At 47.2% G+C, this 283,148-nt stretch overlaps 6 protein-coding genes and 3 non-coding genes across 17 annotated transcripts; 8 read left to right on the top strand and 1 right to left on the bottom strand.

Annotated features, from left to right (window-relative positions):
• The first annotated feature begins 264 nt into the window (after positions 1-264).
• On the top strand, positions 265-5,154 carry FABP3 (fatty acid binding protein 3). 2 transcript variants are annotated; one of them, XM_062594117.1, is made up of 4 exons: positions 271-409; positions 1,617-1,789; positions 4,532-4,633; positions 4,825-5,154. In XM_062594117.1, exons 1-4 carry the CDS (start codon positions 337-339, stop codon positions 4,876-4,878), a joined length of 402 nt encoding a protein of 133 aa, XP_062450101.1. In that variant the 5' UTR covers positions 271-336; the 3' UTR covers positions 4,879-5,154. The 2 variants fall into 2 exon arrangements, with proteins under 2 accessions (XP_062450100.1, XP_062450101.1); XM_062594116.1 differs by lacking the exons at positions 4,532-4,633; positions 4,825-5,154 and adding an exon at positions 2,767-2,984 and having other exon boundaries at positions 265-409.
• Positions 5,155-7,052: 1,898 nt separating this feature from the next.
• On the bottom strand, positions 7,053-23,838 carry ZCCHC17 (zinc finger CCHC-type containing 17). Of its 2 annotated transcripts, none has more exons than XM_062593909.1 (8): positions 23,790-23,838; positions 23,432-23,635; positions 22,985-23,042; positions 21,268-21,368; positions 19,483-19,574; positions 18,560-18,660; positions 17,132-17,280; positions 7,053-8,118 (listed from the first exon to the last, which is right to left on the bottom strand). In XM_062593909.1, exons 2-8 carry the CDS (start codon positions 23,474-23,476, stop codon positions 7,939-7,941), a joined length of 726 nt encoding a protein of 241 aa, XP_062449893.1. In that variant the 5' UTR covers positions 23,477-23,635; positions 23,790-23,838; the 3' UTR covers positions 7,053-7,938. The 2 variants fall into 2 exon arrangements, with proteins under 2 accessions (XP_062449893.1, XP_062449894.1); XM_062593910.1 differs by having other exon boundaries at positions 23,432-23,631; positions 23,790-23,814.
• Positions 23,839-24,146: 308 nt separating this feature from the next.
• Positions 24,147-35,440, top strand: SNRNP40 (small nuclear ribonucleoprotein U5 subunit 40). Its single transcript, XM_062593908.1, has 10 exons — positions 24,147-24,356; positions 24,500-24,629; positions 25,232-25,325; positions 26,103-26,268; positions 26,869-26,991; positions 28,066-28,186; positions 28,971-29,053; positions 29,498-29,559; positions 32,910-33,013; positions 34,824-35,440. The coding sequence occupies exons 1-10, from the start codon at positions 24,147-24,149 to the stop codon at positions 34,871-34,873; spliced, it is 1,143 nt and encodes a 380-aa protein (XP_062449892.1). The 3' UTR covers positions 34,874-35,440.
• Positions 35,441-44,574: 9,134 nt separating this feature from the next.
• NKAIN1 (sodium/potassium transporting ATPase interacting 1) lies at positions 44,575-55,044 on the top strand. Its single transcript, XM_062594125.1, has 6 exons — positions 44,575-44,673; positions 51,010-51,147; positions 51,965-52,045; positions 52,913-53,110; positions 53,521-53,581; positions 54,959-55,044. The coding sequence occupies exons 1-6, from the start codon at positions 44,620-44,622 to the stop codon at positions 55,042-55,044; spliced, it is 618 nt and encodes a 205-aa protein (XP_062450109.1). The 5' UTR covers positions 44,575-44,619.
• A 17,775-nt stretch (positions 55,045-72,819) lies between these two features.
• Positions 72,820-147,690, top strand: PUM1 (pumilio RNA binding family member 1). 7 transcript variants are annotated; one of them, XM_062593856.1, is made up of 22 exons: positions 72,820-72,904; positions 77,304-77,677; positions 93,189-93,257; positions 102,518-102,626; positions 105,308-105,486; positions 107,421-107,587; positions 108,535-108,805; positions 114,710-114,803; positions 116,156-116,272; positions 121,648-121,799; positions 125,666-125,804; positions 127,281-127,424; positions 128,041-128,337; positions 130,451-130,687; positions 135,050-135,317; positions 135,874-136,003; positions 136,952-137,086; positions 138,598-138,735; positions 140,413-140,538; positions 141,520-141,641; positions 143,106-143,298; positions 145,903-147,690. In XM_062593856.1, exons 2-22 carry the CDS (start codon positions 77,315-77,317, stop codon positions 146,032-146,034), a joined length of 3,582 nt encoding a protein of 1,193 aa, XP_062449840.1. In that variant the 5' UTR covers positions 72,820-72,904; positions 77,304-77,314; the 3' UTR covers positions 146,035-147,690. The 7 variants fall into 7 exon arrangements, with proteins under 7 accessions (XP_062449840.1, XP_062449843.1, XP_062449844.1 ...); XM_062593859.1 differs by having other exon boundaries at positions 136,952-137,080; XM_062593860.1 differs by having other exon boundaries at positions 116,168-116,272.
• Positions 115,031-115,116, top strand: LOC134150459 (small nucleolar RNA SNORD103/SNORD85). Its single transcript, XR_009960658.1, has one exon. It is a non-coding gene; the product is annotated as a small nucleolar RNA SNORD103/SNORD85 (small nucleolar RNA).
• On the top strand, positions 119,672-119,757 carry LOC134150458 (small nucleolar RNA SNORD103/SNORD85). Its single transcript, XR_009960657.1, has one exon. It is a non-coding gene; the product is annotated as a small nucleolar RNA SNORD103/SNORD85 (small nucleolar RNA).
• On the top strand, positions 143,643-143,728 carry LOC134150457 (small nucleolar RNA SNORD103/SNORD85). Its single transcript, XR_009960656.1, has one exon. It is a non-coding gene; the product is annotated as a small nucleolar RNA SNORD103/SNORD85 (small nucleolar RNA).
• A 4,579-nt stretch (positions 147,691-152,269) lies between the features above and the next one.
• Positions 152,270-178,844, top strand: SDC3 (syndecan 3). Its single transcript, XM_062594197.1, has 5 exons — positions 152,270-152,526; positions 172,857-172,974; positions 173,276-173,853; positions 175,694-175,964; positions 176,951-178,844. Exons 1-5 carry the CDS (start codon positions 152,431-152,433, stop codon positions 177,115-177,117), a joined length of 1,230 nt encoding a protein of 409 aa, XP_062450181.1. The 5' UTR covers positions 152,270-152,430; the 3' UTR covers positions 177,118-178,844.
• Positions 178,845-283,148: the final 104,304 nt, after the last annotated feature.

Below are 283,148 nucleotides of genomic sequence, written 5' to 3' on the forward strand. Positions count from 1 at the left end.
CCCCCGGCACGCACCGCCGGGATCCCACGCGCACCCCCCCTCCCCGCGCACCCCCCGCTCCCTCCCCCCCACCCCGCAGCGGGGCCGCGACCCCCCGCCCCCGCGTCGCCCCGCACCCACGCGAGCTCTCCTGCGCCGCGCTTCAGTCGCCCCACGCGGGCGGCGCCGCCGCGCTGGCAGCGAGCCGCGGGCTGCGCCCCGCGCAACCTTGCGCGCAGCCTTGCGCGCCGCGACCATGTGACGGCGCCGGTATTTAAGGCGGCGGCGGCGGCCGGCGCAGCCCCGTGCGGCTCGGCGCTCGGCTCCCTCCCGCTCCCGCTCCCGCACTCGCTCGCCATGGTGGAAGCCTTCGTGGGCACCTGGAAGCTGGTGGATTCGGCCAATTTCGATGAATATATGAAGGCGCTGGGTGAGCGCGGCGCTGCGCGGGGCGCGGAGGTGGCCGCGGCTCCTGCGCCGTGCCCGGCCCCGCCGGGAGCGCGCGGCCGGCGCGGTTAAGCCGTGAGATCGCGTGTTTTATTATCATCATTATTATTATTTTATTGCTGTTGTTTTATTGTTTTATTTTATTATTTATTATTTTTATTGATTTTTTTAATTATTATTGCTGTTAATTTTTTCCCCCTCCTCTCTTTTATATTTCACCTCCTGAGCAGCTACGATCACACAAAGGGCTTTTAGCGCTGCGGCGCCTGCAAGCTGGGGGGGGGGGAAGGAGGGGGGGCACCTCTGTTTTGAATGGGCTTAAAGAAAATGCAAGGAGAGGAGAAAAAAAAATGCTGGGGGGGGAGGAGAGGAAGAAAAATGCAGGAAAAAAAATTAGAAAAGTAAAGGAAACGCGGCTTTGCATGGGCATCGCGGGCGCGGAGCTGGCGGTGGGCGAAGCGGCGGCGGCTCCGCATCGGGGCGCGGTGGCAGCCGCTGCGGCGCAGGTGGAGGATGGGGCGGCGGGGGGGAGGGTCTCTGCCACCTCCAGCCCTGCTGCCCGGCACTTGTCCGGAGCCGCATGAGGTCCGCGGTGCTGGGAAAGCGGGCGAGGGGCAGGAGACGGCTGCCTTGCCCTGGGTGGGCTGGGGAAGAGGGTCGGGCTGTCTGTCTGTCCAGGGCCTGGCTGCCCATCCCACCGCTCCCTGCGCAGGGACATGGGGCCCCAGGCGTTCCCAGAAACCAGTGGGTGGGAACAGCTTTTTTTTTTTTTTTTTTTTTTCCCCTCTTTTCCCCCATTTTGTGCTGAGGATGATAGGGTGGAGGGAGAGGACTGCAGAGCTGGAAGGAATGAGCGAGCGCCGTGCTGCTGCTCTCCTCCAGCCTTCATCCCTCCTCCTCGCCCCGCATCCTGCAGCCTCATGCCGGCGCCGGCTGTGGCTCCAGGGCAGGGGACGCCACCAGCCTCGGATCCTGCCCAGCCCCTGAAAGCTGGGTCGTGGCTGGAGGATGTGTTCCCAGGTGCAGGATCTGGCCCTGAGCGATCCCGGTGTTTCCAGGCCACCTTGTCCGCTGCCATCCGGGCACCGGGAGCCGCCGGGAGGGAGGGAGGGCTGAGGGGTGGCGGCGGGGACGGGCGCTCGCCGGCCCCTCGGGGCGCGTGGCCTCACCGCCCGCTTGCCGCCCTGCAGGCGTGGGCTTCGCCACGAGGCAGGTGGCGGGCCTCACCAAACCCACCACCATCATCGAGGTGGCCGGCGACAAGATCACCGTGAAGACCCAGAGCACCTTCAAGAACTCGGAGATCAGCTTCAAGCTGGACGAGGAGTTTGATGAGACCACTGCTGACGACAGGCATGTCAAGGTGAGCCAAGCCACAGGGCCAGGAGCAGTCGAGGTGCTTGGAGAAGGCCTTCAAGGTCCCTCAGAGAGCATCTGCTCTCCAGCAAACATCCTTTTATCAGGGCATGGCCACATCCCTGCAGCAGTTCAGGGCTTGAATCCTCAGGCTTTGGGTCTGTCTCCTTGAAGCTGTTAAAATCTGCTTGCCCTCGGGGCCTGGTGCTCTGCTTTAGCTTCTCAGCAAACCACCTCTTCCCCCTCGATTTGCAGCCAGACTTAACAGAAAAGCTGTCACAAGGTGTTGGACTTGCTGTAACAGCCCCCGGGGGATCTACCGGCCGGGGAAGTTGGGCAGCCCCTGGTCACGGAGCTGCTGGGAAGGTTGTGCAAGAGCAAAAACAGGCAATCGCCCGCTGCCCGGCGCGGGACAGAGGCTTGCTCAAGAGAAACGGAGGGGATGTGGCCGAGCGAAGGCAAATTTTGCCCCCCGTCATGGTTGTGCAAGGCGTCCCTGCGGGCAGAGGGTCACAAGGGCTGGGCTTGAGCCTCTTTGCCCTAAGACGGCATCTTGGGCAGCTTTGGCTTGAGCAGACCCGTCCCCTTTGTGCGGGGTGAGCGAGGAGGGATGGAGCGGCTCGGCCGCCCCGTTTGGCTGATTCCTGTTTAATTCAGGGCAGAGGTTGGCGAGTGGGGGGGAGGAATCTTCTTTGGGAGAAGAGTTTCTGCACGGTTGCTTGCCAGAGCCGCCTTCTTCCTCGCTTGTTTGCTGGGGGGGGGGGGGGGGCAAAGAGCCAAGTTGGGCTATTTCTCCCGTGCATGCTCATGGGAGGGGAAATGCTTCTGCAGCACGAAAGAGGTCAAGGAAGGAGTTAAACTTCCTTTTATTTGGCCTCTTTCCCCCTGCACCCCGGAGCGATCCTCTCCCCTCCCCTCCCCCCCCCCCCCCCCCCCCCGCCACCGCCGCCATGACTTTCTCCTAGTAAAGATGTTTTTTTGCAGAGAACTTTCCCCTCCTGGCCCTGGGTGGCCGCAGGGTCCCACGCTCCATTAAACATGCCACGCGCGCGGGTGCCGGCGGCCCCGGCCCGGTGCGGACGGGCTCGTCGGGTTGCAACACGAGCTCGCGGCTTGGGCAGAGCCGCAGCGGAGCAGCTCTGCCGGCGGTAAAAAAAAAAAAATAATAATAATAATAATAAAACCCCGTTGGCCATGCAGAAGGTGGTTGAGTGCAGGGAAAGGGTCCAAGGACCTGCCGGCGTGGAGGTGTCCCCACCTGGCACGGGTGGGCTGGGCAGCCCCCGAGCCGGGTGCCGTCACCCGGCGGGAGCCTTCGGCAGAGCCGGGGTCGGAGCCGCTGCGGTGGCCCGAGGGCGAGCGAGGTGACGGCGCCGAGCGGACGGGCGGCCACGCGTCCGTCCCGCCGCGGTGCGAGCGGGGGCCCCCGTCCCCGCCAGCCCTCTCGCCGGGGGAGGCCGGTCCCGCGCGCGGCCGCGGTCGGCGCCGCGCCGGGGGGCTGCCCGCCCCGTCTCGTGACGGCGGTTGAGCCCAGCCAGACCGCTGGGGCTGGTGGAAACTATGTTAAAACCACCTTGGCATGCGGCGTGCGGCAGGGACGGGCGAAGGGCGGCGGGCGGCTCCCCGGGGGCCGGGGCCGTGCCCTTCAAACGCCCCTCGGCAGGCGGCCAGAGAGGGTGAACAGGGGCAGCTGTTGGGGGGCAACCGAGCCTGGGGGGGGAGAAACAAGCCTTGGGAAGACTCAAACCACGGGAGGGTATGAGCCATGGGAGACCTGTGCTTTGAGGGCACCCAGGCCATGTGGGGCCCCAGCTGCGGGTGGCACCCGAGCCACGAGGGCACCTGAGCTGTTGGCATCCCTGCAGCATGAGGGCACCAAGCCAAGGGGGCACCCAGGCTGTGGGGAGCCCCAAGCCATGGGGAAACCCAAGTTATGGGGAGACCTGCACCATGGAGGCATCTGAGCCAGGGTAGGAAACGAGACTTAGGAAGACCCAAAGTGTGGGGCTGCCTGAGCCATGGCAGATATGGACACCTGAGCTGGGGGGGCACCAAGCAACGGGGAGACTTCAGCTGTGGGGAGACCTGCGCCATGGAGGCATCTGAGATGGGCAGGGAACATGACCCTTAGGAAGCCCCAAAGCCTCGGGCGCTGGGGAGGGTTTGGGGCAGGGAGAGACGCTGCAGGGGCTGGAGGCAGCTGGAGACCGAAATAATTTGGGGACAACTGGGGTGGGGGGAATAGCATCCTGGGGCCCGGCAGCGGGCAGGAGCGGCGCGGCGCGTCCTCGCCCGACCCCGGGGCTCGCGCCGTTCGGCCGAGCCGGCCGCCGCGCTAACCTTGGCGGGCCTGAGTCAACAGCGGGGCTGTGCAAACAGCGGGCCGGCAGCGGGCTCCTTGCGCCGCTCGGCCCGTCGGGCAGCCCGCGCGGATCCCTCTCCGCCTTCGGAAGAGCGCGGGGAGGGAGCGGGACGTCCCGGCCCCGGAGCAGGATGAGGGCAGGGTCACCGCCGCCGGGCCCGCGGCCGGGTTATCGGCACCCTCGGCCGCCGGCCGACCCTTTCCAAGGCGCCGCTGCTGCCGGAGCTCCCCGGGGAGAGCTGGAAGTGGAGAGAAACCAAGGCCGGAGCCTTTTTTCTTTTCTTTTCCCCCCTCTTTTTTTTTTTTTTTTTTTTTTTTTTTTTTTTTTTTTTTTTTTTTCCCCGCCTCCTATGGGGTGTCAGGGTGAGCTTTGATCTCTCCCCGCAGTCTGTGGTCAAGCTGGAAGGAGGCAAACTCGTCCACGTGCAGAAGTGGGAAGGAAAGGAGACGTCGCTAGTGCGGGAGCTGAGAGACGGGAAGTTAATTCTGGTGAGCGGATCCAAACTGTTGGTGGGTTTTTTTTTTTTTTTTTCTTTTTTTAGAGCTGCAGCCGGCAGCAGGATCACGGCGAACCCGTGATCGGCGCTGGCCGAACCCCCTAACCAGCCAGCTCGGCTTTTTTTTTTTTTTTTTTTTTTTTTTTCCATCCCCCCTCACCCTCCTGTCCTCCTGCCTCCTAGACCCTCACCCTGGGCAGCGTGGTCTCCACCCGGACCTACGAGAGGGCGGCGTAGGGGCCGGCACCAGCTCCCTGCCCGCCAGCCGGTGCCGAACTCACCACCGAGTTGCCTCTGGCCTCCCCTCGGCTGCGGTTCGTCTGCGACCCGCGTTGACGTCGGAGCCCTCCGAACCCGCTGCGGAGCCGTCTGCCGCCCTGATCCCCGTTGTCTCGTGGGGGGGCGGTTGGGGGTTTGGGCTGTTACTTTGTGTTTTTATTTTTTTCCTCCTTTTTTTTTAAAAAAATAACAGAAGATCCCGTATGGGAAAATAATAAACCCAACGTTGTTACAGCTCTGCGAGTGGCTTGCTTGGAAAAAGGCTCTTTGACACACGCGTGGTGTCGGAGGGAATCCGGGGAAAGGGAATCTTCAGCCTGGAGAGCGTTGCGGGATTTGGTTCATCACATCGCTCCCGCGTCCCTCCTGAACCGCACCGGCGGTGGTCTCTGTCTTCCCGGCTCGGTGGGACCCGTCCCGCAGCATTCCCGCTGCTGCGGAGCGGGGCTCCCAGGCACGGAGAGCTCTGGCAGCCCGGGGCCGTCTCTCCAGGAGGCCCCCCCCCCCCCCCCAAGCCACCTCATCTTTCTCCATGGCAGCGCTTTCTGCCAGGGGCCTTGCAAAGGTTCAGGCAAGGAGGCCACCTACACCAGCGCTTCCTGGGCCGTGGCACATGCCATGGCACGCGTCGTGGCCCGCTCAGAGCAGCCCCCAGGCAGCAAGGGGATTAAAACGCCGGCGAGGCCAGCAGGCCTGTCTCGGCTGGTTCTCGGAGCCGCTGAAGGTCAGGGAAAAGCACAAGGAGAGGCAAGGTTAACCGAGTCCCCTTTCCTTCGCCACACCTCCGTTGACAGAGAGAGCAGAAAGGCTGGCCCACCCGCCAACCGATCCGCTCCGCGGCCCGATTCCCCAGGGAGCCGACCCACGAGCCGGCACATGGAGCCGAGCACCCAGACTGCACCCGCGCTCCCGCCTGCCCGCAGCAAGGGGCAGGACCAGGCCTTTCAGCAGCAGGTAGAGCCTGTAACCACACGCCCGCCGATTCTGGAAGAGGGGCGCGGGTCACTACAGGTTTTCTAGCCCCTAAATTGTATCAGTGAACCAGCTGTTTGGCCACTGACTCTGTGGATTCAGGGTTTCGGCTAAGCCCACCTACCAACCTCAGCAGGATGCAGCCACAGCAGTGACAGATGGACACTCAGCTTGGCTTTTTCCGCCCCCTCCCCCCTCAGGGGGGGAATATTAGTTTACTACAGTGGCAGCTCTGCTATAAATCACTCGGGATACAAGCACGCACCACTCCAGCAAAAGCAATCTTTCCACCACGAATCCAGACCAGCCGCTATCTGCCAAAGCATCATCTGATGTTACGCCTGACAGCAAAGCAGCCAAGAAACCAAGGTCAAGAGCACATCGCATCCAGGTTTGGGAAAGGAGCCTGCCCAAAGGGAGACAGTGCCGTGGGGAAGCGGTGGCGTTCAATCTAGGGCTCAAATCTGCCCTGCTCAGCCCAGAAGAGGCCCAATCCTGCCGCGATAGGCTCATAGGGGGGTGAACGACACTGGAAATTGCCTGCTTTTACTGAAGTGCATGGACAGGGGCCAGCCTGCCTCTACAGGATAGTTGAAACCTCCTATTACCTTGACAGTGAGAAAAGCCACAGATGTGATCAGCATGCAAACCCTGTCGCTCTCACTTCCCTTTAGAGTCAGTGAAGACAAAAGCAATACAAGTGACTCAGCCAGCCTGTTTTTAAACAGCTCCTCAAAGAAGGGATGAATTGCTCCCTTCAGATTTCCTCTGTGGTCACCAGGGTCTACAGAGACCAGCCCAGATATGAACTGCAGCACAGGACTGCTTGACTCTCTCCAATTCCTTCCCCAGATACCTTTGAGTCTAATTAAAAGATTTATACTTCAGTCACTACTTTACCTTGTTACCAAAACACACCATAAGCCTTGCCTTCTGCTCTAACAGGCTTCTTTTAGGGGGTCACCTCACCAGCTCCACACCACAGAAAACCTCTACAAAGCAACCAGGGCTCCTACACAAGCATTTTCTCCTCCCTGTCATAAGTAGGCTTTCAAAAAACTCTAATGCAACTCTCATCCACTCTCAAGCAGGTATGCCTTTGTTTTACCACCCAAGACGAAGCGCAGGGTACACAGAAGAAAAAGAAATGCAGTACAAAGTTCAACAGAGATTTGATAAATTTATTTTCCATCATTTACAAAGCCAGCAAACACACTACACAATGTTTACTTAAAATATCTCCACTCACTGAGTTGCTACTGAGTCTCCCACTCCAAATGTTTACAGACAAAACGAATGAAACAGAGGGAGGGTTTCTATACCGAAGCCAAATGGCTCCACACAGTTACCATGAATGAAGCCCCTCTAGCATGGAGGCAGTTATAATACTGCCTTATGCTGGGAAAAGAAACAGGCAACAGCACAGATATCAGCTGTCCTTTCTTGGAGCTCTTCTGAGATGACAGTACTGGGCTGCGATTCAGTTACCGCATAGTTACACTGATCTAACAAATCATATGTGGAGCAAGCCCGAGCTGCAGAGCAGTGACTGGTGAGTACAGAGCTGTAAGGAAGACATAGCCTTGCTGCAGGGTCCAGCAACAACTCCCCCTCGAGCTCTCTGCAGGGATTGGTGGGGGAAAGCGTGGCCAGGCAGCAGAGCTCCACCTTTTACAGGCAACCAGGGGCAGGGGCTGATGTCATGCATGCTCCTTACAGCAGGCTAACGCTGTCCGAGGGAGTCGCGCGCAGCACCGGCGGCTCACCCAGCAAAACACAAGGCTATGGGACGGGAGAGGTACTGATGAACTGTTGTCATTAGCCTATTTTTCAGGCATGCCCACTGGTGGGAGAAAGTGGCAGCCTGTGTCTAAGGTGACAGTGGACAACTAGTATCAAGGTCAAAATCTCAAACAGGCTGAGTATTAGTTTTAGAAGGAAACACCTTGTCCTTGGAACAAGGAACGCATTGATTCAGTTCTGCTCTCCCAACAGTATTTTCCAGGGATTCACAATGTCAGTACCCCTTTGCCTCTGCTTGCTCACTCACTCCTTGTGCTTTTTCTTATGCTTCTTTTTTTTCTTCTTCTTCTGAGCCTTGCTGGCTTTCCCTGAATGTTTGGCCTTCTTACTGGCTGGCTGAGCCCCATCGCTGTCAGAGTCAGAGCTGTCAGAGTCAGACTCGGAAGACTGCTTACTCTTGTGTTTCTTTTTCTTCTTCTTCTCCTATTGAATGAAAAGAAATGTGCAGGGCTTGTTTATTGGAAAACTGCCACTTGTGCTCACCAGGGCATCGAGCCACTTTCTGTAACAGGTGCCTTCAAAGCTGCGACGGAGAGCTGAGCCTTCTCTCTGACACGGACATAGCTTCTGCCCCAGCTACTCAGACTTAACCAGCGATGTTAGACCACAACCACGAGGCACAATGTAACAACTATCAGTAGAGATGGTAAAGAGGGTAGAAAATGTAAACCCAAGCCTCAGAACTGTTACTCACATCATCATAGGAGAGTCCATGCAATCCCTCCAGAATCAGGGCTTTCTCAGTTATTTAACAATATTCTTTTTAATAATATTGGCAGGATGAGGCCTTTTGCCAACAAAATAGGTTTCTAAAATAGCAGTTGGTATTCAGTATCACCTCCCCCTGCTTCCCCAGAACATCAGCGCAGAGTCACAGGAAATTAATGCTAATTCATTGAAGCACTACTGACAATGCGCCGTTCTCCTTGCAGGAAAGCTCAAGCCCAGCCAAAAATCCCAGAAATGCCAGCCAAGGAAGCAGTTTAGGAGTCTAAAATGCCACCATTATGTACCTTAGGTCTACTGAAGAAGGCAAGCTGACTGCTCTGCTACGCCCCACTCACCTCCCAGCATGGAAACACAAGGGGTCCTTACCACACCACAGCCCCCAGCACAGCTAGGACGGGCTGCATCTGACACCACAAGGGCCTAAACCTATTTCTTTAAATTCAAAGCTTCTCTCCACCCGGATGGGGAAAGTGCCCTTTAGCAAGCAGTAGCTGCGCTCTCCTTGCGCAGCCTCCAAACAAATCATACGTATCCTCCCGCTCTTGCGGCTTCCCACCGTTTCTGCACCGCACACAGGCAGAAGCCGCAGGCATTAACGAGCTCTCTGTACTTTATTTCTGCAAAAGCCCCGAGGCAAAAGCTACAGAGTTCAAGAGGGACCTGACATTTACATGCAGAATAAGAATAGTTGGTGTTGGAATAAATATTGTAAAGACTTTTGAAAGGGATAAAAACCCTCAATTCTGAGGCCTCATACAAAGCAGACTGCCCTACAATCAGTACTGCAGCGCGCCTTCCCCCGAAATCGTGTCACGCAGACAATCCTAAAGTAGACAGGCTATCTTATGACACAGGGTAGCGATTTGTATATATTTAATTAGACAACAGTAATGAGGAGGAGGATCCAATTTGCCTGTGCTGGCAGCATGCTCACTTCCACTTGCAAAAGCAGTGGAATGATGGATCTCTGACTCCAGGATTTTAGATTAAACAGGAAAACAGGTGGATCAGAAGGCACCAGCTGGTTGGCTTGCTTTTGTGGAGAATAAGCAAACGAGTCGGATGCCAGTTCAACTCGCCTTTCTAGTTCCCCAAATATTCACAAAATTATTATATTAACCAACTCTTAGAACAAGACATAAAGGTTTTAGGGGGTATATTTTAGGAAGATACTTTGAAAAAGAAAGAACTTCCTGAAGAAAAATGAGATGGTGTTCTCCAACACCCACAAGATCCTGGAAAGTAAGTGAAAACAGCATTCGGATGAGTAGGTCTATAAACACTAAGTAATTGTAATATTTTGTAAAGCACATCAAGATTGTCAACAGCAGTAAGGGACCCACTGATTTCTTCTGTAGTTGTATCAACATTAAAAACAGACCATCCTGTGCAAGTGGGTATCGTGAATTTTCATCATAGTTCAAGGACACAAAGACAGCATAAGAAAGCAGCAAAACAGGGTTTCCTGAAGTGGAGATGGGCCAGTAAGACAAACCAAGCCAGCGCAATTGCCCGTGAGAGGCGTAGATACTACCAGCAAGGAATGTAACCCAGCAAGCAAATCTTGCTGCTTTGACTAAACCATATACTGGCATTTTTACTTAAAGTGAACTACGCATTCCTGAAGGATACATGTATTAACTGCTCTGGAACTGGTATGCTTGTAAAGCTGAGCACAGTCTTTCCAAAATCTGCTGCAAAACAGCATCCTATTTTCTTCCATAATTGAACTGTGCAGCCAGGTCCTAATAATACATGTACTAATGTTAACTGTCCTACATTAAGATTTTTCCCAGTTGTGGCCCAGCTCCTTCCCCCCCCCCCCCCCACTATCTTTTGCTGGATGCATTTCATTTAGACTTATGTCACCCTGCTACAGTAACAGATGCTGCATTCTTTGTGCACTGCCCAGGCCCAGCAATCCCCACAGTTCAGCAGGGGAGAGGGCACAGTTAGTATCATAACTGGGGACGAATGCAAACTTGTGAAAACGGGTTCCAAGGGGAGTGCAAACAGGGAGCTGTGACCACTGGCATAGCTGGGCGCTGCCTCCCACGCTCACCACCTCCAGGGAGGTGAGCTCTCCGTTCGGCAACTGTAATGAGTTTGCTGAGCCTCTGCCAGTGGGTGGGAGAAGTCCAGGGCATTCATTCAGTGTGTTGCTGGCCCAGGCAGAGGTGAGCCGGACACACAGCCACGTTCTCCCTTTCCTTCCTCCTGCTCCCAGCCAATTTAAACAAGTTAAAAGATGGCTTGGTCAGAGCACAGCTGTGGAGAGGCCTTAGGGAGCCCTACAGTCAGAGATGGATAGCAGTCTAATGACAGTCCCCAAAAATAACACTTTCAATGTTCGTCATATAAAACATCACTTACACTCTTCCATGTAATGGGAGAAGTCTGGAATCCCCAAGCCAACAGCTTGGCTTCTTAGCTTTGCCCAGAGAGTCCCAAGCAATCTCAGGGCCATCCTTGGGCTCACAGAGCTTTACTAGAACAGCCTTGCTGTAAATCACCCCTGATGTGATAGTCTGCTAGTGCCACACATTCATTTGGGGAAGAAACAAGAAGGAGCAGCAAGGCTCAGTTGTACAAATCACAGGGCTTCAGACAAAAACGAGTCCTCAGAGAGGCCTCCCTCCTTGATCAGCTGCTATATGCTCACAGCCAACCTAGGAGAACAACTAAGCCAAGGAGAGAAAACAATTGCACGGTTACGCAAGGGGAACAATAGCGACTGGCAGTAGATGTCTAAGAGATACCTGCACAAAAATGAGAACAGCCCATTTTGGAAAAATATTTCCACCTGTTCCAACACAGCCAGACACAGCACGGGGCTATGCATGGGAGCTGCAAGGTGCAAACCCAGCACTGACAATTTTGAGGGCCACACTGAGTCACTTCACCTCCCTCGGATGCCTGCAGGTGCTGCCCGAGGCTTGCTCCACACCCACTCTACCCAGGTTAAAAAAAAACAAAACAAAAAAAAAAAAAAAAAACAGCAACCCTGGCTGATAATTGGTCCAAAGAAAACTCTCTCTTTACACAAGGAAGCACAAGAAAGGCAGCATGTGCTTATTCACCCACTGGACTGCAAGCTAAGAAACTAGCACTTACCTGTAAGCAAGGAAAGCCAGAAGTACCTACTGTACACTGTATGAAAAATCAGTCAAAGAGGGAAAAATTCCCTGCAATAACGCACTTTACACTCTTGACTGTTTTGTTTGCTGTAGGCTTGAAGGTGCTTTTAGCTCAAGTAGCTCACCAAGGCAGGTGACAACGTTGAAACCCATGCTCTAATTTAGACAGGCATTAATAGGGAAGGCACAAGGTATTTTACTAAGTTGCTGGTAGCACTCCAATGCTTCGCTTAAACTTCCCCTAAACGGCAAATTCTCACAAAATTGCTCTGGAAAATGCAGTGCTTCAACGCTGAGAGCACAGAATAACCTCTGCATACACACAGGTAAGAACAGAGCATGATAGCACATGAATTCTGGTAACGTTCTGCAAGATGCTCAAGTTAAGCGAGAATTAGCAGAGGTGAATCTGAGCAATGCTACAGCAAGGATACAGACATCCACAAAGAGAAGCCTGGGTTCTCTTTAGGTTCTACGATAACTGATATCTTTCAAGATTTGCCAAAGTCTAGATTTTTCTGTGAGACAACATTAAAGTCATCACAAAATCCTTTACCCATAGGTTAAGGGCAGAAGCAAGTCACGATAGGCTTTAGAAGATGGTAAAGAGTTAAATCTTTTAGAGAAAAGGATGCAGCAGGAGAATTTTCTCAAGGTTTTCCAGTCTGTGCACATGCTGAGAAAGTCTGACAAGACCTTAAAACAGAATTTCATTCCAGAGCTTGGGAAAACTTCTCAGCATGTGAAGGCTGAACACAAGACAGGATGTCACATCCACCCCTTCGGAACGACAGTCTCCTTTTTAGGACAGTCCTATCTTAACAGCTGAACCATTCAGACCACTGCAAAACAAATGCTTCCAGATTGTTAATGCAAACACCACAGCAAAAGCACACAACTGGGCAACACTGGACATTAGAGAAGTCTAGACTGCAAACATTGCAGGGAGTAAAGAAGTTACAGAAGTGTTCAACATCTTCTGTACCACAAGCTAGCAGTGCTCTGAAACCATTGCAAGTAATAGCTTTCTATTGGACTACCAATTTCTTTAAACCCAGCATCCTGGTACTGGATGATAAGCACTGAACTGCCTTCCTGTGCCCTACTGGTTACTAACCACACCGAACTGATCCTTGAGCTTACCACGATTGTGCAAGAGGGGAGTGTTTCCCTGGTTTATGCATCAGAGACACCAGTGCCAAAGTTAAGGCCCAATCTTTGCCCTCAGCTACAGCAGCAAAGCCTTGCCGCACCCTCGTTGCAAACTAGTCTCCAGAATTGATCCCTAATGATGGATGAAGATCAGGCTAAGCTCAGCTTTGTTTTAAAGCCACACCCAGGCATTTGCCCTTTACTGCCAACACTGGGCTTGTATAAGTAATAAGATTTTGTCCAAACAAACTCCAAACGTAAAGATGCTCAGAGAAAGCCAAGAAATACAGAAGCTTTCATGTTACGGTTCTGTATCTGTCTTGTCCAATTCATGCAAAAATTATAACGCTAGAAAATGGAACCAACTTGTCTTGAAATCGCTCATATGAAAGACTTGTGTTGGCAAACAGAAGAGGAACAGACTGAGCCAGAGCCCAAAAGAGCTGGCTTTCATATTATTCTAGATATTCTGAAAAGGCTGGTGCTAGGAATGGACCATACTAGCACAAAAAGTTCTGTTTCCTGTTCTTTGTAAGAAGAGCTGCTTGGGGCTATGTTTTAAGAATGTTACGATAGTTCATTCTTTCTAAAGGTATTTGATTTTGAGATAAGAGGGGAGTGTCCAGAACTCTCCAAGAAGTTTAAATATTCTTTCACCAAACCCTCTGTACAATTATGGTCTTATTCTGAGAGTTTGTGTCTGCCCTTGCAAAAAGTTAGAATGGATTTCCAGGATTTCTGCATCTCCAAAAAAGGTGCCAGCATACCTGCTAGGTTTTTATATTCTTAAAATAAAGGGAACTTTTACCACAACAGTCTAATTTCAAACAAGATTTATCATGTAAAGGATATAATGATATCCCTTGTTTAAGAACTAGTTAGAATTAGTCTGATGAGAAGAATCTAGCATATGGCCATTTACGTAAATATAGGGTAATTTAGAAAAGCATGGAAAATGCCAATAAAAGAACAGCATATATTTGAGGAGAGTGAACATGGTTGAGCAGCTATGCTTTAAGCTAATGCTATTTAAGAACTAGTAAAACAAGTACTAGGCTAGGAACTAGGATAGACTAAGGCTTGATGAACTACAGGTCACTGAACAAACAACCATTTAAGAAGGTGTGGTTTTAAGTGAGGAGACAATATCTGCAGTAAGACTTCAAGGACATCTTTCACTTGACAAGAGAAACAGTGGCAACCTCTGCAGAAAAGCAGTTACAGGTCATATTTACCATGCAACTCCAATAACCTTCACAAAACTACACCAGGGATAAATTAATCAACGCATTTGAGCAGAAGATGGGACAGTTGTGTAAAATGAAAGGAGGTTACTCCTCGTGTTCAGAACAGTAGACCTTTTCTTTAAAGACAGACAAGGAGAAGAATCAGTAGGGTTTATTTTGTCTCAGCATGCCTCCCTCCTATACAAGCTCAGTATAGGCAAAGTGCAGTGTTCCCATAGCAGTTCCTTCACCCTGTGACCCAAAGAGAAGAAAAGTGAAAGGGATGCAGCAACATGCTTGAGCAGCTGTCAGCAATGCATCTGCAGATGCATTCTGGTACTTCCGCATAGCTCTGTGACAGCAGCACCCGAGCTTCTCCAAGTTATTTATTTTCTCAGGGTCGACAGGAGACAGGACAATGCTCTCATGTGAATATTAAGGTGATCTGTAACCAGGAAAAACTTGTGCCCAAGTTCACATCAGAAGACTAAGTCAGTACTGAGAGCTGAAGCATTCAGCTGTCTTTTCTCCAGTAAATGCTGCAGGGCTCAGGTAGAAGAAAAGTGAGAACACTGAGTTCTTCAGTTCTACCTTGGTCATGATTCAGGTGGTCTAAAAACCATCCGTGGGTCTGAAGTTAATAACAGAAGGACTACTTTTTCTGAGAGTCTTACAAGTTATGATTAAAAAAAAGCAAAGAGTACCAGGGAGAGCACCAAACAGACTGCAAAGTATCAGGTCAACAAAAAGAGAAAAAAAAATATACTGACAATGAGCAGCCAGGAAGGTTAGTACTACTGCTGTGTCATTAAATGGATGCTTGGTAGATAGGGAACAGCTATGTATTCATTTAAAAATTGCAAGCTCTACTTTTATGCTACAAACATTGGACAGGGTCTGGTCAGCGAAGCAATTGTTACTAAGCAGATGGAGCTATTTTGATTGTGTAAATCCCTTTGGGGTTCCAGGCATGCAGGAAAGCACATAGTGGCTCCCAGACAAGATCACAGCAGGAACCTGAGACAACAAGGAAGCTCTTCATTTTGAGGATCCCACATCCTGTCTCCAAAAAGCTCAGTTTTATTTTCCAGCACTGGAAAACATTTGAAAACCTTTGATCTCCTCTTTGAGAAGGGAGGAGATCAAAGCAACAAGCAACATTTAAAGGAAGGCTGTTAATCCACAGATGAAAAAGCTAGTAACAAATTCAGGGAAGTGACCCACATATCCTGTAGTCTCAGCAGGGTAAGACTCCACAGGGAATCCCTACCCTCAGTGGACAGGCATTGATAAGATAAAGGAGTATTTGTGCACCTCTTAAATTCTACTAGGAAGAATTATATTAAGTAACAGTTACTTCCACTGTAAAGCAAAGCAAACCTTTACCAGATAAGTCACCCTTACTCCTAGAGGGAAGAGAACCAAAAGCAAGAGAAGTCAAGCTGGCTGAGGTTATTACCAACAGCCTGGTCTCACACCACTCCACAGTAAGACAGAAGCCTGATGTTTTAGGAAAGGTGAGAGTCATAGTTAACCTGGGATCCAAGAGATAACTCTGTTGTCTGCTTCTGAGACCATAATAAAAAAAAAAAAAATACGCGTATTCAGTCTGCAGAGTGCTGCTCTTATGCTGCCACACAGTCCAAGACATTCCTTGAGTAAGAGCCTGTATCTCAGGGAAGCAGAGCACACCACTCAGGACTGAATCAGGTACCAGGATCTGCAATTGGAGAGATCAAGTCCTCACTACTGGATGAGCTATCCTGAGCTCTACCAAGCAAATGAGAACTGAGGATTGGGAATCAAATTAAAGTTAATATAATTTTGTACTGACACTAAGGCAAAAATGAGTATGCCACAGGGCAGAGGCAAATACAAGGGAAGTCTCTACACGCTTGACCTTTCTGCTCTGCTGCAGCCACCACCTACAATTCCCCAAATCGCACCTCTCTTTCCAGGTAAGAATGCACCAAAGCTCATAAATAAATACATAAATAAAACTTACTAATGAAAAACACAACTAGAAGAGACACTTCAGTTCCCAGTGTCACTCTGGATTGATTTAAATGCAGGCTGACAGTCAAAACAGACTGAGTACAGGAGAGTGGGTACTCTCCCTGTACCCACTGTTTGCGCTCTTGAACTAGTGCTAGCACTCACGCAGCCCCACGGCAACACAGTGAGAACTAAGTCCTCAGAAGTCAGTTCTCACCGTGTAAATGCTGCTGCTGCGCCTCTCCTGGAACAAGGAAACAAAATTATGGCAAGACCAGGCCTTACTACCTCTGCCAAAGTTTTACCCTCTCTTCAGCTTGCCCTGTTTGTAGACATTAGAAATCCCACCACCCTCCTTGACTGGCACCACTCTCCAAGGACTCAGACAAACCAAATGGCTGGTGGCTGGAACAGGCTTTGAAAGTGTCACGGCAAGTTGGACTCAGGCTGTGAAGGGGTTGATGGAACAGTCTGTCTAATTAAATCTAGAAGTGGAAGACTCCTATCTGCATAAACAGACTGACCATCACACACTTCTGCTTTCGATTCAAGTCCCACCTACTTTTTATACCCACTGTGCTGTTCCAGCATGCTCTTGAAATCAGAGTTCAAACAGTGGACATAAAAGGTCTCTTATCTCTTGAAACGTTCATGTGGACAAAGACTACTTTAGAGCCTGGAAATGCAATAAGCTCCTTGTGCAAACACAACCTATCATTTTACCCTGGCTTTTGCAGATAAGCCTAGTTGAAATCACACAGGCTGGGTCAGCATATCTGCTGCATCAAGGTAGCAGCGAGCATTTAGTTCAGATTAAAGAAAGATGAATGGACAACAGCAGTGAAAGAAGGAAGACGGAGTTACTGCCAAGAGCCACAGAAATTCAGAAAACTTAAGTAGGGCCTCACAAATGCCAAGAAAAAAAAATTTTTTTCTCATTGTAGGGCCTGACAGAACTGTGCATTACAGTACAAAACCACCCCAGAGATTTAAAAAAAAAAAAGAAAAAAAAAAACCTAAGCAGAAAGTAAGAACTACTAAATAGTCTGCAGAAGAGATTCCTACAGAACCCGCACTTTCTTTCTTAGCCCAGGAATGGCTACTTATCCCCACCTTACTGTAGTAAATCAGAGATGCAACTCTGCTGAACAACACATGTGGCCCACTTTTCTAGGCTAGCAGAAGTGCACCTTGTACCTTTTTTCTTTTTTTTGAAGAACTGTCAGCCAGACTGGTCTTTTTATCTTTTTCATATTCTGCTGTCGCTGCCTCCTCTTCCTCCTCTTCTGGAATCAGGCTATATTTAGTACCTCCAGGCTGCATGAAACACTCCTTAGCAAAATGACCTGCAAAACATCATTCAAAGTAGTAACTCAGACCTTTTTTTAAAGCTGCATTTCAGATAACAAAAAGGTTGTCATCAACACTTAATAGTCACACTATGAAAATCTACACTGCACTTTTTTCCTCTAGCATTCCAACCAGCTTTACATGTCCAAATTAAACAAGTCAGCAGAGCAAGTGCAATACAAGTCACTCTGGAAAGATTAATTAGGCAAAACTAAGACATTCTTGTCTGAACAATAAAGTTAGTAGAGACATGTCTGGGCAACGGCTTAAGCAGCCCAAAAAACGTGGATGGAAAAGGGAGTCAACTGGTGTAACAGACATCTGGTAAATGAGACCAAAGCCACAAATACATGGGAAATCAGCTCAATTTGGTTCTACTCTGGAGACATCAAAGCTGATCTATTAACAGTTGTAGTGGAAACTGCACTTAGACAGCATCTGCCTGGCTTTTATGAGTAGACATCATCATTAAGAAGTAGATTGCAAATACCTAGAATTTGGTTTAAAGCTTTAGGGTTTCTTTAAATTAGTATTTTAAAGGTAGTTATCTATCACTACAAAGACCCATATTAGTGTTTAGAACAGCTGCTTTTAAAACTGTCTTCATTAACCTCTCCAGATTAGTATCAACTCCAGCAAAACCACTACTCTGTGGCCAAATAACTTAAGACAGCAAGCAAGGTGCAGTAAAAATTCCACATACAAAAAAACTTGAGCAACTTGCAGCTAGTCAGCAAAAGTTACTTAAAAACAAAGGCATCAGTTAAGCCAACTTTCCATTTCTATACTAGGCAAAAAAGTCTTACCAATCTAAAATGCTTGTTTTCAGCTTTAAGAGAGCTGCTTGCAAGCTAACAGCGTTCGTAACAGCTAACCATTAATTTCTGTTGACCTTTCTTGTCATAGTCAAGTGATTTAGTTGAGGTCAATGTTTAGGTCTTAAAATGCAAAACTGGAATAAGAGCTCAGCTTAACATGCATCAGAACAGACACAGGAAGACAAGAACTGTGCTCAGTGGAACAGTTCCCTAGAGAAAGTTCAAGTAGATGTGATTTCAAGCAGCAAGTCTTAATAGAAGGAGCTCGTTTAAGTCCTTCCTTCAAAAGAGAAAAAGCGATAGAAAATGCACTTGTCCTTTAAAAGACATTTAGAAGTAAAATTCAATCCCTGTACAATGATGCACAATCACAAGGCAGGCATCACTACAATCCTATCTACAGGTCACAATCTAGCCAGAACAAAGGTTAGATCAAAACAGCCCTATATGAATATACCTTTGCAACCACATTTCTTGCACACAGTGTTCAAGACAGCTTCAAGAGTGATCTTCTGACTAGTGTAGTCTCTGAACGTACGCTTCTTCCTCTCATCCTGACTGGAAGGAGAAGAAAAGTCCAATTTTCATTGCACCTTCACCACCAAATCCATACACTTACATGCACACAGTCTGAATACAAGAGTTTGTGGGTTTTTGTGTTTTTCTTTTTTTTTTTTTTTTTTTTTTTTTTAAGCATCGCGGTAAAAGCACCCCTTAGTCAGCTAAACCAAAGAATGGAGCTGACCAACTACTCATTAGAATAATGTTAACGTTGTTAACACACATTATATGCCTTCTTCTCTTTCTGAGCTCCACTGAACACTCTCCAAAGCAGGCAAATATATAAAGGATGTAACTGTAGCTGCTTATTAACAGCTGTACTATGTAGGTAAATATATGTATATACACACACACACACACTACTTGCTCAGGATAAAAACAAACAAGTTTTACTTGACCTACAAGAGATACCACAAGAAAAGACACACAAGGAAATTCTGACAGACCTGAGCAGTTAAGGAGAATATCTGATTTCATGGTATGTGAAAATGAGATAAATCCACGGTTAGAATGAACAGTCCTTCCACCACAAAGCACACAGCCATCAAAAAATGCAAGAACTAAGATCCTGCTGCGCTGCAAAGGGCTAGAAATTCCTGCAGCTCTCCTTCCACCAGCTCCTGCCAGTGTTTAATCAGCATAGTCAAAAGAGTACCTTTAGACATGCTTTCATCTAACCAGTCCATCTCTGAGGCAGGGAGCACCCCTCATCCTCCAAAGGGTGAAGGTTCTGAACAATTATTACAGTAGAAAGGCCAGGAATGAAAGATAGTAACAACCTGTCTGATCTGTTATACTCTGCTCAGTAGATTTACCTACTCAAGGGAAACATTGTTTGGGTCCAGGTCTTTTCCTGTTCCTTGGTTAACAACCTTCATGGAGAGGGAAAGTTTCAGTTTGTCATCCTTCATCTGAAAGAGACATGTATGGAGCAAGAAGAGGAAACGACAGTGATGTTAACTAATACAATCAGCCAGGTCACCTACTGAGAAGGAATGCAACTGTCAGCACTGAAAGAAACTACTAAAGTAAGGATATTATGTGAAAATGATCCTGCTCTATTATATTTTATCTATATTTACATTTTAGAGTATTCTAGTTAATAAAACAGAGTATGTTAAGCAGCTACATCAGAAATAAGACAACAAGATCAAACTATGTGTCCATTCATATTAACATGCTGCATTTAATATGAGCAAACCAAAGTGCTGCGGAAGAACAAGTATGTTTAGGAACTCTGCTGTAATTCTCAAGTAACCCATAAGGGAGTTTCCCCCAGACCTTCAGCAGATTTGCACCCTGAAAAATAAGACTTTATATCCCCTTTCACACTTACATCCTCTTATGAGGTTAGAAGGCTTTATAAGCATCTGTATTAGGGGCTTAACTCTTTTCTGAATCCTAATAAGCCTTTGATCGCCACATTATCACTTTAGAAACAAGAGTAAAGGCCACAGTTGAGTCCTTAGAACTTTCCATATTCTCCCTAATGCTACTATCTGTTCTGTTTTGCCTACTTGTAAGCAAGTGCATAACAATGAACTCTTTTCCTGTCCACCTCCCCAACATGTTCCTGCCCTTTGCCTCTAAAGCAGAGAAGCCAGGAATCCAAAAACTATGTTTCAGATCAAGAAAATAGTAGCTTAATAAAGAAATTACTACAAAGCTTTTTTATTTTTTCCTAAAAAAGACCACTCCACAGATAGTCACAAAGGATCTGTAAAATCTTTCACATAGTTTTTATATACTATATCAATACACATCAAAAGATTTTCAACCCGTTTCTTTTACCTTCCACAAAATGAGGTCATTTTTAATGTCAATCTTATTATTATCATTCGAAAAAAATGAAATACGCAAAGCAATTACGACAAAATCCTCTCATCTCTAGAGGGCAGCAAGTTTCAAACTACATGCATTTGCAAAAAGAATTTTAAAAACTCACACACAAAAAACACCTTCCCACCTTTCCTCCCTAAAAAGTATAGTCCACTTTCATTGTTTCAATGGCTCACCAAAGCAAGCATCTCTGTTCCAAGGAATCTTTAAATATAGAAGATGTATCTGGCATCACATCTTTTCTTCACCAAAAAGCAATATAAAAGTGTAGAAAATAAAATCTACCCCCTTAAGGGGAAAAAAAAATCAGTATTTTCTCTTGGGCAAAATTCACTGCCAATGATCTTTCCTTGAAAGCAACAGCCTCAGCTCCTTCCAAGGACGGACCTGTCCCTCATAACTTTTAACAGAATGTGCTTGTATTGGTGCTCATCTTGGGATCCTCTCAAATTGCTCATCTGGCCACCAACTGCACAGTTATGGAGCTGTGAGCTGCAGACAGGTATACAGGAGAAGGAAAGAAAGCATTTTGTCACTTTTAAGCCTAAATATTTATGAATTGCATTGTGGCAAGTCACGGAAGGTCAGTTTCCGAAGTCTCATCTGAAGGCAAGCACAATTCATCCGTTTGTAAAACAGAACATATAATACCTCTGATAAAGTGACCAGAACACTCCACTTCTGCATAGCTAATTGTTTCTTTAGCATTGTGTAAATAAAGTATACTGCAAAACTAGTACACTAAAGAACAAGAATTAACGTTACCTCTTTTCCAATAAGTTTCACCCATACTTTGTCTCCAACATCTACTATCTCTGAGGGTTTATCCACACGGCAGGATGACATGTGAGTCTTATGAACAAGGCCTGGACATATTTTTGGAAGAGGAAAAAAGGGAAGGAAAAAAAAAAAGAAGTCTCTACTGAATGTCAGTTTTGTCCTTTAGAAGTTAGAGAGTACATACTAAGAGGTTTCCCTAAGCAAAACTAAGCATCTAGTTTCCCAAACATATTATCCAGATGAGAATCAGTTGGTTTAATCAATCAGATTTGTTTCCAAACAGACAAAAGCTCATCAACCTTTGCTCCAAATTCACTCCATGCTATTAAGTACAGGTGACATACAGCGGGATAGCAGGTGTCAGAAGAGACAGAGGAAGCTATGAGAAAAGCACAGTTCTCCCCAAGTGCGTATAGTTCTCTATTCCCCCTTCCCACTACCATCACTGCAAAAACAATCCAGGATTTCTGTATGAATCAAATGCAAGCAAAACCATGGGATCTGATCAAGCCACAAGCAACAAGGAGACAGAATTCTCACAGCCTCCAGACTGGATTCATCACTCCAAATTTTCATTTGTGCCCAGATACTCCCAGGGCTGGATGATTTAGCACTACGTGCAATGAGCTAGTGCCCATTACCGCCCATTGAGACACCAGCTCCAGAAATGGAAACTGGACTTTCTACATTTAAGATCTTAAGCTACAGCTTGTAAGAGAAGCAGGCCCTGACTCAAAATACCAGGTGCCCACATGGAAAAAAAAATCTTTCATTTTAGCAGGCATTAACACCTCTCTATTCCTGTCAGTCCTCCAAAATCAACACAGCCACTGGAGAACAAAGAGTACATTTCACGCATCAGCAGCACAATACTTTGCTGGCAATGTCAAGATCATTAAAAAACCCAGGCTGACCCAATCTTTTGTTGTGCTTGCAAGGTCATACAGCCAGATTTTCGGTTTTCTTTTTTTAAAACTTACAACTGACATATGCGGGTTACAGGATTATACAAGGAAGGATAAATACAGAAACACACCTTGATATCTAGGCTCATATTTCAGGGCATGTTTGCATCTCAAAGAGACACCCTTCCAGTAGTCACACTTCCATCCAAAAACTTGTATTAGAACTGGCACTAAAGTAAGCGTGCACTTCAAGATGAGAGTGGAGAAGTAGTTATTTGTATGCATATAAGCACTTGACAGAACATCCAGCTTAAATTGCCTCCTTTGTAAGTCTAGTTCATTTTGCTTTGCAGGTTTCCCACAACTATAAACAAAACTAAGTCAGCTTTTCTGGTTTATTTTTTATTTGAAGTCCACTTCACTCACCTTTATTTAGTTTGCAAACTAGTTAAAATAAGTTGGTCAAATTATGTATCTTTAAGAATTTCTATAGGTTGTTTGTACCTTAAAATGATTCTCTAAGATGTCTTGAGATTACCAAAAAATAAAAAAATCCACACTTGTAATCCTCTGAGTCTTTTCCATATTAATGTAAATGTAGCACCATGCTTTAAACCATTTGTGAGAACCTTTTTCTAATTTAACAACACTTTTTCCAAGTTAGTTGATAAATAAGATGGGGAAAGAGAAAAAGAAGATCTAGTATTTTAAGTCCTAGATCTGTCATTCTGGGGATGACTGCAGGGCCTAAACAAGTTAGCACTAAACTAGGTCTGAACAAACTAAGAGAAACAAACCTTGTTTCCTGCAGCCTGGGATTTTTATAAATGCCCCATATTCTGTTACAGTAGCAACCTGTGAAGAAAATTAATACAATACCTGAATGAGAGAGACTTGGTAAAAATCCTGTTTTCAAATCACCAGTTAAAATATGCACACGAGGAGAAAAAAAAAAAAAAAAAAAAAAAAAAAAAAAAAAAGCCAAATGGTTCTCATGTTTTCCTTCAGTTTTAAATTTCAGAGCTGGTGGGAGACAACACTCCTTGATAACTCTCGAGCAGGTGTGACTAACCACATACACACATATATTATCTGTATGTGCATATACATACACATGTATCTACATAAAGCTGACAGTTACCCAAACCACCACTGACCCAACCAGTCACTTCAACCAAAACAAACCAGCCGAGTTTCAATCGCTGCCCAGGACACGGGCCGTAACCCGCCGCCCCATCGCACACCTCTCCCTGGAAGATAGCGTAGAGCTCGGGCAGCGGCTCCATCATCCCAGGCCTCGCAGGACGCGCTCGAGAAAGGCCCTGGGAGCGACGCGCAGCGCTGCTCCGTCACCTCCCGGCCGGCTCCGGCTTCGGCTCCGGCTCAGCTCATCGCACGCTACTGCGCGGCGCAGCAACCGCGCTCGTGTCCTGAGTCCGGAGAGCTGCCTTAAAAAAAAAGATATATTTAATTAGCACCTGAAAACCGCCTCCCGCGACCACAGCAATTAATTAACAGCGTTCCCTGATCCAAGCTGAATTCGGCTACAATGCGACACTAACTCCTCGGGCAAGCGCCCAACCCCCCGCCGCCGTTACTCACCCACAGCGAGCGCCGCCGCCGCCATTTTGCTCCCTCCCGCTTCCCCCTTCTCCCCGAGGCAACGCGGCGCTCCACCAACCGCAGCGCGCGGTGATCGCAGGCGACGCCCGGCGATCCAATCATATTGATCGATATTGGAGCCCCCCTTTCCTCCCGCCTCTTCCGGCTCCGGCGACCAATCTGCGCACAGAGTGCCCCACGGGGTCGCCTCTGCTCTCCTTTCGCCATCCGCACGCCGGAAGTGAGGTCGCAGAGTGAGACGAGCCTGGAGCTCTCCGCCAATCAGCGCGGGAGGACTCGACGGGGCTGCCCAATGGGGGCGCGGGGGCGGGACGAGCGGGCTGGCGCGCGGCGGCGATGATCGAGCAGCACAAGCGGAAGGTCCCGGGCGGCGGCCCCGGGCCGGGCCCCGCTCCGGGCCCCGCTCCGGGCGCCGCCCCCGGCCCCGACCTCCCGCTCGTGCCCGCGGCGGCCAAGCGGCCCCGCCACGACGCTCCGGGGGCGCCGGGCAGCGGCGGCGGCGGTGGCGGTGGGGGACAGCCGCCGCCGGGGGCCCTGCTGCAGGCGGTACGGGCGGGCTGAGGAGGGAAATGGCGGAGCGGGGAGGGGAAATGGCGGGGCGGCGAGGCGCCGGCCGTGCTGCGCGGCTGCCGCGTGCGGGCGTCGCCGCGGTTCTCCCCTCACCCGCCTGTCTCGTTGGCTCCCCTCAGGGCCCGCCGCGATGCTCCTCCCTGCAGGCCCCCATCATGCTGCTGTCGGGGCACGAAGGCGAAGTGTACTGCTGCAAGTTCCACCCCAACGGCAACACCCTCGCCTCCGCCGGCTTCGACAGGCTCATCCGTGAGTAGCGGCAGCGCCGGCGCCACTCTCTGCTGCCCCAGCAAGCAGGAGCAGGGCCAGGGCTCGCGGGGCTGCAGGCAGCCTTCGTGCCTTCGGGCTGCCCTGGGTTTCATCTCGCGGCTCTGATGAGTTCTGGGCGGAAAGCGCGTAGGTTCTTCAGCAGGTAGCGAACAGGAAACGTCTTCAGGCTCTCCGGGCAGGTCACTGTCCAGCTAGCGTAGGTCCTTCCTTGGAAGGCGTCGGTAACGCGCCTTACTTGTCACAATCCTGTATTCTCATATCCCTCATGTAGGTTATCACAAGTCGGCGTTTGCACCGATCTTTGGAAATACATTTTTTAAGGTTTTTGGCTTGCTGACATGACTTGGTGTGACCGCCTGTTTTTCATGATAAATTCCCCTTGATCTGAAACTGTAAATCACCTCAAAACAGCCCTCTGATTTCTGGGGCTCACCTGGCTCACTTGCTGTATGACCTGGATTTGAGAAAATAGTGGCTACTGTAAATAGATTGTTTTGATGAATTCCTGGAGAATCAAGCTATCCAGAGCAAGTGAGTGTTTGCATCATTCGTTTACTTATCCTTCTGCTTTTTTCCTTTAGTGCTATGGAATGTCTATGGAGACTGTGATAATTATGCCACCCTGAAGGGACACAGTGGAGCAGTTATGGAGTTACACTATAACACAGATGGCAGGTAAATGTCACAAAACCGGTTTTCTGCCTCCCTGTTTTTGAACAAAGAATACAGATGGTTTGGGGAGAGTGGCAGCATCTTTCATGCACTTCAGTCCTGCTCTGTTATCATGTGGCTCACATGAGACGCTTAATTTTAAGGGGGAGATGTTTGCTGCTGGCCAGCTGGAGCCCTTCAGAGATCCTCCTGCTCATTGTCCCTGCTTGGTTAACCCCTGCCTCTTTAATGGTACTTAAGAAGAGCACTTGTACTTTGGCTTTCCCAGGAAAGGAGTGTGCCTGCTTGAGACCAAGCAAGAGATGTGGAGCTACTTGTAACTCACAAGTTCCCTTGATTTCAATCTTGAGGAACATGTGAAAGTCCGGGTTGGTCATGTGGGAGACACTGGTTGATTGGGGAGTGAAAGAAAACAAGTGAGAGAGTTCTTAATTTGGAAGGCTGTTCCACTGTCATGTCTTAATGGGATTGCTACAGAGAGTTCTTTCTCCTGTGTTCTCATCGCAGATACTGTTTGAGGGGGTTGAAAATGAATATGCACTGACTGAAAAATGGGTTTTGATGGGAATAGCTCCGCTGTAATTGTTCCACTGTCAGACAGCCTGTGCTAAAACACCAGAACTGTCTTTGCACCACCCATTGCATATTGGGCATGGTTCTTCTCAATGGCACATTCCTGCTTAAAATTTCAAGCTTTGATCCCAGTACTTGGGAGTAACAAAAGTAAAATGGGGGAAAAGTCTCTGAAATTGAGAACTTCATAGCTGTTCTTCTCCACAGCATGCTTTTCTCAGCATCCACAGATAAAACAGTGGCTGTGTGGGACAGTGAGACAGGAGAGAGAGTGAAGAGACTGAAGGGTCATACGTCATTCGTTAACTCCTGTTACCCAGCAAGGCGAGGACCTCAACTTGTTTGTACGGGCAGCGATGATGGGACAGTAAAGGTCTGTATATTAGATAAGGAGATAATCTAGAACGAAAATAAGATGAGATCTTTGAAAGAATCTTTGTTCTTCCCAGTTAAGTGTCTTAAAATTTCATTATCTGACAACTTCAATTCCAGAAATGCCATTTGATACTTCTTTTCCTTCTTTGGGTATGGGTTAAGTAGATTCAATTGGAATACCGTACCGGAGCAGCCTAAACAAACCACTGACTCGTAAAAGAAGGGCTGTCTTCTTTCTGCGTAACAGTGTGCTTGTTTGTGGCGAATTATAATCAATATAGATTTAATACAAAATAAATCAAGTTCTACTGAAGTTTGCTTTTTTCCTTGAAAAGCATAAACAAAACATAAAGACGACAAAAGTTACTGAAACCTTATACTCTTGCTCCTTCTTGCCCTATTCCTCATTTTCTTTAAATCAGAAAAGTCCTGTGTTCCTGGCCATAGCATATTTCTGCTATTATTTTTGTAGATAATTGAGATCTGAAAGAGCGAATTTCAGTAGAGCAGACTGAGATCCTGCGAAGAGTTTGCAACTTTCTCTAATTTTATTGCTAAATGTCTGTTTCTAACTGTTAAAATTGCCATGTCTTTTCAGCTGTGGGATATCAGGAAAAAAGCTGCGGTGCAAACATTTCAGAACACTTACCAGGTCTTGGCTGTGACTTTCAATGACACCAGTGATCAAATCATATCGGGAGGCATTGACAATGATATTAAGGTATGACAGTTGTTTCCTTGTGCCTCTGTTCTGACTTTATGCACCTTTTCTGTCCCATTGGATTTTGATTGTGTCAGTGCGTGAGATACAGCAATGGTCAAGGAAAAACGTGGAAGTCTGTTGGTCAACTTTGCAGTCACAGTAGCTGCATCGCCCCGCTGTGTCCAACCTCTCTGTTGGCACGGGCCTGGTAAACCATAAGGAAGTTGTTCCAAGGCTTTTTGCCATGTGACTGGCTGACGTTCCTGGGCGTGCGTGCCAGCAGTTCTGTCACACAACGGAGGTGCATGCACAACGGAGATGCCATCCTCTGAGAAGTGATGTGGTACGCTAGCTCTTCTGGCAGACTGTCTGTCCCAGAGGCAGGTAGGGCCATGTATGAAGTAGACTAAGAAAGGTCAGTGACGCATTCACACTCTTTGGCCTCTGCTGCAGTCTGCTCTTATAATTTATTTTATCTCTTGCTGCTGTGGAAAGCCCTTGTTTAAGAGCAAGCTCAGTGTTTTGTTTGGTTCCCAGATGAGATTCTCTGGATAGTTTTATAGCTCAGCGGGTCCTATTGTCTTTTTAGGCTCAGGCCCCAGGCTTACCTAGACGTGGGGAATGTGTACTTGTCAGAGAGCCCTCACTAGGTGTTGCACTGAAATAGCATCTTTTCTGATTGCCCCTTGAAAGTCAGTAACTGGGAAAGAACAGCATGAAATTTGGGGGATTTGACTACTGCTTGCCTGTGCCATTGCATTGGGCAGTGGAATTTGGGAGCTGGGGGAGCTTTAGCCTTTAGAGTAAAGCAACTCTTGCTCGCATGGGGCTGCTGGCCTTTAAATCCTTGCTGCAGCTGTGGTTTGACATGCTAGGTAAGAATTCTTTCATAGGGTAAATGCAGTTTTTCCTGTCACACTTCTAAAACTCTAACCTTATAGGTTAGCATTTCAAATGCCCCCACCTGGAAATAGAAAGCTGATTCTATCAAATGACTGGTCAGTGCCTGCATGAAATAATTTGGAATCAGCAGTTCCAACGTTCTTCATTGTCCTTCAGTTAAGCCATAATTTTGTGTCTGCTGTCTAAAAGGTGTGGGACCTTCGCCAGAACAAGCTCACGTATACCATGAGAGGACACGCGGACTCCGTGACAGGCCTCAGTCTGAGTTCGGAAGGCTCTTACCTGCTCTCTAATGCAATGGACAACACAGGTACATCCTGCATAACGTAAAAGTGCAGCTGCACAGACAGCTTTCCAGCACTGCTTTCTTAGGCTAGCCATTGGGTAGCTTTGTGTGGCATTTTGGAAGGAACAGCTCAAATTATTCCACATAGAAGAACAAGAAGGTCAGATAAGATGAGAGAGGCTGAAGGGAGTTTGGCTCCAGAGATAAAGCTGGAATTTTTGTCATTATAATGGTGGCAGTTGTGTCCTTTGCAGAGAGGGAGAGCTGTATCAGGATGGCTTGTCACGTCTCCCGAAGGACAACGAGGACACATGCCACAGGACAAGTTATTTGTGCAGACAATTGAATGTAATCTTGGTTTGGCGTTTGTCAGGGTGGTTCAGCTGTTTCCCCTCAGCAGGGAATGACAGCACTTTTTCCGAAGTGCTTGTCTTCTGTGTATGGGTGCTCAGTGAAACTGATCTAATTAGAAATGTGATCATGAAGTGTATTAGAATAAAGCAAACGCTCACATGAGGAGATGGTGGCTCATTTGTGTAATAGTTGTATTTTATTTTCCCCTTCCTGTTGGCGGGAACACTGTCCTGGTGTTACTATAAATTCTTGTATTTGACCTTTCACATCAAAGCTTTTTGCAAGAGGAATATGAGCTGCTGATTTCCGTTTGCTTCTGGGGAAACCTAGTCATGAAAAGAACAAAGAACGTGATCGAGTCTGATCATGGCAAAAGTAATGTTTCCAGAAACTGACCTTGCGCCCATGACTCGGTGATCTTCAGCTAATTACTGCTAGTTCTGCTCTGTTGCAGTTCGTATCTGGGATGTACGACCGTTTGCCCCTAAAGAGAGATGTGTAAAGATATTCCAGGGGAACGTGCATAATTTTGAAAAGGTGAGTGAAAAGGAAAAAAACAAAAGAATTATTGTGTTTCTTTTTTTTTTTTTAATGCTGCTGCCATCTATTAACTTGCCTGTAAATTGTTTTTGAAATTCAAGCATAAACCAGAAAGGCTTTAACAAGGACTCAAAAGAAAGATTAATGCACAAAGTGAGATTCCAATTAAAGCTGCAGTAACAAGATTTCTTTGCTCAGTTCAGCTATAATTAGCTGTAAATTAAGTATTTTCTACATTTACTATCTGCTTTGTGTAAAATAACAAGGCACTGGATGTTTCCAGTGATAAAATAAAATACGTAATTACCATCTCATCTTCCAAAGGGAGATCATTAAAGTGGTGCCCATGATACTTGAAGTCTCATGGTATTTTTATTTTGGGTAGAAGGGAAAACTCTGTCTTATTTTGAAAATAGAACTGTGCACATTCTTTTATTTTAGAATCTTCTGAGATGTTCTTGGTCCCCAGATGGGAGTAAAATAGCAGGGGGATCCGCAGACAGGTGAGTTATCACTGTGTTTCTCTGTTACCTTCCATCCCAAACCATTTTACAGGTGTTGTTTAGTCTATGAAACTAATGGAGTCGCATTATCTCGGAAATCAGTATGAAGAGAGTTGTGCATAGAGGTGTGAAGACCTGGACAACCCCCACAGTTTGCTGTGACCGTTGTCTGCACTGGTTATAACAGTGATGTGTTCATAATGACTTTGTGTCCAAGGGAGAGCACTACGGTTACCAAACCTCCCTGTTACTATCAAAGGCTGGCTAGAGATCTGTGTTACAGTAGCAGGAGAAGAAGATGATGGGAGCATACTTGGGGGTTGATTCAGTCTCTTAAAATGTTATCAACAGGCTCTTGTGAGTCTCTTCTGGAAGCAGCGAATCTGCTGAACTGGTGCATAGTGTTGTGATTGTACTGATAAGGACCATACATGTCAGTTAAATTGCTGTGTGGGGACTAGCAGGAAGAGCCAGTGGTGTTCCTAGGATGATTTATGATCCTTATTTTTATTAATGAGTGTGAAGAAATAAAATCTGGCTAAATTAGCATTTATGAGTCTTTAAAATGAGAGATTCTATAAACTAAGGCAACAAAGAGTAAAGCAGGTGGCAGGAGGAAGCCTGCAGAGGGTCCACACCAGGCACTGAAGGTCACTGTGAAGGATACCAACCCCACTGGGATGAATTCTGATGCAGTCTCGGTGACATCGAGACAGAAATTTCTGGAGGCCAGAGCCCAAGGCATGGAAAAGTAGTAATCAGCGAATTAATGAGTTTCTGGTAGGGAGAACGTTAACTCTAAGAGCCCAGCTAGAGTGGGCCCGCTGTCACGGTGAGTATACGTGACTCCTTTCCATCCTGCTGGGTAACAACGGCATTGCACATGTGTGACGGAATACCTGTTATTTGGTAATGTACCAATGCTGTGGCAGATCCCAGAGCAAGCAACCTGCTATAGTGAAGTGTGGCATGAAATATTAGGCCATTAGGTTAGTTCTGCAGGTGCTGGTGTAGCTCTGCAGTCTGACGGCGGCTTTGTTGTGAAATGCAGGGTGAAGCGCATACAGCAAGGTCCCAGGGTGGGTTAGATAAGGCCACATGGAAATATTTCTGCTGTTATCTCTGAGCCCTTACCAATTTAAAAATTTTTTTTGAGAAGAAATCTCTGATGCGAAAGCAAAGCTAGATTAAATGTGCCCCTTCTCTTGAGTAAAAAATAGTTCCCCAGTGAGAACTCACTCCTGCATTATGTGGAAATTATTTGTGTGTGTGTGTGTGTGTGTGTGTGTGTGTGTGTGTGTCTATGTGTCTATATCTATGTTGTAGGGACAATTATCTGAATAATTTTTTTGCTTTTGATCCCGTCAGAGGTGGTTACAGTTAAAAGAAATACTTAAAGTGCTTTCCTGCTTTGTAGTACCAAAGGAAAAAAACAACAGCAGAGTCCTTTGAGAAAGGATTTTATACAGTTCTTGCTTACTAAGGTGAAATAGCTTTGTTTGAAGAAGTGCTGCTTTAAATAACATTCACAACTTAGGTTGCATACTTTATATGTTTCAAGAAAATAATTTGAAGAATAATGCTAGCCTGAAAAGGAATGTGCCTAACAAAGCAGATTATCCACAAAATTTCCAAACTAGCCAGCAAACGTTAGCAGTGAGTCTTCAGTGCTGTTTTGGGGAAAAGAAGCTCAGTTCTAGTCCAACTAAATGAAAAGTGTAATTGCAGAAGAAAGTCTTGTTCTCTATCAGCTCTGCAAAACCCTTTCAAACAGAAAGGAACAGGTGAAACTGAGGAACTTTTTGGTAGAATTGCATAAGCCTGAAACACCTTGATATTCAGAGCGTAGCTTGTTTGCAGGACTGCTGAAAGGTGTGTTTATCTTGAGCACATTTGAGTTTGTGAAGACTAGACATGGTGCTGCATAGTGGCGTTTATAGAGTCCTGCTTTGGAGAACTATGATGTTGTAGGTGGCTTTTATGTGTGTTTTACTGTTGCCTTGTCCCTTACGCCCTCACCCTTTTGCAGTGTCCCCTTTGAACAGCCTTAGTGACACCTCTTGAGCTTCAGGGCAGTGGAGCAGCTCTTCATGCTGAACCTGGCCAATTACTGCACTGCCACTTTCTTTTTTCTGCCCACTGACAGATTAAGTTCTAGATGCCAGTCACCTACTTAACGAGCAAAGCAAGAAGGCAGCATGAGTGTAATCCTAAACTGGCAGCTTTCCCGAGCCACTGATCTTTTTTTTTTTTTTTTTTTTTGAGATGTGAATCTTGTAACAAATGACATTTTGTGTCGCGAAGCTGTTATGTCTGGAAGGGAAGTGGTGCGGGTGGGATACAGCATTGTCTTCCCTGATTTGTAACAAGTTGCTTAGAGCTCTTTTCATTCTGATTTATGAAAAAACACTCCTACGAGAGCTCCGTATAGCTAGGGTTAAAGCATCACTTTTTCTCGTGGGACTTAGGTGTTAACTGAGCAAGTGGTTGCCGTGCTGTACGGACAGCAGTCAACACCATTGCGGATGGTATTTATGTGGGGAGGTGGTCTGCATTCTAGGGCAGTGTGTGAGTTGCAGAAAGGTGTTTTTCCCCCCTCTCTGAGAGTGTTTATAAAAAAAAATCTGATTAAAAGCTGCACTGTGCATGATGCCAGCAATTTATTTCTGACCTACTACCTGAAGAATTCTGGTGTCTTTTGTGCTGTCCTTCAGCCAAGGTGAAGCACTCTGGAAGGACCCAGGAGCAGCGTGAACCGACAGTGAGGAGAGAGACCTGGAAGAGATTAGCCAAAGGCCTGGATGCAATTTGTTCAGCCCCTAATAAATGCTGAGACGTGAATCATGACTTTAATGGCATAACAGAAAAATCCATATGTAACGGTTTTTAGCTGTGAGGAATTACACTATAGCATACAGTCTCCTCACTGCTTACCTGCCAGCCTGAACTGAGAGCAGCTGTTGGACTTGCAGGCAGATATTTGTGAGGACAAGGACAGTCCTTTCCATTCCTGAGGCTGCTTTTGTCCCTTACTGACTTTATTGCTGCTACGTTGAGGGTCTCTGGCTTCGTGTTTGCAAATCTCTCTTCATGCAGTGATAGATGAAATGGGGCTGTCCTGCTATGACAGTGACAAGGCTTTAAATACGGAGTTGGGAGGTCAGTCCCTGCCTGCTCAGACCTTTGTTCTTTCGAATTCAGCAGTGCTGCATTTTACTCCTTGTTTGCCCATGCTAACAGCTGCAGTTACTACAGTCTGAGTGGTGGACTGTTGCAGAAAGAAGCTGTAGGTTTGGGAGGCAGCTGCTTTGCCTTTTGAAGTGACTGCTCTCGTAACAACTGTCTTACAGGTTTGTCTACGTGTGGGACACCACATCCCGGAGGATTTTGTACAAGCTGCCAGGCCACGCCGGCTCTGTGAATGAACTGGCTTTCCACCCAGAGGAACCCATTAGTAAGTCCTATCCAGCTCAAGTCGGCTGGGGAAGTAGTTTCAGGGCTGGTGTAACTGCTTGTTCCTACAGACAACAGCCCAAAATCTGCCTGTGGCCCAGAGCTCTGGGTATCAGAGGGAGATTTGTGGGGAAGGGAATCCATTACTCCACGGCTAACTGGATTTGGGCCCAGTGTGCCCCTGGGCTGAGGGAGGGAGCCCTACTTCTGCCCAGATGGAGACCTGGATGACACCATCCATACAGCAGCAGTGTGGTTGCTGTTCTTGTGGTGATCTGGACCGTTGGTGAGCTACAGGTGGCCATGAGCTTGGCTGCTGTTGTCAGGATTTGTGGAGAGACTTCCCAAGAGCCATGGAAAAAGGATTTGGGGTACTTTGGTTGGGCACAAGCAGTATGACCTTACATTCAGTGATCACTTAAGGATAATTATAATAGCCTGGGAGCATGTCTCCAACCCAGGGTATCTAATGTACCCTAGAAGCTCTAGGCAGTAAGCATGGCTGTTTCAATACAGTCTTTTTGTCCCCATTCTGGAGATGTCTTCCTTCAGGGTGAGATCTGTGGCACTGGGTATCAGTGGGTGAGAAGCCACTTGTGGTGGCTTTTTCAGGACTGTTTTAGGTGTAGAGCATTAGCGGAGACCAAGCTTCAGATTGGTTTCTTAACATGTAGCACAGGAAGGTCTGTAGGGTGCTGCTTGTTTCTATGGAAACACTTGCACCATCAGCCAGGTCACCACACTACTTTGGCCAAAAAATTGATACAAGTCAACCCTGAAGTGAAGCCAAAAGCTCAGCCGCGCTGTGGGTGACAGTCTCTGCAGCAGTCTGGGGGTGGGAATCCAGGGCAGTGAATTATGAGTTTGTTCCTTGGTTATTCATTGCTCTGTCTTCGGATCAGAGGCTGTACTGAAGGAGCAGAGCAATCTTTCTTTCATCTATGGTTTGAAATGGATTGTGTGTTATTGTATTCTGCTGAGCTCCTCTTTGTGAATCAATCACTCGTCTTTAAAATAAAAATTAAAAAGCCTATCCAGTCATTACATGCCAGTTATGCAATTGATTTCTATTAACATCGAAGAATGCTAATCTTGCAAATTGCTCCACCCACTCCAAGATACTCGTCTGCATGGAATGGTGCACAGAAAGCTAAAATGTGGTGAGATTACAGACATCAGTCTGTAAGCTTTATGCAAAAATGCCCCCAAACCTCTCATGGGTTTGAATGAAATAGTTGTCAGCGTGAAGAACAGCGCTTCTGTGTTGGGATTGTCGTTCCTTTGACACTTGTGTGTTGAATCCACTGAACAGCCTTTTCTGAATTAAGGTGGTTCATGTCTTGTTAGGTTTGACTGCCAGCTGCGTTTTGCCTCTATTATGATAAAGAGCAACAGCCCAGAGAGGCTTTCTTGGAGAGCTTGTGCCCTCTAGCGGCCTGCAGTCCTGATGGTAGTGCCTAATTTGCAATCTGAGCGCTGCTTGCAAAGCAAATAATGCTTTGGGATATCCGAGTGCGTTAACAGCGTGTTTTTATGCCTCTCTTTACCATTTTAATGCTTAGACATTACAGTAGGTACGCCTTTATGTCTGTCTTGGGACAGGGGATGGCAGCCAGAACGTGCAGCGTGTGATTAGGTGTCAAACTAGTAATTCCAGGAAGTATTTTGTGGGGAGCAAATCAAATTTGGCTTTATAGATAACTTACAATAAGTGGAATAGGTAGTTAAATCCAAATGATGTATCATTACTGGAGATCTCCAACTGTTCTGTTTAATTTTCTTATTTCTCCCTTCCCCTTTCTTTCCCACAGTACTCTCTGCATCCAGTGACAAAAGACTGTATATGGGGGAGATTCAGTGAAGCTGAAAAGAAGATGGCTTGATTTATGCCCTCGAAACCTTTGGTTTACAGAAGTAGGATTAACTTGCTTCTAACTGATGTCAGCCCTTTCTCACTCTTGTGGTAATGGGAAAACGTTGAAGCAGCTTGATTAAACAAGGAGCGTTTTTTGCGGGCTGTAATGCCTGCAAGGTCTTGCCGTACAGCTTGCTTTTTTTGTTGTTCTTTTGTCTGTCTGAGGAAGAAGGAAGAAAAAATTGGAATTGAAGAGGTTTTGGCTGTACGAGAGACTATTGAACCCTTTCCCAGAAAACTTGAAATTTGTAAAATTAGTTTAAATTCAATATGTTGTTTGTACATTCCCTGCCCAGTTTCTCTTGATTGTTTTTATACGGTCAGAAATGAAATAGACAGTTTTTTACAAGAACTATGTAGATGGGATTTATTGTTCTGTTTTACTTTTCTGTTGTACAATATTAAATCAAGGCCCTCACTCATACATAATCCAAGGCAAACCATACGCTTTAACTTCAGAAGAGCAGCTTTATTTTTTATTCATAGCAATAAAAATGACCACATTGGAAGTAATGATTTGGCTACTGCTGAATCCTATTTTCTTTTTTTGGAGTAAAATCCAGCCTTCTGTTATAAATAAATGTAAAGGGAGCAAGTTTTCTATGATAAGCACAGTATATATAAGGTTCAGCAGTGGACGAACCAAACTGGTTGCACATTCTCTTCCTCAAATCAGGCTGTCCTGGCAGGGGCAGTGGCAGGGTTGTAGGCAGTGGTATTAGATGGTAGCAGACCTTCAAGCAGGTTAGCTATGTATCAGTGTGGGGGCATCAATGCTTGCTATTGTAGGAAGTGATTTCTTTTCCAGCCATCTAAGTTTCTTCCCAGGTGGCTTGTCCCCACCCTTCCCGAGCCAGTTCTGTGTCCCGTGTAGTTCTGTACATACCCAAATCCATGCTTGGCCTTCTGTCCTGAACCTCCGTGGCCTGTGGCAGCACAGGTCTCACCAACCTCAGTACCCCAAGGGTGACTGTGCTGGGAGGGCACAAGGCTCTAGGACACCTGTGCCCTGCCTCAGCCCCTGTCTGAGAGGTTTCTGGGGGACGTGTCTGCCAGACCTTGCCCTACAATCGCTGGCTCCCTGCCAGTTTAACTTGGTTTGCTGCATCCCTGTACCCGAACCACCACCACCATGCTGTGCTTGTAATATATTCAAAGAGTTTAAGCCACAGGGGAGCTGTTTGCGCTGACCTGTATGGCCAAGGCTAAAACCAGCATCAAGCCCTTAACTTCTGGCTGGTCTTTGTGAGAACATGCAATGGAGGGAGGTACCCCTGTGCTGCAGGTAATTATGTCTATTATTAATTAACTTACTGTGAAGAGTACGTGCTGTATTTCTATTCTGAACGTGTCCAGCTTCTAGCCGTTAAATTCTTCATCCTTTTTCCCCTCTGTTTTTCTCTTTGCTGCCTTGGCTGAGGTTGTACCAGCTTTTTCTCAGCTCTTGCTGGCTTCCCGCCCTGCTCCAGAGGAGGTTGCCTGAGGGCTGCAATTCAGGTGGGATAATGAGGTGTGGACACATGATGCTACCACCCCAACAGTGCCAAGCTGTAGGGCTATCCCGAACGGTTCTTGGCAAGCATTTGACCAGGAGGAATCTGCTCCAGCCACGAGGTATTTAAGAGCTGGAAAATCAGTGCTATTCGTGCAGTGGAAAGGGAAGAAGCACAAAGCTGCTTTCTTTTTGAGAGTGTTTCTTCTCCCTACTTTTCTTGCGGTGGGAAGAGAAGAGCCAGCGCTCTTGAGAACGAAATAGACTGATCAGCTTTTAAGGAGGAAGGGAGATGTGGCTGTATGTTCCCCAGGAGGAGAAGTGAGCATCTCCACGCTTAGGGCAACACACAGACTGGGGTATGTGCCATTTGGCCCATCATTGGAACCATTGCTGTTTCAGCACTGTGTCCTTGGGTTAGCCGCTGGCTTCAGCTGGGGCTGCAGAGCTTTCGGGATGCAGAGTGTCACTTGCTGTTGTGTTTCTCTTGAGGTCTTTGAGGTTGGAGCAGAGCTGGTCTTGGCTCCCAGATCCTAGATCATTGCAGAGTTTAGGACGAGGAGAGGGTGCAATGGAGAGTGTGGCTGGGTTTAACTGAAAATTATTAAATCAAACAGTGCCTTGTTCGCTGACCTTTCTAATTAGCTGAGTTGAAGTGTTCAAGCATCTGGTTTGTAGGTCTGGACTCTGCAGAGCTCCAGGTTCAAACCCTGGAAGGATCAGCTTCACATCTCCTCTCGAGATACCGGACAGGGTCCCATTCTTGCTCCATTCCCCGTGACTCCCAGCAGGAACTGCTGGTACAGGCCAGCCCGTTCAAACTGACCTTGAAAACCAAGATGGGTTCAGGCCAGTGGGACCTGGACCCAGAGTGGTGTTGCAACCTGGGGCTCTGCACTAGTCTCTCTGACTGCTGCAAAGCTGCTGCTGCCCTTCCTTACCCTCAGCTATCCTCAACCATGGCGGTCCCTCCTGGTGGTGGAAACCACGTTGTGTCTGAAGTCAGTGGTGATAACAAGGGGTGGGCAGGATGGTGATGAAGACAAGGGAAGACACATCACCAGATCCTTCTTGGTGAGTGAATGCATCTAAACGCAAACGAGCCACCCTTCAGCAGGAGAGGCAGGCGGAGAGAGCTGGAGGCAGGGGGAAGATTTATTTTTAACTCTGCAGCGTATTAAATAACATGCCCTGAAAAGCATGTAAATTAGAGCTGTGAATCCAGTCGGGAGCGCTGTGATTTGGGCCAGACCTCCCCGGAGCCATGGCTGCTCCCCTTCGCCCGGGGAGCACTGCTGTGTCTGGGTCCTCTCAGCAGAGCTGCCCACAAGAAGGATGGTTTAGTGTTTAATAACCCCTATTATAAGCTTCAAGGGATCATTATTTTGTTTAAATATATGCCCCAGTGTCAAAGGGAAGAGAGACTTGGAGCTGAGCTGCGTCGTCTCCAGGCCTAGCTGGCAGTTAGAAGAAAATAACCCTGCTGTTTCCTGACTCGGGTTTGTTTAAAACGAAACAAAAAGCTGAAAAGAAGGGAAAACTGGATGGTGAAGAGGAGGAACAAGACGTGCACCAAAGGGGGCTTCGGACCCGGAGGCTGGCGAGCGGCGCGGCCCCAGGGAGCAGGAGAGCGGCCAGCGTCCGCCGCGACGCGCTCGAAGGCCGGGCTCGCCCCGTCGTTCGGGATGCCACCTCGTACCGGAGCACCCGGACACGACCGGCTGCCTAAACCCACCTCCCCAGGGGCCGCGCCACAGGCGCTGCGAGGATGAACCTCGCTCCGTTTGCCCGCCTTGGCGACCTAACGAGCCTTCGAGGCCAATCGAAGAGGGAGACACGGGTGCTGGCCGCCCCGAATTACTGCGGCCAATTACCGTGGGCAATTAGGGCCGGATTGCCGCCCGTCCGCTCGGCTCCGCGAGGCGGGAGACGAATCCCACCGCCCATCCCCTGGAGAGAGGCAAAGACTGATTTAAGAGAAGTATCTACCTGCTCTTAATGGGACCCGTGGTCGGTGAGTCGTAACCGTGTCTCCGCTCAACAATTTGTGGATTTAATCTAATTTGCCAAGGGGGTTGGAAGGGCGGGTGAGCGACCGCCGTTCCCTCCCTCCCTCCTGGCTAACGGCCCCCGGGGGTGCCGTCAGTGCCGAGCCGTCCTCGCGCTCCACAGGGCCAACACATGGTGGACTCTTGCCTCTTGGCAACCATCCCGCGCGAGAGCACGTCCGGGGCAGGACAGCAGCAACCTGTCCAACACCTGATCCGGGCACTGAGCAAATTGTTTCCCACCTCCCTTCCTCCACGGGAGGTAGTCGCTCGGGAGAGAAATCTGGCCCGGGATCTGGAGAAACGGCTTCATGCCCAGCCGGTCCCCAGCAGATGATCCTGTCCCAGCAGGATGCTCCTGGGCAGCTCGGACTCGGCATGGAGCCACCCCAGGGTTCAGGTCCCCCAGATCTGTGCTGGAGCTGTACCATGCCGGAAAAAGCGTGCATGAGGCGGGACAAATTGGGATTAATGCTGCTGTGACACAGAAGAAGCGTTTCCCTTGGCCTTGGTGGAGTCACTTAACCACACGTGGTGTTTCCTCCGCTGTGAAGGCTGCTTCTGCTACGGGGCAGCTGCAGCCCCACGATTCACCGCGCGGCAAAAGAGCAGTGAAACGACACCTAAATCCCTCGCATCGATGGGGCTGGTTTTGTCCTTGGTGTCACGCAGCCCTTAAATCCCAATCGCACCCCAAAGCCCACACGTGTCTCATCCCTCGGGTTGCCACCAGCCCACGGCAGCATCCACTGGAGGACAGGTCGCTTTGGGCCCATCATCGCCTGGGCAGGTACTGGGGGACTCCAAGGCCACCCCACGGAGCTGAGGATGGGGACGGAGGGTCGGCAACTCTTGGAACAGAGCAGCAACACGTGCACAGGAGGAAAAAAGCCGGCGAATGCGTTTTGCAGCCCGCTGCCGCCTCTTCCGTTCCCCTCCAGCTTCCTCACCCATTCCTGCCCCGTCCTTCCCCAAGTGCTTTTCACACCTTTTCCAACTACTGTTCAGCAGCTAATAATGAATTTTGATAGTTAACAATAAACGAGTGATAATTTCAAGAAGAATGGAAAACAATTATTTGCTCTGTTGGGGGATTAGACGACACTTAGGCTCTATTTAACGGCAAACTAATTAAATTACATGAGAAAGCGAATGGAATCTTTCTTTTTGTTAATTATGAATTTGCGAGCTACAAAGGCTAAACGATGATGGATTCTGTAATCTGCAGCGCTTTCAGCTATCCACCGCGATAAGATGACAACTGAGCACGAATGGAAGCGGGTGCATTTTAATTTCTGTATCGATTCAATAACAGCCGGCTGCGTAGCGATCCATTAATGGTGATCTGCACGAGTTGACATTGACTGGCAGGCGGGCGGCTAATTATATTAAAAACGGCCGAGCGTTGTTTAAGTGGATGCGCGTTATTCCTGGAGGAGGTGAGGGCAACGGCGCGCCGTGCCTGAACATCCGTTAGTTTTCAGAGAATCACAAAAAACATTGAGGTTGGAAGGCACCTCTGGAGATCTTCTAGTCCAACATCCTGCTCAAGCAGGGTCACCTAGAGCACATTGCCCAGGATTGTGTCCAGGCAGGTTTTGAACATCTCCAAGGATGGAAACTGCAGTCTCCCTGGGCTACCTCTTCCAGTGCTCAGTCACCTCACAGTAAAGAAGTTTTTCCTTCTATTCAGCATTTCCCTTTTGGCCCATCACCTCTTGTCCTATCACTAAGCACTGCTGAAAAGAGTCCAACCCCATCTTCTTGACACCCTCCCTTCACAGGCTTACAGATGTTGATAAGATCCCCCCTCCCTCTTCTCTTCTCCAGGCAGAGCAGTCCCAGCTCTCAGCCTTTCCTCATACAAGAGAGGCTCCAGTCCCTTCCTCATCTTGGTGGGCCTCCGCTGGACTCTCCAGTAGCTCCGTGTCACTCTTTGTGGAGCCCAGAACCACAGACAGGACTCCAGATGTGGCCTCAGCAGTGCTGAGGAGAGGGCAAGGATCACCTCCCTCAACCTGCTGGCAACGTTCTTCCTCATGCAGCCCAGGATAGCTGTGGCCTTCGTGACCACGAGGGCACCTTGCTGGCTCGCGGTCGACTGGTTGGGCAGCAGGACTCCCAAGTCCTTGTGCACAGAGCTGCTTTCCAGCAGGCCAGCCCCCAGCCTGTCCTGCTGCATGGCCTTATTCCTTCCCAGGTGCAGGACCTTCCCTTTCTTGAACACGATGAAGTTCCTCTCTGCCCATGTCTCCAGCCTGTCGAGGTTCTTCTGAGCGGCAGCACAGCCCTCTGGTGCATCAGCCAATCCACCCAGCTTTGTACCATCAGCAAGCTTGCTGAGGAGGCACTCTGTCCCTTCATCGACATCACTGATGGGTGAGTTAATTAATATTAGACTGGTCTTGATCCCTAGGGGACACCGCTAGCTACAGGCCTCCAGCGAGACTTTGCACCACTGGTCACATTTTGACCTGGCTCGTCCCTCCTTCCCAGCCAGGCTGGATGTTCTGCTTGAGGCGACGCAGAGCCAGTGTCCCTTGGATGCCCGACCCATGGGATTTGCGGCTGCTCCCAGGTGTCACGAGGCCAGAGCACCCGGGGGTCCAGGCTGGCATCCGGCACCCCCAGCCTGAGATTTGAGCTCGCCGAGTGTGCGCCGAAATCCCGGAGGGTGGGCTGCGTCCGTGACCCGCTCCTCCACCTTGATCTTGCAGGGCTGCTCAGCCGCTCCAGCTTCCGGCTTCCTGCTAATTAGCGGCTCGTTAACGTGGATCCTGGAGAGCTGCGTCCCCTGGGGAAGCAGAGCTGGGCAGACTGTAGCGTGAAATCGAGCTGCCCGTCAGATTTTGTCCGGACTGAGAAGCCTCCAACTGTCCATGGCGGGGTGGGGGGGGAGAAAGAAAAAAAAGATGCAAATATTGACAGCTGCAAAACCAGGGATTGGGTTCAAACGGGGCACGGGAACGTCTCACCGCGGCACAGATGCCCTCGGCTCAGCACAGCTCCCCGATGGGGGAGAGCGGGGCGATGCCCCAGCAGCTCCTGCTGTCGTTGCAAACCCCAGGCCGGGGCACGTGGGACAAGTCCTGCTTCTCGGGGAGCTCAGCCCGTGAAAGAGCTGCGGGCCCTGAATTGCCTGCTTTTCTCCTTGTTTTGGCTTTCTCAAGACAATAAAATAATTCCAAGCTGGGCTTTCCCCAAGGTAGGCGTTTTTTCCCCCGCAAAAACGGCCAACGTTTGCTCTGATTTATGGCCATCCGCATTGGGGGTGATGCTGTGGCTCTTCCCAGGTGGGATCTTTCTGATCCAGTTTGGAAATGCCAAACGACTTGCGTCCGGGCCCCAGGGCGAAGGGGCGTTCCTGCACAAAAATCCACCCCCGGATCGTTGCGCCCCACCAGCACCCCGGGGAGCCGAGGACACGGCTCGGGGAGCGCTGACATTGCGGGATGCTCCGGCCAACAGCACTGGCAGGTCGTGGAGGGACCTCCGGGACATCCCGCTGCTGGTCCCAGAGCCCTCGGTCGAGCAGGGATTAATTAATATGCCAGGAAACAGCCTGGGAAAGGGAGCTGGTGGGACGGTCGGGAGCGCCAGCAGCTCTGGTCCCACCGCGCTCATGGGTGGTTTGCAAAGCCGGCCCGTTCCCAGCTCCTAAAAATACGGAGTAACACATCCTCCACGTCCCTCCTCTGCAGCAGCGGATGGCCGTGGCCACGGACCTCCCCGTGCCCAAAAAGCTGCCTCTGGAGAGACCCCACCCAGAGCTGGCGATTCCTTCCCGGAGCCACTGGACTTTTCCTTCCTGTGCCGGAGGCATCTGAGCATCAGCAAAACAAGAGGCTCAACCCTGGGAGGGAAACTTCTCCTTTTCAATCACCAGAGGTCACCGACATCGCCGCCTGCCCGCAGGATCCGTCCCACGCCGGGCCCTGCCTCCAGCGCCGGGCCGAGCCGAGCCGAGCCAAGCCGTTCCCCGGAAAAGCGCACTCGCCGGCCGAGCATCCTGCGCCCGGCGCCACTGCGGTACCCACGGGAACAGCCACGGAGCGGAGCGGCAGGGCCCGCTTCCGGGCCGAGGGCTCCCCCGTAAAAGTTTCTCCTAGAGCTTCCAAATATATATATATATAATATATATATATTTTATATGCATATATATTTTTTTCTATTTTTTGGGGGGGCTTTTGGCCTTGCAAGCAGATGCTGCAAACAAAGCAGCCTCGTGCAGCGAGGGCGGCTGCGGCAGACGCCAGGCACGGGCGGCCGGCCCCCTCGTCCCTAATGAGTGGCCAGCTGAGCGCAGGCTGTCGTCTCCTCTCTGCGAGGCATTAGCATCTGAAAAACAAAATAAAATAAAAAGGAGGGGGGGTCTGGAAGGAGGCCGGAGGGTGGCAAGCAGAGCAGAGCAGAGCGGCGAAACGCTCGGCCCTTTCCCGCCCGCTCGCGAATAAAGTTATCTGCTCGCTTCCTAGGGAAGCAGCTCGACGTGGCATATCGACCTCTTTAATCTAAAATTGATCCCTCGCAAAAACTCCACCCGGTCAAGAGCCAGGCAGAGCCCCGGCGCCGTCGCAGCCCGTTTTAGCGCTGTCGTCGTCCCGCGCCAGTGCGCGCGCAGCTCTTTGCCGGACCCTCCCACCGGCAAGGAGGGCTCGGGCGGACGTGAGCGTTTTTGACCCGCTGGAGGGGTTTCAAACGTTCCCGAGTTCAGATGGGATCCAGAGACATTTCTAGCGTGGGAAATGAAGGAAAAGCTCCCGGGGTGGCAGGTGCTGCAGGCTGGGTCCAGCGCTGCGCGTGGACGCGGGTTCGGGCTGCGCCCTCGCAAAATCGGAGGGTCGGGTTAGACGACGGCCGGAGCAACCCAACAGCCTAGCGCGGGGCTGCTCCCGTGCCGACGCGCGTGCAGCAGGGCTGGTTTAGCAGGTGCTTCACTGAGGGGGAAAAAAAAGCAAAACAATACGAAAATGCAGGGCGGAAAAGCGGCAAACCGTTCCCAAGCCTTTCCGCCGCTGGGTGACCTCCGAGGAAGGGCTTTCCGAAGCACCGGCTGGGTGCAGAAGCGCCGTCCCGGTTACTCCTCGGCAGGTTTGCACCGTCCGCTTCCCCAGATCCGCGCCCTGAAAAGGAGCGCGGAGAGGAGCGGCGGGGAGCGGCCGGCACCTCTCTGCACCTCTCTCCTTGCTCGGAGCTGCCGGATTTGGGCCGCCCCAGCCGGACAACCGGCTGCCGCCTCGGCTCTTTGGCCGGCACTCGCCTCCCAGCCCTGGGGTGCTGCGTGTACCGGGCTGAATCAGAGCAGGGTGCAGCAGGCGAGGAGCGGCGGGATCGCCTGGGCTTTCCTCCCGCCACGGAGCCAGCGCATCCCTCTGGCCCGTCCGCCCTCCCAGGCACTCGGCTCCCTGCCCCGGCACCGCCAGCCCAGGGGGCTCCTGGGGGGCGAGGGGGATACGAGGTCCCGGTGCTTCGGGTCCAAGCACCGTCCGCAGGGCGCCAAGGCTGCAGGGCGGCGGCGGGGGGGGGGGGGGGGGGAGAAGGGGAGCGAGGAGGCGGCAGCTCCGCGGCCCTTTTGTACTCGGAGAATCGCGGGGATTTAACCCCATCCTGCCTGCGCCAACGAGGCCGGAAAAAAATAAAGAAGGAAAAAAAAAAAAAAACGGAGGGGGGACAACGAAGCGATCGGAGGAGGCAGCGGCGCAGCCCCGAGCCGCGCCGGCCGCGCCCCCGCGGGCGCCCGGAAGCCGCCGAGGGCCCGCGAGCGGCGGCGGCGGCGGCTGCGAGCGCTGCGCGGCGCCGACCCCACCCGCCGCCGCCGCCGCCGCCGCCGCCGCCGCCCCGCCCGCGCCCGGAGCGCGGCCGTGCGCGAGAGACAATAGAGCGGGCGGCGCGCGGGGCTGCGCGGCCCGCGGCAGGGGCGCGCGCGATGCCGCCGCGGGAGCGCAGCGTGCGCGGGTGCGGAGCCGGCAGCACGCGGGAGGCGGCGGCGGCGCGGCGAAAGTAGCCGCGGTAGCCGGGACATGTTGCCGGTGCTTTCTTGATGCTGCCGGAGCCGCGGTGCCGCCGGCCAAGGGGAGGCTGGTGAAAGGTGGAGGAAGGCGCCGCGCCGCCACGGTGAGGGAAGCGCGCGGCTCCGCGCTTCCTGGGAAGCCATGGGGAGATGCACCGGGAGATGCACGCTGGTGGGATTCTGCTGCCTGCAGCTGGTAAGGCGAAGGGCCGAGCGCTCGGCAGCAGCGCGCCGCGCCGGGCTTTGTGCGAAAGCCGCGCTCCGCACGCCGCCTCGCCCGTGACCTTGCTGGAGCAGCGGCCTGGGGATGCTTTAACGCGACCTCCTTCCCACCCCCCCACCCCCCCTCCAAATAATAATAATGATAATAATAATAAAATAATAGGAGCAGTGAGAAAAGAAACGCGACCCAGCTCCGCTGCCTCAGGCCGGGGCTCCCGCCGGAGTCGGTGCGGAAGGAGAGACGGGTCTGAAGCGGTGCCCCGCATTCTCCGCGCCGGGGGAGCTTTGCCCAGCGGGTGGGAGCTTTGTTTCCTGCAGCACTCGCTGCCCTCCAAGTTAGCCCCGAGTGGAAGGGGGGAGCTTCAGATCCTGAAAAAAAAAAAAAAAGAAAAAGAAAAAAAGAAGAAGAAGAAAATAATAATTAATAATAATAAAAGGTGGCTCGGGAGATGTTTCTTGGGGCGCGGGCGCCTCTGAGACGGGCCGCCCGAGCCGCGGCCACGGCGAAACTTGGGGGCGCAGCCAGCACTTTGCAAACTCCCCTGCCATCCAACGGGACCGGGCTGCCGGCGCTCCGGCGCTGCAAAAATTGGCGGCTTTGGTTTTGACGGGAGCGTTGATATTTGCGATAATTAAGCTTTTCGTCGCACGCTCGTCCGTCTTCCTCAGGCTGGCGACGGAGCACCCGGCGACGGGAGCGCGCGGGGTGTTTCGGGGCGTCGCTGGTGGAGCCGGGGCCGAGGAGGTTGTCGTTAATTATCGGCGGCGGCGCCCCGCCGTCGGGCGGCCTCTCGCCCCGGGTTTAACATCGTCCGTCTGCTCGTTCTTCCCGACGGCGCTGGCCGTAGGCTCGCGCTCCGGAAACGTCGCTCCGGAGTTTGCCCTGCAAAGGTTCGCTTTGCAATTCGCCTGCCTTGCTGGTTATTCGGAAACGACGGGGGGTTTCCTGGTGCAGCAGGAGTTTTCCTGGCTTTCGGTCACTTTTTTTTTTTTTTTTGGCTTTTTTTCTTTTTTTCCCCTCTCCGCCGCTCAGCTCCCGAGCAGCTTTGCCGGCGTCTGCTCGGGAGGGAAACGGTCCGGGTCTGGAGAGAGAGAGAGAGAGATTTCAGCCTATTTGTTTTAGAAGGAGAAAGGATGGGAGGGATGAGAGGGGAGCCGAGGGCGGCAGGTCTCCGCGCTCACCGCGAGGCTCCTTCCCAGCTCGGCACAGCGGGTCGCGTCCCGACGGACGGACGGACGGAGGGAGCCGCGGCGGGTCGGTTCGCTCGGGTGTCGCCGTCGCGCGGAGGAATCCCGATGGTCCCAGGCGGTCCGGCACGCGTGGCCAGAGCCTCTCACCTCCCCAAGGAGGAGGAGGAAGAGGAGGAGGAGGAGGAGGATGCCGTCCCGGAGGCGCGGGAGCACTCGGCTCGGCCTCGAGGTGCCGGGCCGGCGAGGATTACGGGGTCCCGTCAGCGTGTCCCGACGGCGAGCAGAGGACGGGGGGATCGGCGCGGGCAGGGCGAGAGGGAAGGGCGGATTAGTCCGGCGCGGGCCCCGGGGACGGCGGGGAGAAGGTGGATTTTGCTGGTTCACGATCGCTTGTTAAACCAGCCTTTCCCTGGGCAGCCTGTTGTTGTCAGCAGGATTTATGTTTTCTTTATGGGAAGATGAAAGCTGCTAAGCCGGGGAGATGAAAAATGAACCTGCTGCCGGTGCCAGCAGGCACCCAGAGGCGCGGAGTTGAAGAGCGCTTGTTCACTCTGAAGCCTAGTGATGTCAGCTGTAGAGCACCTCGCTGCCGGGAGCAGGTGCCGCTCTGCTAGGTACCTGAATCCCGTCGGAGGCGGTGAAACGGGATGTCGGGATGTGGCCCGGCCTGAACTTTATATGTGGCTTTTCAATTACACAATTAAATGCACAATTAGGTATAATTACCAGTGCGCCGAAGCCGCCGCCGTCAGTAATAGGCATGTAATCCGCTGCAGTCGCTGTTTATACTGCTCGGCTCCGCTCCCTAATGATTACAGAAAGCTTCCACATTTGCATGGTTGCCATGGAAATCGGGTTTCGGGCACCGACGTGCGCGCGGAGGGTCCGACGGGTACCGGCTGCTCCGGAGCCCGGCCCGCGGCTTCGGGCCGGTGCGGCGCCAGTGGGTGGCCAAAGCCCCCCCCCAGCCACCTTGCAGCCGTCCGGAGCAGCGTGCCGGGGTGGATGGACAGACAGATGGACATTGGCATCATCCAGTGTGTATATTATATATATATTTTATATATATATATATATGCATATATATATTTTATATATATATTTCTACAAAAGCCCCAGCGGGAGAAGCCAAGGCACGAGGCGACCGCCGCTGGGAAAGCAGGCGGCCGGGGCCCGAATCGCGTCCCCCCCCCTCCACCGCTTCCATCCCGTCCCATCCCGCAAAGATCGGCAGGAGGCTCCGAAAGCGAGATCCGAGGTTTGCGGCGGCAGAAAACCGGGCGGAAGTTGAAGCCGGCGCTCGGGTGTTTGTTGGCCGGGCCTCGGTGGCGAGATTTGGGCCGAGAAACCTTGTCGGCGGCTGACGGCGGAGGTGCCCAAGAGGAGTTTTCCCACCGGGACAAGGGATCGGAAGCGGGAGCTGGCAGCGCTGGCCCTGGCGGGAACAGGGGGGATTTGGGAGCCGGCGACGGAGCGGGCTGATCCCGGCAGCTGGACGTAGGAGTCCGGCCACGGAGGCGCCCGCTCCGCTCCTCGGATTTCCCATCTGGGAAGCGGGAAGAGCCGGAGGATCAGGGGGCTTGGGAAGGGAGAAGGAGCCGGTGCCCGAGAGCGACGCCCCGTCCCGCCCGTCGGGGCCCCCCCCCCGGCCCCGGCAGCCGCGGCCCCGCGGGGAGCCGGAGCGGGGCCGGGAGATGCTCCCGGGAGACTCGTGCTTTGCCCCCAGCCGTGGAGGAATGGAGACGGCGTTGCGCTGAGCTGGCACGGGCGCGACGGAGACGGAAAACGTCTCTTCCCGCAGCAACCCTCTGCTTTCGCGCCTGACCCCGACCGGCACCGGGGCTGTGCGGGGAGCGGGGGACACGGGGGGAACCAGTGTAAATCGGTGCAGCCCGGTCAGCTGGGACTAATGCACCGGGCGGCAAACAAGGAGGCTTTTCCAGGCCGGCGGCATTGCAATCGGAAGTGGTTGCAGCGGCACGGAGGCATCTCGCAGCTCCTGGAGTTTTGCTGGGCGCTTGCAACACTGCTGGGTGCTTGAAACACTGCTGCAGGTGCAACGCTGCAGGGCACTTGCAATGCTGCTGGGTGCATGCAACGCTGCTGCGGGTACAACACTGCTGAGCACTTGCAACACTGCTGCGGGGGCAATGCTGCTAGGTGCATGCAACACTGCTGGGTGCATTCAACACTACTGCGGGTGCAACCCTGCTGGGTGCTTGCAACGCTGTTGTGCGTGCAATGCTGCTGGGCGCTTGCAACGCTGCTGCGGGTGCAACACTGCTGAGCACTTGCAACACTGCTGCAGGTGCAATGCTGCTAGGTGCATGCAACGCTGCTGCAGATGCAACATTGCTGGGTGCTTGCAACGCTGCTGGGCACTTGCAACACTGCTGCAGGTGCAACGCTGCTAGGTGCTTGCAATGCTGCTGGGCGCTTGCAACGCTGCTGCGGGTGCAACGCCGCTGGGCGCTTGCAGTGCTGCTGGGTGCAACGCTGCTGGGTGCCTGCAACGCTGCCACGGGTGCAACGCTGCTGGGCGCTTGCAATGCTGCTGGGTGCGTGCAATGCTGTGGGGTGCGTGCAACGCTGCCGCGGGTGCAACACTGCTGCTGGGTGCGTGCAACGCTGCTGCGGGTGCAACGCCACTGGGCGCTTGCAACGCTGCTGGGTGCAACGCTGCGGGGTGCGTGCAACGCTGCTGCGGGTGCAACGCTGCTGCTGGGGCTGTGCAACGCTGCTGGGGGCGGCGCGCGACGGAGCCGCAGCCTCGTGCGCGGGCCGCGGGCCGCTCGCTCCTCGGCTCCGGGGAGCGGCGCCGGGGGCGCAGGCTGGCCGGCCGCAGGGTCCCTCCGCGTCGGCGGGCGGCCCAAGCGCCTCGTCGCACGCTTCGTGTTTCCCTTTTCCCTGTTTTTTTGGCCGGGGAACGGGAGCGGGCAAAGCCCGCGGCGGCGCGACAAGCACCGAGAGCTTGCAGCACAGGCGCTGCCTCTGCTCGAGGCGCCGAGCTCCCGCGGCACCCACGGGTGCGCGCGCCGACGGGCTCCCTCCGAAGCAAACCCGGAAAAAGAAATAATAATTCATAATAATAATAATAATAATAATAATCCCGACGCGGTCGCCTCCGTTGGGGCCGTGGGCGAGGGAGGTCGTTGGAAGAGGCGCCGCGGCGGTCGAGCCCCGCGGTCCCTGCGAGGGGGGAAAAAGAGGGAAAAAGATGGGAAAAAAGGCAAAAAAAAAAAAAAAAAGAGGAAAAAGTGCCTACACTAGGTGTTTTATGAAAAGAGGAGATTTATGGGGATTAAAAGCAATTACCTGGTCTGGAGGCAGGCCAGAAAGGCTGGGACTGATTTAAGGGAAAACCTCCCGCGGGATCGTTACCAAATTCCTAAATAATAATAATAATAATAATTACCGCTAGCACTGTCCCGGGCGGCCCCTTTTTTTCTCCTTAAAGCGCCCCGAAAAGCGTCGCGGGCGCTTCGGGCGAGGGGTTCCCGCGGCGGGCCGGGCCGGCCGAGCTCGGTCCCTCCGGGCGAAGCCAACGCGCCGCCGGCCGCTCTCCGGCTTCGTTTTTTTACGGCCCGTCTCGTTAGCGCGGTTGTTACCGGGCAGATTCCTCGCCCGCCGGCGAGGAGGGACCGCCGGTTGCCATAGAGATAAGGTTGGCTTTAATCAGGATTTCTTTCCTGGGAGAATTGATTCCCCAAAAGGTGTCACTAAATAAGTCAGTAAATTGGATTTTTTTTTTAATTTTAATTTTTTTCTTTTTTTTTTTTTCCCCTTTTCCTCCCATCGGATTGTATTAACGGGGAGGCGAGGGGGGGAAATTACCCCTCGCTCCACGCAGATGTCGCGCTAAGGAACTTAACCGGGAGCATCAGCTTGGAAATTGCCTCTTGGCTTAATCCTCGTCCAACCGGCTCCGAAGCCCCCGCGCAGCGGACGCCGGAGCCCGGCCGGGCGCTGCGCAACCCGCTTCGCTCCCCGAGGGCGGGATTCGAACCCGCGGCGCCCGGGTGCCACCTGCTCCTCCGTCCCCAGCGCTTTCCGGCTTTCCGGGTGGGTTTAGGGGTATTTTTGCCTTTTTTTTTCTTTGCTTTTTTTTTTTTTTTTTTTTTTTTTTTTGCTTTTTTTTGCCCAAAATGCCTCAGATTTCCCCCTCCGGGCTGCGGGAGCCGCTTTTGGGATCCGCGTGGGATTTGGATGGAGACCGGGAGAGCCTCATCCAGACCTTGACCCTCCGGGAAGCTCTGGCCCTGGGTTACTATTATTATTATTATTATTATTATTATTATTATTATTATTATTATTATTATTATTTCCCCCCATGGGATCGAAACGAGAGATGCAAAGAAAATGTCCCGGAGCCGGGACGCTCCGAACATCCGGCCTCCGCTCCGCGAGCTGAGCGTCCCGTCAGCCCCGCGGGAGGAGAGGAGCTTCCCGCTGCTGCTCGAGGACGGAGGCGAGCGAAATGGGAGCGTATTTTTATGTTTATTTTTTTTTCCCCCACCCCCAAAATTGCCCTTTCCCCGTTTTCCCGTCGCCGGGGGACGTTCGGATCCTGCCGTCGCGCTTGGCGGGGTTTTAACAAAGCCGCCGCTGCGGCGGAGGGCGGATTTTGCCTTCTGATATTCCCCCGAGGAAATGTAAAGGGAAAAAGAAAATGAAGGGAAAAAAAAAGGAACCGGAAAAATAAACTAAAATAAGAAGAATCGGAAAAATAAAATAAGAAAGAAAGAAACTAGAAGAATATAAATTAAAAAAAAAAAGAGAGAAACAAAACCCTTTCCGTTCACGAAAAGGGGACGTTTTCCACCCAAAGAGCCGCTGCTGCCCATACGGTGGGGGGAAAAAAAATATAAAATAAAAAGTTTAGCCTGCAGGAAAGCTTCCCGTGGGCGAAACGCCGGGGAAAGGCCAATTTGGCAAAACGCAAAAATCTCCGTCGCCGCCGCTGAGTTCTTGCGCCGATATATTTAGGCCGGGCTGGGTGGTTGCACTGGGATTTTTTTTTTTTTTTTTTTTTTTTGCATATATATATATACACACACACTAAATATCCGTTAAAAAATATATGTATTAAGGGGAGGGGCCGTGCTCTGTGGGCCGGCAGGTCGCGGCGCTGCAGCGGCAGGTCTTCGACTTCCTGGGCTACCAGTGGGCGCCCATCCTGGCCAACTTCGTGCACATCATGGCCGTCATCCTGGGCATCTTCGGCACCGTCCAGTACAGGTCCAGATACCTCATCGTGGTAGGTGGCCCCGCCCTCTCGTCCGTCCGTCCGTCTGTCGCCTGCGGGGTGCGCCCAGGTGGCCGTCCGTCTGTCTGTCCCTACCCACCCCCTCCCAACTGGGCACCTCTAGGCAGTCAAGTGGGTCCGTCTGTCCCTTCCGTCGGGTGCCCCTGGGTGGTCCAGCCGGTTGTCCCGTCCCCGCCACCCCCACCGTGGGGGCGCCCCTGGGCCGTCTGTCCGTCCATCCCCTGCGGGGCACCTCTGGGTGGTTCATCTGTCTGTCTATCTGTGCCCCGCGGGGTGTCCCTGGGTGGTCCAGCCGGTTGTCCCGTCCCCACCACCCCCACCGTGGAGCATCCCAGGGCCATCCGTCCATCTGTCTGCTGCGGGGCACCTCTGGGCAGGCCATCTGTCCATCTATCCATGCCCTGTGGGGTGCCCCTGGGTGGTCCGTCTGCCTGTCCGTCCGTCCATCCGTCCCCTGCAGGATACCCCTAAGTAGTCAGTCTGTCCGTCCATCCCTGCAGGGCCCCCCAGGCTGTCAGTCCATCCATCCCCCGTGCAGCACTGTCTGTCCATCCATCCGTCCATCCCCTGCGGGACTCCCCCAGACAGTCTGTGTGTCCATCTATCCGTGCCTCGTGGGGCTCCCCTCGACGGTCCGTGTGTCCATCCGTCGGTCCATCCACCCCCTCCCGCGAGGCATCCCGGGGCGTTCCGTCCATCCATCCGTCCGTCTGTCTGTCCGCGCGCCGCGGGGTGCCCCCGGGCGTTCCGTCCGTCCGTCCGTCTGTCCGCCGGGGCGGGGCGCCTGAGCGGGCTCGCTCTCGGGCAGTACGCGGGCTGGCTCGTGCTGTGGGTCGGCTGGAACGCCTTCATCATCTGCTTCTACCTGGAGGTGGGGCGCTTGTCCCAGGTAAGGCCGCCCCGCGCCCCCCTCTTCCTCCTCCTCCTCCTCCTCCTCCTCCGCCGCCCGCTCTCCCCCTTCCTCCTCCCTTTTTGCCGTCTCCTTTCTCCCGCTTTCGTCCTTCCTCCCACCTGCCCTTCTCCCTTTTCTCCTTCCTCCCTCCCTGCCGCCTTCTTCCTCTTCCTGCCTTCCTCCCTCCCTCCTCTCCTCCTCCTCTCCCTCTTGCTTCGTCCATCCCTCCTTTCCTCTTCCTCCCTCTGCTTTCCTCTTCCTCCCTTCTCCTCCTCTTCCTCCCTCCCCCTCCTCTTCTTCCTCCCCCTTTCCTCTTCCTCCCTCCGCTTTCCTCTTCTTCCCCTCCTCTTCCTCCCTCCCTCTTTCCTCTTCCTCCCTCCCCCTTCCTCTTCCTCCCTCTCCCCCTTCCTCTTCCTCCCTCTCCCCCTTTCTCTTCCTCCCTCCCTCTTTCCTCTTCCTCCCTCCCTCTTTCCTCTTCCTCCCTCTCCCTTCCTCTTCCTCCCTCTCCCCCTTCCTCTTCCTCCCTCCCCCCTTCCTCTTCCTCCATCTCCCCCTTCCTCTTCCTCCCTCCCCCCTTCCTCTTCCTCTCTTCTCCTTCCTCTTCCTCCTTCCCCTTTCCTCCTCCCTCCCACTTCCTTTTCCTCCTTCTTCTTCCTCCTGCCTCTCCCCTTCCTCCTCCTCCCTGGGGGCAGCACCAGGGCTGCCAGGACGCCCTAAGGCGACGCCACCCTCGGGGAAGCAGCTGCTGCTGCCACCCCATGGGACCGGGGGTGACCAGGGGGGGACCGGGAGGGACTGGGGTGGGGTGCGGGCGAGCGGGACCCCGCGCCGGCCCCAGGGCTCTCGGGCTCTCCGCCGTCGCAGGACCGCGACTTCGTCATGACCTTCAACACGTCCCTGCACCGCTCGTGGTGGATGGAGAACGGCCCCGGCTGCCTGGTGACGCCGGTGCTGGGCCCGCGGGCGGCCCCGCAGGGTCACCACGTCATCGCCGTCACCGGCTGCCTCCTCGACTACCAGTACATCGAGGTGGTGAGCAGCGCCGCGCAGATCTTCCTGGCGGTAAGGACGGCCGGGCCGAGCCAGGCCAAGCTGGGCCAAGCCGGGCCAAGCCTGGCCACAGGCTCCGGTGCGTCTCCCCCCCCTCCGAGATTTCCTATTATTATTACCTCTATTTCAAAAAAAATCTTTCCCCTCCAATCCTTTTCCAAGATTTCTTATTTTTTTAATTCTTTCCCCGTCCGCTGCTTTTCCAAGATTTATTATTATTATTAATTCTTTCCCCTACCCGGGGTGTCGCCCTTTGCCCAGCACCTTGCCCAGGCGTCGGGTTTTGCCGTCGCCGCGCGCGCCCGGGCTCGCGCGCCTTCGCCCCGCTCGCGCCCCGCGTCGCCGGCGGGCAGCGCTCCGCTCCCGGGTCGGCGCTGCTGCCCGCGCTCAGCGGCTCGCGCCCGGCCGCTTGTGTCTTGCAGCTCTTCGGCTTCGTCTACGCCTGCTACGTCAGCAAGGTGTTCCTGGAGGAGGAAGACAGCTGTAAGTGCTTCAGCCTCGGCGCGGCACCGGGATGCTGCACCCGCAGCGGGCGCCGCGATGCTGCTCCCGGGATGCTGCACCCGCAGCGGGTGCCAGGATGCTGCTCCCGGGATGCTACTCCCGCAGCAGGCACTGGGATGCTGCTCCCGGGATGCTGCTCCTGGGATGCTGCACCCACAGCGGTCACTGGGATGCTGCTCCCGGGATGCTGCACCCACAGCGGGCACTGGGATGCTGCTCCCGGGATGCTGCACCCACAGCGGGTGCCAGGATGCTGCACCCAGGAAGCTGCACCCACAGTAGGTGCCAGGATGCTGTTCCCAGGATGCTGCACCTGGGATGCTGCACCCATAGCGGGTGCCAGGATGCTGCTCCCGGGATGCTGCACCTGAGATGCTGCTCCCGGGATGCTGCACCCACGGTAGGCGCTGGGATGCTGCACCTGGGATGCTGCACCTGCAGCGGGCGCCGCGATGCTGTTCCCAGGATGCTGCACCTGTGGTGGGTGCCATGATACTGCACCCAGGATGCTGCACCCGGGATGCTGCACCCATAGCGGGTGCCAGGAAGCTGCTCCCGGGATGCTGCACCTGGGATGCTGCACCCGCTGTGGGTGCCGTGATGCTGCTCCCAGGATGCTGCTCCCGGGATGCTGCACCCGCGATGCTGCACCCGCAGCGGGCACTGCGATGCTGCTCCTGGGATGCTGCACCTGTGGCAGTCACCAGGATGCTGCTCCCGGGATGCTGCACCCACAGCAGGTGCTGCGATGCTGCACCTGCGGTGCTGCACCCACAGCTTATCTGCTGCCGCTGCCGTCTTTGCAGCACTTTTGCATTCCAGGCGGCACCCCCCGTGCGAACAAAACTCCTGCATCCAACACACTTTTAATACTAATGCCGCTGCAGCCGCGATCCAAACGCGCCCTTTTAATGCAACATTAGATCTGGAAACGGATGGACGCCGTCAAAACTGGGAACGGGCTGCGCGTTCAGGCGGGAAGACAAATCGGCTCGGAGAGCGGGTCGCCCCCGCCCCGAGTCCGCCCCGGTTCCCCCCCGATTTCCCAGGCGATCACACACTGTTCTGTGCAAATTGCCGCTTCTTAGTGATTCCCGTAGTTATTGCCGGGAGCTCGGTCGTGCTCCGGCTCCCGTAGCGCCTCGGAAGCGCTGGTCCAGCTGCACCGGGTGCCGGGCGCGGCGAGAGCCCGGAGGCTTTTGGAGCCGATTTCCGCTTCGGATTTCGGGACGGGGCGAAGGGTGGGGGGAGAAAAAAAAAAAAGAAAAAGAAAAAGAAAGAAGCGACAAAACCAGATAGCGATTGGGTTGAAAAAAAATGTCCGGGAGGCCTTCACCTCCCTCGCTCTCTCCGCAGTCGACTTCATCGGCGGCTTTGACTCCTACGGCTACCAGGCGCCGCAGAAGACATCGCACTTGCAGCTCCAGCCCTTGTACACGTGAGCGCGCGGCCGGCGGCGAGACAGCCCCCTTCCCCCTCTCCCGTTAAGCTTAGCGCTGAAACGCGCTAAAAGCCGCAAAATCCGAAGGGATTGGCCCCTGTTTGGGCTTTGCCAAGGCGGGGGGGGGATATAAAAAATGAGTTGTATGTGAAAGTAAAGTCAACGGCACGGCGCGCGGTTGCACGTGCAGCTGCTGTGCGGCTGCGAGCTCTGGTGAGGCTGTTCAAAGCATTTTAAGGGTGTTTTTTTTTTTAAAAAAAAAATAATTTAGTTTTTTATTTAAAGAGCAGCCCTCGGTGGGTGGGTGCTGCGGGGGGGGGGGGGTTGCGGGGGCAGGATCCTAATGCCGCGTCTCTGCTTTGCTCCTCCAGATCCGGGTAACTTTCCCCCCCACCTCCTTCCCTGCCCGCTTCCCCGCCTCCCCCTCCGGAGCCGAGCGTCCCGCAGAGACGGACACGGCGTCAGGATTGCCCGGAGCCATCTCGCCTGCTTTTCCCGGGCCGTCTGGCAAAAGCCGCGCGCCCTCCGCACCCTTCCCTTCCTCCAGCATCCCGCCGTACCGCCGGCGAGCCGAGCAAATCCGCCGGCTCGGCCGCCTGGCCCGCTCCCAAACGTCGCGGGCACCTCCTGGGCCCCGGACCGCCGAGATATCTCCGAGCATCTCCCCCGGACCGGGACCGACGCCAGGCGACCCCCCCACCCCGGAGCCCGGGGCTCCTTGGCTCCTGTTTGCCGGCTCCTTCCGTGTTTTTAATGAGCGGCGCGTCCTTCTCCGGGCGGAAGGACACCGGAGCCATGTCGCTTCCCGTGCTGAATCGACGCCTTTCCCAGTTCGGGATATTCAGAGAGCTTCGCCGAGCCCCAAAAATGGGACTTAGGACGGCCGGAGTTTTGCTTCTAAAAAGAAATTGCAAAATCACCGGTGGAATAAAACGCCGCCGAGGACCCTGCTCTGGCTCCTCCGAGCTCAAACGCTCCGGGACCGCCGGCGCGGGAAGCGCGAGGCTGCCGTCGCTCCGGGCGGCCCTCCGCCTGAGCGCTCGGCTTTGGCAATACTGACGCTGCTTTCTACGCCGCCCCTTCGCGGCCGTTTTAATTAATATAACGAATGTTTTTATTTGAAGTGCCTGAGCTAGCGGTTTGTCGAGCGCCGGCCCCCCCGCGTCCGGGCCGTCTCCTGGCTCGGCCGCTCCGAGCCCGCTTCCCGCGGGTCCCGAGCCGCTTCGGCCGCCGCGAGCCGTCAGCCTGCCTGAGCGCTCGCTTCCCTCCCGAAAAGCCGGAGACTCGGACGGACAGACGGACGGACGGACGAGCCGGGAGCGTTTGCAGCATCGCCGGTCCCGCGCCGTCGCCAGGGGCTTTGCGAAGCAAAAAGCAACTGGGGCCGAGGGGGTGGGAGAGGGGGTGCAACGGGGGCGGCGAAGACTCAGCTTCCCAGCTAAAATCCCCGGCTTTCCAGTGAAAATCCGCAGTTTTCCCAGTTAAAACGCCCGGTTTGCCAGCTCCCGGCGCCGGCGGCACCGGCCCGCGTGGCGACGGGCTGCCCTTTCCCGGAGCCGGCAGCGTCCGTTTGCGGTGGTGGATCTGCCTTTCCCGAACCCCCCCCCCTCGGGATTTGGGCCGCTCGTTTCGACCCCGTGAAAAACAGGAACGGACGCTATCTGACAGCAGCGGGAAAGGCTCGGAGCGGGGCGACACGCGGCCGCCTCCGCTCGAAACGCGCCGGGAATCGAGAGCCTTGGGATAACGGGGAAACCAGACGTTCCCGAAACGCTCCAGGCTGCTCTCCAGGGCTTCTTTTTCTTTCTCCTTTTTTTTTTCCCCACCTTCTCTCTCTGTTCTTTCTCTCTTTTTTCCCTTCCCTCCTGCAATCCCGTGCCTCCGAAGGCAGCCTCCGCACCGGCTGGGCACAGCGCTGGGTTGCATCCAGTTTGCACCAACGCTTGGGTCCCTTTTGCACCCAGCAGTGTTTTCTTTTTTTTATTATTATTTTCATTTATTTTTCCTTAATTTTTTTCTTCCTGCCAAACAGCCCTAAAGTGCCAAAGGGCAAAAGCGAGAGAGAGGAAAAGCTGCCCGAGCCCATGTCCCACCGCTGCTCGAGGGGGGTGCGGACGCTGCCAGCCCCCCCGAGCAGGAAAAATCATCTTATCCGGGTAAACGCAGGTCCAGAGAGGGGACGGAAAACCAGAGCGGCCGGGCGCGAGGGCGGCCGGGATTTACGGCTCGGGCGAGGACGGAGGGGCTGGCGGGAGCGAGTCGTGGCGGCAACTTCACAGGCAATAATTTTGAACCTTTTCCCCTCCACCTGCCTTTTCCCCAAGTCAAAAAAAAGGGGGGGAGAAGGAAAAATAAATAAAAATTAAAATTGAAAAAAAAAAAAAAGATTTTTAAAAAAGCCCTTTGCGGGCCCAGCCGCAGCCTTGCTCCGAGTCTCCGGCGCCGGGGCGAGCCGAGCCGAGCCGAGCCGAGGGTCAGCTTGAGCCCCCACCGTGGCCCTTTTGGCTGCGCTTCTGCTGGGTTTCTTCTAATCGGGATTATTTATTCATTTATTTTTCCTTCCTCCTCCTCCTCCTCCTCCTCCTCCTCCAGGCTCCAAAGGCGGCTGCCGGGCGGCATCCCGGCCGGCGCGCCGGCGTTTTCCCGCGCCGGCGCCGAGGCTCGTGGCCACATTCAGCCTGCGAGAAGCAAAGAGGCGAGCGGAAACCCTGCTCTGGGGCCCAGCCGGTGCTCAGCGACCTTTTTTCTTTCTTTTTTTTTTTCTTTTTTTTTTATTTTGGCTCAGTTTCCTTTCTTTTTTCCTTCTTCTTCTTCTTCTTTTTTTTTTTTTTTGTTTGTTTTCTATGAGACCGTGTTTGTAACATGACCCGAGGCTTTCTTTTCTATTCTGTAATTATAAAAGTCGAAGGAGTTTCATCCAGTGGCTCGGCTGGTTCATGTGCGTTTCCGGGCTTGCAGCAGTGGCATCGGTGAAAATTTAGTGGGTTTTTTTTGTTTTGTTTTGTTTTTTGGGGGGGGCTTTTTTCATTCCCCCACGAGATCCCGTCTCTGGGCTGCTAAATGCTGCCCCAACAGCTTGGCCCAGCCAGGACTTTCTCCATTTCTTTTTTGAACTTTTTCCTTCATATGATGGTGGTTCTGTCCGGACCGCTGGCCGGTTTGGTGAAAATGGGTATATTTTTTTTCCGGGAAAAGGTTGGATTGCAACCCAAGACCAGGCAAAGGCAGTTGCTGAGGCCCTAAAGCCCCGGTGCCCCCCGCTCCCGTCACCCTCCCGAAAAAGCAGGTTTCCCTGAAATGCCCCGCGGCCCTGCACAGGGGGTAATTTGGGTAATTACAGGTGTTTTGGTGAAGCCTGATTAAATAAGAGCCATTTGCTGCCCGCTCCGTACCCAAAAGGGAGTGGAGGGGATGGGGGGTGGGGGGGGGTTGGGGAGGGAGGAGGGATGCGGGGACGGATGCTCGTTGCCATGGCGACAGCGAGGCCAATCGAGGCAGAAGTGGGTCAGCATCCGCCGGCGCCCCAGGGCATCGCCTCCGCGCCCCGGAGCCGGCTGCACCGCCCCGGGGGGGAAACCGGGGAGAGAGGCAGAACCGAGGCCGCGCCGAGCGATTTCCGCGCTCTTTTCTTGCCCCCCACCTGCCTCCGAAAACCAGCTTTGCGGTCGCCTTTCCGGCCAGCCGTCGGCTCCTGGGAAGGCAGCACGATGCGGAAGGGCGGAGAGGAGCCGCATCCCACATCCCGCTCCGGCAACGGAGGGTAAAAACCCAGTAATTCCCCCTCCCGCCCCCAAAACCATCCCCGGGGCTGCGCCGGGGCGGAGGCGCTTGGCAGCAAGGGTTAATACCCGCTTCCAAGGGCGAGGACGGGCCCTTCCTGGGAGCGCCCGCGGATCAGCCCCGGCCCCGGCGGATCGGAAGCGACAGTTACGGGCAGAGCCCTAATACGGAGAAACACTTGAGTTATTGAAGTGTTTTTCAACTGGAGCCGTCAGGGCTGCCGGAGGGGAGGGGGCTGCAGCTTCCAGTTTACCGCGCTGTGTTTGCAGGCATCAAAACTCACCGTCCTTTAGCTCGCGTTTATATTTGACGGCCCACGGAGAACGCTACCTGCTGCGAAACGTGATTGAGGGGCTGGGAGACGTTGTCGCTCTCCACAGAATTACCCAGTCAGGAGAAATAAAAACATACCGCGGACGTGTATTTGCCGGATAATTATTGTGGTGGGAATTAATTGGAAACCGGCTGGGGAAGAGGCATCCGAGGCAGCTCTCGCCTTCCTGCCGGAGCCGGAGAAGGAGGAGACCGCCAAGGAGAGGCCAGGGTGGGTTTTTCGCCCTTTCTCCTCCGTTACGGATGTTTCAAGGGGTTTTGGGGTGGCCCCGGCCAGGGATCTTGCTGGCTTGGCCCCAGGGCTGCGTGGCCCGGCGGCGAGCGGGCGAGCGACGCTGCTCCGGTGGCACCGAGGCGCTGGGCGGGCTGGCAGCTTCGGCGGCTCTCGGCACCGCCGCACTCCCCCGGGGCAGGGATTTACCGGACTTCTCTCTTGGGTTTCCAGCGCTTTATTATTATTATTGTTATTATTGTCCCTAAAAGGAAAAAAAGAAAAAATAACAGAAAAAAAAAGAGGCAGTAAAAAAGAAAGCACGAAATGGCATCTGCAGGCAAAAAGTGTAAAACCGTACAGGGGGGTTAAAGGTATTATAACAAGTCAGATTTTTATGCCTTCTAACAAAGAGGTCTTTTGAAATGAAAGCCCCAGCAAAACAAAATAAAAATAAGAAGGCCTCTGTCAAAAGCTTCTCACAAGCGGCGCGCTAGGGAAAAGGCGTCGGGTAAGCGGCTTTGGGCCGTATGCTCGCAGTTTGCTGTCGGCAGGACCGCCGAGGAGGCGGAAAGGCCAGAAATTGGCTTTGCAGGTGATCAAACTGCATTAGCTCGGGGCTGCAACTCAGGAGGGAGGGAGGGAGGTCGGGGCATCCGCAGGGCGCTGCTGGCGGCCAACACGGAAACCAGATTTAAGTCACTATTGATGGGGAAAATGCACCAAGAGAGAAAACAGTGCAGAAATCCGTAGCGTGCGCTGATATTCGGGCTGTTTAAATTCCAAGTGGCTCTGCTTTCTGGAAGCTCAAAGGCTCCCGGAGAGCGGGACGTGTCGCCCCATCTCCGAGCCGGGAAGCGGTGGCCGGTGGCGCGGGAACGGAGCTGCTCTTGCAGCAGCGCCCCAGCAAATTCCCCATCCCGCAGCCTGGAAAAGTGGGAAAACACCTGACTGGGAAAAGCAAACATTACTGGATGTGCTTGTAGATTGGGGTTTTTTTTTTTTGTTTAATTTTTTCCCCACAGGTGACCTCAACCGGGGGACGAGGCCCGTTCGAATCCGGACAAACACGGTCGTTGTGCGGGGACGGCAAAGCAGCGACCGACCGACCCCGGCGGCATTTAGGAAACGCCTTCCCCGCACGCCCGGCTTTTGGGAAGGCTCCGCTTCGGCAGCCGAAGGGAGAAGGGCTTCCAGTATTGCCTGAAATTCTGGTTATTTAGCAAATAAATAAATAAATAAGTACCTGCCCCAACATTCCCATCTGCTCCCTTTTCTCCGTAGCCACAGAAATATCCTTCCTGCCCGTTCTCCCAGGTGTGTCTCAGCACTGGGGAAGGGTCTCCGGTCAAAATATTTTTTGCAAGTATGGGAAAACTTTGGACCACATTGACCGACCTGGGGGGATTTTAAAACGGAAGCGACGACTCCCAAAAAGACCATTGGAGCCGGGCATGCGGGTTGCACGGAAAAGGACGGAAACCCAAAATGCATCTGATTCTGTGGGGGGATTTCGCAGCCACGCGGCCGGCCCTGTGATCGCCGCTCCGCCGCACGTCTCAGCTCCCACGTCTTTGCCGGGCAGCCCGAATTACAGCACCTTCGCTGTGACCGTGGGCGAATCTAGCCCATTTTGGGGGCGCGTTACCCTCTCAGATAACTAACTCTGCTCACAAAATTTATTTTAAAGACCCCCCCCCAGCCATCCCTCCCCACCGTGTCTCGCATCTGGGGAGGTATCCGGTGCACAGGGCACCAGAAACCATTTCCGAGACTGACTTTTCGGAGCCGTATCCAGCTCCCGCCGTTCGCCTGGGCTTTGGGTTTCGCCTGGCAGCTGTCTCCTGCCTCGTCCTGCCGAGATGATACTGTGGTTTCCTCCAAGAGATCTGACTCAGCAGTCGGTTGCCGATTCCAAACCACGGGAAATGACAGGTTTTCTAGCACATCAGCTGGCAGGGTGGACGGGCCACGTTCTCCTTCGATCTCACGCATGCAACAAATGAAAGAAAATGCTTTAATTTGTACTAGCTTGCAGCTGCCCTTACAGCTCATGGAGGGGAACGGCTTCGGAAGCAGAAGTCCTAGGAGCTGCTCAGGACCTGCGAAACCAGAAGTCTCCGAGGTCTCTGCACGAGCAAAGCCCAGCTGCTGTCAACACCAGCTGCGGCTGTGCCGGCTGCAAATCGGACAAATCGTCTCCCGGCGTCCCGGCGGGCGCCCCGGAGGAGAGGACGCTGCTGCCCCGGAGATTCGCTCCTCGATGGGAGCGTGGCCACCCGCATCTCCGTCCTCACCGGCGGGGGCAAGGGCAGAGCCGGAGGGTGAACCAGCCCTTCCAAAGCCGGCTTTGCTCTCGCCGCTGCCTCCAAAGGCAGCCTAGAAATTGGATTTCCAGATTGGGTGTTTTTGCTAGTGAGGGTATATCTGGGCCCACAACTGTGAGATGAAGATCAGACCACGAACGCTGGTCAGGAGCTGGCGGCTTTCCGCCGGGAAGCGCCGGGCCAGCCCTGCGAGGCTTAGGCAGGGGCGCGCGGAGGATGCAGGAACACCGCGGACGCTGGCGAAAGCTCGCTTCTGGCATCGCAGCAAACCCCAGACCTCCCGCCGTGCAGAATGAGCCGAGTCTCGCCCCTCGCGACTCCAGCCGCTCTCGGAGGCTTTGCCGGCGCAGCTGCCGGTTGCAAAAATCACCCGTCGGCCCGCTCCCGCCCGGCGGAGCGGGGTGGCCGTGCTGTGCACGGCCGCCTTTCGGGAAGAGCGGTCTGCAGAGCTTGCTGGCACGTGGGGCCAAGTCCGCGGGCAGCTCGGCCGGAGCCGCAGCCAGCGGGCGGGGGAGCAGCTGCCCTGCGTTAGGCAGAGCCGCGGGAGCCGCTCGGCTCCCTTCTGCAACCAGGAAGACGAAATAAAAAGCAGCCTCCACCCCCATGCCCGGACACGTATCGGTGTCCAAATCCAAGGTGCGTGTGGGTGGAAGGGAAGATGCGGAGCTCAGGCTTTACAAAAGGTCTCCGTGCAAGAGGAGCAAAGGGAGGCGGCAGCAAGGAAGCGCCGGGCAGTCGCACGCGTCGGGAGCACGGCCGCAGGGAGCGCGGGGGGCCGGAGCGTGGTCCGGATCCGCGCGCAGAGGAGCTCCGACTGCCCGAGCGCTTGTGTGGTCAGGCTCCCTGCGAGTTAACAGGATTGTGTTAGACACCCCGGGCTTTATCCTCACCGCTTCTTGCTAACCAAACCCATCTGTAGCACCCCGAGTTTTAGCTAAATTGCTCAGGTTATAAAAGATTTTTTTTTAAAATCAAGCATTTCCAGCACCAGACCTTCCTTTCTGTCTTTCCTTCATGTCACACCTGCCTTCCAGCTCCTGCAAGAAGGGACACAGGGGTCCCACAGGCTCGTCCTCCCCCGTTGCACAGCCCCGAGCAATTGAGGGAGAGCCAACTGGGACACTAACTGGGCCATGGGTGCCATGGGAAAAGCTACTCTGTGACCCTGTAATTAAAGAGTGGATCACAAAGTATGTGCCTAAGGGGGCTGAATTAAGGTTGCACAGGCAAACTGAATTCTGGCATTTCCTAAATTGAGCGTGTGAGTTTGCGGCTGTGGTAATGTACCTTTTTTCTTTCTTTCTTTCTTTTTCTTTCTTTCTTTTTTTTTTTTTTTTTTTTAACCCCTTAACTGGGAAAATGCAGGAAATGCATCTTGAAAATGTAAAACGTAGTCCGCTGTGCTATGAGAGGGCAATCTTCTCTCCGTGGTGAAAGGATCAGGCGGTCTCTATACGAGGCCAGGCTCCAGCCCGGCTCAGCTCAAGAAGCGTTCCAAAGGGAGTAAGTCGGAGCATCCCTTCTCCACGTCTTCCAGCGCCCGAGGAGCAGCTGATGAAATGCAAATGGCAAATGCTGAGCTGATAGAAGGAAATCGCTCACCACAAAACGTAATCAGTCTATGGGACTTGTTGCAATAAGAAGTCATTCAGGCTGAGAATGTAGCAAGCTTCCAAAGGGCTTAGTCACGTAATTGCCTGTCGAGAATATCCAGAGTTGATATATTTAATGATAACAAACAATCTGGAAAGCTTAATCAGCCTCCTGCTTCAGAGCTCAAATGATTAGAATCAGGGATGAGACATTGTGTGGGGGAAGAGCTCCCCGTCCTCCAAGAAGGGGGTTCTCACAAGCGTTCATCAAGTAGGTGGTGCTGGTTCCTATCAGCGAAAGGAGAGAGGGGACCGTCAGGCTGATCCTGGCTGCCTAACGCTCATGAGATGCCACCCATGGGCAAGAAACGTCCCTAAGCAGCATTTCCCCACCTCAGTGACCGGGGAGCAGTCACAGAGGAATCGTGTGTCTGCTCCTGCTGCTGGTGGGTGTCCATGTGCTCCTCGGTGGCCATGAAGCGGGGAGGTGAGGTAAGAGCAAGGTGATCTGATCGGACCATCCATCCGTACAATCTGTAATTCTTCCCCCATGGATTCCCCAGCGAAGCCTTGGCTTTGTCTGGCCTAGGACACATCTGGAGAGACCAGTTACGTCAGCTGTGATGCCTTGAGCAGAGGCAAGTCTCCGCTGCGTGTCCAGCACAGAAATCTGCCTTTCCAAACAGCTACCAAGCAAGTCTCAGACAGGAAGGCGTGCTCAGCAGGGACATTGCAGCCTCCGACTTGAGAGAAAGGTGCCATCTCCTGATGCTTCCTGGCCACAGTTGCCTTGCTGAGCAAAGGTGAGTTGAGGTTGAGGCGGGTTTTGGGGATCCTACCCGCTGCTGGGACTGTGGTGAATAAAACTGCTCCAGTATCCCCACAAGGTGCAGTTCTACCTGCAAGCAAAGCTCTTGGAACAGTTGTTTATATACCAAACATTCATTTTTTTATCAGTCAGCATCTATCTGAGCTCCTGTTTTCTCCACAGCTCTGCTGTCTGGGCCCTGTATGGTTTGGTAGCTCGTTAAAAAGGCTAAGGAAAATGTAGGACATGGTGCATGGCTCCGTCCCTCAGGCACTGGCTCAAGAGTGACCAGAAGATGTTTTGGAGTGGATGCAGGGTTCTCTGTGCTCAGCCCAGCCCAAGACTCCCACCCAGTCCTTGCTGCAGGGACACTTCTCAGCAGTGAGGTCCAATAGGAAAATCCATGTGGCATAAAAAAACAAGGTTTTTCTTTATTTTCTGGTTCATAGTTATCAGTTGTTTCTGTTATTTTTTTTTTCATTTAGTTTTAGTTTTCTCAATTACTTTCTCATGCATAGACTTCAACAACATAGTTACAGGGGGATCAAATTCCACACCACAGTGTGGTGCCCCAAGGATCATTTTTCAAAAAACACTTGGCCCCACATACCCCAGAGGAAGCTGCTAGTGACCTCAAATACTCGTTCCTAGATATCTGATCCCCAGGAAAATTTCTTTCTGACCTTCTAAGAATGAGAGAAAGCCCTGCTGGCTCATATGTGTCTTTCTATCTCTCTCTTCCCTGGATTTAACATGTGGGACATCTCTGATTTTCCAGGCTGTAACCACTTTTGTTGCTTGCCTCTGGCTGTCTTTTCTTCTGCAGTACATTTGTGAGATGTAGTAAGCTGGACTGAGGACAACAGTTCAGGTGGAGACACTACAGGGATGTGGACAAAGGCATTGGCACTATTCAGGTGTTATTTTCTGACCTTGGCCCATGTGTCACAGCTTTGTGAACTTCCTTGCTGCACGCACAGAGAAAATAGTTGTGATTTGTCATCAGTGACCCTCAAGGCTTTTCCCCAAGTACCCCAGTTTTTGCATCTAGACCCACAACCAGGGACTCTGTATTCGGCTCTGTACACCCCTGAGCACAGCACAAGTCCTTCCTGCAGACTAGCAGGAGCTGCTTAAAAAATCTAACTTTTAGGTGTGCATTTTTTTTTTTTTTTGGCAAGAAAAAGTGTTTTTCAGCCTGAATGCAACTTCCACACTTCACTGCTGTCAGGTAGTTCTCACTGAAATGAAGGAAGCCAGAATTTCTTTCTTCTTTCAGTAAGTGCAAAATTTCACCAGCCACTTTTAGACATTCGGTTGCTGACTCCTGAAAATGTCTGCGCGCAGTTTCTCAGCAAGAGCATGGAAACCTGTAGGCGAAAAGTGTTGGTGAAAACGACATTTCATCCGATCACTGAAAGTTGTTGCAGAAACTAAATGACATTGCCCGTATCGGTTTGCTTACGACGACGGGTCCGGTCGTGAAAGCGTTCACGTATACGCCCTGCATCCGAGCGTGTGTGGGAATGAGCCCTTAGAGCGGAGTTTCCAGGAACGAGGAGGGCTGTTTCTCAAAGCTGAGAGGCGGTTATTGCTGTTTTAGAAGGAGGTGTGCTGCAAACGCGGCAAGATCCCTCTGTTGCTGGATGCCTGCAGCTACCTGCGGGGAAACAGGTCTTTCCTGCTGACCACAGTTTAGGTCTCTGGCCGTCTTTGCAAAGTAGCTGATTGAGCGATCAATGTGTCAGCGTGCAGCCTGCCTTCATGAATAAATATCAGAGCTGCCCAGCCGCAGGGCTGATTATTACTTTTTGTCTCAAGGCAACCGAGCTGGATGAAACGTCGTCCCTGTAATGTAGCTGAATGATGTAATTGGCTCCTAAAGCCTTCTGGTCAAGCCTGCACATTTTGAAAGCATCCCATATGAAGTTCTCAGCAGCTTTTGCCTTGATTTAGAAAAAAATAAGTAATTCAGAGGAATATTTTTCTGTAGACAATAAAACATTGCTGCTCCACAGGAGAATTTTGCAGCTGGGGGTAAAACACTATTTTTCTCTAATCTTTTAATTTTGGAAACCATAAAGCTACACTTTAGCCTTTGAAATAAAAGCACCTAGTGGACCTACCTCTGTTTCCCCGAGGCTAAGTAAGGCGAGATCTCTCTGGGGAAGGGAAAGTAGCTGGGCTGCTAGGTCAGGCTCCAGGGCTGTTCATCCATGATTTATGGGGTCACTGAGTCTATTTTCTTTTCCAGCTAAATTCTGTGTCCTCTGAGTGTGTTTGGTATATCAAGCTGTGGGAGGCTCTGCTCCTAGGAGCATGAATCACAGGATTGCTGGGTTTATTTTCTCTTAGACTATAATGCTGCTTCATAGATGAAATACCTGTTGTGCTGAGATTGTACCACATGGAACGGAGAGTTTGGACACACGTGGAGGACCTGGATCTGGGCATGTAACCTTGATGTGTTGACTGAGGCCCCTTCCATAGTCAATGGTGGGAGAAAGGTACTTCTGGCAAGTAATTCAGAAGTTAGGTTGGCATGAACCACCATCTGGAAACGTCTTTTTCTCTTCTTAGACTGCAGATGAAGCCCAGGATAACCGTGATGCCAGGACTGTGCCCCAAGCCAGGACCAGGGAAGCTATTCTGCATGGTCAAATGGAGAATAAATGGCAAAACACAGAACAGAAGGAAATTTCCACCTCCCAGGCCTGAGACTCTGGGCTGTGCTGGTAAGAAACTGGAATTTATTTCCTGGCTGTATTCACCCGTGTCTGACATGTGAATCAGTGCACCACTGATGGGCACCCGTGGGTGTCCCAGCACCGAGTGAGGTACGCTGAGTCTTGAAGACTTCTAAGGGTTTTTCCCAAGGAGGCAGAAGTTATTTCCTCCACTTGGCAGATGTAGAAACTGAGGCACTGAGCCGGGAAGTGACGCATGCAAGATCAGAAAGCAAATGAGAGGCAGGATCAAAAACAGAAGGCAGGGCCCTGCGCAGGGCTGCAAATGAGGACCAGCCCAGCTGAAGACAGCGATCTTGCAGCATTACAGAAAATATTCAGCAACTCAGGGCTGCACAGATCAGGTTTCCAAAGCCAGCCCTCGACCCAGGGCACACGCTATTATTGTCCTAAGCCAAAGCTGAGCCCACACCCTTCAGGCAGAGTGGTCCGGGCCCTTTTCTAAAGGACACTGTTGCTCCTCATGCTCTCAGCGTTAAAAAAGCATGTAGGACGAGCTGGCTGAGAAAATCAGGTCAAACATAAATGCCTGGCAACCTTATCCCGAACCACAAGCCTGCCAGCCCCTCCAGTCAGCTACTATTAAAGAGCCTGAGTGTTAAGTTCAGCAGTTCTCACTCTTTCTCTCCAGAAAAATGCTACTTCAGCCTTTGATCACGTCCCAGAATTGTTTCTCTGCTCAGAAGGCTGGAGGTTAGTGTAAACAAGCTGGCTGCAACCAAGGCCTTTAGATCTGAGAAGCTGTTCTGCTCCAGGAGACAGAACCGTCTTGGAGGAGGAAAAAAAAAAAAAAGAAAAAAGAAAGAAAGAAAGAAAGAAAAAAAGAGGAATAAATAACCATGCTGCAGGCAGGAGCTCTGTTCCCACTTGCAAACTAGCAGGGTGCCCACATGCCCTCCCTGGGGTCTGAGTAGAGCCTGCCCGAGGTCCTCACTTACCTCTGCCGTCTCCCCCAGACCCTGCCGCTCCGCACGCCCCGTGGTGAGGTGACGCTGCCGGCTCGGTGGCTACGTGCATGCTGCCTGCGTTCACTTTTCCTCTTATTCCATCTGTCCTTCTGGACTCTAAAGTCTCTGGAGCAGCGTGTTTTCCCCTGGGCTTGAACAGCATCTATCACATTCGGGTTGCTGGGGAAGACAAGGCATGTTTCCATAAGCCTTGTAACGCAATAATTCTTTTTATTTCCCTCTACTCGGTCTGAGACTTGTACTGTGGCCTCTGGTGAGTAAGTTTGAGCCATTCCTTCATGTACAGCAGCGAACAGAGGGAAGCGTTAAGGTAAATTAATAAAAATTTGTTGTTAGGGAAGATCATGTTTCTCCCCCTGCCTTTCCTTTTACCCCAGGCACCCCCAAATTGTGCTCCCTATACTCGCGCCCTATGCAAGCATCTGAGCAGCCGCAAGCCCGCTGCTCCCCTGGGAAGCCTTTGCTGCCGTGCTGTCGTTCCTGCACTCCAGCATACCACAAACAACAAAAATAACAGCCGCGCTCTCTTGCAGTGCAAGCGAGTACAGGGGCAGGACAAGGTGACGCTTTCCCAGATGATTTTGTCCCTGCTGCAGGAGCTCGAGGGCCTGGGCAAATTTCCACTGAAGTCAGTGGGAAACTTTCCATTGATTGCAACAAGCTTTGGATCAGGCCTGGAGCCCAGGCATGGTCCGAAGGGTGGGAGAAAGGATGGGAGTGGTGGGAAGGGAGAAGAACAGGCTGCTAGAAGAATTGAGATGCTGGCAGTTTGACTCAAATTGAGGTCCCCCCCCCCGTCCTCTAGCCAAGGGGTCATAGGCCTCCATGTGTCATTTTCCCATGCCTTTCTTCCTAAACCAAATAAACTTGTTACTGGCATAAGCGGGTTTTAACCACTAATACTTCATCCACAGAAAGATTCCTTCCTTCCCCCTCTCATTATACTGGTATAAATGTAATTATACTAGATATAATTAACACAAAGCATGTTTCTAGTGTCAGCAAGCCATTAGCTGTAGGCTGGGTGTGCACTGCAACCTTCTGTGATACAGCTGTTATCTGACTTGCACTGAATGGTCAATGTTTCTCGTGGATCTCTGTGCTACCAGCAGCACGGTAGTCTCAGGCCACAAACCACATCAGCAAGGTGTTGTCCTGAGGTTGCCCCAGTTTGCTAACACAGTGCCCCAGGGACGGCCAGAAGTGGGAAATGACCCCAAAGCTCTTCTTCCTCTGGTCTGTGCAGTGAGAATAGCTAAACTGTGTGTGACACAGGTCCCGACCTGTCACACTTAGTAGCCTAAAATATTAATGACACAAGAATCAATGCTGATGCATTATACCGTATGAGCCTGTGACGTGCTGGTTCAGGAGCTGTTACAGAGGTTTAGCCATCCTTTGTGGAGACACCAAAGAGTGCATGCTCAGATTTATTAGCTCCAGTGCCAAAATGACACCGCTTTACTATTGGTGTCTCCCACAGGGCTCCGCTATGCCATGAGACTGGACTCACACTGGTGTCAGTTTGGGGATACTACACCATGGCATGGCAGAAGTGAATTTAGACTTTTACCAGTAGAAAGCTTAAGTACTGGTAGAGGTTCTCTGCCCAGCTGTTTCTGATGGGCTGACTCATGTCACTGAGGAGGTCTTCGTGCAACAGGAGGGTGCAGCTTGGCAGAATTAGCTGCATCCTCATTAGGAACGCTTGCCAGAGTAACATGCTGATGTTCCTATTCTGGTGAAGGGCTCGGAGAGCCCTGGGGCAGCCAGGCCTTGCTAACAGGAGTTACCTGTTCCACAGGCTCCATTTTGGCAGCACTTCTCAGGATGCTGAGGAACTATAAGGGGTTCTTGTCAGCAGGTCGCATAGATCTATATTAAAAGCGTTACGTGTCTATATGGGGAAAGCACTCCTGCAGCAGACGTGGCTTAACTCAGCAGAGCTGTGCTGAGTTTGATACAGCCTTCCTCTTTCATTTTGTCCTGCACCAATTCAAATAAGCCACATTGGCACTGGCAGAGCAATGTTTTGGAGGATATATAAGGCTCGGCTTTAAATCCAGCATGTTCAGCAAAAGCTTTTGCTAACAATTGTTAATCCCAAAGGTTCCTCATCATGCCCAGCCTGGGGTACCCAGCAGCTTCTAGGCTGCAGCTGTAAGTTGGATTTTCAGTGGGTTTTGGAAGGCAGCCTAGGCCAGGGCTAGATTCCCCTGCGAGTGCTCACCCAGCGTGTAGCTGCTGTAAGCTTTGTAACAGCTGTGCACACCACAGAGGCAGAACGGCTTGGAAGTGGCAGCATGGCCCCAAAGTACCTAGATACCGGTCGCTCCCTGCAGTCATCTGATGAGGAAACAGATACAAGTTACCCAGCTAGACCTCAGCTCGATCCAGTCCTGCTAATGGTTAATCATTACGATAAACTGGGCTTGAACTAGTTTCTTGTACCTAAAACCACACCTGCTTGATTGGACCTGAAAAGCTCCGACTTTTGGGACCCGAATCTCTAGTTCAGATCTCCCTGCAGCTGGAGGGACACCGTTGCATTACAATCAAAGTCTTTTCAAAGCCTGTAATCTTTACGACGTGCTTTTTGTTTGCTTACTTTGTGCATGTGACAGCATGCCCTGTGCCGTTTCCCTGCGCGGGCAGTTTCCTCTTGTTGTTTGTGTGGTTCGCTGGCCTGGTGAGCAGGGAGAGAAAACATTGTTTTAAAGCATCAGGCGCCTTTGTAATATTGCTCCAAAGCCATGAGAGGAATACTGAAACTTGGGAGGGTGTGTAAAATTCACGATGGAAGGTTTCGAACGAGCTGTCCCTTTAACATGGACGTGTTATTGCAAAAACTACTGATCCCAGAGTACAGTGCTTTGTTTTAATATCCAGAGGGCAAACCAGGCTGAGGAGGGAGCGATGCAGACTGGGTTCTGTAGTTTAAGCTCTCCTGGTTCCCCAGACATGGGGGAGACCGGGAGCACAGAGGGAAAAAATCCAGGCGGTGTGCTTGGCTGCTAATGTGGGGCTTACAAATACACAGATTGAGACTGTATGGCTCTGTACCTTATAGAGGATGCACTTATGTCTATATACGCTTGTTTGTCTGTACTCCCAGTTTGGATCTTCATTTTCTTTGACTTCTTATGAGAAGGCCCTTCATAAACTAGATTATTTGTTGTTTTCTGCCGGCAGGCTGAAAAACTGAGCGCTCAGCAGTGATGGAGCTGGCAGCTTCCAGTCCGACATTTAGCGCAATGGAGCCATGATCCCGTGTGGGGGGGTCTGGAGGTGTTTGAAGGGCAAAAAACAGCCCTGTAGCGGTCCTGTGAATAAACAGAAGGTTTATGTCCACAGTTCAGAGTGTGGTTACACCAGTGCCAGGGAAAGGGAGCGGAGTACAGTTTGTGCTTTAGCCTATCTCACCTGTCCAAATTTGGGAAAAGACAGTGTTTAATTATTAAAGCACCTGACTAGGAGCTGCAGAGATCTGGATTCTCTGATCATCTTCACTGATGATCTCAAACCAAACTCAGCATATACATAATTTTCTCTTTGAGAAAAATGAAAAGCATTGGACGCAGTTAATATTATTACAATAGTAATCATTTCCATGACTGTAGTTATATTGTAATAGAAATAACGAATAGTTACACCTGGCAAGGAATTGCATTAAGAGCAATAACGACAGTGGTAACTCTAATAAAACGTTATTATTATCGTGGAGCACAGGAGCCTCAATCACGGCTGGGGCCTTATTTGCTTGGTATCAGAAAGTTAGTATTTGAACTAAGCTTAAAATCTAGGCATTCAGGGCAGGAAAATTAAGCAAACACGAAGGTCTCCACAGAACTGGGGCCTAGCTGGGAAAGGCCAGGCACTTTAGCAGGGAGTCCATCACCGCGCAGGCGACACGGCGACACCTCTCCATAACGCTGCTTAGTTTAGGTGGGCAGACGGGTTTGGAGATCGCTGAAAAGGGGGAAATCACAGTTTTTGTAACGCGAGGACATCACTGCGACGTGGCTCGCGAGGAAGCGATCAAACACCCCCGGGGCAAAGCTTGTGGCGCCGCGGACGCGAGTCCCCGTTTTGGGCTGCTCCTAGGAAGAAGCCAGCAAAACCTTGGCTGCCCGACGAGCCCCACAGCCCCGCGCCCACAGCTGGGGGACGACGGGGGCGGCGTGTGGGGCAACAGGGGACAACGGGGGCAGTGTGTGGGGCAACAGGGGACAACAGGGGCAGTGCGTGGGGCTTGGCAGGGGGCAACAGGGGACAAGGAGGGCAGCGTGTGGGACAGGGCGGCAATGGGGGAGAAGGAGGGAAGCATGGGGGGCATCAAGAGACGATGGGTGTGGCATGTGGGGCAGAGGGGGCAATGGGGGACAAGGAGGGCGGTGTGTGGGGCAGGAGGGGCAGCAGGGGATAAGGAGGGCAGCGTGTGGGGCTTGGGAGGGCAATGGGGCACAAGGAGGGAGATGTGCGGGTTGGGGGGGCAGCGGGGGACAAGGAGGGAGATGTGTGGGGCAGGGGGTGGACAAGAAGGGCGGTGTGGGGCGTTTTGGGGGGCAAGGAGGCATAAGGAGGATGGTGTGTGGGACGGGGGGGCAACGGGGCATAGAGGGGGTGGCACATGGGGCTTGAGGGGGCAACAGGGGACAAGGAAGGCGGCATGTGGGGCTCGCGGGGGCACAAGGGAGGCGGCGCGTGGGGCGGGGGGCACGAGGAGGGCGGATATGGCTCCTTGTGGCCGATTTGGGGAGAAAACGGGGGGGGGGAGCAGAGGGGCGCAAGGGCCTGGCTGGGGGAGGTGTGGGGGTCACCTCCGCCCAGGCCGCGCCGGGCCCTCGGCCCGCGTCTGCCCCGCCGCCCCCCGCGGCCGGGAGGAGCCGCGGGAGGCCGAGCCGCCGCCGCCGCCCCTCAGCCGCCGCGGAGCCGCCGCGGGCCGGGCCGGGCCGGCCTCGCCTTCCCGGCATGCAGCGCGCCGCGCCAGTCCCCAGTGGGCCGCCATGTTGTCGGAGTGAAAGGCCGGGGGAGAGGCAGGCGGCGAGCGGCCTGGGGGGGGGCCGAGATCCGTCTTCATCCTACCGCTCCGCCCGTGAGTATCGGCACCGGAGCGGGCCCGCGGCGCGCCGCGCACCTCCGCCGAGCCGCCCCTGGGGCCATATTGGCGGCGGGGGGCGGCGGAGCGGCGCCAGGCCGCCCCGAAGGCGAGCGGCGGCGCCGCGCCGGGCTCTGCCGCCTCGGCCGTGTGCGGGAGCCGCGGCCGGGCCCCTTTGTTAGCGGGGCGCCCCCCTGGCCCGCGGGCCGAGGCGCGGCGGGACGCGGGGCGGCGGGGTGTTGTGGGGCCGGCGGCCATCCCGCCCCCCCTTCGCCCCCCCCCCCCCCCCCACAGCCCGGCCGCCGCGGTGGGGGGCGGCGGCGCAGGGCCCGGCCCCTCCCCGGGGGGCCGCGGGGCAGGGCCGGGCCGGGCCGCGGCCCCTCTTTGTTGCCCGGGGCTGGGGGGGGGCCCGTGGCGCCGCGGGCGGGCGCGTTTCCCTCCGCCGAGCTCCGGGGGCTCTTGCTGTGGTGCTCGGGGGGGGCTCGGCGGCCGCGGTGGGGGGGGACACGGCACCTTTCCAGCGAAGCCGAACCGCGGACAATACTTTCTGATATGCCTTGCGATCCCGGGGTTTATTCCCCCCCCCCCCCCCCCGCCTTTTCCTGTTTTGTTTTCACGTAATACCTATATTTGGCTATTTTTATTTAAACACTACAGAGAGCAGCCCGTGTTTTGCCCCAAACTGAGAAATACTTTTTTTTTTCCCCTTTCTTGGGAGGGGGGTCAATATTTAATAACTTTGTTCTGCGCAGAGAGTTTTTTTTTATTATTTTTATTAGACAGATCATGAGTAAGGAATTTCCTTTATGAGGAGTGCGGGAGGTGGGGTAAGGGGTCGAATTCATCCTATGGTGCTTTAACACCGCTTTAGGCGCCTCGGTGGGTTATCAGCTTCCCCGCTTCCTGCTGCGTCTCCCTAGCTTTAAGGAAAACACGAGCTTTAACGCTAAAAGTTCTTGTAGGCCACACACCTCTGGAACAATGGGGAGGCAGCTTTAGTTTCCAGTCTTAACTTTCCCCTAAAAAACAACTCATGATCTAACTTTTTTTTTTTTTTTTTTTTTTTTTTTTTTTTTTTAACTCAGCATCTTGCACCAGCTTAATTTTTAATCGTCTTTAATTTTTTTAGAGGAACCTTCTTGAATCAGAGCAGTGAACTTGGAAACACAGAGCTGGGCTATATGCAGATTATAGCCGCCTTACTAAGCGACGCTGCTGCTCGTACTTAAAACGCGCTTGGTGGTAACTCCAAAGTTTTGGTGGTGGTGGAGAGTCCCATAATCTAAACCATTTAGCTTGTAAGGAGACCTCGGCCGGGCTTATTTACTCGTTGTGTTTTTGTAAAAGGGAAAGGAAAACCGTCGGTTTCAGATAGCTTGTAGCAGTATTCTCTGAGGCTGTCGAAGTAGTAGCCTTTGTTTGTAAATGTGCAGCTCTTCATGGGAAACTGTTTATGTCAGAAAGGTTTATTACATGTTTTTACTAAGAGTTTGGGAATAGAAAGGGTCCTAGTATCCATTAGATGTTTGCAGCAGCACGACTTGCAGCTGCTGGTTAGTTAATGAATGTGTGTTGTGTAGGTGACTTAACGTATTTCTGATACTCTGTGCACTTTGAATGACAGTATTCAGCTGTCTGCTACATTTAACATGGCATTTCTATAAATTCACGGCTTGGAACTAAACTTGAACTACCCATAATTCTCTTTTCCCCTTTGCTCCCTTTCAAAATGTCTGCTTTGCCAAGTTTTCTCATCTTGTTTAGGGCAGCCGTGTCTATGTTAGATGAAAGAGGAAGCTTCTCAGAGCGTGAGGCAGTTTGCAGAAGTTTGTAGTAGCTTTATTGGACCTTGACTGAGATTTTCTAAGGTCTCAAAAAATAATAAAAAAAAAAAAAAACACCACCGCCCCCACCAGTTTCCTTTCTTGCTTTGCTGAGGCCTGGGGGGAGTGAACAACTTCAGTTCTTTGTTTATTTATTTAAAGGTATGTGTGTTTTATCCACGTGCATACATGGAGTAGGCCTAAATGCATCCTTTCTAAAGGCTCAATTGTAAATGAGTGGGTTCCTCCCATGTTTCATGTTCTTGTTTTCAAAGCCTCCAGTTTTCCATATTTGAAAAAAATACTTTTACTACTATGCTATTTGTTATAGGTATTATAATACTTCCATTAGAGCACTAAAGCTCTAGGTACAGTTCAAAAAAGAAATGGGTTTGCACTGGTGGCTGTAGGGGCATGGCAGACCACTGTGTTTTGAGGGAAGAAAGTAATGTAGGTGTTACTGCTACAAAGACTTGCACGTGTAACTTTGTACATTGTGATCTTTTCTTTGAAGTCTCTAGGGCTATTCATTACATATAAAGTGAAATATTCAAAAGTTTTTTCAGAGTCAGAATCATAGTATCTTTATATACATATAAATATATATATATATTTAAAGACTGCTCTGAGATATTTTGTCACCTTTTTTTGATAGAAACCATTCAGGTTTAACTGTCTATAACTAATAATTGTGCTAATAGTTACATTCCCCCTTCCACCTCGGTAATATGTGGATTTCTTACTGGTAATTACTTTGTTTTCTGATTTTTGTTCTATTTATGGTATAGGGGAGTCTTTTTGTTCATTTCACTTTAGGGAAAGATATTATAAACAATGTTTATTACTGAGAAACTAAAGGAAAAATACCAGTAAATCAACGTATTGTGTTTTTTTTTTTTTAATAGTGATGGCTTAGTAACACCAGGCATTGTTACACAATTTTAACAAGTGTTTGAAAAGTGTAGGAGCGATTTCCAGACTCTCTGAAAGACAGTAGGGTTTGAATGAGCAGAGTTCTCTTAAATGGTGTGTGTATTTAAGCTGTGGAGTTCTCTGAGCATATAAAATGCCTTGTGGAGTTGCTTGTTTACATGGCCATGGAGGTGAGGAGGGAGGTGACAAAGGCATGTCGGAGGTGTAATAAAAAACATTTTGTTGCTCATCTTTCTCTCTGCTGTCACAAAATCGTTCTTAGAAGTTTTGTGTAGTTATTTGACTGTTGCTCAAAATCGCTGTGATGAACAGAGAGGAAACAGAGCCTCCTTTCAGGCCCTTCAGAGCTGCTTTCAGGAGCAGGGCCAAGGTTTACAGCAGTCAAGGTACAATAGTAAGAGCACTCTCATGCTGGTATGCAGAGGTGGTAGCAGTTGCTAAGGGCTGAACTCTGCTCCTAATTTCATCCTTGAAACTATCTGATTTTGTGGAGTTGCACTTAGGTAACTGAAGTCATAAGCTGGTAATTTTTTTTTTTTTTATCTGGCGATATCATGCCAACTCAGTTTCGATGTGCTCTCTGCATTGTTGTGAGCGTTACATAACAGGGGAAAACACTTTTCTGTTCACATGTGCAATGTTTTCATTGCTTTCAGGATCAGAAGATAAGTCATCCTGTACAAAATAAAAACAAACTTTTATGCGTCTGTGCTGCTGGGATGCTATCAAAATATCCTGGGGGATAGTAAATGAATAAACTGCTGTCAGCTTAATCTGCCTGTCGTCCTCTGTGCAGATAATTTTGGGTATGAGCAAATAATTTGGGATATTTGTCAGTATTGGACAACTAGTTTGGCTTTTCCCTTGTACCATCGATAGCTGAACTGACCCTGCTGGCTGCTCCAGCTCTGGAAGGTTCTGCTCATATCCCGGGCACTAGGGGTTAGCTGGTCTTTCTCCAAGGAATATCATATAAAACATGTAGGTATATCTCACCATCTTACAACCAAAGCCAACTCCTTAGTTTGCAGGACAGTGCACAGGATATTTGGGACCTAATTAACCATAGCAATAAAAATTCTGCGTTTCAAGTTTGCATTTGAAAAAAGTAGTTGTATTTTGTGTTACTGAATGAACATATCGTGGTACAGTGGGACTTGTAGACTGATTGAAGATCTGCACTGTAATTTGTAAGTTGTAGATGTGTGGCAGACACTGATGTTGTAATTCCAGTTGCGCTGCGTTCTGCAGTTTCTTTTCTAGCAGTTTTTTGTGGCAGCACTCTATTTAGAGTTTTGTCCAGCACAGAGCATTTCCATTGCATAAGTTGGTGGGCTGATTTCAGTGTAATGGGCACCTTACATGAATCTTGCATGTACTGATAGTACTCTGTAGCGCAAAATGTGGGGGTTTGGCTAGCGTGCATTTTTATATTTTAGTTAAGAGCTAGCAGAGCAGACAACTGTGCTGTAAGGAGTCAGATTTGGCATCTTGCTGTTTCCCTGTTAGTTTTAAGATGAGCGTCTTATTTTATATTTAAAATTGAAGCTGTATGGATTTAATGCTTTCTTCTCTCTCTCTCTCTCTCTCTCTCTCTTTCTCTCTCTCTCTCTCTCTTTCCTCTCCTCATCCACCTGTAGGTGTTGGTGGAATGAGCGTTGCGTGTGTTTTGAAGAGAAAAGCAGTGCTCTGGCAGGACTCATTCAGCCCCCACCTGAAACAGCACGCTCAAGATACAGCTAATCCCAACATGCCTGTTGTACTGACATCTGGAACAGGGTCCCAGGCTCAGCAACAGCCAGCTGCAAATCAAGCGCTTGCAGCAGGGACACACTCCAGTCCTGTTCCTGGATCCATAGGAGTTGCAGGCCGCTCCCAGGACGACGCTATGGTGGATTACTTCTTTCAGAGGCAGCATGGTGAGCAGCTTGGGGGAGGAGGAAGTGGTGGAGGCGGCTATAATAACAGCAAACATCGCTGGCCTACTGGGGATAACATTCATGCAGAACATCAGGTAAAAAAAAGTTAAATGTTTCCAAACTGAACACATGAACAAATCGAGCTTACTGTAGATGCTTTTAATGAAACTCTTTTAAAGCTTAAGCTGATTATTTGTGTCATTAGAATGGCAACAGTCACACTTCTCTTTTCTGTTTTTTTTTTCTTTTCAGGATTGCAGTGCCTTGCTAGTTCTAAACTGAAATGTTTTTGCTCATGAGTGTTGAAATCCCAGTCCACTCTGACAGTAGAACACTTCTGTTGGCAAAATTTATCATTGCCTTTATTGATCTCTGTATGTGTGAACCAGTTTAGCAGTGAGTGCTGCAGCTTTTTTTCAGATCTGTTGCTGTAGTTAAATGATTCTTATGTAATGTTATTACAAAACTGCTTTAAAAGCCAGTGCATGTAGGTTGAGCTTTCAACATTCCCGATATTGCAGGCAACTTCCAGAACTGTATTTTTCAATGTGTGTTACTCTGTTTTTTTGTTATTGTTTTGCTGTGTGTTTTTCATTACAATTGGGGGGACAGTATTATTAATGTCTTTAGCTGAATGGAGAAGACATTGTTAAGAACATCAAACAGTACTTCTGGAAGCAGAAGTAACTCTTCTCATTCACTTAATATTTCCAAAAGAGTAGTGGGCCAACATATGCCTTAGTAGCCGTGTTTACTAGCTAGATGTCTCTCCTGTAGTTTTGTTGTTGGATTTACTGCGAGTTAAATGAGTGAATGACTCACTCTAGCTTTTTGCGTGTGACCTGTAAGTAACTCTTCAAATATAGTAATGAGCTAAGGAAACTTGTCTCTTCTACCAAGAGAGGCATGGGAACAAGATTTAGTTGTAAGCATGTTTTAAAAATGAATGATTCCCACAAATCTTTTCAGAGCAGCAGACACAAAGCTTTTGTAACCCCTATTAACATGTCCTGCCTCTAGTTTTTAAAACAAAAATGAACAAGCTCTTGTTCCCCTGCTGTGCCTCTCTGGGGGGGTGTGTTGTCAACTGGGCCATTTAAAAGCAAACATTGCAGGGAATTTTGCAGCCTCATTGAAGTCAGTATGTACCTCAACAAGGAAGTAAGCCCAAGTGCCCTGTTAATTTCTGTTCCATAAAAAAAACAGTGTGAAGCACTGTAATATGATGTAAGCAGCCCAAAGAATACTGTGTTTTTTTTTTTCCTTTTGTGGAAACAGCATTTAGTTAAATTACGATTTTAAAGGAAATACTGCATTGAAGTAAGATACAGTTTTTTAACTACTAAGTTTTCAGTCATTAAATGTAAAACTTGTTTTAAGAGCTGTAAATGGAAGAGGTTTTAATATGCTTTAAGTCACATAAGAAATAGTAAACAAAAATTTCTTAGTGAATCGCTTCACTTTTTTAGATTTTTAAAAATTCTCATGCAGACTAGCATGGAAATGTTTAGACAAGGACAGCTGTTGTTTGGATATTTTGTGTAAAGATAACTTCATAAATTGAACTGCATGTCGTAAAATTCTTAATCCTCTTTTCCTCCAACTCATGCATTTCACTTCCTTTCTCTGAAAGATCCATAAAAGCAAAGACAACAAAATGTATTGATAGTGGAAAAGAAAATCCTACAGTCATTAAAAATTGAACTGATATTTGATTTTCTTTTAAAGGAAGAATTTTTCTTTTTACTTCATTCTATAATAACCTGTAAGCTTAGAAAGCATCACTTGAAACAAATAGTACTGCCTGTTTCAAAAGATTTGGTCTAATGTCAGATACTTTATTTTACCTCCAGTTAATTTTCTTTAGAAAGCTGTTCAGTGAAATAGTAGTGGTAATCTTACCACTTTTTTAAAAAACTGTTTAGCTTATCCTATTTTGAATGAACTGGAAATAATGTAGGTATACTTTTGAGGCAAAATGCTTCTAAGATGATTGTGTGGACAAAATATACGCACAAGATCAGGCTTATAATGTTGCATATGATGCTTTCTGGGTTTTCCTGTTACGTGACCTGAAGCTTAAGAAAAACCCACTATAATGTAGTTGAAGTCAGAACTTTCTCTGTTATGTTTCCTATTTTTTTTTGTCCTTGTATTTGTCATACACGTCTGGTGTTTTACATTCTGTATCCATCTTTAAACCAATCTTCATATTTAATTTCATCAGTTAGCACTATGGGATGGGACAGTAACTGTTTTCTCTTATCTTGCACTGTGTGGCATAGTGATTGCTAGGCAGCTACAATTACTTATTTGTTTCAGCCTTTCTTGAGTCCTTCTTTCTCGATGATGCTCTGGGTGTGCCTCAGAGTTGTACTTGTGGGAAACAGAACGGAGAATACATGTGAATCTCAGTAGTACCATTTCTTTTGACTTTTTGGCCACCTTTTTGGCCATTTGCTTGTTAAATTACGAATTCCTTGGAGAAGGAAAGAGTCTTATGCATACAAAAATTACTAAATTCAATTTGGGCTTAGCTGGAGTAGAAATGAATTTGTCCTGCAAGAACAGAAGAAAAGCAAGGAAGTGCTGGGACTTGCAGAAGGATGGGTTGTGATTATGGATGACTTAAGTGTCAATTTGTTGTACATGGTGATATGTTTGTACTACTGACCTTTTGATTTAAATTGTCAAAGGTAAGGCAGTGAGGGCCCGTCTTGTTGCTGAAAAAGAGGTTGGGAAAATAAGTAGCTAAAAGATAATGGAAAGTTAGAAAAATTAATTATAGGGTATTGTAGGCTAATGTGTGCCTAGAGCTTAGAAGGTCGTAATTAAAGGTAGAGGGATTCTTTTTCTTTTTTCTTTTTTCTTTTTTTTAATTGTTGAATCCTAGTTTCTTCAGCGTTATGTATGTGGACAGCCTTTTATATCTGTCTATGTTGTGATAATATTCCTGTGATTTTTCCAAATGGTAGCATTTCATCATGTGTTATTGGAGGTTTATGAATGTTATCTGTCAGAATTTATTTAGAGTATATCCTTGCTTTTCATGTTTTGATTGCGCTTGCTGTTTCTCCTTGTCATTTGTTCCTCCTCTGACCAGCAGCTCTAAGAACCGAGTTAAGTTTGTCTGGCTTTCAAGGAAGTAGATACTGTCCTCGCGTTGTAAGTGTGAAGTTTCATGCTGAGAGGAAAAATGCCTCTTCTTTTTATATTTTACTTAAAAAAAATTTTCCCTTTTTTTCCCTACCCTAAAAGAGAGGGGAAAAGTATTTATATAAATATATACATAAATAAATAATATATCATATAAATAAATATATAAACAATTAAAGTTACTGCAGCCTTTTTTCATATGTAGATATCAAGGATACGTACCCATCAAAATAGCCTATATTCAGAATTCCTCTATGGTCTCTTGCAGACAGAGCAGTAATGATGAAAACAGACTCTCCCTTCTGGGTTAGAATCTCTGAACTACTAAACAAACTTGAAAAATATCTGCAACTGCAAATCTTTTTATCATCAAACTTTAAATGGAGGACACTTCTATCAGCCAGGTTTTTGCTGCAAAATGTAGTTGTCTCTTGTTATCTACAAAAGGCAGCAGCTAGATTAGGTGGAGCATTAATGTTCACCAGTAATTTTATGGTTCAAAATGAAGAGGTTTGGACTGTTGTTCTTTTGTGATGCACTAGTTACTCTTCAGGCTGTTAGGACACACTGTTATGCTAGATGCGTTATGTTTTTTTTTCTTTTTAATGCATTTTGTTCTGTAGAAAATGGTTTTGAGATCGACAACTCACTTCCCGTGTGTTAGTAGAAGATACAAGTTAGTGTGAGATACAAGATGACTTCTGATGACTAATGGCCTAGGTTGGATTTGACTTAGTGATGAAAGACTGCATATCTTATTACAAATTCAGACAGCCACCTACTACTACTAAGGGGAATGAAAAGACAATTGAGATAGACAGCTGGAAGAACTTATCAATGCTTAACAGGTTTTTAGGAAAACTGTTTGGGTTGTCTAAGATGAGGGACTCTTGGGATTGTGCATGCACATGTGTTCTTGAACTTCGGTCAAGAGAGTTTCTCTGGTGGTGGTCCTCTCTGAATTACATTACATGGATATACTTCAGGCTCTATCTGAATTGCAGTTAGAGTAATATGGGAGTTGCTCAGTAGAGACAAATGATTTTAGGAATTTAGTTTCTTTGAGAGCATGTTTAATTAATAATTTGAGACAATGGAGCTCTGCAGGGATTGTCTTCTGGAATGTGGGGAATTTTTTGCATACAGTTGGTGAAGAATAGTGAAAGCAACAGGGCTGGAATTGAATTATATAGTCGGTTTTGGCCTTTGATGATGAGACCAAACAACATATTAAAGGAGAACTTTTATATAAGTGGGCATAGAAGATAACTCTCCTGGTAGCTGCCCTTCTAAAACACTGCTGCTCAAACCACACTACTTGATGCTATGGGAATGTCTGGATTTGATTCTTCTGTTGGCAGGCACAATTACCAAAGTTTGCCTTAAAGCCACGTCAGGGTTCTCCAAAATGATCCTGGAAGCTAAGCAAGCAGAACCCTTCATGTTTTTCAAAAATGAAATCCTGTTTAAGAGACATGCAATGCTTTAGGAAAGATTTATGTGCCTGTCTGTGGCAGGTTTGTGGTGTGCGAGGACTACCGTGGTCCAAATAATCTGGTTATCTGTGCTAGAGCTGAAGACACAGGGAGCGTCCTTGAAGGTCGTGTTTCATGCAGCATAGTGTATGCTTCTGTTCTTGAAGAACGTTTTCTGATGTACGTTTCATTAAATCTGTTAAATTTTCATGGGTGCTTCTGTGTATTGCAGCATACTAGCTGATGCTTTCCTTACGTTAGCAGTGCAATGACTGTACTAACTTGATATCCAGATAATCAGGAATGTAATAACATGCCAGAATGAAATGTCTAGCTTGGCTAATTTGTTTTGTAAGGTTTTCTCTGCAGCAAACGGGAGAAGGGATATCTTGGAGGAGGGGATTCAGAACACTTAATTAATGTTTCTGGTTTACATTGCCCTTTGAAAATTTCTCTTGGGATAGAGGGAGCATGGGTAGATTGGTTCGATTTGTTGAAAGTTGAGCAGTGGAAAATAATTGTATAGAGAAATCCTGAAATCTTCTGGAAGTCAGCGTAAGAATTTGCTGACTCTCAATCTGTAGGTTTTGCTGTCCCTGACAGTCGATAGCTGGATACCTAACTCTAGTTCAGATTGCACAAGTAATCTGGTGTGCTAGCTTTGAGATTTCATGTGTTGCTGTATTTTTGTAGTCTTCTTTCTTTTGTGATGTTTATTCAGGAAGAGAAAAATTTTCATGTGATTGAATTTGAACATTTCAGTGCTTAAGTAATATTTTAAGTATCCCAGTTAATATATTGTGCTCGTACTTGTTTTTTGAATAGAATTTCAGAGCATAGCTTCCTTACGTATTTATCTTGGAGAAGACCGTGCTATTTAAAATTATTGCTTTCGAATTGGCATGCTATTTTTGACCTCTTTGGACCTTGTCTCTCAATGAGTGCGGATGGGGCTAACAATCTAAGGAAAAGGAGGAGTGTTTTTTTTAATTAAAAAGAAGAAACAAAAAGCAGCAGCATTTCTCAAAATTGGGTGCACCTACTTGTTTTCTTCCTTCCCTTCTCTCCAGCTTTGATTTCCCCTTATTGACTGTTCTGTGGTTTGCTGAGTATCTCTGAGATGGTGTGACGTATCTGTATTTCTATAGAACAGGTTATGACGCTCTTTTTGTAAATGGCCTTCTACTGAAGAGAAACTTTACTCCTGTTTTTAGCAGGAGCTGCCTGGCTGCTTTACGGAGCCTGTGCTGAAGCCGTGCAGACCCAGATTGTATGCTGGGGTGACACAGTGATGAGCACTCAACTAGTATTAAGCATTGGAACAGGTTGCCCAGAGAGGTTGTGGAGTCTTGTTCTCTGGAGATGCTCAAAACCTGCCTGGACACGATCCTGTCTTAACATGCTCTAGGTGACCCTGCAGGGGAGTTGGACTAGATGATCTCCACAGGTCCCTTCCAACCTCAACCATTCTGTGTTCTGTGATTAAAACCCAAATTAGTTCTTCACCCTGCTGCAAACGGTCCCCATGGCAAGGAGCCGCTTGCATCTGTTTCTGACAGAAGTCCTGAAATGAGGCATTGCTGCATTGCTTGTTTATACAATATTCTTGTGAATTTAAACCTTAGAAGGTTAATGTAGGGCTGGAAGGGAAGGGATGCCTCAGACCTTCCAGAGGGTGAGCAAGCCCTGCTGCCAGTTCTTCGTTGTAGAGTAGCCCTGACTGGTTGCGCAAAAGCGATGGGCCAAACGCGCAACTGTTAGGCAGAAGATGATTTTCAAAAGAGATTACCAGCTCTGGTGGGGCAAAGTTAAGGTTACTTTTTCTGTAATCCACTATTCTGGAGATTGGTGCCCCAACAGTATGTGCTTGAGACACCACAGGGTAACCTAATTCCACATTAATGAAGCGCTTTCCTCAGTGAATAAAATCTGAGGAAAAACATAATTAGCTAACTAAGCCAAGCCATTCTGAAAGGCTGCCTTTCTTGCATTTATTTCTGTACCCTGAATCATTAATCATCTTGGCTAAATGCCATGTAAAGCATTAGCCAATCTGCAATTTCAATAGCTTTTTGCTTTGGATGCTAATGGTAGTAGCAATTCTAACGATGAATCCTTTACTACAAAAATAGTAGTTAAACCACCTAATCCTGTCTAACACTTGTGACTTCACATTCTTTCTTTACTGACTATTGTTATAGGAGAGGACTAAAAATAGTGGTGTAATCAGTTGATGGAACAACGTATTTTAACCCTGAATGTAGTTGTCAGTGGCAAGTCTGTTGTTGATAGTGTGTGGGGTGCTTTTCTCATTGTCAGCTGGTAAATACATTTTTTTTCCCCAGATACTATCTATCTATACACACACACACACACACATATATATATATACATATGCATGTGTGCATGCACACAGAGTGGATGTCTTCTAAATAATGTGCTATGTGAGCTGTTCAGACAAGACAAACACAGTCAATCTCCCACAGCCTAGTAAGAGGCATTTGTTTCCATCTGAAATTTGTAAACCTTTGGTGGTAGTTAATTTAAAAGGCTTTAACAACTTGTAAGTATATAAATCATATGCCACAAAGTATTTAAGCTGTTCAGCCATTTCAGGCTTGCTCTCCTCTGCCCCCCTTGTAAAGAATGTGTTGTTCAGGCAGCAGTCTGACTGAATACCTTGATGTTTTTTGTCTTTACTGTCTCAATACTGTTGTTTTGGTACTAATGCTGACCTTTTTCTGAGAAATGTTTTACTGGAAAATAAAGATTTTTTTCCCCTCCCCGTTACAAATTGAGCAAGACCTGAAATGCATAAGCCTAATGGATAGAAACATTATAGCAAGACACTTGCACTCTGAAGGGATCGCTGTGAAAAAGCATCTGAGGTTTTTGAGGGTTTTTTTTTTTAAAAAAAGGAAAAATCACATTCTTGAGCTGTTCTGAGTGAGCATCTGTAATGTAACGCATGCAAAAGGTAAGCACTTGGAATCTCACATCTCTGTTTTCTCACAGAAACAAATAAATAAATGCTACTAATTTTAGGAGCTGAGTAATTTGAATATTTTATCTATTCCAGCAAGTGTAACTGTAACACTGTTTTCTACATTACTCCGTAGGAGTAGAAAAGCAGAATAAATGGTAAGTCTCAATGGAAGATGATGCTATTTCTGAAGCTTCAGAGTGTGTGCTTAAATGACTATAAGATTAAACAGAACTTCACCTCCATTTATGTGGTGCTGCCATTTGACTCTAGTGAGGCCACAGTTTCACTGGAGGTTGCAGCCCTGATGTCCACCTTTTGTCTTGAACCTTTGTAAGCTGTGTATGTGGGTTAACACATCAAGACTGTGCAAGAGCTTATGCTTGTTGGAGGGTTCCCTCCAGGCTCCCCAAGAGCATAGCCAGCTCGGCAGAGCGAAGAATGAACATTTCCCTTGGATTTGTGGTCCCAGAGCCCTGCTTTTGTTTCTGGGTGGAAGCCCTCAGAAGTTCATTGCAGTAGGATCTGTGGGATACAGTAGAGTTTACTTGCTTGGCCAGCAGGACTGAAGGCTACAGTTGACCATGTAGTTCAGTGTAGATCAAAGAAATTTTGAAAGCAGCTGTTTGTGTTCCAGTGTAACTGATGCTGTCTTAACTGAACCCATCCTACCTCAGTTTTTTTAGGTGATGGTGTTCTAGGGACTTTACCTCCTAGTCAGAAATACAGGGCAAGAGGGGTATTGGGAAAGTAAATGCTGTAATCTAAGGGAAGGGAATATAAAGAATAGATCCTGGTGGGAGAAGGTGGTGGGTAAAGAGAAAGAGAGCCTTTGAAATAGGTCCAGAGGGGTTACATGGGAAGCAGCTTTTGGGAGAGGGGAATGGAGAACTGGAAGTGTTGAGGCCTATGGAAGCAGTTAACTAGTTAACTAGTTCAAGTTAACTTTGGTTACTGTGTTTAACATAATTGCCTTAATAACAATAGTTTAAACACTCTTCAATCATTCTTCATAAGTGCAGATACTTGATCTGTTCAACGTAGTCCTGCATCAAGAAAACCCCATACAAAGCCTCAAGCTTCATGGCATGCTCATAGAGACAATTCTGTTTAATGATCACTCGGATAGTCTGGATATTTTTCAGGGAGAAAGCTTTTCTCTAACAGAATTAAATTTCTGTTTTTTTTTGTCTATAGTTGTTTAATTCTGCCTCACCTTCCTCTTATTAGGAAACATTACTTGCATGAGAAGGAAGAAAAAACTCTGTAGAGTTTGCTGTGACTCTCCATTGTGATTACGGGTGAAATTTAGACTGTTGATTTTGGTGCTTGTCTATCTAGATGAATCATAAGTTCTAGGTAAATGAGGTTTCCTTAGTATATAAGGCCAGCATACAATCCCCTGAGTTACCTGAGGATCATGAAATGAGATACAGTATTGCACTTTGAATTTATAAGTAAAGGTCATATTAAGATTCCATAGCAGCCATATTTGCTTAATATAAGCTGCAGTGTTAACACTGACTGTTATTGACATTAATATTTACTTAAAATTACAATTTGGGTACTTTGGTAGCAGTTACCAGATTTTGGGGAAAAAAAAAAAAAACTTGAATTATTCTGGGATACAAAATCTGGTATTAGGAGTACAAAAAGTAAATATACTGTTGCTTTCATGTTAATGTGGTATGTCCTTCAACCCCTTGTTTAGTAATCATAAAGGCAGTTCAGGGCCCCATATCCTGTTCATTTAAGTGGCTGTAGAAATGCTTTTGACAAGAGCCATTTAGCCCCGTGGGCTTTGTTTTTTTGCTAGGTTAAAATTTAACTACAGTTTTTAAGCACCAGCAGTGCAGTGTGTCCATATTGGTTGCTTTTTTGGGGGTGTGTTTTATATTGCCTCTCTCTCTCTTTTGTGAGCACCCTGGTATTCAGGTTACATTTTTGCAGGTTTACTTGCTGTGCCTTTCCTGAGTTTCTGCATTGCTGCTTTTAACACTGTGGACTTCGAACATGTTTTGGGTTCACTTGTGTGATTGGTAACGAGAGGTTTCATCCTGCTCTCTTGAACCTTCTGTAAGTTGTACCCTCTGTGCTCCCGCTATGTCACTTGCGATTTTTCTCGCAGTGAAGTTTGGGGTAATTGCCTGAATCGGCTTTGCTGTTCCATAAGATACATCTTCCAAAATTTTTAAATCCTAGCTAAGACATCTATGACAGAGTGTGTTTCCGAGAGCACTCAGAGACAGGAAAGAGTGATTGGCCTGTGTGGTGCCATAATTGAGCAGAGAAGGTCCTGTACCAAATGGCAGAGTGCAGGTGATCTTCAGCTGGGAATGCTGCTTTCTTGTTTTTTTACCGTAAGTGTATGTTTGTACAGCTGAGTTGTACTTCGGAGATGCTCAAGGACTATCTGTATACCTTTGGGTCTGGAGAAACGTTTGCTTCTGAGTTGCTGTCATTAAATTCTATGGTGAGGTGTTCTGATTTTAAACAAAATTAATGTCGTCCCCCCCCCCCCAAAAAAAAAAAAAAAAACCATGTGTGGTTGACCTGTGTAAGATGTCTACCTGACACAAAGTAGCTGCATGCTGCATAGGGGGTGGAAACTTCACAGACAATACAATTAATGTAGAAGGTTTATGAGCAGTTATTTTGCTGCGTAGGAGGGTGAGTTTTGAAAGCAGCCGTTGACCTACAGATAAATTGGCTGGTACCATTGAAATCTGCAGTAGGTAATAGTCGAAAGCATTCTGTGTTTTGTCTCGTCCCCTCTAAAGTAGGATGTGGCTATGTGCTCTACTGAAACTTGGAAAGGCCTGGATTCCTCTGCAGCATGGATGAGGCCAAGGGCTTTTATTCAGGAGGCTGAAAAGAAGATTGGGACATCTGACCTGAGGTAACACTGTAGCAAGTAGTATAGCTGTCTCTTGCTTTATCGTGTGTTTTTAAAGGAAAGGTGAAAATTGGTTAACAGGCCTTCTGAGAGACTGAGCTGGTGATCCTGCCTAACGTGCTCTAGCTGACCCTGCTTGAGCAGGGAGGTTGGACTAGAGGATCTTCAGAGGTGCCTTCCAACCTCAACCATTCTGTGACTTGAGCCTGTGCAAAGCAAAGCAACCCGGTGGCAGCTCTGTTTCAGTTTCTCAGCTTTGCTTGTCCTCAGTGTGCTGGGCAGATGGGTTTTGGGGTATGTGCTTTCATCGTGAAGGCAGGAAGCTGTGAGTCAGCGAAGAGGCTGTAAGCTGGAGTGTGTTATAGTGGCATATATTTGTATATTCTTACATGTGGAAATTACTCTTAAATGTAATGCTCATTAAGTTTGGTGAAATTTGCATAATTCTTGAGTGCATATATGGAGTAATATGAAGGTGAGGAATATTCTTGTGCAATGAAATTGCATTGTGATTCTTTTTCAGTAGCAGTGTTACTGATGGACAGAGCTCAGGGCCTTTATTTGGGGGAGTAGACTTCAAAGCGGAGCTTACTGGTTTTCCTGTTATCAAAAGGGAAGAATACTTTGTAGAAGAAGGCAGGGGGAGCTGTTCTTTGCAATGAGTAGGGATATGTGCTTTGCTTTGCCTTTAGTTCTGCAAAGGTGGAGTATCTCAAGAGGTTGAAATGGAGGTGCAGCTGGGGAGTGTTGCTGGCTCCAAGCAGAAGTCATTTTTTTTGTCGAATCACTTACCGAGTGATTCTGACTACAGCTGCCCTGTCTTCATATGATTCCTGATGTTTCTCAAGATCACTTCTTCCTCTGAGGAACCAGGTTATCATGTATTATCTGGATGTCAGGGCATCACTTCCTTGTGTAGCCAATTTATGTTGGCATTGTCTTCTGGATTTCTTTCAAAATTCTGGTTCAGTGGTGAACCGGATTTCATGGTAATTAAATCTTACCCACGTTAGTGCTCATTTGTGGAGAAGGTCTTTTCTTTTTCCTTTGTGGAGCTCCTTGTTTGCAGTGTTGACCATTGTGGCTCTGCTTCACAAATCTGTGTTTGTTTCAGGGCAATGAGAGTTAACAGGAATAGATTCCAGTCAAGTGGAAGACTATTGATATATTTGTGTAACTTCAACATTGGAATATTACCTGCCTTTTGGAATACTAAGGTGTGTAAAAAGATACGGCTTTGGTTTTAAATTCTGCTGTTCCTTCTTTGAAAGGAAAATGAAGGAACCCTGTGATATTTGTGCACATCATCATGTAAGAAAATGAGGGGAAGGGATATTGTTATTTAGTATTACAAAAAGAGGGAACTGTGAAGAAGCCCTTTTGAGTACAATCTTTGAAAAGGGAATGATAAACTAGTCTGTATTGCAAACAAATAGATAAAATGGTGAGCGGAGATTAAGGAGCTATATGACCAAGAGGAGAGGCCTCAGAATTGGTGATATATAGAGTCTGAGCATACAGTGCCCAGAAGTCAGGCACAAAGATTTGATTTCGAAAATACTTTTGTCTGTTTTTGCCAGGATTGATGAAAGGGAGATGAGTAGGAGTAGGACTTAGATATCTCTAATGAATTATGTGTTTTGTTACCTGACCTGTGATAGCAGGTAGAGCAGATGCATTATTTTTGCTTTTGACAGTGACTAAGGCAAAGTAAATTAGGGAAGGAGATGTAGGCAGCCCATTTCCACTGGGTATCATTTAACAAGGGAGGCTAGGATGGTTATTTGCAATCTAAAAGTGTTTGAAGAAATGCTTCTTTCAGGCCCTTAAGAGGAGAGGAAAATAAATGCTCAATTAGGTATACAACTGAACCAGGTATAAAGCAGCTGGAGTGCACTTAGCGGCTACGTTTATGCCCTTTACCACTCTTATCTAAGTCTCTGCGCCAGCTCTGTAGTAGTAAACTATCAGGGTATTATTTGGTTGAAGACAAATGTGCTTCTTGACTTTGCAAACGGATAAATGTTCAACACTGAAGGGAGCCACATACACTTACTGGACAGTAGCACTTAATGGAACCTGAATTGCTAAGTCGTCATGGTTTCTGGTGGAGCTTGCGCTGAAGGCTTTGGCAGTATTGGAGATAATGATTCTGTTAATAGTTACACCAGTTCTCCTTTCTCCACCAGGAACTCAGGCTGGTATGGGAGCGTGGTATGGGAGGATGTCAGTTAGCTGTTTGCACTGCTGCAATTGGTTTAAGTAAATGATAGCTTGTTTTTCTGCTCCAAATAAACATTTGAACAAGGTATTTGGGCAAATATGCTTGCATCTAATGTCAACAAATTAAAGTATACGTTTTCTAGCATTAAAAAAATTAATTACGTTCGTAGAGTAAGAGTGACCTTGAAAAGGACCTAAGTATCAAAAAAGAGGGTGGGTGGGATTGAGGAGAGGAGTGGAAGTCTTATTTAGAAATTGTCTACATGTTCTGAACTGTATTTTCACCAAGGAAGTTTGTGCAACTGAAGATGCAAGAGGGGTTCAGGTTGGCAGCGTATAACTGCTAGGGCTAGGATCTGACAAAAAAAAAGTCTTTTTAATAGTCTCATGATTTATGCTATAAATATAATGATTGGTTCTTTGTCACAGCTTTGTTTCAAGGCTCCCACAGCACAACATCCCTCTTTGGGAGTAGATCTGTTTGGGTCAAGTTGCGGGGAAAAGAGGAACTAAGTAGCCTCTGCTTCTCCACTACAACGTTGTATGTGCTGGATCAGTGCCATCGTGGCTGTCTCTGCGGGTTGCTGGGACATTGCTTTGGTAGTAATGGGAATGAACATCACCTGCTGAACCTCTTTGTTTAGCATTTCTGTAATTCAGACCTTTCATTTAAATACTAATTTGCCAATGTTCAGCTTGTGTGGCTTGGAACGGCTGGATGTCACAGTGCTTTCCACAAGCTCAGCTTAAAATGTTTCACAGAAGCTCTTGGTCTGGTTAACCTGTATCTCAGCTGGGGGAACTGGGACCCGTGGGCTATGTTAGCTGGCAGATCAGTGATGAAGTTGACAGCAGAGCAAAGTCTTTGTCCTGTGCTGTAGCTGCTGCAAAGTGCTCTTCTGGTTTCAGTGCGCGTCGTCTTCACCTCTGTGATATGGGCCACAGCAGAGGGTGCCTTATTTAAACTCTGATGCCCTGTGACTGAGCATTTGACCATTGAGGATTTGTATATTCCATAAATACATCATATTATTAAGTTATACAGTATATATCATTAATGCAGAACAGTAGAAGTGTTTAGGTTGGAGGGGACTTCTGGAGGTCATCTATAATGCTTTCTTTATATTCTTGGATGCAGTATATTGAATCTTAAAATAGAAATAAAACATTCGTAACAAAGCCTTGGCTCGGTCCTGCTGGAAATAATGGCAGGAATATCACAAGCTAGGGTGAGGCCTAAGGTCAGTGAACATGGTGAGGCTGCTCATAGCACCGGTCATTCGCAAGAGGGTGCACAAGCATCCAAACCGTTAGCGTCGTCGTTGCCTTTTTGTGATATAAAGCATCTAGAACATCTGCTGTGGTGACATGACTAAACATTGTGTTATTAATCTTCAGCATCCTAAAAACAGCTCGTGTGAGGGAATGCAGTGAATAGGACATGCAGATTACTCATAAATGTCATATAAACTGTTACTGCTGATCTAGAAGAGGCGGGTTTCAGATCTGGTGGATTGCTCAGGGTTTACTAAACGTGGAGTGGGAGCTGTAGCATTGCTTACGTGCCATCTTAAGTGTTTGTGGCTGTTGTCATAAGCACTGCTTAAACGTAGGTGTATTATCTGGGAGGGCAATAATTTAGGTTGAATCCTAGTGTGTGGTGGTACTTCTGTGCTTTGTCTTCAAGTCTGTAGGTTTCTTCTCTGCGCCTGGACATGTACTCAGTGCTTAGGGTCTGTAGGAAATTGCCTTGGTAAGATTTGGGAATGAAAATCAGGAAACCTGTTATTTTACGTTTTCAACGTGATTTCTTTAGCTAAAAGTTTTAAATCCCCCCCCTTTTTTTTAATTTGAATTGAATCCACTTTCATCAGCTCATGATCTAAAGCAGAAGCAGAAAATTACATAACTGCTCAAGTAAACGTATAGCTACAGAAATGACCTCGGTAACATGTTAATGGGAAGGTTGATTGTTCCATGGCAAAGAAGTGCATTCGTGTAAGTGCTTAACCAGTAATACTCCTCTTAGGGAAAATAAGTATGGATCCATTTTTGCAGCTGTAACATTACAGATTTCTAACTTGAAGTGGTTCACCAATGTTTTGATGGAATTTTGTCTTTCCTTCCCCTTCCCCTCTTACTTCATTAGCTTTCTCCATACATGACTTCACTCTGACGTGCTGTGTCCTCTCATCATCCCCAAAATCCACATACTGCACCCCTCAGCAAAGCTGGGCCTGTACCCCCAGTAGCTGTACTGTTTTGTACCCCCATGATACATTTTGTACCTTTGTTTTGCCAGCTCGAGAATAGTAGCTAAAATTGGCAACTGAATTTAAGACATTATTTGCTCTCTTTCTCTTTGTCCCTTGCCCCTGGCTTCAAATGACTTTTTTTTTCCTTTTCATTTAATTTGCTTTTTGTTCCCACCATTGTCTCTCTTCCAGTTTCTCTTTCATGTTGATGCAAGTTAAATATAAATCTGTCTGTTTTATACAAGAGTTATTTGACTTGGCCTGAAAGGAAATGGTCCTGAGTTACTTGCTTATGTATTGACTCCTTCATCACCTGAAATTAATACAGCTCGATGTGAAATATAAATCTTTGCAATAAACTTAGCAAAGGAGGTTGCATTAGACTGTGTATCTTAAATAATTTCTTATTTTACCTTTTTTGTGCATGTATAAAAATTAACACTGCATAAGTTTTAGCTTCTGGGAGTTTTAAAGGTAAGTCACCAATTGCCTTGTTATATACTGGAATTTAGAACATATTTCTCTGTCTGTATCAGAAAAAATTATGATAAACTGTGACTCTCTTAAAAAGAAATGCAAGCAACTGATCATGTATTTTTCTTACTCATTTATAAATAGGTGCGTTCTATGGATGAACTAAATCATGATTTTCAAGCACTTGCTCTGGAAGGAAGGGCTATGGGAGAGGTAAGTGAATGACCTATAGGGGAAAAAATGTATTTTAGAGGGAGGAAGGAAGAGATTTTTAGCTTGGTAGGAGTGATTCTGAACTCGAGAATGTTCTCTGTTATGACTGTGAGGCACGTGCGTGTGTGTGTGTTTGTGTATATGTTTTAACAAAGTACAAAACCTGTCGGGCTGGAATCAGTCTTAGTGGGAGGAACAGCTAAGTCCTCCACCTGTTCTATCATCAAATAGTAAAACAGTGGTTGTAAAAGAACAGTTAGAAATATGTCCTGTGATAAGCGTTACAATACTTGTAGCCTGTTTATTTTGGGATACGGTGACCCAAGACCCCGTAATACTGTGGACTTAGTTGTGTGCCGTTTTCTTCTGCCCCATTTTGACTCCTGGCCACCACTGGCTGTTGTCATAAAGCACAGAACTATGTTTAATGTTTGAATTAGCTCAGCACCCTCATCTAGAGTTGGAAAGGTGCTAAGTGTGTGTGGACAGGTCAAAGGACTCAGCGGAAGAAGTTGTCCAGTAGTGAGTTCTCCAGTACTTACTGTTTTTCTATAATATTGTAGTTATTTTAATCACTCAGTACAGTAAGCAAGCAGCAGATTTGGGCCAAGATGGGTCATCTTCCAGTGTGATGGTTTTCAAACTATGATGGTTTAAAAAGAAGTTATCTAGGTAACTTGATTATTTAGGGCATCTTGGAAGAATAGCAACTCAGTTTATGTGACTGCATTAGGTATCTGAAAGTTGGATGTAAATACTTTTTTCTCTTTTTTTTTTCCTTGCCTCATTTCCTTTTTGTTTAGCCAGGCCATTCAGAAGCTTGTGGGAGAATAGAGATGAGAAAAACTTGTGTTGTAGAAAGATATTAAAGTGCAGCAGGTCAGCCACTAGTTTGATGTATGTTGGTTGTTTTGGAGAGGTTTCCTTTCTGTGTTCCTGTCTGTCAAGTCCAGACCAGTTCATATTCTGCATCTTTAGTCCATCTTATCTTTGTTGTCGAGCTTATGAATCTTTTTTTTTTTTTTTTTTAATCCCTAGAAGAACACTTCAGAAATGATCAGTTTGGAGAAAACATAAAACCAGCATTATTATGTGAGGTGATCCGTATGTGGGTCTCCTATCAGGTGAAAACCTCATGGAATTCATTGAGCCTTACAGCATCCCTCTCTCCTTCCATCTTGGGAAGCCCGTAATACCAAGATGCAGTTTAACTTGACGGTGCCTGATAGGAAAATCTCAGTTTTGCTAGGTTACAGTAACATACATTGAGACAATTGACTTAAAAGAGTAGATGAAAATGATTTATGAAGGAGAAAACATGACATTAAAAATCAATCTAAAGCTTCTAACAGCCAGCTGATGTGTCTCCATGTGGTATGAAACATGTCAGAGGAATGATGGTGGTGTGAATGTTCTTTTAGGGTGTGTGTGTGTGTGTATGTATACATATAAATATTTATTTTTTAGACATATCACTTGGATAAGATGTTTGTTTTCAGACATGACGTATACAGCCTCCCTAAGACTATTAAGAGTAAGTATAGCGCTTGTTTTGTACTTAATAAGGCATTAGATTGTGTTAATTTAAATGCCTGAAGGCATTCCTGAATACATCGATATTTACCCACTCTTCGCTTACATAGTGGAGTTTTTTTGGGAGGGAAGTACTGTTTTCTGCTTTTGAGGATGTGAGGTTTACTTTGCTGAAATTTCCAAATGATGACTCTCTTATTTACTTATATTAATCTTGCAACCGGGATGTAGGAATTTTGGAGATTTTTTCCTTTTGTCATTATGCTTGTCCACGTACTGGAGTAAGCATGTTTCTCTAGGACAGATGACACTCCATCCTTTCCTTTGTCTAAGCTAAGACAATATTTATTGTTTCTCTCGTTTTTTTTTTTTTTCTTTTCTTTTTCCCCTCAGTCCCCATGGAACTTCCTTTCATTATCCGCTGTGTTTCTGTACTAGATAGCTCTGCATTTCCTAAGATATTTCAATATCCTTGGTAGAACATGCATCTGGCCAGCCAAGTAAAAGAGCTATGTAAACTGAGATCAATGCAGGATATAAGTATTGGCTTTCAAGACAATATGCGTTTTTTAACTAAAGACTCTGGTGCTGTGCAGCATGCCTCATCTCTTTGTTGTTCAGACATTATTGTAGTAAGGCACTGATGTGTTTTAGGTTTTTTTTGTGTTGAATATGAAGGAGGATGCATTGAAAAAGTTGTTAAGAATACTGAAAAGAATTTTAAGTCTGACGTGAGTGAGGAGAAGAGGAAATGTGGTTTGAATTTCTTGCTTTTTTTTAAAAAAAACTCCTGAGCCTTACCTGTAGGAAGCGTTAATAATCTCAAACATCGAGCTGATGTGAAAAACCCTGGAGGAGAAAGAGGAGGAAAAGTGTGTTTTGCTTTTTACGTTTGGGAAAGCAAAGCATTTAGGGTATCTTTTTATCTTGCTTTCTTTTTGGAAGACTTTTTTTTCTCAGTGAGCAGCATTGCCATCCTAATTGTGGCAGCGTAAGGAGTTTGTGCAGCTGAAGAAATCAGAGCTTGCTTTTAAAGGGGGGTTGTCAAACAATTTAATGTCTTATCTGAATTTTGGCAGCAGGATAATAACTTTTGATTTGTGATGAACGGATAGCCTAATCTGAGGAAATTAAGAATAGTTTCAAAACCCACAGCTTTCATCTGCGTTGTAGTCCTTTCAGTCTTCAAAACTCCATCCTTCCCCCACTGTAGCCGACCTTGTGCCTTCCTAAATTTCTCTGTGAATCCAAGTGTAATAATTTTGTAAACATGAGACAGAAAAGGAAAGCAGCAGAGTAGCTTTTTGCCCTGTTTTAAAATGGAAAAGACTTGGGACATTCATAGTGGACATAGTCATTAGCGCTGAAGGTTGTCTTCCAAAAGGCACATGTTCTTCCCCCTTTTCAGCACTTTGTCCAGTTTATTTTAGTTAAGGAGGAAGATATGGGGATAAATAAAGGAAACATTGTGAAGCCTTACTAAAAACTGCTTAAGTGTAATGAAATCTTCAATACTTGTATGTGAAACTTCCCTTCTCACCAGATGTTGAACTGGAAAGTCATGAAGGAAGATGATGAGTAGCAGTTGGGAAAGGAACTAGAAGAACTGCGGAGAATGGGTGTAGATCAGAATATGCGTCCATGCTTCTTGTGGTCTGAGGCCTTTGATCACATAAGTGATACTTACCTGAGACTTAATGTGAGCTGTGTAAGTTATTTTTCATCTTAGTTCTTGAAGACAGTGGAGGTAGATATCTGCTTTTCTTCACTTAAATCCCTCTTATCTGGAGCTTTGCAATATGAAGTGTTCTTGCAGCATCTTTTTGGTCTACTGGACGGTGCATAGATACCATAAGGTGTTATTTGTCTTTGTCATCAGTGTCCTACAGGCATTTTGAACTACTGCAACGTTCTTGATGTGGTAGTAGGTCATGCTGAGAGATAAGCCTGTATCTAGAATAAAAGAGCAGCTGGGTGAGTCACTAGCTGCAGCTTAATCCAGGGAGGGTTGCGGGGGGAGCATGGGAGCAGAAAAACATTAGGCAACTGATGGGTTCTTAACTTAAAAACTGGGGGAGTTCGACTGAAAACTTTGAAGTATGAATATCTGGGATAACAGTGACTCCTCCTACTCTTGAAAAGACAAGCTAGTAATATTTTCTGTTTTCATCTGACAGGCATTTAATTATTGTGCTCTGCGCTGCCGTCTGCCAGGTTCTAGTGCATCTCCTCACTTGGGGTCGCGGTTCGTTGTAGCAGATCTCTTAAACAGCAGTGGCCAAAGTGAGATGTGTCCCTGCTTATGTGTCTCCCTGATGCAGTTGATTGGGTCCTAGATAAAATCCTGCTTCTCCAGCAGCCAGTGCGTATTTGTTTGTTGATTTTTTCCTTAAGCGGATTAGTTGTCAAAGGGTGCCTAGACATTCTTTTATTTGATTCAAAAACAAATCCAGACCCCGAAAGCATGACTTCGCTTTCCACTAAAGATGACTTTAGTGCTCTCTCACAAAGTAATGATTCACTGGCAGCTGGGGAGTATTGAAAGATCTGGATGATGGCCCTGTCTAGTTTCTTTTTTTTTTCTTTTTTTTCTTTTTTTCTTTTTTTTTTTTTTTTTTTAAGTATCTAATGCCAGCAGCCATGAACACTGGAGCGTTGAGGTCGTGTTTGTAAAGGACGATGGTCACCCGTGGCTGGGGACAAGCGACTGAGCAAGATCACAACGAGAAATGCTTAGGCCAGCGCTGGCTTCTAGGGAAAGGCAGCTTAAGGCTATAGGTTCAATGAAATGCACTTACATTATGCACCATATAATGGCTTGCCATCTTGCTAAGGTGGAGCTCTTTCACCTTCCCCGCTCTGTTCCCCATTGTGCCGTCTTGCCCTTTTCTCAGCGTTAGCTCTTGTGTTTATCAGACCCTGCCGGGCGCCAGCCTAACTCTGCGATCCAGCAGAAAGCTGCTGGCTTTTGGGATGGGATGGCAATACCCTTCCTTTTGGCTTTTACGTTGGCAGAGCTGCCTGGGGAGTCCCAGCTCGAATTGCCCGCTGTGTGCCGCGTCCTGCTATCTTGTTTGCCTTTTGGATGGCAGTGTTTTATAGAGGAGATAACATCTTACTGTTTGCAAACCTACGATGCTTGCTCGAATATAGCATAAGGAAGCAGAGCCTGCATTCACACATATGTTGCCACAGCTAAACCCGGTTCTCCCACGGCTATGTTGTGGCACAGATGGCTTCTTTTGTCTTAATATTTGCCTTGTCTAAAGGCGATTGGTTTACTTAATTTGTCTAATTCGTAATCCCATCTCGGTGGGATCTATGTGCGCTGGCTCTTGTTGATTGTAGAATTGCTGTTGTGGATGTGCAAGGTGCCCCTCACCCCGCTAAATTGAATATTGGCCTAACTCAGTTAAGTCCTCTGTAAGAGGGCTTAGAGGGATTATTTTCATACTAGATAGGGTCAATTTTTAATAAAGACAAGGAACAATTAAACTAGTTTTGTAACCTACCACATTTTTCTTTCTTAATTTCCAACCTGAAGAACTGGGGGAGTTTTTGCTTAAAATAAGTGTATAGGTGGGGGTTTTTTGTTTTCATTTTATTTTTCTATCCCCCCTTCCCCTCCATTGCAATGAAAACCCTTACTGGGGAAAAATTCTTTATCTTGGAGGCATCTTCATAACTCTAGTACAAGACGTTTACTGCTTCCTTTGCTAATCCTCTAACTTTGGAGCAGTACTGGTTGGACAGTACAAGGATCTCCATTGCCTAATATTGTCTTCCCCCCCCCGCTTCCTTGTAAATACAAACAGAATCAGTATGGAAGTTAAATGTCATTATTCTGATATCCCATGTTTTTATTTATTTATTTATTTTCCCCTAACAGTACAAAGCTTACAGTGTGAAATCTTAATTTTTATCTTCAGGGGAAAAAAAAATACAGCGGGAAAGTTGAAGTTGTTTGTTTGGTAGAAGTGTCTGCTTGTGGGAGAGGGAGAGAGAGTTCCCCCCCCCACCCAATCCTGTCTGTAAATTCACTGCAAATTTATAGGAAGGTGCCAGGTATAGTTCCTCAGGATCAAGTGGCTAAGTGAGGCGAGTGCTTGCATTTTGACCTTGGAGAAAAAAAAAAAAAAAGGTTGGCAGTTGATGAAACAATAAAAGAATAACTGATCTCAGGTCATCCTCCATGCACTCACTGCTTTTTGTGGAAGTCTACTTGTATTTTCAGGAAAACGTCAGTAGCTATTTGAAAAAGCAAACAAAATCCGTGTAAAAGCTTGCTCTGTTGGTTCCACTTTATAACACAGCTCCTTGCTATAGTTCATGAGCAGATCTTCATAAGAAGCGTTAGTTTTGCTTATTTTTCGAGTAAGTGTTTATGCCAGTTTGTAACATGGAGCTGCTAGAGGTTGCTCTTTCTAAAGAGGGACTTCAAAGAGGCACCATGCCCTGATCCTGGGCTATAGGAAGTGGGAATATTCGCCTTCACCTGGTGTTGCCACTGAAGGCCAGGAATTGGTAAGCCATAGCTGTGCTAAAAATGCAAAGTTCTGCCGGAGCTACTGGATTGGAAATCTGTTGTAAGCTTTAAAAGGTTAGAAATGAAGAAAAAAAACTCATTTTGCTGTCGTTGTTTATGTTGCCTGAGAAACTAGATATTTTAAAGCACTAAAGTCAAGAAAGAAGACTGAACTTAGTTACTTACAGCAGACTTTTTTAGGAAGAATAACTATAGCCTTCAGTTGTTTGGTCCAGATTTTAGGATTGCTTTAAAAATGTTGAGAGTGTATATTGCTTTGAACACCCTTGCCAGACAGTTGCTGGGCTCCCCACTCACATCTTTCTGTTCTGGTCCATGGATACAAATGTAGGTTTCCTCTTACATTTTACGCAATTTCTTGACCAAGTTTAAAATTGCATTTTACATTAAAGAAGAAATAATATTCTTGATAGCTGTAGAGCCCAGTATTGCTTTCGTGTGTACATGGGGAAAACTTACTAACATTTTGGAAACTCGAGAGGTTATGGAAGGAGTTCAGTTTTCTTGTAAACTAAGGAATGATTTCTCATTGCATAGAAAATATTCTGCAGTGTTTTCCCTGCCTCCTTTCTGCAAGCCCAGGGTCTTTCTCATCTTCTATTTCTGAGATGTGACTGTGTAACAGATTGCATCCTTTCACACTTCTAGGTATTGCCGTAGGAAATGAGAACTGGTTAGCTGCAGCTAAAGTTCAAGTCAACTGGTTCCTATCGCTTTCCTCTTAAAAAAATTTCCCTGACACCGAATGAGGAAGACAGTAGTTATGTCTGGTGGGATGGGGGCAGCAGGAGTGAAAAGACATTTATGAAATATGGTCATGGCAGAAGCTGAAAAAAAACTTTAAACACACCTGATGTGTGTTAGTCTTTTTTAATACATATGCATGGACTTGGCTCCTTCAGTCCCTCAATACCAACCTGCGGTGCCAACAGAGGAATAGGTTAATCTGTGCGAGTTTCACCGCTTTAGTCGTTTGACTATTAAGAAAACCATGGGTAATCTTTCACTGGGTTTCCAATGCAATAACTAATCCTAAAGTCACCTGCAAGTCTGTTTTTTTTCTTTTTTTCTTTTTTCTTTTTTTTTTTTTTAATAATGAAGTGTGAGTGATTTGCTGATGCCTTGCAGTGATCCTTCTGCTTGCTGCAAACGGGTAGAAAGAGAAAACTTTGTTTTCCAGTGTGGGCTGGGAGTTAAAACAGCAGTACCTCTTACTACTCTTGGGTCATATGAGAACGTTAATTCGGCCTCTGTAAATTGGAATTGCTTCTTTTTTACCCTCATATACAGGTGCATATGTAAATGCTTCACTTCCAGCAAAATGTTCCCGTGATGGGTCTCGCTCAAGGTGAGCAGTAAGCAGAAGCAGTGCTGGCTGAGGAACTGGGAGCAGGTCTCTGCTGCCTTAAAATTTTCACATTTGTGCATTAGATAGCTTGAGGTGCGACTGAGAGCAACGTGAGCAGCAGTGCTTCTGCGCTGAGTCTTGTTCATTATTTTATTTGTTTGCTCTCCGTCTTGTATCTGTGCAAGCTTTTTCCAAAGGGATCACATGAGGCTTTATTTTCTTCCCCCTTTTCCTTTCATCAGCTCCTCTGTTTAAGTCCTGAATTGATCTTATTCTCAATTAATTTGACTGCAGAAAGCAAGGTAGCTTTTAAACATTAGGCAACAGCATCATTGTCTGGTTGTTAGTTAAATAACCGAACATAATTGCTGTCTACTCTGTAGTAGTTCTGCAGAATTTAGCAGGAATTTTGCTTTTCCTGTGCTAGGTCAAGTTGGTGTCGTTTTCATTGTAGTATCTGATTTCTGTGTAACCAGTTGCCCCTGGTTATCCAAACCTGTGAACCTAGGATTTATCCTCAGAGATACAGACCTGCTTTACAGTGAGTTTCTGAATAAACAGATTTTCCTCAAGTGAAAAAACAAATAGCAAGTGCCACTTTTGGGGTTGTCTTTCCTCAGACCATAATACAGTGAAAGCTATGAGCTCTTTTAAAACGTTTGCTTTCTCTTCACCCAGCTGTTTTAAGTGTTTACCTTGTTACACTCTAGCCTTAAATTTACACATCTACTGATAGGTTATACAATTACCAATGTGTATAATATTTTGGAGGCATTGACTAATCTGATGATTCTTGTGCTATGGTAATTCCAAACAGACTTATGTGAGTGCTTGTTAATCTTCCAGTTCCTTTAGTTTTATTCCAAATTCATCCATCAAGGCTCATTTTTCTTTTGCTGCCTGCAACAAATGCCCTGAATTATGCTGCATCTCCTTCAGCCTGAAGACTTAATTTGGAGACTGTATGCTTCACATGTAAGGCACTTAAATGGGGCTCGAAATTCCCCTTGATGTGCGTATAGATGCCACGTGGCAGGTTATTTCCTGTGCACGAATGGTATTTTCAAAATGCATCTGCTAAATCGGTGCATCGTTCTTGCCATCTTCTGAACTTCGGTGCGGTGCAGTCTTCCTTGAATTCCTGCAAGCCAACGATGGCTTTCGATCTCCTTCGCAGTAAGTGCGTAACCTTTTTCTCCTCGTCTGGGCGGAACAATACATGCGTGGCAGGTGCAGTGGCCCAGAACTGCTCGCTCTTGTTAGTGTTTACAAATAACCTTCAGAGCCTCGAGAGCACTCAGCAGTCATTAAATAAGCGAGAAGTAAGAGCTCTTGGCACCTCTCGAGGTCTCCTGTCCCTGCTGGGATCCGAGCTTCAGGACTTGTACGCAAGGATTTCTCTTGGAATTGCTGGACCGTTTATGGGTGTCTTCCCAACCCAGGTGCAAGTCTGCATCATTGTGATACTTATGATTACATTACATTATGATACAGATACAGAACAGTGTTTCTGCTGAATACTTTTCTTGCAAGCAGCTCTTGTGTTTGGAGGCTGGAGAACGTGGAGTGTATGCACGTGCGTGCGTGTGCCCGTAAAGTGAGATTGTAAGAGGATTGCTGAGATTGAATTATTGTCGCAGTTGCTTTATGGCTGTCGTCCTAAGAGTATATAAGTATTTTGATTAAAAGCATGTATCAGTTTGTGTTTAATGATTGCTTCATGTACGGAAGGGAGATGCTTATGGTTTATGTTTGCATTTTATACTTATTTTAATCATGCTTTGTTTTTTTGTGTGTGTTTTGTCTTTTTTGTTCTTTTTTTTTTAATTGCAGCAGCTGTTGCCGGGTAAAAAGTTTTGGGAATCTGACGATTCCAGCAAAGATGGACCAAAAGGGATATTTCTGGGAGATCAGTGGAGAGACAGTGCTTGGGGAACATCAGGTAGCTCAATTATTTCTTTAATTTAGGTGGAATTGAATATAGAAATATGTAACTCATCTACTCAAAAATGCTGGCCAGTTTTTATGACATGGCTTTTAAAAGTTTTTAAAACCATCTGTTTCACATAGTAGAAAACTTTAAAAGCCCACTTTGCTCTGTCATAGTGTTAAGATATCTGTAATTATGGAAAGATTCTGGTGTGAACTTGTCATACCCTTAGGTTTATCTGCTTAAAATTTTTAGATTGCCGTTAAAATTTAAATTTAACTCGTTGTTAGAGAACAAGATTAGTGAAAAAAGCAATTTTTGTGAATGTTTAACCAAAGCCCAACAACATCCAGTTAAAAAAAAAAAAAAGACTTGAATGCCATGACGTTTCAGATTAGTGGTACTGAAGTTGTCTGCCAATAATTTAGTTCTTGGATCAGAAAACTTCCCTTATTTTCAACTTAAAGGGAGACTATTTGGATTTGTTTTAGTTAAATAGCAAAAAATCATGTGCATGTGCTGCGTGTGAAATGCTAACCCTTTACTCTTGATTTCCTCTGTTCTTTATATGCACTGAATATACTCCCTAGATACTGCTGAGTATCTTGTGCAGTTTCCAAACAACTACACAGAACTGTAGCTCCAGGGAAGATGTGATTTAGAGCAACTTTGCTGTTTTTCTGTAGAAAAAAATTGTTTCCTTGGGGATGAAAGTATTTGGGGCAGAAAGACTGGATTCTAGAGAAAATTATGTGACAAGAACACTTTTTTACTCTTGTTTAAGTTTCAAAATGGCTATTTTTGTTGCTTTTTTTTCTTTTTTTTGTCTTTTTTTGGAAAATGAGATATAGCTGCTCCAGATCTGATTAGCGGAATCTTGGCTGTGATCTGCAAACTCTGAAGACTTGGTACTGGGGACGTTTAGGGAGTTACTGCCTCTGGCTGTCCGACTTGCCTGCCCACAGTGGATCTCCGTAGCAGCACGTGCATCCAGTCCTCAACCACAACAGTTCATGCCTGATTGCATTAATATAAACTGAAGTTGAGGGTGGATTACAGGGCTGCGCTGGACTCCGAGCAGCAATAGTTGAATGAGACTTTCTCCTTTGCTGCCTCTATTGTCGGGCTAGTTATATCCACTAGACAAGCAGGGTAGACGTCTGGAGGAGGTAACCTCCTACACCTGCTGATCACAAATGTCCATGAGTCAAAGTCCTCAGTCTCATCTCTTCCTTTGTTTATTTTCAATTAATCCAATGCATCTTGCAGCCTTTATTCCTGGGCCATGCCCTGCACATCTGTCATGAGTCAGGGAAGTAATAGTTTCCCCTTATTGCTCATCTAAAAGGAAGAGGACAGTCATGGTCTGAGCAGTTGCTCAAGGTCACTTCCACAGAGAAGAGGAACTTGGAGGAGGTGGGGTGTAGAGGTGTCCTTGGCCAGAAGACTATTTTGTTCCATGAGCAGCAGAACTAATGAAGCTTGGTTTTCTGTAAGATACCTTTCATTCCATCCATTTTCCCACTTGTCCGTGTCCACCAAAGTATGCACTACAGTCCTCTCACATAGCTCTATTTCTTCATTGCTATAGTTGAAGCTGTAGCTTGGAAATATTTAAAGCCAGTGCTGCTAAAAGAAGCAGTCCTGTCTCATGCAAGTCACTCATTTCTTCCTCTGCTCATGGTACAAGTGGTTATGCAGCAGTGCAATGAAACCTACTGGGGGATTGATTTGGCTTAAAATAAGCTTTTTTTCTGGGAGAAATCTAATCAAGGAGAGTTTCCTCAATCCACTTCGCTTTGTGGCCACACAGATGTTTGTCCTGGCTTGAGGGAGAAGGCAGGAAAATGTTGACTAGGAGCAACAACAGAATGGAACTAATGCTCTTGATAGCTTATGCCTGCTTTAAAATATTTGGAAACTACAGGATCAATACCATTCCATGTCCCCTCCTCTATCCCCTGGCAAATACTGTATCTTCTGCCTATTATTTTTGCATTGCTGATGATTGCTAGTTTGAATGGGCAGAGACTGAGTGCTTCTTCCCTTTCCTAAGTGAGGATGGAAGGTCACCTTCTCCCCCATGGCCAGCAATTTTTGCAGAGCTTGTAAGGACTCGGAGGGACACAGTCTTGGTCAGTTTGGGTTGAATTTGCAAACAAATTCATGCTTTAGAGGGAATAAAGGTATAGAGCTGGTGCAAGGGGTGAAGAAGACAGAATGAAGTTCTCAGACTTCTTTTTCTTGAGGAAATAGCTGCAAAGAGAAACCATAATTGTGAAATATGAATGTGCTAATTTGTATGACCAAGGAAACAAGTATAAAATGATGTAACCTTACAGTGATGTTCTAAATGACAGTTGCAGTTGAAATTGAGACTACCTGTTTTCCACTATACTAAAAGCAAAGTTCTAGTTTTTCCTTTTAATAAAGCTCTTCTATTAACTGCAGCATTTATTTAGAGACTTAAATTGCTGAAATCTAATTTTTATATTTTTCGGTGTTTGAATGTAGTTATCACTAAGTTCTAGTATTTCACAAGTGGGAAGGTCAGCCGCCTTCTAATGGACATCATCAGTCCAAAAGCTGGAACTCATTAGTACAATTAAAACAATAAAGAGTATGTATTTAATGACTTGCCTCCTTTTAATAGTTGAATCTACTTAAAAGAATTAAACATGTTTTTGTTCCAGATCACTCTGTTTCCCAGCCTATTATGGTTCAGAGAAGACCTGGTCAGGGCTTTCATGTGAATAGTGAAGTCAACTCGGTGCTTTCACCACGGTCAGAGAGTGGAGGACTTGGAGTTAGCATGGTGGAGTATGTGTTGAGCTCATCTCCTGGAGATTCCTGCCTAAGGAAAGGAGGATTTGTAAGTGTGCCTAATTGTGAAATTTGAGTTCCCATTATGTTGTTTTCTCCATTTACTGCTTGTTTGTTGTTATTGTTGTTGTTTTGTTTGTTCTAATCCCTTCCTAAAGACAGATATTTCCTGTTCATCTCATTTGCTCTTGATTTAGTTCTCTTTGCTTAAGCGGGTAGGCTAGCGAGTATAACAATTGTTCTTGAGCAGAGAATGCAGTATGGGTGGTGGGTAGCGATGTGAAGGTAGCCAGCGTTCCCTGATGCTGAGGATGAGCGTACCTGCAGTAATGCTGTCTTAAACTTGTGGTTGGAAATGTATGCGAATATATGTATATGCTGTGGTTTTTGAATGTGCGTGTGGATGCTCTGTTCCTTGCCAAGAACAAAAAGCTGCATACAGTGATGGTAAAACATCGTGCAGTTAGAAATGCCACTCCAGTATGGGAATGCTTTCAAGGGCATGTTGTTTCCCGTGGAGAAAGGGCGTCATTAGTCACCGTGCTTCACGGAGGGGTGAAAGGAGCACAGTAACTGCCACCTCGGATCTAAGGATGTGGCAAGAAAGCGGCATAACCCAAGTCCTGTTCCGAGACTGGGAAGAAAGCCTGCATCCCAGCTGTACCTGATAGCTCAGTGGTGTCCAGTAAGTGGTGCAAAGCATAAAAGTGAAGAAGCTTTGTTACTGTTGACCTACTGCGCTCATCTCTTTGGGGAAACCCATTTGTGGTTTCCCTCATCCATCCTCTTGTTTTTGTCGCTCGTTAGTGGTTACCTAATAATTTTGTTGAACCCTTGAGCCCCAAAAAGATGATATTTGGAAGCTGAGCAGTCAGAGTAAAGAGAAAATTTGTCACACAGTGTTGGGCCAAAGATGTATCTGCTTTATAGTGTTAATGGTCAGGACGTCAGTTCTGAAACTCGGGGTCTCGTTTGCGAATGCTGCATTGTGTGGATGAGAATTGGACCCGAAACTTGTATTTATAGTTGGCATTTCCAATTCTGCTCTCTGTATAAATGAACAATTACTTTATTTAAGAAGAAATATCAGATGATGATTGCTTAAGAACAATCTTTTGTTCTAAATATAAAACAAATTATCCCAAATGAGAAGAACGGAAAAATGATTTAGTTGATGCGGGATTCAAATGCCCTGTCATGTGCGAAGTACTTTTTTTCCCAGTTACAGTGGAAGACAGCGACTGAATGTCTGTCTTCATGGTGGCACCAAAGCTATCCATGATACATGTTTACATTTTCCTTGCTGTTCCATATCATTCATTACATTGTTCTTTACTCCTTTTTGTCATTCAGAACTCTGCCCGTGGCATCATCAGCCTTTATTCTCTTCCCAAGTGAAATAAAACGCAAACATACAAGGATAGACACACTTCGGATGTGACACCACTGATACAATGAACCTATGGTTAAGTTAGTGATTGACTTGAGTGCTCGCACACGTGCTGTGCCTTGGGAGTTTGCTGTGCGAGTCGCAGTAACGTCCAACTGCGAGGAGGTTGCTGGCACACTGATTGAGTTGTGTAGCCCTTCTCTCCATAGTGTCGTATTTAGAAGCTGCTGAAATAATTTTGAAGTGCTTAAGTTCCGTTTAGAAAGAGGATTTGGATAGTGTGTGTTTGTTTTTAATTATTTCAAGGTTGGGGGCAGGAGTTTATTGCTGACAGAGTCAGACTTTGATTAGCTAATAATAAGAAACAGAAGAAATGATAAAATCTCTTTTGGAAGAAAATGAAAACTAAATTCTGTTCTTCAACTGTGGTTGACTATTTGGCTTTTTAATTTTATTATTTGTTATAACTAATGTTTGAAAGTGACTTATTTCATTACGATATGTTTCTTTGATTTGCTACCATCTCTGGGGAAAAAAAAATGTAAAATTGATCTGGAAACTAGACTTATTAAAATAATGTCTTTTTTGCCTAGGGGCCAAGGGATGCAGAGAATGATGAGAATGACAAAGGAGATAAGAAAAATAAGGGCACGTTTGATGGCGATAAATTAGGAGATCTGAAGGAGGAGGGGGATGTGATGGATAAAACAAATGGTTTGCCTGTGCAGAATGGGATCGACGCAGATGTCAAAGATTTCAGGTATGTGCATCGTTAGGTATTAATTAGTGTCACCCTTAAGATTTTCTCTGCTGTTACAAGCAGTGAAAGAGCTCATTGAAACAGTTTTGTAGCCGTACCACATTGTGCCCAGGGAAACACTGCAGGAAGGCAGAGGGAAACTCATAGCTCTCGCCTGTTTGCGCAGACCTGGTTTTGTATAATATATTTTTGTTTTATTTGCATGCCAATTTTGAATTGCCTTGTGTGGGATTCCTGTGGAAATACCTACTGAAGATGTTGATCTGGCTTACATAGTAGTCTAAACTATTGTTGGGTTTTGGGACTTCTTTTTTTTTTTTTTTTTCCACGCAGTTCTGAAGAAATTACAGCCTTTTGAAATTTTTGCTAGCCTACCTACTCGTGGTGCCTTGTTGTGTTGACATACAGGAAAACTGTAAAAGCAAAACAAATGTGCTGTGAGACACATACTGATGGTCCTCAAATTGAGATGAACCATTCCTCACTTCAGTGCTTATGTTAGGTAATTAGGAAACCATGACAGCTACTTTAGCAAAGTTTAAAGTGAGATGCAGTGCCAGAGGACTAAATTGTAAATAGTTGCTGTATAGGTTTATGAAAAATAACTTTGGCAGCTTTGAAATCCTGTCTGGTCATGGCTGACTCTTTCCTCACTTGAGAAAAGTGAAATTGAATTTGTTTTTATGTACGTTATAGTGAGTCTTTTGGGGAGGAGGATTTATTTGGTTAATTCTGTGTGCTTTTTGTATGCTTTTTAAATTATTATTTGCACATTGTGTTGAAGAATTCATGTAGAGAAGTAGGTCAGAGCCTCCATTTTTACTTTTCCTATATAACATCTCCAGAAGCAACTCTGGCCAGTGCAGGTGCCTGCTGCTGTTAATTGACACTATCTGATGTTGCATTAAATGAATGTGCTTACTGATAGGTCTTTCCTTTTTGTGCAGCCGTACACCTGGCAATTGCCAGAACTCTGCTAGTGAAGTGGATCTTCTGGGTCCAAACCAGAATGGATCAGAGGGCTTAGCCCAGCTGGCGAGTACTAATGGTGCCAAGCCTGTGGAGGATTTCTCCAACATGGAGTCCCAGAGTGTTCCTCTGGATCCCATGGAGCACGTTGGCATGGAGCCTCTTCAGTTTGATTATTCTGGCACTCAAGTACCTGTGGACTCAGCTGCAGCAACCGTGGGGCTCTTCGACTACAATTCCCAACAGCAGGTAGAGTATTTATGTTCGCTGCTGCTCGCCTCGCTGCGGTTCCTCTAAAGGAGTCAGTGTGGGGTTAGCAGGAGATCAGATTCTCATCTTGGTGGTGGATTGGGGCAGATACGGAACTACTCCATAATGTATATGCCATGTATCTTATCTCTCTGTAATAGAGTGCTGCAGGTATCCTGCTAGTGAGCTTGATGCAGGAGATCTGCTTAATGTGGCAATCGGAAGAGCAATTTTGAGGATGTATAATGACAGCAGTTATGCGCAGAAAAGTGCTGTTGATTTAATAATGGTTAACTTTCAAGTGAGTTTGCATTGGGAAGGAGCTTTTAATTGGTTTAAAAAAAAGTACAGCCAAGCAAAAAACGTTTAAGCCCTAGAAGTGACTTAAAGGCTGGAGTAGTTTTAGGTGTTGGTGTCGCAGTCCTGATTCGGGGTCCTTGCAGTGCTGAGTCAGAGTAAACTTGATGGAATATGAACAAAAAATGAGTCTCAACTGTCTTGCTCTTACTTACATAGTTTAAAGCCTATTGAGATCAGAGTCCAACCCTCTGCAATTTTATTGCTGCCCAACGGGATTGTTTGACCTTTTCTCCCACACAAACAGCCCAAACTACTTGTCCTGGACGAGTAAAGCAAGTCTTTGCTTTACTGTTTGGCCTCCCTTGAATGCTGGGCCAAGATCCAAGGACTGACTCTTAATCTACTCCTGTTCCTGCTAGTTTGGGTGACAATCATAAACTTTTATTGCTTTCCTTTTGTTAGTATTCTATCTGTCCGCGAAGAATAAAATCCTTTGTTTTAGTTGACTGCAAGAGTATATAATTATTCCTGGGTTTTCTGAAATGTCTGATCTCTTTAGCAAAATAGGCTAATTGGGAAAGACTATTGCTGTGTTTATACTGAAGGCCTTCTTTTGGATAGTTATAATTATGAGTCTTTAAAGCAATGTAAATACCTGTGTTATAGCTTAGTTGGTTGTTTTATTATGTAGCATGTTTGGGAGGTTAATGATGGAAAATGATTTTAATGATTAAGCTAAATAGCTGCTTTGCCGTTCAAAAAAGACTTGAAAATAGCTTATTTTTTTCCTTGTCTTACTCTGTGGCTGAATGCAAGAATTACTTCAGCTTTTTTAAACAATAAAATCTGTGTATGTTTAAAAAACAATGTGTTAGCGCTAACTAAGTTAATTGCTTTTTAAAGAACCATTAGATTTAGGAGAGTAACTGCAGAAATGTGGAGCCTAATTTGCATTTTGTCTATCAGTGTTTCCTATTTCAGTTAAGACTCACTTATGAGTTAAAGTAGCTTTTAATTTTTTTTCTGCCACTTACAAATTGGCAGAAGGTAAGACTTACAAATTGGGCACCTCTTGTACCTAACCTGTGGCAATAAAAATTTTGGAAGCTGCATTTTCAGAAGCAAATCGTAATACGGCTTTCTATTGCCTGGCTCTGTGCGGCTCTGCAGACATGCCTAATTTCTCTTTGTAGAAGGTGGAGGGTAGTATTCCTGTAGAGCTGATGTAATCTGAATGTAATCATGCTTCAAACTTTCTTCTGGGTTATCTGTGAAGCTGCAGTTCTGTATTGTTTCTTTGAACTGAGAATTGTGGGGGGAGAGCAGGAGTCCGGGCGCACTTAATGCAGCTCTGCATCCACTGAATGTGGCTGGGACTCTCGGCCCGCTTGAAGTAATGCTGAGAATAAGCAGAGCAGAATCTGTTGAATAGGGATTTATTTTATTTCACTTATTTTAAAATTTCAGCTTTGTTGCAATAGCTACTTACATACAGTCATAGAACGCCGATGGTAAACTCAAATGACAGGTTTTTGTAAACATAAATGCTGTATTTGAGATTAGGGACTCGCGCTCTCTACTGCCAAATGTAATTTTGCAGCGTGTGTTTGTATAAATGCAATGTACCTTGGCTCAAAGAACAGAACCTGTTTTCTTAATACATTATATCCAGCACCAACGTTTCTTGATGCTCACTGCCTGCTGGTTACAGGTTGTATGAAAAAAATATGACTTTTGGAAGTATAGTTTCCCCAATCAATTATTTTCAGAAGGAAATGCATCTTGAACAAAACCAAGTGGGGTTTTTTTTTTGTTTAGTTTTGTAAATATGTCTTTCTTGGACCACTGGAAAACGTCATATACTTTGAAGGGATTACAGGCAAGTACAGCTAAAAGCAATATTAAGAAAGGAAGGTCTTAGCCACCCGTAATCTGATTAGAGATGTCAGATGTTTATATTGCAGAAGAAACTGGATTACAGAAATCTAATCTTGCAGTGTTTCCATAACTGTATAATAGATGTTCTGGTTTCTTGCAATTCCATCTATGGCTCCGCTATAGGTTGGGAATGGTACTTCGTACATACCCGTGTGCGTGAGAGAGGGGGAAAAAGTCATTTTTGAGATGCAGAGCAGTACAACTGAATTTCTCCTGAACTGTGTCACTTAGTTGTATGTTTTTTTCCACCATTAATGAGTGTGATCCTGTATAAATGTGATTTAAGTTCAGCCTCACTTTGTAAATTCTGGTTAATGCTCCTTCTGAAGAGATTTCAATGTTTCACTTGCAAGAGAGCATGATATAACATTGGTATGAAGTGTAACCTTTATTTAATGCAAAATAGGCTTCCAAATAAGTTGACAAAAAGCTTTTAATGGGGTTTTTACTTTTTGCTCATCTGTGTTTCTTGGAATATAGGTCGCTGCTGTCGGCAGATGGAGACAGTGCATTGAGGCCTTAATAATGCTTCTTAAATATGTAGGGTTGATGATTCCCAGAGCCCGCCTGGCGTATGAGCTTATCTGGCTAAATAAAGCCTGAAGTTCTGCTCGGGGTTGGTTGGCTCCACCTCCTTTTGTACGCTTCAAAAAATCCACAGTTGCAAAAAGTTTTAGCCATTTGCACTGAACATCTTCTGGCTAAATTCATTGTGGAGCCTTGGTTTATAGGCTCAGGGCGATTGTCCTTTAGGGCAGCCAGAGAGGTCACTCACTGAGTCGGCAGCTAAAATACCAACGCCTATCTGCCCTTTCTTTGGAAGGGAAACTCCTGGTTAAAGGTTTGAGAGGAGGTCTCCTGCAGATGGAAGGAATCCAACCCTTCCTCAGTTTGAACGACTGCATGTTTTTCCCTTGCAGGCAGTTTTAGTGAAATTCAGGAATATTGACTGTGGAAGTAATCACAGCAAAGTTGGAGCTTAGTCTTTAGGTTTGTTTGCATTCACCGAGGGAGGACTGTAGGGTGCAAACGTGGATACTCTTGCTGAATCTTTTTCTTCAGCAGATGAAAGGACTCTGGGCAGACACTGTGCTCCTTCTTGCTCTTCTTTCTTCCCTTTTGCCTCTCCCAGATCGTAAAACGTGAGCCTTTAACATCAAACTAAGGGGCATTAGATTCCGTGATACAGATAGCATTGAGTTTCAAGATGATGATGCCTGTTTTTCTATCTAAACTGTCTTGGCCAAAGCAGATTTGGAGAAACTTTGGGAAGTCACTTTTGAAAAGCAGTCACGGAAATGTCACCCCTGGAGACTGCCGCTGTGTTTACGTGCTGATCGCACAGTTAGTTATCCATGCTCGCTGCACTTCATACCTTCTGGAACTGCATTTTAAAACTTATTTACAAGCCACATGGGTCACCTTGAGCCTGTTCTGTTACGACTTGTTACACCAGCTGTAATTTTAAGAAAGGAGCATCCTTTCAGCCTCCTGACTTGAGCCTTTAGGCAAACTCTTAGCAGCTGTTGACGGAAGCCATGTGCAGAGCTTCTGGGATGCGGTGGCTCGATTTCAACGAAAGAAAAACGTGCAGAGTTTGCATTTGGTACCTGTACATCTGGATGTCAAATATGACAGCACTTGGCTTTGCTCACGAGAAGGAGAGAAGCAGGCAGGCAGCAAAAACCACAACAGCGGCAGGTGAAATGTGCCTCTTTTGAGTAGTGTACTTTTTTGCTAGTACCTCTAATTAAAAAAAAAAAAATCACTAAGATGCAGTTGGGAAGCATGGAAATGGTCACGTATGTGAACTGAGCAGAAGAAAAGGTATTTGCAGGGAAGGTTAGTGCTTCTTCTGCCCTTTAGATAGATGAATCTAGCAGGTTCCTCCTCTACTTCCCTTAGCAGAACACAACTCAGCAGAGTGGATGAACCAACCCCGCGGTGCAAAAGAATATGAAAACTAAAGGTTTCACTGAAGTGTTTGCAGCTGAAAAAAGCTCAAATCACTGAAGTCAATAGAAAAATAGCAAGAATGAGGGTGGCTGTTCTAGAGGTATCCACACCCACCAGAGGAGCAGGGGGTCGTTTTTGTTCTGTTACTGCCTTCCATGCTTGTTGGAGATGCAGAGGGCCCCCCAGCATCTTAAAGAGTTAACTGTCTTTGGGGAGAACAGATAGTTACGACGGTATTTTTAGCACTTGCAAGATCAGCAGTCCATCTTCTAACTGTTTCTGGATCTCAGATCTGGTGCTGAACTCCTACATATTGTTTCTCCTCTCGAACGTGTAAAAAGAGAAGAAAATAGATGATGTAGGCTATCTCCTTTTTTTTTTTTTTCCCCCATCACGTTTGCTATCTAAACAGCACAGTTGCTCATCCTGCTCTTAGGAGAAGCAAGTCCAATTTTTTACCTATAAGAAAACACATTTTTCAAAATGGTTCTATGCTTCTTATTGATGATTTTAAGTTTCTGCCCAAAATATGGGCAGAATTAATATTGCTTCTTCCAATACCTGAAGCAACTTGGTTGTTGCTGAACCAGGACAGTGCTAGTGGGTGCGGAAATTGTAGAGCATTCAAGGTCATGCTTTTCAAGGGAATAAAGAGAAAAAACACTTATCGCAGCAGTTCATGCAGTGGTTCACACTTTGAAAATAATCACTTCTAAAAGTAAGCAGGGTTGCTTTGATTTTTGAAATAGCTCTTCAGCATGTATGTTAAATGTTTTAACTGGAGCTGAATGAAAATCAGCTGAAGTTATAATTTAGAGAGCGAGTTCCATTTGCTTACAAGCATCTAGCTGAACCCAGGAAGGCAGGAAATAGTAGGGATCGGGATGGATAGAAAAAAATGTTAAGTAAAAATACTCTGTCTTTAAAGACTAATGTAACTTTATTTTTTCTTGTTGAGAATGACTGTTCTCAGTAATATTCTACATGACTCCCAAAGATTATAGTGAGCTATTAGCTAGGTAAAGTTACTGTGCTTTAGATGACTTACCACAAAGTCCCAAGATCTGGTTTTTGTCTGTGGTCAGAGAAGAATTTACGCTCCTTTCCTGGATTTGCATAGATGATATTGGAGACGACAGGCAACCAGGTAAAGAAAGCGTTGTCCTGGGCTTCATAAACTCGTGAGTCTGGAGCACTTCTGAAGCTGTCTCAGAAGCATCATCTCTCCCATTCCTAGTTTTACAGTCTGCCTGCTGTCTCACTGGCCATTTCCGAGCATCTGTGAAAACAGCATTGGGTTGTCTAGGGATCTGCCTGCATTTTAATGTACCTAGTGTTGTTCAAGACCTGGAAGCGGTTGCGTGAGCTGCTAGTGATCTGCAGGCTGCAGTTAGAGGATGCATTTGAGGAAGAATTGGAAAAAGGGGGTTTGGGACATTGCGTAATAGCAGAACAGTGCTTTGGGATTTGGAAGGAAAACTCTGACTGTGGTTTGGCTGTACTTTAAGGATAGTTGTTCAGGTGGATTAACACGAGCAATTGGTTTCAAAGGGGGAGGGGGTTGTGTCCTTCTGAGATTTTCTCCCTTTAAAGAGGAATGTCTGTAGTTGCAAAAATACATCTAATGTAAGGAGTTGCTTTAACAGGAAGCAAGAGAAAGCTTTTCTGATGCATGAGTAAAGAACCATATTTGTTCTTTTGCCCCTTTAGTTGTTCCAAAGACCGAATGCACTTGCTGTTCAGCAGCTAACAGCCGCGCAGCAGCAGCAGTATGCATTGGCAGCTGCCCATCAGCCTCACATAGGTAAGTCTTGCACTTATTGAATTACATTTTATTAGACTTACTCTCTTTAGTCCTCAATCTCTTGGGAAATGGCAGGGAAAAGGATTGCTAGGCTTCAGAGAATCCTAACTATGTTTTTGCAGCCAGTTAGTAATTGAAACACAAGTGGAAGTATACTGTTTGAAGATTTACTTGAAAAAATCTGGAGATACCTTGTTGCACACTTTAAAAGCTGTAGAGCATTCATGTCTGGCAGAAATGACACTCTTGCCCTGACTGCGAATGCTGTTCAGTAATGAGAACGTTTTGAAGTACTTGCTTGCTCTGAGTCAGACATGAATTAGGGTAAGTACCAGAGTGAAGTGAGGGGAAAATGCATAGTTCAGTGTATGCCTGATTATATTTCCTGTGGCTCAGCTTTAAAATTCATTTTAAAATAGCAACAGTATAGAATTTTAGGCTTCCTTGGGTCTGACTTTAACTTAAAGATGTAATTTATGCTAACACATGGTTCACATTATTAAAACGGTATGGATTAACTGGGAAGAATGCCCTTAATCTCATGCATAGAAAAACAGGAGAACTGTAGAAAGCTACATGTGGATGATGAGAGTAGTAGAGAAATACTATATTATCTCAGGGTTAAAAGACTCTAGAAAAATCAGAATTAAACGATAGTTTTCTTCCTACCTAGAAATCCAATATAAACTTATTGGAACTTTTTCAGCTCTGTGCAGTGCACTTTCATGTTTATTGGAGTTCAGGCATAGACCTGAATTAAAATTCTTTTTAGAAGCTTTTTTAACTCACCTTTTCTCTCCTCATCTTTCCTTCCCCTCTCCTTCCCCCTTGGCCCCAGTAATTTCTCTGATTAAAATGCTTCTTTGCAGAGGAAGATAATACCTATACAGCGCTGATAAGTAGTTAAGTGACTGCAATGTTATCCAGACATACCTGAGCTGCTTTCAAACTAATTAATTGGAGTACAGGAACTCAGCAATTAGCTAAGATTAATACCTAGCTGGTGTTAATAGCCCCCTAAACAGTAAGGGTGTATCTGCACTGCAGAGATACCTGTGCAGGTATGGGTATTGAGTATAGTTTGTTTTGCCACTTTGGCCTTCCATATGGGGCACTTCATCTCTGGAATTGAATTTCATTTATTTAAATCCTCCATAGGTTGTTGTAATAACACCCTGGGAGATATAATAATTGCTTGCTACCTATAGAATACTACACGTAAAAACCTTGAAAATACTAAAGCAACGCAGGCATTTGTGTTCCAGTCTGCTTAGTCAGTAGGTTTTTCATCCAGATTATTGCAAATATTTTGGTAGGGCTGCAGTTCTAGTCAAGTTTGTTTTTACTGACAGGTATGTTTTCAGCAGGTTTAGCTCCTGCTGCCTTTGTACCCAATCCATATATCATCAGTGCCGCTCCTCCAGGAACAGATCCGTATGCTGCCGGACTTGCAGCAGCCGCAACCTTAGGTGAGACGCTTTCAGTTGTCTGTGCATTCGGTGCCATTTCTGTACCTAAACTGTTCTTCAGTCTGCACTGATCATGGCTATTAAATATTAGTACATTGTAAGTTTTGTGGAGAGAAAATAGTATATCAGTGTAGTGCTGAAGCAGAATTTGTCTTGAAAACCCTGAAAAGCCTTGAAAACCAGATTAAATATGATAATTATTGTACAGCACTTGTTAAGGGTCTTAATTCTGTTGAGTACAAGAACCAAAGCAAATGTGAGATGAAAAACCTCTAGAGACAAATGTTGCTACATGTTTGGGCTTTCTATTTATTTATTTATTTTTCTTGTAACTGACAGTAGTAAAAGATGTCTTTGAAAATACACTTGTTAGAATGGTGTAGGATGTGTTTGCTGCCAGGAAAATTATGTCTTGTTGCTGTTTGGCTTGATTTACTGCATTGTATCCTGCAAATGATACCTTTCCCATTTGCTAGATGTCTCTTAAGAATTTATGCTTTTTAGGCTCTTTGGGTAAAAGCATCCAATGTCTGCTGTGAGGCTGATAGTATGAATATGTAGTTTTCCAGATGGCAGAGCCAGGATGGTGGTTCTTGTCTTCACGTAAGATCCTTCTCCCAAACGTTCTTGTATCAGTTTCCAAATTCCTTCTGACTGTCATAGCCAAAATTGTTGCATCTTGAGATGACAGCTCGGTAAAACAGCTTATCAGACAGTGTGAAGAACACATTGCATGCTGAACTTTAGCTGCATATGTCATAAAGTTCTGGCCTAAGCAGTGAAAACAAAAGAAAAATGTACTTGTGGAAGTTTATATCCATGCTTCACTTTACTTGAGCCACCTGGAGGTGTCTTTTCAATCTTAAAAAGCATCTGTTGAGTTCAGAGTGGTGGTGGGTTTTTGCGGAGGCTCTACTATGCTGCCACGTTTGATGGCTTTGTGTGGCTTTTATATTTAATGCAAACCTGTGCAACCAAGGCATAGCTTGTACCAAATCTAAACCATAAAAACTTGGACAGAGTGCTAAATTCAGCAATTCAGCACAACCACTCAAACGGTGTTGTAGGTTTCGTACGTGACTCCGTCATGTTTAACAGCTGTTACATAACCGCTGCTTAGCTTTTAAGCTTTGAGGCCAATCTAAGGTCAAGCTCTGAAATGGGATTGCAGCAACTGTTACCAGGTTGTATGGCATATTTCTAATGGACCATATAAAAATATGTTAAGAATCAAGATAATTTTAAGATACGGGCTTTGGAATTTGTTGGCTGTCACGAATGTGTATGCTGATTGCCTAATAAAAATGAAAGGTAAGCATAGGTAACAACATGTTGTTGGCAAACAAATGAGGCAGTGATTAAATGGAGGAAAGCCAAGAGCTCGCCTACAAGAATGTTTCCAGTAGTCCACGAGTCAATAAACGATCATGTGATGATGACTGTGAAGCGGTGAATGATCACTTTGATGCTTCTGAAGCTAGCGCTCATTCTGTAAGTAGTATGCTGAAGTTTAGTGGAGCAGGAGGTCGGTGTCTTGATCTCAGAGAAGAGACCATGTGTAACTGCTGCCAGATTTCTGGGAAGCAATAAACATCTTCTGGTGGAGCGCTCTTTCCTTTTCCTTAGTGATGCTGAAGCTGCAGTTGCCTGAATCTCTGAGACCTTATAAATTTGAACTAGGTAATACGCACCCCAGAATACCTAAAGCATCTCAAAACTATGCATCAGAATCCGTATTTTAACAATTTTTAATCCTTATGACTCTTAAGAAGAAGCGATGTGTAATCCACTGCAGTGTAGTTAGTGTGACAGCTCCGAGCAATGTTTGCTACTTCATCAGTTGTGTTGGGTTTTGGACTATAAAAGCTAAAAATGGCACTGTAACAACCTTCACTTCTAGTTGGTGTTTGTTTTAGCAAAGGAATCTTTTCTGTCTAGACTCAGACAATTTGGAAAGTCTTTTCTAGGTAATAAGAATGAGTGATACACTGGAGAGGTGTGGAACTACTTTAGCTATTTAGAGTTATGCCTGAAGTCCATCAGCAGAGGGGCCTCCTTGATTTGTGTGGGAGTGTTAAATTCGGAGGACTTGCAGAAGAAGTTAATGGAATGGAAGAAATGAAGTTAGAGTTCTTGGTAGTTTATTGTTCACTGTCCCTCTTAGAAAGCATGGGAATATGCATTTTTTATGGCTAATATAATTCTGCCAATTAAGGCTGAGCTGCTTTTTCATGATTATAAGACCATCAGCGTCCTGATAATACCTTTGGAAAGAAAAGAGTGTCAGTGTTTTAAAGAATAGCAATGTGAATACAGAGGGAAGGAAAAATATGTGTATATCGTTACACTGTGGGGAAGACGCTGCTGCCTGTAAGGAGTGTTGTGTAGTTACTTTCTATCACTTTAGAAAGATGTCACTTAAAAAAAAAATCTTGCCTTTAGTAAGACAAGATGAGCAATGTGGATTCCCTGTGCGGTGATATGCGGTATGGTGGTATGGGGGGTAGAGGTGTTTCTGTCCTTTGTAGAAAAGTGGATGCTGGAATAATCTGGACAAAGGAGAAACACAGTGCTTCTAAATTAAAGGTAGATTCTGTTTGCTTATGTTTGTATTACGCTCCTCAAAGCTTGGGTTGCTGTGAAGCCTTATCCACTTGGTGCTGATCCGTGCCCCGTGTGGAGCCAGCTTGGAGCTGGAAGCGGGCACGGTTGCTTGCACATCCCGCCCCGACTGGGACGTCGGGGAGTGTGTGCAGCTGGCTCTTGCCCGACTGGCTTGGGCACGGTGTCACGCAACGTGCCTTCTCCTCTCCTGATCAATGTGTGCCCCAGTAACACGTGGGCAGCGTTTACGTGGGGCTGCTCCAGAGCCACAGAGTTCAGCTGTTTCCCAGCCCCGTCTGAAAAAGACTCCAGTTCATGGACGTCTGTGGCTGCAATACAGTTAATTCTGAAATGATCAGCTCGCAAGTGGAGAGCATTTAGTTAAAACCGCTGTTTGCAACCTTGCATTTTTTCTGACATGGCACTCCTGTGTTGGGTCACTATTTACCCTGGTGGTGACCGAGACCTAGTCCTTGGCAAGAAGCCTGGCACCTTTGGTGCCATTTCTGCAGGGAACAACAACGGTTTCTGGTTGAAGAGGGTTGAGTGTGGAGGCTGAGATTAAGAGGAAAGATTTTTGCTATGAACACACTTGCAGATGAGTTTGCTAATGGTCCTTGAAAGGACTATTTGTTGTGGCTGTCTGGCTGGTGCATGACAGAGTGGTGGGAATATTTGATTTCAAAGGCACGAGAATGGCTTTTATTTCTCAGGTGTGTGCGTGCATCTCTAAAAAGTGTAAAAGCAAGGGCAGCACCTCTTGAAATGAAGAACCATCCTGCCCCTTTGCGTAGGTCTGGCAGTGATGACCCACTTGCCCTCACTGAGAGCACCGTTCGATAATGAGAGCCTCACCGCGTACTCAGGTGGGCTGAGCCAGGCTTGCGGAAGGAAGGATGCAGAGCTCTTTTAAGTGCGGCTGCCTGCAAACTTCAAAGACTTTCATCTCTTCTTTTTTCTTTTTAAACACTTGAGGCTTTTGCAGATCTGATGAGCAATCTCTAGCTAGGAAGAAGCCATCTAGATATGCTTGTTTGATAATTAGAACCATGATTAAAATTAACTCGGAGAGATACCCAAATTTTGCCCAGATAAAAGATACTGTGACAGCTTCCCCAGTACCTTAAGGGCAAACACAGGCTGGTTATTTGCCTAAAATGGAGCAGTTAACTACTTTTCTCTTGAGTGCAAAAGCCTCCTAGCAGTTGGTGTCTGATCTCCATGGACTGAGTATAAACAGGTAATAATCTACTTGATTAGCTGCCTGTCCATAACTATTTAAGTTGAGAAGGGCAGTATCATTGTGGGACTGATTCATCTTCTGCAGGTTGAGTGGGTGTTTTTTCTTAAAAAAATATATAGTTACTACTGCTCATAAATTTCCAGGTAATAAGATATAAAACAAGTGGATGCTGCTTAAAAACATATCTGAGTGAGAAAGATGAGTTACTTTTTCTGATAGAGTGTACACAGTAAATCTGATAGGGATGGATTTCTTAGCCGATCTTTGGTGTGAGATACAAATTTGTCCATAAAATCCTAAATTGAGGGAAATTGCAATGATTAAAAAACAAACAAAACCACACAGAACGAGAATAACCATATCACGTATGAAATTAAATATGAATGTAAAATTTGAAATGAAATATGAAATAAATATTTTGAAATGCTGCTGGATTTCACCAACTCGCAGTATTGATTGTAGGGAGCAGTAGTTCATGCAGGAGAAATCTAGACTGTTGTGCAACGCATTGCTTTTGCATTGCTTTTGTGTTACGTAGGAGTTCCATCTGAGACAAATATATGTTATTTTAAAAAGTACTTAATGTTTTCCCCCTTTTTGCTGTACCTAAGCTACAGTCAACAGTGTCTTTTTGTGTCTCCCTTTTCACTGTCATCCTCCGTTTTTCTTGGAATAGCCATTTTTCTTGGAATAATTTTAAGTCTTGAGGTAATCATCTTCGTCAGTGTCTTAAGTTTGTTCTCCTTGTGGTGTCTTGCTGACTTGAACAATATAATTAATAGAAATACTTAACTGGTTAGTATTTCAAATGCTGTTTCTGTTAATAGCTGTTTTTACTCTGCGAAAGAATGTGTGGTTCAAATTTATTAAATTCTTGTTTGTTCTGCAGTCTCAAGTACAAATGTGGGACTCTACCTTAAACAGACTAGCAAGCTTGAAGTTACTGTTGGGAAGGAAGCTGTACAACCCTTGGGATAGGGGATGTATTTGCAAAGCTATAGTAGTACTTCCTTGGAAAGGTCAGGAGAAAAATAAGATACGGAACAGATATACTAAAAATATTACTGGTTTTGCATATATGTTATTTTGGGGGAAGAACTGCACCATTCAGTGTAGAGTACTCATTTCTTCTTCCATTTATGCTAGTCTTCCCTGGTGAGAATTATTTAAGGATATAGGCTGCTTTCAGCAGCCTAAAAGAAGCCCAAAAAACAAAAAAACTCCTCCTTCATTATAAAATAAGGACTCAACAATAGAAACATGAAATTTCAGCATAATTTCAGCGGCAGAATTTGACCTGTTCTGATAAGGTGCCAGCAAGGAAAACATGAAACTTCAGGTCTGATTTGTAAGCAGTTTTCACATGAGTAACACGAAGGGCACAATCCTGTTGTGATTTGCAAAGGATTTAAAGCAGGTTGCCTTAAATTAGGATTCGGTAAATATGACGTGCGAGTATTCTTGGTGACCATTTGCTGTGTAACGGTTGTCACTGCAGAAATTTACTGAATCCCCTTTGGCATTTTAGGCCCAGCGGTTGTCCCTCACCAGTACTATGGAGTTACTCCTTGGGGAGTTTATCCGGCCAGTCTTTTCCAACAGCAAGCTGCAGCAGCCGCCGCTGCGACTAACTCGGCAAATCAGCAGACCACTCAGCAAACCCAGCAGGGACAGCAGCAGGTAAGTGGCAAAATGCTTTGCAGGTAAAGCCATTTGCAGAGGAAATGGTTTTGAAGACTTACGGTTTTGAATGACCACTTCCGACACTTGGTTGCAAGCCTTTGCTTTGGCCTTTTGAGGAAAAGGGAGACAACTGTGCACTCCATCACTTCCGTGTCGTCATGTACTTGGAGCGTGTTGCTTGCGGCGGTGAGTTGTGGTGTAGTGTTGATCTGAATTTGGTAGCAAAGATGCAGCAGATAGGAGGCAGCTCATGCGCTCTTGCTGCTCCTGACTCGGATAACCCATTCCGGAAGCTGCTGCCAAAGCAGTTGAATGGGAAGATCTTTTCTGATAGGCACAAAAACGTATGCTGATAAATCAAAGGCAGTTTTAGGCCAAATTTACATGTTTCCTGCTGAAAATAAAGATAGAAATAATGCAGGAGTAGTATGTTAAAGAGAAGAAACTGCATGAAAAGCAGAACTGAAAACAGTTTGTGTTAACTTCTTGGAACCTGCAAGCTTGTTGATCTGTGTTGCAGTCGTGTTGTTTAAGTGTGCCTTTTCGTGTTGAGTCCAAGTCCTCTCCTGCATTAGCTTTTTGGAGAAAAATCTCTTAAGAACTATACATGAGAGACCAAAACATAGTAACAGACTCTGTTACTTAGGCCTAACTGAAAAGACATGCACAGAATTTGCCACATTTGGGATAGTTAAGACCAAAGAGGTACATACGTCGGTCAAAACAACAGTTAAAAAAAAAAAAAAAAAAAAAAAAAAAAAAAAAAGTACAATAAATGACGTGACGTGAAGTTTATAGACAGATGTGTGATCACACTTCATATCAAAGGAATGGCCTGAACAGTTTATAAAAATGGTGAGCTATGAAGTTGTCATACTGGCAAAAACTCCCTTTTGGTGGAATGACCATCTTAGAAACTGGTTTTGTATTCGTCACTATTTTGAAGGCTATGGAGAACATGAAAAAGCACGTCAAATCCTAAATGTTGGCAAATGGTGTGTTCTCATCTTTAAGATGCTGTTCAATATAGGTCACACTTAACACTAGTCTTCACACCCACCCCAACCCACCCACACCCAGGGGGAAAAAAAAGGGGGGGAGTCAAGACAACAGCAGAAAGGATTAGTTTGGCATCCATGTGAGAACTTTGGGACAAAAGATGAGTGCGAAAAGATGACAAATTTGCAGTTTTTATAAGGTCAACTGTGCAGCTGCTTTACTTTAATCTACACAAGAAAGAAGAGAGTTTGATACCTAAAAGAAAACTGATGAAGCTTTTCATAGGAGCCGCTGCTTCCCCTTGAAGTGATGAATACTCAGACATGGTATCTACTTATTACAAAACAGAGCAAAGAAAGGATCATTGGGAGGTGACTGAGTGGAAATTTTTCCTAGCATATTACTGTAAATCATGTGCTCGGTGGGGTTTGCACCCTCTTAATCCACTGGCAGCGACGAAATTTTGGATTACACAGCTTGTTCTTTTACTCTTTCGTGGGAAGCTGTGTATCTTTTGATGAATCACAGTGCAATTTCTTGTTCAGTGTGTCTATACTTGGAAAATTCTGAAAGCATTTAACCTAGTTAAATTACTGACTTTAGCTAAAATAAGCATTTTAAAAGTCTGGTATTTAGTCAGAGTTGCGCCTGTTCAGTGCAGATGACACAAATGTGAATTTAGTAACTTAGTGCAGGAGAAAGTGGAATTGAAAGAGAAGAATTAACACGGAACAATAGGTGTTTTCCTTTGCTATAATGAAAAGCTGTCTTAAACATTTTATAAGGTTGTATGGCAGTATGAATTGCTATATAAATCAGCACTAAAAAAAAAAAAATCCAAACTTTCAGACTACATTGATAGCAAGAGTGAATTATTGGGCTTGGAGGTATCTAGGCAGTCTTGTTTCAGGTCTCATTCCCGTTACAGCCATGGTGGGATCGAAGCCGCCTTTCTCCTGCCAGGGCTCAGGAAGGCCTGGAAGGCAGAAGCCAAGAACTGGACTCAGATTTCTGTTAGTGACTGTCTTTCACAGCCCTAGCTAGGTTGTTTAATAAAGGACTGGTGCCTGGAAAAAAAATAAATAAAATAAAAAGTTACCTTAATGATACTACTGAGCAGCAAGGAGGCTCCTTCACCTTGACGCAAAGCGTTTCTTTCCGGTCCTCGTGCTTTTGAGACCTTACAGCAGGTAGTAATTGGCACGTGAAGTTGTTACCTGCTGCCCAGAGAACCGGTAAAGCATACAAAACCCACCGACGTTCTGCACTGTTGTAAGGCCCTTTCGGATAACGAAAGCAATGCTGTTTGACACCAGTGATTCTGGAGCAGTGATCAGAAGGAGAACGCTTTGCTCCTTGGCAAAGTTAACGGTCAAACCTCGCCGCCTGGCCGGTCACTGGCGGGAGCGGATTGAACAGACCTTCTGCTCGTGCACACGTGCCCAGGTAAAAGAGAGTAAAAACGCGTGAGACACGTTTGCTTTGGGCTTTGGCCTTCCTGCTTGGGAGCCTCTCCCCTGTAGATAAGGTGTGTGCTAAAAGAGCTTTTGCAAAGGCCATTAAAATAAAAAATATCAATCATCTGTAGCCTTTTTAGTATTTTTCATTACTTTTATAGCCATAAAGCAGGCAGGAAAGGGGTGCCACGCATGTGGTGTTTTTAATGCAAAGCTTTCTTGTGTAAGATGATAAAGTATACATCTTTTTGGATTAAACTTTTCAAAGAAGTGCTGAGGCAAATGTTTTGGAAGTCTAGAGTGATGATGCTGGGCTGTTGATTTGTGATGCTTAAGACATCTTAAGAGGGGTGGTACAGTTACAAAAACGCCTCCGTTTCCCTTCCTGCGGCCCGTCGTCCATCACGTACGTTCGGTACAGCACGCTCACGCTGCGCGTGCTTGCCGAGCGGCTGCAGCTCGTGGCGCTGCCCGCACTGGGAATAACTTAAAGAGTTCATGTCCCAGCTTTGGTGGAGATGGCCAGCTCTGAGATAGATATTTAAATTTGCTAACTTTTCGCTATCCTCTCCCTGTCAGTCAGTGTCCAGAGTCATTTTCCCCCCCCTTTTAATAGCTTTATTGGGTGATGCATACAATTCCACTGACTTGGTGCAGTGATGCTCACCGAATACCCAAAGACAGCACTTCTTTGTAATAAGCTCACCTCGCAGGCGAGTGCAGACTCTTGCATCACCACTTGGTCTGCAAAAGCAGACTGAGCCTGTCGCAAGCAATTACAGGAAAGGTCAGTTTGCCATTTGCCCTCTTGCAAGCGTATGCTAAAACCGCAAGAGCTACATAGAAAAGACCGTGTGTGACCTTCTGTCATTATTTCCAGTGAGTAAGTGTCATGTCACCGGGCCACTGTTTCAGGCGTGGGCCGGCAGGTTGGAAAAACCCGTGCTACCTTCTGTCGTCAGCCCACAGAGCCCGAGTCGGGCGTTTCTGTATTTCTGCTCAAGCGGGCTGGTTTTAAATGATGCTTTTACGTTGGAGACCAAATGTTAGCTGTAATGGGACGGATGACTTGCAAACCCTTCTAACAGGGGATGATTATTGAAAGTGTGTCAAGATAACGAAGAAGGCCAGAAGATGAAACTCTTCCAGAGCATGTTCGGTAAACTTAAGAGGGGCAATATTATTTGTATTGGGTATTCTGCTTTTATCCACAGTAGCAGCGTTAGGGCTTTTGGTGTAAAGGCCGTTCTGAGCAAAGGGGAGAGATCGTCACGTGCTAGCCGTGACGTAGCAGCCGTTGTGTACCAAAACCCGTTCAACTAGCCTGCAGCTGAGGTTCCTGGAAGCGTCTGGTTATTGTGGCTTACATCTAGGTCTCAAACACGTTGATGTTCCTGTCTTCCTCAGGTGCTACGTGGAGGAGCCAGTCAGCGTCCGTTGACCCCAAATCAGAACCAGCAAGGACAGCAGACTGATCCTCTGGTGGCCGCTGCCGCCGTCAATTCTGCCCTTGCCTTTGGGCAAGGGCTGGCAGCGGGGATGCCAGGTAGGGACCCTGAGCGGGTGGCGACTTCTCCAGAGCCCAGGAAGCGTCAAGAAAATGCTCCGCGTGGTGTTGCGTCAGCAGCGTTTGGTTTTTTTTATGGCTGTATTTCTTCGTTTTAGTCTGTATACACACAAAGAATTTTAAAGAGGTTGTTAGATGTGAACGTAGCTGTCTATGCAGCATTTAAGTTTAACAGGGTCTATTATCTTACTCCAAAGAATTGATGGCTTCCATTGAAACATGCTTTCAGGTATTTCTGTGGATCACGATAGCTTATGTGATCTGTATTTTAAGACCTCTGGGATTCCTTAGTCCCACTGATTAACTGTCTCTCCATCCCTAAAAGGTGCTTGGCTTGAGCAGGGTAAGGACTTGCCCTCCATGGTTTCTTCCAAGCAGATATTTGCTTTAAAAGAAAAGAAAGGGGGGGAGAACAACCCCACAGGGTTTAGTATAATTTGGAATTCATCAAGAGAGGACCTGTTTTATTGATCCTAGCCTAGATCCACAAGACTGTGGTACAAATGCTTTTGACACACGATATACAGAATGTTGTTGTAATTGCAAAGTGCAAAGGTGAGTGTTTGTTTTTATATGAGTTCCTGATTATTTCAGCCTCAGGTCTCCTCACTGGCAGTGTCACGTGTCTGTTACAGATTTTGTTATAAAAAGAATGTTGCTCTATTTAGCTACAAAATGAATGATAACGTGTGTTAAGTGATTTGTTATTTTACTTAATTACACGTTACTGAGGTTTTGAGGATTATATTTCGATAACAAGTATTCCTGGAGAACAGTCTTTTCTGCATGATCTCACTGTGGATTTTTTTTTTTTCTGTCAATTTACGTAGTTAGGTGCCTATACAATAGGTGTCTATACAACAGGTGTATACTGCTGAAATTCTGATGCTCTGTGCATCACCAGGATTAAAATATATTTATATATATATATTTTAATAGAAATGCATTCCTTTAAACATATATACCTTTAAGTTCTCTGTCTTGTTTGTGTGTGTGTGCACACTGAACTGCTTCAACACACAGTGGCAGAGCTAGAAGCTCAGTGTGTTTCACGTATGTGTGAAAGGCATCAGTGCACACTGTAGCTTCAGGGGAAAAGAAATATTCCTATAGCATTTTAAGAGTTTTTATGTCCTTAGTGTGTAAATACAGTTACACAGATAATGCTAATATAATTGGCTCAGGGGAAAAGCATTGCTTTGTTTACTGAAAGCTTTATTAGTGTAAAAAGTGTAGGAATGAAGATCATGAACTGTTAATACAGAAGGGATTTTTGCTTCATAAGAAGCAAAACTCTCTTTACTCTTTTCTTTCTTTTTTTCCCCCTTCCCCTTGCTCTTTTTTTCTTTTCCTTTCTGGTTTCCCTTTAAAAACCATATTAATCTTAAGATGATTGATCCGCGTATGCGTTGCGTGCCTTAACTTCAGCTGTGCATCTCTAATTTCCCTCTTCAGGTTATCCAGTACTTGCTCCTGCCGCTTACTATGACCAAACGGGTGCTCTCGTTGTGAACGCTGGGGCAAGGAACGGCCTGGGGGCCCCCGTGCGTCTGGTTGCCCCCGCTCCCGTCATCATCAGCTCCTCCGCAGCACAAGCAGGTGAGTCCTTCTCCAGCCTGGGACACCCTGCTCCATCTGTGGTGCCGGAGATGCTTCTGGTCTGCAAATAGTGGAGCTGTGGTCCACTGGTCCATCTGCGCTGGGCTGGCGATGACGACACGCTTGCCCTCACTGAGATCCCAAGCAGAGATGGCTGCTGAGAACTTATCTCTGTACTCGTGGGCTGAGCCTTGGTTTTGATGTTCACAGTGCTGCGGGATGGGTTTCGTGCATTAATGGGCAATATTGATTATTTCAAAACTCGTCTTTCTTAATTGGATATTGTTATGTCTGTGGTTTTATTGATTTGAATCTTAAACCTTAGGAGAAAGGTAACTCCCCCCCGCCCCACTTTGATCTGCCACGCTCCAGTAATAGAAACAGCAGTGGTAATAACTTGGCATTGATGGTGTTCAGTGGGTCTGCGCAAGACTTGCGGAGCCTAAGTGGAAAGCCAAGAGACTTTGTGCTGATTTTATGAGTAGGGGAGTTTTTCATCCTCAGAGCAAAAAAGAAAATCTGTAGTATATAAAAGGAACCTGCTAGGTTTCAACCTCCAAAATGGATTTAAAAAATGGATTTTTCAGCCTCTGCTTTTAATTACTTTTTCCTACAGCGGTTGCGGCGGCTGCGGCTTCGGCCAACGGTGCAGCCGGCGGCCTGGCAGGAACAACAAACGGACCATTTCGCCCTCTAGGAACTCAGCAGCCTCAGCCCCAGCCCCAGCAGCAGCCCACCAACAACCTGGCATCCAGCTCGTTTTACGGCAACAACTCGCTCAGCAGCAATTCCCAGAGCAGCTCGCTCTTTTCTCAGGGCTCTGCCCAGCCTGCCAACACTTCCCTGGGATTCGGAAGCAGTAGCTCTCTCGGTGCCACGCTGGGGTCTGCGCTGGGAGGCTTTGGAACAGCAGGTATGAGTTGGTGGCTTCTGCATGGGGTATAGGGAGCAGTGGCAATAGCCATCTGAGTCGAGATGGAAGGCTTCCTTGAAGGACTGTTTTGGCTTTAAAACCTGCAGTGCTTTCTAGTGAAACTGCTTCTAGTGGATGGGTATATTAGAAGTAACAAAATAGCAAGCTTTTTTTTTTTAGACATATTTGATGTGTTAGCGCCTTGTTGCGGCAGGTTCAGCTGTGAGTTGATGGCACGGAGGGATATTGGAGAATACAAATGTTCCACAAAGCACTTCCTTGAAATCAGGAATTGAATTCAGCTCTTTTTATATATATATATATATATATATATATATATATATATATTTTTTTTTTTTTTGAGTGTAAAATCGACAGAAAGGAGCTGACTACCGTACCAAGTTACCATGCCGCATCAGTTGCTCCTTACTGACTAGCCACATCGGGTACTTGCCCAAAATAAGTGGAAGTTTATGCCTTTTTCATGAAGTGTTAAAACAGCTTTGAATTTCCTTACATTTACTTGATGTAAACTTGAATTTCTTTACACTTGATGGAGACGCTGAACTATCAAGGCATCGGTCCCCGAGTGGTAACCTCCAGCGTGCTAACTCTTACTGCAGAGTAATGGCTAAGCAACTTTATCATCTGAAGTGGTTTTCATGCATTGCTTTGAGAATTGTTTGTATCCTAAGCAAAGCAAGTCAGTCTGGCTGCAAGAAAAAATTACATCAAAATCAACCACGTATATATTTGTTAGGCAGTTGAAGACAAAGATTTTCTGAGTAAAAGTAAACTAGAAGGGTGTCTGTGGGTTTTTCCCTGTTTGTTTCTTTCTTTTAATTAGAGCAGTTGTTTTAATTGCTATTTAGTCTTAGAGGTGGTAATTGTATCCTGACTTTCCTGCTTTCATCAATCTGAAGGGCAAGTTAAAGCATGCCTTTTAAAGCTGGTCTGTCCAGTGATAGATATGCTATCACTGGATCAAATCACAAGTTTTTCAGTAAGTTATTCTAAATATTTTTCTTACACCCAGCTTGAGAATTTGAACCATCTTGGATTCTGGTAAACGCAGCCTTTGCTTCTTTCTTTTCAGTTTATTCAGCTAATTGGATTCAATGACTGGTTTGCACAAAGCTGAGATGCACAAACTTATTTTCCCTCAATCCATGAATAAAAATGTGAGGCTGTTGGTTCTGGAGCTTGGTGTGCAGATATGAAAAACGCCTAGTTCATTACAGGCAACAATTTCACTATTTATCAAACAACATTTTAATGCAAAATTGATTTTTTTTTCCTTCCTCCCTTAAGTACACAGCTCACAGCTCATTCAAGGAGGTTTTATTTAACTTGCAAGAAAACTCTTAAAGGAAAAAAAAATAAAAAGATGGTTTAGTGTGTGTTAAATTGAATTCTGATTCTCATACCAATAATGCTTGATGCAAATAGGAGTAAAGAAATGACTCCTCAGCTGTTTTCTAACAAAGTGAAAGGTGAGAAGATTCTAAGTGAACATGCACTAAGCTATACATCCTCTTAAGTAAACATGAATAGATTAAAATCTTTGTGTTGGATCTGTTCTATCTCTGATGGTCAAAGAATAAAAGTGAGTCACAGCTTGTAAGGAGATCTAATATCTTCTGTTAAACTAAGTGATATATATGCTTAGGGGAAAAAACAGCTTTGAAGTAAACAACCCCTTTTCTGAAGAATCAGAAGCAAAAAGCACATGTGCCCAAAAGCCAAAATGTTCACTGTAATCTCTCATTCTATCGCTTCCTTCACATACGTTCCATCTTGATCTTTTCTGCTTTTAGATATTTTGGGCTGTATTTATTGATGTGTTTTACTGGTGTGAAAACTGCCCAAGTACAAGTGCAAAGACAGAATTAAAGCTTAATATTTAAATCAAGGATTTCTGCTTGATCATTAATAACATGATTTTAATTACTGTATTTCACTTGGGCGCACACATTGCTTTTAGGATAACAACAGCCTAGCGCAGTGCAGTTGTACATAGGTGCTGCTGCATTGCTGTCTGTTTTGAAAGCATCTTTGGTTGTCCTGTGCGGCTTGTTCACATTGCTCCATTTTATTTTCTTCCCTTCTTCAGTTGCTAACTCCAACACTGGCAGTGGCTCTCGCCGGGACTCCCTTACAGGGAGCAGTGACCTGTACAAGAGGACATCCAGCAGTTTGACACCTATAGGACACAGTTTTTATAATGGCCTTGGGTTTTCCTCTTCTCCTGGACCTGTTGGAATGCCTCTGCCCAGTCAAGGACCTGGCCACTCTCAGACTCCACCACCTTCCTTATCTTCGCATGGCTCGTCTTCAAGTTTAAACCTGGGTAAGAGCCCCTGCTGCTGGGTTGGTGCGATGCGTGCGGTCCAGTTGCCATTCAGAGCTGCTATTCCTGGGCAATTTTCAAAAGTAACCCCACAAATCTTTGCCTTATCAAAAGCACATCAGTGTGTGGGAGTAAAAGCTGCATCTTCCATAATTTCTTAAAGTTGGGCCAGAACTTCTACATACCATAAAATAAAATTTAAAAATAAATAAAGCATATATTAAATAGTAAAGTAGTGCTCTTCTGAACTACCCAAAGTGTTCATTTTCAGGCCAAATGAACAAACAACATGAGTCATTCTTTACATTTGCGCAAAATAATTAAGTATTTGCTCTGAACATTACTTCATCTTAGTTCTGTCAAATATCTGTCTGCATATAACAAAACACCTGGTTATCTGAGCACTTCTTTTGCATAGCATTTGATGCATAAGACCACGCATGCATATTTATTATGTTTATTACACGTGTGTGATAAACTTGATGCTAGCTAAAGGTTAAGATAGAGTGGTAATAAATACACATTTTCAGCTTCAGTTTAGATTTAACATCTTTCAGAGGTTTAATAGAATTGGAAGGGTTTTTAGCTTTATTTATGCGGTTGTACAGTCCTTATGCTGACAGCTAAATAGCTACAATAAATTAATGCTGCAGACTAACCAGATTCAAAATCTGGCACTAGGAGAAGACTGTTGCCCCTGCAGGCAAACAAAAGAGAATGAATCTTAAAAACTGGATCAGAGAAAGGTTAATCTGTTCAAGAGCAAACACTGGTAAGAAAGTGGAATTACCATTTAAATAAATGGACTGTGCCCCAAAGCAGTTAGCATGGGCCTTCCCATTTTAACAAAATATTCCTCTCCCTATAGCCAGCTTTTCACTGTGGCTGACTTTGTGCTCAGCAGTTTTGTGAGAGAAATCTCTTAAATATCTCTGTGTGGTTTTCACCTTAGAATGTGTACAAGGTCATTTAATTTTTTTTTCCAAGTTTTTTTTTCATCTATAATGCAAGACAAGTTATAGTTTTAAATGAAGTCAGGGTTGCCTTTGGTTAGAAGATAAATTTTAGAGCTCCAAAAAGAGCAGAGGTATTGTTTTTTCTTTACATGAAGCATGAGGCTGCCTCCTTTATGTGTTTGAGCTCAGTATCAAAAGTAGTTTGTGCTAAAGAGGGTGAGAAGAATTTTTAAATGTCTAAAAATTAAAAGGCACATGGGAACACCCAAACTGGTTGTTTGCAAAGTTAAAATTAGAGCAGTCAGCTTTCAGACGGAGTCCTGTTACTGTATTACGTGAGGGGGAGCCAGTGTGGAGGAGGTGCTTCAAGTAATTTGATTTCAGGAACACAGGATGACAGATGAAGCTGCCATTGAATCTGATTTGCAATCAGAAAATTCATGGTTAAATGTTGCATAAGCAAGGCTTTGACTTTGTCATGTTTCGTGGATGTGGAAGTCATTCCTCTGTTGGTTTTGGGTGCTGTGCAAAACAGGGGAGTCGGCTCCTGCCTGCTCTTTTGACTTTTTGAAAACTCACAGCTATGACAAATGGTGTGTATTTATCAAGTTAAGTTTTTTTCCTGGTGTTGTGAAGTGCCTTTGTGAAATATCTGGGCAATTTGCAAGTACCTGAAATAACACGCAAGCAGTTTTTGCAAAAAGAACTACTGGAGGAATCCTGGACTTAGCTAAACAATGTGCTTTAAACTCAGAGGTGTCTACAGCATATGCAACTTTGCATAGACAGGATAATATATCTGTAGATAAACTTTCACTTCTGTGTCAAAAAGTGAAAACTGACTGGGGAGCTGGAAACCAGTTAGCTGTGACGAAGTGGGAGGGCATCCCGGGGGCTGCTGGCTCCTGCCCGTCCCAGCCTCCGTGCCAAGCCTTCCCGAGGGGCAAACGGCAGCCCCGTCTGCCGTGCCTGCTTTCTTGCAGAGCTCTCTTCTCATCTTTTGATTTTTTTTTTTTTCCTCCAGCTGTCTCTTCTTTCTCATACCAGGACCCTTCTGCATTTCAGGGCAACTTGGGGACCCTAGGAGTTTCCACTGCAAGCTTGCTTGAGAAGTGTTTTGTTTTGAGGCAGCAGCTTTTGTGTTCCCTCCCCTGTTTTTCTTTCATTTTTTCCACTCCTTGACACATTCTTTTTTTGCCCCCCCCTCAAGTTCAGTAATTCTTTCAGATTAATATCTGTTTCATAAACTGTCCTGGCAAGTGTTGAGAAGATGACTTACCATTGCAGAATAGCTAGTTACAGCCACAGTGCGAGTCTGAATAACATTTCTGCCTTGGAGGCACCAGGGTAAAGAGTCTGTGCTCTTAGTGCTCCCCGGAAGTAGATTTTTCTTTATATATCCCAGGTGCTTTGAAGCAAATAGTCGTCGTCTTTTAGCCACTGTACTGTTTGAAGACTCATGCTGCATCTATCACTTCTATATGATATGCCCCAGACCAGTTAGCGTTGCTGCAGCGTACTGTACTGGTTTGCTGTCATGTGTATGGAGTGAAATGCTGAGCATGGGCAGCTTGGCATTAGCATGACTGGACGTCTTGAAAGAGTTGGTGGATGTGCTTTTGAGGTTTGTTTTGGGGGCAGACACAGGAGAAACTGAAGTGCCACACCAGCATTTTCCAGGAGCCAAAAAATCTTTGGGATTTTTGCCCCTTTAGTGCCTTGCTGAATGTCTGTCTTACATCTTAGTGTCTCCAAGAGGTTCAGTAATACGTCTTCCAACCTCTGTGTACTCCTCTTGAACCAGAAGCTCTTTTATTGGGTAGCAATGTGTAAGATTGCATCTAAATTTTCTTTAGCAACAGCAGCTGGCAGAGAGACCTTGCGCTGCCAGTCACACAGTGGCCCAAAGCAGTTGAGGTCCTCCAGGGTTCCTGATGGTCGTCATTGGTTGCCAGATGGTTTCCAAAAGTCACAGACTTAGGAAACTTGTACCCCCTCCGCTGCAATCTGTAATTCTCAGAACAGCACTAAGCACTATGAAGAAATCTGCGATCAGCTTCTCTATCAGAGGAAAGAGAGACGGACAGAAAACCTGAGTAATTCACTACTCGTTCTGAATCTCCAAAAAGATGAAAAGATTTTGGTCTAAAACCTCTGATAGAGAGGACTTCCTCTGTATACGCTCTCCTTTCCGTCCTAACTAAGAGATGAGGCCGAGGTCATGCAGTTCAAGTGCTAAACCCTTTCCTTTTATAGCAGTTTGCAGGAGATGATAAGGAAATACTGTTTTCCACTTTAGGGAGACCTTCCAGGTCTCCCCTCTCCTGCTTTGCAAAGGCTGCTTGCCCACGCTTTGCCCTTGCTGCCTCTCGGAGGCTGTTCAGATGGCAGGTTCCCTATTGATCAGAGTATTTTTCTTGGGAGGACTCTGTCCCGCTCACCTAAAATCATACTCAGCAAGGCAGTTTGTGATGTTCAACCAGTAGAGGGATCCCGAGCCCTACAAGAGGAGAAAAAGGGCTCTGCAATACTGCAGAAGCTCTGAGAAGTGACCCGACTGAGCAAACCTGGAAAGAGAGCAAATTGCAGAAATTACAGGTGCGAAAACAACATTTTCAGTGTTAAGTTGGTTACTACCAGCACCTGCAGGTTCCTAACTAAATGAAGAATCATTTCCTATTCCCTGCTGTTACACTGCTTTACTCAATGAGTGTCTTAACATAGATGAAAGCTTTAACAGCATTTGTGAAAGCACAGGACTTGTGATGTATTTATTGAGTTTTATTTGTTGTTGTTCAGGCTTGTCTATGTGACATATACCTGTACTTAACAGAATAGAGAGCGACTTTTTAAATCTCAAATTGTTTTACTTGTTCCTTGCTGCCTTTCTATTGCCTGATGTCTTTTTACTTCCCTTCCCATCACCCCTGCCACCTCTTTGGTTTCTTTTAAATTAGTCTTTCACATGGCAACAAGACAGGTGAAAAAAATGAGGATAGGGATAAGGTAATTATGAAACAACAAGTTAGCAAAAAATCCAGGGAGAGGAATTGATGTTTTTATCCATTCTACACGCTTTTCGTGCAGAGTCAGGAGCAGGAGTTGTTACAGCCTGTTCTTTGCTGAAATCTGTAGCTCGTCCTTGCTTAATACGATGGTGCCGCGTTAAGGAGCTGTACTGGAGCATGTCCCCACCTAAATTATTTCTGGGGCAGTTCATCTAGCTTGTTTGGAAGCACTTGCTAGCTGAACCATGTCAGAACTCCATTTAGGGTTGTTTTGTGTTTTTTTAAAAAAAGTAATTTAGAAGTAAAATGGCCTATATGAGTTGTGCAACCTTCTGTGAATTAATTTCTCAACCACTTTCCTTTATCATATGAAGCACCCTTATTTTTATAACTTGCAGGAGGGCTCACAAATGGGAGTGGCCGTTACATCTCTGCTGCTCCTGGAGCTGAAGCCAAGTATCGCAGCGCAAGCAGTGCCTCCAGCCTCTTCAGCCCCAGCAGTACACTGTTCCCTTCATCTCGCTTGCGCTATGGGATGTCTGATGTTATGCCCTCTGGCCGAAGCAGGCTGCTGGAAGACTTTCGCAATAACCGGTACCCTAATTTACAGCTGAGGGAAATTGCTGGGCACATCATGGAATTCTCCCAAGACCAGCATGGATCCAGGTGGGATTAAAACCCTTGTGCCGTGGGAAACTTTTGAGACAGCTGCTCTTTGATTTAGCTTAGTTTGCAGTTTGTGTCGCAAATCCTGAAGCAAAGAGATGGAATGGAGAAAAGGAGGTGTGAGAAAGAAGCCAAACAGTGTAACACTGACCCTCCTTTATATAGATCATATGCTGTCAGAATTTGTCTCCAAAAGTTTTCCTCTCCAAAGAGCAGCTTGCTTTCTTCATATTTTTCCTGGTAGTACCACTGGCTTAGCTTAGCTCTTTTATTTTAAGGAACTGTGTGCATATGAGACCTTGCTGTATTTCTCTATTGAGATTTGCTTTGCTTGAAATGAAGAGATTTTGGGCTACTGACCAGTGACCTAGCCATAGACCTCGTGACTGTCACCACCCAAGGTTCCAGATAGCTGCAGCACATGGGAACAGCCAAGCCTGTTTGCAAAGGAAACTATGTTTTAAAGAGGGTGTATGAGGCTTTTGAGTGGACTTACGATAACAAATGTGGTGGAGGGTGTATGTGCTGGTAGGATCACACCAACCCTGTTTTTCAGATTTATTCAGCTGAAACTGGAGCGTGCTACCCCAGCAGAACGTCAGCTTGTGTTCAATGAGATCCTCCAGGCAGCTTATCAATTGATGGTTGATGTGTTTGGAAATTATGTCATCCAGAAGTTTTTTGAGGTAAGTCCTGTTTGCTAGTCCTGTTCAAGTATCTGCTGTCCTGAGCTACTGGGTGGACTCGAATGAAAAAACCCTGCTATTTGGCTGAAATGGGTGGGTATCTGGTAACACTGATGGTCATCTCCACCCTACATGTGGCTCTCTTGTCCCTGCTAGGATAACTGAGGTGTGGGACTTGTAAAAATCATTCTGAAGAGCAAACCTTTGCCTTGAGATACAAAAAGTGTAGGAATGAAAAGCAGTGTATCCAGGAGGTATGGATGCACACAAAAGACTTCAGTTCCCATTTCTGAACCGTCAGTACTTGTGTGTTTAGGAGCAAAACAAATTTTGCCAAACGGTGGCATCCATTGGAAGGAAACATGCCTTTTCACAAAAGGAGGCAAACTGGGATTTTGAGATTTATTTTGTTTAGGCCTGCTGCAAATTCCAGCTGAGCAGAATACCCATAGTTTCTCAAAGTCTACAAATCAGTGTTTTCATATTTCTCTATTGCTGATTTTAGAGATTCATGAGGAGAAATGGTGATTTCTTTCTTTCTGAGATCGATTCCTTCTACACCAAGCTGTTGGCAATTCTTTTGTCCTGTGATTTTTATAGCAACTTGTCGAGGGTTTTGCTGCACCAGTGAGCTGGTGCATGTCCCTCCAATGATTGCAGCACCTTTGACTTGCATTTTTTTGCATGCGTCTGATATGCAAAACAGGAGTTAGATGGCTGCATCCTGAAGTGTGTGAAAGATCTGTCAAAGAACAGACATCTCGTTTGTGCCTGTTCAGATCCATTTAGGGTTTTTTGCTTTTAGGGTTTTGCTTTTTCAGTAGGTACAATACTGTGACTGGGATGCCGAAGTCTCTTATTGAACACTTCGGCATGGGTGACTTGGGAGGGTGTTGCGCCCCGTGAGGGTTTTGCGCTTGTAATGATTTGGTTCTTTCATCTTTCCAGTTCGGCAGCCTGGAACAAAAATTAGCCTTGGCAGAACGTATCCGTGGGCACGTTCTGTCCCTGGCTTTGCAGATGTACGGGTGCAGAGTGATTCAGAAGGCCCTGGAGTTTATTCCCCCAGACCAGCAGGTAATTGTAAGTTTCAATTTTAACTTTCTTCTTGATGTTGAACGTTCCTTGCTGTTCCGTGCCATGAACTGCAAGCCCTTGTCGCTCTTATGTTGTTTGTGGCTGGTTTTCAGTTGGTTTGGTATTTGGTATGTTTTTTTTTTTTTTGTTCGTTGGTTTGTTTAATGTGCATGACAAGTACGTGATACCATTCACAGGGTCTCATTGTCATCTTATCATTCCACTTGATGATGTTGGTTCTCCATTGATTCCCAGTGTTCCCTGACATCAAATTACATAGTCTAGCTGGTGGGGAAACTGATAGTGAATTGGAAGGGTTTTTTTAATTATTATTATTATTACTTTATCCCTTGTAAGCAGTTGCCAGAGTTTTGCCTTTAGTATTCGCTGGGATACGGCTACTTGAGTATATGGGTTAGTATTCTCCTTCCCCGTCAGACCTATGAGCAACTCCCAGTTCCTGTTGAGCCAGGTCAGGCACTGGATCCATGTGGGAAATAGCCTGAATTCTACTTGAAGCTCATTAATAAAGCAGTTCCTCTAGGCTTTTCTTTAAAGGGAATTGAGATGAAAAATCCACTATGCGCACCAGCTAGCAAAAGTGTTAGGAATCGTAATACAAGAATCTCAATTTAGGTCATAGAATTGGAGGGGGAGGGAAAAAAAAGAAAAACTAAGCAGGCTTTAGCAATGCATGTTCCCTTTAGGTGAAGCCTGAGCTAAGCTATTGCCTTAACATAGCCCTGTGTTTCAACAGTGGCAAGCCATGGCCCAAACCATGCCACTGTTGGTCCAAGTGTTTAATAACATGTTCTTGCTGAATGGTATTTTTGGGCACTCTGTGCTCTTAAAATACTTGGGTGTTTTTTCAGATTCGATGCAAAACTGAAGTCTTTAAATTTTGGAGTATTGCTGAATCATCAAGGTTCTTCAATTCTGTCTTTCCCAGTTGTGAAGTTTTTAACTTGCCTGGGTGTTACACTAATCATATGTAAATCTCATTTGCTTTGCTTCCTTAATTATCATACAAAATTGCCTTACTTTCTGAAATTGCTAGCAAGTTCTATCCCAGTGGTGACTCCATTTCAGTGATGTATTAGTCAAAAAAAAAAAAAAAAAAAAAAAAGTTTGAAGTTTGGATGTTTTCGATTTCTTTCTTTTTTGAGGAGAGCTGAGGAGGGGAGTGAGAGTTACACCCTGAGGTTAAGTGCATTTGATGTTGGTAAGAAATCTAAAATCGAATACTTACCTTTCAGAGGATACTCATGTTTGAGATGGGTCTTCCATCTTAGTAATAGCATTTTTCTGGGTGGTTTCTGTAGCGCAGCAGGCTTTGTAGTATGTAATGTCGACACTCAGCCACTGCAGAGCTTCCATTGGGGTTACTAAAATGCATCCGGGCATCTTTCATACCTTTCATATTCTTTGCCATGATTAGCAGCGAACGTTTGGTACGGACATTTGTCAGCCATGAATCCTGGTGGTGCTTCCTGTTTGTCTTTCTCTCCTCCTAATAGAACGAGATGGTACGGGAGTTAGATGGCCACGTCCTGAAGTGCGTGAAGGACCAGAACGGTAATCACGTGGTGCAGAAGTGTATTGAGTGTGTGCAGCCTCAGTCCCTGCAGTTTATCATTGATGCGTTTAAGGGACAGGTAAGTTCTTCAACAAGCTGTTGAATCTCATTATTCTTACATGTCGCTTTGAATAGTGCTTTAGTAGCCGTAACTCTTCATAGCTTTGGTGTTTTAAATTTTAGCAAGCATGAGTTGAAAGAGTTGCGCCAAAAAACTGCCTCTTTGGTCGTGTCTCTGTTGTAATTTTCATGCAGGTATATCACAGTAAAGCAGCCTTGCAAAAAAGATGTTTTCCTGCAACACTAATATTTTGGACTGACAGGAAGGGGCTGGAAACGAGTTTCTCATTAATCCATCTTCACCGTAAAGGTGGTGTTGAGCAGAGTTTTGGGATGGATGTAGTAAGTTTTCATTAAGATACTTGTGAGGATGGTTTAGAAGACTATTTCCCAAGGGTCCCAAACCAAGGCAAAACATAAATTTCCTCTTGGAAGGGGCAGTTACCTGTGCTTCACTCTCTCTCTGTCTTTTTTTTTAATTATCCTCTCATGAATTGATGTCTTGGATATTGATTTAATTGTGTAGCTGACTTTATTCTTGTTGTAGTTGGCCTGTCTTCCATTACAAAAGAACTGTTTTGGGTGTTTCCAGCTTCACCTTAATTAGCTTTGGAGGAGGGCTTTGAAGTATTGAGGGTTTTGCTGCGGGGGGTGCAAGGAGGACCTGGGGTGGTTGTAGCAGGAACAAGGAGACTTTATTACTTTGGCTGCTCCTGGAACAGCTGTGAAAGTGTGGACTTGCTCAAGTATGTCAAAACAAGCAGGATCCTAGCTGGAAACTTATTCAGCAAATTTGCTGGTTAGATGTCAGCTGTGGGACCATCCATTAGGGAATCGGCCTAGGCAGCAACTCAACTGGGAGCTTGGTTGATGACATTGAAATTTATCTTTGACAAACGGTCCCAGTTGCACCTGAACTTTCATACGAAAGATTAAACTTACCACACACAGAGTATTTTTTTCTGCAGCTAATTGCGTGTGAAGTCCTGTTTTCTTGCACGTTTCATTTGAAACAGTTATTAAAAATTGTAGACTGTCGTTTAGCTTCAGTGCCCAAGTTTGCTATTTCAAGCAACCAAGTAGGACTGCTTAGGTGGTAAGCCGCACAGTAACGTTGAGAACGTGACACCTTGCTCATTTACTAGCAGATTTGATTTTACCCTTTAGAAGGGTCTCTGTCACTTCTCCTAAGCACAGCTGAAGAGTTCCCCAAATAGTTGAGGAGGATCTTCTCTGAACTTCTTTTTTTTTTCTTCTTCTTCTTTCTTACCGTTTGTGTTTCAGGCTATTTCTTACATAGCTTTAGCTATGTAACTGGCAAACAGTATGTGGGATTTATACTTCTGAAACAGTGTTTTAACGCAGCTTCTAATAGTGCTTGGCTCTCCCAATGCTCTTATTAATTGAATCACGCTGCCATTTGGTTTCCTGTTTTATGAATGGAGAAGCTGAAGCACAGAGGGACGAGACGTGCCTGCCATCACCCAGCACTCCTGTGGCAGTGAGGAGCAGATGTTTCCGGTTTCGGTTTATGCTGTCTAGAGCTGCAGTGCTGCGAGCAAAGAATTCTGGGGTTGGCATTACCTCCCGTGCCCGAGAAATACTGCCACGTGTTCGGTTAATTCAAAAAGATTACTAGGATTCACAGAGACTAACAGTTGTGTCACTGCCTGTGCTTGTCTGTCTTTGAACACAGGTTTTTGCATTGTCTACCCATCCGTATGGCTGTCGTGTGATTCAGAGGATCCTGGAGCACTGTCTTCCTGAGCAGACTCTTCCCATCTTGGAGGAGCTTCACCAACACACCGAGCAACTTGTTCAGGTAAATGCGGGGTTGAGAAATGCAGTTGCTGTGAGGTGTTCCTTGGTTACCACTTTGCATTGGGAAGGCTCCCAGCAGCCTAGCTGGGGTTGTGTGAACATAGGAGCTCAGTTTCTGAGGAGGAATGGGAAGGAACATGGCAGACAAGAAATACATGATCAGTAATAATTTTGGCTGTGTGCAAACATCCAAAAGGCATCAAAGTTGTAGTTACTTCCCTTATGAAAAGCATCTTAAGTACTGAATGGGTATGTGTCCAAATTCTTCACTGCAGAAGCTGCAGTGCGAGTAGGATCCTAAGGGATTTGGTGCAAAGAGGTGATTACTTCTAGGAAAAGAAAATGCTTAGTAATTTGAGTTCTTAAAAATGTGTTGTTTTAATGCATATCTCCCTGCCTGCCTGCCCTCCCTCTTCCTTGCAGGCCTTCTTGAGAACTTGTGTTTCTAGGATTCTGCTATTTGGGCACGATGAATATAATACCAGATGAGCCCTGTCCTATATACTCATGTGTTAAGCACATGGCAAGTGGGAAGACATTGGGCATGAAAGTGCCTTTGGTATTATGTAGTTAAAAAGATATACATCTTGTGATCTAAATTATGCATATTTGGAATATGAACACGCATATGGACCATCTCCCATAGCTAGAACCGTGCCTTAGCCCTCCACTACATGTCTTGTTGTACTAGACCTTGGAGAAACCAAAGAAACTTGAAATGAACATCAAATGTCAATACACTGCTTAAGCGAGTTGTTTTGACTTTTGTATTTGATACCAAACTGTAGTGTTTTACCTCCCAGTAGAATTCTAGAATGCACATTTTTATAGAAGTAGAAAGTATTTACGTGATTTAAGCAGTAGATATTTTAATTAGTGTCTAGTTTTAAGTTTATAAGTCTTGATGCACGTTGGGAACTAGTTTGATGCTAACGGTTCCTGTCCACATTTTGTCACACCCTTCTGCTGTCTCTCAAAACAGGATCAGTATGGGAACTATGTTATCCAGCATGTACTAGAACATGGTCGGCCTGAGGATAAGAGCAAGATTGTAGCAGAAATTAGAGGCAACGTGCTCGTGTTGAGTCAACATAAATTTGCTAGGTATGAATTTGTTCCTTAAAGTCTCCACGCCCTGTGGGAGCATGGATAGCAACACATGCTAGTGTTGCAGAAGAGTTTAGGGGTGGGGTTGTAGGTAGGTGAAAGGAGGTGACAGTAACTCTTTGCTTAACAGCAGAATGCTATTAATAACTGCTTAAAAACTGGGATGAGTGACTGGCAAGGTAAGTTTTTCTTGTAATCAGGAATGGTGAAAACGTCAAAGAGTAGTTCTAGTCTAAATTCCTGAGCTTGACCAAGAATTATTTGCTGAGTGGAGGCTATTGCTTGGACAATAACATGCTCTAGAGCATTTCACTACCTCTAGAAGGCTGTGTCAAGCCACAGGGAAGCTTGGGAAATTAATGTGGTTATAATTCTTTTTAGTTCCATTTTTTCATAGAAGAATCTGCACTTTCTGTAGGCTAAGTCATGCAGCCCTTTTTGAGATAAATGTATAATGATAACCTGTCAGGGAAGCTGAAACAGTCTGAGGTTGTTACTCCAGATGCTACAAAGCCAAACATGGCTAGAAGTAAAATCCTGGTACTTTAATGGATAGGGAGGATGAAAAAATTAAGTAATACTTCTCACATTTGTAAATTCCTTTTTCTGTGTGTTTCCAGTCACTTGAATATGTAGGCTGAGCTCTTTAAAGGCTAAATATTCCCTTCTTTGGGGGATCGGTAAAAGAGGGCTTTAAAATACTTCGGGATGCGAGCAAAGCATAGCATGAACAAGAATGGAAGAGTGTGGTCTTAATGCTGTTATTTTGGATTCTTCCTTCCCGACTGGTCTTGCTCTTTGTTTTAACCTTCTTTCCAGATGGAGTGTTAATTAGTGTAAGATGTCCCCTGAGCCGAGTGCTAGCTGTGGCAAATCGCTCGATAATTTTATGATTCAGTTAGGGGTGCAGAAGATAAAGCTGGCAGTGCTGTCCTTCTCCTTTCACATATCCTATTGAACTCGGATCTCCAGGGAGCAGAGACCAGTGATCTCATGTGTTCAGGAATTTTGGAAGTTCTTTGCCTTTGCTAAGCTCTTTCGTTCTTGAATCGCATTTCCCTGTTGTTCTAACCTTAGACCTCCATTGCCATTGAGCTCCTGTGCTGAGAAAAGCCAAACAGAAGAAGAGCTCGTGTGCTTCTGCAGTGGGCGCGGTGTGAGAACAGACGTGGCTCTCCAATAACAGTGTTGATGTAGAGATTCACAAACAAATTTGGGTGAAATAAAACCTGAACTGATCCAAATTCTCCCTCAAATCCCTGATCTGAAAATTTGCACTGCATATACATCCATGTTCCTTGGACTGCTCTTCTGTTTCACGCTGCTGAATTTCCATGCCAGCACATATGTCGTTCCCAAATGGTCTGCCCTTATTAGAAACATAAGGAGAGGAACTTGGGATTGAACGAAAAGCTCAATAGGACTGTTGCACGCTCACAGGTTGCCCTTCTTTTTTTACAGCAACGTTGTGGAGAAATGCGTTACTCATGCCTCCCGTACGGAGCGTGCCATGTTGATCGATGAGGTGTGCACTATGAATGATGGCCCTCACAGTGCCTTATACACCATGATGAAAGATCAGTACGCCAACTATGTGGTACAGAAGATGATCGATGTGGCAGAACCAGCTCAGCGGAAGATTGTCATGCACAAGGTAAGCAGCTGCTGCGAGTTGATAAGGATATGGGGCTTGTGCTTTAAAAAGTGTTATTGCCCCACTGACTGGGGAGAGAATCCAAGCGCGAGAGAATCAGCCTCGCTATTAGAAGTCCCTAGAAACGGAGATATTTCAAAATTGCAGGAAAGCAATAGCTGAAATACAAAAAAGTGGAATAATGAGGTTCTATTTGGGCTTATAATTAGTTGGTTGCTTCTAGCAATCTTTTCTGACCTAGTAACCTAGTTCTGTGCTCGTGGCACAGTGAATAATAAAATTGCTAAGATTTTCGGCTGTAGCAGCGCCCTCAGTTCGGTGCCTTGCGAGGTGCCTTTCAGAGGTCTGGCAATGACGACACACTTGCCCTCACTGAGAACGCCGTTCGCTAATGAGAACTGTTCTATGTACTCAGCAGAGCTGAGCCAGACTCTTGCAAACACCGGAAGCCCTAACACAGAGCTGCTTGGTGCATTTCTGAGGGCAGGCAGCCCTGCCTGTCACTTCATGTCCTGGCTTTACTGCCCTGGTCAGGAAAGTCAGGTTAGCAATGTCGCGGAGGAGTGAGTGCACCGTCACAAGGCCCTAGGATGAGTGGTGTTAGTGGGTCACGCACATTGTTCCTAGCAAACACCATATTTGCAGTTGAAATAGTGCTCTTGCAGCGATGTTAATTCTATCTTAGGTTTGGGAATCACTCAGAGAAGTTCTTTCAACTCGAAATCTGTATTAATCCAAAATAAATTATTACAAAAAATAATTAACAATGTGTGCAAAGGGATAGATGCAGCTGAACTGCAGCAGAGTGACTTGTAGCTTTGCTAATCTTCTATCTATATCTAATCTATCATATATCTATATGCTTCTTCTAGCATATATGTATGTGCTAGAATCTTCTGTCTGTATCTTCTATATCTAGAGCTATCTCTATATATAAAATATATATGAATGATCTCTACTGACATGTTCCTGTCAAACAAAGTCTTTTGAGTAAAATGCTAATTAGGTTATCAGAGTGGTTGTCAAAAATAGAACTAGGATGACAGCTAAATAAGACTGGCTGAATATGATGATTTTAACTATGTTGTCAAGCTGAATGGAAGCCTGGGAAGATTGAGTGTATTGACTGTTGCTTTTGGATTGTAAAAATTGCTACTAGTACAAACAGGCGGTTTTTACTGCATTATTACAGCACCCTTTATTTTTTAAAAAATTAACTGTTGGTTCTGTCAATAAAAATTTTATCTTAGGAATGAAGACAAAGAAAGAACTATTGGACCTGGAGTGCTTTTCCATAATCTCAATGTAGCACTCGGACCTTCTTGGGAATGGGATGTAGGGAGGGCCAAGGCATAAATTTATGACTTTTTTTCAAGATGGATTCTTGAAGTTGAACAAGAACTGACTGGCCGAATGATGAAACGGGATGAACTAGGGATGATTTTCCCATGAGAGTTTTACAGTCAGTCCGGACATAGGCAAGTAATGATGATACATGTACCCCCGGAGTAGGGGAGGAGAAGGGAGCGCTGAACATTACGATCAAAATAATTTGTCATCCTGTCTCCAGTTTCTGCTTTAGAGTTAAAAGTCTATCGTAATTATATTATTGAAGGAACTTGCTTGCAGTATGGGATATTTCTCATATCTTATACCTTCTGCAACTGTCTGGCAGGACTTCGGCAGCATAATGGTATTTCTACAGGTAAAATGGTAGGTTTTTTAATGTATGGCTGCTTTTCCAGTAAGGATGACTTTATTCCTGTAATAGTAATTGTAGTGGAGTTGAAAGCAACTTTTATTCTGAAACAGTATGGCCATGTGAAGCTCGCTTCCACAGATCTCATCTGTTTAGAAAATCTACTTTAATTGTCAGGTTCAAAAATTAAACTGCTCTTAAGCCCAGGGTTAGGACTTCCCTTTCCCGGTGTCTGTTTAAAATGCACTGTTGAAATTCATATTGGGAACTCTGACTCTTTCAGCAGCTTTAAAGTACAGCCTGAAAGGAGGTAACAGACCCTGCTGAATGCATAGTGCTAGCGTTCTTTAATTTTTTTTCAGTGCTGCTCAGGTTCAGTAAAAGCCGCTTGACCACACATCTGGTGCTTTTTCTGCATAAGCCATGGGGCTCGTTTGCCCCAGAGGGTGTGCGGAGGAGAGGGCAGAGCATCAGCATGCCCTTGGGAAGCGGGAGCAGCAAGAACTTGTGTCTTTGCAGCCTCCTCCGTTTGGGCAAAGCCTTGTAGTCCTCCACGTGCTTGGATCGAACTGAATTGCTGATGCCAGTAGATGGCTCAAGAAGATGTCACCTGCTTGACCAGAAGTCCCTTCTTGGCAGTAATCTAAAAATAATGTTAGTTATGGAATGTTAATTTGATTCGCACTAATTAAGATGATTTACAGCAAGTGGCACTTTAACATCTCAAGCATATTCTGGTCTTCCGTGTGTGGTGGCGCTAGTGGCAGGTACCTTGACCTTACAAGTACCTGAGCTCTCAGCACTGATGCAACTGTGGTTCTGGTTGCTAAACTTGAATTCTTCTCCCCTCCTTCCTTTTTTTTTTTTTTCCCTCTTTTTTTTTTCCCCTCCTTTCTTTCTTTCAGATCCGGCCTCACATCGCCACCCTGCGTAAATACACCTACGGCAAACATATTTTGGCCAAGCTGGAGAAATACTACATGAAAAACGGGGTTGACCTAGGGCCCATTTGTGGACCACCGAACGGTATCATTTGAGACGGTGAACTGCAGAGAAACTCACTGGCCGTCAGGCTTTTACAACCAGCAACCGACAATATTCCAATATACAGTTAGAAAATATTTTATGGTTGCTTAAACTACTTTAAAAAAAGAAAAACAGAAAAAAGCCTTTGTAAATTTCTTTAATTTTATTATGCATAACATGTACTAATTATTTTTTTTAATTAACTAATTGCCCTGCTGTTTTATTGGTGTATAGAATACTTGTACATAGGTATCAAATGTACATGGAAGGCCACATTTTTGTTCACTGTTGTATCTATATTCCAAATGTGGAAACTTTCAGGGTGGTTGGTTTGAAGAAAAAAAAAAAACGTTTTTAATTCATCTGCCTCGCAGGCAACTCTTTTTGCAAATACCTGTTTTTCTCCTTTTAGTCAAAAGTCAGCAAGAAGTTTGAATTTTAGTTAAATGGCACAAAAGACGCATTTAACGCTGTTTATAAATACATTAAATAAAACAAATTCAACTTGCTAAAGCTTCAGTTTAAAAAAAAAAAATTAAGGTTTTGAAACTTTTTAATTGCTTTTTTTGTTTTGTTTTGTTTTTGAGTATAACATGCTGAAGGAGGTAGTGCAACGGTCGTTTTTGGAAGAAAACGTACACACCCAGAAAGTTTTAAAGCAAGGGGGTGGGGGGCGGGTGTATTTGTTTACTGCCTACTCAGTTTGTTCTGTTAACATGGAAAGACAAAATTTGATTATTTAGCATGAGGAAAAAAAAATCCAACTCGGCTTTGGTCTTGCTTCTATAAATATATAGTGTATACTTGGTGTAGACTTTACATATATAAAAATTTGTAGTATTTTCTTGTTTTGATGTCTGATCTGTATCTATAATGTACCCTAGTAGTGGAACATACTTCTGACTGTACAATTGTACATTTGTAAACCTCTGTAATGTAAATGTGGAGAAGTTTGAATCGACATAAACCCGTTTTTTGGTAAGAAAAAAAGAATTAGCAAAACCTGTGCATTTCAGTGTATATTCACACCTTTTATGGTCGTAGCATATAGTGTTGTATATTGTAAATTGTAATTTCAACCAGAAGTAAATTTTTTCTTTTGAAGGAAATGTTCTCTTTATACAGCCTAGTTAATGTTTAAAAAAAGAAAAATGCTTGGTTTTATTTGTCACCTAGTTGAACAGTAGCGATCCTTTCTAAATGTTATACAAAATGATTCAGTTCAAAATAGTGTTTTTTTGAATCTTAAAAAGTAATGTTTTGCTTATTTTGTGACAGTAAGAAAAAAAAAAAGAGTGCAAAAGTACAGAACCCCCTAGTTTTCCTTACAATCAGAGTCCCTTTTCACCTTGTAAAGTGTGAATCACCTTCCCTTTTTGTACAGAAGATGAACTGTATTTTGCATTTTGTCTACTTGTAAGTGAATGTAACATACTGTCAATTTTCCTTGTTTGAATATAGAATTGTAACACTACACGGTGTACATTTACAGAGCCTTGTGTATATTTCCAATGAACTTTTTTGCAAGCACACTTGTAACCATATGTGTATAATTAACAAACCTGTGTATGCTTATGCCTGGGCGACTATTTTTTGTAACTCTTGTGTAGATTGTCTCTAAACAACGTGTGATCTTTATTTTGAAAAATACAGAACTTTGGAATCTGGCTTCGTGGCTTTACTTGCAACGCTTCCCTTGGAGGGAGCGGCTTTCTCGCGGCGGCGCTGCTTCCGCCTCTCGCTTGGCCGACGGCCTGGCCCGATCGGGCCGAGGGTCCTGCTGTCTGGTTTTGAAGAGCAGCCAGTACCAGACCTGCAGAGAAGTATAAAAGCAGAGCAACTACCTATTAATACTTTGCAATAGTCTCTTCTGTCTTCCTTGCATCTGGGACCTACTGGCCTGTAGATGATAACGTGCTTAATAACCCTTGGGATTTTTTTTCTTTTGAGCTTATTTAAACCTTCTTTTTTTTTTTAAGCCCATACAGACTTCAGGCACCCACAACATCCATCCTGTGGCAGTAAGTTTGAGACGAACAACTTGCAAGAAGCAGCACCACCTGCTTGTAAACTGTCTCCTCGACATTTTAAGTACTGCAGCTCTTACTGAGAGGCGAAGAATCATTTTTCCTGGTTACGAGGTTTCCTGCGCACTTCTCATCCTCTGCTCCTGCCCTTTTTGTAGTCTAGGAGTCTCAGTCTATTGATGGCTATGCGGAAGCTGTTTATATATAGCTGCTTCAGGTTTTGGGATAGGGAGAGAAAGGGTCATGGGTGCAGCCTTGGAGCTGCACCCTGCATTCAGGTTTAGAGGGGCTTAATGATGCTTTCTGGTCATTGAGGAAATATGATAAAAGCGACAAAGAACATCGCTATTCTGACTGAGCAGAACCTGGAGCTGATGTTTCCATGGAAACTTTCTGGGGTCCCAAGATCTCATTCCCAAGAGGTACTTCTCAGCCCATAGCCCAGTGCTGGGTTCTTGTTCTTCTGCGCCTGCAGCGCTTCACACGCCTCTGCTCCGAGTTCATTCTCCAGCTACTGCCCAGTCACTAGATGTTACGAGACTATTAAGCAACTTTCCTATTTGCCTTTGTGTTTATTCCCCTAAATAAGTGTTGGAAAGGCAGCTTTATCTCTTTGCTTTTTATTCCCTTTGCCAGACCACTTCTGAACACATTGACCAAGCTGACTTCAACACAGATGCCTGCAGGTCTCTATTTGTGACCCCTGCTCAGGGGGAAAATGGGTCTGTTGCTACCCATTTTTGTTTGTTTACCGGTTGAAAGGGTCTTCCCTATTACTCTGTTGCAGTTCGAGGCCTTTTGGCCTTAAAGATGCGTTTCTGAACGATATTACCAAACCCATTCTGGAAATCCAGGCAGCTTATACCCATTTAAGCACTTGTGCAAAGATAATGTTGTGTAATAAATTGAGGGGAGGGGGAAGCTCACACTTCATAGGAAACCATTTTTTTAGGCTAGTGCATTAAAACATTCAGGATCTTGGAGTATAATGGGGTGCTTTTTGTTTGCATTCAAAATCAGTATTTTTATACAACGATATTGGGCTTCCCGACGCCTTTCCCCCCCCCCCCCACTGGCTTTTAAGCCGGCTGGGATGTGCATGCAATAAGCACGGTGGTCGCACTGAAGCGAGGTGGCTGCTGGAGTTCACGAGAGGGTTCTGGTGGCACACAGGTCCCGTGTCCCTGAGACTTCACAGCTCTTGCAAGTGTTCCCAGAGCTCATTGCAGAAGTAGCCTGTGGCACCCAGATGGTGTCAGAAAGAAGAAAAGGGGCTGAGGAGGGTGGGTCAAAAAACCTCCAGGTGATCACAGTCAGCACCTGAGCACAGACTTGCTTCGTGCTGCCCCCATCCCACCTATTTCCAGCTGTTGTAGCTATTAAACGCTTCGTTTAATCCGTGGTAGTTAAGCTGCTCAAGTAAGCATCAGGATGGTATTGCTGTTGTCGGCGGATTTGGGGCAGAACATGATGAAAGCAATGTTTTTTTTCTTTTTTTAAGTTCAATTTTACTTAAAATTGAAAATGTATCTCAGGTGAGAGATATGAGAGTGGGAAGCTCTAATGACAGCCCTGAATTGCAGCCCGGACCCAGGTTCAGTGGGGATTTTTGTATGTTTGTTTTTCTGAAATGTGATCTCAGCAGCTTCTCTGCTGGTCTGGGAATAATTTTCTCAGCCTAACATCTGCTCTCGCTGGTGCTATCTCCACCACCGTGCTCCCTGGCGGTATGAGGTTACAGATTCCCAAGCGTTTCCCAAATGCTTTTGACTCCGACCCTTCTCTCCAGGCCGTGGTTAAACCCTGCTGCCTGTGCACCCCTTCCCTTGCCTCGGCCCTACCAGGAGCGGTGAGGAAGGGAGCACAGCGGGGTGGCGTGGGCCTGCCGGGAGGACACGGCCAGGTTGTCTGCTTTGGTCGCTTGTAAGCATGGCTACCAGTTGCTGCTGGAGATGGGACGCAGAGCTAAAGGGCGCTTTGCTCCGAGCTGGGGAATACTTGTAGCCTGTGGGAAGGGCAGGCTCCTTCAAATCCCTGCTGGCATCAGGAGAGGATCTGAGCTCATGGGCAGGTGTCTGACCCGTCACCCTGGCCATGATTCGTCACTGGCTGCGAGCCACCATGCCAATGATGGTCTACCATTAGCCATGATCCATCACTGACCATGATCCATCACTGACCATGATCTGTCATTAGCCATGGGCCACTGCTCTAGCCTTGATCCATCATTAGCCTTGATCCACTACGTTAATCATCATCCACCAGTAGCTATGATCCATGTGTTTGCCCTGACCTGATGGGTCAAGAGTACCCGCTGCCAGAGGCGCCGTGTGCGTGTTGGGGGTGGTGGTGGTGGAAAGGGTCCCATGGTGGCTGGGCGGTGGCTCTCCTCTCCCGTGGACCCTCTAAGGGAGATTCCAGTGGCTCGAGTGGGAAGGGTCCTGCTCCTCGCATGTGCCTCTGTCCACCCAGCCATGGTGAGGAGCTACCTCTCAGGTAGCAAAACCCAGGTCCCTTGCTGGGGACCGCCAGGGATTTCAGCCTTCGCCGACATGTCTGTGGGCTCAGTCCCAGGGATGCACCAAGCCCGTTGCGTTGCCCGGAGTGCGTCTGCTCCTTTCCCTGCTCCTCTGTGGGGCGCTGCCCAGCCTGGAGGGGACGCCGAGGGTCACCGAGGCTTTGGCGAAGGGACGAAGGCCCTTGGGGAGCGGATGGGTGCCGCCAGCCCGGCCGCAGCTGCAGGGGTGGCCTCGGCCACAGCGGGGCGGTGCAACCTCAGGAACGTGGCAGGGTCACGGTGCTCCCTGGTGTCACTGTCACATCGCCCGGGGTCCTGCCTGGGGCTGGGGACACCCGGCGGGGGTGGCGCGGGTGGCTTTATTTAACTTTATTCTATTCTATTCTATTCTATTCTATTCTATTCTACTTTTGCAATTTGCCATTTGCTTTTGGTTGTTGCCTGGTGGCCTGGAAGATCCCGGCTCCAGCAGAGCGGCGGGCAGACGATCGGCGTCCGCCGCCCCGTGCCGCCTTGCTCCAGGCCGAGCGCAGCGTTTCCGTAGCTCAGCTCCGTGCGGGGCTCATCTTGGCCTGGGACGCAGCCCGGGAGTGTGGGGCTCCGCGATGCCCCAACCCTTGCAAGGGAGCAGCTCCGAGCCCGGGGCTGGGACGCGCTAGAGCAGCCAGCGCGGCTTATTTCCCCGCCTGAATTAATAACCCTGCTGGGACGGTTCTCCCAGGCAGATATCCCACTTCTGGACGCCTTCGGATGTGGATGCAACCCAAAGCTTTGCATGCAAAGGGGGTTTTCTTTTCTTTTCTTTTTCTTTTTTTTTTCCCTGATAATCCAAGTGTATTTTTAGGCTTTTTGCAGAAAGTGTGTGAAATGCATTAGAAGGAATTACACGTGCGAGAGAAACGACTCATTTATATCCCTTCCCTTCTGTTCCCGGCTTATCCCGTAATTACCGCCTCCCGGACCCCGCAGGACTGAATTAACGGCCATGTCGGTGCGGAGAGGCCGGCGGCGCCAGGGCCCTCGCTCCGAGCGTCGCCGGCCGCCGGCCGCCTCCCCGCTGCCGCTGCTCTCCCCGGCTTCGAGCGGGGAAACTGAGGCACGGGAAGGCGGCTCTGGCCGAGGCCCCCCGGGCGGCTCCGTGCCGCGTTCCCCCCCCCCCCCCCCCCCCCCCCGCTGGAAGTCAAAACTGTCGCTTTGTCTCGGCCAGGTCGGAGAGAGGAAAATCCGTGGTGGGGGTGGGGGGGAGATGCCAGCGAGCGGGGCAGGGTGGGGGGCTCCCCCCCCACCTCGTCCCCATGGAGGAGACGCCCGTTTCCCCTCGTTTTTCCATCCTTCCCTCCTTCATCCGCCCCAGCTCCTTCCGCACTCCCCCGCCTCCCCCCCCTCCATCTGCCTCTGGCTCCCTCCTTTTGCCCCAGCTCCCCTCGTGCATTTGCCCCACGTGTCCCCCCCCCCCAATCCGCCCCGCTGCACCCCCCACCCACCCACCCCCCGGGGCGGGGGGGGGGGGCGAGGGCGCCCCCCAGCGGTGGGGCAGGAGCCGCCGGGCGCAGCCCTCGGTAGGGGGAGCGCGGCGGCCGCGGCCGGCTGCTTCCTCCCGCCTCCTCCTCCTCCCCCCCCCCCCCCCCCCGGCGCGGAGAGCGGGGCGGGCCGGCGGCGCTCGCTTCCTGCGGGGGCCGGGCCGAGGCAGCCGGGGGAGGCACGGCCGCTGCGGCCAGCAGCGACACGGCCGCTTCCCGCGGGCGGCGGCAACAAAGGGCCCTTCCTCCCCCCCCCTCCTCCTCCTCCTCCTCCTGCTGCTGCTGCTGCTGCTCCGAGCCGCCGCCGCCGCCGCCGCTCCGAGCCGTCCTTGCGGCAGGAAGATGCCCGGGGAGGTGCCGCCGCCGGCGCCCCGGGGGCTGCGGCGCCTGGCGCTGCTGCTGCTGCTGCTGCTGGGGCTGCGCGCCCGCACCGCGCTGGTGAGCGGGGCCCGGCGGGGCGGGGAGGGGGGGGGAACCGGCACCGGGATCGGCACCGGCACCCTGCCCCGGGGGCGATGGGGGCTGCACCCCGCGCCGGCCCCTCGGCACCTTGCGAGGGGCCCGGGTGACACCCTGCCCCGGCGGCACCCTGACCGCCCCGGGCACCGGCCCCCTGTTGGGACGGAGGCGGTGGGGTGGGGGGGTGCCGAGGGGTGGGGGTGGCAGAGAGGCACCCTGCTGTGGGGCCGGCACCCTACGGCGGGAGCTGGGCCTCGGAGCCAGCCCCTTGCTCGTCGGTGGCTCTGGGAGCCGGGACCCAGCTCCCCGGGCAGGGGGGGGGGGGGGGTTGGGAGCCGGCACCCTGCTCCCCCCCGCCAGCCCCTCCATCCCTAGACCCCCCCCCCCCCAACGGATAGCTGCAGGCAGCCAGCGGCGGCACCCGTGACCCCCCCCAACCACCACCCACCCCTCGAGGGGCGGCTTTGCCCCCCACCCCCACCACACCCTCCGTGCCCCGCTCGGCCTCCTCTCACCCCCCACTGCCCCCCAAGGTGCGGGAGCCGCCGGTGCTGGGAGTGGGTGCTCAGCCCCGGCGGCGCAGGCTGGGTGCCGGGGGGCCGCGTGGGGAGGGGGCTGCAGCTAGATGCCATTTGAAGGTCGTAGGGAAGCGCTGTTCTTTTTTTTTTTTTTTTTTTTTTTTAATAACCCTGCAGGGGGGGAACAAGAGTAGAATCTGCCTCCTGCCCGCTTTGCTGCTTTTTTCGGGGGGGCAAAAAGAAAGTTACTGGCGTTTGCCCTGTGCCCGCTGGGACGGTGCCGGGCAGGGAGGGGGGACGCGGGGTGCAGGATGTGCCCGCAGGCAGCACCCGCCTCTGCGCCAGCTTTTCCCAGCTCCGGGCAATTCCTAGGAGGATTTTTTTTGCTCCACTCGCAGGCGACGATTTTATCGCCGGCGCGAGTAAGAGGTCAGCGCCGGGCCGCTGGTGGCATCTCCAGCCCGAAAAACTCTCCAGAGAGCAGCCGGCTGCTGCTTCCCGGCCAGCGTCACGGGCGAATCTGCTGCCGGCCGATGCTTTCCGGGGACCGAAGGAGCGAGCGCGATTCCCGAGCACGCTTTTTTGCCCCCCGGCTTTGGCGCGGCAGCTCGCTCGGGGGCAACTCGGCGGTTTCACCCTCTTGCCGACCTCGCTTTCTCCTCTCCCTTTAAGAGCCAAAACTCCCGGGGCCTGGCCGCTCGCCAGCGCCGGAGCGGGACGGATTAAATAACGTAGACCTTTTTTCCCAGCGCTCTGGCGTTTCTGCTAACGTTTCCAGGCACCGTGGGCACAGATCCGGCTTTCCCTCCCCGTAAATAAAAGCTCTACCGTGGGGCACATTTGCTAGGAGGCGGGTATATTTGCGGCGTGTTTCCACACCCGGCAGTGTTTATTTCCTCTCCGAAGGGATGGATGCGTTTTCCGAGGCTTGCAAACGCGTCGAGGCCGCGGGGTTTATCGTGCCGGCCGCCCCTCGAGCGCTCCCTTCGCCCCCCTCCCCGCCGCTGCCGAGAAAAGCGGCGGCTCCGTTTGATCCCGGCCCCTCTCGGGCGTGCGGGCTCAACCCTGTATCAGACACCCGAGAATCCCAGAGCGACAGCCCCGCTCGGCGGCACTTGTCCTCCTCGGACAACCACGCCGCTCCGGCCTTTTCCTCCCCCGCCCCCCCCCTCCACCTCCAGTTTGGTCCCTGCTCCGCCTGCCTGGGCCGTGGGTTTACAGATGTTGGATCGACCCCGGTGGATCCTGCTGGATTTTATCCTCCCTGGGATGGAGGGAGGTGGGAAAGATCCGTGTCTGCGGCCGGTGGAGGGTGGTGGTGGTGGTGGTGGTTGGCGGGGGGGAGAGGACGGGACTTGATGTCCTTCCAGGATGCTCCGATGAATAAGCAGAGGCTTCGGCTTTGCCAAGGATCCGCCGCTGTCGCCTAGGGGGAAGCGATTCCCCCCTTCCGGCATGCGGGAGGACGCGGTTTGCTGCGCGCGCTTGAGCGTGCCTCGTGCCGACGGCGTGCTTCGGCCTCCTCTCCCTCCCCATGCAAGGGCTTTTTTTTATCCCGTGCAAGGGCTTTTTTTTTTTTCCATGCAAGATGTATTTTTTCCATGCAACCCCTGGTGCAAGTCCCGGCCTCATGCAACTACCCCCGGTGCAACGCTCCTTGTGCAACCCTGCGTGGTGCTGCCCTGCGCCCCCGAGCCGCAGCGGGGCTCTGCCTCGGAGCCGGCTGCATTTCTTGAGCCGGGACGAGGTCTACGCGCGGCCGGGGTTAACTCGGCTCTGGCTCCCGCGGTTTCGGCGGGCTGGGAGGAGGCAGCGCTGGGGGCGAAGGCTGCGAGCGCCTCGGGGCCCTTGCGTGGGCACAAGCGCCGGGCTGGCGCCGGCCGGCCGGCGGCAGGGCAGCAAAATGCTTCTTCGGGTCATAAGACGGAGGCGGGTGGAAGGAACTGAGTGCTTTCGCCCTGGGTTTTCTCGCCCCGGTGCTGCTGAGGTTCCCCCGTGGCTGCAAACTCCCCCCCCCCCCCCCCCCCGCCCCGGCACCGTGCGCTGCAAACATTGGGGGTGAAAGTGGAGCTCGTCCCTTGTTGCCTTCCGCGCTGAGAGTCCGGATCCTGCCCCGGATGCACGGACGCGCGCGTTGCCCTTCCTCGTCCCCTCCTGGCCGGGCCAAGCGGGATGGAGGGGTCAAAGTGGGGCTTCTATTCTATTCTATTCTATTCTACTCTATTCTCTATGTATCCTGTATATCTATACACTCCATTCTATTCTATACTCTATATTCTAGTCTATATTCTACATTCTCTATTCTATTCTATTCTGAATTTTGGCCAAGAAATTCTTCTTTGCCGAGTCAGCAGCTCCGGAGCTGCTGGGACCCCCCCCCCCCCCCGGAGCCTGTGCCGTCCAGCGGGTCCGTGCCGTCGTCGTTCCCGAGCCGCCTTCTGCAGTCGCCCCGGCGGCGCTGCTCGATGGGGCGCGAGGCTCCCGAGCCCGTGCGAAAGCCCTGGCTCCGGCCCAGCGGAAAAAGCCGGAGCTGCCAGGGAGCCGTTGATGGAACGGGCCTGTCTGGCGGGGGGCCGGGCTGCGGCAGAGAGGTTCCCTTTTTTGGAGCGGCAGCGCTCCCGGCCGCTGCTCGGCTCCTGCCGTCTCGGTTAAAACAGCGAGAGCAATTAGGAAAGAAAAAGAAAAAAATGGGTGGGGGGGAGAAAAAAGATGAAAGAAGAGCGACCCGAGGCAGCTTCGGTGCGTTATTCCAGCGTCGAGCCAGGGCGCTTCCCGCCCTCGGCCAGCGTTGCAGGTCTGAAAAAAGCCGGTTTGCAACGGTGTGAACTGCTCAGAGGGGCTTGGAAACGTCCCTCGGTGCCTCTCGTTCCAAACTCGACTTCCGACGATCCGAGAAGTTAATGAGATTGCTGTTGTTTGTTTATTTTTTTTTAATTCTTATTTTTTCTGTAAGCTAACCGCTGGGCCGTCCCGCGCTCGCCCGGCGGCACCTCGAGCCTCGCTGGGGCGGCGGGGGGGCCTTCGCACCCGCGATGCTTCGCAAACCCGGCGTCCCCGTCGCTCGGGCAGATGGTGGAAAGGGCTTCGCTGCTCTGCCCCAGGGCCCAGCCGCTGACTTAAGCTGCTGGAAACGTAACCGGGGAAGCTGATAAAGCAAAAAAAAACCCCTGTGATCTCCTATTTGGAGGAGACCCCGTTACCACGTTGAGCCGTGCAGGAATCACACGCGTTTTTTCCTGAGAACCGATGCTTGCAGGTGCCTTGAGCTTGCTCCCCTGGGATTAATTGACCACGGCTTTAATTTCCCCCCTCGTTTGATGGCTTTTTCCCTTGCCAGGGGAAAAGGTGGCAGGTCTCGAGGGCGCAAGGAGCCGGGGGCTGGCGAGGATGCGTGTGTTGGGTGGTACCTCCATCGAGGAGGGGATTTTGCTTTTCAGTCCTGCTGGACAAGCGTCCTGGCTGTTGGAGGCTCCATCTCAGGGATGTGGAGGTGAAGCTCACTTTTCTGCAATTAGTGCATCCTGTTAGGTTAGGGGGTAGGAGACTGCCAGGATGCTGGTGCCTATCGCTGTGCTGGGATGCTGGTGCCCATCACCATGCCAGGATGCTGGTGCCCATCCCTCTTCAGGGATGCTGGTGCTCATCACTCTGCAGAGATGTTGTTGCCCATCGCCATGCGGGCATGCTGGTGCCCATCCATTGCCCGTCCCCATGCCGGGATGCTGGTGCCCGTCCCCATGCCGGGATGCTGGTGCCCATCCCTCTGCAGGGATGTTGGCATCCATCATGCACGCGGATGCTGGTGCCTTTGAGAGGACTCCAGCCACTGACCTCAGCAGAAAGACGTTCCTCTTCTCTCTTCCCTTCCCCATCCTCCCTGACCCTGATGCAGAGGAGAGCAAGGCAGGACGTTTCTCTCTGCCCGCCTTTCTCTTCCTCTTGCATCCGCAGCAGTAAGGCGCTAAAACCAGCTACTCAAGATGAGAAAAAGGCCTCGAACAAGGCATGTGGTGAAGCAACCTCCTCTCGCAGTTATTGCTTGATCCTCGGCTGCATCCAGGGGCTCTACCTGAGAGCCGGCCGGGGGGGGGGAGGATTTTTCCCTATAGTGGAAAAAGATCCCCTACAGGGATCTCTGCACCGGCAGGCTGAAGGAGAGGAAACCTCCCTCCTGCCTGGACGTTTTGCTGAGGGTTGCCCAGGCTGACGGGGAAAGAGCAAGGTGTGAAATAACTATTGGCATTTCTCCCTCTGGGGGATTCCTGGTGCCGTTCCCAATTCCGACATGCAGGTGGATGCTGCGGAAGCGCCTGCGAGCGGGAAGATGCATGGCAGCGCCGGATTATGGGTTTTCTCCCCCCCCCCCCTTTCTTAATGGCAAAAGTGGGGTTTGTACAGAAACCAGTTTCTTGGGTCTTTAAGGGAAGGAGCATCCCGGAGGCGCTGTTAAAAGCTTATTGCTTTACGCTCAGCGTTGCAAAAGGCTTTATAAAATTGGCTGCCGATCGCCCGGGGAGACGGCGCGAGCGGCGCTGCCGGGCCGCCGCTTCCCGCAGCGTTTTGCGGTCGGCTTTTGGCTCCGCTCGCTGAGCACGAGGGCTCTGCTCCCGCCGCGGCTCGCGCGTCCCGGGGGACCGCGGGGGAAAAGCAGCCGGTGCAAAATCGATCCCGGGGAAAACCGCCGCGCGGGGCGGCGAGCCGAGGAAGAGGAAGCGTTTGCAAAGCGCGAAGCTCGTCCGGCCCGGCCGGGTTTGGCTCTGCGTCGCGGCTCCTGCAGAGAGGGGCCAGCTCCCGAGCCCGCGGTGCCCCCTTGAAATCCGAGCAGCGTTACCCCGGCTCCTTCTCCTCGGGGCTGGAATCCCTTGGAAAATTAGGGAGAGCTCCGGGCTGCGAACGGGCGCGTTTGCGTTTGGCAGGCATGGCCTCTCCCTCAGCATCCGGTCCCATTTCCATGACAACTCTGGGGAAGGTGGGAAGAAACTGCTTCCCGCTGAATACACGCGAGCTTGCAAGCCTCTCTCCTTACCCCATACATTGCCACACCTCCCCATATATATATAAATATATATTTTTTCCCTGTATTTCTTGCTATTCTAACAGGTTTTGTGCAACATGGCACGCAGCATTCAGCCGGCGGAGCGAAGCAGTCGCCTGCCCAGAGCTCTTGCCCAGAGCCGGGGCGTTTTGCAGTCAGAATGCCCTTTCCCTTAGGTGTTTTATTTGTTTTATTTTTATTATTTTTTTTTGCGGGGGGGGTGGGGGATTTGAAAAAAGCCCAAAGAGGCATTAAAACCCACCATGGCCAGGAGAGCATCCCAAGGGACCAGAAACTGGCTCCTCCCTGTCCCCCGCTGTATCCCAGCTCAGACTGGGTTAAGATTGCAGCGATGCAGAAGTTTTGCCTGGACCGTGGGTTCACGCTGGCGGGATGTTTCCAAATTCTCCCGTGCTGCAGCCGGCAGGGATTCAAAGCGCCTTTATCCTAAAGCTTTATGCACGGACGAGAGCGAGCGGGCGGGTTTTCCTACGTGGTTTGCAAAACATTGAGCATTGCAAGCGGGCCGGCTAGCAGCAGCTCCGCGAGAGCTTTCCCGGCCCGAAAGCAAGCGGGGAGAAGGAAAACGTATCGGGGCTGAGGCTGCTGCCTCCAGCTTTGCTCCCGTCGGAGCGGGTTTGGCCGCGCTCTGGAGCTTGGAGAAGACGCAGGAGCCCCGGAGGACGAGCGCGGCTCCGCCGTTGCAAGCCGGTCGCGGCGTTGCAATAGCTGTCGCTCGCTCCCGCCGTTGCGCGGGGGCATCCGGGGTGTAATTTTAGCACTTAATCCTGCCCAGGTAAATCCTCCGTTTATTGCAGGCGGTAAAAACCCGCCGACGGCGCCGGGCCGGGGCTTTTCCGTCGCCCTCCCCCAGCGAGCGCCCGTTCAATCCGCCGGCCTCGGCGCGCCGCCGGGTAATCCCCGCGGCCGCACTAATCCCCGTCCCTCGCTGAACCCGCGTCGCCGCTCGCTCCCGCCGCAGCGCGAGGAGGTTTCACGGGAGAGGCCGAAGCTTTTCCGAGAACGGCTGAGATGCGGTAGAGGCGGGTGGCGGCGGTGGAAGAAGCTCCGAAGCAGAGCAGCTTTTGGGCTCGCAAGGCCTTTTTCAGCTTTTTCAGCTTTTCCCTCTCCCCCTAAACTCTGGCACTTTGAAGGCCCCAGTAACCAGATCGGGGAAACTCTCAGCTCGACGCCCCGATCTCGGACCGATTTCTTTCATCTCGAAACCCGAGAGTCGCCGAGTTTCGCCGAGCGCCACGGCTGCTCCGTGCTGGGGAAAAAAAAAAAAAAAAAAAAAAGAGAGAGAGAGGGGGCTAATTGCACTTCTGATTTTTCTTTTTTTTTTCTTTTTTTTTCCTTTTTCCTTGGACAAAACCTGCAGTAGCTGTGCTCGCGCCGCCTCCCCCGGCTCTGCGGCGGGGGTAGAAGGGCCGGCGGCAGCGGCCTCGGTTGCCGCTCCGAGACGGAAAGCGGCGGCAGATAAAGCTCGGGGCGGGCGGCTGACGGCCCTTCGCGCGCCGGCTGCGAGGGCGCCGCGGCCCTTGGTGCGAGTGATGAGCCAAGACAGCCGAAACTGGGTTACCCTCGGTGGAGCGGAGCCGCCGTTGCGCCGTTGTTATTTCTTCTTCTTCCTTTTTTTTTTTTTTCTTTCCTTTTCCTGCGTTTTTCCCTGGGTTAAGGTGTAAGCGAAGGAGAAACGAGGTGGATTTGCAGGGATGAGAAGGTCCTTTCCTCCCGGACCCGCTGTCCGGGTGTCCTGCAAGCCAAGGGGTCGCCAGACCCCATGCAGCCAACCCCGGGAGCCCGGAGCATCTCCTAGATGCTGCTTATCCCTCCGGATTGATGGCGTTATCAATCCCGAACCACAGCGGTAAATCATCTGGGAACGTCCCCTTTGGGGTCTGCCCTTGGGATCAGGCACAGGCAGGATTAACCCCCCGGCAAACCCGAGCGCGGCCCCTCCGGCGAAGCCCCGCTCCGGCCCCGGCGCGTTGCTCTCAGCGCGTTAAATCGCTGTATCTCGAGGGCTGGAGCCGTCGTAATATTTTCTTAGTAGTGGTGCCCTGAGCCTTCTCGGTGCTTTTGACATATGGGAGCTGCTAAATACGAGCAGGCAGGGAGCGGGATGAGCTATTCCTGCTGACACAGGTTTTTGGAGGCCCTGCTCAGCCTGGAGCAGAGTTTCTTCCCCTTCCTCCCCGAGCGAAGCGCCCGCCGCGATGCCCCAAAACCGGCGCGTTCGAGTGAGCAAAGCGGCCCCTGGGAGCTGAAAGGAAAGGAAAAAAATATCTATAAACTCCTATTTTCCGGCTCCTCGGAGAGCTGGTGCTCGGCTCGGAGAGCTGCCTGCAACGCGCCTTTGTGGAAGGTGAGAAAAGCTCGAGATAGTTTTGCGTGTTAAGCTGCAATAGGATTACGGAGCAGAGCAAATTAAATCAATTCGGCAACGGCCGGGGGGAAGATCCCGCCGACGCTGGCGGCTTCCTTGCCGCGGCGCGAGCCGAGGCCGGAACGCGCGTCCCGACGCCCGAGACACGGCAGGGCGGGAGCTGCACTTCGCGCCGAGAGACGCAGTCTGGCCAGGCCCCCCGGAACCGGAGCGGCGGTGCCGAGCCGCGGCGCGGGGCCGCCGCCTCGCCTGTCTCCCTGTCGGCGCGGGCTCGGGGCAGCGGCGCCGGATTTTCCGAGGGCCGCCCGTGTCGCTGCGGCAACGCGCGCTCCCGCCGGTCCGGTGGGAATTAATGAGTCTGGAGCCAGCGGTAAAATCCTCGGAGCGGCAAAGAAATTGGACTGGACAGGTAGCGCCCGGGGGGGAAGGAGGAGCGGGGGGGAGCGCGGCGGGAGGCGGAAGCGGAGCCGGGAGCTGGCGAGGTGCAGGAAGGAAAGACGAGCCAGGAGGAAAGAGCGATGTGGAGCGCGAAGCAGCCAAGTCCTGCAGAGAGCGGGGGGATCGAGGGACGCAGGAGATGGCCGGGAGGGAGGAAGCGGCTCCCCGTGTGGATCGCATCTCCCCACGTCCCGGCCACCCCTCCGGAGGGCTTTTCGGGCCGGGAAAAGCCGAGGGTGCCGGGGCAGGGCCCTCGTCCTGCAGAGCCCGTCGTTAGCCGCCGCTCTCGTGGGATCTGCCCGGAGGGATGGTGACGCCGGAGCATCCCGTCCCCTCGGCTCGATCCGCCCGTCCCTCGCGTCCCTTCCCACCCCTGATTTAGCAGCTCTGCGGGATGCTCCGGCTCTGGTAGGAGGACCAAGGGCCGAGTCTCCTCGCGCCGCAGGTTCAGCGTGTCGGGATATTGCTCCGGGCAGCGGCGTTGGGCTCTCGCCGGTGCTGGCCGCCGCCGGGACGTTTCTGAAACACGGCTCCCGCTTGGCATTTTCCGTAGGCCGGGCGCCTCCAGGGCGCGGTGGGAAAATCCCTGCCCGGCTCCCGTTCAATGCCGATAACGTCGTCGCAGGCGAAGCGGCCGGGGCGAATCAAGTCGCATCGGATAAACCCGCCGGCGCCGTACGGGAGCGGGCGGGAGGAGGCGAACCCGGCGCTGCCCGGGGACCGTTCGCTCTCGGGGCCACCGAGCTGCCGGCGGGAACGCCGGGAAGAAACCTCGCCGCCAGCCTGGGGCAGTCTCTGCCGAAGAGCCTCGCTGGGCTCGTTGGGGTCTTTACCCTGCATGCAGCAGGAGGCGGTTACTTGTTTTTTTTTTTTTTTTTTTTCAATTTATTTATTTATTATTATTATTTTCCGCCATCTCCCCGGGGGTAGGGAGCGGAGCATGCCTGGCAATCGGGTGTTATCGCCAATTCATGTCAGGAGGCTTCCTACGCCTCACGGCAGCCCTGGCTCGGGGGTATTTCTTGCGTGATGGTGCTAATCCGCCGAGGACTTGGGATTAAAAAATAATGACGGAGACGGGCAATCCCGAGGAGGAAAAGCCGATGCTCTCCGAAGAGGCGGAGAGCTTTGCTTTGCGTGAATATTTGTGCCGACCTCCTTCCTGCGGCTGGTGCCTCCGAGTCCGGGAAGCCCGCGATCCCGGGTGGAGCAGCGCGACCTGCCCTCGTGTCTCAGACACCCGCGACGTCGCCGCGTGCTGCTCAGTTAGAGCCGCGGCTTTTGCTGCTCGTTATATTCGGGGAGCGGTAATTAAATGCTCGCACGCGGCCGAGCGCCGGTTTCCGGGAGCGCTCGTGCCCGGCCGGGCTCCTCCGGTGCTTCGCCTGCGTCGGAGGGATCGATCTGAAGGCAGAATAATTGCTGCTGCTCAGTAAACGTTAATGATTATTTTCCTCGCGTAAAATAACTGGCCTATTAAATCAAAATGCACTGGGGTTCAGGCAGCTGCTATTCTGGGCATTAATTAATTTGGAAAAGAATAAAGTTACAAAAAAAAAAAAGAAAGAAAGAAAAAAACTGGCCGCCACGGAGCTCACTCGCTCGAGTCGCATCTCTGCCGGTCCAAGCGTTGCTCCCCACCGCTGCCTGCGTCCTGCGGCCCCCGACGCCGGCCGAGCCTTGGGGACGCCGAGGGGCACCGGTGGTCCCCTGCCCGGAGCGGCGCGTCCCCCGGGAGCTCATGCTGTGCTGGAATTGTGAAGTCTTTAGGTTTGGGAGTAATGAGTGTTTTCACTCTGACTTGACGTTTAAGTTGATATTGTTTCAAGAGCTCATAGTGTCATGAAAGCACTTGTTGGAATGAGTTATTACGTTTTCAGTCCACATATAAAACACCAGCAAGGCACTTTCAAGGACTGATTAATTGCAAATATCCCATGGAAACTATCAGAGAATTAATCAACACTTTTCCTGCAATACCTTCTCCGTTTAGTGCGGTTTCGGAGGGAAAATCGGTTCCAACCACGGAAGGATTGCTCAGCCGGCTGGGGAGAGCTGTGTCCTTTCGAGCTTATCTGGGAGGTGCTGGAGTTGGCGAAGGCAAAGCCCAAGGAAAGCAAAGGGTTGCTCTCCAGGGATGGAGATCCCTGGCTCCCGGGAAGTGGCCGGCAGCTTGTTCCAGGCCAACCCCGCGTGGGGGCACACGTGGTCCTGACCCATCCTAGGTGGGCGCAGGGACTCCTGACCAATTCTACGTGGGGTTGCGTTTGGTCCCAAGCAATCCGAAGTGGGGACGTGGACTCCTGACCAGTCCCGGGGTGGGACATACGTGATTCTGACCAATCCCAAGTGGAGACATGAACTCTTGACCAGTCCCAGGGAAGTACACCTGCAGTCCTGACCAACCCTAGGCAAGGACATGGACTCCTGACCTGTTCTGGAGGGGGATGTGCCTGGGCTCGGCGTTGGCCGTGGCACGGTGGGACATGGTGCTGCTGGCTCTCCTCTCTCCTCCGCTGGCAGGAATGGGGCCAAGGCTGCAGGGAAACGTGTCCGGCTCCATCCCCAGCTGCCTTCGAAACCACTGACGTCCCATTCTTTTCGTGTCTCTCCTAATTCCTTCGGGGAAGGCCATCCCTGGCCAGGAGGGCTAGAAATGTGCTTTAAGGAATAACTATGCTCCAAAGGGAAGAACGCTGTGTTTCGGGGCGATGCCAGCAACGAGGGTGTTAAATCAACCCCCCGATATAACGAGAGGTGGCCCGTCTGCCAGCCGCAGGGATTTATCATGCGTCCTGCATAGCTGAGGAGGTGGATGGAGCTGGGTGGGGTTCCATGGGGGCTGTTCCGTGGGGTGCGTTTTGGGGTGCTTCTTTGTGCTGGCAATGAGGGCATCATGGAGAGCTGCAGCTCCGGGTAGGTCGTGGGGGAGGATCCCCTTCCTTAGCGGACGCACAGAGGCTGGTGCATCAGTCCTGCCACATGTCCGAGCGCCGGAGGGCAACCGAAGCCCGACCGCGGTGCCCTGAGACATGCCGGAGGAAATCTCTTAACATCAGAGCACCGCGTTGGCATGGAGGAGGTGGTTTCCATGGTGACCGTTGCCATGCTGGTGGCTACTGGAAGACGATGGCCTCAGCATCTAGGCAAGACGTGGCAGCCTCCCTCCCTGGGTTTGGAGATGGATTGATTTATACGGCTCCCTTCCTCCCAGCATGCGATCCGCGTGCTTAGCAGTGAGGATCTCCTTTGCAACAGCAGCAGATTTCGGGTCTGGCGAAGCCCTCGGGGCAGGTGTTGCCTGGGTTGGTGCTTCCCCCGAGCGTTTATTGCAAAAGAGGAGTGTTGCAAAGGAGGAATGGCTCTGCAAAAGCTCTGCCATGGGGCAGGAATGCCCCCAACAAAACGCACCCACTCTGATCCCGTCTGTCCACCCTGCCCCTCATTCGAGAGGTTTATAGCTCGTGCAGAAGCAATGCAGAGCTGCTCTGGCCACCGTTGTCATCATGCTGCAGATAGGGAGGTCATGGGAGTGGGGCAAGGAGAGGAAAAAGGGGTAGGGAAGTGCGTGTAAAGTTACCCTGGCCAGAGGGAATTTAGGAGGATTCAACTCAACAGGTCCTGGTCCCTTAGGAAGTGTCCAAGGTCATAAAGAGATCTGTAGGATTTTCTGAGGAGCATGTTCCTGCCATGGCTGGAGCTGCCTGGCTGGTGGCTCCTCTCTACCTCAGTTTCTCCATCTGTTAAGCAGGGTAGTGATACCCAGCTCCTCTGGTACACATTGTTAGCTGCATGGTGGTGGGACCATCTTCCTGAACCTCATGTTTTTCATCTGTAAGAGGGTGTTACCTTCCTGGATGAGGGGGGAAGGAGGGACAAGACCTCCTTCATGCTGGGAGTGGATGATGGGGAGGAGCTGAAGCAGCTTTAATCTCCGTGCTCAGCGCTGATGGTGCCTGAGCTCCTGCTCGCTTTCCAAAGCTCATCACACAGGCTTTGGGCGTGATTTGCACCGCTGACTGATGGGCACCTTGGCTACGTTTCCTGGCCAGCGCAGCCAAGTCCCAGCGGAGAGACTGCAAAGGGGATAACACACAGCGGGGCCGGTGTCACCGCGGCGCTAATCTCACTGAGCCTGGCGAGCGGCTGGAGGAGCAATAACATCCTTTGAAGTTGTGTGGAACTTGTTTCTTGTCTGATCTTGATGTCACGTCAGGAACTGGCCAAGTCACCTCCAGAGCTGGGATCTGGATGTGATGACATCCAAATCCCTTGGATCTTGCACTTGTTTTGGCCCATTTAGGTGGCTGGAAGAACTTTGATCAAAGTTTGACTTTCTGTCCCAGCTCTATACAAATCACTTTGCTTTAGGGTTTGTTTTTAGAGCAGTAGACATAAGACCTTTGTGAACAGAGTTGGTGGCAGAGCCAGAGTACTGTCAGGATCACCTGGGAAAGCCCAGATCCTGGTCCGTGGCAGTAACCTGCTCATTAGCTGAGCCACGGCCACGTGGCACGAGCAGTTCCCTTTCTGTGGGACGGTCCCTCAGTGTGGCACAGCAGAGAGCTGGCACCTCGCAGGGCACATTTAAACCCTTATGGCTCTTGCTCTCCGCCTGTGGACTTGCTAGATGGTGCTGCAGGCCACAACCCCTGGAGGCCAGCTGCCATCTTGGGCATGGGTCCCTCCAGCAGCTTTGTGTTGACCCTTGGTTTAATTTGCCTGATGAAGCCCGTCCTTGGGAAAGCAGGGCTGAGCTGGTTAGTGCAACCCCCTGCCAAGAGACGTGAGCTGGGAAGTTGTAATTGCATGCCTGGGAGCTGCTGTCCCTTGGCTGGGGCAGCTCTAGCTGGCTAATCGATGGCTCTTCGCCTCCCACTGCGAGCAGGGCCAAGCAGGGGGGCTGGAGGTGGCTACAGTTGCAGGTTGCACCCTGGCAGGGTTGTTGCACTCAGACTTTCTCTGCTACAGAGCCAGCCGCCTGGGGCGATCCTGCCAATGGTGTCCTCCAACCTTGCTTCAGCCATGGGGAACTGCTGGTTTGAGGCTGAAGGCTGGGGTGATGTTTCTGAGTCGGTGCTGAGGACAAGCCTCCCAGCTGCTTTTCTCAGTGTGGGTGCATCTTCTGTGAGCTTCAGTGGAGACGTGGGCAGCGATGGACAGAGAGAGAGCTGCAGAAGGGGGGATCTGAGCACCGTCCTACGTGATTCACAGCCGGGCTGGGAAAATCACTGTTCCTCTCTGCTTATTCTCCCAGCTGTACGCGGCGGGTGGAAATGCCTCGGCTTTGGCTGGGGGGAGGCTGGAGGCCGCGTGTGACTGCAGGGCTTGCTGCGTGCTGAGTATTAACAATCTAAGCAGCAGTAAATCCAAATAAACACCGACTGTTCCTGAGATTTATTACATGAGCCTGACCTAATACCAGCAGGGCTGCAGCTGGGCCGCGGAGGGGCGGCGTGGGCCGGGAGGTGGTTTATGTAAGTGGCTCGGAAAAGGGAACCAAGCGGCGCAGGGGCCTTCTGGAACAGCCGCGTCCCATGTGCACACCCTGCGTGCTTGGACAACGCGTTCGGGGCTGGGCCGCCCTTTCGCTTCCCCTTCTGCGAGGCTTCCTCCCTCCAGCGGTGCTTTGCTCCCCAAGTGGATCCAGCGCTGATTTCCTTCTGCGCTGGTGCAAAAGCAGCTGGGTGCCTGGGCAGTCTGGCTGCATCCGGTGATATTTGGGGTCCTTAAGCATCTACCAGACATGACTTCACTGTGGGGTTGCCCAGGTCCTTCCCCTGAGCCCTGCTGAGAGCTGCAGCAGGCAGCACGAGCTGTGCATGCCCTTGGACCTCTTCCTCTCTTGGCTCAGGCCCAGAGCCATCTCCTAGGCTCTGTCACAGTGATCGTGCCTGCAACCATAGTGACCATGGTGCTGGACCAAAGCTGCAGTATCCCCATCCTTCACTCGACCCTGGTGTCCCAAGGATGTGGCTGCTTCACAAGCCTTTGCTGATAAATCTTTGCAAAGCCCGGTGGGCTGGAGATGACCTTACTGCAAGGTCCTCCCTGTGCCTAGGCCCAACCGAGCGGTTATTTAGGGTTTAACGCTGGGTCGATGCCATCCTAGGATGCTGGGGAGGTGCAAAGAGCTGTCCAGCATCTGTTATTGCCTACCTTGTTTTTCCTGGCACAGGCACTGTGCTCTGGCCAAGGTTCCCCCTGGCCACCATCGCATGCAAAAAACAAGGGATGGAGCCGACCCAGAAATGTTTGGTCCTGTGCGCAGGGATGCTGGAAACAGGATCCCAGTGCTGGTGCCATGCCCAGAGCCGAGCTCCTGTCCCCGGTAGCTCATTGTGCGAGTGCTTGTGGTCCCCCACCTTCACCCTTGGGTGGGGTCATCTCCCTCTGGCCTCGCCGTGCTGCCAGGCAGTCATCTTCCACCGCGTGAGCTTAAAATGCAGTAAGTGGTATCACCAGCTCCCCTGCCTTGCATGTAAGAGCTGCTTCGTGTGCAGCCTCAGGAGACTCGTGGGGAAGTGAGAGGAGAGAAACCCTCTGCTGTCCCAGTTAAGTCCTGTTTTGCCTCCCCTGAGCAGCTGGAATGCCGCATCTTCCAGTGCTGGTGGCTGCGGGCCATGAATATTTTAGTGCGATTGCACCGTTGCGCCTGGAAGCAGAGATTGTCATGCAAGAGCTGTTATTCCATGCACCGAGTTGGCCAGGCAGCAGCCGGAGCTAGGCTGCTGGCGGGCTGCCCAGTGCTGAGGGCTGCTTTGGGCGCTGGTTAAACTCTTCCGATGGTGGCTCCGCTGCCTTGTGGCTCTTGTGGGAGATCCTGGGCAGATGTCCAGTCCCCACCACAAACTGCCTCTTGCATACGGAGGGCGTCGGGGTGGAAAAATCAGCTGTCCTGCCAAGCGTCCCGTTTTACCGCTAGGAAGTGGTGCTTGCTTCGCTTGGCAGCTCCATGAGCTGGACCCCCACGGGGCTGTGGCACGGACCCGCCTCCCTCCCCCCCAGAGAAGGCAATGATGCTTGCGAAACGCGGGTGGTGCAGCTCGAGGAAGGATTCCCCCCCTCCACTCGCTGCAGGCAGATACAAGGACCGGGGCAAGGAGGAAGGACTCCCAGCTCCAAAGCTGCTCATTGTGCTGGGAGCACCCAGGATTTGGGGGTCAGAGCGTGTGGGAGGTAGCGAAGCTGTCTACCTCCGGTGTCTACACCTCGGGGCACCTTGTAGAAACCACCAGTGCCGTGAGCCCACCTCGGAGCTGCACACTGTGATTGCTTTTCACCAGGGAGCCCCTCGAGGATGCCCAAGCTGGGCCCTGGCGAGGTGCACTCCCTCCTTGTCCGTGCTCCCATGTGCGGGGCAGAGCAATGTTGGGCTCATTTGTCTCAGCAAAATATTTGGGGATGAGACAGTCTGTTTTTTGGATCTGGGAAAGGTCAGTTCTCTTAGCAACTGTGCTGGCCATTGCCTTTGCCATGGGGAATGAGGAGAGTCGTTGCCTGCACTGGCTCAGCGTGGATGTGACTTGCTCCAAGTGCAGAGAGGCTAGGGAGTGATTTATTTTTTTCCCTTTCTTCATTTCCATCCATCCAGCCAGCCAGCTCACTCTTTAGTGAGCCTTTTAGGAAAGGTGGGCTGAATGGGTGAGCCAGGAAGCCTCAGCAAGCGGGATGGTGACAGTCACCGGGGAGCTGTTAGAGATGGGAGATGGATGCTGGTGACCTAAGGAGACTGTGGAGCATGGGCGAGAGCTGACTGCTGCCGATCTGTCACATGCAAACCCCTCTGGGTGCGGACTAGGCTCGTCCAGCACAGCATGAGCCCATGTCCCAAGGGTGCCAAACGCCTTTGCTTCCGCCTCAACTATGAAGATGCTCAGACAGAGAGAGGAGATGGTGGCACATCTTGTCCTGTGCTAGAGAGCCATGTAAGACTGCAGCATCCCTTCACGCTGCATGTGAGGGGCCTGAGCCCTTTGATGCAGAGTCTACAGGAAGGGCCTGATCCAGGGAGGTGCTCAGAGCCGCAGGGTGCTGCTGGCTCGAGGGGACGCAGGGGCTCAAGCGCCCATCCTGGCTCCTACGGCACAGTGGTCCTCTCCACCACTGCTGCGGGCTACATGGTGATACCAAAATGGCGCCCAGGGTGCTTGTACCCAGCAAAGCTCTGCTCCTTGCCCTCATGTCAGGCCAGGGCTATGGGCACTTCAACCTGACCCGTCATGCCCGAACCCTGGTTCCCCTCCCCCTGTCCCAGTGCTATGGGAGCTGAATTTGCTGCAGGCCAAGGCTGTGGAGTGTAGACTCTACTATTCCTGGTCTCCTGCTAAAATGAGAGTCATTCAGATGGTGCAATGCTGATGCCCAGCCCTTGGAGACCACAGCCATCCCCCATCGTTGCCAGTTAACCCTGCTGCTGCTAGCCAGCAAGAAAAGTGAGGGGGTCCCTGATTCAAGAGGTGAACTGGGATGAGCAAAGGGGTTTAGGTGCTTGGACTCACCTACAGAACCCACGTTGCTACAGAAGTTGCTTGAATTTGACATTCCCACCTGCCCCATTTGCTCCATTGATGTTTACTTGCTGCAGGGGGATGGGAACCTGGAGACCAGTGTCTGGAGGGGAGACACTGGTTTGCTCCTGATGGATCATTTCAACCCATTCCACTGCTAAAAGAGATTGAGGGCACATGCTGGCTTATGTGACCCTCTCCACCCTGCGGGGTGAAGGCCAGCATGCCATGGGGTGGCCGTTGCTGGAATGAGCTCTCACTATTTTCCTTCCTGGTCCAAGCACAAGCAGCCAGGGAGACAGCAGCTGCCCCATCTGCTTCCAATTTAAGGCAGAAATGAGCTCGATGGAGCAGGGCCATGTGGCTTCCATTACAGTGAGGCTTTGCAGGTTAATCTCTCCACTGCTAAAAGCCTGAGATGAAGTGAAAGCATTAGTATTCATTTATTTAAAGAAAACCTCAGAGAAGACGAAAAAAAAGCAAGTTTCTGGGCATCTGTGCTTTCTTTGGAAAGCTTTGAAATCTGACCATGTTATACCCCAAAATCAAAAGGCAAAAGAAAAGCAATTCCAAATGTTCCTTTCCCCCCCTGCACAAACCTTGTAATTTTTCTTCCCTTCTCATCAGTTCTGGTGGCCTAGCTTGCTATTTGCAGATGCTTATGGGTGGTAATGCAGGCCCCACTGCTCCCCCAAGGCCCTGCTGCCCTGTGTCTGCAGCGCATTGGTGTTCAAAACGCATTGAACCAGCCCCTGTGTGTCCCTCGTGCTCTTCCTGGTCCTCTGTGGTGGCAGGAATGGAAATGTCCCGCATGGGCTATCTCAGTGGTTGAGCTCTATAGCTTGGGTTAAACATCCGTGTTCTGATCTTCGTGTGAGTGCCCAGCATGCGGGAAGGGCTGGTTCGTCCTTCTCGCAGGGCCACAAGCTGGACTGTAGGTGAGCCGTAACTTAGTTAACAAAATCATTTGCCCTGGGTCTTTGATGTATTGCTTCCCCTTGCCTCTTTTTACTATCTCCTCTTCAGGACTTCATAGATCTGAGGAAAAGATTATTCGAAATCATTTGGCGACACTGAGCTCATTTCTCTTGTAACCCATTGGTGAGACCTTGATTTCCAGCCGCTCCAATTCCCCGTGCACAAAACCACAACAGCTGCTGTGCTGGTTGTGAAGAGGCTGCGTGCAAAGCTGGCAACTCAGCAATGTGTGCTCAGCAGTGGTCAAGTTTGACTGGGCAACTGCACAAAACCATCTCCCAATCCCTTCCTTCGGCTGCGCTTTTCCATGCTTGGCTCAGGTTAAGGCTTAGGGGCTGGTATTGCATTTTGTGTTTTTAGTGGTCCACCTGCGCTTGTTGGCAGAGATCAGAGCAGCACAGAAACTGGAGATGGGAACAACCAAGGGGGTCATTTTGCCTATCGTGTCAGGGCCATCAACGTGGTGTTTGGCTCTGAGTGGCAGCCGGACTGGGAAGCCGTGCTCCCTTTGCGCAAGGTGGGCTGAGAGGCCCCAAGCTCTCCTGGCACCAACTTTGCTGCCCTTGGGATTGACGGCAGAAAAGGCAGACCTATAATATACACTGTGGAGCCTGGGACTTGATACTGCCTGCTGCCCCTTGTCTGCTTGTGCCAACATAACAGCCTTTAGCGAGCACTGGGGAAATTCCTGAGCATTGAGGAATCATAGGATCATAGAACTGGTAAGGTTGGAAGGGACCTCTGGAGATCATCTAGTCCAACCCTCAAACGAGTGGCCCATACAGGAATCGAACTCGTGACCTTGGCATTATTAGCACCACGCTCTGGAGACCATGTTCCTGTCCTTGCTGGGCAAGCTCTTGCCTTGCAGGACAGATCCCCCTTGCCTCGGCTTCTTCTCTTCTGCCTGCAGCCTCCATCCCATCTTTTTTTTGGCTTCCTCATCCCTCCAGCCTGATGTTTCCCAGCCCCATTGCCATGGATATTGAAGTGGTTGCTGTGTTTTCCCAGTGCTGGGATCTTGCGGTCTCAGCTGCAGTAATCAATGCCACCTCTCAAATCCAGAGCATGTCCCTTTCCCCCCCTCATCCTCAGCCTCTTGCTGGAGCGGGGTTCAACACTACCAGGGGCTGCAGCAATTTCCGATTCCCCATGGATTAATTTCAGAGGATAACAGCCGTCCTCTACGAAGCTGCTGGTGACTGTACATTTGAAACTCCAGGATGGTGCATTATCTTTGGGGCAAAGGCTGAGTCTTCCTGTAGGTCTGGAAAGTGCATAGCACATTGGAGACTGGTAGGATATAAATACTGGCTGCTGATGATAAGGGAGAGCAGTGCTATCACTTGAGACAGAGGAGCAGATCTAGCTAGAAAAGCTTAGCAGCATGTTCAGAAGAGGCAGACACTTAAAAGCCCAACTCCCCTTAACCTTCCCAAGAGATTTTTCTCCCCAGAATAGTTTTCAAGCTGCATGTGACACAGGTGGCACATCTGCAGCACCCCAGTGACATATGGGGAGGTAGGGTTTGGCTAGCAAACATGGCATTGATGCAGGCACTTGAGCCTTCAGTCCCTCTAGGAAATGTTCTTTCATCTCAGGAACCAAGGTGGACTTCTCTTCCTAGCAGCTCAGAGTAGCCTGTGGTGCAGAGTGTCTGGTTTTCTCCCCACTGTGGACTGACCGACTCTGAAGGGGGCAACAGGAAGGGACATGGGGGCAAAACTTGCGTGAAGTCCCAAGTTTTAATATCACAGGACTTTCTGACATTTCAAAGCTCCTTTTGTTCTGGTCTGGTACGGAAACCAAAAAACCTGAAGTGCTTGTCAAGATGTAAGACATCCTAATAGGTGAAGGAGACCATTTTGCCCCATTATTTTATTTCTAAGCACTAACCTGACTTGTAACATCTTGAAACATCATACACTATCTTCTAGATCAAAGCCTCCTTGTTTGGTTTGTAATGAAGTGTCAAACTGTGTCAAACAGGAGATGCTTTGATTTGCAAACCAAGATGTTTGAGAGTCCTCCTAGCAAGGGCTCTTGAAGTTTTCAAAACAGTATAGAGCAGTGAAATGTTTTAAGTCTAAAATTATTTCACATTATGACTTTCCATGTTGTGGCAGCTGATACTATATGCTGCTATCATACGTATGCCAGGAATAATGTGAAGATCATCTAAAATAAAATGAGTTGGAGAACTGAAATGAAAATGCTCCTAACAACATTTTCCAAAACAGCTCAGGAGCGCTGGCTGTGATTCCAGCTCTCTGGGCTTTGCTTTCGCCCATCCCAGCCCATTTAACCCTGTTATCATCTCACAAGGACTGTCCTAGGGGTGTCAGAGGCAGCGCAAGACCTGGCCTGCCTTTGGGCGCCTCAGTGGCCGTTTCATGGTCGATACGCAGTTCCTTATGCGACTCTCCTCTGCTTGGTTGCAGGCCCAGCGCTGGCGCAATGAGAACTATGAGAGGCCAGTGGACCTGGAAGGCTCTGGGGATGATGATCCCTTTGGAGACGACGAAATGGATGATGTCTACTCAGGCTCTGGCTCAGGATGTAAGTAGCTGTAAGGCTCCCAGGGAAGGGGCATGGGGTATTGGGTCTGAGGAGCATGGCCATGGATTTTGCTGAGATGGAGAGGAGCTTTCCAGGGGAGCAAGAGAGGGTTGAATTGCACATTATTCACCTCCAGAGGAGCAGCCTTCCTGCCCTCTCCTAGCCAAAAGCAAAAACTGTCCCAAAGGTTTGGGCTCCCTGAGTGACTACATTGCCCATTTTATCCTTGGCATGGATCTCAGCCTTGGGAAATCCCTGGATGGCAGCAACTTCACCATTTGCCGTTCTCCCTCCGTTACAGATTTTGAGCAAGAGTCAGGACTTGAAACAGCAGTGAGCCTCACCACGGACACATCCATCACGCTCCCCACCACTGCGGCCCTGCTGCCTGTCACATTGGTGCAGCCTGTGGCAACCCCCTTTGAAATGCTCCCTGCAGAGGACACCACTCCTATGCAGACGACCAGCATCTTGTATATCCCCAGGATGACAGAGGCACCAGTGATCCCCAGTTGGAAAGTAACCACAACCAGTACCACAGCCAGAGACTCCCCCAGTACAACAACGACGACGACCACCACAACCGCTGCCAGCACCACCACCATGCCCACCGCCAAACCCACCACCATCCGGAGGTTCCTACCCCCCTTTGTCACCAAGGCAGCCACCACCCGGCCCACCACCCTAGAGACGCCCACCACCTCCGTCCTTGAGACCAGCACAGCGACAGAGCTGGCCACATCGCGACTTTCCCCTTCCAGCACAGCCAAGCCCAGGTCTCTGCCAAAACCAAGCACCTCCAGGACTGCAGACCTCACTGAAAAAAGCACTGCGTTGCCATCCAGCCCTGCCACGCTGCCACCCACAGAAGCCCCCCAGGTAGGAGGCAGGAGCCTTTCCAGCTTTCTAAAGACCTCGTGAGTCATGTTTGAAGCCAAGTCATGGTGATGGGAAGGCTCTGGGGTAAATCAGAGTGAGATGAAGCCAGACTGGGCTCTTCTCAGCTCTGTGAAGAGTCAAATGCTTAGGGAAAGGAGTTCAGAAAGTGGGGGCAACTGGCAAGCAGCTCAAGATGAGGCAGAGCATAGTATGGAGCAGCCCCTGCCCCTCTTGCTGCCTGGAGAGCTGTTCTGTTCCTACAGACCTGCACAGATATCTGGACAGCTCAGTGTGGGAGGGCGATGGGGCCGGCATGGACAGCTGGGGGGCTGCCTTGCATCCTTGGTGCCGCCAGCAGTGCCTTGCTTTGCGCAGCTCCTCAGTGGCTTCCCTGGGCCAGGGGTGGAAAAGCAGAGCTGGGGCTACCCAGCCAGCACAGCAACCCCCACATTTTGCAGGGAAAAAGTGTGTGTGTGTGCGGGGGGGGGTTACCTCTATGGGTGTTTTTTGAGCTCATTGTACAGTTTGACAACTCGCAGCCAAACAATGAGAGGTCCAAATGCTCCACAATTATGTACTGATGGTGCATTTCCTGCCCGTTGGGTGTCCTAAGCAGGGGGATTTAATCCACTGATCCATCTCTCATTCAGAGCCCTTAAGGGGCCGTTTGAAAACCACTTTGACTGAAAGGTGGAGTGATTTGTCTAAACTAGTCCCTCTTTTTGTGTACATACATATATGTATATAGCTCTGGGCTCTCGCTGACCTTCAATTAATCTCTGTCACAAAAGGATGAGAAAAGCGAGCTTGTGGTGAACCACTGAGCCATGCACTTGTGCCAGGAGCAGCTTGACATGGAGAAGGCTCATGCGTAGCTGAGGAAGGCAGCAGGGCTGGTTGCCTGCCCTGGGGTCAGTGCAGTGAGCTTTTCGCTCATCCTGATTTGTAACATGAGGACCAGAGGGGTTGCAAAGGAAGGCATTTGCCCCATGGAGGAGGGATCCTAGGGAAAGCTTTGCTCGAGGATGCTCAGTCTGGATAGCTCAGCAAAACAAGCTTATAGTGGATCAGGCTGGTGGGAGAGGGTGGTATGTCAGATGGGATTTATCCCCAAGGAGTCCTCAGGTGCAGGGGTGTTCAGAAGGCAATAAATAGGCCAGGACTGGGCCGGAGAGGGTCTCATCCACAGGACCCACATTTTCACTGTGGTCTGAGCTCGCTGCCTTGCCGAGGGCAGCTCAGCTGGAGACCCCAACATGGAGCTGAGCAGGCCCCACAACCTGGGGAAGAAGGACCTATCTTCCAGCTCCTGTCCTGTGTCACGGGGCAACAACTGTAAGAGCAGGTTGATGGGAGAAAGAGAGAGGGAAGGAGACTTCCTGGGGCAGGGCTTGGGGAGCTCATCCAATAGCATCCAGTTCTTAAGCTTGTTGTTTTCTGTAGTACAAACCATTGCATCCCTTGAGGCCTAGCAAGGAGACATCTGTGAAATGTTTCAGCAGACTCCTGGTCTACACTGGGGGACAGAAAGCCCAAAAGGAGTTCTATGACACGGGAACCTCTTTGGGTTATGATATAGAAAACTACAGGGAGCTGGTGAGAATTTTTACATCTTTGAGGGCATGTGGGACAGGGATAGACAAGAATTGTCCAGCTCAGGTAAGGTGGCCTCAGCTTGGCATCCATGAAGGTGTTGGGGTTGTGCTGCTCTTTGCAGTACAGCTGGACATTTCAGTGACACTGGGAATGGACATCCCAACATTATCCCCCATGTTCCCTGCTGATAGGGTCACCTCATCGGTAGTAGAGCAATCTCCTTCCTCCTTGTCCTGCTTTCCAGATGGAGCCGGGAGAGGTGTCGACGGTGCTCAACAATGAGCTGGAAGTCCCGGTCAGTGGCGGCCCCAGCGGGGACTTTGAGATCCGGGAGGAGGAAGACACGACTCGTCCCGAGCTCAATAACGAGGTGATGGCTGCAGCGACGCCTCCGTCGGGGCCCGGGCTGGGCAGGAACGCCGAGCCCGGGCTCATAGACAATACGATAGACTCTGGCAACTCCGCCGCTCAGCTCCCACAGAAAAACATCCTGGAGAGGAAAGAAGTGTTGATAGGTGAGACTAGAGATCATTGGCTCGTGATGGGAAGAATTGGGATGTTTGTAAGGAAGGCAGTAACCCTGGAGAGGGGCTAGTGTTTGGCAGGGCCCCAGCATGGTTTTGAGCCAGGCACAAGCTCATGATTGCCTGCCAAAATTACCTGCACTCTGGGGCCTTATCTCAGGGATTTCCCCAGGGATCTTCAGGTCTTTGCAGGGCTCAGAGAGGGGAGAGCACAGAGCTCTGCACAATTTGCTTTTTCTAAGATGAGTTTTCCCCCCTAAAAATAGGATGTTTTAATGGCAGTGGTGTGGCCATAACTCTTCAGTCCCTCAGTCCCGGGGTTCTTCTGGCCCCATGGAGGAGTTGCTGCCATTGCCCTCCAGCACATCAGGTGCTGGAGACAGGGCAGAGTATTCCACCACCAGCTAAATGGAGCCGGAGGTGATGGCGTGACTTGGCTGCCCTTCTTGCGGGCTTCAGCTGAGCAGGGCATGGCCTGGCACACCCTCCTGCCTCCTTGCATGAATTTACTGCCTGGGCGAAGACCAGAACAGGACATAGACCTCTGTCTCTGGGGCTGGGCTACCTAGACCAGTTTTTGGCCCTCCACCATGTAGACTATAAAGTAGATGCCTTTGGGTCCAACATATCCTTCTGCCATGAGACAGTTTTTGCTCTGCTGGGAGCTCACTTTCAGCGTCAATGTATTTGAGAGGGTTTTCAAAACTCACGCAATTGCACTAAGCCCTCACTTTCAGTTTTGGTTCTCTTGAAGTTAGATTTCGAGAAAGAAGTTGCTCAGGAACTTGCGACACTCAGAAACGAGCTGGAATCCAAGGGGATCCCCTAGACTGTTATTTGAAATGAAACTTGGAGGTTTGAGGATGGTCCGCAGGGGGACGGGGGCTTGGGGCGACCACTCCATGCGCAGAGCGGTGGGTGCGTGCTGCCTCACTGGCCACCTCCCTGATGGCTTTGCCTTGTGCTCTGTGTTGCAGCGGTGATTGTGGGTGGCGTGGTGGGAGCCCTCTTCGCTGCCTTCCTGGTCATGCTGCTCATCTACCGGATGAAGAAGAAGGACGAGGGGAGCTACACACTGGAAGAGCCGAAGCAGGCGAATGTGACATACCAGAAGCCTGACAAGCAGGAGGAGTTCTACGCGTAGAGACGAGAGCCCACCATGCCTCGCGCTCCCTGCCTTCCTGCCTCAAACTTTCTCTCCTTCTCTACTACATCCAATCTCTCTCTCTTTTTCTCTTTCCTGGATCAGACTGTGAATTTAAAAAGAAAGTGAACAAACAAACAAAAAAAGAAAGAAACAAAACCACAATGGCTAAAAGAGGAAGCAGATCTTTGATGTGAGAAAATCAATTGTCCAGAGCACCACCAAGTTTAGACCAAGTACTACTAACCTTTCTCCAGTGGAAGGGACGGGGTGAGGAGCAAATGGCCAATGCAACTGTGCCTCCGAGACCACTCTGACAAGTGCATACGTGGGTGGTCATTTTGCTGACAGTGGCTGGAGTTCACTGGGCTTTATCAACCAATACATTGGACGCTGGGATCCGGATACCTATTACCAGTCTAGGGGTGCAGAGGGGTTGGTTTGGATTTATCTTCCTTTTTATTTTTCCTCCTTTGGAAAGGAGGGAGGTTTCTTTCTCTCTCTTTTTTATGTTTATTTTTGTATGAGGTTGGTTGCTTTGCAGGAATAACCTTGCTCCATACTTCTATTTGGCAAAAAGGATACAATTGTCAAGTACATTTTGAACTGTGAAAAAGCACAAGGGGCTGGAATACCTGATGCCCCGGGGTTTGCTCTCAGAGTGGAGGAAAATAAATAAGTACATACATGGCCAGTATGCTGGAAACGATCTTTTTGATCACTTCTTCAGAGAGTTCATGGAGCAGCAAGAAGCCCTGTTTTGTATCTCGTCCTGCTCCTTTCCTGCCACCTCCTCACTTCACTGCATTGCTATGTATCGCTGGAGACCTGCAATCTATAGAAACTGCGTGTCATCAGCTGATGAGGGGTTTGGTTGAAAAGGGACCTTACTTTTGCTGGATTTTCACTGTGACCAATAAAACCCAGCTTGTACAGTATGACCGACATCACTGGTTTGCAAATGGAGCTGGGACATTGCTTGGTGGGGAACTGGCAGGGGAAAGAAATAGAAACTGGAAGGCTGAATCCTCTCCTGGGTTCCTCCGAACGGGCTCATGACTCACAAAGCTCAGCAAGCCATGGTGTGCGGCAGTAATAACAGAATTGAAAAGCGTGGAGGCAATACCCTCTCATCTCCCGTGCCAGGGTTGGGGCCTGGGTCATGCCAGGAGACGGGTGCTCTTAGACGTTGTAAGAGGCTAGGCAGCGAGAGGGGGCTTTGCAGAGGGCGGTTTGACTGCTGGGTCTCTCCTTTGTGAAGCCCACGATTGATGTGTTTCTATGACAGTCTTTTGTTGTTCTTTAAATTCCGGCGTAAACCATCTGGCTGCGCGCTGTCACCTCCCGTTGACTTCCGAAGGGCTGTCGATCGGTTCCTCCGTGCCCGGGAGCCAGTGAGAAAAAGATCCCGGGAGCAATCACCAACCCGGCTAAAGCGTTTTCCCCTCTGAGGCTACGTAATGTGCAAAGCAGCTGGGCCTGATCCAGAGCCCAACTTGCAGCTTCTGGAAAGACTATGTTTTGGAGGGAGCCCTCTGCACAGAAAAGTCAATTGGATATTTTAATTAGTTGACTTTTAATTAGCTGAAGCGCTGTTTACGGTGCAGTCGAGGAACTTTTTGTTTTAATGATGGTTGTGATCTTGATGGTGTCCTGCGGAGACCTTGACTTTGCTCTTACAGCAATTTGAACAGAAAAAAAAAAGTAAAAAAAACCAGTTACTTTCACTCTGTTGCATTGCGAATTAACCTGCGCAGACACAGTGACACTTTGTCCCCCTCAAGGCGTTAGTGGATATAGAGATTTATAACCCTGAAGGAGGCTACAAGACAGCAGAGCTTCTTTTTATGTTAGGAATGGAGAGGCCAAACACATAAATTATATACATACATATATATATATATATATATAAAAACACTCACATATGTACGTTTATATATATATATATATATATATATGTATGTATATATATATATTTAGAAAATGAAACCCCTGTAAATTTTTATTGCACTGCATATAATGGCTGGATAGGACTTTGTGATCGTAAAGATTTGCATTTTCTGAGGTTTAGACCCTAACCACTGAGCTTTATCCCCTTGGAGGGCAAACTCTTCTTATTTCACGGTAGGGAACAGAGTCCCTCTACGCAAGCCAGCTCATTAAACCACAGTCCCATAATTAGAGATGTGCGAGCATCAAGATCGCCGTTGGCTTGGCTCTTCTAATGTGCATTTGGCTGTCCTGCTGGTCCCTTGGAGGGTGATGCTGAGAAGCACATGGTGTCTTGCGCGTGTTTGCATGTTTGTATCCCTCATCGGCCCCCATCCCAGCATCGCCGTGTACCAGCGTGAGGATGCTGGGGAGAAGGAGCCACACGTCTGCAGGACCCTGGTGGCATCATGGCTCTGGAGAGAGGCTGAAAGGGTCAGCTTCTCTGAACTGCTTCCAAAGGAGCCTTGTGGTTTTGATGCCTTTATTTTTCCAGTGTCCCACTGAGCAAACCCAAAGGGCATTAGCTATCAGTGAGTTTGGCAGAGCTCAAGCCTCTTTAAGATACCGTGAGTCATGGTACCTTACCACGAGAGCAAATATCACCCAAACTCGCCATCTTTTTGAGAAACATGGACTTAATCTTTCAAGTGTATATTAAAAAACCCTCCCAGCTTAATCTTTTAAATGCTACTTTTCTTAGCTGCTTTCATAATCTTCATTCCAGTTTTCCCCTTAATAGTCTGAAGTTCTCTAATACAATTTTTTATTCACTCAAGCTTAACCTTAGTTCGCTCAGCTGGTGTTAACTTGTAATCCTGGCACTTAAATCCGTTACAGCTTCAGAAATGAGGACTGATTTAGGAGGATGAGAGCCGGCTGGGCAGCACTTTCTCTTACAGCAGTTAAAAGTGTGAGACGGCCACGTGCAAAACAGACGAAGTCAATTAAACCGGGAATCAGAATTGACCAATGTCTTAATTCATTGCACAGAGTCTACTGCTTCCATGCACTTTCCTTATTGCTCTTGCCCTGGAGAGCAGGTGTGAGCTCAACCAGAGTCTCTTCAGGATTCGAACACAGCTTTTCTTGGCTTTAAATAAGGACATAAATCATGAAGAAGCCTTTCTTGTCATCTCAGCGCCCTGGGAGCATCAGGCTAGTTGTCCAAGTTTGGTACTTGGGAGGAAAAAAAGTTGCTTCTTGACATCTGACTTTGTGCCTCCTGCCTTCTTTGAAGAGTAGAAGGTGGTGGGACATGGCTAAGCCCAGGCCGTAGCTTCTCTCTGCCTTTGGTGGCATCTACTGGATCCAAAAGCAGAGGCTGCCCTGGAGTTTCTGCCTTTGGGCTGTGGCTGCCACAGCTGTTTGGCCCCAGAGTGTAGACAGGAAGCGAGAAGAGAAAACCAGCAGGTGAAGGATGTCAACATCTTTTCTCAGCTGTTTGTTTGGCTGCAGAACAGTCTTCTAGGAAAATCAGCAGTCAGGTTGAGTTTCTCCCTGCTCCATCCCAGAGGACCAGCAGATTTGGACTTGGGGAACTGCATTGCTCCCTCTCAGCTGGCATAGTGGCCAGATGTGCTGCTCCTTCCAGCTGTGTGCTCTTCTCATGTGACCCCCCCCCCCGGCCCCAGGGACCAGGGCAGCCATGTGGGCAAAAAGAGGGGGTCTTCTCTTGCCTTTCACATGTGTGTGTGTGTATGTGTGTGTGCATGTGTGTGTGTGTATGTGCATGTGTGATATGCTGGAGCTGAAGGTGAGTCTTGGTAGTGCCAATTTTTGGACAGCTGCAATTGCAAGGCATAAAAAGGCACCAATTCCCTTCTCAGCTGAGTTATTTTTTGGCCAGTCTCTCTCCTGCAGTGATTTGTAGCAGCCAAAGCCTCGGAGCAACCGCTCTCTCCTGAACCGCATAAAAAGGCAGGAAGCAGTAGAAGGGCGTCCAAAGGAAAGCAAGGACCAGGGGATGCGCTGGAGAGCCCAAGTTTCTCCACCATAATGTAAGGGCAAGCATGGTCCGGCAGCAAAGCCTCCGAGATAGGGGCTGAAATGATCCAGTTCTCAGTGTTTCTTCTCGCCTGCCTTCGCTTGACGATCTCTGCTGGTGCCCCCAGGGTGTATGATACCATCGGACCCGCTGGTATTTTGCCCTCGCAGTGTACTGGTGTTGGCGAGCAAGTCCCGGTTTCGCGTCTAAACTCTTGCTGGACAACCTCAGAAAACGAACAGAAAAAAAAAGAAAAACATATAATCTCACCTGTGCCTCAGTTTCTCAGCGCGGCCGGGGAACCGGGGCCACCTGGTGTCGCAACCCCGGGCCCGTCCGGCGCTGGGGCTGCCCCTTGCTCCCCGCGTGGCTGCAGCAGCGCTGCTGTGCGTGGGCAGCTTCAGCAGCACCGCAAATGCGGCCCCCCTTTCCTCCCAAATCCTTTGGGTTTTGGCCCCTTCCAGGGGTAAAAAAAAAAAAAAAAAAAAAAAAAAGCGGCAGGAGCACCCGGTGGCTTTCGCTGGAGAAAGCCCGTTCGCTAAAGGACGTTTCCCTCCCTTCTTTTTTTTTTTTTTTTTTTTTTTTTGGGGTTCTCATCAGAAACGCTCAGCTTCCGCGACGGTCTTTGAGGCTTTCCGAACAGCTCGGGCAGCGCCTAAAGCGATGGCGAGTTTTCAGCGCCGCCCGCTCGCCGGCTGCTGCGGGGATGGCAGGGGTGTGCGTGGCGTGCGTGTATGTATGTATATATATGTGTATGTAATTAATATATATGTATATATGTATATACGTGTGCGCGTGCGGAGCGCACGTGCGTGCACAGCTTCAATGCAACTCGCGGACCTAAAGAGGAGGGAGGGCTGGATTTATCGGCCAGCTCCGCGCGTCCGGGGAGGGTTTAATCCTGCAGCCTTCAGGCCGGGCGCCGAGCACGGCGGCTGCACCGGCTCTGTCCCGTCCCTCGCGCCCGCGGCGCCGCAGCCGTGCCCGACGCCCTATAGACGGCCTCAGTGCAGAGCGAACTGAGATTTTCATTTTTTCCTTTCTTTTCTTTTTTTTTAAAAAAAAAGTTTTGGAAAAAGTCGCCCTAGGTGATGCCCAGATTTTTTTTTTTTTTTAATTTTCTAATACCCCCTCAATATCCAGACGACTCATCCAATGCATTTCCAAAGACCTCAAGTACCAGTGATTTTTAGGTGCATCAACTATCCATGTTTTGGGTCCCTCCCCAAGCCCCCGGTCTAAGTCATAAATGTACAGTTGACAATCAAACCAGACAGAAATGCTGACTTTAGAAAAATATATATATCCATCGCAGTTTGATAGAACTACTTTTTAAAATCATGTGCTTATCTCTCACTAACGTTTGCCACCATGTCTCCAGGATAAATCACCACCCATTGGTTCTCCTGTAAATAAACATGAAACATTCTTGTATAAATTAAACAAAAAAAGGAAAAAAAAACAAACAAAAAAGCTATTGATATATGTCCGAGAAAATATCCCTTTCCAGAAGATTTAAATAATTCAGAGAAAAAGAAAAAACCCAACAACAAGTGAACCCCACTTCACTTTCTTTTCTTTGGAGCTGATTTAAATTCCCAATAGGAGGGTGAAAAACTCTTCAACAGTAGAAGAAATTACGAGTGTTTTACCTTTCAGTGAATATGGGAGGGGAAAAAAAAATGCATGTAAATATTTTTAATAGGAAACATATCTTAAACAGAACTTTTTTTTGTATGTACATAACTCTTCTAGAGTTTAGTACTTAAATTGCTTCATAGTGTCTGTTAAAAACAAAAATAAAATAAAATAAAATGTTTGTTAACTGTTTTTGTTCTTACTCAATGGCCAAAACTTTAAAAATAATGAAAAAGACTATAAAAAAATAATCTTTGCCAATGGATCTAGCACTGTAATGGTACTGTCTATTTTTTTTAATTATTTCTGTGCTGTGCCCATTTATAAAAGGAAAAAAAAATAAAGTCATTTAAACATTGATTGCTTAGGGCTTTTTTTTTTTTTTTTTTTTTTTTTTTTTCCTGCCTGTATGTGAAGGGCCCCAGGGCCCCTCACTCAGCTGCCAGACGTTAATTTGGGAACCTGCCCACAGGCAGTTGGAGCTGCCTCCAGAGCCTCCTCTCCAGCCTGGCTCTGCCCACAGTGGCTTCTTGGGTTGGTCCTCACCCTGCGATGCATCTGGCCATGCTTTACACCACGGTGGAGGAGATGTCCATGTGCTTATTAAGCTAATAGCGAATGGCTCGAGAGCACGTTCACGCTGACCAAGCCCAACGCCAGGAGTAGCTGAATGCGGACCTCTCCCGCCAAGTGCAGTGATGGGCTTTTGCTGGATTTAGGTCCTGCTCTCGCAGCTCTTGTTTCCAAAGTGATTCCTGGAAATTACCACTGGTGAGAGATTTGGCAGCGATGCTATTGGCCTCTGCAAGGAGCTACTTGGATGTATTTAAATGGCTCCTGCATTACAGGCACCAGACCTCCATGGATGCTCTCCTAAATATACCAAATGCTGGAAGAACGCAGTTTCCATGGCCTTGTCAGATCCTGAAGGTCACCTGCATCCAAAGGCAAGCGCAGTTTCCTTGGGGGCATTTGCCAGCAGTATTTACCCCAGTCCTGCCAGTTGGACATGCTCTGTGTTAAGTGCCGGGGCTGTTCTGCCTGGCGTTGTACCCACTTGCCAGCATAGCTGTGTCCAGCCCTGGTGGTGCTACACCGCTGGCACGAATGTCAGTGAATGCTGGCATGAATTGCAGTGAACATCTCTGCTTCAGTCTAGTTTTTTTTTTTTTTTCTGAAATGTTCCTATTTTTTATTACCAGCCTGGGCACTGCTTTCGTTATAAATCTCTAGTGAAGGTTCCCACGCTCCATCCAGTAAAGGCAAAATGCTGCACTGTACAAACCAGTATCCAGCCTTAAGCGATGGTCACAGGATGCTATTTTGGATAAACCCCTTTCTTGTTCTGGGGGAGAGACAGATCAGAAGCACCCTCCTGGACTGTGGTGGCCGATGGAGTCCTTAATCACTTCCCTTTACGTCCTTGCCACCGCGTTGGCTCTCGGAGCCGGGCAGGTCCTGAGCATCCCCTCGGCACGATCCAGCCCCAGCACCCAGGAGCGCCTCCCCACAGCAGCTTTCGGTGTCACGTTGCCTACATAAACATCTCAGATTTACCAGGGCCACCCGTTCAGGTTTTCAAGCAATAATGATTTCACTATGTTGGCGGTCAGACTACCCGTACGCTTGGCAGCAGCAGCCAGCCAGCTGCTGTTACAGGCTAAGTGAATAACTGCTTACAGTGAGGTGTTGGTATTCAGGCTGAGGGCTTGAAACAGGCTCTAATTATAGCCTTTTCCCAATTTCTCAGGCCTTTTCCCAACGGCCGTTATGGAAATGTTCCCTTTCCACAGCACCCATCCAGACCCCCACGATCTGGTGGTAACGTTAGAGGAAAATCAGAGCGTGTGGAAAGCAACGTGCCGGAGGGCAAAGGCAGGCTGCAGGGGATGAAAATAACCCCAAGCGGCTCTGATGTGTTTTTGCAGTGCCTGCAAAAAGGGCTCGCTCCGACTCACTCGTCGTAAGTCTATATGTGACATGAGTAGAGCATCCAACAATAACAACACTGCTGAGGACTTCATCTTGCAAACTGAACAGTCCAAAAGCCCTAATGGCCCCTTGGTGCAGAGGCCTTTGGGACAACCACACAAGAACAACCGTGATACAGTTGAATATCTAGGGCTGAATACCTACTGGAGACACAAATAGGAAAATATTCATAACAATGTTGAGAACAGAACTGGGAGAACATGGAGGAGAACATGATTATCACCACTGTGATGGGTAAATAGGCCCCAAAGCCTTCAAGGCCGTTTTCAGCGCTTGGGACAGGTCCTTGAGTCCAAACTCTTTAGAGATGTAATGCAAAAGATACCCACTTTAGTGGTACAACACTGTTTTCACAAGGTCTCCAGCCTAAGTTAGAGCTTGGATAGAGGAGAGCTGAGTTGATGCACTAGTCCTTGAAACTGTGATAAGAATGAATGACTCTAAAGCAGTAACAACTACTATCCTAGCTGAAATACAGTAAGTCCCTCTGGTAAACTTTCACAGAATCACAGAATGGCTGAGTTTAGCTGAGCTCTGGAGATCATCTTGACCCCCTGCTCAAGTAGGGTCACCTGGAGCACATTGGAGAGGATCACATCCAGGCGAGTTTTGAATATTTCCAGGGAAGAATATCTCCATCTTTAAGGTAGTTCACAAAGCAATGAAATGGCCTTTCCCAAAGGGCTTCAGACAGAGTGGGAAAGCGTTCCACTTTTAGCTTTCAAAAGGAAGGGTGAAATAGCAGCAGACCAAAGAGTCAGCACTGGGTGTGGCTTTTCAGGCACTTTGAGGACATGGGCTCCTTTGATTAGCTTGCTCCTTGTCTGGAGATGAAATTGAAATGTCTGGGATTATTTATCTTGAAGATGAGAGCAATTTAGGGAAGACAAGGGAGCAGCTCTCCATGTCTGTTCCCTTGCTCAGACTAGAGGATGCACAGAGAAGCTGGAGAGCAGCAAGTTCAAGTCTGCTGCCAAGATCTCACCCCAAGTCTTCAGAGAAAAGACCAGATACAGGCAAGAAGCTGAATTAGGACCTAAGGAATGAACAAATCACAAAGCATTGAGATGAGCTAGGTATTTTCCAACTGCCTGGGCCTGAGGCTGAGCCACCTCGAAGCATTACCAGCTCTCTTTGAGGATCTGTGAAGGCACTTCCAAAAAGGTGGGAACAGAAGAACCAAGGTGGTTTTAACTACCCTATTTATTTTAATAACAACAACAACAAAAAAGGATGAAATAATCACACTGCTCCCAAATGATGCCCTGAAAAAAACAAGAACATCAGTCTTGACTGACTTGTCAAAAACTGACATGCCAAGTTGATCTAATATCCTTTTCTGATCGAGGAACTTGCTCTGTGAATAGACTTATCGGTGTCACACACATTCAGGTCAGTGAGGTTTTGTCACAGTCTCATAGGGAACCCTTGTCTCCATGCAGTTATTGTAGGACGGGTGAAAGACTGGTTTGTAAGCTTACCTAGGGAGTAGTTATCAGCAGTTTACTGTCAAAATGGATGGATGGATTGAGCGGGCATCTGGACAGCACCTCTCCTGAGGGCCAGTTTATTCGATATTTTCATTAATAGTTGAATGATGGCATAACAAGGATGATTATTAAATTTGCAGACAATACCTCGCTGGAAGGGACTTTGAGTACCTCAGAGGACAGGGCTTGAATTCCAGATGATCTTAACAAATTGAAGAGATTGCATGAAGAAAATTCATTCGTTGATCAGTGGAGAGATAAATACCACGAGAGGATAATGCAGTCTGATCTATCCAAGCATCCAACACAGCAACCTTGTCAGGGTAATTTGTCCTGCCTATTTCTCTGCTGACTCTAGCAGGGGTCTAGAGGTTTGCTTCAGAGTAGTTTAACGTAGTCTAGTTCTCCAGTCCAGTGACAGACCACGTGGCACCTGATACCCAAGGCCATACTGATGGTGGCTCTTGCTTTCCAATGTGCCTGTAAAACTAAAAATAGGCCCTTGGATCCTGAGCATCGGCACCTCACCGGGTTTAAGCATTCCACTTGCTTAAACTCCCTTTTTCTTTAAGCTGGACTTGTTTTCTTTTTTTTTTTATTCCCCTTGCATGCCATGGAGATGTACATCTCTACTAAGACAATATTTCAAAGGCATGAGGGAGTCAATTCCCAATTCCCTGGTTGCTTTCGGAGGACATGGGCACTGCTGGATGTCACAGAGAGATGTCCTGGCAGCCACCACCACCTGTGACAGCTCCCCAGGATGCCCAAACATTGCAGGAAATTTAAGTGCTATGGGCAGGGATTGCCAGGGGCTTGTGTGCTATTTGGGGATCTACTACATGAGCCATTGGGATGCTCTGAAAGGGGAATGGAAAAGGACGAGACACTCAGCTTCTCCTGAGATTTGCAGGTGGAAACTGCCTGTTGGAGGCAGGCAGTGTTGCCAAGTCAGCCTCTCCTCAAGAAAGAAAGGAGGAGAGGGGAAAACGTACTTCATGCCCATGAGATTGGCAGCTGTCCTGGGGATAGGCAGGGAGACAGACAGGTGATGGGCATTGCCAGCATCAAATGTCCTGAAGAGGAGCAAATGCTATTTTTCTAATGTCAGGAGTCTCCTCCAGGAGTTTTTGGTGAACCCCAGCCTCCTCCATCCTTGGAGAGGAAAACTGGTGCCCAGACTGAAACCATGAACTCACCTAAACATTCAAGATTTAAGAATCAGAACAGCAGGACATTGTCCAAACGCCTTCATGGCTTTAGCCTGGGCTTTCAAACTGCGTGTTGCATGACCCTAGCACTAGTTGCATTTCTGTGGCAAAACATCTGTTAGATCCTCAGTCAGTTACAAATCTGTCCTGAGCTTTTCTGCATACTCCAAATAAACAGTATTTACCAACTGCTCGGACTAATGCTGAGTTATTGCTCCCAAGGCAGCTTTGCTCCAGGCAATGACGAGTCGGCCTGCCTCACATACCAGAGAGCACCCAGGGAACGGCAACCAGGCAGCTAACTTGGTCATGATTTATTCAGCCAGGCAAAGCTGCTGGGATGTGATAACAGCCAGAGGGGCCCGCAGGGCAGCCAGCCTGGGCCTTCGCTTCCTCTCTTGCAGCAGATTGGAAAGGGCAGAAGCAGCAGGCCGGTTGGCAAAGGATTTGGCTTCTCAACGGATGGATTCAGGAGCAGGGAGGAAGAAACTGCAGCAGTGGGATTTGGTGATCAGTCTCGGCCTTAGCTGCACTCACCCATGTGCAAGTGCCCAGCCTCTGTCTCGGTGCATGGACATGGTGGTTCGTCTCCTGCTTTCCTTTCCCCTGTCTCCCCAGCCTCCCTCCTACCACGTTCCTGCTCTGTCCCCTCCCAGCACCCTGGCAGGCCTGATCCTGGCTGCACAAAATCCTGTTTCACACCGCTGTGCATTGCTGTGAAAAAGCCACCCATGGTGCAGACAGCGGGGAGCCCTCTGCGCAGCTCTGCGAGCAGCCAGGCCGAGCTACGCGGCACTGCAGCGGCTGCGAGCGTCCTCACTCTTTTTCTATTTCCTATGAGGTCCTTCCCATCCAGCTCACCTCTGGGACTGAACAAATCCCGCTCACCCAAGTATCATCCTTGTTTCCACCCCCCCCTCAGCTCCTGGACTCTTTACCCTGCTTTCCATAGGCAAGAAGTTCTTCTTTTTCTTAAAAAAAAAAAAAAAAAAGGAGAGAGAGAGAGAGAGAGAGAGATTAGCTGGATAAAACTCCTTGTCCTGGATGACAAGATGGGACTGCCTGATGGGAGCAATGGATATCTGGGCATAGCGGATGCTGGTGGCTCCAGAACGCTGCCTTGGAGTATTTTTGGTCTATTGTACGGAATTCAAGGCAAAGAGCAGTCTATTCCTGCTCTGTATGACAGCATTTCCTGAACATTAGCAGATATGAATAGTTGTCCAATAGAGCAGTCAAACCTTTACCATTATTTCCCTCCTTTAAGATGATCCACATCTGTGGCCATAAATGAACCTTTGGGATTTTTTTGTGTGTCCCTCACCTTCTCCTAGCCTTACTTGCACGCATTTCCCACCCACTGCAAATCAGGCACTGCTTTTCCTAAGGCTGCATGTGTCCCGTGATGGGTGGACAGGACAATTTGCCCTGTGTCCTAAATCTGAAAGGACAGAGAAACTCCTAATGCGATATTTCCTCCTATAGAAAGGTTGAAAAAAATCAACATTTGTCTAGGACCTCTGGAGCCTGGACAGTCGACGCCTTGATTTGCATTCAATATGAAATTCTGCTACTCAACAATCTGTGTTCAGTCTAACGAGGAACAAAGCCAATTAAAAATAATAGGGATCCCGTGATACTGCCTTTAAAAAAAAATAGTAAAAAGGTTAAATCAATTGAAACGTTCCATTTAGATAAAATGCAAACATTCCAATCTGATTCTGCCTTTCTCATTATTTTTTTGCAATCCTCTCTTATCAATGCTAAGCCACAGGAAATGGAGAATTGGAACAGCTGGTTCTACTAAGACCTGAACCAAATTTCATCATTGAAATAGGTCAATGGGTTCTAGAAGAAAATGTGAGCAGCCTTGTTCTTCACACCACAGAGGACACCCTCCTGCCTTCACGATGGGATTACTCTCTGGATTTGGCCCATCGAGTTGCAAGAAGCTTCTTTTGTCTTCCACAACTTGGATTTTGGGGAAGAGCTTGTGTCAGAGGTAGAAATTATCCAGTTACCGCACAGGCAATGGCTGAGGAGCTCTCCAGAGTGTCTGGCCAAGGTCAGCTTATCTGGCAAGAGGAATTGCTGGGCAATTTTGTTTGCTTCTTGCTATAGAAACCATTGATATTTTGTTACAAAATCAAAAATGGAGTTGCAGAGATTTGGAAATATTGGAGGGGACTGTTAGTTGAGTCCCCAGATTCCCCTTGGCCTTCATGCACTGTCCAGCTGAATCACCTCTCCTAGCACATGTTCCAGCCTTTCCCCTTTAAAGTCAGGCCAGGAGTTCATTTAACAAACATGAGAGAGAGCCTCTAATATGCAAATTATCCATAAGGATGCAAATTATTGCATTAAACAGTTTGCAGGAGGAGAAGTAAGGTCAGGTATTTCTTGCAAGCAATGACGTTATTGCCTTGCTTTTTACGCCTTTCATTTGCCTTTCACAAGACTGCTGTGAGATCAGCTCCTCCTCCTGCAAAGCTGGGCGGTCACGCCTGCTCAAAGCACCCTTGGGCGACATGCCTTGGGAATATGCAGGGACCGAGGTGTCCCCATCATCTCACTGCCGCTGGAAAGGCAATCCGAGGGCTGAGGGTGGCAGGAGGGGCGATCCTCCACCACCTGCAAAAATCTACTGGAGTTGCCTGAGCAGAGGGTTGCAGGAGACTGTGCTGTTTTGGACTTAATAAAGCTCAGTAAAATGTGTTTTTTTCTTTCATTCCTTCACCTGACTCCTACAAACACCTTTAGCTCTATTGTCTATTTTTAGACGCGAGGAATTAATGCCTTTATTTGCATTTTACCTTAACTTGGCCTGAGTTAAGAGTGATTTTGAGGTAATTGGATAATGACAAGGCTTTCATCACCCAGGGCTGTGGCAAGTCTCTGCACCTGGGTCACAGCGGAGGCTATAAAAAGCACCCTGGCTCCCAGAGGTGTTCTCCAGGTAACAGGGCAGGGGAAAGCTGGGAGGAGGGACTGGGGGAAAGTCAGGCAGCTTTCTGGCCTGGTGTACTAGGCAGTGTGCTTCAACTAAGAGCATTGCTGGAGCTTGGGGCAGGCTTTTTAGGGAGAATCACGGTGTGATCTTTTTCGGGAAACTGAGTCACAGACAGTTAGTTCTCTCCTATCTCTCTCTTCTGAAAGTTTTTTCTAGCATCAGCAAGGCATGCAGCTGGGAATAGCAATGATTTCTTATGCTGCTTTCCAAACTAGAGCTGATTCTCTCATTTTTTTCTTTCTTATAGCTAAATAAATTATATCTACTGGAGTATAGAGAAAAGGGTCATCTTTTAACAGTTTTTAACGTGAGACCCTTCCATGCTGGTGCAGTACAAGGGTTTCAATAAAATCAGCTAAGTGCAAGATAACTAAAGCAACAGTGCAGCTCTTAGCCAGAAACTCTCTCTCTGTCACCCCACCCCCAGCAATATTAGGAAGCTGCTATCAGGGAATATTTTTCCTTTGAGCAGTTACAATCTGAGAGATTCAGGATGCCTGAGCAGCCTTGGGTCAGTTCTCTATCTTACCTCTTTGGAGAGCAGAAGTCTCCACTCATGGTCCAGGGCTTGTAGGGCTCTGGCTGAAAACTCAGATTTGGAGACATCTCAGCAGTAGAAAAGGGCTGGAGCTTAAGGAGCTCATAAAGAGCCTCTGATAAGCTGCAGACCTTCTGTAATTCAAACCAGACCAGTTAATGAAGGGGGGAGGAGGGAAGAAATAAATACCCTAAACTTGAAGCCTAGGAGCAGAGATCTCAAGGCTGTTCCTGCCAAGAGCTTCAGCTGTCCCAGTCTGCAAGCAGCTGGCCTCGGAGGAGCAGAAAGATAAACTAAAGTGACTTGATTTGGTTGCTCGGCGCATACCAGGAGGAACATGGTGTGCCTGTATTGGAAGCAGCTAAAATCTTTTTTTCTTATACGTATATGTGGCTACCTTACTGCTGTTTTGCACTTACCTGCCCTGAAGGAAAGTTTCTTCCTGGCTGCAAATGGCAAGGAGTTAACTCCTGTGCAGGTCTTGTGTCTGGCTGGGGGGTTTGAGTTTTGTTTTGAATACGCGTTATACTCCTGGAGGGTTCCCTTTGTAATATCCCACCACCTTTTGAATCTAAAATTACTCAAGGTAATGAGTTCAGCAGCTAGAGTCCCTGAAAAAGTGATAAAAGTTGGCAGGTTTTCAGACACTTGACGCCTGTGTGTTGTGCAGGAAAAGCAGTGCCCAGGGAAGAGGTGTCTCTGAACCTAGATGTTAAAAGAAAGTCTCTAAGGGCTGATGTGAGCAGTTGCAGGATGTTTTAGGTAGGAGCACTGCACATTGATGGGCATGTGCATGTACAGGTGTATGCACGTAGACCCTGATCCTGTCCAGCGTGAGATGCTGATATACACAGGCATACGCTCTGTGTCCTCTTGCTCTGCCAGGTAAGATTTCTGACCCCAGCCTTTCCACCTTACCTGGTTTGATGCACCAGGTCTAAAGAAATTGTGTTCATGTCCTCAGACTTCTCTGTATGCTGTTGCTGTCTCCACCTCTCCTAAAGGATAATATGGACTGTACATACTGTTTGGGCAGGAAATTTAATACATACAGAAATCCTGGGCTGTTACAGTTCTGTAGGCATCTGAAGAGCCCCTTCCTCCTCCTCCCAGTTCCCCCAGTGAATGCATGCACTCACCTTGGAGCATAGCATGGAGCAGGGATATAACAAGATCATCTCTCCTCATGGGATGTTTTTGCCATCTGGAATTGCAGTCCCACAAGCTGGAGTAGACCCTAGTGCCAAACATAATGTCAGCATTTAATAATTGTAATAAATTAATAATAGCCTCATTAATAATTTTGCATTATTTCTGTCTCCTCAAAAGCTCCCAGAGGCACTGAACAAGCCACTGAAACATTTTATACCATAAATTCAAAGCAGCACAAATGTTTGGGAGGCCAAGAGGATGGGGGCTGCTTTCCAAGCTTGTGTGCTGAGGAGCTGCAGTCCTGTGTCATAACGCTGGGAGAGCTGCTATGGCTACAGCCTGGGCACGCTGCAGCCAAAGATGCCGTTAGCGCTGGAGAGGACTCTGCCAAGTGAAGCAGAGAACTCACCTCCTGACGTGTAGGTCTATGCTAATACCCAAGATAGCAAGCTAAAATTTACCAGTTGAATAGTTTAGGATGGAGAAAGGAGGGGAAACCTTTCCTTTCTAGACTTTTGTTTTATTTGCCTTTCTATGTATATCCTGTGACACAGTACGCACTGTAAAGGATGACTGGGTTTTGTGAAACATCATGCAGCATGGGAGCAGGTATCCATGGGGCTGGTACTACTGGGGAATAAGGGGAGTTACAGACCTCAGTTCCCCATCCTCACCTCCTTGGACTCGATGTTCATTAAATGTCTTTTCAGTTGGCTTGTTGAGAGGTGGAAGTGGGCTTTGTTACCTCTAAAAGCCATCTAACACCTAGGCAACCATCTAAGCCAGTCCAAGTCCCATCTGTGGTCAGTGAAGAGATCAGATGCTCTGAAGAGTGATCGATCTGTCCTTTGGTGGGTGTTAGCATCCCTCTCTCTGCCCTGAGGGAGGCTTCGAGAATAGCTTAATTCACTCACCTCTGGGGCAGACACAAGAGACATGAGCCAAAATCCCACCTCTGTGTACTGTTCTGATCACTATATTTTAGCCAAGACAAAATGAAACTAGCAGAGGAGCCAAGAAAGGTTCTTGGGACTTTGGGGGAACTCAGAGCATGTTTTCTGAGAGTAGACCACAGGGGCTTGCGTTTAACTCTGCAAACAAAGTCTGGGAAGGAGGAAGGTTGCTTTTGCTAAGGACACCAAGCAGGTTAACACTAGGGAGGGAGAAGAGGTATTTAAACTAGATGACAAATATTAGAGGAAGAATTGGATATAAATTGTGAGACTCTGTTGGGCAAGAAATTCTGCAAGATGTGAGAAGCTTTCCGTGGCCCGGAATGGGACTAACCATCTCCATAATGAATCTTTGTGTTCCTTGCAGATATGAAGAAAAGCAATTCAGTCCAGCTCAGCTGAAAGATTTTGCTTTGATAATTCTAAAATGTCTCAAATCATAACAATTCCACGTAAAAAAAAATGCAGTATGGTAATTAGCTTGCATTACAAAATGATTTGTCATTTTAAAATGGGAAGTCAATCTCTTGTCATCTTTGAAAATGACAAACTGCACCATTTCAACTGTTTAGGAGAAATGACTCTAAAATATTCACATTAAGAAAGTCGGTGAAGTAGATCTTTCCTTTCAAAAGAATTGGTTATGTTGAATATTAAGTGTGCAATGAAAATGAAATCTGATTTTTGATGTCTGTGGTGAAGACGACAAGATATCATAAGTTTAAAGTGCAGCAAGAGAGATCTGGGTTCTCCTCTGAAATACCTCAGATTTCATCCTGTTTTGCTAATTCTGAGCTAGGTGATGAGCCCCAGAGTAAGGAAGGGTGCTGAGGTGTTCAGGGGAGCACTCATCTTTGCAGCCAAGGGGGATGATTCCCAAGAACCCAACCCCCAGAGCAGATGGTGAAAGCAACTGGTGGATAGCCAAGAGGCTGTTTGATTTTTGCTATTTAGCACATTAAAAATAAAGCCAAAGTTGTTCATTCCACTAAAAGCAGTGGACACTACCATGCCTCCATCAGCCCGTGAGAAGACAAGCAGATGGTGCTGCAAAAAGGAGAAAGCAAGCTTTTGGCGTCTTTCATGATGTCTGGTCAGGCACTCAACAGTGACAATTACCGAGCAGGTAATGAAGAAGGAGCAAAAATACTTATTTGCTGCTTGTGGAGAACAAAAGAAATAGCTGTTTCTTTTTCTCTGTAGATCTGGGCAAACAAACAGCTTCTTAAATAATGAAATCTGCCTTGATGTGCCTGAGATAGGATGTCTCCTGCTGGGAGGAGGTGGTCAGCTGATAACAGGCAGTTTTTCTTTGTCACCAGCCCCAAACAGCAAAGACTATCTCCCATGACAAATATACTTAAGGCTGCCAGATCAAATGCTTTATAAAGAGATCTAGGTGGAAATGAAAAATGTGTTTAGCGTTTCTCCCTCCTCATCACAACAGTTTGCACATCTCGGAGCCCCATGAATCTCTTCTGGACTGCGCTGAGACATGACACTACCCTTTCTGGGGAGCTAAGGACATGGCTGATCAGGAATGCAACTGCAAAGGAATGGAGGTATCAGTCTCAGTGTCTGATATTTTTTTTTCCAGAGATTCACATCGTTATCTAAGCAATTTTTGTTTGCTAAAATGCAAATTATCCCCCTGAGCCTGGGTAGCCTGGAAATAGTATTACCTCCCATTATATATAGCACTAAGAGAGCTGGGAAATGAACTTGCCAAGCTATAGCACAGTGCTACAGGTGCAAGACCTGCCAGGCCTGGAAGAACAGTGTCCGAGGTCTTTTGCCATGCTCCTTTCCAGATGGGTTAGAAACATGGAGAAGAGGAAAATAATGACACCGCTTTGCACGCCAGTTTTCCTGAGCCCTGTATTCAGCAAGCAAAGAGATTGATTCATAGTCAGGCGCTCGGTAAGGCTTTGCACCTCCTCTCCACTGCAGATTTTGAGAACAGGGGAAAGGGGGCGTGGGGAAAAAGCTGAGGTTGCTTCAAGAGAAGCAAGAAAATGCTTGATTCTCTCTACACTTGAGGGAGCTTTAAAGGAGCAGCAAAAGAAAAGCTTGAGGTCTTGTGCCTGCCTTTTAAAGGAGCCTGCTGCTCAAGGCCACCTTGAACATCTCTAGAAGACTGCAGTCGTCTTTTTCTTCATTGAAACCCTGGCTCTTCCACTTGGAGATGAAGCTGGCAGTGAAAGTTCAACTGAAAGGATATATCATTGCTGGCAGAGGAGGGGGAAGCATTACAGGAGGTGAGATGCTGAGGTTTCAGGCTGGCCAGAGAGGAGAGTAATTTAGTGGGAGGTAATACATACAAGTTTCTGGCTGGCAGAGAAGAGGGTAATTTAGTGGGAGTTGATCTGTTGAGGTTTTTTTCTGGATAGAGAAGAGAATAACTTAAAGGAAAAGACTCATGGGCTGGTTCTTTTTAGTTTCAGGCTTCATAGTAAGTTCCTTTTTTTAACTTCAGGGCTGTCTTCCCCAGATGGCTCTTTCATTTGCTTTTTCAGATGCCTGATTAAAGAGTAGCTTTTTGAGGACGATGAATGGCTCCAGGGCATGTGAAGAGGGAACAGAGACATTCTCTAACTGGTGGAGCTGGTGGTCTCTTTGGTGTGTCAGAAAACACTGCCAGCTTGCAGGTCTCTTCCCTGGGGGTCTGCTGCCATTTCATAAAAACCCAGCGATGAAACTGGTCTCAGCAAAGAGGCTTGGCTGGATTGTTTGATCACCATAGCCTTATCTTCTCAAAAAAAAGGTAGTCTGTGGGTACTTTTCCTTGTCTGATGCTCTGTTCTGCTCCACTGGAGTGAGAGTGTCAGGTGCTCCAGGTGGCTTAGACCACTTTAGTTGTATTTTCCAATAGCAGGACGGATGAAGAATTCATCGAGAAAGCATTCTTACAGATTGATCCTTCGATCTAACCAGATAAGGGAACATTTCCTCGTAGCTGAGACTTTAAAAGTGTTTTCCTCCTATGTGAATAGTCTGCAGTTGATGAAGGGCTGAGTCTATATGGCAGCTTATGACCTATTTCTGCAAAATCTGTAGAGAAATGATACCCTTGAGACTTATGCTTTCTCAAATAGAGTTGGAATCAGCCTGTGGGTTTACAAGTTACCTGGGACAGATAGAAACAACAGGAGCATCTAATGTGACCATGTGCTCTGCTTCCAGGGCCGGGGAAATTTCAACTGATGCTCTGGTCTTCCAACTCTTGTGTCCTAGACATAGTTCAAGACGTGCATGGATGACGCTTTTGGCAGAGTCCAATTCCAGCAGGCCCTAGTTCAACCGGTGTTTATGATACTGCTTGAAAAAGGCTCAAGGCCAGCCTTCATTTCTCTCCTCCCCCAGGGGAATACCATAGCTGAGATGTCTCTAAACCACTGTATAGGTCTGCCTAGGCCATAGTTGGCTCTCAGCTCCATTGCTGGGCTCTGGAGATTCAAGAGCTCACTGCCCCCAGCTCTTTACGTCGCCTCACTCCTGTTCTCTGGTTTTTCTTGCCTCTTGAGAAGATACTTCCATTTTTGATGGTAGCAGTTAGGATAGACATATCCTGCCTATTCCTATGGTGCCTAATGTAAGAAGCTCCTGATTTCTTGAGGAGTTTCAAGGTCCTGCTGTCATCTTGCTAATGTTTAGATTAGATCTCTCTTTTCTTAAGTAGCAATATCGCTCAAATTTCATTTCAGAACGTCCCACCAATGTCTGCTTTTTCAGCATTTTTTCCTACTTTATCAGAGAGCTCCTATCTATTTATATACATCTCTTCCACACCTAATAACCATGAGAATAACTAATAGGAAGTGCTCGAAGCATATCTTAATTAGTCTGACATTAGCAGGCTCCAATGTCTTTAGTTAATTGATAGTTTTTAACATGATTGAATCCAGAGAAAATGAGTGAGAGTTTCCCCTGCCTTCATCAGAAGCTGAACAAACATCTCTCCTGGGGCAAGGGTATTTGACACGACAGTAAATGATTGAATGGAGAAGAACCAGGCCTCTAAGAGCAGGTGAAGGAGCACCCTGAACTGCCCTCATCTAATCTACATTTGGTATGACTAAATGCAAAAATATTATTTATGCTCAGTTAATGGCTAGAGGCTCTCCAGAGTAGAGTCAATGTCTACATTAAAGCAGCCACACTCTCCAGAGGCAAGGCATGTAACAGAGCAGGGATGTGACTCATCTACTTCAGCTTTAGCCCCCCCCCTTTTTTTTATCTATTGGTCTTCTCTGTCTCTGTTTTTCATCGCAAGTGCTGATGTACCCAGTGGAAATGGATATATGGAGCTCCAGATTTTTTAGGCTTGATCAAGTCCTTGCAGGAGGTAACACATTGAGTCTAGTGAAGGAGGAGAGTCCATCCAGGCGGGCTTTGAATATCTCCAGAGAAGGGGACTCCACCACCTCTCTGGGCAAACTGTTCCAGTGCTCTGTCACTCTCACAGTGAAGAAGTCCTCTTCACATTCAGGAGGAACTTCCTGTGGTTCAATTTTTGCCCTTTGCCTCTAGTCCTTTTGCATGGGACAACTGAAAAGAGTTTAGCCCCATGCCCTTGACACCCTCTCTTCAGATATTTATAGACATCGATAAGATTCCCCCCTCAGTCTTCTCTTCTCCAGGCTAAATAGATGTGGCAGGTGTGGTTTCTGTAGGCAGCTGGCATCACCATGGATTGCGGAAGCTGCAGAGCGCAAACACCGCACAGGATGAGCAGTCTCGGCAGGGCTAAGGATTTAACCCTTAGCATCCCTGCTCTGAGGGTGGTGGATCCAGTAAACTCACAGGGGGCTGCTAAAAACAAGATACTCAGCTGGATGTGCCATTGCTCTGACCCAATACCCTTGCTTTTCTGTCCTTGCACTGTTTTCGTGATGGCAGTAATCAGTGTAAAGTGGGCAGTGCCAAATGACTGTATGGCTATGTTCAGAGAACCCAATTTCACAGTTCCACAGACTACTTTTTCAGATTGTGCATGATTGATGTAGTGGCTTGTCTGACACATTTGAGGAAGCATTTTCTTGGCATGTACAATCCAGTGCGCTCCCCCTCCCTCCTCTGGCTCCAAGGAGCAGCAGCAAAGAGAGATCCTGCTATTTTTGAAGCAAACCTCAAAGCTTAGCAGCATAGTTGCAAAGTAACCCCTGTGCCACCAAACTCTTTTCACTGAATAAAAGGCCCACAAGGAATATCTCAGGCCTATTTGCTTTGCATTTATTATGATGTCTCAGCAAGTTAACCTGGTTTTTGAAAAAACTTCCCCAGTGTTGGAGGCTGCAGAGCAGGGGAAGGGGAGAGGATAAGAACATGTTAAATGAAACCCTGGCGATGACTCCAGATTTGAGCCCCCATAAAATGCAACTGTTTTTCCAAAACATGCGGAGCTGGATCATTATGATAGCAAATAGGTGATGAGGGGAATCAGCCGAGTGGAATTGTCTTAATTGGCACTAGAAAAGAAACTGCTGTGTAAACGTTGTAAAATACATTAACAAGCCGGACGCTGCTGTTTTGACGAGTCTCACGTAAAAGTCAGAAGAACTCTTTGCATCACCTGGTTTGCAGCACCAAAGATCTCCAATAGTATTTTGTGATTGAACCTCTGCTACATCCCACTAATATGAGGATGTGATCCAACCCATGCATGCTACTGGATAGCGTTGGGCATGCAGAGGACAAATGACTCATGCAGGGTCCCTCAGATTAGGCTGGAGTTGGGAGAAGAATTCATCTGGATCAATGGCTATCCTTGCTTTAACCATAAGGGATCCATCCCACCATTCACTGTTCCTTGATGTAATCAATCTAAGATCAATGATATTATTTCCACGATGTCACAATCATTACTTTGATTTAATAACAAAGAGGAAATATCTTTCATTCTTGCCTTGATGTGAGATGCCCAGATTATTATAGCAGCTCCCAAGCCTACAAGAGAAACATTTTCACCGGAAAATTAAAACAAGTTGCCGCGTAGGTGGTGGGCTTTGTGAAACTTGATTTCCTTTACTTTTCCTTTGGGTTCTGTGCCTAGAGAAGTGCAAGTTCTCATCAAAACACTTGAGGCTGAGGACAGACCTAGGTGCACTTTCCACTGTAGGTTCACTGGTGCTTGACACTCCAGCTTAATTCATTCTACAGCTCTCTAGTTAGACATCAACAGGACCTCTTCTCCCAGCCATCTATTTTCACATAGTTTGTAGCATTGTAATACATTTGAAACTTCTCCCACTTTATTAAATTTGCCTGAAACTGATTGAGAGGTTCAAAAGCTACCAGGAGAAATGACAAGCCAATTACATTTTCCTAACTGAATGGGCCAAAAAATAGGAAACTCTGCCAAACTCTCCCCATCAATATTGAAACATTTCCAACCAAGCCTCCATTCAACTGAGGAGTGAAATCTAATGGAAGCATCACTCCGGCAAACACCAGGGACTTCAGCATTCACTCTTGTCTGTGACAGCCAAGGAGCTAATAAGAGAAGCTGCCAGGCAGAGAAACTTGTGGTTGCGTGTCTGCAGGAACTTTGTTAGGGTTTGGAAGACCTGTGCTTCTTGACAGCTCTCCTGTGTGATCTGTCCCTAGAGGGATTTAGAGCTTCATGTCCCTCCTCAGCAGGTGTGTAGCTAAGATTTTCATCCACAGTGTCTTCTAGATTTCCTGTTAGTGAACATACGGCTTATTACACAGCTTTCACTGGCAGAGAGCCTGAAGCAGTGGCCTTGCGCTCCGCAGGCTTTCAGCTGTGTTTGAAGGGAGCGTACCGCACTCTGCAAAGTGCAGGTGTATTGCTGTGCTTCCCAGGACTGTGAAAGAAAGCCTAAATTGGACACTGCAATGCTGCGCACAAGCTCCCTTCGACCCAGGTCTCCAGCGTGGCCAGGAGGTGAACTTGCAGTGCTGAGTTTGGCCCCCACTCCCTGCACGTGAGCGGTTTTACAGCCTGTTCGTGGATGCTCATCCTTCTGTTTTCCCCTCTATAGCAGGACCTACTGCAGCAGGGCAGTTAACAGTTGGGGCTTAGATGTTGTGGTGGAAGATCCCAGATAACAGCTTTTGCCAGGTACTGGCTGCAGCCAGAGCTGGATATTCCCCATTAGCAGCAAGGCAGCTGGAAGAGGTCAGCAGATAGAGATGCATACATATCCGTGTCCTATTTCTCCCAAGCAGCTGCATCCCCTGATTGATCCTCCAGCCTTCCCTCTGGTTTCCATTAAGCTCCGTGGCTGCTGCAAGAAGAAAAATCATATTTCTAACAACTCTACTGGCACCCTTTGGATTTTCAAGAACGATGCTCTGATTGATAGACACCTTACATAAATGGGCTCTTTGCCAGTCTGATGAGAACTGAGGAGATTGTAATGAGATTCTTTTTGTAATTTTTGTCAAGGCACAAAACCAGCAAGCCTGTGTAAATCAGTGAAGCCTTTCGTGTTCTCTGTCTTGATGGAAACATCAGCAGAGAGACACTTGGTGCTAAATCGTTGCTAGCTAGCAGATACCCAGTCCAGAAAGCTTGATGAGAGCAGGGGAGAGTATGAGAGGGCAGCTGCTAGAATGAGGTTATTCCTCCAGACTCGAGGACCAGATCCAGCCGTGTGGTGGTTCTGATGGGGGCACAGGGAACATTTTCCCTTGGAGAGGGAAAGAACTATGCAAGCAAATTCATACCTGCTGCACTCTTTGGACTAACATGACCAGAAAATGAGGCCCCAGGTGACAACCCTGGCCAGGAATTACTATATACATTTATATATATATATATATATATATATATATTTATATTTATATTTATATATACACACACGTATGTATATGTGTGTGTGTGTGTGTACATATATGCACATAAAAGGCAGACAAAGAGGTGGAGAATAGGGTTTGAGGTGGAGCCGGGACCTTGAAAATGGCTCATAAAGAGGTTGTTGCTTTGCTTTTAGAGCATTGGTGCTGAAGATCTGCATCTTCAGTCTCACTTTCCAGTGACAACAGGATGGGGCCTCTGGGTGCTGTTTGCTGAATGGCGCCTGTGGAGCACAAAAACGCAAGATGCAGTATTTTGGGGCAGATATCAGAGCTGAAGTGACGGTTCAGATATTGCTGGACTTTCTCAGAGGTGCAAACCGAACTCCCTCTCAGTGCTCCAGACTTGTTTGTTGCCCTGTGTAGGTGGTCTTCTTGTTAGCCTGGTGAAAAATGTACTTAGTTAGCAACATCTATCCTGCCTGGATCCATTTCAGGTAGTACGTCTAGCAGTGATAGATGCAGAGAACTGGAAGTCTTTTCTCCTTCCTGTCTCCAGCCCCAGCCTTGCGTATTCCCTGCTACAGGACGTTGTTCCAGAGACTTTATTTATTTACCTTTGAGAGGCTGTGCATCTTCTTCTGCTGAAATCCCGCCAGGTTTATGAGCCATCCAGTACCTCTGTGCTTCGCTGCTTGGTGATTGAGTGGGCCATTCTGAGATGCTGATTTCCTTCGAAATGGAAGAGAATTAGGTGGGTGGACGTGTTGTGAGGGCCTCCACGAAGTCCCCATTGTTTAAGCTGATACTGTTGAGCCAAGAGGACCGAATTGACTGACCCACTTGATAACTAAGATCCCTCAGCACCAGTTCCTGCAATCTGTGTGATCCGGGGGCAGTTAGCTCTGTTTTTTTTTTTCTCTTGTGATGCCTATTTATGCTCAGGTCTGAGCTGTCATTTGACAATTCTAGGTTTGGCGGAAAATGTTGCAGTATCTGATGCTCTTTCAGGTCAAACTAGATTTCAGAGCTGAAAAAAATGAATAGCTATAGCTGGAGAATTAAAGGCTGCTGGGTGGCTATTCACAGCCCCTCAGTGCTGCGCCAGGAAGTAACACATGGTACTAAGGAAGTGACTAAGTCCTCCTGGAGTCCCTAGGAGAAGGCAGTAAACCCTGATTTCTATGTCCTTTGGGACACAGATGATGCCTTTAGGGGACAGTGGCAGGAGTTCTGGAGAGAGGGAATTTGAGTAGCTTGAAAATCTGCATCTCTCTGGGCTTCCTCGAAATAAACTGACCTTTCCAGAATACACTACACTTCACTCATACGTGGTAGGCTTCCTGTGCTCAATCTCCTTGTTCTCCTAAGTCTTTACCTTTTCCACCTTATGCTGAAGCATAACTGTGAAGTACAGCCACAACGTCCCCCTGATTGGGAGTAGAAATCAGTTAAGATTTGGGGACACATGGAGAAGGTCTGCACTCTTCTGTGTTGGGGCTGGTGAGCTGGGATTTCTACCTGCATCCAGAAAGCCACTGACGACTTCATGAAGGCTTTACCTGGAGCAAAGCCTGAGTGTGTCTTTGGGACTCTTCACTTCAAAATCTGCTTCACTGCAGTTTGTTTCGATAGACTATGCTACAGCAGTAAACAGCTTGCCCTTACGGCTCTTAAATCGACCATTCTCTTCCTCCTCATCACACAGGGAAGTAGGGCTAAGCCTTGTGTAAACTGCAGCTCTCCAGATCCTTTTGAACACTGTCAGATCCCTGTTGTTCTGTGTGAGCAGAACAGGTTTCAATATCCATGAGACTAACCAGGCACTTTAAAAAAAAGAAAAAGAAAGAAAAAGAAACCACAAACATCTGGGTGAGTTCTCGAAGAAAAGTCTCTTCCTTTATTTCTTTCCAAACAAAATTACCACCACCAACACAACAAAAAAGCTTTCAAGTCTTTTCAGACACGTGTCTGAGATTTCTGCCTTTGCCAGAGGATGCTTTGCGTAGGGTGCATTGTGTCGATTTGTGCTCATTTCAGATGTTTCCAAAACAACAGATGCTTGTAAAACGAGCAATAAAGTGAGAAGGGGCTGATCCTACTTGATGTAAACCAACTTGCAAGGCTATAGACTCCTGTCTGGTCTGCTTCACAGTAGAAGTAGGAGTAAAGGCTCTGCCCACTTGAACGGCACTGTGCTGGGCTGCAGGCTATATTGAGTGAAAGCTGAATTTAACCCACTGTAACAAGTGAGTTCTGGCACAGGCTTGGAATAAAGACACTCAAAATGCGATGCGTCATCTCCAAGATTTGGCTTCGGGGCCTGACGTTCAGCCCTGCCACCCATGTGCAGTTCCTCTCACTGCTGGCTGGGATCCTGGAGAATAAATATCTTTGAACATCAGGCCTCTAAACTGCATTTTTGCATGTAAAGTCTTGGAAAAGGCTTTGCTTTGGGATCTGCTCCTGTAATCTCAACCAAGCTGGCTGCCAGCTCTTCAGAATCGCTCTGCGCTTTTAGGCATCCTGGAATCCGACTGGCAGCTGAACCACAATCCAGGTGCAATTCCTCTTCTCGTCCCGTCCTGTCCCTTTCCCAAGACACGCTGTATTGATTTGGCAAATGGAATGCACTTTGCAAGCACCCGGTGAGAGAGGACACTGAAAATGGGAGAAGTTTCTCCTCCTCCCCCAGCACCATGCTCGTTCTCTAGGGTGCTAACGAGAGAGGGTTCATTCACATAAAGGGATGTTTTGCACAAAGTTGGAGAGGCCCAGTGGGAGGCTTGCCTGAAGCCCCAGCCTCTTGGCGGGGGGGGGGGGGAAGGGATGACATAAAAGAGATTTGCAATGGAGCAAGCGGACACAGGGCTTTGGCCAGGGGATAAGTGAAGGTTGCAACAACTGGAGCTTAAGCAACAATCGGTTCCTGGAAGGAAGATAAGTAAGGGGGAAGCTCAGGAGATGGGGGTTTCTCATGGATAACTCTTGTGGTGTGCCCGGGAGGGATGGGATAGAAGAAGAAGAAATGCAGCACTATGTAAAGTCCATGGCGGGAGGAGGGGTATCTCACCTGATGACTGAAAGGGCCCCCAACCATCCTGACCCCTGGTTCCCAGCTCTCTTTAGGAAGTTTCTGCACCTCCCGCTTTGGAAGGGATCAGTCAGTTTTGGGCCCCTTTTGCACAGGGATTGAAGGAAGAAGCTGGAGCTCGGCTGAGGCCTCAAGGGTTAACCGACCCCACAGCGAGCTCCTCTGTTGGCAGATGAAAGAGCCTCCTCTCCCCAGTCCCAGCCGCCGTGGCCGTGTGCTCTGTGGTGACTCCATTGTACTCGCTCCACAATGAGAGCACTGTGGAGGCTGGGAAACCCCAGCCCGGCCTCGACCAGAGACTGTCGCACTGACGAGGGGCTGCGGATGCATCCGGGCGCATGAAAGGGGGAGTCACGCGAGGGAGATGATGTCTCCATTTGAAGTATCTGGCAGGGTAAACACTGCTCTGTGCGGGCTCAGGCGTGTTTTCAGCTGGTGGGCGGGTGGGCGAACATTTTTTTTCCAGGACTTTGTCTTTCAAACACAGCCTGGCTCTTTTCAGATGTTGCGGCCAGCGTTTGATGCTGGGCCTCAGCCGAGTGTGTTGCCCAGCTGCAGCAGTGAAGAGCTCAATGTTTGCAGATGCGGATGAGAGGAAGTGACTTGCCCCAGCCTGGGTAGAGGGTCTGTGGCAGAGGCAGGACTAATAGCTCTGATTCTTGCTCCTGGATTGACACTGCTATAAAATGGTCCCTTCCCTTGTGAATGGAAGAATAAAGAAAAAGAACGCTATTAGAAAAGCTCAGTTTGCCAAAACTCTGCCAACCAGAGCATGGGCAGTGACACCTGATGGTTTCAGCAATGCCAAGCTGATGGAAAGTGCCTGCTATACACAGTCTCCACGTTGTGATTGACAGTCTTTCCAGTTATCATTGCATATGCAAATCCCTGCAATGTGATTTTCGAAAGCTCTGAGCATTTGTTAACTCCTGTCACACAGGGCTATGTACTGAGTTGCTGTGAATTTACACTCATGTAATTGAGAACAGGATTTGGCTTGCCGTCAGTACATCATGGGGTTGTTAAGAATAGGATGTGGCATTCCTGTAGCCACTGCATTCGGAATAAATTGTATTTTTAATATTAAAATGTGGTTACTTAGCACCAATGCTTGATCACAAAGAAATCTATAGAACCAGAGATTATATTGGGTGGGTAGTGGCAGCACTCCCTGCCCCTGCTTTGTTGTGCTCTCTAGTAGTCCCTCCAGTGACCTTCTGGTTTTAATTGTTTATCATTTTGCCAAGTGTTTCATATTTGAATTGAAATGTCCCAGGCTCAGTTTCTTCTTCAGGTTCAATCTCAGTGGAAAAGTGCAGGAAAAGTAGCTCAACAGTAAGGCTTAACATGGGGCAGGACACTGTGCTGACCTTCTATTTTTCGGCTTCAAAAAACAAACACAAAGAAACCCAGTGTCTTGTGCACAGGTGATCTGGAGGTTAGGAAAGTGCCTTTGTTGCACCTGGAAAAATATCTCCAGACTTAGTCAAGATAGTGTCTGATTAGGCTCAGCAGAACATTTTGGAGGCTCTGAATGTTCCTGTATTGTGACCGTGCTGCTGTTCAGTGTAACTCAAAAGATGGTGCAGCTCTTAGGCAATCATCATTTTTTGAGCTTTTGGCTTCTGGACAGGACCCTTAGGAGCTGTTTTTTCATGATGCCTTGAGTAAGCCTAGTATTTGGTTCTCCAGTTACCCATATTGGTGCCAGAGCTGCATTATCTCCTGATTGGCTTCTCAGAGAAGGTACAGAGAGGAGATATCCACATCCAGGTTCATCCAGACACAGTTCTGGGATATGCGGCTGGAACTGGAGCTGGAATTGTTCCTGATTGCAGGTAAAGGTTAATTTAGTCTAGTTCATAATTGCATGGTTTAGTCATTGCCTTTGCAATTGCATGTCCCTGTAACAAGCAGGCTGCTGCAAAGCTGTTTGCTGAACCCATCAACTGCCGGTTGTCAGCACAGGAAGGAGCAGAAGTCCCAAATTACAGTTTGACAAAAAGCAGGGAAAAGCCTCGGAACTATATTCCCAAATAATACTGGTTTTGCTTTAGACCCCATCATGCAAGCTGCTGCAAAGACATAGGCTGAGTCTGCTCCCATGGCAAAGCACACACTTTTTAAGGCTGTGGTTCAACAGAACTTTTAAAAATATACTTAATTTCAGGCTGTGTGTGTAATCCCCTTGAAATCAATGGGAGTTAAGCATTCACTTAAATGCTTCACTGAGCTGGACCCTAAGCAGACAAGCCAGACAAAGAGGGGATGAAGGAGAGATTTTGATTTTCTCCTGGGAGTGGCAGCAATGAGAATCCATCTCTTTCAATCATTACCTTGCTGCTTCTGTCGTGCTGGATGGGATCCTTCTCTCATGCACACTACCATTAGCCTGGGGTACCTCCTTAATCAGTCAGCTATGACTGGGGAGGAGAATAAAACCTCGCAGGCTCAGAACTCTCTTAGGGTTCGGCGGCTGTAGGCATGTGCGTATCTGCACACGCATACAGATGTCATTTAGAGGAGAGCAGCAGGTTACAATGGCTCGGCATGCAAGCAGGAAATCCTCTTCCTCCGAACAAATCTGGCCTTTTTCCAAACACCGTGTCATCGCTTTTCGTGTACGTTAAAAAAACTGACCTTCTGCTGCCTTTGCTTGCAGCGACTTTAAATTACTTAAGACTTTTTTCCAGATGCTGTTTTCTTAAATTACTCACTGAGAAAGCCTAAGTCAATCTACATATTAAACATACCGGAGATTGGAGTCCCAGGCAGTGTAGCTCATGACAGTCCTAGGAAACCAAATCTCTCTCCCTGTGAGCCTACACTCCCCCATCTCTTTTTCCTTTAGCTTAAGGCGATAAAACTTTTCAGATGTAATCTAGGCATTATCTGCCTTTTTGGATAATGTTCAACAGTAATTTTAGTGTCGTCTTTATCTCAAAAATGGTTGCTTTAAATTCAGCTGTTTCCTTTCCAGAGGCTCATTTGGTATTTAGGTATTAAAACATCTTCCCCTGTGGGTACCTTCTGATGGGCCAGAATTTTTTTCTGTTGTTGTTGAAGTTTGTTCTCATATTTATTCTCTACTTTACTTCTACTTTCTTCTCTTTAACATTGCTTGGCTTTTATTATATTGGGTTTATTTTGTCTATGAAAGGATTTATCCATACAGAAGACCTCAAAGCATCTTCCAAGTATAGACCTGGAAGCTGCTCCTGCTTCCCCATCAGTGCCCTTGAGATGCCTGGGACGCCAGAAGGGAGCAAGGCAGTTGGATATCCTCTCTCAGGCAACGACACAGATTTTCAAAGACTCCCCCCTCAGAATAGATATCATTGGATATTACCCCTCAACCCAGCCTCTTTTCTTCTGTTTTAGGTTCATCATAATTTTGGTGTGCCTTTCAGAGCTTAGATGTTAGGACAGAAACATCAGTGACCAGGTTTATTTTACTCAGCTTAAAAAGAAAATTGAAATCTGGGTCAGTTCATATTTCCCCCATTTAGTTCATTTTCTGTGGGGAAAACAATCTGTTCCCTCCCTCCTCCCCCCGCTTTTTTTTTCCTCCTGACAAATCCTTTAGCATTAGTATGCAGTCTCAAATATATATTACCTCCCTTCTCCTGGAGACAGAACCTGCTTCCAATAAAACTTCCCCTGAGATGCTGGATCTGGCTTTAGCTTTCCTGATTAAATGGGCTATGGATTTAATTTGACAAGAGAGGGAACTGATTTAGCAGATAAAATATCTTGTTCAAAAGGTGATGTGTCTATTCCAGCCCGATCTCTATCGGGTTCCCCCTTGTCATGTACAACTGGAGCCTCCTATGAAATATCACCTCTTGCTGTGTTATATTTATTTCAGTGTCTCTCCTTTCCCTGTATTTTTGATTAGATCAGTCCAAAGCTATGTGATTTTGCCAGCAGCATGGCATGTGTTTCTGTGGGCTATAGACAGTCTGAAGGACCCTCTGCAAAGTGATAGGGAGCCCCCACTTCATGAAAACGCAGAAGCTCCTCTCACAGAGCTAAAGGGACATGGTTCTACCCGGGATCCAAGTAGCGGAGATGTATGTGTGCCTCTCACTTGCCAGCATGGCTCAATTAGGACGTGATATTGCCTTTTCCTTGTCCTCACATCTTGAGCTCATCCTATGATTCAACCCGGATCACGCGCACCCGGGAAAAGGCTGGGAGGATCCCTGCCTCCACGGAGGTCACAGGGTCACAGGGTTTGAGGACAGCATTTCCAAAGATCAAATATCCTCCAAAGCAAAATTTGGGGGCCCTTGTCCTTGTTACTGGGGTGCTTCAAGAAGGAAGGGTTTAGAAGAGGTTGGTCGAGGGATGCAGTGCTTTGCTGCAGGAAGTGCAGGATTTGAATAAGAACACGTCTCGCTTAGCTCCCTCACCAGAGGCTGGAATCAGCACTAAAGGGCAGCCGGGTATGAGGTGCTAAAGCAAGGAGAGGTAACACGAAGGGAGGGTTTATATGGAGTTCCCAATAAAATTCACTGATCTGCTAATGGCACCATTTGTGTAACTGTCCTGTCAGCAAGCTGTGTGTTATTGCATCCTCTTTAAAAGAGGCTCTTTCCAGCATCGGAAATACTCACAGCCTTGGCAGTGACAGGTGTGGGACAGACCCCAATCCCACCCACAGCATCTTGCCTGATCTCAGCTTTATTGCTGAAGCACGCTGACACACTCCTCTGTGTCGTGAAACCAAGGCACCGGCAAATACTACCAATGAGGGTTGATGACCCAGACAGAATCCCTTGATGTGTGAGTGTATCTAAAACCAAGCAGAGGAGTGGCTCTCCCATTAGCTCTGCCTTGCATCCAGTGCTCGCAGCTCATATATAGGTCACCAGCTCTGAAACAGCATGGAAGTCAGGCACTCGCATCCCCAGTGTGCTGTGCAGAGCATTATCTGTCTGCATATAGGAGATCTGGCTAGGAATATGCTGGTACTAAAGGAAGAGCTGGTGAAAGCCAAATTCATTCCGATTGCTGGTGCCCATAAAAAATGGTTGTAACTTTTGGGGGAGATCAGGACCTTTAAATGCAGGTGTCAGAGCCATTGTAGATTACTGCTCTCTGGATCTCTAAATGCTCCCTACAATTGCTGTGGGAAATTCCTAGAGATCGCCTTCGTGTGCTTGTTGGAGTGGTGGCACATATATACCGCCACTGCACATACACACTGCCACTCCCTACATGCCATTTATTACCATGTTAGCTGAGTGCTCTACAGCATCCACCAGTCTCTTTCTCCAGATGGACTTTTTGGGGGAATGGAAGGACAATAGGTGTCTGTGGCCAGTTCATCCCACAGACAACCCATGACCACTTGAAGGATTACCCAGCTCTTTTCAACACTAAGTTACAAAGTCAGAAAGACTAGGGTGAAAGATTTATGTAAAGGGCTATCTCTTCTTGGAATGATAAATCCCTTTGCCTGGATATTTCCTGAGAGTAATTGATGGAAAGTGCTCAATGTGAGTGTCTCCTCTTCTGATCATCTTTCCTCAGCTGCTCCTTCAGTGGCAGAGTTCCTCTTTTCTAGAGCTGTTCTCACGGACTTTTGGTCTTTGTGTTTATAGGATTTCTTAATAGCTATGGCAAAACATTTCTCCTGCCCCTATTAATGATGGGGGAACCATCAAATTCCTGCTCATGTCAAAGGTAATAGCTACCTCTTTGATTAAGGACCATCTCAGCAAGTAGAACTTTGCCAGAGGAGACATTTCTCAAGAAGATGCATTACTGCACCTGAGCAATTTTTTGCAAGACTGGAGGAGACACATTGCCCTTTTGTCTGGCCTGCTGTAATTTAGCAGCTGGATGTACTGTAACGTGGTAAAGACAACAAAGCGGCAATATTAACCCTTCAGTTCCAATAGCTGCTTTAAAGAAAACATTTTGGAAAACCATAGTTATGCAATAGAAATTCTTAGAAGGCAAAACTATTTGACACAGGTGAAGGCAAATTTCTTAAGATATAGCCATAAATGCATCTGATTTCCTCATTACCAGCTGCAGGAATAGCATAGTGGATGGCATGGGATCCCTGATCCCATAATACTTTAGTCTTGGGGAGTCTGTTCAGCCACGTCCCATTCTGCTGTTAAAAGATGTAGATATTAAGGCCCGTGTGTGTCTCTGTGATATACAGCCTGGTTCCCTTGCATCACAGAGGCCGTTGAGCTGGTATAGAGAGTCACCTTTTTGGCTTAAGGACTATATCTAACAAATAAATGCACTGGAAGATGGACATAAGTTAAGATGTAGTTATTGCAGTTTATATATCGTTCTTATTGAAGATGCTAGTTTGTCCACTTTGTACAGGAAGATGAATTAAGGCTTTGGTCTGGTAAACCAGGGATGGGATTCATTTTACCATAGTTAGATGTCTGCATTTGACCCAGACATCTGCATACCTAGATAAAGTTTATGGAGAGAAACGGCGGACTCCAGAGCAGGGTTCATCTTAAACTAGAGTAGACTTCTTCCATAGCCCAGCTGAAGTAATCCATTCAGTTTTCTAGAAGTGTGAGCCCAGAAGTGGTGAGGTGGATCTGCCTTAGAGATTTGAGCCTGTACTGACTTTGCGTGTGGCTTTCAGTTAGTTCCTCCCGCTTTCTGGTCTTCTGTTTCCTCTGCTTAGTCTGGTCTTGTCTCACTGAGATGATAAACTCTTCTTGGCTGGAATAGCCTTGCATCTAAGCAGCCATCGGCTCAGTAGAGTTGTTTGGCTGGGACATCTCACAGCTACCTTAGTAACATCAATGTGTTACTGAAATACTGTGAGGTGAGGAAACAGCAGATGAATTTGTCAAAAGAGAGGAAAAGGAACAAGAGTGTCTTGTATCTTGAGTCAGGGGAAACTTAGTGTCTCTGAAAATGCCTATCTGACAGTCAAGGGCTCCAGTGAAGGAAAAGGTGAGTCTTCTGGCTGATAAAGCGAAGACTGTGTATGAATGAGAGTTACTGTATAGAAAGTGCTAACAATAGCAACCATAGAAACCATGGATCAGAGAAGATTAGGGCAAGAGGTGATACAGAAGAAGAGAACGTGTGGGATCCTTGCAGCTGTACCCAGGCACATGCCTGCTTGAGCAGCTTTTTAGCTCCAATAGAGAGCTGATAAAAAGTCTCTTTAATGACCATTATCACCAACCTTTCTTAATTACATCCTTCTGGGAGCGTTTTTCAACAGCATCATTAGCAGTGTAAGCTTCATGAGTCATTAACACTGCCACAAAGAAGTGGTTTGCATGAAGTAACTACAGTCACCTCCCTCCCCAAATAATATCTCTGATGTCCATCAAACTTGATTGAAAAACTCCCAGGCATTGCACTGAGCTTTGCAGCTGGTTTGATTTATGAAGCATGGAGTACTGCTGAGTCTGGACTATGGCAAGCAACAACAAAAACTATGGAAGAAACTGTATGTTTGTGTGTGTACCTATGTGTGAATGTGCACATCTGTGTTTTTGCAGACAACGTGCTTTCCTACACCTGAGCCTTTCACTTTTACATCATCTCCCATCTCACTGTAAAACCATCTTCGTAGTTAATCTGCTTCTGTTTCCATCTTGTCTTTGACAGAAATACCACATGCTGCTGCAAAGAGTGAATTAAGGGATGGCAGAAGCATGCAACCCACTCCCACTCTATCCGGGGCTGCCATAGTCCCCATAGCCTGCATTAATAGCTGCAGAGACTGGGGTGAGCAATGCAGAAGAAGCCGACATGATAGACTGGAGCAATTACTGGAGGCCTTTTGTTCTCTGCTGTATCTGACTTCGTCTTTACAAATGTAGTACTTCCTACTTGTTTCAAATGCTGTTTATCAATTGAGAAGCTTCAATAAATAATGACCAGTCTCTGTAAACAGAGGAATAAATGAAAGCCAGGCCTGTGATGACTCCCAGATGTCTCCCTGTAATGGAAGAAGAGGATAGCAGCCAGACAGTCTCTTATTCATGCTTCACCAGGGATGTGGCTTAGATCGAGGGAAGGGTCTCTCCACATTTTGTCCCCTCTTGGATTTGTAGCTCCTCAGGTTGTTAGTCCAACTCATCTGGCTTCCTAGTATGATGCAAATGTCTCCCCACTCTCCTGTTGCATGGAACAATGCAATTAGTATTTGGGCTAAAGCATCTTTTCCTTGCTCAGTCACCGGATCCAGCCTCCATCAGCCTCTTAAGGCCATGCTGTTGAGACCATGAAAGACATAGTGACTCAGAATCAGACATTCCTTTCTTTTTCTTTGTATTTCTGTGTCTTCTGGCCTAGTACTCAGCCTGCTAGGAACTGCAGTGAAGATGTTACTCTCTACCCCCATGACCAGCATTGTGGATGCTACTTTCCAAACTGGGCACCCTACTTTCAGACATAGCAGAATATATTCCTTGCTCTTGAACATCTGCTTATGTGTGAAAGAAGCACAGAGCCATGTCAGCTCTTTCACAATCCTCACACTTCAGAAGGAGCCCACTTGAAGGGACAGCGACATCTGTGCAGGAGGTACCCATGGGGATCTGTGCCACTTGCACTATCAGATGAAGTGTAAGATGAGGCTCCTATTTCCATGTGATTGTGTCAGAAACCTTTTGTTTTGTAACAGACTTTTCTCCAGAGAAGCTCCAAAATTGCTGTCTGAGCATATTCTCAGCATGTGTAAATCAGTGAAGCATTAGAGGAAGTCAACGGAGTGTCATCAGTTTACGCTAGCTGAAGTTCTGGCTTCATTTGCCTATTGAGTTTGTAATGTGCTTTACCCAGTAGGACAATGGAGCTCAGCTCAGCAAGCAAGCGAGACAGCATCAGGTTTCATAATGCTCCACACTGTTAAGTGAAAGGACTGGAGGTGTGGCGTATGCTCATCTGACATCATTTCACATCAAAACAGGACACTGCTTATGAGCATCTCTGAATGCTCTGGGCAGTGATGGCTCTCACTGCAGTATTCTGGAGCTGTTCCTTGCAGAGAACAGAAAGAGTAAAGGAGCTTCCAATCTTCTACAGATTCTTGACACTCTTCTTTCTCTTATGTTCTGGTGCATGTGTTCTTTTCAAACAAGGGTCAACCAAGACAGTCCCTGGTGTAGGGGGCCCTGCTGCAGGCCTTATATTAGCTGTAGGGTGTCAGGAAGAGCTCTAAAGCCCATGAGCGTACTGAATAGACCTTCTTTGAATCCTCTGGATTTACCATCTCTTTTGTGGTTACTGGACATGGGAAGGAGTTATATGGTCCTTTCCACTTCTAGTTCCTGTGTCTGGGAGTTTTATTGGAGATCTTTGGGAGTTACTCTTTGAATAACCTTTATAAATTCATTTTGTCTATGACTTTGGCTTGCAGCATGAAGTCTCATAGTGTCTCCTGGGTGGTACATATTACCTTAGCATTGACCTTCAGGCTAGCTCCAGGCTGAATGGGCTAACTGGATATCCCAGCAAGGAACACCAGCAAAAAGAGAGGTACTAGTTCAAACCTGAACTTCTCTGCTGCATGCAGTATGGACACCATTGATTTAAGTCTCTAGGCTCTGAAAACTTGACCTTAGCTTAAATACACCTACCCAAGGCTAGGCAGACGTGATTTGTGAGGCCTTTAGGAAGGTGTACAGGGTCAGAATGTTCCAGGCTTGAAGAAGACAATCCCTCTCTTACTCTGGAGCAGCCTCATCCAGTTCACTGAGGACCATGACACTCACTGCAGGCACAGGTGGCTTTTTCTACTTCTCTGTTCCTCCATGGTCCAGTTTGACCTGAGTCTATCTTTAAAGCATGTGGAAGGCACCATCAAGAGAGAAATTGCTGGGCTCCCTGCTTGGAAAGCAGTAACGCAACGCAAAGCCAGGCTGCGAGGAGTGTTTTTGTCACTCATATAAAGGACAAATATTGCATGCTGTTTTTTCGTGTTGCGTGTGGTGTGTGAATTTATGCTGGTGAGAGATAGCACGTTGTTAACTTGGGAGACTACAGTTCCCAATTTGTCCAGAGGGCAGGCAGAGCACAGATGCTATCGTCTTTCAGAAACACCTCTATGGGGATGCCTGGGAAATGAGACGGAGGCAAGGTCATTCATGTGCCAGAAACGCTGCTTACACGTAATAGGTATTATGCTCATTACTGAATTGTTACCTAGGCGCTTTGCTGACTGTCTTTTGTATGCACTGGCCGCCTTTCATCTTTTATTTAGTCTGTGTCAGCTTGCTGTTCTATTTTTATACAGCGCCTATAATCAGGGGAACAGGCCAAAATGATCCATCGTTTTTTTCCCTGGTGGGATTTAGCCTTTTCCATCCTCACTCTGATCTTCCTGCAATCTCCCTTCATCCCTAAGACATGCACTTTTTTAAGGCTTTCTCTAAAATAGGATCAGAAGTGCAATTTTAAAAGTTACCTAGCTTGCTTTAATTAACACTTTCTGCATTTACTTAAAGATCTGACAAAGTATAATTTAGTTGCCCTGACTGAGGCTTTTTTGGCAATGCCAGGTTATATCCAGGGATATATATAACCCCTAAACTCTGTTTTTGGAATGCAAGCTTGGACAGGCCTTAGAGAGGGCAGATTGGGTTTACCAGTATGATCCAACATCATGCCAGAAATTCTGGTCTACACTACGGTGAGCAGAGCCCTGCCCCATGGCAGAGCAGTCCCTCCAGGAGTGGATGTGATGACGGACATGTGTCTAAAGTTACCAACTGAGATAGCCAGCAACTTTTTATCCAGATAGAGCAGAGGGGAGCCCAAGGATGCCTGCAATATATGCAGTCATGAGGCTAAAATGAGTACCAAGGAGTTCCTTTCCCAACTTGATATTCCTGCAGCCCTTCCTCATATGTACCTAGCCCTGTGCCATAGTCCTGTGCTACAAAGGGGTGGATAGATGGAGGGGACAATCCCAGTCACTCTCTCCATTTGCCCACTCCTGCTTGGCCCTGAGAGAGGCTTGAGAAGGACTATGTGAAGCCAGAATATCTCCTAGGCCTGAGGTATGGAGAGGCTGCTGGCATTTATCTGTCAGGAAACAGGCAGGGCAGCCTGCACCCCAGGCACACTGTTATTTTATTAGAAAAGTGAAAATGAAGGTAACCAGCAGGGCAAGGTGCAACAGCTGCCTCTGGAGCAATGTGGGCTGTTCCCTCAGCAACATTCACTGTGTCCACTTCTTCCTTTTCTGCAGCTGAGGAGCAAGCTCATTTATTCCACCTGGTTTAAGCACTTATTAACCAAGCATGTCTGGTAGCTCAGTGGAAAGGGGGTCCAAGGCAGGTGAGGCCCATTAGGGTCTGAGGATACTAAGTTACCAGGTGACACTGGCTGACAGCTTTTCCTCAAGAGGGTGGATGGAATTTGCTGCTTTTGTTATAGATCCATTTTTTTCCCCTGCCTATCCTACTTTCCCAGGTAAGAAGATGCTTTTGTCTCATCAAATTATTTCTTGAATCTTCCTGTTCCAGAGAGGCTGACCTTTCTGTGGCTGGAGAATCACTGCATGACTTACCAACAGCTCCCAAACTTGTTTAGAGTAACGTGGTGTTGTGTCGTTCCCCTTCTCCTCCCCTGCCACCTGGGAGGTAAATCACAGTTATTTTCCAGTATCTCCAGCTGTTGAACCTTATTTTGTATTAAAGTATGAAATGCACATGATACGGCATGCTAATGCAGTGGATACAGCTTGTTACTGGCTCCATGGTGAAGCCAAGACAGTCATCATCTGTGGGCCATTAGGATGGGAATGGATACAGAGTAGCCCAACTCCAGAACTACTCTGAAGGAATTTTAGATCTATAGGTTCTGTGAGGGTGGGTGAACTGTGGCTCTGGCTGGGAAAGGCTGCCTCCCTGCTTGTGATGTTTCTTTTCCCTCTGTGTGTCTGCTATCTACCCTGCACCCTTCCTGAGAAGTCCTTCTTTTTTTCCAGGGCTGGCAGACTGATGGTTTGATGTATAACATTCAGCCCTGGGAAAGGTAGACCATCTGGTGAGGTGTTTGTCCCACTGAGCCATTTGTCCAACAGCAACTCACCAGCCAGGTCCCAAATAAAAAGACCCCAGGGAAGGAATATAAAACGTTCGTACAGAAAATCCAGTGTTCTCACCAGCCCATTGGTACAGTAGTTTCTGCCTGTAATATGGGGTCAAATCTTCCCAAAACTCAAGCAAAAAGATGCAAATAGTGGCTGGGGAACCTGAGTCCACCTAGGAAGCAAGGTGTAATTAGGAGATGAAGCCCTAACAGATGTGGCTTTATTTGTCTTCATCACAGCAGACAGAAAAAGTGGTGAGGTTCAGACCAAAGTCTTCAGCTCCGGTGTAGATTAAAAAAAAAACCCAAACAAACAAACAAAAAAACAGGTCTTCTCACATTCTCTAATGCGCACACCTTTCCTTACTATCAGTGTAAAACTAGCCTCTAGCATGCCAGAGGATGATAAGCAGGTTAATTATCTAAGTTATCATCTGCTTTCACACCTATCTTTTTCCTTGCTAGTTCTCTGTATTTCCCCCAGGGAAGATCACTCTCCACAGATCTAGCTTTCAGGATCTTCCACCTCAAACTGTCTCTGGATGTGAGCTTTGATATTGGCATTCCAGACCTTTGAGAGCCCTAGCTGGGGTGGCCCTTAGGCAGCCTGAAGGTTTGCAGTTTACTTGGAGCAATGCAAGGCCTGGCTGTAGCCAGAGCAAAGATAAAAATAAAGAGAGTTCGATCTACAGCAGTAATAAATAAGTATAATCCATAAATTGTATTTGCTTGTTCTAGCCTCCTTTTTACCCTGCTCCCCAAATCCCATGTGAATATTTAGATGCATTTGTGTCTCAGCTAACATGGGAGGACAGGAATTCTCTGGGTGGCTTAGCGAGCTCCTTGGGATCATGCCATCTGTTTCCTAAGATGGCAGCCGGTGCTTCCCGAAGGGGCAGGAGCCAAGGAAGCAACAGCTCAGTCTTTCTTGCCTGCCCCATGCTGAGCTGTAGCTCGAAGTGATGGTCTGTGGGATACCAAACTGAATATGGGGATGTGGTTAATCCCTTCATCTTTCTTTCTTTGTTTTCATTCTCTTTAATTCATTAATCTCTAAGCAGGCTTTTCCTGTTTACAGCCTCTCTGAGACACTTACAAATGATATATCATGAGGAATATTAATTGTACATGTAGCTTGTTCCATTCATAATGTTCATCTCACAGTGAGCATCACCTAGAGTCCACTCATGACATATTAATAACATAGATGACAGACTTGACATTTAGAGCACTCTTTCTAAATGACTTTTCCTACTCCCAAGCCTGCCCATATCGGTTCAGGGGAGAATATGCTGTCACATACAGCTTTCTGATGGAGAGGCTAATACATTTAGTAGATATCATAAAACTATACTGGGTATCAGTATCAATCTTTGAATCTATTGTGACTGCAAATATGTAGATTAGATGTCTGTATAAAATGTTGATATATCAACACATCTGTCCTCATTTGCATCAGTTGCATTATTTAGGATGTAGGTGTGTTCTCAGATTATATTGGTGATGTCTGCTTGGATTTATGGCGCAGCAGCTGCTGCTGTGTTGAGTCTTATCTGCCTGTTGTAGAGTGAACAATCCACACTGGCTTTGTTTTAGCCCCAGAGTATATCTAGATATTGGGAAAATATTGGAGATTTAACATTTTCAAGGGTTCGGAAGCGTCACTACTCAAAATCCATGGGGGAATTTAATCACAGAGATGTTGATGGATAGGAGTGTATTAAGCAGAAAGCAATAGAAAAGGATATAAGGGTTGAAAAGACTGATTTATAGGAAAAGCTAAAGGGAAATCAATGTAGTGGGAAAACTTTCTCAGGCTCTGGTGCTTAGACAGCCCCCAGGATTTCTCAGTTTTGCATTGGAGCAATGCGGTGATGAATCAAAGCCGTGGCCCATAGCTCTGGGTGGAGGGGAGTTGTGAAATTTTGTAGCAAAGGAAAAGGGAAGTGGGAAGTACGGACAGAAATGGTACAAATGTTCTAGGAAATTTCCACTGGGGATAGTCCCAGTCCTCCAGTGTTGCGGCGGCAGTGAGTGCTGCGATTGCTCTTGCGGTTATAATGACACCTGAAGTCATGCGTGGAGCCATGTACAGCAGCACGCTGTGCTCTCTTGCCAGTCAAACTTGTGATAAGAGGAATCTGTGATGGTCTTCTAGAAATTTTAGGGAGGAAATTCCAAAGAATCTGGGACCTGCTGAGCAAGAGGTAGAAAGTAGGGGAAGTATCCTGGTTAGAGCTGCATGCCTGGCTTTCACATCACCCACAGCACCTGCAGGACATCAAAGGTTTGGCCTGGGAGGGGTTCAGGCAATCCCTAGTGCCAGGGGCAGTTAGTGGGGCTGGTCTTCCTGGGTCCAAGAGTTCCTCCAGAGCCCTGTGGGATGGTGTTTGCTCCCTGCAGAGAGGCTGTGTCTGCTTCTCTCACTTTGGAACTGCTCACTAGCACCCTCCTGCTTTTCTCCAAGCCCTTTCCAGAGCCAGCGCTGTAACCATGGCAATTGGAGATTTCCTAATTGTGGCTTTATTGTACTTCATGGTCAGCGAGAACTTTCTGAAGAAACGGGGCTGCAAGGGAAGCTTGGATTTTCCTGCCTGGAAAGCCACAAGTTCTTGATACAGGAATGCAAGGAGAACCTCCCTCCCCCCTTATTAGTAGCCCTTTAACATTACTGATTCTGCCTGGGAGATAGGTCTCAGGTCTACACGTAAAACACAGGCACCCACCCAAGGCGCTCGAGGACTGCCCTGCACGCGCAGAGGAAAAGAACGTTGTGGCACTTAAAATACCAGCAGGAACTGCAAAAAATGGCAACAATCATTTTCTTCTGTAAATAGTAATGTAACCACTCCTCGGTAGACTAAATTAATCATAAAAAGTCGCATAAACAGGCATTTTATGGAACCTTTAGTGATTAAAGGAGAGGGATATTTGGGGGATTTCTGAAGGGTAGTCTCTTTTTGAATGTTAGAGTTTATTAGATGAAGAAGTTTAGGATAAAGTGTACTAGTCACTGGATAATACTCTATTTACCATGCTTTTTTTTTGCTTTTCTTTTTTTTTTTTTCTTTTTTTTTTTGCTTCTGTTTTCTAGCTTTTAGCCTCTGATGAATTAAGCATTGGGATTTAGATGGCAGAAGCCGCAGGCTCTGCTCTCTTCTGAATTTACATGATGCCTTGGAAAAAAAAACATTTTAGTTTCTTTGTGGTTTTAGTCTCTTCATCTCTATCCTTCTCCTCTCTCTTTTCACTTATTTGTGAGCAATGGCTATACCCAAACCAAATTAAAAACAGAAATAAAACACAATTTTAATTTATTAGTGTTTGCAGAGGGCTTTGAGATCTTTAAATTGAGGTGAGAATGCAGGGTAGTATGACAGTGTTGTTTACTTAGACTGGATAGTCCTAGGATATAGAAAATAGTTTCTCCTCTAATTATTGTGCTAAGTACTTATCTACTTTACTTGTTCGAAGTGTCAGATTCTTTCTTTATAGTATTAACAGGCAGCTCCTTAGAAAACTTTGTCTCAAATGGTAGCAAGTAGAAACTGCCTTAATTGCTTGAAAACTAAAGCGGAATATGGTCAAAATAAAAGTACAATCTGTATTGATTCCTGCATTTTCAGTATGACATAGTCTGTCATAATATGGCACAGTAGGAGCAGAAGCTAATGTGTCACGTTGTAGCCTATCACCATTAACAGGGGGTGGCATGTCATATTAGGTACTGTCACAAAAGCCGTGTCACTGAATACTGGAAACATGAGGAAAAACCACAAACAAAGCAATTTGGAGGGAAAAATTCCCTTTAAAAATGAAGTATAAAATTTCCCCAAATAAAATTAATTCAGTTTTGTTTACATAAGAATTGCTGTCGAAGCTGACACAAGTTCCTGAAAAACTGCTTCCTTATGCAATTATTTCCTACTCGCAGAGATCTTGACAGCGCTGTTCAGACACTTGCGATGGAGAAGGAATGCGGTGAGATGTCATGGAGCCAGTTAGCTGTTGTAATGCCAGTTAGCTGTCTCGCCGTACAACCCTACGGGCGACCAGGCAATGCAGATCTTGCTCTGATGTTGCTCGAGGAGATGAATGCTGTTCTCTCCGGCTGTACACCTCCGCCTGATGTATAACCTAGGTAGAGAGATGCATCCAGGTAAAACCTACAGGGCCTTGTCTCCACTCCAATCTCCCAGCATGACAACCAACTCTATTAGTTGTCTCAGGATGTCATCTTGCTTTTGAGGGAAGGAGGACGCACAGTCTGACGATACCAAACTGATATAACCCGACACTTGCCTGTCGCAGAGTTTTTGCACCTTTCTCGTGTCGAGGCAAATTCATGGCTTTACATGACTGATCCAACGCACGGAGGCATTTGCTGCCCCTTTTGTAAGATGCCTGGAAAGGGGGACTCAGGCTGGATCAGGGCTAGAGAAGGGGTTTTAGGGTGACCAGGGAAAGAGAGGCTCCAAAAAACAGGAAGAAAAGCAGGGAAAGGTTTTTCATAAAGGCTACTTTAGCTTTAGCAGGCTAACCTCGTTAAACTCTGCCCTGTTGATGAAAAGAGAACTCCTTCAGCAGGTGATTCAGAAGAACCTGAGGTAGCTCCTCCAAATTTCCTTCCAGAAAAGCCCCTTCTCTCCCTCACCCTCAGAGGAGCCATGGGGAGAGCTCCCTGCTGTGGCATTCCCCTTGGGATCGTGTTTTGGTCTGCCCGGCAAAAGGCAGGCACGGGAGTGGATACCATCGCTCTCCATGAGCGGAGCAGCGCGGAGACACGCTGTGCAATGAGAACCAAGGGACAGGGCTGGCATGTGACCAAATAGTTACAAAATGGCCATCAATAAACTGAGTCCGGAAATTAGAAGGTCTTGAAGCACAGCGAAGCAAAGTCCTGGAACAGGTTCCAGCAGGGGTAGTGGAGGCAAGAAGCCCACGTAGTTTAAAATGGAGCTTTATGAATAGCTTTTATTATGTGGCTGCCAGCAATAGCAAGGGCTGAATTGATGGCCGAGAAAGTTCCTTTTAAGGCGTTTTGATCTTTGCTCCATGCTTTGCATACTCCCAGGGCTTTTCTTAAGGTCACCTTCAAAGCATATCTTTTAGAAAGTGAATTCTGTCATGCAGTGATTTCTTCTGGGATGGGTAAAGAAATTCAGAAAGATTTTAAAATATTTGTGTTAGTTTATACTTGATTGCCGCTTTAGGAAGAGTGGAAAAGTTGAGTCTAGTTTTGCTGGAACGCTGCTGGACCTCTAATGCATCTGTTAGGAGAGCCTCTTTAACGTCTGGACTCCACTAGCAAGTTCATTGTTCAAGCAATTTTAGGTAGACAGAAAATGGAAGAATAATAAAAAAAAATACTCTGTGAACCTAACCAGCCTTTTTCTTATATTATAACGAAAAGTTTTTTTCTGTGTAGTTATCTTATTTAAGCAACTCTTTCATAAATACCTTTATCTTTTTTTATTTTTTTTCCTTTCAGTAATCTTTATCTACTTTTTTAAAAAGATGAGTTCTTCCTAACCTTTTCTGGTCAGCGGTTTACGAAGCTAAAAGGAGTGACCGACTAATTATGTGGATAATCAAGGAATAATGAATATTATTAATCAAGAATATGTTTACAGAAGGATGTGAATTATGCGAGGCTCTTCAGCCTGTGTTGCGGCTGTCATGTGAACAGAAGAATCCACACGTAGCAAATTAGCGTGAGTCCATGTGTTATGATGGCTAGTAATACATACTTAGGGATCTACTGTAGTTCATAACTTTTGGAGAAGGGAGGTTGTTTTCTGTGTTATGTCAGGCTGTGAACCAAACGCCCATGGTGCCTCAGCACTGATGTCAAAGCTGTGAGTAAACTCTGTATAACCCCTGCATTGTGAAAAGTGCCAAATGCAGTGTAGTTAGGAATTTCTTTATAAGCGTGATGCGCCAGACGCAGGTGATGCACATATTCTTTGCCAGCACTAATTTGGCATCAAAATTGCAATGCCCTTGTGCATTAGATGTTAGACTGTGCTGCAAGACGGGACAAAATGGATTATCTCATTGATTCCTAGCAAGCGCGTTCCCTGTAGGCAGGCAGGTTAGAGCGAGCTGCCTTTGAGCTCTGCTCAGCTTCTAAAATTCTTTGTCAGAAATGAAATAAGAACCGATAAGTAGTGCTTTGCAGCCTTTCAGCAGAGGTATGGCATATTCCTGTAGCGCTCTTGCTGGGAGGAAGGGATCAGAAACCAAGAACTTGGAAATTTGGCTTGGCCTTATGTGCCTCAGGCTGTGGCTGAGTCACAGCACACAGGGCTGGCAATATGCACTTGCTATCTAAATACACATTTATGTTTATATAAACAAGACAGCAACAAGCAATATAAAGCACTTTATTTATCAAAATCAATAAACTCGTTAACTTGGTCTTCCCTATCAGAAAGGATTAGCAGCTAACGCTTTCTCCTTCACCTTGGGGGGAGTTTAAGCATATTTATTACAGAATGGGAACCTTTCTACACCATCTTGGGGGATCATTGCAACAATCCTATGGAAAGGACAGCTCCCTCTGCCCAGCCACCAGCGTACCTGTGTCAGAGCCCACCTGATCTGGGACAAGGCAAGCTGCAATTTCTCAAAGTAAACAAGGCCCCAGGGCAATTTTTGTAGCACTCAGTTGATTTCATCCTTACAGAACTCACCAGGACTTCTCCATAAGCCTGAGGCTGGCACACTCCCCACCTCCTTGATGGGCAGTCAGCATTTCCGTGGCCCTTCCTCACTGTGTTCAGCAACTTTCCCATGCCATGACAACAAATTCAATGACCAGGCTCCAAACAAAGCATTACCACCCTCCAACAAACTGTCCACAGCCTAATGGCCTTTAATAGGTTCTGCATGTGCACGTAGAAAGATGTTCATATGCAGAAGCGCTTCTGCAGGCCTAAGCCTGGATCATGAGGGTGCCCTCACACGTGCAACAGTTAATAGAAGACAGGTAGAATTTGGGTGCCAGGAGTGTTGATTAGCAGTGGATGAAAGGCTGCAAGAAGGGCAGGTGAATGGTTAGCTCTAGGATGGACTGTCTGCCTAGAGCAAGTGGGAATCTCTGCAATCCACTTGGGCTTTGTGATGAGCCTTGTATCCGACTCAATGAACCACTAAGAAGGGAATTTGCTTTTGTTCCTGGATTGTTCTTTTCACCTTCAAGAGACACAATAGAGTTTTTTTTTTTTTATAATAATTTAAGACCTCAGTGAACACAGATAGAGCAACAATAGCTGGTGGCAAATAAAAAAGCACTTGACGTATGATATGGATGAAGGCTGGCTATAGGAAGCTATACATTGAGCACAATAAACCTGGATGACTATGTATTATCCAGCATAGCATCTGCTTATTCTCTTTTCTAGAGGGTGATTTAAGATTGAAATCCTGGCTCTGCTGAAAGAAGTTGTAATTTAACCTTTGATTTCAATGGGGCTAGTTTCCACCTCCTGAAACTGAAAAAGAAGTTATTGGAAATGGAGAGAACAGTTACTAAGAGAGAGAAGACAGAACAAAAGAGGGATGAGAAGTGAAGGTGCCTGGGGAAAAGCATGCTGGAAAAGGAGAGTCATAAGCTGATACAGAGAAGCTTTCAGGGTAGAAAACTCCAGCCAGATGACTTTTTGCAGAGATCTGTACATGTACTATGGGGAAAGACTTGGTACTGGTTTTAGGAGGGAGCTTTCAAAAGGAGAGCCATACTGAGTCAAAAAAAAGTAAGGGTCAACCTTCCCTGCATCAAGAGAGTGTCTAGGAGAAGATGACAACTGGTTAACAGTGGTGTCCTGAGAAAAGCTTGGCTAGGGTTGCTTGGGACCAAAGGGACAAACATGAGTTTTCTATGCTCATCTGACAGTCAAAATATAGTGACAGCTCATTTTGAGGGAAAATCTAGGAAACTGGTCAGTGACTGGTCTGTAGTTGACCAGGTTGCAGAAGGTCGCAGCCACAGTCTAACTTGCTTCAGGTTAAATAGATTACAGCACATTTAAGTCTGCTTCTTCTGTGTCTCGCACCACTCCTTTGAAAGCCTCTAGGAGCCAGAAAGTTGCTGACGGCCTTTTGTTGGAAAAGTGATGCACTTCTTTCTAGGCATAAAATGGTTAAAGGGCAGCCTAGAAATCAACACAAATGCGTCAGAAGATTTTTTTTTTCTATTCGTCAATCAAAGAACCTGGGGTAATTGGTCTTTAGCAGGATGATTTATTCACAGTGTTTTAATGTGACCTAAATCCAATCTTGCTCATCATCAGCAACCATTGTTCTTGGCGCTCGTTTTAATCAGATGTCTCACTAATCCAGACTGATTGTCTAGTGGCTTTTGCACATGCCGAGATGGGGTCCTTCAGAGTAAGGAAAAACTCCAGGAAAAGTGCTTTGTTTTGCAGTCATCTTGAGCTAGACCCTCTGTGCTGTGTATTTCTTGGCTCTAGGACGCCTCTGTTGACAGCTGTTCCTAGCCTAGGCTTTCTTTCAGTTTTCTTCAGATCCTAAGTGACTGGATTCCATAGTCACTTTTTTTCCCCTCTTGAATTCATGAGCAATCTAAAAGCCACCAGGGCTCACCAGCAGCACAAGGCAGGGATTCATTTTCTGCTAGCCATTGGAGTTGAGGTTTCACCAGGGTCCTCTAACTGAGAGATGTGAAAAACTCTAGCTATTTTGGACACATATTTGGGGATGGAAGAAGTGTCCTTCTGAAGCGCACTGGGTGCATTTTTGCATTTCATGGGATGTGCGGGGCTTGGCTTAGGCAAAGGTTTTCCCTGCGTGAGTCCTCAAGACTTCAGTAGTGAAGAACAAAGGTCCTCAGCCATGCCACAGCTGGGGTTCCTCTAACTAGATTCAGATTTCACAGAAGTCAGACTTTCCGTTGAAACAAGCCCCTTAGTAGCCTGGTGCTGTGTCTCTGTGCCATGAGCGCTTGTCTTCGCTCTGCCTTGGCAGAACTACTGCTGCTTCTTTTGCGTCTTTTGCAGTTGGAGAATCACGTGTAAAAGTGAAGACCTTCATGGGGGTCGGAGGGAAGCAGCCCCTCTTTCAACCTGAAAAACATCTTCCTTTCTGGTCTTTGTCTAGAGGAAAATGTGGCCTTAACAGCTCTGTGCTGGAGTTCTCCTTTCTGGGCAATGAGACAACAAACGCTTGCCACGTGAGGAGGCTGCGAGTTTCAGTGCGGGACAAGTTTTCAGACTGCGGGAGATCCCACGTCGGAGAGGCAGAGGCTGCAGGTGGAGGAGGTGTTTGCCTAGAAGGAGAGCTGGCAGGTTCTGCGCAGCAGGGCCCAAGTGCAGGGGAAAAAACTGTCAAGGCAGCGAGAGAAGGGAGGGAGCTGATGGTGTTAAACTCCCAGCTGCAAACAGGGAGCTGGAGACAGAGGAGCTATAAAACTGTGCGGTGCTGGTGACAGCTTAAGGGAAAATAGGACACTGATGAGTGTTTTGATTGAAAGTGACAGCAGATCCCTATCTAGGTCCCCCTCCCCATTCTGCATTTATCTATTTATTTATTTATTTATTTATTTACATCATTATTCTTTGCTCAGGAAGGTGCTGTGGTCCTGTTCCAACATGCTGCTGTTTGCACAGTTGTGAGGAAAGGCATGGCAACTTGACTGTATTTCAAAAGAAGTAATGGCTGCATTTTTTTTTATTGCAGGGTTTTAGTCATGTTTTTATTTTTATTTTATCTTTTTTAATTTTTCCTGAATCTCACACTGCTACAGAGCTGACCTTGGAGGCTCCATGCCAGGCACTGGACGTGGGGAGTAAGTCCAGGGCTCCTGGTTCAGTTCTTGGTGAACTGAATGGCTTTTTCTAAACAATGGCTCCAAACAAACATTTTTTTCTCTTTAATTTCCCCATGTTCTTCATTCCTTACCCAATTTCTTATAGTGCATGTTGTTGCTAATGGTCAAGTGATCATATAAGAAAAATAGCAGTAAGTGCCTGAAATCTTCAGTTTCATCCTAGTGTAAAGTGCTCTGCCTCATGCGGTGAAGCTTTAAATATGTGAATACCCATTAGTCTTTAATTAGCACTGTAATTTTGCACTGCTCTATGCTGTTCAGAACTGAACTCCCGATTTCAAACTGTCTGATATTAGATACCAAGAAGTGACACTGCTATTTCACGGCAGGGGAAAACTGAGGAACAGGGAAGGAACTGGCTTTGGATTTATAAAATTTATCTGTCATGAATTCAGTGTCAGAGATGGAGATAAAATACAAATCAGTTACGTGATACACAGATGTCTTAGGCGTTAGTAAAACCTATGTGCTCAGTAAGGTGAATGTTTCTGCTCCTGCAAAAATTGATTTCCATTGAGAATTGCTCTTGTGGGCTCTGCTGGAAACATCCCATCCGATAGGGCACATGTAGTCACCGTCTCTCTTTGCACCCAGACTCCCTTTGTACAGCCCTGCCAGGCTTTTGGCACCTGGGAGACCAGCAGCAGGGAGATGAGGCTTGCCAACACAGGAGGCCAAGGGAGAATGAGGTCTAGGTGAAAGAAACCAATTCCCTAAAAGCCTCTTTCCTCCACCAGCCAAGCAAACGCTGCAGGCCTAGCAGATGTTTGCCATTAAAACGCGCAGAGGTATAACGCTGATCTCGGCATCCATTCCCGTCATGATCTGGGATCTCAGATGCTTCATTTGTTTATGCTTAAAAGCAATTCTATTCACCTTTGAAATAATCTTTCTCTCCTCCCCCACCCCCACTACTTGAGTAGTTAGACGTGTTTTAAATTCTCTCTCCCTCCTCTCCTCCCGCCACAGCTTAGCCAGCTCTGTGATCTGGGTAGCTGTGTGCATGCGTTATTGGCCGTCTGATAGTCCTCTCTGATACGATAGCATTGGTAAGTACCCTCCGAATGCTTAATGCTGCAATTATTATTCTGGTGGGCATCTCCAGAAACTTCTAGCAGTTGGATGAGTCTAGCCTTTTACCTCAGCTCCATTAACAAACATCTTCATCACCCTGAATGCTGTAATGGCCTACAGGACACGTGCCTCCTGGAGAAGCTCCCATCCTCCCACATGAGGAGGATGGAAAGCTGCTTCTGAATACAGCAACCTCTCCTATCGGTAAGAATCTCTCCAGGAACCTCAAGATAACATTGTCATTACCATGGTACATCCCACCCCCTTATTCCCTCCTGGCTAAAAAAAAAGGGAATGAGATGGCCTTAGCTGCAGCAAAGGCTGTGCCTACTCCTTTCTGATGACTTGGATTTTGGAGACCTCTGGGTTTTGCAGCTGGCCCAGCATCCTTGCGGGACATCTTAAAAATAGTCACCATGGGATGTTTCAGACGGGAATGTAGGAAGAAATCATGATTTGGATCCTGACAGAGGGCTCTAGTCTGACAGGTTTTGTTCAGCTTGAAAGCATAGACGTGAATAACCTGCCAGCATCCATGTGAACTGCTGCTTCCTGAGACAAGGTGGGTACCCAAAGGCACCTCTGCATTCACAATAAGCAGAGCAGTTCGCTGGGCGTGCGGCAGGCTTGCAGCAATAAGCCGCAGGCCCTGCGCTGAGGAAGGCTGCTCCTGAAGTGCAACTCTTCCTTGCCAGTTCCACTCAGTCACCGTACTGAGTTGGTGTTCCCTGTGACAGCAGCACCTCGTAATACATCAGGTGCTTTCGAAATAAAGCGGAAGCTACAGCCTGCCCCAGAGGAGATGCAAATTAAGTACATCTTGCCCCGAAAATTCGACTCAAGGGAGAAGAGGAAATTGCTGCTGCTTCCCATGGCTCTTCCAAGCTGCTGAGATTCATTGACCACTGTGTTTGCAGGGTGATGCTGTACAAAACGCACGTGTGTTCGAGGTAACTCAGACTTCCCATGTCTGATATTTTTCTGGGAAGCAGCAGGGAACAGGAGTCACTGGTGAGCGTTGCTCGCTTCCTGCATCTGCCTGGTGGCTTTGGGAGGATTACTAACACAGGCTGAACGTTTTCTGTTGGTTTATTCATTCCTGGGCTTGTTTTGTCAATTGAGCGGCTCTTGTTACCCCAGAAGGAGCTTGGGGAATGATATATGGGCCTGACAGCAAGATTAAACATCCCATTTACTGCACCATGTTTCCAGAATTCAGACAGCAGAGGCACGCAGAACGGTAATAAGTCACAAAGCAAACAGAAAGCAGATACATTTCACCTTTAGTTTATTTCTTTAGGGGAAAAGGGCAGGGGGGAGAGAGTGAAGAGACAGTGGGAGAAGAAGTAGTAGAATGGAAAAGGGAGAAGTGGAAAAAAGCATTAGAGGGGAAAACTAAAGAGGGTTTATTAACCACTCAGTTTAAATGAATTCAAAGTCTGTGCAGGGTTAGCATTTTCTCTTTTAAAATCGTAGCGTAGTAGCTGAAGACTGTACAATTGGGAGCCTTTGCTGGTGCACGGCCTGATCGCTTGTGCTTAACACTGCCTTCAGTGGCATCTTCTGACACCTTTTTTTTAGGAGTTGCAGCTGCTCTGGGCTGAGTGGGATCTCAAGACATGTGGGATGGCTTTGAATGCAAAGTGGGCCTAGGTGGCAGATACCCAAGGCTTTGCCTTGCTGTTGCTTCTGTGCCAGAGAGCAGCAGATGGGACAAGAGCGGAGAGCAGCTTTGGAAATGCAGAGCTGTTTTGGCCTTGCCATGACAGGCTGAGCTGCTCTGGGCTGTGCTGTGCTGGAGCTGGTCCTACAACTCCATCCTCCCTGGAAAACCCACAGATGGATGGCAGGAGGAGGGACACAGGCCCCCCTCTGCCCTCCTGCAGGCTGGGGGAGCACAGCAGCAGCTGCTTTCCTGGAAGCTGAGCTCCTATTCCCTGCTTTGAAAACCTTTTGTGGTCCTGAGAGAGGACAGTGAGGTGGCTGTGATCCTCCCTCATCTTTCAGCTTGGCTGTGACTGAAACTCACTCAGCTGGAAAACTTGATGTGCAATGGAAATGTTGCTCAGGTCCACCCAAGGAAGGAGATAGATATATACTAGGGCAGGCTCTTTCCAGAACACTTTCTGAAGGCAGTTTGCCCTGGGACACCTCTAAAGAGGGGTGGAAGAAGGTTTAGGAAGTTTTAATCTTCCTTATTTCAGGGGGAATTATCAACATATTTAAAGGAGGGCTGAGAAATGTGAGTGAGATTGAGCACTGGACAAAGACACCTATATCAAGCCGTTCCAATGTGGATGTCTTCTCCAGGGTGGGCTATATCACTTCTCACGTTTCAGCGATGTGGTGACCAGATCTCCATTGGCTAGAATGGGAGCTGGGACACCAGTACAGATGGAACTAGATCAAGGTTTCTTTGATGCTGAATCCCACCCACAGTGGAGTTAGCACTGGAGATCAGAGTATCTCTACTGTCTGCAGAGATATGTAAACGCCGGCCTGAAAGTGAGGGGAGGTATGACAGATCTTAAAGGTCTTGCAGGGCTTTTACTCTTGTATTACTTCTCCTCTGGAGAGGAGGCCATCCCCATGTGATGGGTTAACATCCAGGCCCCTTACCTTCTTCCCTTCTGATGTTTCAGATGAAAGGGGGCTGTTCGCACTGCTGTGCCAGCTTATGTGTTGGGAAGTTCCCATGGCCTAGCTATTGCACTGCAGTATATTAAATCACTGAGCCTTGATTGTGTGTTGTATGATGATGTTCGTGGCAGCGTGTAATTGGGACAGAGAAAATGTTCTAGCCAGGCCAACAGCTGCTTTTGGGAGATTGCTATAAATACAAACATCCCTAAAGGAAGAGTGCCAGGACTTTCCTGCAGTGGAGTCTGTACCACTCTTTCTTCTTCCAAGACTCCTCTCAATTCTTTTCATGAATGGTATGGGATTCTGCTTCACTTTCCTGACACAAGTCCCGTCTCCATGCTTTGGGATGTCCTGCCTGGGTGCCTGCTAGATCCTCTAGACATAAAACATGCGTAAGGGCCTTTAGTAGAGGGACAGCTCTGAGCACTACATATGTCCCTCCATTTCAGCTGAAGCAGTTCTTGGGTGCTAGAGTGAGCTCCCAACACATGGTGATATCCTGTTCTGTGGGACTGGCCCACTGGTGCTATTCAGGGTCAGCTCTCCTTGTCTTCAAGCTGACCATGGGAATGGCTTTGATAGAATTTGTGACTTTTTCATGGCTCAGTAAATGTCACTGTGAAATGATCAGCTCTAACCATGCGTGATGTATCAGCAACAAAAAAGGTCAGCTCCAACTGTAAATATTTCAAGCTTTGTAAAATATTCATTGGTAGCCATGAATGCTGAAGAGGTGGGATGGGCCAGAAATCTTCCAGCCCTCTCCTTCCACTGCCAGCTGGGCTGCACAGCTGCTGCTAGATCAGAGCTGTCTCATCCCACTGCTTTTCAACACTGATTCCCAGCAGTATGTCCTTTGCTCTGCTGGATGTAGACATTTGAGGAGTACTACAGGTTTCCTCAGAAACCCTCGGCTAAGCAAAGCTGGATTTTCCAGGGAGCCTGTATGTATTCTTCTCACTTGTACACCTAGTCAACTGTTGCCAGATTTCTGGGCATCTCAAACATGCATGTGACTAGACTGGCACTCACGTGAAGAAGAGCTGAGCTTCCTGTGGGTTTGTGTTTCTCTGCCTGTGTGCACATCTCCCTGGCTGGAGAATCCTAGGCCAGGTTTCTAGCACAAAGACTTTCTTTGGCCAACAGATGTAGCTGGAAGAAATCAGACTGTTTTTGGGGCCCTTTTATGTAAAACAGAAACAGCAACCTCCAATGTTCAGGGAAGGCTGAAATCAACACCTTTGAATTGATTTTGGTTATACACAGAAAATATGAGAGAACTAGTTGGTGCAAGAGCAGAGGAGATGAGGAGTTATCATAACCTTACTCTACAAAATACTGTCTTTATCCTTTGACCTTATGCTTTCAGCTGCATTTCCCCTGGGAAACTACACTGACATGCAAGTACTGTACTGCTGAGGAGTCTTCTGGGTTACTGACAGCTCTCCTTCCTGTTGTCACCATCACCTCACTTAGTGTGGACTGAATCTGACCCCCCCAAAAAGGGCCAAAGTCTGCATTTCCTGTGTGATGAGAGCTGGGGCACTTGGAATGCCGGGTCATGCAAGAGTTTGGCCCTTCCCTGGGATTTTGCCAAATTGCATCTGCTTTATCTGACCTTTTTACCCTATAGTCAGTGCAAAGCCCTTTAGTGGGTTGTTCCAATTCTAACCTGAGGTGAGAAGACCAGAGTAAATCTTTCCTCGAGGACTGCACAGGGCCAAACTGTCCACACTCATGTTGAGGCACTGGGTAACAGACATCTCTTCTTACCACAGTGCAGTTAAGGACCTCTTCTCCCTCTCACCAGGGAGACTCTGTGGAGTGACTAATGGCTAGCCAAAGTTTCCCCTTCTATGACGTTTGGAAGTATGGGACTCGTCCCATGTAACTTGATCCATACGAAAGTGTGGTGTCTGTTCTGGCCAGCAAGGTGCCTCAACGTCCATGGGAATAAAGAGGCTTCCAGTAAGGTGACTCACCCATGTCAGGCTCCTCTCCATAGAGCTGAATTGCTGTTGGATGGTAAGGATTTGGCTTCTAGGTGCAGAGGAGGGTCTCCCCCAGCCTTCAGCTGCTACTTCTGAAGATTGAAGGTTTCCTGCAGGTTCTGTGTCAGACCTGCAACCTCTGCAAAGGTGCTTTGGATGCTCTAAAGTGTCTAAATGGCACAGATGCCTATTTTTAGACACCCACATCATATTTGAAGCATTTTCTCCATATGATGCAGAGATCTTAGACTAAGCATCTAACTTGGGATGGATAAAAGGTAATGTGATAAATTTTACCCCAAATAATAGACTGCTTCTCTCCACTTCACCTCATCTCCCCAGCAATTACAGATACATACATTGACAAGCCAAACCTCCTCCTGGTTTCTTGCCGCTTGTCTTAATCTCTTCAGGTGCCTTTGTTGTTATTTCTGTGTCCTCCCTTAGCATGTGTAACATGCCCTAATTCATCACAATCAGTAGTGTTTATTATTAGAAGTGTAACACTGGGAAAATTCAGCCTAAGATCAGGCCCAGTTGTGCTAAATGCTAAACATGCATAAGGAAAGAGATGATTTCTCCTCAGCGAAGAGCTGAATAGTTGAAGAATACAGTAAGAAAAAGCAGATGGAGACAGACACATGGGCAATATGGGAAAGCAGGGGACAGAATCGTTTTGTTTTTCTTTCATACAGTAGGTAGTAATTTATATAGTAACGTATTTCTAGCTCCTTGGCAAAATCCTAATCAAATATCAATACATGCCTTTACATTTGCTTTTACTGTGCCAGTGCTTCAATAAACAACCTCCATTTTTCTAAGAGCTGTTGCAAGGTCTCAGATCTCACACTGAACACTTCTGGCTTATTGTCTGCTTTTACTAAGGAATGAGAATGGGCTAATAATCAATAACCAATTGAACAGTAATAGTCTTTGTTTCAAAGCAAGCCTCTTTCAAGCCCTGATCTACCAAGGCAATTACACTCGGAGGAAATAGTGGTGCTTCTTAATTAAAAATGCAATAAAGACTTGCAGAATGAGGGAGGCCTTGGAGAGCTGCTCCCACTAGAATACTTTCATGCATGCTTGCAGGGCTTTTCATGACCAGCTATAACTCAGGAGCAATTGAGTTTCCCCAAACCAGTGCATCATTTAAGGTTCAAATCCTAAACTGACTGGCACATTTGAAATATATGTAGGTATTTAAACTTGGCAGAGTGATCCAGTACTTCCCAATCTGACCAGTTAGAGGTGGTGGTATCCATCTGTTACACAATTGGTTAGAGCTCTGACTAGAAAGATGGGATGCTAGTTTCCAATGGCCCTCATCAAAACACATTAAACTTACCTCTATGGGTTTAAGCTTGGAGATTGTCTCTGCTCTGAGCAGAGTCACCACACGGTTTATCTACAGGATTTGGGGGACAAGGGGAGAGCAGAGTAAAGGCAGCTTGACTGTTAAGCAGAGGGTAAAGCCCTTACGTGGCCCAGTGGTCTTGCAGGTCTTACTTCTCCTTGACATGCGTGTCCTTGAGTGAGTGGTGTCACTTCTCTGTGCTGCACTTTTTTCCCCAAGAGGATGTAGTGACTCAGATTTCTTACTATGGGTCTGCTTGGAAGGGGAACACATCACTTCTAACAAACACGTACCCTGCAGTACTTCCTTTCGGCAAAGGTCTGCATAGGAAAGCAGTTATATCAGTGACAACCACTGCATATAAATACTGCTGTCTATTGGCTTGTACGCAGAGGGTACATTACATTTCTTGCTTGAATGCTCATCACACACAATCTGAAAGGTTCATTTGAGCTTTCAAAAATATTTTCTTCGGAAACTACATGTTTAGTTAGGAATTAGTTGCTTTAACTAAGACCAACAAAAGTGTGGAGCCCTGAACTCCTTTTGCCTCATAGCTGGATTTTGTTGAAAGAGACTTGTGGGCTATTAAGCAGAACACCTTTGCTCTATTCTTACACCATTGGGTTGGCATGAGGAGTATTTTGGAGAGTGATACTGGATTTTTTTGCTCTATCCAAATATCAGCTGTTCATACCAGTGCAGCTCAGCAGAGGCATGTATTCTGTGATGGAGGAAAAATTGCTTAAGAAACGCCTGAATAATGCCTGAGAATGGAAGATGTCAGCTAGCCAGAAGAGCTGAAAGTGTGTGCTAGAAATATCAGTGGGTCAGGAAGAAAAAAAAAAGTCACATTTAATATCAGTTCAAGCCCCGTTGCTGCACTGACTGAGTATTTATCTGTAAAGACATCAAAATTAGACTTTGAGGTTGTAGTGGACACTCTTGCAAAGAGCTGCAGGAATCCTGGTCTGTTCCCATGCCAGCCTAGATCAAAGTATACATGTACACTGAATGTGGTCGGGGCACAGTACTAACAGCCTCAGCTCTTGGAGAGCAGAGCTCTGAGGTCCTCCTAGGGAAATGTTACTTCCCTGACTGACCAGCTCAGTCATCTCAGCATCTCTGCTTTCCAAGAGCTCCAGACCAATTAGACTCGGTTTGTAATGCTGATTTTTCCCTGTCCCCAGCTGTCAGCATCACTGGTGCTCCTGACTTCACAGACCTGACAGCTACACTGGGAGCTTCCCACTCCTTACATCACTGCTTGTGCTAAATCCCCTGAAGACAAACACACATCGTCCCTGAAACCTGTAAGATACCGCTGTGTTCAAGAAATACGTCCAACTGAAAGATGATGGGAAGTTAGAATGGACCCACTGCAGAGCTGGGGACCTAATATGCAACTAGTTCTGAGGAGAGAGAGGCATCTAAGCCCCTTTCTGGACCAGACTGTTCATTTTTTTTTGCTGAAGGCATGCAGGAGGACATCAGATCCATCATGTCAGCTCTATGTGTAGGCATTAACAGCCTCTCTGTGCAGGCATTCAAAGCAATAAAGCTTTCTGTTAGTGGCTAAGACATGTCAGAGGGAATAGAGCTATTGAGTGAGGTGCTATTTTTACAGTCAATTCTCTGAGCACTTTAATGGTCATGAGTGGTCAGGACCTCCGTTTTATATCTCATGGTTAAGAAGGATGCCCCAAGCAATAGGCGCTTCCCCTAAGCCCACAGGCTGGGGCACTGATTCCAGGGGAAGAGCACCACCTGCTGACATCTCTCCTTCCAGCTCCCTGGGTTTTCAGTGAAGGCCCCTGGCCAAGATCTGACCGTGCACAGGCAGGCTCAGGAATTGCACAACGTCAGGCTGCCATGCACTGGCTGGGAAAGCTCCCATCCCAGGGGGCAGCTTCATTTCTTTGCTGTTTGAATTGGAAATCTGTGGAGTATGCAGCCTTGGAGGCAGAAAGCTGCTCCACTGTGCATATCCTGCTCTTCTTTTAGCATCACCTCCCAGCTGTCATCTGGAGCTACTCTTCTCTGTGCCTATCTGAGCAGGCTGATGTGGTTTCAGGCTGACTGTGGGACCGTCAATGGAAGGACCATTGCCATTAAAAGAAGAACTGGTCCATCAGTAATAGTGAGTTTTGTGATAAAATATCTACCAGAGATCCTGTACCCCAACCTTTTTATGGGTAACTATTGAGAAGAAGGTAAGAAGGTGGTGGTTCTTGGCTCCTACCTTGGCTGCTGCTGGATGTGAACCTGGCCCCATGTCCTATATGTCACCATCCAATTGTCATTTCTCACAGTGTAAAATAACAGACTTCATAAGTGTGAGACTTTTAGAAAGGTATTTCTCTCAGTACTGCATGCTTGGTGCAAACCAGGGACTGAGGTATTTTAAATATGTATAAGCTGATGGAAGGCAGTCATGAAAGGAAGAGTGTGGCTGATGAGTCTGTGTGAGGTTTTTCTATTACTGAATTAATTGGTGCAGGAGATAAGGCAGATGCACAATGAATTGTCTGCCTTTCAGAGTGCTTTAGCAAAAAATACACACAGACCAGCTCTTTGATATTTCCTCCATTCCTTTGCCTGGCCTGTTTGGTAGCTGTGCTGGCCCTGCATCTGCTTTTCCTTTTTCTGGCCACATGTTTTGGTATTTCTTTTGCTCTTCTTCATCTTGAATCATGAACTTTCTTCTTTTTTTTCTGTCTACCTCTCTGTAATCAACCTGGAGATCAGAGGGCATGCCAGCAGTTCCCAGCTACTTTGAAAATCAGCTAAAAACCCACAGTGTGTCTTCCGTCAAGCCATGGAGATCAGCATGTCCACAAAGTGCTGCTCCTTTGGATCATGATGTGGTGAAGCTGGGTGGTTGGTGCTGTCTAGCCCTGCCAGGCAGCTTGCATGGCTCATCTGCCAGGCCACAGGCCAGAGGGAAAACCTAGAGTCCTGTCTGAGCTCACAACCCTTTGCTAAGTGCCTCCACCACACTGTTACAAACTGGTCCATGCACATCTCTGCTTGCTCTGGGATAATCAGAGCAGTGGCTGGGGAAGGGAGGGGTGGTACGAGTGAAGCCTGACAGATTTCCATCAGAAGGAAGCTGCACCAGAGTGAATATGGTCCTCCACGACTATATTGGCTTCTCAGTCCAGAGTAAATTTCCCTGAAGAAAAGGAGATCTGCTTAGCCCTTGCGTTGCTGCAGTATATAACATATGCAAGCCACTCCTGTTCTTCTCCCTGTATCACAGGGTCTCTCTGACCCTCTCCGCATGAGCACTGATGACTGACAAAAAGACCCATGTTCCCTCATCAGCAGGATGCCAATGTGGTATCTGAGACTTACGGGCATGATGCCTGCAGCCAGCACCCAGTTCAGAGCTGCCTGGAGCCAGCGCAGCCTGAATGCAGATGCTGCTGATAGCAACGGCTGGCTGGGACTTGAGAAAATCATGGTTCCAGCTACGATCAGCCACAGCCTGGGCTTTGGCCAAATTGAAATCAACTGATCTCACGGCTGAAATGTTACCAGGCACAAGATCATGCAAAGGTGTTGATCTGGCTGCCGCTATGCCGTGGGGGGCACTGGGATGGCATTGGGATGCAGGGCAGCCGGGAAGTCTGGAGGCTGTTCTGGTGTCACTAGAAGTGGGCACAGTATTTCCCTGGCAGTGAATAGCACAGATTGAGACATCAAAATGCACCCAGCACACTTTCCTCCTTCCCCAACTAAAACATGTGAAAAAGAGCCCACTATTTTCTTTTAAGATTCAGCGCGATCTTTTCAGTTAGGACTTTCCTTCATTTTATTTTTAAGGAGTTTAAAGAAACACTTAAAATCCAAACAAAATCCTTTTCTTTTTAATTTGGTTCATGTTTTTTCTCTGATTGACCTACATTCACTCCCCCCTCATCACCCCCTGCCCCATTTTTTTTGGACTTGGCAGAAAGCCAAAAAAAAGAAAAAAAAAAAAAAAAAAAAAAAAAAGAGGAAAGATATCCACAAAGCCCCAGTTGTTACGTCTTTTTTTTTTCCTGAGTGGATTGATCTGAACTCTCCTGCTCAGCTTTTCTTTGTGTCCAGACAATGAAGGTGCACTTTTCCCTGCTGGCATAATTGGCTACAATTAAGCTGTGGACAAGATGTTTGGTTAACGATCCCCAGGAGATGCAATTTGGGGATTAGGGGGGATACTGTTTCCTGATTGTGAACCATCATCCTTTTCTGTGTCTAGTTATTGAATGTCTGTGCCAGAAAAGAGGGACTCAAAGGCTGACTTTCTTCCCCCTCTCCCTGAGTAACAATCCTTTTGCATTTCAGCTGAGAATCTTGACGGGCTTTGGAGAGCCACAGAAATTGGGGACAGCCCAAATTTTTGGCCAGCTGAGGAAGAGAGCCATTAATATCAACGATGAAAGTGGTGCAGAGGAGATTATAGATGGCTGGAATGGTGTAAAAATCCAAGTGAGAATCAGTTCTCCAAACCAGGGAGAATTTCCTATCGGGATTTTGGTGACCAGAGCCATCTCCAGACCCCTCTAACACCTCTGTGTGTGTCTGCACAGCTAACCTTGTCACTGCTTTAGTGGTGCCTCTGGCCCTGGCTGGTCTGTGTGAATGCCTAAGTAGAAAAGCCACGTTCTCCAGTAACCCTACTGCATTCACTTCCCATAGCTCTGTGTGTTACACAGAAGTTGGCCACCTGGGTTTGACCCACACAACCTCTCCACATCATCTGCAAAAATCTTAAGACATAGGATGTTTCTCGTGTGGATACACTGAAATACATCAGGAAAGTATGCATTGTTCATTGTACATTTTTTAATTAAATCCACTCTAAGCTGTTGAAGATTTGCTTATGGCTTGGGTAGAAACAGCTCCACTAGGACGTGAGCTGTCCTTCCATGTCAAAGGGCTCAATGTTTTTCAAGGATTTGAGGGGAGAGAGATCATGACAGCCAAACAGGAACCTCTTTGTTCCTCATGATGCACAATATGGATTTAATGCCTTGTTTTTCTCTTTTGTAACCTTGCTCCCCAATGCACACTCAAGAACTCCACCTTTGGCTTAGTTGAAACTGAATTTGCATTGTTTTTCACCCACAGGCAGGTCTGACCTTGGAAGAGAACTAGCAAATCCTGGCTGCTTTTGCAAATCTGAAGCCAAGAGTGTTTGTGTGAGAAATGCTAGGGGCAAGGGGGGACGACTGTGTCCTGGTGTGCTCTCAGGGACCCTGGAAGAGTGCATCCTGCCACTGAGGCAGGTCGGTACAGGGGAGATAGGGACCCCCTTTGAGAGCCAAAGCATGTTTTCCCCCTGCAAGATATAAGGCAGAGTCACTTTAAAGCATCACAGAGGATCAGCAAAACCCTTCTCAGGGCACCGTCCCATCGGCTTTATTTGCAGTCGCTACACCTGGGGCAGCAGCGCAGCCCTGGATGCTGGAGGTGCATTTTCCTCCTCCCGAAGCCTGGGCTGCTCCTCGCCTGCAGGAATTCAGACAGACGCTGCCATCTTTCTCCCACCTTCCCAGCTCTTGTTAATCACAGCCAGCCGCCCCTGCGCAACCTCTCCCAGCACCCAACGGCTTCGCCGTGTCTGCTCAGCAGATGCAGCCCATTACGAGGCGGAAAGGGGTGAGTGGGGTGATGGGGAAAGAGGAAAACAGCCAGGCCTCCCCTGCCACATAAAATCTAATGGTCAGGTAAGAATCAGAAGGTCAGAGAACGAGCTGGCTATAAAACCAGCCGCGGCCGCTGCCCTCGTGATCTTCGGGCCGGCACTGGTTGGGGTTATTTGTGAACATCAGCAGCTTTTCTTTGGGTAAACAGCCAGATGCAAACAATCTCTGCTGCTCAGAGCCAGCTCCTGGGAATTCTTCTTTTTTAGGGCATGTTTCCATTTCTGTCCCTTGACCTTTCACTCAAGCGAGCTTTGGTGCTTGAAGAAGCTCTTTGGCCCTGGGCAGGGCTCCCAGCACTGCTGCAGTTAAAACATCCAATACCGGGGAAAAAAAAAAAAAATCCTCTGTATGGGTGAGGGAGGCCAGGGCTGAGAGTGCTGAGCTCTCTCCCTGGCTTTGTATAAACCAGCAATGCTTGAAAAATGTCTGATAAGGCAGGGGGCATGTTAGGTTTTTGACTAAATAAACATTTCTGTTTTCTGTGGAGAATGTCACATTGTGCCCTTAAACGTGTGTGAAGATCTGTTTTTTGCTGAAAACTTGGTGAGAGGGCACAAGCTTGCTTTTTTCTTGTTGTTATTATTATAAATCAGAATTATCCACCTTTTTTTTCTCTGAAATGCTCTCCAGGGAAAAAGAGGTTGTAAGGGCAGCTGTACCTTTGATTCACTGCATCGGATGATTTGGTCTGTGACTCAGTTTCCCCTGCTCTGGAGAATGGAGCATAACAATTCCTCCCTGCCTGATGAGGATCAGTCAGGATTCATTACCACATGGATTCCTTACAAAGGGGAAAAGCAAAAATAAAAGGAAAGAGCTAGCTTCCCAGATGGTTTGATGTTGGGAACAGTTCACAGGTTATTTTGGGCTTTTTTTGAATTAAGCCCTTGGCTGGGGCTTAGCTCTGTAAGCTTCAGGAAAGCAATTGCTGAGCATGAGCATATTGAGTCCAACATCTTTGCAGCGTGCAGCTTCTCTACCTCGAGTAGAGGACGGGAGTAGAGTATACTCTCAGTGAGTGTAATGCTTTGGGATGCCTGGGGTAAGATGATGTGTGAAACAAACCTTTCTGCTCCTCCAACTCTTTCTCTAGCGCTTTCTAAGATGCAACCGTATTTTGAGCAGAAATGTTGACCTCCAGATCTCTGCAGAGCAAAAGCATTAGAAGAGCAGGTGCAGCTGCTACACTGCGGATGCTTGAGGGTGGGGGACTGTGAAGATTTGATGACTGCCGTTTCTTGGGCCAAATTCAGGTAATATTTTTCTCCATCCTTCTTGCTGGGTTGTGCCTCTTTCTGATCTCACTTGCACCAGGGCAGGTCAAGAATGATTTTGGTGAAGCTGACAGTTATACTGGTGGGAACCTGACATGAACTCTCAAATGAAGATGCCCGCTTTTCTGTAATGGGAAATATTTTCTAACCCTTTCCAGGCTGGGATATATGAAATGGTCCAATGGCATTTGCTCTGTTTGTCTTGTGTGAATACATGTAGGAAGAAATCACAGTCCATGACTCAGTTGAAACTCCGTTTTTCTCTTCCTGCTCTACTCAGCCCATTAATATTTCCAGCCCTGATGGTTCCTGGAAACTCTGCAAGCAGATGGCCCGGTCATGACTTGAGATGATGTGGCAAGTTTTGAGTCTGTGGTACGAGATCTATATATCAGTTCATGCAGGAGTAGACATTTGCTCTGGGTCATGTGTATGCACATGATGGTATTTGTTAAACTAATCACCGTGCATAACGCAGAGTTTTTTCCAGATTTATAATTTTAATCTAGTAGCAGGGGACGCACAATAACTGGTCTGGAATAAAGTTAGAGTTGCGTGGCCATGTAATACCTGTGTGGGGAGGAAACGTCCTAGTTTCCAAAGTTAAAACTAATCAATATTTCTGAACACATTTGAAACTGCCAAGTGAGTTTTATACTGCATTTGTGCTTGGCATCATGTAGTTGCAGTGTTTCTGATCTGATATTATACATCCTAAAGCCGCATTTAATGAATTGGTAAACCATGACTTGTATTTGGACACGTTGCTTCTAAGACAAATTCTGTGATGAGATTTGTCTCCAGAAAACTAGAGAATTTAGTTCAGCATCTTTCTTGGCAATCTCTATGAAGAAGATGTCTTCACAAGGACATGGGAGCCCAGAAATATTGCTAGGTCTCCCTGGTTAGGAGATACCTTAGTAATCTTCTCAGAAATCCCCTGACATTGTTGACAACAGGTATGGTATGAAACCTTCAAAGAGCAGAATAGAAAAGGCATCAACAATTCTGGTCCCGAGCCTGTAGCACAGACCCCAACTCTGTGCTAAAAATCTCATTAAATACTGATGAGTCTCTTTTTATCCTTTTTTTTTCTTCTTTTTTTGGAGGGGGTATGATTTTTTATAGTAAATTTCTGCTGGAAGAAGGAAGAAAAGAAACTATTCGCATCTTGGGTAACTCAGGCATGCTGGGCTGAAGCAACAAGTGGCAAATAAATCATGCTTATAAACCCTGGTGTCCCAGCAATGAGAGAGCTTACACAATATTGCTGTATCTACCAATATACACAAATGTCTCACAGAGATGAAAAAGGAGAAACACACACTGGGTCCAATTTGCATAACATTATGGTTTATTAGAGATATTGCTGCTCAAGATGGCTGTCCCGGACAAGATAATTGAGGTATATTTGTGATTTTTTTCAGAGGACGTGACAGGTGTTGGCATATACGAAGATGAAGATTTCCATTTTGAAAGTGCATCTAGTTGCTCAGGGGAGAAAAGCAGAAGGTCACCGTACTCTGCATCTCTTCAGGGGGCTGGGGATCCCAGTTTGGAAGGCAAGTACTTTAGACCAATTTAATGACCAGAGGCACGGGGAGGATGCGTGTCCATTTTCATCGCCAGTGAGGGTAAGAGCCTTGGAGGTACCCGATCAGGTGAGGTGGGAGAGGCCCCATGGCAGAGCAGCACCTCAGGGGCGGCCTGGTGGTGCAGGAGCCCAGCCTGTGCAGGGCTGGGAACATGGCTCATGCCCAGCCAGAGCCAGAAGAATCAGCTGCAGAATCAGTATTTGTTTTATCTTCCCATAACCTCTGCAGAGGCGAGTCAAAATAGGATGAATGGAGTTTAGCAGGGAGTCCAGTAACTTATAACCCCTTTCTTCAGCTGTGTGCCCAGCTTTACAGAGGCAGGGAGAACTGCTGTTTTCATCTTCCCCAACTCCTTTTTACCTCCCTGGTATCTTTGGATAAGAGGCAAGAGGTGAACGCCTTCTCTTTGCAGAGTGACCAACATCTGTAGGAGGTGGGCAGCTGGATCCCTTCTCCTGGTATTATCTGCCTGGAGGGAAGCCCTATGGCACTTCTGCAGCCCAGGCTCTCTGGAAAGATGCTTCCCTGTGTGTCAGGGATGCTGTGGGCTGCTCAAGTGCTACAGAATAAGCAGCCTTTGTGAGCAGAAATGCCTTTGCTCAGGTGTTCTCTCCCTGGGACTTTCCCATTTTGTTGTTTTCCCCCCAGTTGTAACCTTCACACTGAACTGAGGGAGCTACTTTGCGCCTCTCAGGACTATTCTGGAGTTGAAGGTTCACTTGAGCCTAGCTGAGTGCTCATGGTGGCTGGGATGGATGTGCTACTAATGGTTTCAGTAGCCTACAGACCACCAGCGAGTTACATGATTAACTATGCCAGCATCTCTTGACCTGTCCCCACCTCTTCCTGAATGGGTAGGTCTCATATCTATATTGATCCAGTGAGCTGCAGGACGAGTCAAGAGTCAGAATCCAACTCTTGCTGTTCCCGGGCAGAGGACAGCATCCCAGCTTAGCACAGACAAGCTGTCCTGAATGACTGTGCGCTTTCTTTGACAGAACCAGTGGCTTCCTCTCAGCTTCCTGGGTGTGACACAAAGTCTAGATTACATCCAGATGGAAGCACTGTTCGAGGCTGAAAAGCCAAGGACATAACTGGCTTAGGTAAAAACAACAGCCAATGTCACCAGAAGAGACTGCTGCAGAGCTGCGAGATGAGCCTGCGCTTGCCTTCGGACAAAGAGGGACTGGGGCCATTACACGAGGCTTCCTGTGACCAGTGGCAAAAACAGCCACATCTTGGAGTTAATAGCTCCTTTGGGGAGAGGCAAGTCTGAAACAAAAGCGGGACTTGAGCCGAAAGGCAGCTCCGTGCGAAGAGAAGAGGAATCATAGAAGGAAACTATGAGTCTTCAGCAAAGGACAGCACAAGGGGATGTGTGCTGAATGGAGCACGCCCCAGCATACTGATCAGAGGAGAGATTTCAAAGGTATTGTAAGAGAAAATATCTCCAAAGCCTGTGCTCTCTGCTGTGCAGGGGGTGGGCAGCGTTGTGCGGCGGCAGAATGTAGATCACGGGAGCGTAGCCAGTCCCAGCGCCTCCAGCATTGCCTGCCCTGGGTTTCCCGCGTTGGAGGGGACGTTGTGCAACAACATGGGAATAAAGGTCCACTCAGCGCATGGCCAAATCTCTTGGGGCATTGGGTAAGCTATTTCCCTCTGGATGTGCCGGGAAATAAGCAGGGAGGGAGGAAGGTATTGCAGGAAAGGTGCTGTGTCTGCATGAGGAGGCAATCAAAAGTTGGACCCCGCCGACTGATGGAGCAAGCGCAGGTGATGGTGGTGTGTTGTGGGCAGCTGGGGTGAGCACAGCAATGGGGCAGCCATGTGTGGGCATGGCACTGATCTCAGGGGCTTCTGTGGCTTGTTGCCCCGAGGTCATGATGATGTGGTCCTCGGAAAAACTGCCAGGCTGATGGCTAGGACGCGCTCTTAGCCATGGCCCTACAGAGGAGCCAGGATTGGCGGGGGTGGGGGGGAGGAGGGGGTTGGTCTGAGTCTCTGGAGCATCAAAAGAATACAAAACGAGATTTTGCAGATTACATTACAGCAAAGTGGGAGTCTGCATATGGATGAATAAGTCCTCAGCTTTCAGGAGCTGCTTGCAATTCCTCTGTCCCTCCAAAAAAGCCACTTCTGTATGGCTTAATGGAGCCATGCAGACTGAATTATATGGATAGATGTGATCCAGTCACCCTCACAGTCCAGTCAGAAGTACTCAGTGCTGCAAATACAATTGCTGAATTTGTCATGGGTGGGCTAAACCGATGCTCGCATACAGCTCAGCAATGGGAAGGTTAAGAAGACCAGACCAGTGAAATCAATGCACAGAGAGGGGTGGAAAGCAGGGCAGACTTCTTACAGGAGCCCAGTATCCCCATTAGCCCTGTCTGGAGGGACACATATGCTGTGGGTCAGACCACATGGGAAGTAGTTTTTCAGACCTCTCCATTCCTCTCCTTACTGTGGCCACATCTAGGCCTGGTGACAAGGAACATGCAGAGAAACAGATACTACAGGGGCAAACATGCTGCTCATTTCAGAGCTACTTTTTCCTTTTACCAGGAAAGACTCAGGAAAGCTGGAAAATTTTCTGATTTCCAAGCACAGGCCAACCACAACACTTGCTTGCATTTTCCACCTTTGTACAGTGCCTGTGATTCTTTCATTTCTTCTTCTGCAGCGTCTCAGCACTGCCCTCGTGCAGAAGAAATGTCACTGCCTAGAGAATGGCCAGACACAGTGGAACAAGCCCCAAGAGAGTCAGCTTCCAGAGACCATCAGGGCAATAGAGAAACAAGCATTTTAGATGAAGCTCCCAGTGACACAGAACTGAAATCCGGCGGCAGAGCTGTTTGCTGCCTGAGCCACAGCTGGGAATCTCCCAACAACCTTTAACCAGGCAGATGCCTGCATGGGCAACGCCTGTGCGTGGCATCATCGCCCTGCCACAGTCTGTTCATCCCTCCAATATTCTTCCCATCACTCCATGCCCAAGGCTGCGCTTCCATTCACCTGTCTCACTCTGGGCTGGGATCTCTACCCAAAAGGAGGGGAAAGCTGGAGGTGTTGACAGACAAAATATGGCTGAATCGGTAAAGCTTCATCCCGGCACATCCTGGACTTCCACTAAGACAGGATCTCTGGTCACCACTGCACTTCAAGAAAGGTGTAGTTGTTATTGCTACAGTTATAACAACAGCACTGCTTGATGAGAAGTTCACGTACTTCTTGCTATTGGGTACAAACACAAGTGTTCATTTGTTTGTGTGGTATTTTATAAAACATAGTCTTAATCTTGTATTATAACCCTTGTTTGCACCTGTATCCCAAATACCAATCTTTTTGCTAAGCTGCAAAGCAGACCTGGTAGGAGGAAGCTGCATATTTCAGGATTCCTTTGAAGTTCTGTGTTTTGAACCGCAACTATGTATCTGTCAGATCCCTGACACTTTTGTAGGCTGGAAAAGGGGAGAGATGGGAGGGAGGAAGCAAAGAGGCTCTACTTTTAATAATGAAGCTTGTGCTTCGAAATACATCAGCATCAGAAGAGGCAAAAAAAAAAAAAAAAAAAAAAAATCTCATGTGTTCATATTTTTACGTAGTTAATATTTCCAGACAGTGATAAATACATTTTACAACGTGTTCAGCTAATGATGCCTTCATTCTCAACAGAACTAAGTGCTCTGCAAGAGCACAAAAATGCAAAAAAGGCAGGAAATAAGCATGATGGATGGGAATGCATAAACCGCCCAGGAGAAAGGTGCAAGCCAGGCATCCTAACCTTTGAGGATTTTTTGCAGCGGATGCAAGCTGTAGATGACCCTGGGAGAAGAGCTAGTTGCCCAGAAATCCTGTTTTTTGCAGGAAAAGCAGGGATGAGTCCTTTGTTTCCCACAGAGAGAGGGTTCAGAGCCCTCAGACTGAGAAAGAAAGTGGCTCCAGGCATCCTGTGACTTGAACATACTCCAGAAGGACCCAGAAAAGGATCACACCCCCGGGACCATGCGTGGTGGCTGCACCAGGCACGAAGAAAGGCTGAAGTCAGTCACCCATGGAGGCATTAAATTGCCCAGCTAGGCTTGTACTGCAATCAGTTCTGGAGGAGTGGAGCTGAGTCCCAACCCATATATCTCGAGGACTAGGAGGAGATCCCTGGACCTGTCTTGCGCCTTGCAACTGGCTGGGGACCAGCACCAACGTTTTCAACATTAGCATGACTCACATTGATTTGTGCCTAAATGTCTGCCCTGAAGCTGGTTCATAAGCATGTAGGTGTCTCTGTTGCTTCTGAAAACTGGCCTTGTGGTCCTCTGTCTCCTAGGTAAAGGGGAATTAAATTCCATTGGGTGTCCTTAAATAATGGACTATGTTGCCTCCCTTTAGCCCTTAGTTTAGAGATAATTAGCTGATTTTTAATTATTTATGTTATGAATTTTCAAATAAATAATGTAAAATGAAAGCATCTCAATTATTTACCCTGTTACAAAGCTGGCTTGTTGGCTGGGCAAATATTTCCATGAATCATGAATTTGATGAAATTTGCAATATAAAAATAATAAATAATCCAATTTCTAATGGTTTAAATTATTCTTTCATTTCTTTAGCCTTATATTAAATCTGGTTTGGAGAATACTCCCTGGACTTCCATCTTCTAAGAAATTTTTTAATAGATTTAGAAAACTGCAATTCTTTTTAGCAAGAAAGTCACTCTATAGAGTAGATACTACATTTAAGCTGAATAAATGTGAGTTCAGGTCACCATCATACAGCAAAACTAGGTACTTCAAGAGATTGCATTTCTCTAAGTGAGTAGCTGCAAAGTGTCAATATTGTTTGCTTAAAGCATGGCAAGTGCAAGCATCCTTCTACAGACTTTGTTAAGAAGTTAAGATTTAAGGTAAATTTCTGAATGTGTTGCTGATAGCGTTGAATTACCATAAATAAAATAGATGGAGAGGAACCCGAATAGCTGAATGTGTAGAATAGCAAATACCACAAACAAGCCTCTGGCAAGCTTAGACCCACCACAACACGAGTACTGAAACTTAAAAATGCTTGTTGAGGAAAACAGAGCAGGCACTTATCCACCCCTTGTCTCAGGAGCAGACCAAGAGCAGAAGAATTACGAGGACATGAGGTTTCCTCACAGGCCTCAGTACCTTCACCTGGTGCTAAGAAATGTGGACTGCATGGAGGTGGGTCCAGGAGACCCTCAGGACCTACCCCTGCGCTGGCCAATGCTGTTCCACTACTAGATGTGTAGCTGCCAGGCAGGAGAAGGGAGGCAGGGCAGAAAATATAATAATTAATTGCAGAGAAACTGCTCAAAGATGTGGGGAACTTACAGATCCCCCCTTGTAAATATCCTGTAGAAAGGGAGCTGAAAGATGCTCAGAAGATAGCAGTGTGCATGGGGTGAAAAGCAACCAGTAGCAGTTAAATGAGAGCGAAGGAAAGAGAGTAAAGCACAGAGGAAAGATCCCTTATGTCAATGTGCTAATGGAGAAAAGGCTCAGCTATACCAGGTGTAGCTGAGCTCTCCCTAGTGCATTGGGACCACAGCAGAAGGCTCGCAGAAGGGGTAGGGACAGGATGAGATTTCTTAGCACGGGGCACTTCTGCAGTCCTCAACCTGCTCCTTGTAAAGGCAGAGGGAACGAGCATTGCCCGAAGGGGCTGGGGTGCTGCAGGGCTTTATGCCCACGGCCACAGCCTTCAGCTGATCTGATGAGAGGAAGCAAGTGCATGCGTGGAAAGCAACACAGTCCATGGGCACTAACCCTGCTTGAGGGAGGCAGCAGGAGCTCAGCAGAGTCTGGCTGGTAACCTCCCAGGAACCACTTGCACAGATGAACTGATAGAGAATAATTACCCACAGCTGCCCACCAGCATTTCCTCCTTTCAAAATAAACATACAATTATGCTGGGAAGATTATTGTAGTGATTTACACTAGAGCACTGATATTTTTTTTCTTCTCTCCTTCCTCCCCTTCAATTACAGAATTAGAGGCAGAGAAAGCAAGGGTGGCCCTTTGGCTGATGTGTGATGATTACTGGAGGAGGTGCCTGCACAGGGAGGGGGGATAATTAATGCTAATAATACCTAACAACCTGCCTTGCTGCTGCATGTTCAGAGCGCAGCTCATCTTCCTCTTGGAGTTCAACTTCCTTTTGGAGCTGGGAGTGCTTGGAGGGTGAGGTGCTTTCTGAAGCTCTCCCAATTCTGGGAAAGTTCAAGCAGACTTCCTTACTTCTGTTAGGGAGCCACAATTTCCCCTCAAAATCAGATGAGCAAAGGTTAGAGCATGAGATAGATGACAGCTGCTGGAGCTTCAGTGTCTCTGTCAATTCAGTTGCTTGCTGGAGTGCTTCAGGCCTCCTAAAAATGATGAATGTCTTTGAATTCCTGTCTGATCTGAGTAGTCTCTTCTTCGCCCATCTCTGCTTTCACAGGCTGCGTTTCTGCTCTTCACTCTCTCCTTTCGAGGATCTAGCTTCTTGCAGATGGCTCAAGCTGCCTCTTAAAGTCAAGGCATTCAAGTCATTCTCTTCTAAATCTTATTTTTATGAAGGTTTAGGATCCTTCCTTTTAGTTCCTATCAGAGTATCTGAGCTCTGTAAGAGTAGGGGATTATTTTAAACAGCTCTGGGTGGAGAAAAGCCCTCTAGAGAGGGAATGAATAGAGATGAGAGGCATAAATGCTCCCATCAGCTCTGCTCAGACTGGTCAGCAGGGAAGCACCAGTAGCTCTGAGCACTTGAATTTTTAGCTATACCCTTGATTTTCTTTCCAGGCCAGCCAGCTCTGGTTTGCAGGGGTGTGCCCACATATCAGTGGGGATCCTGTCCATGAGATGCTGCTATTGCAAGTTCTGCAGCTCCTGTGTCTAAGCTAAGAAAACCTCCTTGTTCGCTGTCTTTTAGGACAGTGCATGGGACCCTACAGGAGCTGGTGTAGTTACTGTTTCCAGCTGGATGCTCTTTTTAAATGCCCTCTGCTGGTCAGCGACCTGCAAGCTGCTTCTTTTTTTGCTTTCCAAGGACATCCCTTGTTGTCAGCTCCTCATCAATTTTATTAGCTAGCAATGCAGCAGCAGGTATTACAAGTAGAAGCCCTAAACAAGAGCTATCTGCCACTTAGCAAGGTAGAAAGTGTCTGTCGGCCTGCAGATAAAGGTGCTCTATCAGGATACAGAAATCACTGGACAAGATGCAGTATTTGGGGAGGGAGGATGGGCAGAGAGGAGAGGTTTTCCATGCAGTGATTTTTCATTCATGTGCAGCGCAGTCAGATAATGGCTGGTTTTATTTATTTATTTACTTATTTTCAGCAAATCCTTCTCCTCTCTGAACACAATCTAGGGAGCACACGCGTGCTTCTATGTGGATTAACAGCTTTTGCACCAACATCTCCCACCTGTGAAAGTAAAGCCTGCATGCCATCACCCTGCACTATGCAGTGGTGTTTATGCCAGTGTGAAACGGATGTATGATCTTATGGGCTGGGAACACCCACCCACGCTCCCTGGTATAAATGAAGATACTGGAGGGCAATGGTGAATCAGGTTCCAAACTGAGCTGAGCAGAAAGAGATGGAGTAGCACTGTATTCCAGAAGGAAAAAAAAAAAAAAAAAAAACCCAAACAAACAAACAAAAAAACACCGCCTCAGGGGAATTAAAGGAATTACACCACCAGATTGATTTTAACTGAATGGCTTGCTGCAGTACAACGTACTGGAAGGGAGAACCCAGTCCCCTAGCTCGTGTCTTGGCAAGGCAGTTTTCTTTTAAACAGCTTTGTTAGCAGCAAGAGTCATTTGCTGTCTTGTTGAACTTCAAAAATCTGTTTCTGTTGCCAGCCAGATAGAAGCCCTTTACTAGATACTCTGTGTCATTTTCTGCCTCATATTTATTTCCTTTATACTAATTATCTTAATTATCTTCATTTTAGAGAGGTCCAAGGAGCTGTTAGGATCATTTTGTGTGACCATGACCTGCAGAGCAAGGAGACAGGAATCAAACAGTTGGCATGAGAGCTGCTCAGGTTGGTACTGTATATTAAGGGGACATCGCTAAGTTTGGGGACAGTACTGTCTTTCAGCTTAATGCTGGGCACGTAGACAATCTACCTGGCCTGGTTGATGGGAGATGTCCTACAGGCCATGGAGGTGCCTGAAACCTGAGTGCACAATGCAGTGCGTGGTGAACCTGAGTTGGATGGAAAAGTCTTGTTTGACTAATGGTTTAGGATGTCCTCGTGCACACAGCCTTAACTAACGTATCTGTGGATGGCGGGGAAAAGAAGATGTGCTGCTGGGGCTCGTTTGGGCTGGCAAGCTCTACAGAAGCATGCTGGAGTGGAAACAGGGGCAAAGCTTTGCTCTGAAACCAAGTGGCACGCTCGGGTTCATGGGGTCATCAACAGCCAGCCACAGAGCCTACTGAAGGGGAAGTGCCCTAAGCAAGGGTGATCTGTCTCCCCAGTCTAATTCTGTGCCCAGATGACGTTTTAGGGGTGCAGCTCCTGTGTCTCCCCATTTCTCCTCCTCATCTGGCACACCACAAGCATTTGTAGCCCAGCCAGGCTGAGGGATGCAGCTCCAGACTCGTAGCCGTTGTGTGACATGTGCTCCAGGCAGAGACTTGTAATGAAGTCTGTGTGTAGCCTCACTGGGCTAATTTTAGTTGCTGGGCAATTTGTAAATGAAAAATAAATTTGGGGGAAAAGTATAATCTCTATTTCTTTGTGGATATTTCATGTAGAGAAGACTGGATTTGTCAAATATATTCATTCCCAATGAATAATTCAAAAGTGGCTGAGGAGGAGCTGTGTACCTTTCAGAAAGAGCCCTGCTTCCCTCCCTGGTGCAATGCTAGTGGGAGGAAGTGCTTGGCTGCCAAATTCCCTCCAAGGCTGGGCATTGCAGAGGGCAGAAAATCTCCTCTGAGCCATGCAGAACCTGTGGCAATTAGTCCCTGTAGTATAATGCTGAAGATGGTGGCAGGGCTTCCTCGCTTCGATAGCTGTATTTTTGTAATTTAGCAGATAACAAAATAAAAGCAGTAGCACACACAAACAAAATCAAGGTACCACAGAGCTGGAGTCTACTCTGCTCATTTATTTTGACAAGTCTAGTTGAAGTTTAATTATTTATAGTACTTCGCGGCATACCAGGAGATGATCTGTCATGTGTTTTGTAAAAGTAATGGAGCCTTAATAACAACACTTGGATGCTAAATCTGCAGAGAAGGTGAGGGGGATGAGGGAAGGTTGGTTTTTTTGTGTGTGTCAATAAAAAGGTGAGATTTGGGAAATACTGTGTATCCAAATAGAAGTAGGAGCACAAAGAAGAGCTTCTGTCACCGGTGTGCAGCTGGCTCTGGAGTGGGGAATATATAGCTACTTAACAGTGTGTTGGCTGTCCACATAACAACACATGCTGGCAAGTGGAGACTCATTGATTTTATGCTCTCAGAAAATGCCGAGCGAATGGAAAAGGTGTAACGCAATTACTCAAAACGGAGTTTGGCTCAGATGTAGCGATAGGGGAGCGCTGCTTCCTTCCTCCGGCCAGATGCTCAGCTTGGCTTCTCCCTCCCTGTGCAGTAAAGACGGGAGAAGGGGACCCACCCTCGTCCTGGGACTTGGGGGTTTCACACGTCTCTCTTTGGCTCTCTGTCATCATGGCCTGGTGTCGTGGAGTGAGGGGTTTCAGCAACGGCATCTCTGCAGCATCCCAAACCCCAGCTGCTTTCAGGAACCTGAGTAACACACGTGTGATGTTACGATGAACGAGTGCCCTCTCGTGCAGACAGTGGGTTGATCCTGCTTGGAAGCAACCTGGCATCTTTAGGTGTGGTTTAGCAAACACAACCCTTTCCCCTAATGCTTCTATTGCCCCGGGAATACTGACATTAACCACATTGCCCCAGCAGCCTGTGACCCCATGGGCCCAAGGAGACATCCCACCCCATGGGTCTGCTTAGTTTTCACAGCCCTAGTGCTTTCCCCAAGGTATTAAAGAGCAAAGGGAAGATCAGCTCTTACTTTGATTTACTGTCCGAGTTAATTTGTCACTATTCATGACTGTTTAGCATCAGTGGAGAGAACTGCCGTTGTGACATCCACCATCCCAACTGATGTGAAGGATCCTAGAGCTAAAGCAGGGCTGTTCTGCACAGACGAGCAGTGCTCCGCCACTGACCCCCCCTCCCCAACGCAGTACGCATGCCAAGAACACAGCACTGCTGCCAGCTTTGCCCTGTGCAAATGGGATGTTGGTAACAATTCAAAGTTCTCCTTAGGTACCACCTCCAGCTGTGCTGCTGGAGACAGTGCTGGCCTAGGAGGGCTACTGCTCTGAAGCTGGAGAGACTTTCATGTGTAGTAAGATCTTATTGCATGGGGAGACTTCATTTCTTTAGGAATTTCAGCCCCCCAAAAAGGGTGAAAAGGGGAGGAAAGGAGTTGAATTACAGTAGCCCTTCTAATAGGGGCATGAATTATGGGGTCAGAGGGGGTCTGGGGGCTTCTGCAGCAGCCAGGGAGTTAGAAAGGGCTCAAAACTTTAGGAAGATGACAACAACCTCCTCTAATTTAATCATAATCCCCCTAGGGCTCTGAGAATCTCTCTCGCTGCTGGCAGCTAAAGAAACGGTTTCTGAAAGCAGAGGTGATCAAAAGCATCTAATCTATAAAGACAAGGACATGACAATCTTTGACACTTTCTCAGCCAAAACAAGTCTGGTCTCCAAAGCTGCAATGAGATTCCCTTGATATTTCAAGACATCAGTTTAGTCTTCAAGAGAGTTTATTTAGAGGCTTCCCAGGGTGTTGAGGCATGTTAATGTTATGTGTGCACACTTTACAAGTTTCACAGGCTTTTAAGCAGATTTAGGGCAAACTGTGTCATGCAACAAACTTTAAATATTGGGCAAGTAGGCTTCTTTCACAATGAATTTGACAATAAAAAAATTATATATGTACAAGGTGTGTTAGAGCATTTGTGCAATGTATTATGCTTTAGGAAACAAATCTATGGACAAAGATGACTTTTCCATATGGAAAGAATTGTAAATGCTTACTTTTTTTTTTTTTTTTAGGGTGGTAAAATGATTTTATTATTTTAGTGTCTAGACCTCTTCTTTTCTCAAGAAAGTTGTAAGATGTTAATAGTTTGGAGACCTTTACCCCTTTGTCAAATTTGATTGAAATTACCCAGTGACTTCAAAGATTAAAGGACGTGGACTGTGACAGCCCACACTTTTTTTTTTTTTTTTTTTTTTTTTAATGCTAAACATGGCATGTTCTGGCTCCCCTGGAAAAAATACTGGACATCTCTTCAATATGTAGATGAATTAACAGTAATATGCCTTTGTCCTCGTAATGCTTCACTAAAATTAATTGAGTACCGTCTCCTTCTTCTGAGGGGATGGATGCGTATTCTGCTCTGTTTTACAAAGAAATGGCAGGACTCCTGCCAACAAGAATCACACGGCAAGCTGGAGAACTAGTAGGAGCAAAGAAAGTCCAGAACTGGCTTCTATCATCTCATGAGTGAGGAGATTTCATATATATATATATATATATATATATACACACACGTATGTATAAAATATATTTACATATTCAAAGCATTAAAAAAAAAAGAGGACCCACCCATCGTTGTGATCACATCAAGATTCCCATCACCGCATAAGAGGCTAAATAAACCTTGATGCTTTGCACCACCCTGGAGTTCTCTTTCATATAACCCAGGCATGTGATAACAGCTAACAGCAGGCAGGAAATGAAGAGAAGGATTTTGGTGACAAGCAGCCAAGATTATTAACAAACATGAAACGCGAGTTTGCTATGAGACTTAAAAAAAATACAAATAAAATGTGGGCTTGGATAATCAATGGCACTACAAGTTGTCACACAGTTCAGACATGTCACTGACTTTGCGTTGAAGCTGGTGAAGTTTAAATTGGAGCTGTCTGGAAGACGCGCATTCAGTTTGGGCTGAGACTTCTGTGGTATTGAAATTTTTGTTCTGTATTTAAATACTTTTGTTCAAATAGGGACAGATGTTATCTCTGATCCTGGACAGTAGGAGCTGGTGGCCCAGGGTGCTTTTTCACATGCAACAACTGCAATACCCTTTCTCCCAGGGTGATGCGGGTATAAAGAAGATAGTTCCCCATGTGTTAGTCTACAGGCACAAGCTGCAAGTCTCTTGGTACTGATTCCTGCTGGTGAGAGACGCCTGGAGTAAACTGATCCTTGTTCTGGTGTGACAGGGCAATTCTCATCACTACCTCCGCGTGGGAATTAGCTGGCAGCAAGTCTTATTAGGAGTTTGTTCAGAGGCAGTGCAACTTCATTTAAATTTCTTATCTAAATAAGGAAATAAATACCTGCTTGCCACTTCCTGGTTGGCAGTGGTGGGTTTTCTCCAGACTCTGAGCCATTTTACATAATGAAACCATTAAGAAGAGATGGGATGATGGGAGCAGTTTGAGAGTATGTTTGTACTTATGAAGCTGTCTGCTTTGGTTTATCCCTGCATTTCATGCAACATTAGCTTTAAAGAGCCTGTGTAGACTTGTTAAGTTTCCTAAGAGTGAATAACAAGCAGAAAATCCGCTGATCCAAAAGCATATGAACTGATAAAAGGTGCAGATCCTGGTCACTGCCGAACGTGGAAACGAGATGCAGATGCAAGTCAGGGCCTCTTCTGCACAAACAATTGCAGTAAGTCACTGGAATAGAAAAGCATTATTGGGTTTCAATTAATGGCCTTGATATTAGACTTCTATTAATGACTAAACAGTGTTTCCACTTCTGACAGTGTTATTAGGTTAAGCTTCATTTCAGAGGCAATAATCCAGTGCATATGGCTAGCACTGCATACTGCTATTAAGGGCGGGAGTGTGGGGGAACCTAAACCATCACAGAGGCTGGATTTATAGTTAGAAATGATATGTCAGCCTTTCTATGGCATTTTCTTTCTGCAGAAGTCAATTTCCTTTCCCCAGAGCATGGATATTAGGTTGCACAGCCCAGTCTGGCATCAGTGATGCTGCCCAGGTCCCTCTCTGGTGAGAGCTGACCCTCTGCTATTCCCCCATCCCACTGCTTCCCTCTCCTCCGCAGCATGGGCAGCTTATGCTTTCCAGACAGAGATTGCAGGATCTGAGCTCTCCACGTGGCAGGTCACCTTACGGCCACATTCGATCCAGTTACAAGCCTTGCTAGCTGCCCAGTTTAATTATTACATTACTTGCAGCTACATTTCTCCGTGTCTCTTAAAGTGCTTTGCAGCTATCAGTTAATTCTACCTCTTGATGTATGGGAAAAAAATTGCGCTGCTTTAAACGAAGGCAGAGAGAAGATGCCTGGTTTTATAAGTCTGCTCCAACTAAGTGTTATGAATAAAGTTAACGAAAGGGCCCAGATCTCTCTGCCTAGCCACAAGATGACACTCCCTGCCAGGCTTATGTACCCAAAATCAGCGTATGCAAGTTAATGCAGCCTGCTTCTGCTGTGGATTTTCATGGAAGAGTTTAACTTTCTCTGCTAAGACAGACCTGCCTTTCATGCCTCAAGCTAACAAACAAATAAGCCTTGTTGTGATCCTGCCCAATGGTGAATTTCAGCTGATGACAACCCCTCAAGAAACAGCTTTTTTCTCCCTTTGGCTTAAGCCATACCTGGCAAACAAAGACCAAACACTGGAAAGTCTGCTTTCCTTTAACAGAGTCTTACTGGGATCTTTAGGTTTCTTCAACCTTCGAAAAAATGGCCCAATCCAATAGTAACTTCAGTGGAGTTGGGTGCTGGGCTCTGTAGGTGCTTGGAGAGCTGTGCTGAGGAGCAAGGAACAGTCTGGGGACTGGAAAATAAAGGGAGCTGCTCTATGCTGTTTGTAAGATGAGACAGGGAAATTAAACATCTTTTATCTGGAGACAGCTTTGGAACATATAAATGCAACAGCCTTCCTGCCAGACAAAATACTCTTCCAGGTGCCAGTTGTGCTGATGGCATTTAGTGGCTGTTTTGATTTATCAGTTGGCTCCTTCCCAAGAAGCACATTGGTATCTCAGAGGCCTTTTTCCGTATTGAAAGAGGCACATACACATATTGCTGGGTGGGAAGGGGATATGTGCTTTGCGAAAGGTTAACAAGAAAATAAATATCTTGTGCTTTAAAAAAAATTCTGCAATCGCACGGAGGCTGGAGTGTTGTAAGGAGAAGATTAATGCTGGGGGCTGATGCTTGCTCACCAGGGGCCTAATTAGGGTGGTAAAGGCAGCCTTAATTTCTGATATTTTGAAACTTTTGCATATTTGACTCTGTATTTCTAATAATAATCACTTAATATGAATTGTTGCATGTCTGCAATTATTCATACCCCAATAGCTTTCTGCAATGCGCTTGGTGCTGTCCAAAAAGGGATCGAGGCAGGAAACAGAGCTGAAGCCTGGGCCAAGAGTCATACCAGCAAACTCCATTTTGATGCTCTCTCCCTTTGGGACCTAATTGGGTTTTATCTGTGCAGGTTGTCAGCTTTCAGCACCAACGGCTGATCTGTGGCAGCTGGGAGGCCTGGGTATTAAAAAGAAAGTCTCAAGTGATTTTTCTTTCTTTCTTTTTTTTTATTTTAATATATTTTTCACAAATATCTTCGAAGCCTGGTTCCATGGTTGCTTGCATATATGTTCATTTTGGGTCTTTATTATTTCCTTGAGTGGCAAGGCGAAAAGAGGCCAAGCAGTGAGTTCGAGGCAAAACAATAACGTGGTAGCAGGAAAAGACTAGAGTTCATTTCAGCATCGTTCTGTTGAGAGTGGGGTGAAGCATCGTTAAAAGCCAGTTGTTCCATCCCTCAGCTTTGTTCACAGTAAATGCTAGGTTGCTCTTGGAATAAGAGAAATGAACAGTGGGAGCCACAGCCCCAAACTGGTCTTAGCCAAGGCTTCTAGGGAGGTGATTTGTGTTAACAGAGGGGTGCAGTGTTTAATGTGTGGGCAGACTCTTTCAGATGCCTTCTCTGTCTCTACTGGGTGTGATGGCAGAAAAACAGGCAGGCAGAGAAACACTTAAACCAGAGCACAGGCAAAGCTCAGGATGCTTTCTTGAGTAAAGAGTTCTCTGGAAAAAGGCCTGTTTAATCCTTGTGAGCTCAGAAGGCAAGAGGGAGCTCCATGTTTCTCCTCTTACAAAGGTTGCAGCAAACTAAGTATTTTCCCATTGATTTCCCCTCCTTCACCCCCCCATCCCCGGTCTTAACACCATCAACATATTCAAGAAAAATGTCCCAAAGCTGTCCTAAAGTAAACATTTAAATTAAAAAAAAAATCAGAATTCTAAGCCCATAGCCCCTAAATCTCATTTAGAAATCCTCAAAATATTAAAGATCGCATACCTGCATATCCCTAAAGCAAAATGTCAAATATCAGAAAGACAGTTAATGAATTGGCAAATATAACCCAGTGAACTGCACCAAAATATATTAGAGGAGAAAGTAGGAAGATTAAATTGCAATTAAATGACTTCAGAACATCTAGCCCCGATGAGAAAATGAAGCTGACTGTTAAGAGGAAGCAGCTTTACAAAACTGCTGCCTAGAACTTCACATTTAAATGGCTTCAAAGCCTTTTCTCATCTTCAAGCAGCTCCAGAAGAACAGACAAATTCGAAAACCCATAAAGTGAAACAATAAGAGTGCTGATAATTAATCTTGATGTGATTAAGAAGTTGGAGGAGATGGGAAACCTAATTGTGTGACGATTACTTTTATTTATCAGTTTTATAATGAAGTGCTCAGGAAGGAGTTTCTCCAGAGATCCATCCAGCCATGGGTTATTTTCCAAACCTCATCCGCGTTGCACAGCCATCTGCTGCGGCAGCCTCGGCAAAGCCTGGCACCCTCCTGCAGCTGATACCCACCTTCTTGTCTAGCATAAAGTCAACCGTAGGTGTTAGGGAAGTGTGGACACTGCAGCAGAGGGGTGTGAAGTGGGACCCGTTGAGCAATGCATGGGCACTGCTGTAGAGGGTTACAAAGTGGGACCCGTTGAGCTGATGTAACTGGTAACACGTGGGACTTGGTCTCCCCAGGCACAAGCTGTGCCTTGGCTACCCAAACCTGTCTGTGCATCAATGAGAGCATCTCCATTCTTCTGAGCTCTTCTCCTGGGCTTTCCCCTGTAAGGTGTCAAATGAGCTGGTCAAAATGCTTAGGAGGACAGGTTTTCACTGAAAACCACTCTTTTACTGAAGTGTTAAGAGAAAGCACAGCAAATCTAAAGAAAATCTTGAGAGGAAAGGTCAGGCTTGCTCTAGGCATCTCCTTTTGATAACACAGTAATATTTGTCTCAACCATCAATCTTTCTGTCTTCATTCTTACAAATTCCCTTCTAAAATAGGCACATGCAAATACATGCATCTATTACTCATGCACCTGTGGCACTGCTTATGCCATAAAGCTTCAATAAAACATTCATATGTTTCTGAATTTGCTGGAACTACCTACCTATGACAAGTTTTTTTTAAAAAAAAGTGTTATTTTTTTCCCCAAGGAACATAAGGTCAAAAAACATGTTGTCCATGCCCCATGTATGCCCCACGTGTCTCACAGTGTATAAATTCCTCTTGCCCATGAACCTGATAACCTATGGACACAGAGGAGATGCAAATCCTGACAGGAGCACAGGGCAGGCAGTCCCCAGTTCCTCCTGTCCCCAAGGCTTGGAGACAAAAGTGGGAAGGAAGTGATGCTGTTCAGGGAACGCAGGTGGCTAGATGAAGGGTCAGCAAGCTCAGGTCTCATGAACCCCTGGCCATCAACTTTATGTCTCTTTTGACAAGTCCTGCAGTGCCTTGAAGTGAACTGGAATGTATTGAGTCATTGCTTTAGATCCTGAGGGATGGGAGTTTCTTGGAGTGGGTACTGGCATCCTTTGTGTTTGTCCAGTGCCTGGTGGTATCAGCTGCAAGACAGGCCTGAAAAGGAGTACTGGAAACTTGTAACATTGCTGTGGTGGCACATTGTCCACCTACACATCTATCGGATGCCCGTCCCCCTCCTTCAGGAATTTTGCCTGGTAAGTTTTGTGGGGTAGAGAGCTCTCCACCATTCCAGGGCCCCTAGGAATGGCGAGTGCTGCCCAGTCACCAGGAGTTGTTATTTCCTCAAATACAAAATAGGCAAATGCCCCTGTGTGTAGATCCCTTTCCCAGCTGATGTGTGGCCACACTGGGATCACTGACAGCCGCCTGGATTGTTTTGGATCCTTTGGATGCTTTGGATGGGCGTGTTGCTTTCTGATTCTTCTCCCTTTCACTCTCCAGCCTGGTTGTGTCCTGCAAGCTTGAGTTTTGCAAGCAGAAGTGGAAGGACCAGCATGGAAATGGTTTTACATTTACACCCACAACCACAGTCTGTGTACTGGGCCAAAGCAAAAAAACGCTGTGGTTTTTGCACAGCCTTGTACAACCTTGTGAGCTGAGGCAGTTGGTTCTGTGATATCCAAAACTCTCCACTTCCGTGCTCCTAGAAAACATTTTCTGGCAGGGCAAAAAAGAAGGGTTATTTTTCTGAGCTACTCTGCTATGGATCCGCTATATTTAGAAAACCCCTGTTGCCTCAATGGGCCCTACAGCAATCACGTAACTGTTTGCCGATGTCCACCAATGCTTAATTAACCCTTTAATAAACTATAACAGGGGGAACTTTTGGAGCGAGAGCCTGGAGGAGTCATTTCTGAGCTCGGCTAAAGCCTTTAAACCTTTCAGCAGGCTGAGTGATCAACCGGCGCTGTCAGCCTGGCTTGTGCGGCACAGCAAAATGCTCGACCTTTTGCTCCTTTTCCACCCTGCTGCCTTGACCTCTCCATCGAACTGCTGGGGCCGCTGGGTGTCTCTCTCCCACCTCCCCTTTCCCGACTGGCTCCATTGCAATCCCTGGCTCTCGCTGTATACCTGCCGCTGCGGAAACGATTGGCCAGAAACGGAGCAGGCGCCTCGGGGGAAATGGAAACCTTGGCAGCTGCGGGTGGTTTTGTAACCGCTGAAAGACCAGGCAGTCTGAATATCGCCTCCTCTCCCCTTTCCCAATCAATAATGCATTGTGTTGGATAGGATTTCTCTCCGAGAGGAGCGCGTTGGTGGGGGATTTCATGGGCCTCCTTTCAGGCATTGCCATGCAAACTGCGTTGAAGAGGGACTGAGGTAGGGGACCGACTGCGAAGTGCACAAGGGAAGCTGAACAAGGATCTGTTGTTCATCGTCTTTTCCAGTACCAAGACCCAGGGACAGAGGCTGAAACCACTAGAAAGTATGTTTGGACAAACAAGAAGAGACTGTTCTTTGTGTGATACGTAATTATCCAGTGGAACTCCTTGTTGCAGGATGTTGCAGAGGCCAAAAGTTTATTTGAGCTCAAAAAACAGTTATATAATTTACTCGAGGAAAAATCGACTGAAGAGCTTAAATACAGGATCATCACTTCTGCTTCAAAAAGTGTTTCATGTATAAATAGCTGGCAGCTGAGACTATTCTGTGAGTGTCACTGCGTAAGTGTTTATGAATCCTCTAAGCAACTATGAGAGCTGAGATATCAGACCAGATGGACCACTAGACTGACCTGGTGCCTTGGCATCAGGTACAGCTATTCAGATCCTACTGAGCTGCTTCCACCAGCTGCTGTCTCCCACTGCCAGCTGTTTCCAGATGTTGCTTAGAGTCCCCTTCTCCCATCAGTGACTTTCTTGTGTTCATCTCCTTGCTTGGATACTTGAATTACAGTAGAGCTGCCTTGACCAGGTTACTGAGTCTCCTTGATGGGCAAAATGTATGCGTTTGCGAAGAGTCCTTTCTACTTTTCATCTGGGTGAAGGTAGGCAGGGCTTGAATACCAGGTGTAGCTGGAAGGCTGGAGGCTATTGTATCTCATAAACCTTGGATGGGGTATCATGGGGGAGAAGATAAAAGGAGATTTTTTACTTTTTAGGCCAAAAGAATGCAAGTCAAACAAAGAATAAGCTGTGATGTGCCCAAGGGCAGCTTCCTGATGGAATATGGGAATAGGGACCTGTAAATAAAGGTTTTCTTGGCAGCCAGTCTGAACAAGGGCAGGTGTTTGAAGTATTTCCTGGATGCCTTGAGGCAGTGATTATTTGTGGAGGGAAAGCTTTCTGCTGGTGCCTCTTAAATAGGAACACAGCATGGGGTTAATAAATCCTGGGCACCGGTCGTCCCAAGGGATATCTGGACTGGTTCCTCTGTGAGGTATTGCAATGACTCTATGGTGGTCTTTACTAATAGATGAATCTCAGCCCTGTGCTGCTTTTACTAATGGCAGAGCCTGGCACAAAGACATTTCCTGTTAGCGGTTAGGTCTGCATTTAATTACAGTGTAGAGAGGCACTTTTAATCAGCAAATGAGGTCTCTCATTCTTCATGTAATAGACATGTTTTCTGTGGGCTTGACCCTGAGGGCTTTTCCCCTGGTGGGTGAGCCAATCCTCAAGGCTTCGCTGGCCAGGTCATCTGGAAAGCAGTGGCTGGGGTCCTTCCTAACACACTCTGCTAATCGTGGTTCCGGCAGCAGTTATCGCAGCACCGAGAGCAATCGAGCAGCTGTGTTCACTGCCAGGGAAGGCACACGAGGTGCAGAGGGCTGCCTGGGGGTCTTGAAGGTTCTAGGTGGCTGAAAAACACTGAAGTGGTTTTGTCAGAGAAAGGGGGGGATTTGTGGCTTTCGTGAGGGTCAGGTTTTTACACTGCTATCATTTTGTTTCCTTTTGAAACATTACTTTAAAGAAAAAATGGTCAGAGTAAATTCCATGGTTTGGTCTTTCCTCAGTTTCTTTTTGTCCTTCTTAGGTGCCCTGTTCTTTCTTAGTGCCTTATTCCTCTGAGCGCTTAAAAAAAAAAAAAAAAAACAGATGATGGACAGGCAGCTTAACGTTGCTGAAGAACATTTTTCCCAAACTAAAGGCTAGAGATAAGCAGACCGCTCAGAGCATTATGCCAGACACCTTCCTCCTTCCCAAAACAGAGGATAAATACATAGCTAGAGCTGGCAGCTCCCACAGAGTTCAGCAGGAGTCCTGCTATCTCATGCCCTTCGAAATCTGCCCAGGGGTTGTATTTACCAGTTATACTTCCATTTAATGTACTATTGTCCTGAGTCTGTTCTGCCTCCTGATGAACCCCGAAACCTTTTGAAGCGGTTTGTTAGCGATGAACTTGATATTCCAAATCAATAGTTTGCTCAACAGGGCATGAAAACACATGTTTGAATCCCTGTTGCAAATAGAGCAGCACTGAGATTTGAACCAGCCTCTCTGACAGCTGAAGTAACTGTCCAGTTTTACCTCTTTATTGGCCATTTGAAAGGATGCTGTCTAACCTGGTGTATTCCCATGAAGCTTTAGCATCAGCAGATCTATGTTTCCAAATGGAAAAAGCAAGCCCTTAGCAAGAATATCCCTAGATAGCTTTGTGCTTTTAGTGTAGAACACATCTTTCTCTATCTCATGCTCTTTCTCTCATGCCTCCTCTTCCTGATCAGTGTGTCGGGGCCTTACCACAATAAAAGGATTTTCTTTTTTAAGCTCTCTGTGTTCACTAGGGGATGCCCTGGTTCCTTAGTGCATTGTTGGGACTAATTTGGGCACAAGGTTGGAAAGCCCTTCCCAGGGCTTCCAGGATTACCAGACTTCAGGATGCTCTTGAGAAGGTGGCCTTGAATATATAGTTTGTGGGAGAGGGTTAATTTTAGCTCTCCTGATGGAGTTGTCTCAAAGACAGATTGAATTTTTAGAAGTAGGAGGAACCCGTAGGACTTGAGGAACTTGCCATATATTGACAGCCTGCAGACATGATAAACAAGTTGATGCTGGAGGAATCAATTCATTATAATTTGGGAGTAAGTGAGGGGAAATGATTGAATTATCTCCTCTCAGAGGGATGGTCCCAGCAACACCACAGAATTGGATTCGCTGTTAACTTTTACAGTTATTGTTTTATTGTCTGCATTTTGGGGAAATATATTGAGAACTCAATGACTACACCTTACAAAGGAAGCATGTGGGAATAATAAAAATCAAAGTATTTCATGGGGAGATTGGTTTTCTTTGCTTTACAGTTGAGCATGGGGCACGTTCATCAAAGTCAGTGGCATAGACATGTGTCCATGCAGTTCTGCCCTGCAAAGTCACTGCTTCAGTTTCCTTCCTCGCTACTTCAAGCAGAAGCAGGAGAGGATGAGGATCCATAGCTATCCCCAGTAGGCTCAGACCCACACTGTGCTCTGTCCGTGGGTACACATCTCCACATCTGAGATGGCTCTATGGCTTGTTTGGAAACCAACCTTGCAGCTAGGTTTCCATGAGAACTGCCTGTTACCAATTCCTGAGGTTTTCAGTCCCTTCAACTCTGCCAACCCTTGAATCACTCTGCCTTGGGCTCTTCCCTCCTGGCAGGCTCCTGCCCCCATGAAATCAGAGCAGAGACTGAAGATTGCTTTTTTTCTTGCCCAGCCATCAACACTTGCCAATATATGTAACATTAATACCATAGGCAGGTTTGGGTACATATCTCCCACTTATCAGTGCCTCTCTTGGCTTTGTTTTCCTGATGATTTTCTGCCTCTTCTTGCAACCCCTGGTATGGAGGGGAGGGGAGAGATGCAGGCAAGCTGTGCAGCATCATCCTTGCCTTTGGAGCCTGGAGAAGAACAAGGCAGTCAAAAGAGGACATAATCCCATTTCGTCCACAGTGCTGCAGGGAGCAGGTCCAAACATCTGCTCCTTTTGCTCTTTTTCTGTCCCTTCCAAGAAAATTACAGGATTCTCTTCCACAGCAAAAGGCATTTAATCAAAACCACTTACTCACTTCAAACTGAAACATTCTTTGAGGGGTCTCAGCATCAGTCCCAGTGCCCAGTAGTGTCTATTCCTGGCTGTGTTTCCCCTGAGAAGTAGAAAGAAAGCTGGACTTTAGATTCTGAAAGCAGCCTGTACCTCCCCTCAGAGAAGGTCTCCAAGGAGAAACCACCGGAGAGAGCTGATGAGTTGCTCAGTGAGACGGTGACATCCATTAGTTCGGCTTGGAGGGTTTAGTGAGGCTGGCTGGCTTAATTGGATTTCGGTATGACACAAATCTGTCCAGTCTGGAGCAGGAGAGAAAATTAAAGAAACTCAGGGGCTTGCTGCCTTACATTTCCATGAGAGCACTTGGCAAGACACGACTCCCACTGTGGGTGTGACGTGGAGAGGATTTTGTTCTGCTTGCAATGATGATCGAGTTGGGGCCAAGTAGGACAGATGAAACATCCCACTATAATGTTTTTGGCTTGTAAACTGAACTGATGCCTCCAGGGGGCTGTCAGGGAACATACTAAATAGAAGGCTAATGCTTAATGGGTTTACACATTCCCTGCATAGGAGTCTGGTCAGCTGAACTCCCCTGGGGAAAGGCAGGAGGACAGTAGGCACAAATTCTGTTGCTCCTCAAATTTTAATGTATTTTGACTTTTGAACACTTCTGACACATGCTGCTTGAAGAGCACAAGACACGTCATAAAAACAACCCTACTGGATCAAACCAAATACCATCCAGCTCAGGCTGTGTCTCCAGCAATGCTCACAAGCAGACATTGAGGGAAGGACAAGTCCATCTGTACCAGGTTGCCAGGCTCCATCTCTGACAACACTATGTAGCCCAGGCAAGTTCCCACACCGCATTCTTCCTCTCCCTCTCCGGTCTTCCCACCAGGGCCATAAGCAGAAGATCATCCGCAAGCTGCAGGTCACAGTTCCTGCCCTGATTCTGTGGGATTTCAGTGAGTAAATCAAAGGAGGCTGATGGGATTCCTCAGTCCGAGATCTGCTTGAGAATACACCCAGTACACATCAAGCCCTTGATTTTGCAGACCCTGGAAGCACTGGATATACGTTCTTGAAGTACAGCAGCTGCTTGAGACAGGGTTGACCATTAGTGGCCCTTCAGCTCCCTCAGCAGATATAATTAAAGCAGTGTTTTCTTGCACAGATCAATTCCCTGTGTCTTGAACCTCCTTTCCCCCATGATGAAGACAGATTAACTTTCTAACTGCCTCTGACGGATCAGCTTGGTGGAGGCATGAGGGATGAGAGGCTCCCCTGCAGCCCGTGCCCTGTGACCCCTATTCAGACCCTAGTCCTTTATGCTCACTGGCTGTTGCCAGCTCTGCTCAGTACATGATCCCCTCTTGCCATGCTTTTTGCATGTCGAGGTGCCAGTCGGCAGAACATGGGCTGCTTTCTCCCACATGGTGCCTAAGTTTCTCAGCCTAGAGAGGCAGGAAGTGGGCAGATGGCATGGCACGGCCTGCCGTCTGCCTGATGCCTTGCATCATCTGTGCTTTTGGAAGCCTTCTGTAGCCCTGCCCTTGACATGCTGCTCGGATGCTCTTGCTGAGATCTGTTCTCTGCCATTAACGCCAGAATTTAGCAGTAGCGCAAAATTTACACTCCTTGCCCTCTCTACAGCAATACCCTCCCTGGGATGTGTCCTGATGTAGTACTCCATGCATTCACTCAAGCAAGAAGTGGCAACAGCTGCAACATTTGCCTCCAATAATAAGGTCTTATCCCCCAGAGATATCCTAAACAGAGATACCTGCTGTGGACTGGAGTCATACTGCCACAATACTTTGGATCAGGGCTGGGGCTCTTCATAGGGAGGCCAACTCATGATGATAGATGTTCACAAAGGGCTTGGGATATGCCCATCCTACAGACATCTGGGCTGAGAATGCCTCAGCTTGTTTCACGTAGATGCTTGAAACTTGTTCAAGTCTGCAGATAGTTCAACCTGCTTGTGCAATGGCAACATTTTTCATTTTCTTTCTACAGGGAGCAAATAGTATGAAGCAGTGGGGGACTGAGCTCCTTGTCTTTTATAGGACACATCCCCGTTGTTGACTGCCTTTCGTTTCTGCCTCATGGTCTTCTTGGCTGAACATGACCTAAGATCATCCATACTGAGTCAGACTAAAGGTGCATTTAGGCTTATATCTGCAGTGAATTCCTATGGAGGAGTAAACAGGACAGAGATATTCAAGGATCCTTCTTTTAGCAGAACCCAGTAGCGTATTCCACTATGAGATGGAGGAAGAAGTGCCTTGGAAAGAGGCACTGGAAATACAATGCCCTGAGTGAAATCAGCTGCTCCAAATTGGGTCTAGCTCTAGCTGTCCAGTCCAAGAAAAATGAAACAAAGACTGAGGATTCAGAGACAGGAGATGAGTGATGCAGGGAAAACTCTTCTGCAAAAGATTAAGCAACTGTGAGAGCTGATCATTAAGACATGAAGAAAGCATGGGAAAATTGTGGATGGTGAAAGGTGGGGAAGTTCAGTTCTTCTGACTGTGGGTACATGGGCGTATACCTTTAGCGATGAAGTTGTCAAACAGTGATTTCAGAGCTGCTCCAAGGCATTATCTATTCTGTGGAAAGGACTTAGACTGGGGATCTCATTGCCATCTGATGTGACACAGGCAGGAAGTTCAGCTCAATAAAACTAACTAAACCTACTAAAGAGCAGTTTTGTGCTTTATTATGACATCTTTCATGACAGTTTGGCTCCTGGCACTGTAAGTGGTGGTGACCTTGTGGTATCTGAAAGGTGTTGACGATATGGGCTTATTGCAATTTATTTTGATGCATCTTTTACAGCAATGCAATTTCAGCAGAAAGGTCTCCAGATTTTCTCTCTTTTAATCTTCTTATTCTCTTTCCCTGTCTCAACTTTCTGGCCAGACTTGTCACGTCAGTTTTGACTACATAATCTCTACTGTTTCAGTAATGGAGAAAGGGGGAAAATATGCTTTTTATTGATGTTATTTCTTACCTATCCTGTACTGAGATTAAGCTTTGGCCAGAAAACACCATTCTTCAGCTTAAATGCATGGTTCATACATTTGCTGGGATTCACAGTGAGAACTTGCAGTAAGAGGGAAATTGCATAGTAAGATCTAGGCTGTTATGAGCTGTGATGGCTTCTCTTTGATGGATGACATTAAGGATAGGAAAAACATGTGAGACTGATATAAACTCAAGTATAGAGAACCAAAAATTTCAAATTTCAACCCCCCAAAATTTAAATTTTATTTGAAGTCTGACCTCTTTCTGATTTCCAAGATGTCATGAATTTTTACTTTTGGATGGAGAAGCTAGGTCAAAGGTACTGCTGTAAGTATCGATTGCTAATTTCCCCTGAAAAACAGTTTAGGTGGCTCTTGTCGTAACCTCCTAAGACTAGCTCATTGATCATTTGCTCCACAGAAAGCCCAGATGGTTTTCAGATCAGATTTGAAGCCATTGTCTCAAATCCCTGGGTGCTGGTGGTCTCATTCTCTTCCTAGCCAACATCACTGGTTCTCATGACAAGCTGGGGAGAGGACCCTTTAAACAATCTTGTTGCTCATGTTAAGTTGGAGACTTCCCCCTGTTTGTATGATGTCGTTAATGACACAAAGCTTCTCAGAAACCTGGGAAAATAGCAGAATAATAATAAAAAAAAATACTAAAATAAATGTAGAGATATTTCTGTCATGCTTTAACTGGCTTAAGCTCCCTGTGCTCCTGGGCTTTTCCCACCATAACCTTTAGAAGAAACTGGTGTTGTCCTTCGTGCACCTCATCCTTCCTGGTCCTTTATGCTCTTTCCAATTGACTTCAACAGGTTGTATTTTTAATGATGACCTGGATGAAGTGAAAGCCTATGAACACTTCAATGGACAGGGTCTCATGCAGCCACAAGAGATCCTGGAAGAATGCCTGGGTTTGTGCAGTCACTGAGGCAAATTCCACGTGGGTCAAATGAGGCAAAGCTTGGGAATAAATGACAGGCAGACCAAAGCCACTGAATTTTTTGAACTTCCTCCTGCATTTTCCATCCTGAGCAGGTCCTGCTTTGAAAATTATTGATCTCTTTGGATGCAAAGGCCTGCCCTGTCTCAGAACTGAGGCAGCTCTTCTCTTTTCTGGAAGAATATTATTTGCATTAGAGTAAAAACTCTGGAAGCCAAGGCTAGGGAGAAATAAGACTACTTAAGAAATCACTGTTCGGCATGACAATAACCTTCTGGGAATAGTTGCCTAAGTCTCATCTCGAGTTTTGATACACAGGTTTTTTACATGAGCTTTGACAGGCGAAGGAAGGTGTGCCCCAGCTGCCACTGCCACCGTCTTTCCTTTGGGCAAGCTGGTCTCTAGGGATGGACTGAATCTCTCCTATGAATTGTGTGAGAGCCTGAGAAAGGACGGAAGCAACCAGAGCTCACTCAGATCTGTCTGAAACATTAGACAGAAGAGATAATGCCTAGAGAAAGAGAGAAAGAAGGAGCCTGTTCTGCCTGTGACCTGCTGCCCTGCTTGCTAAAGAGCTGGGGACTGGGACTGGTGTGTCCAGGAGGCACTGCCTGGGAGGCAGCTCTCTACCACCATCTCTCGGTGAGTGCAGTGAACCTGGACCATCACCAGCTCTGCACTTGCCCAGCCACCTTAGTGAGCTTTCAGGTGTGTTGAAAATTTGGGGAGACAGGAGAAAGGGAGCTAGGAGGCTGATAAAAGTGTTACTGTGTAGCAAAAGGCTCCAAATGTGCTTGATTTCACAGGTCAATATATATCAAAATGTTGTCAAGTGTGATTTAGGGTAAGGTGAAAGAGGTTACAGATTTGCACTGGAAGTGTGTTTCTCTTCTCAGCCCTCTTCTAGTTACTAAATCCTCTCTGAAGGCTAAGTGAAGAAGTGTGTTTGGGGCACAGATTTAGCTGCAGTCTAGCAGATGGCGCAGAGATGGTCTTTGTTAAAATAGTTGGATGCAACAGCTTAGCTGAGGGATTAAGGGGAGGGTTTCCTGCCCCCTTTTTGAAAGCTGTCATTATTTTAGCAGGCTTTATAACTATTTCAGTCATGAAGATGCACTGTGGGAAGGATGGGACTGTCCTTGAGGACAGTGGGACAAGATCAATCCTAGATCTAACCATTTGTGTGCCAGAGTTTCTTGCACATTGGCTCTCCTGTCTAAGAGGTTTCCAACCACTTCTCATAGCCTGAACGCTGTTAAAGCTCTAGCTAATGTAGCTTTACTGCAGGACCCCACTCCTATATATCTGGGCCCCAAATCCCAACCGTGTGACTCTTCCTGCCCTGCTAGGATGTGACTATGGTGTCTTCGTACTGGCCATCACAACCTGTTGTGCCTGCCCCCCTTACCTGGGGTGAAGTGCTGGTTGCACGTTCAAGGGTAAAAGGGGAGAATGCTGTTTGGGGCCAGCATCAATTATTTACCCTCAGAAAATCACACCATTCTGAGTTAATTAGCTCCTTTTTTGAGTTGTGTAGCCCCTTTAAAATGTTTTTTTTTTTTTTTTTTTTTGTCACTTTTCAGTTTAGGTCTTTTTTTTAAAAAAAGAAATGTACAGTTGTGAAACTAAAAATGAACAAATTTCATTTTGAAAACATAGATTTCAAAGGAGAAGTAATAGGAATTTTTACTCTACCTCTGTATTTACAACTTCCAGTTTTGGAAATGACAGAATTGTTCAATGAACCACTACAAACTTCGGGGAAAGTGCTTCTCTCTCAAATTCATCTCTTTGCTGAACTTAATATTTGTGAGGGGAAAAAAATGCCCAGCTTCAATGTCATTTAATGTTTCTTCATCTTTCCCCTAGATAGAAGCATGTAATATCTCTCCAGAGCTGTTCTTCGTGTATTTTTAAGTTTATTTTGTTTTTTGTGTGCTGCTTTTTTGAGCTGTTGTTTGTTTGAGCTGTAGCTGTAGCTGTTGCCCTATCTTTAGGGTACAGAAGGTATACTAGGAAAGATCTCTTACTCTTAGATTGGGGTCTAGGATGATTTGCATTGGTCCTGTCTTGGTAGTGAGTTTGTTTTAGAGCCTGTCCACCCTGAGAAATCTTCTTTCCCTCTCAGATGAGCTCTACCATTACTGGTGGTGCCAAGGGACCAACCATACTTGTCATCTCATATGTTAACTGATCTTTTAGACATTTGTAACTCAGATTCCCTGGGAGGTAAGGACAGAGACCTTGAACTGGTTTTGATGTGCTGCAAGGAGTGCGAAGGTCAGGCTTGCTGTCTCTCAGGATCTCAGCAGTGTTGATAGGGAGTTGTCCTTTTTGGTTACTACGGATGGTTGCTACCCCAGAAACTGCTAATCCTAATATAGCCCAGATAGCACAGCTTCAGCTTCTGCCCTGCTGCCCTCATCTTCCTCAGAGGAATGTTAAGGTTTTCTATAAAACTAATTTCTGTTAAAGTGGTGATTCTACTGGTTTGTCTAGCTTCATCATAACAGGCTATCTAAAGAGCGTGTGCAAGCGCTGAAACCTGTCTCTCTGCAGCAGTCCCCAGTTTATCACTGCAGTGAGTTGTTTGCTAAGCCCATTCCTCATGTGCTTTGGAAACGGCTAGCCTGGCTGTCAGCAAAGGCCCTGGCTTCTTCTGCCAGGTGGGTGAATGAGACATTGTCTTACCTGGGGCATCTTTCTGGAAGGCTTGCACAGGAGGCAGAAATGCTTCAGTTCAGGTACTTTCTCCTGATTCTCAGCCAGCTGAAAGACAAATAAGGCTGTTTTATTACTGTCACCTACGAGGGTGATCATAACAGCAAGGAAAATACATCTGTCTGCTGTTCACTGGGAAAATTACTGCTTCTAAATGAGCATTCAGTGAAGACTACAGCTGTGCCCAGAGACTGAGGCTGGTTGCTTGAAGGCACACAGCTTAGGAGCAGGTTATCATGGTCAGAAGCTCTTGTTCTGCCATGGACTCTTCTGATGACCTTGAAGAAATCTTTCAGCCACTGTGCAGTTCAGTTCTTGATCAGCAAACTGAGGGTGATGGCACTGCCCTGGCTCCCTGGTGCGGTGACCGTCAGTACAACATGGCTTAGGTATTTAAATAGGACGCGCAGCCTCTATTTTCACATCAGATGGCTGCAGTGCAAAGTAACTCAGACTCGCAGCTCTCTTCAGCTTTGTCTTAGACACCTAACTGCATCTGTGAACTTGACCTATAAGTTCCTGATGCACGTCTAAACAATTTACATTTTTGACGACTGTATGAAGTCTATGGGACCTTCTTTTAATGCAGATGGGTTTGACGGCCAGTTATAATCCTGTGAATATAACTTCTTGTGCCCAGACTAGCATTTGCACTAATGCTAATGAATTTCTATTAATTAGTTTTCTGTTCAGCTGAGTTACTCTGATCTGGTTAAAACTTTACAACAAAAAAGAAGACCTTCTTTTGCTATAGGAGAGCCAATCTGCTAAGGCCAGTACTGTTCTTCCTTTCTATAATCCCTCTGTCCCTGATTCATTGGGATTAGAGGGCAGAGATTTCAAATTGGACCTGCTGCTCTGTTGTTGGCAGGATTGTGGGAAGCCCCTCCAAAATTGCAATTCCCTTTGCCTTTCAGCCAAGTGCAAAGCTGTTTCTTCACGTGATCCCCTGTCATTGCATACAGCGCTGTTGGGGTCACATACTTTGCTATTGTAGGCAGACAGAGACAGGTTTCCTTTACTTGCTTCCAAGCTGTTTCACCTGCAAATCCTGTAGGAAATAGGAAAGGGGGGACCAAAAGGCTGCATTGTGGCATTTCTCAGGTAGACCCGAAAGACATGAGTTTTAGATTGAAAAATCACCCAGCTTTCCATGTAAACATCACAAGCAGGGCTTTTCCCCTCCCTCCTGAGGCCAGTGAAGCTTATTTCTCCAGAGACAGGGGCCAAATGCTCGTGAATATAACTGGACATAAGGAATACGATAATGGTGTCTCTATTATTCTCTCCCACCAAGAAGCAGCTGGTTTAAAAGATGCCTCTGGCAGCTGGATGTATTGTAGCTTCAGAGGCTCTACTGCTGAAATCTCTGCATTGTATCTCAATAAAGGAGCTCTCTGCCTCTCCTCCCTCTGTAAAGTGCAACCTATATTTAGAGTGTTTAGAGTTGCATATTTAAGCAGCAGGCTTAAATAAATTCTCCTGGTGCAGGAATCCGCCCCTATTGCTTCCTCATGATCCCAACCATGGGCTGCTCTGCTGTAGGTAAAGGGAAACACAGCGTGCCCAGGAAAGTAATGATGAAACTCTCTTCTGGCCTTGAGGGCTGGACAAAAAAGGTATTTCTCTAAGTGTTTTCAACCAGCCTTGGAGTGTAGGAGCAGGGAAGCAAATCCCAGGAGATATCATTATATATTTGTTTATTGAATAGAAAATAATGTAATTCTTTACTGAGCCTTCTGCTATTTCTATATAAGGGCATGCACAAATAATGGAAACTCATCTTCCCCAGTTATTTATCTGAAGAGAAATGCTTAATGCATAATGATATATTCCACTTGAATTAGAGTTGAGTAGCCTCCATTCAGTACATTAAGCTGTAACTTGATTAGGGCAGCAGCCAGAAGTTCCAACAGAGATCAGAGCCCCGTTCCACTGGGGCTGCAAAGATCAGCAGGAGAGAACAGTCTCTGTTCTCAAGACTGCAGACTGAGCAGGGCTTCATCCCTCACTTTGAGGTGCAGAGAACTGAGGTACGTAGCAGTAAGGGTGTATCTCTGGCATGCAACAGTGTAGTAAATCAAATAATCGATGGGTGGAAAGTCTGAAAGGAAGCTCCATAGCACTGTCATGGCGCTATGAGATTGATGCTATGAGGCTTCCAAAAGCTGCTTCACAGCTTCCAGAATGCTTCACACCAGCCAACCTCAGCCTAGGCAAAGCAGCCTGGGTCTATCCATGCAGACACATGCTAAGGCGACATACCCAAGGTCACACAGAAGATCTGCAGTAGAACAAGGAGTAGAGGTCTCTAGAGCTGTAGGCCATTGATTCATGAATGCTCTTTCACAACTGCTGAGCAATCTGCAGATCTGCCTTAAGTGCAAGGAACCCATCCACTTCCTGACTCTGTATGTGAATGGATCTTACTGGTAAACTATGGGGAAGAATTCAATGTATAGAGGAGGATGACACCGTAGAAGATCCTGGTAGATGTAAAAGCTGATCTTTGCTCTGACAGCATGACCCAGCCTGTTCCTCTCCTCCCTGGAAATTTGGATTTGAATGTACAAAAAGCATGTGTGCATCAGCTATTTTTATAGTGGAGAGCTAGCAGCCAGTGCTCTTTGCCACCTGCCAGAGATCAGACACGAGAGCAGGCGTTGCACTGTGTCAATGCAGAAAAGACCCTTATGCCCCTTCTGGATGGGAAACCAGCCCAGGCGTCATCTGTGCAGATACTTGCACTTCTCCGCCAACCACAGGGGGAGAGGGAGCTTGTTAATCATCTGCTGCTGTTGAAATGCTGTTGCACAGCTCAGCTGGTGAGACCAGGGGTTATCCTCTTTTGCTGTTTGCCCCCATATGCAGTTCCCTAGGCAGGACTTGCCAGGCTGATTGAAGTGGACAGCTCAGATACAGGGACCAGCTGCACTCTGAAACATTTGTGTCGTGCCGTGGCATCAAGGCTCCATCCTGGGCATGCTGTGCCAAGGCTCATGAAAGTGATGGCACAAGGATGCCCTCAGTTACAAGGATGCTACAGTTACTGTTCTCCAGGCCAATATTTCAGCCAGGATGCTCTGCTTCCCATCACAGTGCTAATATCATACAGTGCTAAATGCAGCACCCGCACTCTGCCAAAGCCCCAGAGAGATGGTCTTTTTCTCTGCCTGCTGTCACTGCTTGTGCTATTGCTGTAGTTGTAGAAATAATATGCTTTATTGATGACTTTTTATTTCCTGTTGGAACAGCATAAATATGTATACACACATTGTGAGTGTATTTATACAAGTGAAAATTATTGCTAAATCCCAGCCCAAGGAGGGCATTAAAATGAATCTGGATTTGATTTTAAATAAAAACATAGCAGGATGGCATTTAGCTGCTCCAAGATCTGCCTTTATTAGCATTTTTAATGTGTTTGAGACATCCAAATGCATCAGCATGGGTCAAACACAGAGACTAAATCTAACCTCTTTACAGTGATGAGAACTGCTCTTGTCTCAGGCTAGAAACCCCGTCTCTTTAACGTAGTGCAGAAATGTCTTGTTTGGCCTCTCTAAGCAATGCGCTAGAGGGGTCGCAGAGTTGGCCTTAGTGCAGTATCTCATCTCTCCTCCTTGGCAGTCAAGCCCCAGATCAAGGCTACCCCTTTTCTAGCCAATGGGGTGGATGTGCCGGAGGCTCCAAGAAATAGAGACAGGAGAGTGGCTTCCACCAGACACAGCTCTCAGCTGTTGGACCCTCTCATCTCACATCCTCTATGTATTCCTGAGCTGCACTTCAATGTCAGCATGGTTTGACTGGCAATACGACCTTTCTTGTTCTGCAGGAAGGAGGCCACTCTGCCGTGACAGTGTAATCGTGTAAGCCTGTCTGCTAACAGCAAAGAGGGCAGCAAAGATCATCTTGAAAACTATCCGCAGTCTTATTTTCCCTTAATGCGTCAGTTTGTACAGCATAACTGTAGTGCAAGCATGGCTAAAATAATACGAGAGGAAGGCAAGGGTTGGTCCTTCAAGTCTAGGAAGACCTTTGGTCTGGAAGATGAGGAAGATGCAAAAATGAATGCCTAGAGGTGGCCTCAAGGTATCATCTAGACAAGTCCATTCTGCTGTCCTGCGGGAGGACATCGGTCTAGCTATTCCTGTTGTTTGTTAATAGAAGCTTCTTCTACAGACTTCTCTGTCGTCTTGTGTAGCTTGGTTCAGGACAATCTCTCCTTATTTTAAACACATCCCCTAATGTTCACCTTGCCTCTTTGTTGTTGGAAATGTTCCAGTTATGTTTCTCCCTGTTGCATGGGACAGGTAGAGTAAACTGATTATTTGATCATTTGCTCTTTCACAAGAGGGATCCTGAATGACTGGACTGTAGCTGTGTTTCCACCTAAGATATAGTTAGAGATGAAGAAGTTGGAGCCCATATATGTCCCTGGTTATTTCTCTGCTGTACTGCTGCCTGATACTGATTCCCTGTTTTTCTGTACATTTGGCTTCTTTCTACTTAATGCAATCCTCCTCTGGGTTTGGTTTTTTTTTTTTTTTTTTTTTTTTTTTTGAGTTTCACCTTTACTTACTTCAGACTGTTCACTCTGAATTCTAATCCTGCACTACTCAGATTTAGTTCCCCCCCTCTAGACCATACATGATATTTTTTAAGTACACTATCTTTGTTTTCATCTTGGTTTTCTGTGGACATGTTTGGTCTTGGACCACTTTCCTATGGGACCATAGATGAAAGATTCTACCTATTTTGACTGAGAAATAGGAATAAAATACTCTTCCGGTACATTTTTCTCACCAATTTTACATCTATCTCATGGGGGATTCCTCTAAACTGTATTTTTTAGCATGTCATGCGAAACCATGTCAAAAGCTTTGCTGGAGTCAAGATATATCACATCTGAAGCCCTTTACACTCCACTGTTCCCAAGGCTAGTTACTCTGTCAGAAAAAGAAATTGGATTGGTTTGACAAGATTTGGTTTTGGCAAATTCATGTTGGCTGTTTTTTTCACTTTATTATTCTCCAGGTGCTTAGAAACTGCTTAATGATTTGCTTGAGAATCTTTGGGGATATGGAAATCAGGCTGGCTGACTCTTCCAGCCTCTGGATCTTTCCAGCCTAGGTGTTACATTTGCCTTTCTCAAGTCCTCCAACTGACCCTAGTTGGACCAAAGACTGTGAGTCTACGTAGTAATAAGGCTGAATTTCACCAGATGCTACAAACTTGAGTGCATCTAACTCATTGTGGCAGTATGACCATTCTCTCCTTCTTCTGACCTATGTTTCTCTCTCTTGTTTGTATTAATTATGAAGACGTTTTCACTTTCTCATTAAGAATGAAGCAAAAAAACAAAAACAAAAACAACAAAAAAAGGTATTTCAGCCTCCTCTCTATTCCCCACTGCTATTTGCTCTCCTGGTTTAGCAATAAATCTTTGCTTTCCTCTGTCTTCCTCCTTCTTCTAAGAAAGGCTGAACACAGCCATGACTTAACTTTTGCTCATTGCTCTGGCTTAGGAGTGCAAGGTGCTGTATATATATATATATGTATATGTGTGTGTGTGTGTATATATATATATATATAAAAGGCTGTGGGGCAGCAAGGACAACAGCAACAAAATGTTAAGAGTTTGCTCCAGCAGGTTCCTTCACCTCCTCCTTTTTCAGCGGCAACCACCGTGATGTTGCCCAGGATTCTTGAAGGGTGAGGGAAGATTGCGAGAGGCAGCAGAGAAGCTGCTGTGGACAGCCAGGCACAGACCAGGGCTGGAGAGGAATGAGTGAGGGGAGAAGTTGCAGTCAATCTGGGCAGGATTTCTACTGCCACAAGGGCCAAACCGTAGAGCTGTGTGCATATGTGCCCAAAGGGATATTCCCTGCCTGCTAGAGCCTGCAGTCTGCAGGAGCTGGCAACGAACAAGAGCCTTCCTATCTTCATCATGCTTCCAGCAGTAAGGTTTTTCTTAGGAGACTCATTTGCATTTCAAGGAGTTATTCTGTCTCTTAACAGTCTACGTTTTGCGGAAAATTGATGGAACTTCAGGTCCTACTTTGCCAACAGAGCTGGCAAGATTTAAACCCAAGCTCGCACCTGCAACTGGGGATAAACCTGAGGACACATTTATGCTATGCACTGGAGGGGGATGTGGAAACCCCCAGCTAGCCCAGCCTGATGCATCTGTAGGTACAGCCCAGCCCTGGGCCAATCTGAAGGCAATACCACCGTATCCTTGCAGTGCCAGACCCAAGCTGATAAACAGTCCTTTTGAGGGCTTTATGAGCTCCAAAGCTGCAACACACTAATATTTTGCTGGTGGTTTTGGAGCTTGCATATTTTCTGCAAGTCCATTTTTATGCAAGGCAGCCATACCCTCAGATTGCTCCTCTCCTTCCTCAACACGGTGTTGGTGGGAGCACTGGGGACTGTCAACCCTCTCTGAGTGCTCAGACAAGTGTTTTTAGGAGTGCTGTAAGGCAGTAGGTTTGCTTCATACTCTTCCCGCCGTGATGTGTCCTGATCTTAGCTGCATCCTTTTAGCTCCTCTGTGCTTGCTGTGTGTACGTGTACATTACCTTGCCTACTTCACAGGGGCACTGTGGAGGCTGGGTGCTTTGGGATCCCGGGATGAAAGAGGCCTTAGATATGCAAGAGAGAAATGCAAATGCAGCATGGAAAAGACAACTCAAGCAAGAAGAGTCTGGATTGAAACAGACAGCATAGATGAGAGCTGTAGTAGAGACACCCATCACAGAGCAGGTAATGCAGGTCGATTTGGCAAGGATACTGCCACGAACTGGGCATTGCCAGTTAGAATTCATTAATGCAGCCAAACCAGAATGCATCAGCTCTATAGCAGAAAGAAAATAATTGAATGTATTTCATACAAGTGGAATGAAAGATTTCTGGGAGAATGTGGCCCACCCTGGGCTCCCACCACTGCAGACCGGGCACCTGCAGTTTACGTGGTGCAGTGGTGGGTGACATGCCCTCTTTGCTTCGTGATGGGCCACCAGCAGAGTTACTGACTGGTATGAGCCACCTGGTGTCTGATCTTGCATTCTTACCTACAAGTACTGAGGCATGGCAGTGTGGGGTTTGGGGTGAGAGGGTGCAAAACTGGCAAATGGAGAATAGTTCACAGCTAAATTGCCCATTTCCTTGGCTCTGGGAGCGTTGTTCAGTCTGTCTTGTTCTTGGTTTCTCCTGCTGTGAAATGTAGTCATGTTCCCCAAGCTCACAAGGGCATGAATGGCTCCACCAGTGGCTGGACTGTGGGCCTCTCTGATCTAAGCAGGAGAGCTTTGTGATTCCTCTTCTGCAGGTGTGCTAATGCAGATATGCTATGGTGTGTATGAAGGCCTGAATCCGTCAAGGCAGTCAGGGCTCTGTTCACCGCCTAGTAAATCCTTTTGGCATGCTCTAGGTGTCAGGTACTGTTGCACATTGCTGGATCAATAGGAAAGGGCCCAGTACTTCACAGGATTAGACCCTTTGCAAGCTCAGCAAAGTCAAGTAGGTTGTCCATAAGGAAACAAGGACAAAAGCCCCAATCTGCCAAATCCTATTTTTTTCTGTGCCTTAAGATGCTCTTTGCTGCAATGTAAAGATTTCTTATAATCTGTAGCTAAGCATCTCTTTGATGACAGCATTCGATTCTGCCTTTCTTTGCAACTCATCCAGCACTGTAAAATGGCCTTTATCACACTTGGATATCTCTTGTTAATAAAGTGCCAGGGATTCATTAAGCACAAGGACTGAATGGGGTCAGGATGACAAGGAGAAACTCCACCACAAGAGGAAGTCAAGAGACTGAACCTTTGCAGCACAGCTCACAGCAGCTGCTACAGGCAGCTAGCGTTGCCTGCAGAGAGATAAGGCGTCACTTGGGGCTGGCGGGAAGGACGCAGGATCTTTTAGACTCTCTGAGAGCATTAGCTGCTGAAAGAAGGCGAAATGCTGGTTTTTAGTGCTCCGCAGCCTGAGGATTTGAAGGAAACCGCTCACAACGCCTTGGTCTGATGTAAAGATTTTCTAGGTGCAAGTGTAAAAGAGCAGGCTGGGCAATGAGGAATAGGAAGAATATTGCCCTGCGCATCTGTAACATATTTTGTGTTCCCAAGAGTGGCTAGTTACACATTTCCTTGTAAAATTAAAGTGGGTTTTTAAGGAACAAAACAAAACAAAACAAAAAAACACTAATCCTGGAGCAATAGGGATGACAACCAGACTCCCAGCTCCATGCACAGACTGTCTTGCTAGTGCCCTTTCCAACTACATTGCTCTTCAGCCAGTGTCCCCCACCCCACCCTCAGCTTTGTATTGCAGAGCCTCTGTGGCCCTCCGGAGCCGACTTCACTCGGTTTATCCACTTTGTAAAGCCACTGCCAACTAATGTGTATCACTCCACAGAGCAGAGCAGGGAAATTCTGACCAAGACTGCTTTTCTTACCAGCATTTTCATGCTTTTGGCAACCTCGTGATGCTTCTATTGTACAGGTGTTGTCCAAAAGCCCTTCACAATGAATATCACAGAAGCTATCTTAGCTACAGATATCATTAAGAAGTTCATTGCTTGCATACAGTGACTGCTGACTGATTTCAGAGTTACTGCAGTGATATATTAAGTTTGAAACAGAGAACAAATCTGTGGCAATTTGTGACTTTGAGGAGAAATGTGTTTTGCTTTAGAAGATAAAACTAAAGCTGCTTGAGAACACTGAAGGAACTGTCAGCCCTGGAAGTTTTTAGGGGTAGGTTAAGCAGCCCTTCAGACTTATCTCTTGACTGAGTTGCTCCTTCTACAATATGAGCAAGAAGTCAAAAGGAGAATTGTTAGCTACCTTTCTCATAAGAGAAATCCCTAGAGAGTGTTTCAGAAATGGGCAATTTTATGGTATAAGTAGCCGACCAGAAACAGTCTGTTCTTAACATTAAGACTTTTAAATGCTATGAAAAATGTCTGGAGCATTTGGCATTTTCTAGGAACTGAACTCTTTTTGGATTGGGCTGCAATAATCCAAAGTTCTTGCAATTCGCTTGGGAAACTCCTGGGAGTTATCCCACCCCATGCATGCTGTTAGCAGCTCTATGAAGTCACACCAAGGCAGAGGATAAACTAAGTCAACAAATCTGAATTAACAAAAGAACATGATTTTGAAAAAGCACTTATAAGAGAAACCAGCAAAGACTGTGAGGAATGAAAGGGAAAAACCTCCAAAACAAATCAACAACCTCAAAGCTAAGTTGCTTCTGCTACCACTTGACAAAATTATCTCCAAATAGCTCCACAAACCTTGGGAATGAAGTGAAATCACAGCCAAGCGTTCGGGCATGGGCAGCATGCTGTGCTGCTTAATGAATTACTATTGTTCTTTATCTGCTTTCTTCCTAGCCCACTATGCTGGCATGTTCCCATTGGTTGAAGACAGGCTGCTGTAATAAATTTGTTGGAAGGTGTGGACTCACCAGCAGGGGCTGCAAATAGGTTGTAACTCACTCCAGAGAGGGTATTAGTAGGAACCAGTTGTATTTCTTCCATCTGCCTTTCAAAGTTTCATCTACTGAAGCAAACTGGACAGGGCCAGGGCATGGTTTGAGCTCTGAACTGCCAATGACTACACTTTAAATTTGTTAGCGTCCTCCCTGGCGTGATTTTGGCCTGTGTTAACACGTGCTCTCCCAGGCAACGCTTGGACCTGGTTTGGCGAATAGCTCAGGCTAGGAATCGTTCCCAAAGAATAGTGTGGAGAAGGTCACTGTCACCTGTTTCTGAGAGTAAGAGTGTTTAGGCGTGTGGAGGTGAGCCTTGCTGACCTGGATGGCTGCAGTGAGAGGGAATAGTCCCTGATCTGTTTTATATATTAGAACAGGCACAGCCTTGATGGCTCTGTCTGTGCTAGCATACTGAACAGTGCCAGGTGTAGTTGCTGGTCCTGAGGCCAACTAGCATGGTCTGGCAGCATCCATACCATTAAACAGTCTCACCTTCTGAAACAGGGAGGTCTGATCCAGAATGTGCACTGGGAACACTGCTGGGACCATTTTAGCAGTATAGAGAGCTGTATTAGAAGGCACAGGACCATGTCCAAGCATTATCCAGTTTCCTAGTGTAAACGTAATTGCAAGCTACTTATTTTTGACTATGCTGTAAAGTTTGTAAAGGAGACCACAGAGTACCTCTGGCTCTCCAAAGAGCTCTCTGATGGTGCTACATGTCCTGCGCAGCTTCTGGGAGATCTATCTCTGAGGTCTGAGTTCAAGATTAGCAGAACTAATGTGTGTGTCATGAGACTTTAGTAGCCTTTACATCAAGCCCCATATGAATGAGAAAGGCTTTTTCTAGTTGTCTAATGGTGAGTAGCCATAGTTATAGTAGTACTGAGTGTTGCAGTATCAGGAGGTCCTTCCCGGTTTGAAGCCCCCACTGGCCTTGACGTAGTGGCAACAGCAGGCTTGGCCTTCATCCGTGGTCTCTGCTCTCCCCACAGCTGGCTTTTGTGATGTGATTGTTGTCAATGAGATGTTCGGCTGGAAAACCCTTCACATCTCTTTCTATAGTTCACTTGGCAGCAAACTGACGGTAACTTTTGCTCACTCTGAAAGTAGATCTGAACTCCTGGCTGAAGCAGGACTCGTATATCCCCTATTTCATTCCATGCTCAGGATCTGAAAACCATCAGCAGCTCCATAAGCCTGCCCCTGCTCCACTCCCTTCCAGAACTGCTTCCAAAATAATGTTCAATCCAGTACTGCAGCATCAAAAGCCCTAGTAGCTGTGCAGGCTTTAAGAGCAGTCCTCACAGGATATTGCTTTCCCTGTTAATGTGAACGCAAAATATAAACTCTTCCGAGCACAGGAAGGATTCTGCCTGTCTGGACACATGGATTAATCAGATTTGGTTCAGTTCCTTCGTTTTGGCTCTGAGCTGTGCATTAGTTCACAACCACCAGAGAATGCTGATGCTTTCCCTTCCCTCCTACCAGGCTGGGAGAATGAGATGCAAGTGAATTTGGAAAGCCACTGCTGAGTGATCTTGTTCTTAATTGCATTCTGCAGGCTGGATTTGTAGAAGCAGGATGACATATCAAGTCGTTCCTGCTTGTTCTTCTTCTGAGTTTATTTAGAAGTAGGGGCTTCCGCTTTGTACTGAAGAAACATCATTTGTTGGCTTATCTGAGGCACTCACTGCTGCAGCCCATGACTATCTTAAGCACAAGAGAGGGCAGGAATGCTGGAAAACCAAATGAAGACACACAGTGTTTTCTATTTACATAGGAAATAAGTAGCAAATGCAAGAACAGGAACTTACACCCCTGTGTGCATGTGTGTGTAAGACTCATGGATGCCACCACTTCACAGCGCTGTTTTGAAGGAGAGGCTGCAGCTCTGCTTTGTGGCATGTTCTGCCACATAGCATGTGAGGTGCTGCAAGGAAACCACTTTTGCTATGAGACCCCCTCTGCTCCTCTTGTCTGGAGACTGCAGAAGTGGAGAGGAGCTGCAGGGAAGGGGACTTCATGTGAGTACTCTGAAGGAAGGAAAAAAGTGGACTAAGTTCAGGCCTCCTCAATGACAGCAGTTTCCTTAGCACTTCTTTGTGCTTCACGTCCATCTATGACAAAGTCTGAAGCTTGCCCCCCAAAACGTAATGCTCTACCACTGTCAGATAACTTCTGTGCAATCTACAATAGCACTGAGAAAAATTAGTTGAGCCTTAACCTGTAAAATGTGCATCCAGACCTGAAAGGTATTTATCAGTGTTAGGAGACTCTTTTCTCCACCGTCGCTCAAGTCTTCTACCTGAATTTTCAACGTGGGCCAGTCTCAAATAGCATCTTTCTCATGACACAGGCTTCGAGCCTTGGGAGTGGATCTGGTTCAATTCCAGAGATATGCTGTGTCTTAGAGGTCTCTTACTGGCTACAAGAACCTGCCTTGCACCCCTGACAGGTTTCCGTGGTAGCCCTAGGCAGAGCCATGTGCTGTTGGTTCTCTGCTCACCCCCTGAGCTTCGCAAATGAGTTCTAATGTGGCTTGTGATTATGGATAGCTATAGACTCTGGTGCTTTCTCAGCCATCCATTACAGAGTATGTTATGTTGGCCGTCTGCTCTCCACACTATGAAAACGTGTATTATTCCTACAAATTGCTTTCCCAGGAGGTTTCATATGAACATGCATTTTCCATGCTCTCTTTTACTTAAAAGAAGAATATCTCTATTCATCCCTTCCCAGACCTCTTGCTAAGGTTTCTTCTCAAAGCACCATTGCTAATATACATTTATGTTCTCAGCATTGCAGGGCAATATATATGCAGGAGTTAGGGGGAATTTTCATCCTGCCAAATTTATCTTTATTCTGATAGGGAAGCCAGTTTGCATAGGGTTGTGATGCTTATTCTGGTGAGTGGAGTGAGGGACAACCAGTATATGCCAAATGCAATCCTAAATATTCTCGGGGGGGGAATAAAGACTGTTTCATGCTAAGTGAAAAACTCAAAAGAAATAATAGAGATATTGTACGGTATTAAAGAAATCCCCCAAACCATGACCTTGGACTTGAAACAAAAGACTTATGAGTCTTTGAACCTGCACACTGTGCTCTGTGCTTTAGAGAGGCTGATGCTATATAACGTGATAACCAGGCATACAGACCTGGAGAACTCATTTAGGCAATACATGAAAGACTATGGAGCAGGAGGGTTTATCTTCATTTGAGTCACTTGTTTCAGAAGAGACTTTGTGTTTACCTCTGTCTTCACTGTATGGTTTTTTTGGGGGGGGACCATGGCAAATCATCTGATGTGTCTCCCTCCCTCTTACCCTGCTGCTGCCTTATGAGAGCACTGCTGCCGCCGCAGGGGAAGGTGTACAGGCACTGTGGTTTTCCCGCAGCAGAGTGGGAAGTCAGGATTTCCATTTCTTAATAAAAACAAGTGTTACTGAGGAATACTAGTATAATCTCTGCACATGGACATTGTCATGAGAACGGAAAACTTGAAAACGTTTAGTTTTCTTTTACTTTTTATAAGCCGGGAGCCCCTGGTGAAGCTGTATGCTGAACCATAGGGAGCCAGAGCACCCAGAATACTTGCTTG

The sequence above is a fragment of the Rhea pennata genome, chromosome 23 (genome assembly GCF_028389875.1).
Source record: "Rhea pennata isolate bPtePen1 chromosome 23, bPtePen1.pri, whole genome shotgun sequence".
In the NCBI taxonomy this organism is placed as follows: Eukaryota; Metazoa; Chordata; class Aves; order Rheiformes; family Rheidae; genus Rhea; species Rhea pennata.

Coding starts and splice junctions, on each gene's coding strand:
- NKAIN1 (XM_062594125.1), top strand. CDS start 44,620: ATGGGGAGATGCACCGGGAGATGCACGCTGGTGGGATTCTGCTGCCTG. Junction 51,148..51,964: donor GGTCCAGATACCTCATCGTG/GTAGGTGGCCCC, acceptor GCTCTCGGGCAG/TACGCGGGCTGGCTCGTGCT. Junction 53,111..53,520: donor CCGCGCAGATCTTCCTGGCG/GTAAGGACGGCC, acceptor TGTGTCTTGCAG/CTCTTCGGCTTCGTCTACGC.
- SDC3 (XM_062594197.1), top strand. CDS start 152,431: ATGCCCGGGGAGGTGCCGCCGCCGGCGCCCCGGGGGCTGCGGCGCCTG. Junction 172,975..173,275: donor CTCAGGCTCTGGCTCAGGAT/GTAAGTAGCTGT, acceptor CCTCCGTTACAG/ATTTTGAGCAAGAGTCAGGA. Junction 175,965..176,950: donor GAGGAAAGAAGTGTTGATAG/GTGAGACTAGAG, acceptor TCTGTGTTGCAG/CGGTGATTGTGGGTGGCGTG.
- SNRNP40 (XM_062593908.1), top strand. CDS start 24,147: ATGATCGAGCAGCACAAGCGGAAGGTCCCGGGCGGCGGCCCCGGGCCG. Junction 26,992..28,065: donor GCATTGACAATGATATTAAG/GTATGACAGTTG, acceptor GCTGTCTAAAAG/GTGTGGGACCTTCGCCAGAA. Junction 29,054..29,497: donor ACGTGCATAATTTTGAAAAG/GTGAGTGAAAAG, acceptor CTTTTATTTTAG/AATCTTCTGAGATGTTCTTG.
- PUM1 (XM_062593856.1), top strand. CDS start 77,315: ATGAGCGTTGCGTGTGTTTTGAAGAGAAAAGCAGTGCTCTGGCAGGAC. Junction 114,804..116,155: donor TGCCCATCAGCCTCACATAG/GTAAGTCTTGCA, acceptor TTTTACTGACAG/GTATGTTTTCAGCAGGTTTA. Junction 135,318..135,873: donor CAAGACCAGCATGGATCCAG/GTGGGATTAAAA, acceptor CCTGTTTTTCAG/ATTTATTCAGCTGAAACTGG.
- ZCCHC17 (XM_062593909.1), bottom strand. CDS start 23,476: ATGATGGAGCCGCTGCCCGAGCTCTACGCTATCTTCCAGGGAGAG. Junction 18,661..19,482: donor CCAAACAATGTTTCCCTTGA/GTAGGTAAATCT, acceptor TTCTCCTTCCAG/TCAGGATGAGAGGAAGAAGC. Junction 17,281..18,559: donor CAAGAAATGTGGTTGCAAAG/GTATATTCATAT, acceptor GATGTTTTGCAG/GTCATTTTGCTAAGGAGTGT.
- FABP3 (XM_062594116.1), top strand. CDS start 337: ATGGTGGAAGCCTTCGTGGGCACCTGGAAGCTGGTGGATTCGGCCAAT. Junction 410..1,616: donor TGAATATATGAAGGCGCTGG/GTGAGCGCGGCG, acceptor GCCGCCCTGCAG/GCGTGGGCTTCGCCACGAGG. Junction 1,790..2,766: donor CTGACGACAGGCATGTCAAG/GTGAGCCAAGCC, acceptor GTTTTTTTGCAG/AGAACTTTCCCCTCCTGGCC.